This window comes from Felis catus, chromosome A1, assembly GCF_018350175.1.
Source record: "Felis catus isolate Fca126 chromosome A1, F.catus_Fca126_mat1.0, whole genome shotgun sequence".
Taxonomy (NCBI): domain Eukaryota; kingdom Metazoa; phylum Chordata; class Mammalia; order Carnivora; family Felidae; genus Felis; species Felis catus.
The window spans coordinates 106,147,328-106,435,685 of record NC_058368.1 but is presented as its reverse complement, the minus strand read 5'-3'; the positions used below and the strand labels follow the sequence as shown (position 1 = coordinate 106,435,685).

The 288,358-nt window shown below is 39.2% G+C and overlaps 3 protein-coding genes, 1 long non-coding RNA gene and 1 other non-coding gene across 5 annotated transcripts; 1 reads left to right on the top strand and 4 right to left on the bottom strand.

The window, feature by feature from the left end:
• Positions 1 to 48,431: 48,431 nt before the first annotated feature.
• Positions 48,432 to 66,110, bottom strand: ISOC1 (isochorismatase domain containing 1). The gene is made up of 5 exons (XM_023254778.2): positions 65,755 to 66,110; positions 56,273 to 56,392; positions 55,960 to 56,163; positions 54,214 to 54,330; positions 48,432 to 49,550 (listed from the first exon to the last, which is right to left on the bottom strand). Exons 1-5 carry the CDS (start codon positions 66,055 to 66,057, stop codon positions 49,404 to 49,406), a joined length of 891 nt encoding a protein of 296 aa, XP_023110546.1. The 5' UTR covers positions 66,058 to 66,110; the 3' UTR covers positions 48,432 to 49,403.
• A 16,846-nt stretch (positions 66,111 to 82,956) lies between these two features.
• Positions 82,957 to 93,708, bottom strand: LOC123384630. The gene is made up of 3 exons (XR_006596030.1): positions 93,407 to 93,708; positions 83,817 to 83,878; positions 82,957 to 83,255 (listed from the first exon to the last, which is right to left on the bottom strand). It is a non-coding gene; the product is annotated as an uncharacterized LOC123384630 (long non-coding RNA).
• A 10,589-nt stretch (positions 93,709 to 104,297) lies between these two features.
• On the bottom strand, positions 104,298 to 179,883 carry SLC27A6 (solute carrier family 27 member 6). Its single transcript, XM_003980733.5, has 10 exons — positions 178,850 to 179,883; positions 160,220 to 160,423; positions 144,870 to 145,028; positions 143,424 to 143,548; positions 123,754 to 123,948; positions 115,379 to 115,469; positions 111,870 to 112,068; positions 110,151 to 110,248; positions 108,855 to 108,985; positions 104,298 to 104,877 (listed from the first exon to the last, which is right to left on the bottom strand). The coding sequence occupies exons 1-10, from the start codon at positions 179,328 to 179,330 to the stop codon at positions 104,701 to 104,703; spliced, it is 1,860 nt and encodes a 619-aa protein (XP_003980782.1). The 5' UTR covers positions 179,331 to 179,883; the 3' UTR covers positions 104,298 to 104,700.
• On the top strand, positions 179,329 to 181,044 carry LOC123378992. Its single transcript, XM_045033260.1, has 5 exons — positions 179,329 to 179,493; positions 179,569 to 179,733; positions 179,840 to 180,339; positions 180,722 to 180,777; positions 180,875 to 181,044. Exons 1-4 carry the CDS (start codon positions 179,329 to 179,331, stop codon positions 180,732 to 180,734), a joined length of 843 nt encoding a protein of 280 aa, XP_044889195.1. The 3' UTR covers positions 180,735 to 180,777; positions 180,875 to 181,044.
• A 20,695-nt stretch (positions 181,045 to 201,739) lies between these two features.
• Positions 201,740 to 201,874, bottom strand: LOC111556711. The gene has a single exon (XR_002736420.1). It is a non-coding gene; the product is annotated as a U4 spliceosomal RNA (small nuclear RNA).
• Between the last annotated feature and the right edge of the window lie 86,484 nt (positions 201,875 to 288,358).

The following is a 288,358-nucleotide window of genomic DNA, read 5'->3' as shown; positions in this document are numbered from 1 at the left end:
ATATCAATAATTATACTCCATGTAAATGGATTAAATCTTCCAATCAAAATGCATAGATTCACAAAATTCAAACTATATAAATATGACACACTTGTACTATCTCTCCAAGAGAAATTCAGTTTTAATTACACAAAGAGACTGAAAGTAAAAAATGAAGAAAGCTCTATTAGGCTAGCAGAAACCACAATAGCTATACCAGTATCAGAAAGAAAAAAAATACAGTGTCAGACCAAAAAAATGCTAAAATGGTCAATTTAACAAAAATACAAAATATATAAACCTATGAATCTAACATACTATCTCCAAAAACCAAAATAAAGAAAATGATGGAATTGAAGGAAGAGAGAGAGATTTCAACAATTGTAGATTGCAGTACTATACTCTCAATAATGAAGAAAGCAACTAGATAGGAAACCAGCAGGTATATAGACTTGAACACTATCAACCTACCTTACCTGTTATCTGTACAACACTCCATCCACCACAGAACATACAGTCTTTTCAAATCCAGATGGAGCAGTCTCCAAAATACACTATATAACAGACCATAAATCCTATCTCAAATTTTTTAAAATCAAAATGATATAAAGCTCAATTCCAAATCAACCAAAGAAGGAAATTCACATAATTCACAAATAATAGAAAATAAACCACATACTTCTAAATAACCCATTATATTTCTATTGAGAGAAAATGCCCACAAAAGTTGATTCTCTACAGACAGAATGTAGATTAGTGATTGCCAAGAGCTGGCAATAAGCACCACAATTTACTGCAAATTGACATTAGGAATCTTTTTCTCAATTTTTTTTTTTTTTTTTTTTTTTTTTTTTTTTTTTTTTTTTTTTTTTTTGGGACAGAGAGAGACAGAGCATGAACGGGGGAGGGGCAGAGAGAGGGAGACACAGAATCGGAAACAGGCTAGGCTCCAGGCTCCGAGCCATCAGCCCAGAGCCTGATGCGGGGCTCGAACTCACGGACCGCAAGATCGTGACCTGGCTGAAGTCGGACGCTTAACCGACTGCGCCCCCCAGGCGCCCCCGACATTAGGAATCTTTTTAGACAGCAGAAATGTGGACAAACTAGACAGTGGTGATTGTTGTGTACTTATGTAAACTTAAAAAAAAAAAAACCATTGAATTTTAAGCTTAAATGGAAGAATTTTTTAATAAATTTTTTTAACTTTTTCGAGTGAGAGAGCACAAATTAAAGATGGGGAGAGAGAGAGAGAGAGAGAGAGAGACAGAGAGAGAGAGAGAGAGAGAGAGAGAGATACCAAATCTGAAGCAGGCTCCAGGCTCTGAGCTGTCAGCACAGAGCCCAATGTAGGGCTTGAACTCACAAACCGAGATCATGACCTGAGCTGAAGTCAGAGGCTTAAGTGACTGAGCCACCCAGGTGCCCCCCAAATGGAACAATTTTATGGTACATAAGCCATGTGGTATAGACCACTTCTAAATAATCCATAAGTCAGAGAAGAAATTAAAAGGGAGACTATTAAGTGTTTTTCTCTAAATCAAAATGTAAAGACAACGTATCCAAATTTGTGACAGGATACCAACACTTACAGAAGCCTTTATAGAAATAAGCTCCTACATTGGAAAAGAACAAGGTATGAAAATCAATGAACTAAGCTTCCAACTGAAGGCTAGAAAAAGAAGAGCCAATTAAACCCAAATCAGGAAGATTAAATGAAATAATATCAGAAGGGGGAAAAATCAGTAAAAATGAAAACAAAAAAAAAATAGCAAAAAATAAACCAAGACGTGGTTCTTTGAAAAGTTCACTAAAATTGATAAACATGTGGCCAGACTGAAAAAGAAAAAGAGATATGTACCATGTCAGAAATAAGATATAGCATCAATACAGATTATATAGACATTAAAAGGATAAGAATATATGAAAAACTTTATGGAGAACTCAAAAACATATGAGATAAATTCCTTGCAATATATACACTGAAGTTCACCCAACAAGAAATAGATACCCTGAATAGCCTTACATATGTTAAACAAATTTAATTTATAATTAAAAAGGGAAATTGCATACCCAAGTTGCTTCAGTGGTGAATTCTAGTCAACATTTAAGGAAGAATTCATACCAATTTTACAGAAAAATCTTTAAAACAATTGAAGAGAGGAAATACTTTCTAACTTACTCTATGAGGCCTTGATAACACCATCAGACAAAGACATTGCCAGAAAATAACAAATATTTCTCAAAAACATAGAATTTTCAACAAATTAAACTATAAAAATGGTTAAGTCATGACCAACCTGGGTTTCCCCAGAATGTCAGGCTGATTTAATGTTCAAGAATTTAACAGTATTTGATAACTAAAAAGATAACTAAAAACCATCTGATCAATTCAAGTGTTAGAAGAGTATTTGACAAACTGCAATACGCATTCCAAATTTTTTAACATCCCAGCAAATCTGAGACAGAAGAAAACTTCACAAAATGATAAAGCAAAAATCACAATGCCTGGTGAAATACTGTACCCCATCAAGTAAAAGAGATCCCAATTGCCAAAGCTTGAACAATTTGAGTAATCCATTAACATGATATTGGTGGGGTTAACTGAAGTATAAAAAAAAACATATAAGTCCACATTAATTTAATAAATGGTTATGTAAATGAATACAGAGGAATAAGAGAGGAAGCTCCTGTACAGTAGACTTCCAAATAATTTACATAGATAGCCTCTCCTTAAAGAGGTAGAGCACAACACCCTGTGCAGAAGTACAGGCTACAATGACTTTCCCCTCGACCACAGTTTGTCAAGGAGGAAAAAAATGATTATTCAGAGGCAAAAACTGAGAAACAGTCAAGATTTCAAAATTAACATTAGTGATAATACATGTTAATAGCTAGGTTTCTTTTATATGCTAGATCACCTCTGTGGTTCTATTCTGAAAAACCTCAACTTTAGCGTAACCATGAGAAAGTCATCGCATAAACTAAAACAGGACACTGTCTAAACCACCTGATCAGTACTTATCAAAAATATCAAGGTCATCAAAAACAAGTCAAGTTTGAGCAAGATTTATAGCCCAAAGGAACCGAAAGAGATATAACCACTAAATGTAATGTGACATTCAGTATTGGATCCTAGAAAAAAACATACAGGAAAAACTAGTAAATTTTTAAAACATGGAATTTAGTTAATAAATAAAAACAAAGGGGCATCTGCGTGGCTCAGGGCATGAAGCATCTGACTCTTGATTTCGGCTCAAGTCATGATCTCACCATCCGTGAGTTTAAGTCCTACATCCAGCTCTGTGCTGACAGCATGGAGCCTACTTGGGATTCTCTCTCTCCCTCTCTCTGCCTGTCACCCAACGGCACTCATGTGTGCATGTGTGCGCGTGCTCTCTTGCTCTCTCTCAAATTAATGAATAACAAGGAACAAATTACTGATACACACAACAATGTAAGCATGATACTAAGTGAAAGGCACAGAGAAGTATGCATTGCATCATTCCTTTTGTATGAAATTCTAGAAGTTATAACTACAGTGACAGAGGAATGACTGCCAATGGCCAGAAGTGAGGGGATGGGGCTGACAGCACAGAGACACTGGGGTATTTTCAGTCATGGAAACGTTCTACATCATGAAACACCATAGTAGTTACCAGAATACATACAGTTGACAAAATCAGTTATATATATATATAATATATACATTACATATATATATACATATTATATATATGCATATTATATATATACATAATATACATAATATACACATTATGTGTGTATATATTGTGTGTATATACATTTATAAATCTTAAAAGGACACTCTTTTAATAGTCTTTTTATTGTCTTTAATGCTCTTAACATTTAGTGAAGCTCATACCCTCATGTAAAAAGGTAATACCAAAAGATAATACTGTCACGACATAAGCAGGCTGATAGAAATAAGGTTGCCTATTACTTCAATATTCAGAATAGTTTCTGGACACAGTTGTAGGGATAGGATCTTAGAGAACTCTTCCCAGAGGCTCAGAAAAGGATTTTACTGTTCCATCTTTTTGCAGGTTTTATGGGTGGTCAGTTTGTTCCAAAAAGACATTGCATTCTATATGGCAAACCCAGGGAAACTAAGTTTTTCTGAAGAACACAGTAATTTAATAGAATATGAGGTACCTGCTATTTGACCTTACTACACATGCCTCAGCCAGACGCTAAATTAGTTATTATGTGTTAGTATCAGGAATTATAATTCAAGTCATGACATCGTTAAAGGAGAATGGGGCTTTAAGGATTTGGGGGGAAATGCTGCAAAGGGGCAATTGCTATTCCAAGTTCATGTAAACAGAGTTTGGCTTGCTGTGAAGCTTTTATCACTTTCCTGAATGTTCTGTCAGCACCAGAAATTATCTTTCTTGGAATATACTTATGTGAGGTTTTCTTTTTTCCTTTTCCCCCTACTCCCTTCAACCATGCTATAGCAGCTGGTTTCAATGAACAATTTGAAAGTCAGCAGATTATCTTCAAATGAAATGTTCAGTGTTGATCTTGACCCTTCTGCCTGGTGCTTTGTGTCTTCTGACTCCTTCTTTCCCTAATAATAATTTGCTTTCCTCACACATAAAAAAAAAAAAAATCACCTCTTATTTTTGCCAAAGTTACAACCACCCACCAGCTCCCCAGGCTCCCTTATTAGAATCACTTTTCAATCCTTTCTCGCCCTTGATGTCATAGACAATTCATTAAGTCTCTCCAACTCCTTACCCAAATCTAAGGTCATATTGACCTCCATACTCCTGAGACGACCTTCCTTCTCCTGCCTCCATTTCCTCTGTCCTCAAACACCCTGTACACACTGATGTGAGACCTTTTAAAAGTATCTTTTAATGTTTTTTTTTTTCTTGAGAGAGAAAGAGAGATCAAGCGGGAGGGGCAGAGAAAGAGGGAGACACAGACTCCAAAGCAGGGTCCAGGCTCCGAGCTGTCAGCACAGAGCCTGATGCGGGGCTCGAATTCATGAACCCCGAGATCACGACCTGAGCCAAAGTCAGACACTTAACTGACTGAGCCACCCAGGCACCTCAGACCTTTTAAGTATCTTTTAACTGATTCCTCCTTCTATACAAGAATCTATACTTCCCATTGCCTGCTATAAAAAAGCCACACTTTAGTGTCCAGCATACAGTTCCTTATATAAACTGTTCTTTTAAGTATTTTAGGTACCTCCAGAAAATTGGATTTTTCCCCATCTGGAATTTAATGTTGACTAATTTTAACAGGATTCTCACAATAAGCCTATATCTTCTTACCTCTTTTTATTTTTTTTTAACGTTTATTTATTTTTGAGACAGAGAGAGACAGAGCATGAATGGGGGAGGGTCAGAGAGAGAGGAAGACACAGAATCTGAAACAGGCTCCAGGCTCTGAGCAGTCAGCACAGAGCCTGACGCGGGGCTCGAACTCACGGACCGCGAGATCATGACCTGAGCCGAAGTCGGATGCTTAACGGACTGAGCCACCCAGGCGCCCCACTTCTTACCTCTTTTTTACACAAGATGAAACCAACCATCAAAAAAACCAAAGTAACCACTCAGTTTGTAAGTGGTAGAGTTATTACTTTATTTCAGGTCATTCTGACTCCAAAGCCCATAATCATTAACTATTTATACTGCTTGCACATCAAATACCTATTTTTGTAGGTATCATTTTATGCACCTAAAATCTTTCCTACCATCTTGTCCAAGTTGGCTTTAATCTAAGTAGCAACTTGGGGGGGGGGGCTGGTGAGGGACGGTGCCTGGGTGGCTCAGTCGGGTAAGCATCCGACTCTTGGTTTCGGCTTAGAACATGAGCTCACGGTTCACGGGATCCAGCTCCATGTGGGGCTCTGCACTCACAGTACAGAGCCTACTTGGGATTCTCTGTCTCCCTCTCTGTACATCCCCTACTTGCGCTCTCTTTCTCCCTCTCAAACAGGAAGGAAGAAGGAAGGAAGGAAGGAAGGAAGGAAGGAAGGAAGGAAGGAAGGAAGGAAGGAAGGAAGAGAGAGAAAAGAGAAAGAAAGAAAGAAAGAAAGAAAGAAAAGAAAGAAAAGAAAGGAAAAAAGAAAGGAAGAAAGAAAAGAAAGGAAAGAAAAGAAAGAAAAGAAAGAAAAGAAAGAAAAGAAAGAAAAGAAAGAAAAGAAAGAAAAGAAAGAAAAGAAAGTAAATAACAACCTGACTGAATTCCTTTTCCTGACTCTGTTCTCTGGCCTTATGTACTTTATCTGTTTGCTCTTGTTTACAGGTAGTCTATAATTAACCTGCAGAAGATGTAACTTTGAGAATTAGGGATGTCTTGTATAGTCTATGGCCCCAGCCATTAATAGCATGTGTGGTCTATTGAATGTGATCAGTAAATATCTGTCACATCAAAAAAAAAGAACCAAAGTTCTTAATTTTTGGCATCGTCTAGGCTCTTTATCTCTGAATCCCTTTAGTCATTAGTACACTTCTCAGCACAAAGTAAATACTCAGTAAACTGAGTAAATAAGCAGTAAATACACAGTAAATACTCACTATGTAATTAATACTTTGAATATTACAGACGGTACTTGTAGATACCATTTCCTCTGAAAAATACCTTGCAGTTGTTGGGGTTCTCTTGGACATTAGCCCTTTCTTTCACGAAGGTATAAATGTTAGATAAACAATGGTTGTGCCTGAAAAAGCATTCAGAAGCTAGAGCTACTCTTAAACCCAACAAACTTCTGGGTTTGGCAACTTACACCTCACAGACAAAACGGAATTAAAAAATAGTCAAAAAATAGTTGACTATATATCCAATGGGAAAATCATTTTCCATTTATGAGTATCAACCTTTTAGGATCCAACAAGATGACCTTTTAGGATCCAACAAGAGCATTGTTGCTCTTAAGGAGCCATCCTAAAATAAATGAGAGCATAACCAACGATTGTTTAAAGGATAAGTATTTGCCATTACACAGCATTGTTTCCTTCTCAAGGATGTCACAGTCATTTTGCTTCACCCTTAAGAATAATTGTCCTGGTTTGTGATGTTTTATCTCTGTGTTACTCATGATTTTTAAGTAGAGGAGATAATTTTTGCAAAATGATGATGTCAGGGTTTCTGAATCACAGTTCCATATTGTGACATATTGAAATGGTGCTGCAGTCAGGAATTCATTCACAAATGCTTGTTTTGTGATCAGAGATATATTTGTTAAACAGCGCTACCACCTGCTGGTAAGTTTTCCAATAATGCACACCATAGCAAATCTAAAAAAGGAAAAAAAAAAAAAAAGTAAAAGGATAACCAGGACAATTTCTTATTAGAACTCCATTTACCTATGACATTCTATAATTGCACTTTCTACTATACTATCCCATCCACTTAAGCACTCCTTTATAAGACAGCCCAGTGAATCTTCCAAGATTAAATGTCCAAACGTTTCTTTTCTCAAGAACCTAAAATTGGATTATTTTCACCTACTTTCTAGAGTGTGCATATTTGGGTGAACATTTTACTCAATTTTTATACAGTAGGGAATCAAATTTCTTACGGAAGAATAATGTGAGCCAGAAGTCAAATGTGTACACATGAAAATCATCTGCTGAGAGGATTACTAACAAAATATAGATTTCTCACTGTGATGGTCAATTGTAGGAGTCAGTTTGGGTGGGTCAGTGGGTGTCCAAATCATACATGGTATCCAGAGGTGTCTATAACACTGTTTCCAGTTGAGGTTACTATTTCAATCAATGTACTCAGTAGATTGCCCTCCCCACTGTGGTTGGGCATCAGCAATCCAGTAAGTCTTACATAGAAGGAGGCATTCACCCCTTTATTTTCCTGCCCCACTGAGTAAACTGGGACATTTCATTTCACCTCATCTCATCCTGCCCTAGACTAGGATTTGCATCAGCAGGTCTCTTAGACCTTCAGATTCTTACTGAATGACACAATTTGATTTTCCTGTTCTCCAGCAGAAAGGGGGCAGATCCTGAGACTTTCCAGCCTCCATTATCATGTGAGCTCATCCCTATTACATCCCATTACACGTATGTGATATATGTATATACACACATATATATATCAGATAGAGGAGAGAGAACAGATATTTACAGATGATGAAATGATATACTCAGATATATACAAAGAATACATACATATACAATTTCCCCCATTGGTTCTTTTTGTCCAGAGAATGCTGATTACTACAGATTTAGGTATCAAGAGTGGTTTCAGAAGAAGAGAATTTTCAAGATGATTTTTCTAAATTGGTTCCAGGATTTCTAGTAACAGAGCACATGGATATCCCATGGCATGATTTGGCATTAGAGATACATAAAATAGTCGGCATTGTATACTCCTGACCAATCCCTTATAAAAAGTAGGAACCTGGGTGATACCTTTTAAACTCATATTTTCCAAAAGTATCAGTCATCTGGTTGTTCCTAATGTTTCTGGACAAAGTGGTACAAAGGAGGAGCTTAGGAATTTGAATTCCTAGCTTGAACACAGCATAAATAACCTGAGAGCACCATGTGTGTCCTAAGGAGACCCTGATCTCCTATCCCCTCAGGGTTGAAATTCCTGAAAATCCAGGGCAACATCTTATCGTATCATCAGCTGAATTACAATGAAAGTGCAGCTGGGAATACGGACCGGTAATTCTGGTGAGACTTTATGGTCAGTAGAAGTGGCTTCTCCTCACCCCCATTAGTGGTCTGCCTTCCCTCCACTTCTGGTGAGGAAAACTATATTGTCTGATTTAACTCTAATGGCCTCCTGTGATTCTCCTCAGGACCCACTCCATCGCCCTCCTCAGCTTTTGGATCTGGAACTAGACACAAGCCCCAGCAGCTCCCTACCAGTGAAGCAAAAGGTGTGATCTTGGAGGACATGTGTTATACTCCAAAAGAACTTTCAGACTTTGTAACTTTTACAGACAGAAATCTGAGGAATGTGCGTAAATGGATACTGAGTCCAGAAGCAATCACAACAATCCGACTCATGTAAAACCTATTATATTGACTAACTACTTTTAGTGTTCTTACAAGTAAAATAGACGCAACGCTTATTAAATTCTTATTGAATCTGTGTAACCAAAAAAGTCTACGTTAAATGAACCAAAGTGTAAACCCAATCACAGAGAATCACAGCTCCTCATTCTCAGAGGTTTCTAGACCTAAAACCCACTCAAGAGGGGAGGCCAGGACCTCATTCCAGCAAGGACCTCATTATCCCACCAAAAAGTCGCATGGTTCCTATTTCACCCAGCCTTCATAAAAGGCACCTCTGGCCTTTTCACAGGGTAACAATACAAGGAAATAACCACAACTTTCAGGAACTACTAGACACTGGCTCTGAATTGGCACTAATTCCAGGAGACATGAAACATGACCATGGCCCACGAAAGTAAGGACTTAGGGAGGTCAGGAGATCAATGGAGTTTTTCCTCTGGTCCATCTCTCAGGTGACACAGTGGCCCTGAACCAATCCTATGAGTATTTCCCCACAGTTTTAGAATGTACAAATACAACAGACGTACTCAGGAACTGGTAGAAACCCCAAACCCTAGAAATGTCTGACCTACAGAGTGGCTATTCTGGTAGGTGAGTCCAAGTGAAAGCCATTACAACTGCTTCTACATAGGAAAATAATGCAAAAGTAATACCACATTCCTGGAAGGACTGCAGAGACTGGTGTCCTCATCAGGGACTTGAAAGACAGATTCACACACCACATGCTTATTCAACTCTCCTATTTTCCCAGAGCCAAAGACAGATGGGCGTTGGAGAATGACAGTAGGTTACTCTAAGATTAACTAGGTACTGACTACAACTGCAGCTGCTGTACCAGATGTCATTTCATTACTTGAGCAAATTAACACATCCCCTGGTACCAAGTATTCAGCCATTCATCTGGAAAACAGCTTTTTCTCCATATCTGTCCATAATGTCCACCAGAAATGTATTTTTTTCAACTGGCAAGGCCAGTAATACACCTTCACTTATGTATTGCCATGATGTTAGCTGATTAATCTTGGTCCTACCTCAAGTGTTTATCCCAAATCTCCAGTCATATGTCATAATTGAGAGATACTGACCACCTTTACCTTCTGTAAGTACATATACAATGGTCTAGTATATTGATGACAATAAGCTGCTTACAGCTAGTGAGCAAAAAATAGCAACTAATTTGGAATGGTGATACCTGATCACTAAGCCATTAAGTTGGGTGTGCACAGCAATAGTCCATCATCAAATGGAACAAGTACACATGACCAGCCCTGAGCAGCTTCTTAAGGCACAAATAAGTTCCGAGAAGTGGCTCAAAAGCCCCTGATCACTGTTCCTGTTAAAAGTGCCTTCTCTTTCCCAGCCCCCATCTAGGGCCTTATACATATTTTCTTACAATCACTGATAGAAGATGACAGTATAGTTTAAAAATGATTCTGCAGGATATGCAGCTCTCACCTTAAAGTTGACAGCTGTAGCACTATAACCCTCTGTGGGAAATCTCTGAAGGAAAACAGGGAAGGGAATCTTCTCCATGGGGGGGTGCACGTGGTTTTTCACTTTGCTTGGAAGGAGAAATGGGCAGATGTACAATTATATACCAATTCATGGACTGTAGCTAATAGTTTGGCTGAATGTCCAGGGATATCGAAGGATTATAATTAGAAAACTCAAGATAAAAAAATTTTATGAAGTCTGGGGCTTATCAATCAGCATAGAATGCCTTATCAATCAGCATAGTATTCCACAAAGCAATGCTTTAGATCAAGCAAAGTTTTTTATAGCAAAAGGACAGTGATGGACCCAGGCTCATAGAATTCACTGGTCTTACTATGTTCCTCACCACCCCAAGGCAACTAGCTAGATAAAACAGAGTAATGGCCTTTTGATGACTCAGTTACAGTGCCATTTAAGTAGCAATTCTTTGCAGGTCCTCAACAAGATACCCTAGAATGCTACATATACTCTCAATCAGTATCCAATATATGATGCTATTCTTCCAATAGCCAGAATAAATAGCTCCAAGTATCAAGGAGGAGAAATGGCAGTGGAACCACTCAGTACTACCCTTGATATCTACTAGTAAAATTTTTGCTCTTTGTTCTTGACATAATATGCTCTGCTAGCCAAGCAGTTTTATTTCCACAGGTAGGAAATCTATCAACAGACATAAAATGAGTCCATTTATCTGGAAGGGAAGATTGCCACTGGCTGGCCACCTTGGGCTCCTAATGTTTCTGAATGACCTGGCCACAAAGGGAGTTTTACTGTTAACTGGGGTATATTGATCTAATACCAAGATAAAACTGGACTCCTACTCTATAACGGAAGCAAGGAAGAGTTTGTCTGGAACAGAGGCAATTCCTTAAGGGCATCACTTAGTAGCATCATGTCCTATACTTAAGGTCAATAGAAAACTACACTAACCCAATCCAAGGAAGACTTCTAACTGCTCAGAATGAAGACCAACTGATGTGCTTCCTGAATACAAAGGGAATACAGAATGAGAAGGCAAAGAAAGTAATTATAAATACCAGTTACAACCATGGGACCATCACACAAATTAGGACTATTTCTGTACAATACACACACACACCTTTTCTTTCCTCTTATTCCCTTACCGTGTAACACAACATGTATTGATTTTGTACCTTAGTAGTCAAGTATTATTAATTCAACATCTTAGGGTAAGTTATAGGATATCAAGGAAAAGATAAAGCATTATTCAAGGATTTTACCTCCTTTACTGGGAAGCAGCCACTCCATTTCCAATTGTACACAGGACAGTTGTTGCCTAATAGGCAGAATTAAGACCTTGTTATTATTATTTAGAAATCAGATATGGTTCAAGGAGATGTGGTGGGGGTCCAAGTAGATAAGATGTGGACTGGTGGTTCATTTTATGTGTCAATTTGAGTGAGCCATGGGGTGGGTAGATTAAATTATTGTGATGACTTTTGGGGCAGATGTGTCCAGATGAGATTAACATTTGCATCAGTGGACCCAATAAAGTAGACTGCCCTCCCCACTGTGGTGGGCATCAAGCAACCTGAGGAGGGCGTGAACACAAAAAAGGCAGAGGAAGGAGGGACAGGGGTCTTTTTTCCTGCCTCATTAGTTGAGCAGGGACATCCCATTTCATCTCTTTTGGCCTCAGACCAGACTCGTATCATTAGCATCTCTGCTTCTCAGGCCTTCAGACTTGGACTGATGGACACCTGCCAGCCTTTCTGGTTCTCTAGCTTGCAGGTGGCAGAATGGGAGACTTCTAAGCCCACATAACCACGTGAAGTAATTTGTTAATCAACTTCCACATAGAGACACCCCAAAGCACATGTACACATATATGTACATATCCCGTTTCTGCTTCTTGCTAGAACCCAGAATAAACTAGGTTTCTCTCTTGAACATTCTGATTTTGTCATTGCTTACAAAGAATCAGAAAAAAAAAAAGTGTTCTTTGAGGCGAGCACCCCAAACGACTCTCAAGATGACAACGGTTACAAAGCTCAGACTTGAGCAAAGAAGTCATCATGGCTCTAAACCACAGTCTGATCAAGTACAAGATTCTTCTCAAAATGTAGTTCTTCTGAAGAGAAATATGGGGGGTATAGCAGAATCCAAGGACTAAATTTTTCCAAGAACCTTCCATCATGGACATACTCTTCCCAGTGTAAATATTTTTTGAGAGCCCTAACATTTATCTGTGCAAGACAAGCCCAGGTACCAACTGAATTTGCACAAGTAACAATAATGGGACAAGCTTATTTAGTCAGCAATGTTGCTACTCCCAATTAGCTATCCCACTGTACCAGAGAGGATTGGTAAAAAAAAAAAAAAAAAAAAAAAAGTTAATCTTACTAAATAAAAAAAAAAAAACTTCAACATCAGTGGATTTAGCAAAGTAAGATTTAAAGTATCTTGAAATAGATGTTTTATCATAATCCTTTACCCACTCACAAGAGTCTAACTGAACAAAGTCAGAGCTGAAAGGTAACAGCCAGGAGAAATTGAAGACATTCCCTGTGGTAACTACATCACTAACAGTTCCTTGGGTCCATCATGCCAAACTCAAGTGAGTTCATTTTATTGACTCATCTCAACGTTTAACAATTAAAAAAAATTTTTTTAACATTTATTCATTTCTGAGAGACAGAGAGAGACAGAGCATGAACAGGGAAGGGGCAGAGAAAGGGAGACACAGAATCTGAAGCAGGCTCCAGGCTCCGAGCTGTCAGCACAGAGCCCGTCAACATATAACAATTTAAGAAAAGAGAAGTCTCTATTTGAACCATAGAACAAAGAAAAAAACTCTTTATTTTTGATTCTGTATTCATGCCAAACATATTACGTCTCTAAATTTACAGATAATAAGCAGGTATTTCTAATTTATATTAAAAAAATAGCACCTTTTCATATTGTTTGCATGTTTTACAGTCTTTCCACAGATACTTTGTCACATTGAGCAGCTATAAATTTGACCAAACCAGGAATCTAATAATCCTTATTGTCTATTTTCTGTTTCACTTCCAAAATCCAACCTATTTCCAAGATCCTCATCTTTGCCTCCTAAGCATCTCTGAATGTGCTTAGTTCTCTCTATCCCTGGGGCCATCTAGCAGGCTAAGTCCCTGTTACATCTAACCAGGATTACTAACACACCCTACTAAAAAAAACTTGCTGGGTGCAATCTTGCCCCATTCAGGTAATTCTCTATTCTGAAATCACAGCTATCTTTTCAGAACACAAACAAGTCATGATTGGATTTCATGATCTACTTCAAATTCTTACTATGTCCCTTAGGAGAAGGCTATCTCAAGTGTGGGCCACGAACCTGCAGCATCAGCCACACATAGAGCATATTACAAATGCAGGAAAGCAACTTTCACTTCAGACCTACGGATTAAGACTCCAGGCTGGAGTAAGATTACTAGATGTTTTGAATACACATGTCCTGCATCAGGATACAATCCAAATTTCTCTACAAGGCTCACAAGGGTCTTCATGAAGAAGCTCCCATTTACCTTTCCTGCTGTTTCTCTCAATAATCCCCATCCACCCAATGAAGACACCGAGGTCCCTGCCATCTTTTCCACATAACCCTAACTCCTTCCTTGGTAACCCAAATCTTTTAAAAATTATTCTCAAAACAAAACAAAACAAAACAAAAAAACCTGACTTGGTGGACTGAGAGGTTTCAATGAGGTACTTGAATGACCCCTCTACTTCTTTATTGTAGAACAACTCTCAATATTGTGATGGTCTGTGTCCTCTGGAATACCGAAAGCACTCCAAAAATAGAAACACAGTTTAAATCACTTGCTGTTGTGTACAGCACACCAAAAAATAATATGCATTCGTGTACAATACATATGTATTCAAAAGTTGAAAGCAAAAAAAAAAAAAAAAATCTATCTCATAGCCCAGTTGGGTATTTTTTTACCCTACCCAACTATGCAGAAGCATAATTTTGTGTGTTTTTTGTTTGTTTTGGTTTGGATTTTTTTTGTTTGTTTTTGTTTTTAACTTAAAGGAAACCTGAATCTGGAAACCTAGGCGGAATATTGTAGAACAATGTACTCAGAAACTTGGGTCCATCAATCTTAACCACTACCGCCTTCACAATAAAGCTGGGATTGGCAATTAGGGAAGAGGAGACAATCCAAAAAGTAGTATCTCAGAAAATAAATTCAAAGCCAGGTGAACGGTCTATGAAACTGTTAATCTTTTTTTTTTTTTTAAATATACTTAATGTTTATTTTTGAGAGATAAAGAGACATAGCCTGAGTGGGGGGTGGAATGGGCAAGGAGAGGAGTCACAGAATCTGAAGCAGGCTCCAGGTTCTGAGCTGTCGGCACAGAGCCTACACGGGGCTTGAACCCACAAACTGCGAGATTGTGACCTGAGCCGACGTCAGATGTTTACCGGACTGAGGCACCCAGGCATCCCAGAAGCTGTTAATCTTAAAGTGGCAGTCAACATGGGCACGGACATCCATATTAGTGGGACAGACAGAGAGTCAATCGTATGGGAGCAAGCTGGCTTTCAGTGGGACAGAGAACAGGCAAAACTGCATTGAATACAGTATGTAGCTTATAAAGAGAAGTCTGCAGCCATACCTGCAGAAGGTATGGTTTGGGCCACCTGGGTGGCTCAGTTGGTTGAGCGTTGGACTTCGGCTCAGGTCATGATCTCACAGTTCATGAGTTTGAGCCCCACGTTGGGCTTGCTGCTGTCAGCCTGCTTCAGGATCTGAAGCAGATCCTCTGTTCCCTTCTCTCTGGCCCTCCCCACTCGTACTCTGCCCAAAATAAATAAAAATTAAAAAAAAAAAAAAAAGAAGGTATGGTTCAAGGAGTGAAGAACCCAACTGTTCAAAACGTTATGCTTTTCTGTTCTCTTTCAGGGCTATTTTCTCTTCCTCCTCATTTCATTCCTTTCATGTATAGTTTCCACTTAATGCAGAGGAGAATTTCACATTCCAAGTAATTTGCCTTTTTAAAATGCTGTATCCTCTACAGAGCTCTGTGGATAAGGAATTACTGGACTTCCAGAGTGGATGCTAGGAAAATCAGTGTCAATAAGCCAAGCTAGTAATTATCAATATCTGGACAGAAATTGTGGCAGTCAAGGTGGAAAGGATGGGACACATTTGAGTGACATTACGAGGCAGGGTTTTCAAAATAGACTATGAACTGGAATACAGCCTCATTGGTCATCTTGTTTAATACCACAGTATCTGATGTTTCTAATACAAGGCTGAGGAAACTTTAAAAATAAAGTATTCTCTTCCTGGGCCAGCGCTCAACCAGGAGGACGTAATTCAGGCAGGGCCCTAAAGATAGTGAAGCCTAAAGGTGAAAAGCCACGCCACTTCTTTTCTATGTCTCTCAGACTCTCCTTAGGCTGGAGGTTAATTCATATGTGAAGGCCCAGCTATGGGAGCTGCAGATAATAGCAGCCAAGGAAATTGAAGTTGACGGTCATCAGAAAGCTATTACAATCTTCTGTTCTTTCTATTCCTCAACTGAAATCTTTCTAGAAAAAAAGTCTGTTAAGTCCATGAGTTGGAGAAAAAGTTGAGTGGGAAGCACATTGTCTTCAATGCTCAGGAGAATTTTGACTAAGCCTACTTGAAAAAGCTACATAAAAAAAAAAATAAATGCATTCAAGAAACCACACTCTGACAGCTGTGTACATGTGGTCCTAGAGGATGTAGTCTTCCCAAGTTACGCTGGGCAAGAAAATTCAGGTCAAAATGGATGTCATGCAGCTCACAAAGGTTTATTTAGATAATGCATGGCAGAATGATGTGGAACATTAAGTTTCAACTGTTTTTCATGTAAGAAGATCGTGCAAAAGATGCTCATTTTAAATCCCCAGAGTTTCAGCTGTAAAAAAAAGATGACAAAATATCATTCACACAAAACCCAGAAACATAATAAAGACAAGTTCATAGCCCAAACAAGCTAAAACATCATTTTCCTTGTTTTATGTTGCCAAGAAAACAGCAGCACTGACATCTTATTAACACCTCCTTATTACTGCATTAGTATCATGTGCACTCAGCAAAGACCAAAAGCCAACTCTGGAAGTAAGGCCCAAGGTCGAAGGTAAGGCCCACTTTAAATGTAGCCTGAAACAAATTGAAACCAAGTCCTTCAAGATTAGCAAAGCACATTTTGAAAATTGACATCCCAAGTAACAGGGGCTTGAGAAAATTCCCTAAGCTTTCCAAAGATTCTAAGAAAGCATTAAATCAAGACTACACAAGTTCTAAATGTTCAATTAATAATTTAACTGCATGCTCAAAAGAAAAAAACCTTACTGTTTGTACAAAATGTTTTCTCAGTAATGTGCTTTCCACATGAAAAAAAAAAATGCAAGAATTACAATAAGTACTGTTAAACACAGCTAAAACAAAACAAAACAAAAACCCACAGTCAGTAGATACCTAACCTAAATTGGCTAAGATGGTAAATTTATTAGACAATATTTAACACAGGAAGTATAAATACGCTCAAAGAACTAGAGGAAAGGATGTTCTCATAAGTAGAGGAAAATACAGTCTTCATAAATGAACAGGAAATAGAAGCTGAAATACAAAAATTATCAAAACTAACCAAGAAAACTCTACTTCCGTCCATCAGTGGTTAATTTGGAGAGGATTTCACTCTCTCTCTAAGTAGAAAACCTAACAAAATACATAAAACAAGTGATATGTATACATTATACATTTGTTACTTCAACATTACATTGTTTACCTTCATTGCCTTTTTAATTTTTTTTGAATTTTTAGTTTTTATTTACTTTTGAGAGAGACAGAGCAAGCAGGAGAGGGACAGGGAGACACAGAATCTGAAGACAGGCTCCAGGCTCTAAGCTGTCAGCACAGAGCCTGATGTGGGGCTCAAACCCATGAACCTTGAGACCATGACCTGAGCCGAAGTCAGACATTTAACCGACTGAGCCACCCAGGTGCCCACCTTCATTGCATTTTTAAAAGCACCATTTCAGGCAGCCCTTATTAAAGCAAACTGTGTTAAGACTTTTAGATATAAAATATAAATATTGACTAGAAAGTTCCAATTGTGTGTATTTTTATATAAGTAATAAAAAATTTCTCATTTTTTCTAGAGCAGTATACCTTATAGGTAATATAATTTCTCTTTCTCCTGTCAAGTATAACCTTTTACTTCCAGAGGAATTTAAGTGTGTCTTTAAGAGAAATACTCTGGGGCCTTAAAGTAGGAAACAAAGAAATTGGCTGCGATCAGTAAAAATAGCAATTGTTGATTTAAAAGTGAAATTTGTGATTTGTCAATTCTAGGTCTTAAATCCATTTTTCTTAAAATGTTAGCATGAAATATAAAGGAACTAAGATTATTTCATAAAAAAGTACACAATATTTAAACGATATTAGAACAGAATTTGGAATAAGTATTTGAAATAAGTATTTTAGTAACTTAAGCTCCCATAGTGTATTTTAAAGATCTAATCTTAAGCAAATTTTAAATAAAAATTATAGCACATGTAAGAATGATGCTTTTTGAGAAAAAAAACCCATTGTTCTTATTAATTCATTCATTCAACAATATCTATTGTTGAATAACTACAATGCTCTTGGCATTGTTGGAGATGCTTGTAGATGAACATACTAGAGAAAGATCTCTTCTGGCACATACCTTATATTCTACCATGGAGAGAAAGAAGTGATATGTACACATGATAGATTAGTAAAGTAACAGTCTAGTAGTTAATAAGTGATTTGAGAAAAAGTATAAAGAAAAAGTAAACCAGAGTACGAAAGATCAAGAGTGCCAGGGTTGTTTACGTGTAAAATCATCTTACCAAATCCACTGTAGGTATTTTTTCCAACATACCAGTACTTTAATAAAACATTTTATAGTGCAAATATAGGGCAAATCCTTAGATCCTATCTTAAGAATGCAATATCCAGAGGCTACCTCTGACCCAAGGTTTATTACAGAGCAAACATTCCTTTAAATTGCCATCTCTTTTGGAATTTCAGCTAAACAATGTTCAATGCTTCATGCCTTAGATATCATGTGAAATAATTTTAAGAGCCATTCTATTAAAATTTAAGAAATATGTAACTTACTTTTCTGGGAACCTTTTTTCGGGTAAAACAGAATTTTCAGGTAAAGCTAGAATTGTATCACCATCTATTTCACTATGCAGAAAACCAAAAAATCCTTAGATATTAGCCAGTTAAAGGTTAAAAGTAAACGATTACCTTGTACCGGAGGATAGTTTGTAATATTATTTATAATCATATATATATATAAAACATTATTTAATGCTGAAATTTACAAAATGGTCAATAGCTATAGCTTACTACCTTCATTTTTAATACCTATAATTTTTATTAATTTTTAGTACTGCTTAATTGCAAACCCGAGTAGACTTCGAAGCTGCTCAGCTTAATAATATCCCTGCTTCAAGGGTACTATTGGTTCACAGATCCACAACAGCCAAGAACATGGGTGTTTATTAATGTGCCCTGGGAGTAGTCATTTGCCTGTTGAGTCAGCTACCAAAGAAGAGGCCCAATCCTTCTGAAAAGAAGCTGTTTTAGGTACCACAGCGATAGCTCAGTAGAATGTTCATACTCTAATAAACTTCAACCCAGAGGGCGCCTGATCCAAAGACACTGCTCCACCTGCAGAAGTTAGACAAGTCAGGCATCATTAATTTCTGCTATCCATAGCCCAGAACCCTCAGATGGCTTCAAGGTAGCATCAGTCATTAAATTTTTTTAAAAAATGGTTTTACCAAAACATAAAAGGACTAGTCTTTATAAGCTTTATAAAATTATTAAAAGCTTTTGAAATTTAACAATGGAAAGAAACCTTTGAGAGAACCAAACGTACCCTGATTATATTAAATAGGCCACACTGAACACAACAAAACTAGAAGCCCTACATATCCACAAATAAGCAGCTGAAAATCTGAAAATGTGGCCTCCTCCCACTTAGCTGTACCCCCACTATACTCCACCCGCCTTGAGGTCTTTACACTTATTTGGTTTTAATTTTGCCTTCTTATACACCTGTTAATAATAATAATGAAACAGCACCGTAAAGCAGTTGAATGGGTCAGCAGGCAAGTAAGTAGAAGATTACTGATGTCTAACAGAACACATCAAGAGGCTCCCGGGTGGCTCAGTCATTTAAGGGTCCAACTTCAGCTTGGGTCATGATCTTATGGTTCGTGGTTTCAAGCCTGGTGCCTGCTTCAGATTCTGTGTCTCCCTGTCTCTTTGCCCCCTCCCCTGTGTGCGCTCTCTCTAGCTCTCTCTCTCTCTCAGAAGTAAATATTAAAAAAAAAACAAAAACAAAACAAAAAAAACACAGACCATGTCACAATGACAAAATGGACAAAATGACATTATTCTTGAGATCCTGGTCACACAAACACACCCAGATTCCTCATTCTTCTGTCACTTTTACCTTCGCTATAAATAGATATGAGGTTAACTTGTCAACTCAAGTTAAACTTCTAAATGCTCCTCATGTTTATTTCCATAATTATACCTCATGTTTATTTCCATAATTTCTTCAGGAGCACCTGGGAAGCTTAGTCGGTTAAGGGTCATACTCTTGATTTCAGCTCAGGTCATGATCTCAGGGTCATGAGATCAAGCCCTATGTCTGGTTCCTCTACTGGGCATGGAGCCTGCTTAAGATTCTCTTTCTACCCCTCCCCCCACTCCGTTGGCACACGTGGGTCACTATTAAAAAAAAAAATCCTTTAAAAAAATGGAAAACTCGAACAACTGTCAAGGCATTTCTTGTGTTGCCCACAAAAAGTTCAAGACCTATTTTATGTTCTGCATTCCATGCCCAATTTAGCAAGGAATTCAAGAGGTACAAAATTAGTTCCTTAAAACTAATTGTACAGGGCAAGAAACCTAGGTTACAAACAAGACTAGAAGCTGGTTGGGTGAGGTAAGACAGATACGTCATTCTCCCCTCTCCAACCAAGAGATGGCTGCTAAGAGAGGTGTACAAATTTAATTCAAATGCAGGCTTCCCATAGCTTTGGGTATCATTCCAAATGCAAGCAATAGCACCTCTCTCACTGAATCCATGGAAATTTGTACCTCTACCAAGTCTTTCTGTTTTACCTCATGCTTAGTTCTTACGGTTTCTTCTACTCAACTGTCATCAGCTTTAGTTCAAGGATAATATAACCTCTTTAACTGTCGCAGTCAATACAGTACTTTTCACCCAGAAGACACTAAGAAGTGTTCACTGAATGAAAATGTTAAGTTAGAGGACCCCGACCTGAGGAGCTCCTCAGTCACCAAACGTTCCCAGATTGCTTTTTAAAAGGCTGAGTATCATCTTGGGCAATATAAAATACCAACTGTTTTATGGTGTAAAAAAAAAAAAAATTAATTTCAGCAACTTGCCTAGGAATTCTAAGACACTAAACAACATACAGCACTTGACGATTACCAAACTACATGAAATAGGGAATATTCCCTCTGCCTAAGAACCTCGACTGCATAGGTCATTCCAAACATGTATTAATCACTGCTTATACTCTAAAGGTACTTTTCTCAAAATGTGTGCTCCTAACTCCTTCTAGTTTCAAAAGATTTACACATCAAGACAGACTACAAAAGGTACATACGGAAGGGTTGCGTTAAATCACACCTTTTTTTTTTATATTTTATTTTAAAAAAAAATTTTTTTTCAACGTTTATTTATTTTTGGGACAGAGAGAGACAGAGCATGAACGGGGGAGGGGCAGAGAGAGAGGGAGACACAGAATCGCAAACAGGCTCCAGGCTCTGAGCCATCAGCCCAGAGCCTGACGCGGGGCTCGAACTCCCGGACCGCGAGATCGTGACTTGGCTGAAGTCGGACGCTTAACCGACTGCGCCACCCAGGCGCCCCAAATCACACCTTAAATGAAGGCCAATTAAAACACAGGTATTAGAAATTAAGTTACTTATGCTTTGAGTATGGATCAACAAACTCCTAGGCACGAGGTTGAATGGCTTAGGTATGTCCTAGCATATACTCTCTTGAAAACTTGGAACTTGCTTTACCCAAAGGGAAGAAAAAAAATTTTTTTTTATTTTATTTTTTTTAAGTTTACTGACTTATTTTGAGAAAGACAGAGACAGCATGAGCAGGGAAGGGCAGAGAGAGATAGGGAGAGAGAGAGAATCCCAAGCAGGCTCCACACTGTCAGGGCAGAGCCTGAAACGGGGCTCAAACTCACGAGACCATGAGATCATGACCTGAGCAGAGGTCACGACTGAGCCAGGTGCCTCCAAGTGAAGAAAATATTTCAAGGACCATCCAAGTTTCATTGCCTTTAAGGAAAGAGAAAATTAGAAAGAAATTAATGGTTTTGGGAAATGTAACTGACCAGGAGGGCAAGTGATTTTATAAATTACTTAAACACCATCTGTTGCAGGTGGCAGAGGGAGGCAGTGCCAAGAGGCAGCGGGAGTCTTCTGTTTTCAGAAGTCAGTAATGAGGGTCTATCCGGAAGTGATCTTAAACACTCAAGCTGGAGAAGGGGAAGACATTTTTGTTATGAGTAACTGATACCAAGAAAAAATTTTTTCGTATCAAAAAAACAACACTGGGGCACCTGGGTGGCTCAGTTGGTTGAGCATCCAACTTCTGCTCGGGTCATGATCTCACCATTTGTGGGTTCATGCCCCACGTCTGGCTCTGTGCTGACAGCTCGGAGCCTGGAACCTGCTTTGGATTCTGTGTCTCCCTCTCTCTGCCCCTTCCCATCTCACACTCCCGTGTCTCTCTCAGAAATTAAAAAACAACAACAAAAAAAACACCACCACCAGCAGCAGGCTTATCTCAGAGAGAAGTAGCATAAAAAACAGGGCCTTGTCAGAATCAGTGTTGGATATGATCTCACTAGATATTGAAGTTTGCAGATGGCCATAGTAAACACCTCTGGACATTCAAGTGTGTAACTGATGAGAGAGTGCTCCAGAGCTATACGGATACAAACAGTCCAAGCAAGGTCAAGTTAGTGGGTATACTAATATATAGAGAAGGAAGTGAATACAACTCCAGAGTCCATCAGCCTTAGTAAACCAGAATAGGGATCATTTCCATCCTTGCTAGCACCTGAACCTGACAGTGGACAGTGGTCATTCAAGTCATCAAGCAGACACGAGGGGAAGGAAAAGGGAGACCCATCACAGAGAACCCCATCTGTACCCTATCAAATACAATGAAAAAGGGATTATTTAAGCAGTAATAGCATTATAGTTCTTTTCATTATAGATTTGTTTTTAACTGAACTATTAACTACTGAAAAAATGTTCAAGTTTTATAGAGATTCATGTATGTTGATGATCAATGAGGATCATCAGTGTATTTTGGCTCTTCAAGTAATTTTTTGACACTGTTATGACAGTAATCAAGCCCTCCCACAATAATCTTTTCATGTCTCTGCCAGAGACAGAGCCCAGACCTAGATGGAAAAGATCATTTAATCCAAATCGTGGAAAGACATAAAGCAAAGCTTAAAGGTTGTACCTCTTCTTTGCTTAATAGCCTGTAAAATTTTATACAATTAATAAAAATGTTGCTTTGTTTGATGTGAGTCCTCTCTTTAGCCCTAGATGTACATGTTTTATATGTTAAAAAAATGTATTAAGAAAAAAAAAAAAAGTTTCCCCAAGAGTCACCTTTCCTCTATCAACCCAGTGAAGTGAAAACACGTCCTGCCTGTTTGAGAGTGCCCAGAGTATGCGTCCTGCTGTTTCATGGTTATTTAATTATGTAATGACTCATCAACTTCTCATTTAGTCACAGAATTATAAAAAAGCAATCATCATGAAATCAACACTGAGGATAAGTTATACCAAGGGGCAGGATTTAGCAACGTTATATTGCTGTTTTTCTTCTCTGTTGGCCCCTAAGCCTAGCATTCTGGATGTTGGTCAGGAATCACTCACCAGTGAGACTGATGAAGAATTTTCAAGACGTGTTGATGGAACATTGGAATATTCTCAGTTTACCTCTGCCTGCTGGCATTTTTCTGCATCTGCTTATGGTCTTTAAGACAAAGAAGGTTATTTTAAAATCCTAAGACAGTTTTAGAAATGCTATGGCAATGAAAATGAAGTCATATTCAGATTACTCTATGCAGTAGACAGCAGTAATAATCTTGATTGTGTCCTGGCTGAGACACAAATTAAGCCATTCTTCTCAAGTGGTGCATTAGGCAGAGTTGGGGGCCAAGTATAAAACCCAAGAAATTAAGCCTGCAACTACTACCATTAAGAAACCCATGTCCACGAGAACATCGGCTACCAGCAGGTAAACAAACAACTATGGAGGCAAGTCACTAATAAGCAACACAAAAATAAATCAACTTGTAAGAGTCAAGAGAATTGTAGGTGGTGAGGGAATTAGAGACTAATAATTGTCTCCAACTGTGAAAGTCCATGGAAATATACTAATGAAAATAAAGTCCACAAAGGAGTTAAAATGGAGGTAAAAGCCAAACTACCCAGAGGAACCCCTGAATAGCCCCAGCTCAGTGCATGCAGCATAAAGCGTAGGAATGAAAGGAGTAAAATAAAATACAAGTTTTCATATCATGTCTGTCTACAGAGCAAATACACCAGCCAAGTACACACATACACATAGCTTACCTCCCTCTTGCAGCATAAGACACTCTTAGCTTCTTGCAAAGATCTGTGCAGAGTATCAAGAGCTGCCTGGAAAATGCTGCAGTACTTTTGTGGGTGTGGATATTCCAGAAGAAGTCCTCATTCTGGCATGTGGGGAACTCCTAATTTACAAGGCAGTTCTCTGGCTCCGACCACATGAACTGTTAGTCAATAAGATTTAACTCAGAGAAATACAGACAGACAGCCTTTACACTCAGCATTCTCATTCAGGGGAGAGTCCTAATGAGTAAAGCACATGTACATATACAACAGAAACTCATACCAAATACTTGCTATCATCAGTTTTTTGGGGTTTTTTTGTTGGTTTTTTTTTTTTTAGGATTTTATTATTTTTAAGTAATCTGTATACCTAACGTGGAGCTTGAACTCACAACCCGGATATCAAGGGTTGCATGCTCTACTGACTGGGCCAGCCTGGTGCCACATTTTTTTTTGTTGTTTCTTTTTTCAAGATTCTATCATCACAGTTTTAGATTTCTAAATTTGAGCAAATAATGACTCATTATTGGCCATATGAAGATACTCAGTAACAAAGAAGAATAAGATAAACAAAAGTGATCATGATTAATAAGCAATTCAACAATAAAAAGAGATTTTATGTAATAAGCCATCCAGATTCTATATATCTTAGCATATATCGCATCTTAAAATGCAATTTGTTCATCAGGCCTAGAATGGATACAGTCCAAGTGAGAATAGGAGTCAACACACTTTAAAATGTCTGTCTTCAAATAAAAATCTCCTGACTATATTCAATAAATAGAAATAACTAAATGTTTGGAGAGATTTGGGTATTTCTTTTTAAAAAGTAAAGGGTTTTAAATACAATTTTTACAAAAATTTTTAACCAAATCTGAAGCAAATTAAACTGTGGTCTGATTTTTGAGCAATAGAGTAGGAGAAACTAATACTCACCTGGCTTGTATGCTTAGAATGTAAGAAATAGGATCCTTGCACCTATAGAAATTTTGCAGTAGAGTATACATGATAATAATGCCCTGGATTTATTGCTTTTCTACATTTAGCTTCAATCCACAGACAAGGCCCAGAAGACAGTGTCAACAGCAAAAACAAAATGTGTTAAGTATTTGTATCAATTTCCTGTCATTTGGAGCCATTTATTTTTCATTGTTCTGTAACAAATTAACTAAAATCTCCCAATTGTTAGAGGCCACTCGCAGTTCTTAACCATGTGATGCTCTCCCAACAGGGGGCTTACTTTTTTCAATCCACCAGGAACATCTCCCTTCTGTCTCACAGAGCAGAGCAGTCACAGGATGGACTATGCCATCACCTTCACTGCTGTCCCCTTCTATTCATGAGCCCTGCCCTCACTCAAGGCGAGGAGACTATTTAACTCCGCCCACCACACTATTTAAAAGTGTGCACTGGTTCAACCTAATGACTGGTTTCCAAAGAATCAAGTAAGAACAACAAGAAAAATAACTTGACAGTAGAGACACCTGACCAACACTACTGTAACCAAGGATGAAGACTAGTATCACCAGGGATTTCTTGGGCATGTCATGTGGCCCTGACGTGACGTGGACATTTCACTCCTGTGGTATTCTTCCTCAGATCTCCTAATGCTAATATAATCCTGAGAAAAAGCACGATTCTTCTGAACATCCAACAGCACTCAAAGCCATCAAAGTCATTGAAAACAAGGGAAAACCAAGAAATTGTCGCAGACTCAAGAAAAATAAGGAAACATGAGGAGTAAATTCAATTGCAGTATCCTGCATTGGAAACTCAAACAAGAAAGGGACAGTAAGCAAACTAGGGAAACACACATCGAGTCTGGTATTTAGTTATTAGTGATGTGCCAATGTTGGTTTCTCATTTTTGACAACTGTACAAATGATAAAGAAGTTAACAGTAGTGAGAAATGTACTTTCTACCTCTGCAATGTTTCTACAAATCTAAAACTCAAAATAAGTTCATATAAAAAATATGATGTTAGTCACTACTATTTACATCTGACATAGTAGACACATAAGGGAAACTGCTTAAAGATCACAGAGGATACACATGCGATATTAAGTTAAAAATATACTCAACAGAAGAGATAAATTACTCATAACTTTTGGAGAAAGGTGAACAGGGTGGGTGGATGCGGTTAAGTGCATATACAAGATTATCAGTAGTCATTTGCAAAGGAATGTAATTGCTTTGAAAATCAGTTTGGCAGTTTCTAGTACATCTCTGTGAATGTACTACTTACAACATAGTAATTCCATTCCTATTAACCTACCTAATGGACATCTGAGCATATGTCCACCAAGAAGATATACCAAGATCGTTTGAGGCAGTCCTATTCAATGTTCCTTAATATCAGGGCCGCTAAAAAACTGTTCAACAGGCAAAACTCTATTGTATTAGACGCCAGAACAGAATTTACTTTCAAAGGGAGGGAAAAAAGAGGACAGAAAAACAAAGAGTGCTTCTCAAGAACTGATCATCTATTTCTCAATTTGCTGATTATGTGAGTTTGGCCACTTTGTGAATTCATTTAGACATTCAGGTATGATATGCATACTTTTCTGGATATCAGCTATTAAAAAACGTTGAATTTTTTTTTTTTTTAGGAATTGGGGTGGAAAACAAAGGAGCAGGCATGTTGTTGGGTTAAAAGATATTTTAAAATATTTTTCAAATCTGCATTTTAAAGTTCATGTCAATTTTTACTTTTTTTTTTAATGTTTATTTCTGAGAGAGAGAGAGAGAGACAATGAGAACACGCACACACGCGAGGGAGGGGCAGAGAGAGGAGACACAGAATGCAAAGCAGGCTCCAGGCTCTGAGCTGTCTGCACAGAGCCCAATGCGGAGCTCGAACTCACAAACCGCAAGATCATAACCTGAGCTGAAGTTGGGCGCTTGTTCAAACGACTTAGCCACCCAGGCAACCCCTGGTTGACCTTTTTATCTCCAGCATAAAACATGGCACCTACTAATAGTACATACCCCAACATATATGGAATGAGCCAGTGAATGAAGCAAAGACTAAGAAGCAACTTCAGAGTAACAGGGAAATCAAGTGCGCTGAGAATATGAAGTAGCTTCAACAAAGAAGCAAAAATCCTAGGTATATATGATTAACCCGGAAAATAAGCATTCATTTGTATTTGACTTAAAGATATGAAGGAAACCATCACACACCTATTAGAGTGACCGAAACAAAACAAAGACACCACCATGAGCTGATAGAGGTAGGCATCAGCAGGAACTCTCTAGCTCACTGTTGGTAGGGATGTGAAATGGTATAGTCACTTCGGGAAAACATTTGCCTATTTTTCTTTTTTTTACAAAACTAAACATATTCTTACGTATGATCCAGCAAATGCACCCCTAAGTTACCTTAAGGAGTCGACAATAAATGTCTACATGAAAACTGTACACGGATGTTTACAGCAGCTTTATTCATAATTATCAGGACTTGGAAGCAATCAGGTGCCCTTCAACAGGTGAGTTTAAGAAAGAAACTCAGACAATAGGATGCATTGGGTGCTAAAAGAAAAAAAAAAAAAAAAGCTATCCTGGACTGAATAGACAAGGAGGGACCTTAAACACATATTACTAAGTTCAAGCAGCAGATCTCAAAAGCCAATCATACTGTAGGAGTGCAACTATCTTACAATCTGGAAAAGGCAAAACTAGGCTAACAAAAACATCAGTGGTTGCCACAGGGGGGTGAATGTGGGAGGAAGCGGGGGAGCAAGAAATGACAAGGCAGAACATAGAGGATTTTTAGGGCTGTGAAGGTACCCTGTAGGATACTATAATGACAGATATATGTAATTCAACATTTGTCCAAAACCACAGAAAGTAGAACACCAAGAGGGAACCCGAAGATAAACAATGGGCTTTGGGTAATGACGATGTAGGTTCATCCCTGATAAAAATTAAGTCCGTCAGTACCATTCTGGTGAGTGATGTTAGTAATGGGGAACAGGCTATGCATTTTTGTGGCCATGGGGTATAGAAAAAATCTCTATCTCCCTCTCAAGGTTGTTATAAACCAAAAAATGCTCTAAAAAAATGAAGTCTTGAATAACTTTTCTAGAAAAAAGAGGGCAAAAAAAAAGCTATGAGGGAAGACAGAAATGGCACTAAAGCTGAAGATTAATACACCAATATTAGAGGACATAAAAATTTTTATCAGGTTCAACAACAGGGAAAACTCATTATATTAGATATAAGAATTTACTTTCAAAGTGAGGAAGAAGGGAGAAAAAAGAAACACAAAGAGTGCTTCTAAAGAATTACTAATATGGGACACCTGGGTGGCTTGGATCCTGCTTCAGATTCTGTGTCTCCCTCTCCACCACCTGCCCTGCCCCACCCACCTCTGTGTCTCTGTCTCAACAATAAACATTAAAAAGAATTGGTAATGTTGTATTTCTTAATTTGCTTAACCTCAGGTTTAAGCCTCATCATGTGATATTTACGATTTAAACAATTCCTAACATACATGAGGTCCAACATTGGAACAAGTTATCAAAAATAACTTCTCTCCAGGATCTTTAAAAGGATACAAATTCGTTGCCTTCAGTGGTTTAAAAGTGGCTCTATTTTCTTGAGTCAATGAACCACAGAGACCATTTTGCTAACTATACCCTAAACCACTCTATCACACTGTTGCATTCGCCCACTGTTTGTCATACGCAGAGGGTCTGAAGAGACAAAGGAAGCATCAGACCACCCCAGATTGATAGGTGGCAGTTGTAACAAACAAAGGAAGTCACAAGGCTTGGCTGGGGTGGCTGCAAGGTGAGGAGGTATCTGCCACGTGCATGCCACAATCTTAGTAGTATGTGTGTGTATATATTTATATTTGTATTTATATTTATATTTATATATGTATCTTTGTGTATTATATGTATACATATATGTATCATACACACAGTTGTGTATAGTTCAAGGTCTCAATACCTTACTGTTAGGGTTACATCCTTGAAATGGCCCCCAGCTTTGGCGACAGTGCTGGGTCTCCATTCCAAGGACCAGGAGGGGATGAGCTTGAGGGGATCCAAATGTGGGGTCAACTTCTGGTCATGTCATCTCAACGACCCCACCCCTACCCCCACCCCTGCAACATGTACTTGCTATTCCCAGAGCTGGCTTGTTAGCAGTCTTGATTGACCAAGTCCACCTTTATTCCATTTGTTCCCTATCAGAGCTCATCTCATTCTGACAACTGTAAATGGCACCTCTGACCTACCCGATTGTATACTCTTGATCTTTGGGAGAAATGCCAGCTTGTCCATTGTGCACATACCTCATGGACAACTATCCCAGACAACAGTTTGTCGACTGATTATCTAGGAACATAGTTCATTTTAGTAACAAGGGCTCAGGAAGAGAGGGTTGGGGGTCTGACTTGGCACCTGTGTGTGAAAGCATGAACAAGTCTGCTCATCTCCCTAAACGTGGGTTTCCTCAACAGTAACATCAGAGCATTACCTCGATACTCTTTCCTTCTCTAAATGTCAAGGATATGTTTTCATTGTCAAGGGTGAAACATCATCTTCTTTGGTAGGTATGGCTGAGTATAACAATACAACTAGCTCAACTCCTACTATTTTGGTAAATCCAGGTCTCAAGCAGGTTATGAAAGCACGCCTCTTCTGCCTTATGTTGGTTCCAAGTCTTCATCATGTGGAAACAAAACTACAGTGTCTTTCCCCTTTTCCAAGTCACCTGGCTCCATCTGGATGTTTTTCCTCTCCATGAGATGTATGGTTTCAACAATCTTTTGGAGGATATGAGAAAATCACTCATCAAGGAGAGAATTAGCTTCCCTTAATAATTTACTGTCTTTGAACACCTGGGCTTATTGAATTTTGGCCTGTAATTTAGAAAGTTTACTTTTCATTCTTCTCAAGATTTTTTTTTTTTTAAGTTTATTTATTTTCAGAGAGAAAGAGCATGCACACATGACCAGGGAGGCACAGAGAGAGAATCCAAAGCAGTTTCCACACTGTCAGCATACAGCCTGATGCAGGGCTCGAATTCACGAATCATGAGATCATGACCCGAACTAAAATCGAGAGTCGGACACTTAACGGAGCAACCCAGGAGCCCCTAAGGACTATTTTAAATTTTAAAAATTCCATCAATTTTCCAGTTTTTTGTTCCAAATTAAAAACTCCCAGTGATTGACAGTTTGAGATTGTACTCACAAACTCAGATATCAGGTTTAAAAAAAATCAAGAATGAGGCAAGTGGGTGGCTCAGTCGGTTAAGCATCCGACTTCAGCTAAGGTCATGATCTCAACGTTCGTGAGTTAGGGTCCTACATCAGGCTCCATGCTGACAGCTCAGTGCCTGGAGCCTGCTTCAGATTCTGTGTCTCCCTCCCTCTCTCTCTCTCTCTCTGCCCCTCCTTTGCTCATGCTCAGTCTCTCTCTCAAGAATAAACAAACATTAATTAAAAAAAAGGTTTTTTTTAAGCTAGAATGGTAAAGCCTGACAATTTTGGCTATGAGGAATCCATGTATTTTTTTTTTTTTCTTCTGACTTGATGCATCTAGTTAGGTAAGTACTTAAGTTTCACACATTGGATGCAAGTTCACTATTTCCAAAAGATTAAAAATGGGAAAACCAAAATATTTCCAGTAAGAGCAACCTTACCTATCGTTCTAGTAGAGACCTAAGAAAGCTCAACATTCAACAAGAGCTGATACCATGATGAGCAAAAAAAGGGAAGTGATTCTACTCTTACTAAACACCGGTCCTAAAAACCATCACTTAACTTCTCTTATCGTCAGTGTCCCCATCTGTTCAATGGGCTATTATTAAATTTCACCCACACAGAGTCTTTGAAGGGTTAAAATGTGAGCGCAGAACTATTGGCATCCTGTTACACTCTGTAGAAATTGAGGGTATTAAGTGAAAGTATACACTTAAAAGCTGGGATGAGAATCACCAAGTTTTGCTCCTATTTACTGCCAATCATCTGACCCAACTGGGCCTCAGGTTCTCTGTCTGTAAAAGACGGTGATGTATCAGACAGTGTGATTTCTCCATCAACTTCGGAATTTTAAAACTGAATAATTGCAAGCCGGGTAAATTTATCATCTGATGAGTATTTCAGTCTGTGTGAAATCAATGTAGCCTCACATAGCCTGCCAGGGACAGGACTTAACCCAGGGTACTTTCCACCCAGCCATCTCAGAGTCGGTAGATACCTAACACTTCCTGAATCCATCATCAAATGCCTACTGAGAGCCTCCTACAAGCCAGGGAACACAAGAAGCTCTGAATTAACAAGTTTTAATCATGCATGTTTTTACAGCAGCCTAACTCTTCTATTCCATCTATAGACTCTCAAAATGAAACAAAACAAAACCCTTTCACAAGTAAAAATCACTAACTCCACGTAAGTGCTCCACTATCTGATGGGTTGACAAAACACATCGGTACTATTCCACGGATCAGTGCAGCTGTTTTCTTGCTCTTTTTACCATAGCACATTTTTTTCCAGCAGGATATGTACCTATGACACCACTGTCCTAAGTCTCCATGATAGAAGACAACACATAGCATTCTTGCACAGTATAGTCAGTTCATGCAAAACCCATTACTTGAAAGTCATCTCCATTTTCATAGCACTTTATAGGAAATATAGGTTAATGTTCATACACACATGATTCACAGGGTTTTATACAGATTCATCTCATCTTTCATTTGGTTTAGGAAACTGTAAAAAGGAAATAGAAGTAAACATTTATTCAGAGGCCCATTTTAATTATTTGAGGAAGAAGCTATTTTTCTGACTGCCCTATTATGCCAATACTGAGGAAAGAATACCAAAAAGGTCAGGGTGGTTTCACAGGAGGTAAGAAAAGTCTCAAGGATTTTTATTTCAGAGAAAAACCCCAAAGCCCCTCACCAATGTTTTCTGAATTCTTGCTAACATTCAACATCCTTCTTGAAGAGAAGCTGGTGGCCCCATTTCCAGCAGAGGGTCATAATCAACACTTTACCAAGTACAGCATCATCAGCAAGCAGAGGTAAATAACCTCCTCCATCTACTTCATAAATCTGATCCAATGTTAGGTCATGACCATGCTTGAAGTATCACCTTTTAAATAGATTTAAAAATATCCCTCAGGGCGCCTGGGTGGCTCAGTCGGTTAAGCATCTGACTTCAGCTCAGGTCATTATCTCGCGGTTCATGAGTTCGAGCCCCGTGTCGGGCTCTGTGCTGACAGCTCAAAGCCTGGAGCCTGCCTCAGATCCTGTCTCTCTCCCTCTCGCTCTCTCTCGCTCTCTCTCTCTCTCGGCCTCTTACCCACTCATACTCTGTCACCATCTCTCTCTCCAAGATAAATAAACATTAAAAAAAAATTTTTTTTAAGTATCCCTCAAACCGGCAGCCAAGGATCCACAGGACTTACCTACACATTTAGGAATCCCTCAACTCTACATGAATGTTTACTTTTCGTGCATTTATTTTGATGTTGAATCCCAGGACAATGTGTTCTGCTAACCGTAAAGCCAAAAATTCCCTTTTGCTGTTACACTTCCAATTGGAAAACATTCTCTGAGAATTCAGTATCCGTTTCTCAGGTTAGTATCTATCCAACAAAGTTATCTGGAAGACTATTAAGCCTGAAAGAAGTTTCCCCTTTGAGCACACGTGGCTCAAGTTTGAGACACAAAGACTAAGTAAGGAAACCTTGCAACTGTTCATGCTCTAGGTGACCTAGTTTTGCAATCAGTCTGAATCTATCAAGAGAAAAGAAGAGCACCTCGAACAGACCTTAAGTAATGCTCAGCATTTAACTGTACCGGTGATTCGAAAGGCACGGAGAGTAGGCCGGAGGCAAAGGAGCTTGGAAACAATTCCACACCCTCAAGTTACTGGTACACATGCTTCGAGTCCCAGGGCACTTATTCTGTGTTTTTATTATGTAGCTACTGCCATCAAAACGACTTCAGACAACCTGATAAAACTTGAGGCTTGGCCCAATTCCAAGCTTACGGTCTCACAATTTCTTGGGCCTGAAAATCTGCTTTGCCCTAACTTCCCCAGGTCATTCTGACACCCAGATCAGGGTGAACAGGTAATTATGCAACCACATAGCACCTCCCCCTGATGATCCAGGGGCATCCGTGAGGAAAGAAAGCCCCTTGACAGGTGTTCTCATTCTCAAAATTCTCTCAGAAGGTATGAGGAAAACTGATGTTCAGCAAGTGTATGATTAGCTCAACATGATGAAGGCTATACATAAAAAAGTTAATATACACTTACACATATTTGTACACAGCCAGGGGCTTTCAGTATCTAACATGTCCAAACATGTGAGGAACATGGGAGAGAACCATCTTAGTCAAATTAATGCAGCCTGATAAAAAGATCAACGTCTGTTTAAATATTAAGAGAGTAAGTTAAATAACCTGCTTTCTGATAACTTAAGGAAGCATGTTCAGTAGAGAAAAATGGTCAATAATGGAAACCATTCGGAATAAAACCTAAGACACTAAATATTAGCCTCAACTAAAATGCATGCGCTAAAAGCACAGCTTTTTCCTTCAGGCAATCCTCTATATACAGTACTTTGGCAGTGTCAAATTGGCTATTCAATAAATATTTGTTTAATGCAATTCGAAAGTCAATGGTAACTAATGGGCATGTTGACAAATTTCCTCTGAACCATGTATAGCCATCTCGGTTTCTTCCCTAATAAACAAGAAGAATGAGAAATTGTTATTTGAATGTCAAGAACACATATTCATATTAATATATTATATATTTTTCACTTTACCATATTCCCTCTGGAAATTTTCTACCAAGTAATACTCCCAACTGTATGAAACTGGCTTTTTCTTTTTGTAAACATTGTGAACAGTGGTAGCTTCCTATGTGCAATTTTTTATGATTACTGAGCTTTTTTTTCATGCTAGAGTCATTTACATTCTTTTCTGATGCCTGCTAATATCCTATTTGTCCAATTTATAATGAAAAAAATCTTTATATAAGAATGTTAGGTTTTTAATTAAATGTTGTAGACTTTCCCCCAGTTGCCGTTTGCTTGTTAACATCATAGGGTTTTGTCCAATAAAAGACTTTAATTATGTTGTGGTCCCATTCCTTAGTAATTTCTTTTAGGAATTTTTTCAACCCCGAGATAAGCCTGAAGTTATCAAGAGGGCATATTTACTCATTACATATGGGAGGTCATGAGTTTAAATTACAATTCTGCCATAGCTTCCAAGTTATGAGCCATTAGTGACCAATACTGTTGTTGTGGTAAGTTAATACATTTGATGAAAGAAATACACATTCTAAACATCAGTGTTTAGAATATTTTTTTCATCCTGTGGCCTTTAAATAATATTTTACTATCATTCTCATTTAAGATTAATACCTATCTTAGTCTTCTGAGTCCTTCTACCACTGTAGATGAACTTTAAATCATGCCCAGTAGTCTTTCTCATTTGACTTCTAAGTGTGATTCTTTGACAGAAAACAAACACCCAATTTAGAGGATACAGGTAAGCTTATTATTTTCTCCTGAATTTGCCAGCTCATTTCTGTCTATCCTTACTGTAGGATGGACAAAATCAGCCATTTTGAGAAGGCAATGGTATTCATTTAAAATTCATTTTTAAGGGACCTCAGTTATCTAACACTGTTACTACACTTGAATTCTAATAAACAACTTAATAAATTTATTTTTAAAAAATGAATTACTAAAAAATAAAGGATAAAGCTATCAGCCCATCTGGCATTTAAAGTGACCTGGAAAGTAGGTCTAATTCAGGATACTGAAAAGTCACTTTTGTTTCAATATTTAAGTGAAATAATGCATACAATCTTCTTTGCTGTAAAACTTAATCATCTCAGAGTATTACTCCTTGATTTTGTGTAGAGAGGGTTTGTGTAGGGTGCCTGGATGGCTCAGTCGGTTAAGCGTCCAACTCCAGCTCAGGTCACGATCTCGTGGTTCATAGGTTCAAGCCCTGGGTCAGACTCTGTGCTGGGCTCAGAGCCTGGAGCCTGCTTTAGATTCTCCGTCTCTCTCTCTCTCTCTCTCTCTCTCTCTCTCTCTCTCTCTCTGCCACTCCCCCCTCCACCCCCACCCCTTCTCCCTCATGCGCTCTCTCCCCCTCCCCCCTCTCCAAAAAGAAATGGAACTACACGTGAATTCACTGGGGATAAAACACATTGGTGGATTATGGCTTTGCCAGAAATCTTTATCTGATTAAATTAGATTTCCTAGCATTCCCTCTACTGATGCAGTTTCTGTTTCCATCAAAGAAAAATATTAACATTTCCAAATACCTGAAAGAAATTGGTTTCACTAAATTTTTTCAGTAAAAACTAAACTTTTATTGTCTATGGTATTACTGATTACTAACAGCAGTTCCAGTGAAAAGCTTCACTTTTGCATTCTAGATGAAGTACAGTTTCCCTTAAGGATATTTAAGTACCTTCAAATAAGATCATTCTTTATTAGCGTCTTTTTCTGAGAATGCACCTGACAAGCAGAAAACACAAAACTCAAAGCTGGAGATAGAACACATCTTAGAGAAGGAGTAATTATCCTTGTCCAGTTGAATTTGAGTCCGATTTCTGGCTAGTTACTTGTAATAAAGGGAAAACCATCACAAGTCTCAGCAGAGCAATGCAGTTTTTTCTGCAATTGCTCATTTTCTACACTTTGCATGGACTTCTTTATTCAGGCATCACTGCATTCACAGTGCAGAGGAGGTACGGAATACAAATATTCATCACAGTGATGCACTCAAAAACAACACAAATGAGTGGGTTAAAAGCCCGTCAGGAAGTTGTATGCAACATTATAGGATTCTTGTTAGCTAAAAATAGTAGGCATACTAATTCAGAAGTAATTTTCCAGTTTATCATTTCACATTCATAAATAATGAATCCCTGTTTTTCTTATCTTGATGCAGCTTCTCTGTATCTGAAGCTACTAGGCCTTAAAAGCTTTAATTACCAAGTCAACACCATCTACCAATTGTTTTATGGTAAAAAACTAATTTCAGCACCTTGCCCAGGAATTCTAAGACACTAAACAACATACAGCACTTGACTGTTATCAAACTACATGAAATAGGCAAGATTCTCTCGGCCTAAGAACCTCTTCCTTTAATAGAGGCCATGTGCACCAACAGGGTGAGGGGAGGGGTAGAAAAAGAGAATCTTAAGCAGGCTCCATGCCCAGTGGAGGAACCAGACACAGGGCTTGATCTCATGACCCCGAGGATCATGACTTGAGCTGGGGCACACTGTGGAAATAAGGCTTTCAACGCAGCCAGACTCTTAGGTTATAATTTTTTAATGTTGCAGAGAAATCTTAATTTATAGGTAAGTAAGAGTCCTTGCTTTTGTAGAGCTTGCATTCTGGAAGTAATAGAGAAACCACTTGAAGAAAATGAAAATCGTAGATCATCACTTCTTTACGGACATGTTTTCAACAGTCCTTTTGGATTCTCTTAAAATACCTGGGAGCCTGTTACTTAATTTCGCCGGTTTTCTCTTTTTGTTTATGGAAAGGCATGTATCTTCTGGGTCCATGTTAGTAAACCTCCATGGTGATCTACACTGAAAGAGTGAATGCTTAATTAGAGAAACTAAAAAATTTCCAGTAAACCCATCAGAGAACTTAGCTGACTCTGCCTTTATGGAGGAGATCCTATGAAGCAGACCTCCATTCCCAGCCGTCAATGCGTTCAGCAGGCTTCAGTGTCTTCTTAACCAGCCCCCATCAAGGCCTTTGAGATTGCCCAACACCTTTGAGGAGATGCTAGAGCTGGGGCAGATGTTTTGTGACCAGGATCCCAGTACACTTGTACTATGATATGCATTTGAGCATGTGGCTTCTCCTGGACAAATATTGTCAGTTTACCCCAGAGTGTCTTAGAGAGGTCAGCATTTCTACTACTGCTATGATACCAAGATTGGAAACCACTGTAGTACATGACCAAGATAAATTAGTAGCCTGAGGGTCACGATCTCAACATTCCTGGGATTGATCCCCACGACGGGTGGGCACTGTGCTGACAGGGCAGAGCCTGCTTAGAATTCTCTCTTTCCCTCTCTGCCCTTTCCCTGTTGGTGCACATTCTCCCTGAAAATAAAGTTTTAAAAGTTTAAAAAAAATCTTTAGAAAAAAAAAAAAAGGAGAAAACTGTTACCCAAGATTAACAAGTGTGACCTATGGCCCCTGTGACCAAAGAACCTTCAAGTACATTCGATTGTGGGCTCATCCACAGCATTAGCTTTCCAGCATTGCCCCAAAGGGCTGAACAAACTCAATTGTGCAGCTAAATTAACTTGTCTGGGGGGAAAAAAGAGAACTTCATTTCCATATTAATAAGGATCATTTGGCTTATCAGGGATACCTCTTGTTTCATTATGGTAAGCCATGTCATCTGCATAAACAAAGGTAATTATTTTCTTATTTTATGTGATCAGAAGGCATACAACTAGTTCATTCAAAGAAAAAAAAAGCTGCTTTCATTTGGGTCTAAATTAAAGACAGGGGAAAAAAAAAAATTAAAGACAGGGAGGCCAAGGTCCTTGATACCCGCCATTTAAAGTATCTTCCATCCAGAGAAGACATTCTGCCCTGTTGGATTAGGCTTTGAGGCATAAGGCTTGATAATGTGTTCATTGGAAGAAACAGGAGTTCACAGCAGGTGATCTCCAAGTCCCCTCAGGTAAGACACCTGGCTGACAGAGTCATTCCTGTGTTGTATTATGGGCTAGTGTGGGACTACAGAATTTTAACTGATTCTTCCCTTCGCCCCATCAGAATGATCTCTATGGGCTCCGTGAAAGCACAATCAAGGTTTTTCAGTAATTTTGCTGTATACACAGATGAAAACCCTCCGAGTCAAGGGCTGCTGTTTACAAACTAAGGCCTACTGAGGCAGAACAGTATAAGATATGTAACCAATTATCATGTATTAAAGTACATGCACACAAAGAAAAATAAGTTTTTAGAAGAAAATACTCTAACGAACAGACGAACCTTGATGGAACAGTTAACAGTTTTGTTAACAGCCACAATTCTCTTCCTGCCTTTCTGAGGTATCAGATGACTATGAAATGAACAAAACTGGACTACGGCTGTTATCTTCAATGCTGGCAAGACATTACCCTCACTTTACTAAGTTTTTAAAATAGTGATGCCCAGAACTTACCAAGGATCAATTAAATTACAATCTCCCGAGACAGGCTATGGATATGGGTACATTTCTAGTCCTTGGTGATTATAAGGTGTAGCCATGGTCAAGAATGACTGTTCTGGGGCACCTCAGTGGTTCAGCCGGTTGACCATCCTACTCTCTATTTTGGCTCAGTTCATGATCGCAGCATAATGGGATTGAGCCCCCTATCAGGCTTCACACTGAGCATGGAGCCTGCTTAGGATTCTCTCTCTGACCCCCTTTGCCCCTCTCCCTACTTGAGCTCTTAAAAACAAACAAACAAACAAACGGAACCCACTGTCTTATTAAAGCTTAAAATTAAAAGTGCAGTCCAACTGGTTACATGATAATCATTAGGCAATGCTGTTGAACTTTAACCCACAGAGGAATTGCCTTTGACATGAACTTCTGGTTCTGTCTCAGGAGCACAGGGTAGGGCCTGACATTCTGCATTTGCCACAGACATGATGGTGATGATCTGACAGGTACACTCAGCAGCCACATCCTTCAAACACTAGTTCTTAAATTTGGCTGCACACTGGAATAAGCTGGGGAGTTAATATTCCAATAGTATCTGGGCCCCTTCTACGGAGATTCTGATGACTTTGGTGTGTGGCATCCTCTGGGTACTGGGGTTTTAACAGTTCTCCAGGTGATTCTAATAGGCACCAAAATTTGAGGCCACTGACTTAGCTTCTACCTCATTAAAGAACCCAAGTCTAACTGGAAAACCATGCATGAAGAGGAGTAAGAAAAGCATCCTGTATAGGTGATGGGCTGCACATACTGACAGGTCTCCTAGCCAAAGCACCAACATGTGACAAGTCACACTTTTCTACAACATTCAGAAGCTCTGCCACCATTGGATCTGCATTCCCTGTGGTAGCAGGCAGGTAGGACTAAGTACAGTCTGTCCCGTTAGAAGGTAGTCCACTTGGGGCGCCTGGGTGGCTCAGTCGGTTGAGCTTCCGACTTCAGCTAAGGTCACGATCTCACAGTTTGTGAGTTCAAGTCCTGTGTCGGGCTCTGTGCTGACAGCTCAGAGCCTGGAGCCTGCTTCAGATTCTGTGTCTTCCCCCTCCCCTGTCTTTCTCTGCCCCTCCCTGCTCATGCTCTGTCTCTCTCACAAATAAACATTTAAAAACCGTTTTTAAAAAGGAGGGAGCACCCTTTCCCATGTGTCAGGCCCACCTGTCCATTCCCATCATCTGTATAATCTGTCTTACCCTGTGGACAGTCGAGTCTGACAACTCTGGGTGAGGCAATGCCTCCTGAACAATGACTCCAGGTCACCTGGCACAACTAGCAAGTAGCCAGCAGAGCTTGGTTCCATCCAGATTGTATATAAAATCAATCATTGGCTTCTTCAGTTTTTAGACACTGTATATGTACTGATGAGCTGTCCTTTCCCAAACCTATTATTTAGTAATATTCAAGGGCTCACAGTTAGTGACTAAGCCCATTCAACAGATCACCCATTACATCTGACTCCAAGTTGTTGACCTCTGTGGGTGGAGTCCATCGAGGTCAAGCTGCTATTACCCATTTTCTACCTATGCCCTTCATCCGTGCACAGAGCTGAATAAGCCCTGTTCAGGCCGTGCAAGTCTTTTCAGAAAACTAGACTGTAAGCTCCTTCAAAAGACTGTGAGCTTGCTGTAAAACTGTCCTTTTATTATTTTTATTTTTTAACGTTTATTTGTTTTTGAGAGAGATAGGCAAGTGTGTGCAAGGGGGAGGGGCAGAGAGAGAAGGAGACACAGAATCCGAAGCAGGCTCCACGCTCTGAGCTGTCAGCACAGAGCTGAAACAGGGCTCAACTCACAAACCATGTGATCATGCCCTGAGGCGAAGTCAGATTGCCTGTTCTTTTAAAGTAAACGCCAGGAGGGGACCTGGGTGGCTCAGTCGGTTGACCGGTTCAGGTCAGGATCTCGTAGTTTGTGAGTTCAAGCCCCATGCTGGGCTGTGCTGACAGCTCAGAGCCTGGAGCCTGTTTCAGATTCTCTGTCTCCCTCTCTCTGCCCCTTTTCTGCTCATGCTCTCTGTCCCTCAAAAATGAATAAACATTAAAAAAAAAATTTAAAGTAAACGCCAGGGGTACCTGGGTGACTCAGATGGTTGAGCACCCGCCTTTAGCTTAGGTCATTATCTCACAGTTTGTGTGTTCCAGTCCCATGTTGGCCTTGGCACTGACAATCTCTGCCCCTCCCCCCACTTGTGCGCTCTCGCTCTGAAAAATAAACATTAAAAAACCAAAGTCCAGAAAGTATTTTAACAAATCAAACCAAACCAACCAACCACCAAGCACTAAGAAAATTAAAATGCAAGCGTACCTTGGACTTAAAAAGCCATCATCCATCTGGTGAGAATCTGTCATAAGGCATTCCCTGATTGTGTCCAATGTGTCATCTTTGTACTGACCATGCTCTGTGGCCTTTGTTTCATCTATCACTAGACTGAGTCCCTTCAGAAATAATAGCTCTCTCGGCTCTACCCCAGTGGGGAAGCTTTCACAGGGTGGGTCATCAATAAAGCAGTACTCCAAGAATGAATAAACCCACATACACTGATTCCAGAGAGCTCCTGGTAGCTCATGTCTGCTTGTATTTTTTGTTCTAATACTTCAAAATCTATGCTGGCAGAAAGCTATTGGTGGAGGATGTGAACACACAAAAAAAGTCCTTGAGCACCTGGACTTTATGTTTTCCACACCCCAAGTGGCTAAAATTGTTAAAATTTGGATTGTACATCAACTATCAACAATCACAGGAGGATTGGTTTTTCCAGAACTGTGCTTCATTATTTTCCAAGTAAGGAGCAGTATTCAAGAGCAAAGAGGACATGCTCAACCTACTTCAATTATGTTCTGACCAACCAAGCTGTGTGGTACCATTCAGCAAAACCGCTGTAATCACGGAGTTTGTTCCTGTCCATTTACTTAATAGCAAAATGCATCAAATGAATTTCAAAAAAAAGCAAGCAATAAACTCATCCATTTGCTCTCTAAATTTATTTTTGAGACAGAGACAGTGCAAATGAGTGCGGGGAGGGGAGGGACAGAGAGAGAGAAAGAGAGAGCAGAGCCAGACCAGGGCTCAAACTCATGAACCCAACCCTAAGATCATGACCTAGGGTCAAGAGTCGGACACCTAACTGACTAAGCCACCCAGGCGCTCCTCCACCATTTGTTCTTGAAAAATACCAACAAAAAAATCCCAACAATGCAGTAACTCTAAAATATCTCTAAGCTAGTTCAGACATTCCACAAAGAGGACCATTTTTTAAATGCTCACAACACCCTATGCCCAATCATCGCACTTTTTATGATTATCAAAAGAAAAAAAAAAGAAAATGAGGTAATATTTCTTAGTCATACATTTCTAATTGCGCTTGCATTTTCTAACATCTATTTCTCTTGAAATTACAAAGGGCAACCTTGATTGAACAATTACAATGATTCATTTTCCCTTCTAAGAATCCATTTAACAATTGAGGGCGGCCCATCATACTATGTTTGCATTGCTTGGTTATGTGAAAAATCTCTAAGCCTCAATTCTAACACCCAGTGGCTAGAGGAAGGGGTAGATATTTTTTGTCATCTCCTCCAACTCCCCTTGCTATAGGAGAGAACCCAGAGAACTCACACAAAGTCTTGCTGAAGGCCACTACAGCGTGAGCTAGCACAATAACCAGAACTCTGTCAGAGCCTGCCTCCCCCCCCCCCCCCCCCCCCCCCCCGCAGCACACACCCTCTATCTGTGGGCAGATATGTTCTGTCCTTCAGTGCCTTATGCTCCCACAGGTCTCACTGGTTTGTCATGTCTTTAAGGCCCTGAATACTTCTACCCCGGCCACTTCTCAGTGTTGTTTATGCAACTGGTCACCTTCAGAGAGGGGCTAACCACTCCTTTTGGACTAACAACAGTCTTGCTTGGGAGTGCCTGGGTGGCTCAGGAGATTGATTAAGTGTCCAACTTCAGCTCAGGTCATGATCTCATGGTCCACGAGTTCAAACCCCGCATCAGGTTCTGTGCTGACAGCTTGGGGCCTGGAGCCTGCTTCAGATTCTGTCTCTCTCTCTCTCTCTCTCTCTCTCTCTCTCTCTCTCTCCCTCTCTCTGTCCCTCCCCCACTCACACTTTGTCTCTCTCAAAAATAAATAAACGTACAAAAAAAAGTCTCTGTAGACACTTTAGCTTCTGAGTGACATCAAAGCCCAAGCATGACAGTAATTTTAGCTTGGAAACTCATGCTTATAGGTTATGATAGCAAATTATTTGATTATAATTCCTCAGAATACTGAGATTGGTCATTAAGGCAAACAAAAACACGCAAGTGTTATAGGGTATGGGCATTCCCATTACTCACAATTCTATTAAGTTCTTATGCTATTTTTGGTCCTTATCATTCAAGTCTCTAAAGACTTTCTATTTCACGGATCTTCAAGACTGAAAATATTCAAAGGTTTAAAAGACAGATACAGTCTTCGGTAAGTATATTTTGTCATTAAAATAAGCGGAAATTAAATTTGTCAGAGCAAACATTCACCAGAAAAAAAGCTATTTATCTGAAAGTTCTGAACACATAGGTTGGAGGAGTCGATAAACAGTATCTAGGTAAGAAAACTGCATTTTTTAATGCAAATGTGAAGCAATTTAATGAACCTTCAAAGGAAGTTTAAAGAGAGCACGATGGTTGACATTTAGTGAAATTTTCATGTTTCTCAAGGAGCTCTCTACAGAAATTAAATATTTAAAGTAAAAGGGGAAGTCTGCAAAACAAAAATCAAGCTATTTATAGCAAATCTCAGACAGCAAAAAAGGTTATCTATATAAAGAAAAAACTTGGGGGTGCCTGGGCAGCTCAGTAGATTGAGCGTCTGACTTCGGCTCAGTTCACGATCTCAGTTTGTGGGTTCGAGCCCTGCGTCAGGCTCTATGCTGACAGCTTGGAGCCTGCTTCAGATTCTGTGTCTCCTGCTCTCTCTCTGCCCCTCCCCCACTCATGCTCTATCTCTCTGCCTCAAAATAAATAAACACGAAAGAAATTTTAAAAAAGAAAAAACTTGGGAATCAAGAACACCTATTTGTCACTCATGCTTAAAGCATTATTACGGCTTGCTCTTTAGAGGTCTCCTTAGCACCTAGCAGGATAGCAAGAGGGCACACAGCAAAAAGCTATCTAAATTCCAATCAAAATCTCCACCTCTCCACTTCTAACCAGCTCAATGGCCTTGGGCAAGTTACTTACTCACTCAGTTCTTCAGTTACATCATAGGGATATGAGGACTGAGTTCATAGACACAAAGCATTTTGGTATACCTGGCACATTTCCTAAGATGATGGGAACTCAAACACATGTTCAATTTAATTCACTTTCAAAATGTGCAGCATAGAATTTACAACTGTAATGAACCCTACTCATGATGGAGTGTAGTCCATTCTCTTCATTGTGCAGATGAGAAATTTGCTTCAGGTGCCAGAGCTATTAATAATGAAGCCAGGTGTGACCTCTCAATGCATTACATAACCAGCGGCTACTTTTCCAGTAAGAAAACTCCCCATTCTTCTTTTTCCTGCCAATGCCCTTCACTGACAACCCCGACCTTTTTTTTTTTTTTCCACATTTGAGAAGGGTAGGTGATGAACACATGCACATACAATGTTGTGAAGAAACCATGTTATCTATCTGCATGAACAAATTGACGAAATCGAATACTGGCATCCTAAGATATTTGGTTCTGCCGAATTCTCTAAAAGAATAAAGCACTTACTTATTGGCACACGAGCTATACAACCAAGTAACTACTAACATTTGAGTAGCAGCCAACAATTTTCATGGGTGTTCTTCACAGGTATCATGCATTCTTTCTAGGGTCTTAGTCTCTGGGAAAAAAAAAAAAAAAAACCCTGCACATTTCCAACCTGTAGTTTACAAAGCATTCCACACTTTCAGCTGAGGCTGCCAAACAGCCTATTCTGAAAGCACAATATGCATTTTCCAAAAGCCCAGTTCAGAGCCACATGTGTTCAGTATACGTCAACAGTGAGTACTTGTGTATTAACTGTAGGTTCTGAGACACAACCCCTTTCATTTCTTGCATTTAGTGCCTGAAGAGGGAGGAACAATTTAACAAGGAAACAGCTGCGAGAACAATGAATAAATCTAAAGCCTAGTGACTTTTAGAGTATGGTAGTAAAATGTACTGTGCAACTAACAATTATATCAAGAAATGAAGCCTCCTATGACAAGCGTGCTCTAACTTGACTTGCTGTGCAACTCAAGAATACAAAAAGCCAACGAGGACAATGAAAAAACACAGTATTAATATGACGTAGAAGACGTACATTTTTCCTTCCTGCCCCACTTTTCTGGAAACACATAAATAGGAGCTAACTGGAATATAAAATAAAAACATTATTTTATTCTCTTGATAACATCCCACTTATTTCCTTCCTTTCTTCGTGTAAAGATGATTACACATTAAAATAAGATAAAATAAAATCAAGAATTATTAGTTTCCTATTGTTGTGTAACCAACTGTCACAAGTTTAGTGACTTAAAACAAGAAAACGTATTACCTCACAGTTCTGTAGATCAGAAGTCTGGGCACATGGAGGCTGCATTCCCTGCTCAGGATCTCCCAAGGCAGAAATCAAAGTGTCAGCAGGACCTCATTCTTGTCCGGAGCTCCTGGAGGAAAATCTTCTTCCAAATCGTACTCACGTTGTTGACTGAATTCAGCTCTTTTGGCTTGCATAACGTGAGTCCCTGTTCCTTTGCCAGCCACCTGCATTTTGAGGCTTGTGATCCCCTCCATCTTCAAAGTCAGCAGCCGACTCTCTCTGGGGAATCCCTTGCACACTCTTTTGTCAGGAAGAGCCAAGTCCCTTTTAAGATCTCCTCTGAATAGATACAAGCCACAAAACCCAGCCTCCCTATATTGAGGGGCACTGATTTGGGGCACCTGGGTTGTTCAGTTAAGCGTCCGACTTCTGGCTCAGGTCATGATCTGGCGGTTTGTGATTTTGAGCCCGGAGTTGGGCTTTGTGCTGACAGCTCAGAGCCAGGAGCCTGCTTCGGATTCTGTGTCTCCCTCTCTCTCTGCCCCTTCCCGTTCATGCTCTCTTTCCCTCTCAAAAATAAACATTAAAAAACTTAAAAGAATAAAAGATGCACTGATTTGAAACTTGAATCACCTGAGCAAAACCCTTTAACACCATACTGACCTTGGGTGTTTAACGGCCTGCCTGGGAGAAGGGGCCTCTGCGTGTTCCCACACCAAAGTGGGAACTTTGGGTGCCATTTCAGAATTTTGTTTCCTACAGCCGGCAAATCAAGAGTATACTCTACTCAACAGGAATTAACAGGTTATTTTTACTTAAACACCATTTTGGATTTCAATCTCTTCTAAAAACAAACTTTCTTGTTATCTGTTCAGACCTAAAAGAAAAAGAAAAGCAATGTGGAAGAATTCTAAAAGCCAATTTCAATTATTTAGAAAATCCACTGCAATCTCATCTAAGTAATTGATATATCTCATTACGGTAGCCTAGTGATTTTTAAATTATTTTTAATCAAAGGTTAGACGTTGACAAAAATGCTCCACGGAGGATTAAGGAAACATTAATGATGTGCAAATATTGATGTGTAGTTACTTGACAATGAAAATAATTTTACATTATCGGCCATCCTCCCGAATTAGTGAGAAAGCCACCTGGAGAGAATACTAGATCGAAGACTGCAGCACAAGAAAAGCTATAAGCATGGGAATATCCCATTAGCTCTGCTAAGTAAAGGGTGTGTTTTATAGACTGTAACACGTATCCCTTTTATTGTTTTTCCCCTCTCCTTCCAAACATCTTTATAGCATTAACCACTCATGTCAGGAAGCACAAGATGATGTGTTAAAAGAAACCTGGTTCCCATTCTACTATGCCTTTAGCCATCTATGCATCTTTAGAAAAGCCATTTATCTCTAGGCCTCATTTGTAACATAAAGTCATTTTAGAATTTTTTCTTAATTTTAATGTTTATTTATTTTTGACAGAGAGACAGACAGAGAGAGAGAGAGAGAGAGAGAGCATGAGTGGGGGAGGGGCAGAGAGAGAGGGAGACAGAATCTGAAGCAGGCTCCAGGCTCTGAGCTGTCAGCACAGAGCCCGACACGGGGCTGGAACCCACAGACCGTGAGATCATGACCTGAGCTGAAGTTGGACATTCAACAAACTGAGCCACCCAGGTGCCCCAAACCATTTTAGAATTTTAGAGCTAAAATGGACCTTTGAGATCACGATCTTTATAGTTTCAGCCAGCTCTAGTCAAATTTATCCAAACACCAACTTTTAAAAAGGGAAAATATTCCAATTAGAGAACTGTGATATTTAAATTGATATAGCAGGTTATTTACTTTCCTGGTTGGAGAAGGTTATCACTTTTATTACTTTTAATTTTTTTTTAATTTTTTTAACGTTCATTTATCTTTGAGATAGAGAGAGAGACAGAGCACGAATGGGGGAGGGTCAGAGAGAGGGAGACACAGAATCCGAAACAGGCTCCAGGCTCTGAGCTGTCAGCACAGAGCCCCATGCGGGGCTCGAACTCACGGACCGCGAAGTCGGCTGCCCAACCGACTGAGCCACCCAGGCGCCCCTTATTACTTTTAATTTTAAAGTTCTGCAGATATTTTCACATTTTGATAAATGAAGCATCTTAATCCTTCTCCTAACCCCCTTACAGCTCAATACACTGAACTATGGTTCTGCTTATGTTATCAACTTCATTATTTACAGCAGTTAAAAGAATATTGTTATCCTACAAAACTGTAGACACTTCCAAATTCAAAGCCTAGTGTGTTAAAATCAGTTCAATCTTCCCAGAATAATAAGGCCATGTGACCTTGCTTTGGATGATCTGCAAGAAAGAAGGGAGAAGCCAGATTCACAATTACTCTGAACTTCTGTTTATTGACATTCCTGAACCTTTGACATAACCTATTTCAATTTACATTTACAGAGAGGCTATGATACATCTGATTTTGTATCGGACCAGAAATTTCCCACGGGCATCTTTTTATCCTCAGCACATAGTATGGTGATTAGAACTTAGCAGGTTCTCAAAATATATTTTTAGAATGAGTCTAGAAACTGCACAGGTCCTGCTTTCAAAGAGCTGACAATCTAGTGAGAAAGATGGATTTTAGCCCAGTGACACCCAGTTCAGGCTTCTAACCTACAGAACGGTAGGAATATTAAATTTGTGTTGTGTTAAGCCACTAAATTTGTGGTAATCTGTTATGGTAGCCATAGGAAACTAACTCGGGGATCAGGGAATTAGTTTCAGCTCTGACAAGGCTTCACTGTGGTGGTATTTCGGGAAAAACAAAGGGCCTGGGGGGGGGGGGGGAACAAGAGGCGGGGAAACAGGTGTTGTTGATTAAATCCCTGCTCTGAGCAGCACTGGTGCAAAGTGGCCTTTTATGTGGAAATGCAAAATGTCAAGCCCTACACCACACCTACTGAACCAGAGTAAGCAGTTTAACAAGATCCCCAGGTGAACTGCAATCTTATTAAAGTTTGAAAAGCACTACGCTGAAGTTATTAAAAACTATTTTAGAATGTGCAGAAATCTTTGATTCTTCTTTTTTGAAACCCAAATTTGCTGGGGGAAAAAATACTCAACCACACCCACAAGACAGCTGGCTGCTGTTTGTTACAATGACAAAAGAAATATAAACAATTCAATTACTCTTAAATAATGAAAAGGCCCTTCAGTAAAATCCATTTGCCCCACCTGCAAAGGATTTTCCTTTGACAACTCCCTTTGGTTGAGAGATTTTAAATGTCAAAAGTTTTACACCTTTAAATAAATATTCGAATGCCTGGTATAGTACTCCTAGAGCTATATTGTGGGGAACAAAATAATTTCATTCACATAATACATTTTCTTTAATTACTTTAATATAAAAGACAGCAATGTTCCATATTTCACATAATATAAAAAAAAGTTTTAAAACCCTCTAATAAGTTTTTAAAGAAAATAAATTTATTGAAGAGTAGCAATGACTACAAAATTAATACTACCAAATCATTACTCAAGCCTTTGCATTAATTGTAATATTTGGAGGGTAGGAAGAGAAAATATCAAATAAGAATATGGACACTGGAAAACTCGATTTTACCCAGGCTTTTTAACTCTTTGCTAAATCTGGTGCATATTAGAATATGTATTCAAGATTGCTGTAAACACATTCAGCCAAAGTCAGCTCGTCACTAATTATACAGTATTGTAAATCATTCCATTTACAAAATTAAAACAAACAACGGCCCAATGAGTCTTTCTAGGTAAAATATCCCAGTAAAAAAAAGAACATTAACAGAATTTGCGATGATGACTAGAACAAGAAAATTAGCATACTCAAGAAAGAAACATAATTATCCAATATAATTTTGTTTGGTTAGATCAATGCAACTCACTCAAGTAAGATGACCGCATTGTGAAGGAAAGGGGTAACATGATCCAAAGGCCTGTTTTAAGTTCTCACCTAATAATCCTCTTTCAATCAACCTGTAAAGTAAAAGCACAGAATCCATACTACAACACAGATCTGAATGATACTACAAAAGTCAAACCATGATCGGCATATTTTTCTTTACAGTGCACAATTTAAGAAAACGTCACAAGAGTATTCACTTTAGAAAATAATGATCTGTGGTACAGTAAAGACAAAACAGGCACCTCCATTATCATTTTTAATAAATAAAAGCACATTAAACAAAAACAAAAAGAAAAGGAATAAAGCAGCACCTGAAGCCTTCAACACTGTAACTAAATGCTGGTACCCGAAGGGTCTAACTGCTTACGTTTTACTAAGAGGCGCAAAAGAAGAGCCAATTTTTGACTTGAACGTTTTAATTCTAGTAGAGACAAGAGCTTGTCTGGGCTTACAGTCCTGTCACCTGATGCCGAGGAAGAGACCAGTCCTTCAAACGTCCTTATACTTTGGAAAGCAGGCCTGACTCTGGGGCGCTCGCCTTAATTAAATTCTGAATTTCCTTGAATTTTGGATGGTCTTTATCTGCCACCAGCTGTAGCAGAACAGCCTCACTGGTCGTCACTATGATCCCAGTTCGAGCAAGACGCTTAAAAAAAAACGAAAAACAAAAAGATAAGGACAAATCAAGAACTAAGCATGACAATGAACAGTATATTACAGAAGCAAAAGCAAGGGTAGGACACAGTTAATTAGCGTCCTCTAGTAAAGCCATGGTCCTTAGTCATACCATCAAATTCACTCATGGAGACAAACCAGAAACCCATTATGATTATTCTCTATATTCGTAATACGGACAAGAAATAAGCAGAAGAAAACACATAGCTAATATTATGATTTATATGTACCAGGGAGGAAAAGAAATCAAGACTATGAAGGCACAACGATTTTTTTTTTTCTCTATTTCCAAACATGTGACCTACAGCATGTGTGTCCTTCCTGTAAATAAGAAATGACCAGTGGTAGAACACCTTCAAGTGAGGGCACCTGTGTGGCTCAATCAGTTGGGTGTCCAACTTCGGCTCAGGGCATGATCTCACGGTTCCAGGCCCACTTCAGGCTCTGTGCTGACAGCTCAGAGCCTGGAGCCTGCTCCGGATTCTCTGTCTCCCTCTCTCTCTGCCCCTCTCCCACTCACGCTCCGCCCCTCTCTCTTTCTCAAAAATAGATAAATATTACCAAAAAGAAATTTAGAAAATTAAAAAAAAAAAAAAAAAAAAAAAGAAGACCTCCAAGCAAGGTCTAGGAATGTGCCCCTGGGATGATGATAACAGAACCACCACCACTGCCACCAGCATAAACTTCAGAATTACTAAACACGAGTATAAAATTTAAGGCTGTCTAAAGTTTCACTGACAGGTCAATGAATGTCCTTGCCAAATTGCCCCAGGGGAACCATAATAAAGAACCAAGGACAGAAATCTCAAGGAGGGAAGGAAGAGGGCAAAGAAGACAAAGTCGAGAAAAAGGCAGAGAGTGATCGAGAACTGAATGAGAATTCTAGAGTAGAGAGGTACTCTTAGATGTCTCTGTTATCAGAAACTACAGGGAAAAAACTGGCCAACTGCTATTCCAAGAAACATCTACTAAAAGAACCATGGAAGACAGGTGGTTAGAAATAATTCCCAGGCAGGTCAGAAGAAATGACCTAGATCAGTCACTCTTCATAAAGGAGTCCCATGAAGAGCCAGGACATCCTTGCAGAGTGAAGGTTAATCCTTCAGATGACTGTAGATGCACCTGCCCAATTTTCCCACGGGCATTGCAACCCCTTCCTTTTTAACGCCAAGGACGCAGCAGGGAGTAGGAGCCATAGCCTACTCTTCAGAAAGCAAGCTTGGACTCAACAGCCAGTGTGGAAGGGCACGCAGAGCAGCTGACGAGAACTCTAAAGAAATGAACAAACAGCAGAGTTACATAGGGAAGAGCGAGGAAAGACAGCAAGCGTGCTACGCTAGTACTCTTTATGTTGAGACAAATAACCCAGGTAAGTTATCTCTGAGTTTCTTAAAGACTTCTGGAAGCTAATTTCCTCCTCCTTGCCTTTTAGTCAACTTCTGCCTACCATACCAAAACCCTAAGAAATCTCCAGGGCTGTGTGCTAGGTTCGGAGACAAGGGCAGGGGACAAATATGAGACTAGATGCAGCGCAGCTGTGTGAATGTCTTCAGATGCAGCTCCCTCCCTCACTAGCTGGCGGCCCTGCCCAGCCTTCCTCACTGACCAAGGTTCAACCAGCAGACTTTCAATGATTTGCTCTGAATCCCAATCACATACTTTCAGTGTCCGCAAGAGTGCTTTACACTCAAGAGTGCCAAAAGAGGTCAGTCCTTGCTTATCTCTCTAGTTCCTTAGTGAGGCAAGAAGGACAGAGAACTGTTTGTTCCCAGATGGAAGGAAGAAATCAGATGACTCCTGAAGAAACCAACTTTCCCTAGTGCTCTGCTGACCACAATCTGCTTGACCGCAGGCCAACAATCCTCAGTGACGCTGAGGCGGGTCACCGTGGCAGGAATAGGCTGGAATGCTCGAGGCACAGAAACACATATTAGTCAACTGAAACCTACACAGTGTTACTTAGCTCCAAGATGGAGATATGGCCAGTAGTGACTGGACTCAAAACTAATCAAGCCAAGAACCTGTATGAGGGAGGCATGGCTCAGCAATGTGCAAAGCTTTTAGAACAGACTCCCAGACCTTCCCATGGTGCCTGCCAGCCCCAACTGAAAGGTACCTGAGCAGAGACAGAAAAGCACCAACTTGTCCAGACATAGGCAGGTTCGTGTACAACAACATGAGGTGTGAGGACACCTACAGTACCGGTCCCAAACTCTCTTTCTTTCCTGGACTCAAAAGGGGCAGTTAAAACTGCACATCTTTAATGCACACAGATATATAACTTATTAGGCTTCTGAAATTCATCCCCTACACTTTGCAAAAACAGTCCAAAGAGGCCTCCGAAAAAGAAAAGTTACTTTGATCCACAAATCTCCAAATGCAAGGGCACAAAGCCATGACAGCTTCAGAGAGGGCAAAGTGCAAAACAAAGACAAAACCCAGTACATTTCCAACCAATATCAACAAACCTCCACAAGTACAAGGGTATCAAGTTCCAGAGAGGGTTTTCTTCTCTTTTATTTTGCATTTACCCTACCAGTTATTAGTTGAAAGAAACAATGCCTGACAGATGGCCGGTGCTCAAAATATTTTGTCGAATAACCCACATACCACAAACTCTGGCATAGAAGTTTAAGTAATAGTAATTATAAATCATCTTAGTATAATAATCTCAACGGGGAATATGGGGAGTTTCAGGAATTCCTTAGGTGGTTGTGTTCTAAAGGAACAAAGAAGGAAGCTGGCCCGATTGCTATTTAACTTTCAAAGTCACATGTTAAAAGAAAGATACTTAACATTTCTCCCAATAAATGAGGTATAAACTACAACACCTCAAATATAAAATTAAGAAAGACTAAGAGAAAACTGTGCAATGTGGCATGCCTCCTCCATCAACACCTGACCTCATTCTTTTTTAACTTTCCAACCTCCACACTGGACCCCAAGGCAGTGCTGGGGGCTCTGTCTCTGCCAAAGCCACCCACACCAGATTCTTTCCTTCCCTCCTGAGAACTTCTCACGACTGGTACCTTCTGGGTATTACAAGCTGATGTAATGCTTCTACGTTTCAAAGAAGACTAACCTCATAGAGACGATTATAAATAATAACAATAAAAGTAAATGCAGCAGCTAACCTGTGTTTACTGTTATCAGGCACTACACTAAATGCCATCAACACATTATTTCATTTAATCCTCACCAAATCCTGCCATGTAGTGGCTATGATTATTTCCATTTCACCAGTAAGAAATCTGAGGCCATATGTACTAGCTAAATTGTCCTTGGACACAGATTTACTGAATGCCACAACCTGCATTCAAACCAGTATTATCCCTCCAGTGTTTTGACTCCTCATCACTGAGATGAGACTACTTCTGAAAGAATGAGTAAATATCCTGACTATGTTTTTAGTCTGTCTGGTGAGAAGACAGAACTGCCAACAAACTTGATAAATGCCATAATATAAAGACATGTCTCAAAAACTTACTTGAATGTATGACAGAAGTCCTTGCAACTTATTATAAGGAAGTAAGATTGTTTTTTTTTTTTTGGATGTTTGTAGTATTCCAAGTTCTGGACCTCGGCCCTCCTAGAGAAGGGATGGCCAACCAGGGCCTTAGAACAACTGCTGTTGCCAATTCCCCAGATGCCTCTGCATCAACCCTCTGCACTGACTTTTCTCCTTTCTTCCCTCTGACTCTTTTTCATTTGCCCTACCTCACCACCCTTGGGCACACTGTGAGCTAACGAAATGATTTAGCAACCCAACAGAGAAAGTGGTTCACAGGCCAGCTTGTGCCCCAACACTGGAGGATCTCAAAAAAAAAAACAAAAACAAAAACAAAAAACAAAAAACAACAATCTGTATTTCCCGTTCTCAACAGAAATAATCAGTTAAAAAACTTGCCAACTCAATCCACATGGACATTACTCTAAAATTATTACAGAATTAGAATTAAACAAGAGAGAGAGAAAGAGAACAATCCACAACGTGGAGTGAATGTTTCAAACAATTATGTGGTAGTTCGCGTCTCAACAGGAAGAGAAAATGCTTACAGAAGATGACTGTTAAGCAACCTTGACAAAACATCACTGATTCCCTGACTATGATCCAACCTGACACGCTGGTGCAGACAGCCAAGAAACAATGTGTCTGAGTGGTGTCCACAGGCAGTGACATACCTCCTAGTCCCAGAGATTCACATGTGAGGAAGCTTAACATAAGCAGAGTCAGTCTTAGGCCCACCACACCCTAGTTTTGGGCTACATCTTGGCTGAGTTAAACCAAGGTGGGCTGTTTTTGATTTGCAAATCTCTAAATGGTTCAGACTAAGCTTTCTGGAATACCTCTTAGAAGTTCAAACATCAAACCAAAACAAAGTCCAATGAAAGATGTGCAAGAGCTTTTGGTATCACTAGAACTCCAGACCACAGGAGACAGAAGATCTAAAACAATATGGTGGCAAGACCTCAAAAGTTGGTCAGCACACGACTCTGGAAGTCAGTGAGTCCGCTATGGTCAGAGTACAACTCAAACTGAAGAGGTAAATCCTTCATTGCTGTGAAGTACTCATTATTCTTCAAATTAATTTGGAAAATTTGACCAATCATTTGTTTGAAACCAGGACAAGTACCTCAAGAGCAAACATCCGGTCCATCATGCTTCTCGATGAGGTGGCATCAGCAACGATATGAACCTCAATACCTCGGCCAACTAGTTCCAGAGCTGTTTGCTGGATGCACACATGAGTCTAGTAGGAAAGTAAAAAATCATACGTAAAAACGCAGTAAAGCATTTTACAAATGCGTGACACCATGATAAAGCAGAAAGAATACTACAGCTCTCACGACCTTGTCCTACACCTAGATTTGCCTCTAACTTGCTAGGTGCTCTTGAAAATAAACAGCATCTCAGGCTTCGGTTTCTTCATTGTAAAGTCAGGAACTGGATTACATCACGTTTTTTTCACACTAGGAACTTGAACATATTCTTAGAGCTCTGTGAGAATTTTTTTTTTTTTTTTAAAGATTTTCATCTGTCATCTGAATGACCTTCATACGACTGACTACTACCACTCGGTTTTGATGCCACTTGCAGTCGGGTTTATTTCTGAACTCACACTGAGTGCCTAACACAAAGAATGAGTCAGCAGTCCTGCATATTGAGAAACAAGTAGAAAAACTAAGTTGTTACTGGGTACCCAGTAGTAAAGGTAGGCCAAGTTAAAAATAACAAGGGACAAAGGCAAAAAATATCCAGTATACAGCACAAGCAGATGTATTATATAGATTCCATTTTTGTAAGTACTAACTTGTAACAATTCATTAGCAGAGAATACAGAGTAAAAACATGTCCCAACAATAACTGGGTTATATAAGCAATGAAAGCACATTTCAGTAATACCAGGATGCCAACCTTATGTGCACATGACAAGTGAGCTTTGGAGAATTATCAACTGACATTTCATTAAAATTAGCACTGGAGGACTGTTCAAAGATGATTTTGATTAGGCATGAGGTAGAACAATGATGAATGAGCAAAAAAAGTGCAGAAGTCAGCAACAGTATTTGGCATGACATTAATACAAACAAGCTTACCCTATATTGTCATTATCGAAGTCAAAATACAGAAATATGTAACGTATATCTAAACCCTAGGCTACATCTTAAAACCTACTGTATATATCCTACCATCAGTACATCATAGGTGTATTAAAGTAACACTATTTGGGCTGCATTGTTTTTACAGTTTTCATAACTTTTAAATATAATTCAATAGTTGTTTAAATGCTATGAATAAATACATGTATTCCATTCAAAGATACCCAACAAAAGATCAAAAAATCATTTTAATCAGCATTAAGAATCTATGGGTTTTCTGTTCCTTTAAAAAGGTATGTAAGCGATCAAGCGTGAAGGACAATGAAATACATGATTTCTATGGTTTTTCTACAGCAAAAACATGACCAACGTGAAATCCTACAACACATAAATAAAAATAACGCCTTTAATAAAAACGTGCTCCAAAAGTAGTTAAAAGGAAAGGCTCAACAATCAATCAACCCACATTCAAATTCAATTCCATCCCATAACCAGCAGTATGACCCTGGGCAAGTGGTACAACGTCTGTATTTTCGTTTCCTCATCTACATAACAGGGGGAGATGAAAAGTACTTAATTGGCTCAGAAACTCACTGGGGAGTGTTTAACGAATTAACAGATGCAGATCACTGCCTTGCACACAGTCAACACTTAATAAAGGGTGGCTATTTTTCATCATTACTACCGCCTACCACCTAGTCTATCTACAAAACGGCACTGTGGACATATCAAGATTTTACAAATGACATTGTGCCCAAAACATAACAACAGGTACTTACTTCTACTCCAAATAACACAACACTCCTGACTCCAGGAATCTCTGCTAAGGCTGCTTCTACTTCTGGCAATACCATTGAAAACTTGGTCTTTGGAAGTACCAATTTTACACCTGTTAAATCAATTTCTTGAACAGTGCTTCCAAGACCTTTAGGATACTGTTCTGTTACAATAACTGGAATTCCTAACATCCGGGCCCCTTGTAACTGGAAAAAACAAACAAACAAACAAAGACAATTAGTAATATACAATTTGCATATATATAAATGTATATCATGCTTCTGCAAACTGGAAAAAATAAACAAACAAACATACCAATCTTTGTCCCACACTAATTATATCCCCAAAATATTTGATGGCTGGTCTGAATCGTTCCTGCATATCACAGCAGAAAAACACAGTGCTTGAAGGTGTAAGATTTCCCAAGGTGGTGAGCTGAGAAAAAAAGAAAAAAGAATGATTTAGCACTCGTTATACAACGACATTTATTTTCAGTGGAGGTCAATGAAGGAGAAAAGTGTTCCTACTGTTTGACCCAGTAAGTCAATTTCTACCACTATTACCTAAAAGAAATGATTCGAATTACAAAACAAACAAACAAACAAAAATTATCCAAAGATGTTCCCTGAATTGCTTTCAATAGTGAAAATTAGAAATAAACCAAGGACCAACAATACAGAAATGACTACACAAATTTTAACACGTTCACATGATAAAACATTTTTTAGAGAACCAAAATAACATATGCAATAAGTTTTCAAAAAATTTGAGCCATCTACAAAGAAATGCTCATAATCTAATGTTAATTTTAAAAAGAGAGCACAGTTCAATAGTATTTCAATAATGTAAAAATACAAATAGAAGACAGAAGCAAATATAGGAGACTATTATCAAGAAGAAGAAGCAAATATATGAGTATTAACAAGTAGATACCACTTTTATTTTTAGTGGTATGACTGTTCGAGTGACTTTGTACTTTATTATCTATGTGCTGGTCTGAGGCACTCTGGCATCAACCTTCCTTTGGTGTGAACTCTACCGACATGCAACACCAAGGTCATGGCAGAATGGGTGTGCCATCTGTAATTCGAACATTAGGTACAGGGTTTTCCTACTTTGCCAACAGAGTCTGATTAAAATAAATACTCAGTCATCTTAAATTATACATTCTATCACTAACTGTTTTAACGGGAGTTAGCAATGTTTTTTTCTTTATGGTTTTCTTATATTCTCCAAATGCTATTTAAAAACCCTTCCCAATAATATTTAAAAATACACACTGGGGTGCCTGAGTGGCTCAAGCATCTGAATCTTGATTTGAGCTCGGGTCATGATCTCACAGTGGCGAGATCGTGCCCCACACTGGGCTCAGCACTGGGGCATGGAGTCCGCTTAAGATTCTCTCTTTCACCCTCTCCCTCTGCCCCTCCTCCACTCTCTCTCACACGCACTAAATAAGTAAAATAAAAAATAAATAAAAATGCGCACTGCTTTTTGTAATTGGAAAAAAACGTTATGATAGTAAACAACTTAAATTTGATGCTGGCAATGCTTACAAGTATGAAAAGTAACAATGAAAATAATCTGTAGCAGAGACTAGGAAACATATATCTAAAAAAACAGAAATCCACTGGGCAATCCACTGGGTGCCTCAGTCAGTTAAGTGTTTGACTCACGATCTCTTCTTTTCAGCTCAGGTCATGACCTCACTGTTCATGAGCTCGAGCCCCACGATGGGCTCAGCGCTGACAGTGAGGAGCCTGGTTGGGATTCTCTGCCTCCCCTCTCTCTCTGCCCCAAAAATATATAAATAAACTTAAAAAAAAAAAAAAAACCTCCAGGCTTGCTGCTGTCATCAACACAAAAATATCAAGATGCCGTTCTCAGGAATAACTTCTTAGAGTTCAAAAAAGAAATGCAATAAAATGATGCCAAACACATCACCACTGTTAAACAGACATAAAGGTGACATTTGCTTTCTTAAAAAGATTCATCACCATCAGGAAATTAACGAATTAAGGTTAAAAGCAGGCATTAGATCACCAAGCTTTACGTTAATTACTGTAGTTGAGCTACAACTTGGGCCCAATATGGATTTACCAAAAAGTAAAAACCACTGTTGAATATAAGAATTTAATGTCACTCATAGATTCTTCAAGGCCCATGCTTCTTTCCTTCCTACCTTCTCTAATTTCAGAGAGCATATATATAAAGGAAGCAGCCCGGTCCTGAATGAACCCATACTCTTCCTCTTACTAGCCACCTCCTAAGTCTCCCCTCTAGCTACCCTGTTTTGCCCTAAAACCATCCATAGATAATAGCTGTTAATAATTTCCTAAAGAAACCCACGTCCCAATCACATGGCGGTGGCTTCCCCACCAGCCTGGCCCTAGACCCTGCCTTAGTGTCAGTGCCCAGGGCAACTTCTCAGGAAACAACTGCTACAGGAATTAAATGAATCATTAAAAGGAATCTTTTATCCTGAGTGGTATGACTGTCCTAGTAACTTTGTACTTTATTATCTACGTGCTGGTCTGAGGCACTCTGGCATCAACCTTCCTTTGGTGTGAACTCTACAGACATGCAACACCAAGGTCATGGCAGAATGGGTGTGCCATCTGTAATTCGAACATTAGGTACAGGGTTTTCCTGCTTTGCCAATACAGTCTGATTAAAATAAATATTCAGTCATCTTAAATTATACATTGTATCTTTAACTGTGTGCTTACTTTAATTTTAATGCAGGTGTCATGCCTCCATTTTGGTCCTTTTCCAAAGCAGTATGATGTATACAGAGGTACTCAGGACACAATTTTAAAAACCAACCACTATATATGAATATGTACTTTAAATTCTCAGTAAAAATTAAATTTTGGCTAGAAGGGCTCAAAATCCAAGTGGGTCCCTAGTCATCCACAATGTGTTTAGGGCACACTACAAAATGCAGCTTACCCACAATTGGTCTGTTTCAGATTATAGCAATGCAACTCAGCCATTCTCGCCAGTCCACGGCTATGAGAGCAGGAAGCAGGCAAAGTAAACGGGGAAAGGTTTAAGTGTGCTGGACGGACACGCACTATCATCCTTACAGCTCATACCTGCTGTATCTTCAGCTCACAGATCTCATCTCAGATAATGGACAAACTCTGTATACATTCTTAACACGGTTGGTTGTGCGGACTCTAAATTCACAAAAGGTTATAAACGGCAAACCAGAAAGGAAACTGCTGGAGACAGGCAAACTGGTATCAGCAAGAAATGATAGATGACAGAGAAAAGATTCAAAATACAATAAAAGCAGATCACAATTCAACTAGTTCCACACTCTAGCCTTCTACTGGAGGAGTAACAGTATGTGCATAACGTATAAACTGGGACAAGATCGTTTTAGAGCACGCTCAACTCAGAGAATGTTAAATTATATAATACCCCAGGACCACAATACTAAAATGGTCAAAATACTCAATATCGGGATATTGAAAGGAATAAAACCTCACCTACCCAGAAATCCTAAATATTGAGAGTTGTGGTCTCCTGGGGTTTCTGTTACCTGGTGCTTCCCTCTATCTCCTTTCAGACTGTGAGGTATCCTGTTCCAGGCAAGGAACCACATCAGATATATGTCATTAGTAGTCAAAGACTGGGGACGTCAGAAAATGCAGCCATAAAATCCTCACCACCTTGCAAAACCCTTCTAGTATAGGAACTTACCTGCAGGCCTTCAGCAAACACAGAGAGAAACCACAGAGATAATGGCAAGGCACATTATAATGCAGCGATGATTTGATTATAACTTAGTTAATGAAAAATGCCCGGATAGCCTTCTCCCAGCGAGTCAGACTTTAACTCCTGACACCCCCTAGGACATGGTCTGCACCAAGTAACTTGCTTCCTCAAAGTAGAATATAGAGGGAGTATGGTGACTTTGTAATGGAAAAACCTGGTAGACATTGCCTCAGCCAGGTGATCAAAACTGAGATAATCTGAGAGGTCATATTGATAGCATATAAGACAAAATGTGATGACAACAACCTTCATGATCTGGCTCTCAAAATCCCAAAACCCCATTTTAAGCACTAGAAAAACATCAGATAAACCAAAACTGAGGTACATTCTACCAAAATATCTGACCAGTATGCCTCAAAATTGTCAACGACATCAAAAACAGTACAAGTCTGAAAAACTTTCATAGTCGAGGGGGACCTCGGAAGACATGACAACTAAATAATTAGAATCCAGGAATGGATCGTGGAAGAGAATTTGCAGGCTAGCAAATTAAAAGTGGTGTTGACCAAATGCCATCACAAGCAAAATACAACTACAGATCGATGCATATTCAGGAATCATGAAAAACTCACATATAAAAATATATGGATGTATACATACACACCTTCATATATCTATATATCTACAAACAACCCTGTATATACACATACAGGTAATACATATTCCAATAAATATTTGAATGCAAAAAATTGATTGGAGCCAGTAGCTTCCCCAACAAAAAAGTGTTCCAATATAAACTGGTGACCACTTTCTTAAGAACTGTCATAGCTGTTATTTGACCTTAGATTTCAAAGACAAAAAACTTTTCATCCCCAAGTACATTATAACCATTAACATGACACTATTTTCCCCTCTTCTAGTGAAAATGTGTTCTAACCATTTTCTCACAATGGCTGTACATCTGCAAGGAACTTGTACCTCCCATGCTGAGTGCCTCAGGTTACTCAGGGCAGACACATACAGGGAGGCTGGCCTTGCTTAGGGATGCTCTGTGTACCAGTTCTGTTCTTCCGTAAAAGTAATACATGGTGTTATATGTTAAATTGTGTCCCTCAAAATGCATATGGTGAATTCGTAACCCCCAGTACCTCAAAGAGTGACTTTATTTGGAAACAGAATCACTGAAAATCTAGTCAAGATGAGGTCACAATGGAGAAGGGTGAGTGCCTAATCCAACATGACCAGTCTCCTTATAAAAAGGGGAAATTTGGACAGAGAAGGCCTTGTGAAATTGAAGGCAGAGATTAAGGTAATGGGTCTATAAGCCAAGCAATGCTGAAGACTGCCAGCAAACCACCAAGAGCCAGGAAAGAAACATGGAACAGATTCTCCCTCACAGCCCTCAAAAGGAGTCAGCCCTGATCACTAGCCTCTAGGACTGTGCAGAAACAGATCTCTGTCGTATAAGCCACTCAGTTTGTGGCACTCTGTTACAGCAGCCTTCCAGGGCGAACTACTACAGTGTGTAAACTGTGTACCTTTAGGAATGATTAAAGTTTGGAATTGTAGTGGTGCCTGGGTGGCTCAGTCAGTTGAGCATCTGACTTGATTTCGGCTCAGGTCATGATCCCACGGTCGTGGGACTGAGCTCCACCTCAGGCTCTTTGCTGAGCAAGGAGCCTGCTTGAGATTCTATTCTCTCTCTCTGCCTCTCTCACCTGTTCTTTCAAAAAAAAAAAAAAAAAAGTTTGGAATTGTAAATATGATGTGTTCAAAATTGTAGGAGTCTATTACAGTCACAAGATAGGCATGAATGATGTGCTTGGGAGAGAGTCCAAAGGGGTACAGGGTATCATTATTTCACTGAGAAGTGTTTCCAAGCAAATGTGATTACCACAGTAACAGTAAGGCCTTGCTCGAGGACTGACTCCCTGAAAACAGATTTCAGCGATGTGATTCCCCTGGGGTTACAAGGCTCCCTACACCACAGAGCTGCGGGCGTTGGAATCTGAGACCAAATCTCAATTTCACTAAACTCAATTATGTGAAATGGGACAAATCATTAACATTTTCAAACAGCAGTTTCTTAACAAAGCAACCAAACAGCATTTCCCTCAGAGGGCTACGTCAAGGATCCAATGAGCTGCATGTAATCAATCAAAAAATGAACAGGTTCCACTCTGAAACACAGAGTGTCATGAACACACAAATTTACAGGTAACCTCCACGGGGTGGGGGGGAGGGGGGGGGATACACAATGCTTTGGGCAGTAATCCAAAGTGTTAAATGTTAACTTTTTGAACGTGACACACACACAACCCCACTGAACCAATGGAGTAGAGGCAAACCACACCCTCAAGATCCAGCTGTTTCCTCTCAGCGCCCTGACACTGGTCACCTCCCAGAGATCTGTCAGGCCTGCTTCTCCACTGTTTCTCATCATTATCATTTTCCTGCTCTTCCTACATGCTCCCACGGTAAAGGTTTCGTTATCAAACATCGCCACCTTCAAACCAGCAAGCCCAAGGGGGTACAGCTTCTTTTCAGCAAGCCCAAGGGGGTACAGCTTCTTTTCCCTCTTCTTTCCAAACCCTGCCTTCTCTCCCTTCCCACCACAAACCCTGGGGTCTCTTCTAGCTAAAAATGTCCATGCCCCCTGTTAAAAACAGTAACAGTAGCAACAAACCTCCAAGAAAGCGAAAGCTGGAGTCAAATCCCCTCCCAATTAACCATCTCAGGAAAGGTCAAAATAACCTTCCCAGGGAAGCCCTTATCTTCTGCCCACACAAAGCTGCCAGAGCCTTCCCTCGTATGTACGGAGGCAAAATGGCGTCACTGGCATCCTCCCTAAAATGTCCATTTCTTCCTCCCTTCTGTTTGGGCTCTGCTTTCCCTGGTGACAAGCTGGAAAATAAAGTGGTGGTTATATGGTATCAAATTTACAGGTATTCCCAGGGTTGAACGTTTCAATTAGTTAAAAATTGGGAAACACCTTTCGAAAAATTAAAAACTGTAAGTTATAAAAATGACCTAAATTCCCACCGTATAATCCTTTCATTTACATTTCTTCTTCTGTGTCTCAAAATTCCTCAGACTTCAAGCATTCTGACAAAGCAGAAGACACATAAACCATGCTTGAAACATGAGCAGTCTGCAGCTACCTGAGCTGTCAACGGACACTCGGTCATTTTGACAGTGTTTCAGAGAAGACACACAAAGGTCCAACACTGGCAACGGCAGTCTCAAAGATCAGTCCCCACAGAACTGCTTAACCAACCAGGGTGCAGACAGTATGGCACAAGCGACCACTGTGTTTTACAAGGTCAGTAGCAGTAGCAGTCAGAACAAGCATGAAGCAAAGTCACAACCCTATGTAAATTGAGAATAAATTCTAGAATATACAGTATGTGAGCCAGGGCCCTCGAGGCTCTAAGGTCTGTGTTCAGGAAGAAAAAATAACAAGTTACATTATTTAAGCAGTGGACTACATTTGGCCAAATTTATGCTCTCTATCCCTGCTTCTGGGAGAAGGGGCCTGCCATGCCCAGTAGCAGCACCTCAATGATGGGCCATCTTGAGCCTTCCTAAGCGACAGGCATCGATAACAAAGAGCAATGAGCACCAGCAAAACAAATGATATTACAAGCTCAAGTTTGTGGCCGGTTTCTATTCAGCGTGATGCTTTCATTAAGCACAAAAAGAAAAGATGAAAGCTATAGGCAGCTAAAAGGAAGGCCCTTCCCAGCTCTGCCAGCTCCACCATCACCTTGGAGTCTTGGGCAATTTCCCATCTGTTCTGCTCTTTTGCAAAGTGAGAGTTACGGTATCAGGTAAGGAACAAGAACTGGGTCTTTTCCATGTTTGCTTTCATTGTGCCAGGCACTTAACGCCGCCACTCAAATGGTGGTGTCATCAACTCTATGGTCTCATTTAGCTACAAAATGTCCATGTCTTTAGATTCCTAAAACCTAAAGGTTCCTAAAACCAGCTAGGTTCCAAAACCATGTAATAAAGGGTTCATGAAAAGAAATAGCTTCCCCTTCACTTCTCTAAGTATACTCAGACATAAATACACAAAAACAGGCTTCAGAATAGGTTTATGGATATATATGAGGTGTGTGTCCTTCCACGTTATTTTTAGGCTAAGGGAGGCACCCAGCGGAACAAGTCAAAGTATGATGAGTACTAAAATGAGATAATATAAAAGAAAAATATTTTTTACAACTTTGAAATATATGAAGTATTATATAACAGTGGCTTAGGAATTCTTGGACTATTTAGTGAAGTATAAATAACATTTTTAAAAAGATGGAACAGAGTACTGCTATTATTATAATTTTTATTTTAAACATCATCACCAAAAAAATTGTTATCTTCTGTACCAAGCAAAATACTTCAAAAGCCACAAGTGACCTAAATTATATAATGCCTTTTGAGAATGTATAGGTTGTTTCTGGTATACACATGTTTAATTAAAAAGAGTTGGCATACCTGGGCATTGAATTTTTCAAAATAAAAGATCTTATCTTGGGCAGGGGGGTGGGGGGAACACTTACAGATGTGGGGTGGGCAGTCCCTGATTCAGCATAACATCTTATCAGGGAACTGCCCACCCTCCCTCCCAACCACTACAGGAAATGCATCACAAAGAAGTCTGCATCCTCAGGATAGCTCCATATCTCTTCAGTTAGTGTTTGGATTCTGGCCTTTATTAATGGATTTGTCAAAGGGGCATCCAACTTCTTGGGTATTTTGGCAGCAATTATCTAAATACACTGACAAAGAAGGTTGCAAAGACGTGTCAGCCACGAAAACTCTTGAAGACATAAAAATGGGGGTGTAGTAAACACCTACAAACCACAATTCCCAGCATGGACACCAGGGCAAATTCTGGGGGATCAGAGATATCCCTTTAGGATCTCCAGGAAGAGACAATGGAATCTCACTGCCTTTGTCCTCTGAACCTAAGAAATTTATCCAAGTAAAAAGTACCTGCTTTGGAAGCTTCTGGCATGGGTGCTGGTGTGACAGGAAACAAGACCAATTCTGCAGCCGAATACAGCTGGAAAAAACGAATCTAGAGAATAATCTTAAGAATATGACATTTGAATATTAAAATGTCTTCTAAGCCTGAATCCCACATTTCAGTTTGGTCTTCGGAAGAAATAGCTTATCAGTTTCTCAACTAAAGAAAAAAAAAATGTGGACAGTGTAGTATTTAAAATATACCTTACGTTCTTTCTTTTCAAAAATATAAATCCTCCAGTTAATCTTCTGAGAGTAAAAAGGACAGGAGACAAACCCGCACGGTATTACGGCACAGCTTCAAAAAAAAAAAAATTTTAAGCTATAAAATAATCCTCAGGTGCATCAACTTTCTCAAGCCAGAAAATCGTGGTCTAGGAAAAGTTGGGTAATTAACAAGGTATTACAGTCCTAGAGTCAAATGACTTTTTCAACGTAGGCGACGCATATATAATCAACAGATTCAAGTAGCCAGATACCAGGAAAAGGCTACGCAAATGGTTATTTCACTTAAGGTTAGGGGAAGCTTAAGCTCCAGAAACTGAAAGCTGGGGAGAGGAGGGGGAAAGGTGTAACTCCTGAAGTTTGTGTTTCCGCAAGTGGTAAACACAACTCCGGGTAACCCTAAGGCCAATACTCCGCATCAACTCTTTACCCCATTCGGCATGAGCCCAAAATAAAATCACAGCTAGTACCGCGCAGCCCTTAGGTTACGCAGGCGGCTGGACTTGCTCCAAGCACACAAAGCTGATGCGGGAGATCGAGGACCACACACGTGGGGGCGTTCGCTCGCGCCGCGACCCGCTGGGAGGCCCCCGCCCCCGCCTCGGGGGCGGACAGCTGCTGACCGTCACCTTCCTACTGGCCCATTCTCTGGGCCGTCCCCGAGGACTGCGATCGCCCCACCGCCCTTCCAAGCCGGCGAGGCGCGCAGGGCCCGGCGCCAGGGCGGCGCGGGGCACCTGAGGAGCGCGGCGGGGGCGGAGACAGAGACGCACCGGGACCGGGAGCAGCGGCTGGGCGCGCGGCCCTCCGGCGGGACCCACCTGGATCTGCAGCGGCACGAGGCGCACCTTGCAGCGCTCGCTCACCGCGAAGCCCTTGGGCAGGTCCACGTACTGGCCCCACTCTTCCGCGAAGAGCTGCACTACGAATTTGCGGTGCATGTCGATCTGGTCGCCGTACAGGCTGAGGAACTTCTGGATGAGCAGCTCGTAGCCCGCGCCGTGCGGCACGGACGAGGGCCGCGCGAAAACCGAGAAGCAGAAGAGCACGGGGACCGTGCCCGACGGCGCCCCCGCGCCGCCGCTGTTGGGGAGCGCCGGGACAGCCAGCTCCGCCGCCGCCATGTTCCCCCGAGCGTCTGCCAGCTCCGAGGCCAGCAAGGCGCAGACAGGGCCGGCCGCCGGGGCCCCGCCTCCCCGCGCCGCCCGCTTGCTCTGGAAGGCGAAGGGGCGGGCCCTGGCGGCCGCGGCTCGCGCGCCCTCCTCCGCCCCTCAGGGGGCGGACCGCGACTGAGGGCTGGGCGGTGGGGCCTGGGTGAAGGCGCTAGCTAGCGCCTGCGCCCGCTGCCGGGACCGCCCCCTCCAACCCGGACTTGTCTCGGCTGCCCGGCTGCCCGGCTGCCCGGCTGCGGGTCTAGTGCGCGGAGGAGGTTTGTGGCCCCCCCCCACTGCCCTCGCGCTCCGCCCACCTTCCAATGAGCGCAGTTCGCGGGGAGTTTACGTGGGACCCAGGGCTGCCCGGCTGAATCTGCTGGGACGCGTTACCTGTTGGCCTTGTGCAGAGGGTTGCAGTCATTCCTCCTCGAGGATGGCAGCAGTAATCGCAAAACCTGTAGGTCTGGCTGATAGCCTAAGAAGAACCGCAGAATGTAATGTTTCCAGAGGGCCACCCGAGGCTCAGAATTTCATATTTTTTCAGTCTCATGGAATACAATATCTCTAGCAATGAATCTGAGATCTTGGCTTCCCTTTATCTCAACTCAATTTCAGGAAGAACTTGGATTGGGGATGGCACTTGGATGGGAGTAAAAATCGAGACTTTATATTCAAACTGAGCGTTTGTTTTTCAGTAAAGTGGATCACCTGCAAATAAAATAATCCTCTGCCTTATGCACACTGTCAAGCACTGTATACAATGAACTGGAATTAAAGAAGCATATACTATGAACTAAGTTTCCTTAACACCAGGTCCTGGGAAAATAGGATCAAGAGTCTAAACATTTTTTAGATAGTAGGGGTTTCCTCTTCTTAGAAGGTAATAACTTTTTTTTTAAAATTTTTTAATGTTTATTTTTGAGAGAGAGCATGCACGCAGCAGGGGAGGGACAGAGAGAGAGGGAGACACAGAAACTGAAGCAGGCTTCAGCTCTGAGCTGTCAGCACAGCACAGAGCCGCACAACGGGATCAAACTCACAAACCATGAGATCATGACCTGACTGGAAGTTGGGTGCTTAACTGACTGAGCCACCCAGGTGCCCCTGAAGGCAGTAACTTTTAAGTCAGGGTTTCTCAACTGGAACTGTTGATATTTGGAAGGCATACTACTTTTTCATAGGGGAGAGTTGGTGGGAAGGGGGGCTGTGGGGAAGCAGTATCTCCTGTATTTGTAGGATGTTTAGCAGCATCCCTGGCCTCTACCGAGTAGATGCCGGTACTCCTGGCTCCTTCCGGGTATTCATAATCAAAAGTGTTTCTAGATTTTGCCAAATATCCCCCAGGGGGCAGATTTGCTCCCAGTAGCTTTACTACTGCTTTCAAATAATGCTAAGACCATCATTTGGCCTTTATTGCTTACTTATACAGAAACCACTAAAAATAATGTGTTTTCTGGTTTCTCTTCAAACTTTGGGAGATTCCATTAAAAACTCTTATTATCTGAACCTGTCAAACCCAAAATAATGTTTTGGCAGCTATTACTCCATTGAAAGGTCTTCCATATGCAGATGTGAAAATCTATGCTAATAAGAGTGGCAGTTGCAAAGCTCCACTGATGCCCTAGGAAAAGATAAGGAAAAGATAATTTGCAATTAAAAGCTAAATGCGAAAGCCAGAGGCCTATTTGGTAGCATTGAAAGAGGCTCTTAATTCCTGCTGTAGGAAGGCAGGGAATGCTCAGGACCAAGAGTAGGAGTTAATATTAAACGTAGCAGAGCTCTAAAGAAGGTTAAACTCTTATTAAACAGTACATATTTTCTATGCCAAAGCCAGAGCCCTCGTTGGAAACTGGACCATGACACATGGGATAGGGTTGATGATGCCCAAAATCATGAGTCCTCAGATTCCTTAATGACACATTCCTCCATTTTTTTTTTATTTTTTATTTTTTTTTGAAGACAGTGCAGAGGCTTTTCCTTAACAAGATGTGAACTCCCACCAGGATTTCCCTCCCATCTTTTCTCCTGGTACTTAGGCCCATAACATAGCCTTAAGTAACAGCAAAACTAGGCCACAGATACACTGGGCCTAATAAGGAAGGAAAGGGACCATATCCCAAAGCAATAAGAGAATCCGAAGGAAGAGCTGAGAGATTCTGTGTAACACTGGATTACGAGGACATGTGATCAAAGATGTAGAGCAAAAAAGGTTAGCAGTTAAGAAACACTCTCCCAGCATACAAGTTTTAACACCATGGTAAAGCTTTGGAGAGATAGACTGAACACAGTGCATATAGGGTAGCTCCTACATGAGCCATACATGTACCTTTTCAACCCAAAGCTATGTTAACTGTTTTTCCCTCTGTCATAATACAGAGACAAACTGGCAGAACATCACATTTGTCCACTATATTGTATCATCCTGTTAATTGGACAAGATGAACAAAAACTATTTGTGGAAGTCCTTGGTAAGACACAAGAACTCCAGAAGAGAGAGAACATCTGAGAAGTTTTAGGGGCCCACAACAAGGAGATATGGGATGGTGACATGAAAATGTTTATATGGGAAGGAGCACCAAGTGTGACAATTTTCATGTTGCATGGTAATGCTCACTCAAGAGGATCCACTATAGAAGAGACACTATACCAGCAAGTGGATAGCCAGAATACAAAAAGGACTCTTTTTTTAATGTTTTTATTTATTTTTGAGACAGAGAGAGACAGAGTATGAACAGGGGAGGGACAGAGAAACAGGGAGACACAGAATCTGAAGCAGGCTCCAGGCTCTGAGCTGTCAACACAGAGCCCAACATAGGGCTTGAACTAACAAACCCTGAGATCATGACCTGAGCCGAAGTCAGACATTTAACCTAGTAACCACCCAGCAGCCCCAAAAAGGACTCTTTCTAATGAGTGATGAAAAGATGACCCAGTTGGGGTGCCTGGATGGCTCAGTTGGTTAAAAGCCTCAACCCTTAATTTTGTCTCAGGTCATAATCTCATGGTTTGTGAGATTGAGCCACTCGTCAGGCTCTGCACTGACAGTGTGGAGTCTGCTTAGGATTTTCTCTCTCCCTCTCTGCCTCTCTGTCAAAATAAACATTAAGAAAAAAAGACAACCCAATTAAAGTGGGAGGAAAGACTTGAACAAGCACTTGACAGAAATAGATGAACAATTGGGGTTCCTTGGGTGACTGAATCAGTTAAGCATCTGACTTCAGCTCAGGTCATGATCTCATGGTTCGTGGGTTCAAGCCCCACATTGGTCTTTGTGCTGACAGATCAGAGCCTGGAGCCTGCTTCAAATTCTTTGTCTCCCTCTCTCTCTGTTCCTCCCTCACTCATTCTCTCTCTCTCTCTCTCTCTCTCTCTCTCTCTCTCTCTGTTTCTCTCTCTGTCTCAAAAATAAATAAACATTTAAAAAAAGAAAGAAATAGATGAACAAATATCCAACAAGGACATGAGAAAGTGCTTAATGTCACTAGTTGTCAGGAAAATCCAAATTTAATCAACATAAAAATAGTACCTAACATACACTAAAATAGATAAAATTAAAAAGACAATAAGAACAATACAGAACTAGAATTTTTATACATTGCAGTAGGTATGTAAAATGGCAAAACCCATTTTGGAAAAATTGATATTGTAGCTATTTACATAGTTAAACATACATCTATTCTTCATCCACAAAATCTCAATCCAAAGTATTTATGCAGGAGACATGAAAACCTATGTCCACAAACACTTATACACAAATGTTTATGGAAGCTCCACTTATGATACCCAGACACCAGAAATAACCCAAATTCCAGTGAGGTTTGATAAACTGTTGGTGATACATTCCCACAGTAGAATACCACAAGAAATAAAAAAGAATGAATATCTGATACACAGAACAACATAAATCAATCTGAAAAAACAACCACAAAAGCAAACACAGACTGTGTCTGAAGCCAGACACAAAAGAGTATATATTGTGTGATTCCATTCAAATGAAGTTCCAAAAACAATAAAACTAATCTCTGGTTTCCAGAGATTAGAAATCAGAACAATGGTAGCCTATGGAGAGATTGCAAGGAATGGAAGGGGGTCACAAGATTTTCTGTGTTGGTGGAAATATTCTATTTTTGCTTGTATAATTAGGATCTGCATGCCCATTTTACCATATGTAGACTTTTACCTTATAATAATTTAAAATAAAAAGTACAACCCAATGTCTTATTTCTCTGATCCTAATTTCTGCCATTCACTCTCATTCCAGCCCCCTGACCCAGTGTCATTCCACATCCTTTGTGCTTGCCATTCTTTCTGCCTGAGAACTCTTCTTCTCCCAGGTAGCCACATTCTATCTGGGTTTTAAATGAATCTCTATGCGTTCCTGCTGCCTCACTGAATTTAGGTCTATGTTTAAATATGTACCTCAAATCAAGGAGATCCGCCCTTTCTTTCTGACATAAGATAGATCACTTACTGTGATTACAGTAAATAAGTAAGTAAGCACCCATTTCCTGCTTCACTTCTCTTATTCTTAGCACTTATCCCCAGTTGTATGTATTGTGAGAGCAGAAACTTGTTTCTATTGTTCCGTGCTATATGGCAAGCCCTAGAACACCGCCTGTCACGCAGTAGGCTCTCCACAAGTATGATGAAGGGTTGTTACAATGAATGTATCTTTAAGCTCACTGTACTGAGAAATCAGAGGGATGCTCAATCAAAGATATTAGTATTTGGGTGAATGCTTTGTCTACATTGTAAATTAATCCTGGAACAGCTATTAGTAGAGGATCACTGGATTTCTTAGAAGGCTCCAAACAAGATTATCTGACCCCACTGGTATTTTCTGAAAACCTTGTGATAAGGAAAGCAAAGAGTGTCAAGTATCAGACAGCTTTTACACCCATCTCCACGGAAGATTCTGACAATTTTCTGCAACGGAAAGGACAAGTGTCAAGATGTCATTTCATATATAGAGGCAATGTGGTACAATCAAATGACGTGAAGAGCTACCAGGTAAATTTAAAAACCAGAGGAGAAACCTTAAGATCATCCACTAGAGATATCTAGCAGAAAATTATGGCCAGGATTTATTATTTCATTATAACATCATCAAAGATCTTAAGTTGATTGCTGGCACATCCAGCTATGACTATCTCTCATAATGTTATTCAAACTCATATTAATATAAAATTGAATTGCTTGCATTTTCCATCCAGTCAATCAATGAATATTATATACTTAGGATTCTGTAGTGAACAAGAAAGATAACATTCTACAGAGCTCCTTGCTGTTATGGAGCTGACAGTCTACTGGGGTAGGTAGACTATAAACACATAAACAAACAAATGAACGAAATAACCCTAGTTAGCAAAAACAAAGAAACTGCATTGAATGCAATAAAACCTGGTCCTTATCGCTTATATTCCCCTAGAACTGCCCTTGTCAAAATCACCAAGATACTTTCTGTCCCTTGGCAGTGGTAGGATGCAGGTATTTTATTTTATTTTATTTTTTAATTTTTTTTAATGTTTTATTTATTTTTGAGACAGAGAGAAACAGAGCATGATTAGGAGAGGGGCAGAGAGAGAAGGAGACACAGAATCTGAAGCAGGCTCCAGTCTCTAAGCTGTCAGCACAGAGCCCGACGCGGGGCTCGAACTCACAAACTGCGAGATCGTGACCTGAGCTGAAATCGGATGCTCAACCGACTGAGCCACCCAGGTGCCCCGGATGCAGGGTATTTTAAATAAATAGTCTGTGATCTGCTTTTTTAGAAGGCAACATTTAAGCTGTTTTCTGAGTGGTAGGAAAAAGTTTTCCAGAGGGAAGAACAAGTACAAGGGCTCTTAACGTATGACAAGCCTGCTATGTTTGAGGAACGGTGTGGTTGGAACACAGTGAACCTTATGAGATAAGGTATATGATGAATGGCTATAACCACATAAGGAATATGGATGTTTAAAAAAATTTTTATGTCTATTTATTTATTTTGACAGACAGCAAACACGAGCTGGGGAGGGGCAGAGAGAGAGAAGCAGAGAGGGAATCTGAAGGAGGGTCCATGCACTGTCGGCGTGGAGCCCAACGTGGGGCTCGATTTCACAAATCACAAGATCATGACCTGAGCTGAAATCAAGAGTCTTCAGCATACCTGACTGAGCCACTTAAGCACCCCAAGAATTCGGTTTCATTTGAGTAAAATGTTTTAATCAGGGAAATGACATGAAATGATTTATGATTTAAAACAAAAACAAAACAAAATACCTCATTTTAGTAGTATGTGGGAACTTGAATGTGAGTGTCAAAAGTAGAAGCAAGGAGCCCTGTTTGGTTGGCAACTACAGTCATCCAGGCAAGAGGTGAGGGCTGATTGTTCTAGACCAGGTATTCTCAGCCAGGGGCGCTTCTTCCCTGGGGGCATATTGGGCAATGTCTGGAGACAGAAACAGATAGGATGGCCAACTTTGTCAAAGACTGCTGAGACATTAAACATGCTGAGAATGAGCAGAAAAAATAAGGGGACATAAAGTCTCTTGGTGATTTTGACAAAGGCAGTTCCAGTGGAACATAGGGGATAAGACCTGGTTTTACTGAGTTCAGAGAGAAAATTGGTAATGAGAAATGAGTGGACCAATTCATTAGATTGAGAGGTTCACGAGTTTAGAAGAATTTCTTCAAAGATAGGAAATGCCAGGAACATTAGATTAGCATTATACAGTGGTGAGAATTAACCAGGAGAAAGGGGGACATTAATAATACAGTAGAAGGGAGGATAACTTAAGGAGCACAATCCTTGAAAAGGAAAGAATCCAGAGCACAGAAAGGGGGGGGGGGGGGCGGTGTTCGTGCTTCTTATAGGAACAGAGGTCCTTGTTCTATTGAGAATGAAAGGCAGAGAAATTGGGTAAACATCCAGGTAGAGTAATAACTTTGGAATAAGAAAATAAGTGAGTCTATTTTCTTTTTCATTATATATAATTTTACTTACTATTTATTCATCAATATCTATTATCCTTATTTCTTGGTATAATTTAGATATATATTATTACATTAAAGGCAGTCATAATTTTGGCCTGGTATTCCTAACTCTGTCTTTTCTTAGTGTCTTTTCAAAGAACATACTTTGGGAGTCACATATCTATTTTAAAACATTCATTGCCCCATGAACATCTTTGAAGGATAGAAAGGTGTTTATAATTCATTCTCTTTTGTATTTCAGAACCACCATGTATCTCATAAGGAAGCCTCTGTCTCATGTGGAATCTGGTTCATTTCTCAACAAAGGGACTCCTGGACTGGAAAGGAAAAAGCCAAATTGTAAACTTGTTCTGCTCAAACTGTTCTTGTCAAGATCATCAATGATCTCCTTCTTGCCAGTCTTGTGACTATGTCTATGGCTGAGGACCATGTCTGCATTCTGAACTTACTACACTTTTCAAGCATAGGCCACACAGCTCTCATCACTCTGCTCTTTGAAATCTTTTTAGGTTGTAACTGCCATTACTTTACATTCTCCTGCTTTTCCTTTTTACTCACTGCTTTCAGCAGGCTTTTTTGTTTTTTTTTTAACTTGTGGTTCTCTCGTTATCTGACTTCTAAATGTCAGCACACAGCAGACATCAGTCTTGAGTCCTTTTCTTCTCTCTGCACACTTTCCTTAATTGATATGATCTGGTCCCTAATTGCCATCTCTATGTTACAACAATCAAAGTTTTATCTACGGTGTTGACTCCTCCCTGAAGTTCACACTCCTATGTCACACTGCCTCCTTGACCCCTCCACCTCGTGTCTCCAGCTCTTCTCACCCTGTGATCAAAACGGAACTCTTCATTCCCATCCTCTATCCATCTTTCTTCAAAGGCCTCCCTCATCTTAGAAAGTGCAGTCATGTCCCAGTGATCAAGCTAGAAACCTGTGAGTCCTTCTGGACTTATCCCCTCCAGCACCAACTTTTGCCAGCAAAGCCCATTGCCTCTACCAACCAATTGTGCACAAGCAGCCACCACCCTAGTAGAAGCACATCAGCTCTCTCCTGGATGGTTGCCAGGGGTTTCTCTGGTTAAGCTCTTGCCCCTTGGGCCATGCTTCACGCTGCAGAGTGAACTGTTAACAAAGTAAATGAGAACATCTCGCTTCTCTGCTCACAACCCCTCATTAGCTTCCAACTAGATTTAAAATGAAAGGAAATCCATTTCCTTTGCCTGGTCTGCTAGGCCTTACAGAGTCCGATGTATCCCATACGTCTACTTCTCTGCTCTCAGTTCCGTCTTCCTTTCCTTAAACCCCATGGCTCCAGCCACATCAAACTTTCTAGAATTTTGTGGCTTCAAAGCCTTGCACTTATTCTGCCTGTAAGATCGTTTCGCAAGATTTTCCCATGCTGGGCTCCTTCTCATCCTTCAAACCAGCCTACAGTAGATTACCTCAATCCTATCCCTTCACTCTTATCATGTTATTGTCTTTATTTTTTCCTCGGCACTTGCTATTCCATATTCTTTTACATAAGTTTATGTATTGAAGTGTAGACACTGTATGAAAGCACAAACCCCACCCCTTTCTTACATCAAAGCATTCCTAGAGGCGCCTGGGTGGCTCAGTTAGTTAAGCATCTGACTCTTGACTTCGGCTCGGTTCCTCATTTCATGGTTATGAGTTAGAGCCCCGCATTCGGCTCTCTGGACTGACAGCACTGAACTTGCTTGGGGTTCTCTGTCTTCCCCGCTCTCTGCCCCTCCCCAGCTTGTTCTCTCTCTCTCTCTCTCAAAAATAAATAAGTAAACATTTAAGAAAAAGAAAAGTAGGGGCGCCTGGGTGGCGCAGTCGGTTAAGCGTCCGACTTCAGCCAGGTCACGATCTCGCAGTCCGGGAGTTCGAGCCCCCCGTCGGGCTCTGGGCTGATGGCTCAGAGCCTGGAGCCTGTTTCCGATTCTGTGTCTCCCTCTCTCTCTGCCCCTCCCCTGTTCATGCTCTGTCTCTCTCTGTCCCAAAAATAAATAAACGTTGAAAAAAAAAAAAAAAGAAAAAGAAAAAGAAAAGTATTCCCAGGAGCACAGTGCCTGTTGAATAATACAAACTCAACGAATACATGAACAAATCAATGAATAACTAAATGTAATTGATTTACCTTTTTCCTTATTCTTTTTATTCTCTGGTTGAGTAATTCGAAGTTATATCCTACCCTCTCCCTGAAGATGTTCCAGTGAATTTATGATTTACGTCTTTGTGTGCTCCAAGGTCCTTAAACCTAAATTATTGACAGCCTGCATTTATTTGTCAAGATTCTATCAATTACAAATACAGTTGTTTTCTCTTATCTGTGGTTTCATTTTCTGCTGTTTCAGTTACCAGCAATCAAGCACCTTCCAGAAGCAAATGACTCTTCTTCTCATGTATCCTCAGAAGGTTAATAGCTAATTATTCACCTTACTTCAACTTATCAGGTAGGCACTTTATCATCTCACATCATAAGAAGAAGTCTGACTGCAGTACAATGTGGTATTTTGAGAGAGAGGGAGAGAGACCACATTTACATAACTTCTCTCATATTGTTACAATTGTTCTATTTGATGATTAGTTATTGCTAATCTCTGTGTCACACCTGTGCCTAATTTAGAAGTTAAACTTCATCATAGGTATGTACGTATAGGAGTAAAACATAGTATATATTGGGTCGGTAATGCCCATGGTTTCAAGCACCAATGGGGGTCTTGGAATGTAGTTGTCGCAGATAAAGAGGGACTACTGCCCTTTTATTTTCAAGAAACAGAATGTCTGACAAACTGTTACATGTTGAATGTAACTAGAAGTCCCGAAGAAGGTGGTGGCGGCAGCTCAGTGAGGTCATCATTTAAAGCAGATCTCTCTCTAATTCTCTTACTCTTCCTTTCACGGTCTCATGACTGGGGCTACGTACAGTTCCAAGCATCGCACAACTATATTCAGTGGCTCAAAGCAAGGGCGCCACAAGGGCACTCTCCTTCCCTTGCAATTATTAAAGAAAAAAAAATATTTTCCAGAACCCCTGAGCAAACTTCTCCTGACATATCATTGGTCAGAAGCGGGTCACATGCCCACCCTTGGACTTGAAGTAGGTATTGTGCTCTTAAGGAAGAAGGAGGGAATGGCTTCTAGTGGATGAAAAGAACAAGGGGTGTGAACTATTATGAGATTAGCCAAATTCGGCCTTTCATCTCTGGCCTTGCTTCATGAAGGCAGCAGGTTGCAATTGGCTCAGTTTACACTTCATTACACAGCTCACAATCTTGGGATGCTTTTCAACACAAGCATTGCCGTGGAAGCAGACAAGGAGCTTCAGGCTTTTTCCACTTGGGTGATGCATGTCTGGCTTTTCTACATGGCCTCTGTGGCCACTTTATATTGTCGATTCTATCACCTCCATTAAAATTTAAAATCTGGCTGGGCGCCTGGGTGGCTTAGTCGGTTAAGCATCTGACTGTTGAATTTGGCTCAGATCATGATCTCACGGGTTTGTGGGTTCGAGGCCGGCGTCAGGCTCCATGCTGACAGTGCAGGACCTGCTTAGGGTTCTCCCTCTCTCCCTCTGGGCTTTCTGCTGTCAGGGCAGAGCCCCCGCTTTGGATCCTTTGTCCCCCCCCACCCCCTTCACTCCCCCTCTCTCTTTACTGCTCACCTGCTTGCACCCTCTCTCTCTCTCTCTCTCAAAAATAAATAAATGTTAAAAAAATTTTTAATCTGGCTATGATGAAGTTAAGTGATTTCTCATAACCTCCTTTCTGGAGCTAAAACTTGGCAAAAATAGGATTTCTATAATTATTATTTTGCTTTAATGCCAGAATCTACTTTCACTGGCAGGATTTTTCCCCACTTTAAGTTTATTGAAAAGTTGGACTATTCTATTGCTTTTCTTTTCAGGAATAACCTCTCCAGTCCTAATAGGCTACCCCCAGACATTGTGCCACCAGACCTTCATGCTTTAGAGAGTAAGGCAAAGAATATTTGGGGCTAACCTGAAAAACATGGTGGGATCTTTGGCGTACAATTTTTTGTACATTTCCTCAGACGCACCTAAATCAATTGTCTATGTAAACGTCCATTGTTCCTGAGTGAATCTGTGCCTTGGTCTTATCTTTTCCGGTTACCATTTATTGAATATGTACTGCTCACGAGGTCTAAGACTAAGCATTTTACATGTGGTTCTTTAATTCGCACAATAATCCAATGAGAAAATGCGTCTTCACTGTCCACCCTCCTCCCCGCTTCTCAGTTTACAAAGGAGACTAAGGGCCAGAGAGGTGGAGCTGCTGCTTGGGATCCGTAACTTGTAACTAACAGAGTAGGGACCCAGTAGGAGGTCAGTTTATCGGACTCCAAAGGTTCTCAGTCACTTTAGTGGACCACCTGCTCTTGCATGAGTTTCTTATTCTTTGGGAGGCAAAGTTTTAGCTCTAGATACTGCTCAGGGCCACTGTTTTAAAGCCTTAACAACTGTGTCACATCCCCTTCGACGTGATTTTACTGCATGGACCATGAGTAAGACATTATCTTAAGTAAGCAGAAGGAGAAGGCTGTGGAATGTGGCCATTGCTTCCCTCTAAGGCTCTCAAGTCCTTCTCCCTTGTTGCTTCTGATTAAAATGTTTTCTGGTGGAAGGTGGGATGCCACATAGCAGGTTCTTTTTACTTGCCTCTTCAGAATAAGCTTCTGTCTGGAAATCCCTTCAGTAGTCAAGTAAACACAAACACACTCCTTGAAAATATATAGTTACTAGTCTTTGAGTGTCTAATCCTCAGTACTTCAGCATGTGCAGTTCTGGCCATTTTCTTGGAATGCTAATAGCAAACGTTTTATAATGCTTAGCATGTTAGAAGCACAAGTCTCAGTATCTGTAGTAGTTTCCTGTGGCTGCTGTAACAAATGACCACAAACGAGGTTACTTAAAACAACACGGGTTTAGGGGCGCCTGGGTGGCTCGCTTGGTTAATTGTCCAACTCTCGGTTTCGGCTCAGGTCATGATCTCACAGTTCATGAGTTTGCGCGCAGCCTGATTGGGATTCTGTCTTTCTCTCTCTACCCCGCCCCTGCTCGCTCTCTCTGTCTCTCTCTCAAAAATAAATAAACTCAAAAAAATAAAAAATAAAAACAAAAACACAATGTATTTTCTTACAATTCAAGAGGCCAGAAATCTGAGGTCAGTATCAGTATCACTGGGCTGAAATTAAGATGTCAACAGGCCCATGCTGCCTCTGGAGACAAGAGAGAAGAGTGTGTTCCTTGCTTCTTCCAGCTTTTGGTGGCTGTTGGCATTCCTTGGCTTATGGTCACATCACTTCAATCCCTGCCTGCATCAATTTAGCAACTTCTTGTGGTCAAATTTCCCTCTGCCTTCTTCTTATATGGACACATGTAATTTCATTTAGGGTACCTCCAGATAATCTCCTCATCTCTACATCCTCCTTGACTTAATGACATTTGCAAAGACCGTCTTTAGCGTAGAAGGAAACACAGACGGGTTCCAGGAATTAGGACCAGATAACTTTGGGAGCCGTGATTCAGTCTACTACAAATTTTATACATGTAACTCACCTAATCAACATAGACATTGAGGGAAGTATTATGATTATCCCCATTTCCTGGTGAAAGTGAAGCACAGAGAGGTCATTCAGCTTACCCAAGATCAAACAGCCATTAAGGGGCAGTGTGTGGACTTGAACACAGGTTTGTGACCTGAAAAAACTAGCTGCCATCGTAATTCCATGAAAAGAATAATTCCTACAGAAGAACCCCCCTGGGCTGAGTGTGCCAAGATTGAAGTCAAATGTACAGAGGTTTCTCCTTTAAAGGCAGTACTCCTGGGTTATGGAATTTCCTCACTTTCTCCTCTTTGGCGGGACTCGTTGCTCCACTGTGTACCTTATCATCTTATACATACACAATCACTCTAAGTGCAGGGCTTTTAGAGTAATGTGAGAAAAGTGTGCTGTATAAACTGTAGGCAGGGGAGGTATCTACTAAATGAATGGACTTTTAACCGATCCATCAAAGGAACACCATGTTTGAGTTGGCAGTAAGCGATAAGCAAGCTTGAGACTCCTCTTATTTTTTGAATTTTTAAGACAGATCCTTCTAGCACAGCTTGCTAGACTCCTATATCCCCTAAATCCCAGCTTAGTTAAAGATCTTCTATAACCCCTGTATTTCAGGAAAGGCTTTTCTAGACTGAAAATCCTTTGGCATCACACTTATGTAATTCCAGCAGACAATTCTGTAACCTGTGGACTACAGAGCATTGAAGGCTCTGTCCTTGGAAATCTCAGACCTATCTATCTCTGCCTCTGGCTCAGGTCAGGCTGTTTTAATCAAGCGGCCCACTTCCGTATATGTTCTGGAGTCTTGTCCAGAAAGCTCTGTATTTACATCCTTTCCCAAGTCTCTATTCTTTGGAGTATCCTTTCAACCAGTTAACTTTTTATTTTTCTTTTCCATACAGAGTTTCACCAAAACACACTTTTTCCTATCACTAGACTCTTAAGTTCAGGTCACTTGGCCTGAAGTTTAATTCCTTTCATGTGAATCTCATTCTCCTCTGACCAAACTAGCCCTTCAGTTTATGGCCTTAAGCTATCCTGTCAGTGCTGGGACACCACAGGTATGACTATTCTACAAAATACTGGAAAGATGTATTCAACGCATAACACCATATCAAATAATAAAAATTTTTTTAAAAAATATTGTATGTTGGGACGTCAAGTAAGATAGTCCCTTATACATTTCTGGTGAGCAGGTAAATTAACATAATCGTTTTAAAATGCAACTTGCCATCATCTATCAAGAACCTTGAAAATATTATCTTTGATCGATGAATTCTACTGTGTAAGTCGGTGTAGGTTGAGGTGCTATATGTGAGAGATTCAAGCATGTAAACTGGTTTAAAGACAATAGACGCTTATTTTTCACTCACGTGATAGCTCCAGTTGAGTGACTTTCTTCAATACGGTGATTCAGAGATCAAGGTCCTTCCTTCCAAGGCATCGCCATACCCTAGTTCTTCATCATCTGCCTCTGGCAGACCTAAGAGAAGGGAGAACATGGTATTCACTTCAAGTTTTAATGCAGAAGTGACAGCTATCACTTCCCCTCACATCCCCTGGCGAAAACCCACAAGACAACCCACTGCAGGAGAGACAACAACACAGTCTAGCCTGCATGCTCAGAAACAAAAGGAATTAATATTCTGTGGCTTAGCTAACAGTCTTGGCCACATCAAGCTTTCCTAAGAAGCAATCCTGAGTATACCAGAAGCATAGTGTAGTGGGAAGATTGCCCTAATACTGAGCATATACAAGCATCATGGACAGATAGGTGAGCTTAAGTTTGAATGCTGGCTCTGGCCTTCATAAACTGGGGCCCTCATGTAATTTAAAACTTGTTTATTTTACACTTTGGAGTATTCATTTTCATGGGGATTTGGTAAAGATTAAATGGGATACTGTATTCAAAGCACTTAACAAAAGTACTTGTTACGCCGTAATCATTTAACAAATGGTGACTATTATTATAACTGCTATTTTAAAGTTATATATGAACATATCTGACAGAGATTCTTGTTGAACGAAAATAATCTAACTGTATCAGTAAGTTAATCAGGGCACATACATTGAAGCAGGAGATATGTGTAAGGAATATGAATTTAATTAGGTTAAACTACTCAGCTATATTAAAATCCAAAATGCAATAAAATTTTAACCCATGTTATCTATCATTTTTCATGTTTTGTTTCGACTTTTTATTTTTTTGAATTTTTAGTGACTTTTACTGTTTTTTTTCTTGCTTTTGCTGCTTCTTATGTTAAAACTTATTTAAAGTAATGAAATACTAGAGATGTATTTGAAATCCCTTTAAATTTCTCCTGATACCCTTCTCTCCCTCTAAGAGAAAATTTTTTCTTGAGTTGATGTATGTCCTTCTTGATCAAATTTAACTCTGACCATGCATATATGTTCACATAAAAATATATGATAATTTGGAATGTTTAATATTACATAAATGTAATATTAAATTTGATTTATAAATTTATAATATATAAACAATAAATAAATAAATTATATTTGATTTATTTTTTTCATACAATATTATGTGTCCAATATATTTCTACATTTAGTCTATAGATCTAGTTCACTTAAAATTCTAGTCTTTCATTGGATGTGCATAATACAATCCATTCATTCATTCACCGTAGATAAATAAAGATTTCCAATTTTGTGCTATTCCTAAAAATATTGCAATGAACATTCTTATATATGCTTCCTGTGAATGTGTCACAGATTTCAACTTATAGTTTAGTTTTTTGCTATTTGCGATAATCTTTTACTTATTCATTTGTATGGATCTCTCTCTATATATATATTTATATATACATATATATATTCTCAAAACTACACACATTTTGCTGTATAAGTACCCCAAATGCCATTGCCTAATTGTGTGTCTTGATATATTGCTTGACAAACTTAAAACGCAAACTAAGATTTGGTAACTCTGGTGGGAAGTTGTATTTATTTTCAAGTTGTTTTTATTGTGAATAATATATTTGCTTCACTAAAGAGATTTCTGGGGACAAATGTATATTCCACACAGATCAAAGATAGACAAGCCATTGAACCTCTTGCAGTTCACCTTCCCTGTAGCTAAAGACAACAGAATCTAAAAATGTTGCCAACTGTCAAGGATTTTCATACTGCTCATCCAGGCTGAGATATCTGCTAATTTAGATAATGGCTACAGCCCATCAGCTAATAGTATTTACAACAAAAACATATGGCCAGTACTTGGAAGGCCAGTTATTAGCTAATGTGAGTCATTTCCCGATGAATTAGAGATAATTTATATTGTCAGTATGAATTCTTTTTGAGTAGTATGGCATTTACCAGGGTTGACCATAAGAATAGACATTGGTGGCTACTTACGTGTTAACCCTTGAAGGACTCTGAAAAAGACTACCCGCCCATCACAGATTAGGGACACAGACTGAAAAAAAAGCATTAAAGCTTGAGGGAGGAGGCAGCAGCGGGGGAGGGGAGGGGATGGCAGGGCAGTGGAGACATAAGAAAAAGAAACAATCAGAAAAGAGTAGGAGGATAGAGACTGAGCAAGTTAAAGTCTGTGTTAGTCATAATCAGTGCTATATCATGCTGCAGTAACAAATTGTTCCTAATAACAATGGCTTAACCCATTAAATTTTTTTTCTGCTTACATACATACTCCTCAAGAAGTAGAAGTTTCTATGATCAGGGGCGCCTGGGTGGCTCAGTCGGTTAAGCGTCCGACTTCGGCTCAGGTCACGATCTCACGGTCCGTGAGTTCGAGCCCCGTGTCGGGCTCTGGGCTGATGGCTCGGAGCCTGGAGCCTGTTTCCGATTCTGTGTCTCCCTCTCTCTCTGCTCCTCCCCCATTCATGTTCTGTCTCTCTGTGTCTCAAAAATAAATAATAAAAAAAAAAAACACGTTAAAAAAATTTTAAAAAGAAGTTTCTATGATAATCAGAATTTCCTCCACAAAATTGATATACAGCAAAATTGATATTCTGATCATACCTGAGTGTCTATAGCAGATCTCATGGCTACCTATAACTTCCACAGGAGCTCATATACCTTCCATGGTAGCCTGGAAGTAAATGAACTGGAAACATTTGGTAAACAGCATAGTGACTACCAAAGATCACCATTTTGGTTGTCAACTGTTGGTTCAGTTGGTTCACTCTCTATTGCCAAAAAGAGAATACATCTACCCCTACTCCTAGAAAGACAACCCCGAATCCCACCCAACCGAGCATGATATTACCAAACCCCAAGTTCAGCTGCTTGTCACTTGAAAGACCAATACTCAAGAGACAGTTTTGATTGGAAAGGAATTTGAGGTTTATTCAAGAAGCCAGCCACCTGAGGAGAAGGTAGACTCTCGTCCAAGAGCCAACTCTGAGGTTTCTGTCTGGTCCAGGGGTTTTGAAAAGGGCTTAGGGTAGTTAATCAGGAAAGGGAGTGCAGTGGTCTGCAACATTTCTTGATTACATGCCAACTCGATGGTGCCAGCTAACAACGTTATCTCAGTGCCCCCGGGGGTTGTACAAGCAGGTTCTGTTCTTGTTCCATCATGTGCAGGAATATTCTGTTCATTCTGCAAAGGAGGGCAAAGTCTATAGATACACAAAGGGAAGTTAGTAAAACCATCTCTGTGACCTGAAAAAAGAAAAACATTTTGTTAAAAAAAATGCTAGGTTAATCAAAAAGCTGAGGTGGCTTCAAGCAGACTTGCTGGCCTCTGTGGGCTGGGAAAGTTTTGGTCCTACACTCCTCAAGGCAAGTGGCCTGCTTGCTGTGGATCAAGGGACTTGTGTCAGAAAGTAAAGAGTGTGTTAGCTTGAAGCAAGTTGACTCTTAGACTAGTTACAGTGCTATTACAATGGCATTATGCTCATTATTTTAGAATTTCACATTATATTCTTTCATATCTACCTCAAGTTTGGATGCAGCTACTGTTGAAATGGAGAACTATCAACTAAAAAGACAAGTTAACACCTTCCAACACACACACACACACACACACACACACACACACACACACACACTCACACACCCCATACATTAGCGTGACAGAAACAGGTAATCATGCTAAGGCTGGAAGCATTACAAGTCCAGTACAAAAAGTAGAGAACTGCTGAATACCACTAGTTTAGTGTGGTTTCTGTGAATCTTACCAATGAGCAGGATCAGGAGGCTGTCTGGCATCTTTCATCCAAAGCAAGGTTTACGGCGGTACCTGGAAAAGACAGAGACAGCGAGCTTCCACTAGTCAGTACTTTGCCAAATTAATGTAATGAAATAAAATTTTCTGTAACATGTCCAAAGATGGGTAGGCACCAGGATAGGACACAGTTTACTTTTATCCCAGGCTTGTTTGTCAGCTTCTAGATGCGCAAAATTAAACTCCCTGGTGGGCTGACTAAATTTAAACCCCAGGACTCCTCTGGCAAATGCATTTCGCTTTTATTTCCACCTCACTTTCTTCCCGCCTATGCAGTCTGCAGCCCCTGAGCTCATTTAGACTGGAGTCTAATATCCGTGCTTCTGGCATCTGGTTTGTTTGGTCCCAACTGAGTCTTTCCCTTCAGAAGATAGATCTATAAAAAGAAAACGGATATTTTTAATAAGCGTGGAAAACTTTCTGGTTACAAATGTTTTCATGATGAGACCACTGGCTGAAAAATAAAATTTGAAATGAGACAGCCTGGGGGTATTTTTTAATGTGTAGATAACACTTCAAGAAGGATAACACCCTGGGGTAATAACCTGGGAGGAAGTACAGAATGCTAAACACCAAAGGGAATAAGCAATTGAAAAAAAAAAAAAAAAGCCTGGGGAACTCTTAAACAGAAGTCCGGCAAGGAAGCTGACCCTTCCTGTCAAACAATGAACTGAATGCTAGAAGCATGGGTATCATCTGGGAGGTGGTGAAAAGGGCATAATCTTAGGTCCTGAACCTTACAGTGTCAGAGTCTGCATCTTCACTATATCATTTGTTGATTCACATGCGCGCTAATGTTGGCACTCAGCAAGATTTTAATTGTTAAAAGTTGTTGTAAAATAGTAAGGTATCATTGCTCCTGTATTCTTGCATTCAGAAATCAGAACCTAACACAGTTACCAAACCTAGCACAACCTAACTAGCTGGTTATCAGTAACTGTTTATTATTAAAATTAAATCACCACTTTTGTACTGAAGCCATTTCTTTTGCTGTATAGACTATCACTGCTGAGATAAAGTTTATGGCAAAGCAATAAATGTAAAATTTGAAAAAACAGCTTGAAAGGGAGGAATGCCTTTATGTATTAAGGCATTTATACATGCCTTAATGTATATCATTAAGGAGGAATCATTTATGTATTTACATATTCCTGTGCCTGCACACATGCAAAAGTCATGTATGGAAATGTATAAAATGTGATATGAATTAAAAATGTAATGTTTGTCATGTGTCTTTATATAATAAAGGATACCTAGATACAGAGAACTTAAATGTATCCAGTGTCATGAAACTTTTTTTTAATCTTTTTTTAAATGTTTATTTACTTTTTTTTTTTACTTTTTTTTTTAACATTTATTTATTTATTTTTGAGACAGACAGAGACAGAGCATGAATGGGGGAGGGCAGAGAGAGAGGGAGACACAGAATCAGAAGCAGGCTCCAGGCTCTGAGCTGTCAGCCCAGAGCCCAACGCGGGGCTCGAACTCACGGATCGCGAGATCGTGACCTGAGCCGAAGTCGGACACTCAACCGACTGAGCCACCCAGGCGCCCCTATTTGTTTACTTTTAAGAGAGAGAGCACACGTGGGGGGAAGGACAGAGAGACAGAGAGAGAGAGAGAGAGAGAGAGAGAGAGAGAGAGAGAATCTGAAGCAGGCTCCAGGCTCTGAACTGTCAGCGCAGAGCCCAATGCAAGTCTCAAACTCACAAACTGCAAAATCATGACCTGAGTTGAAGGATGACGCTTAACTGACTAAGCCACACAGGTGTCCCCAATGTCATCCAACTTTTAAGTGGCAGAATATGGAATAGAATCTAGTTCTCCTGACCATAATATTACATTATATCTAATAACTTTGATGCTTAAACAATTTATTAACTACAGTAGTATCTCATGATGAGTTTCAAACAAGAATCAAATTATAGCTTGAATGTTATGGACATTATGTTCATGTTTTTCTGGAATTTTAAATAAATGAAATGCTCATCTTGGAGGTAAAAATACTTCTCATTATTTATAATCAGATTTTTTAAAAAAATTTTTAAATCTTTTTATTTATTTTTGAGAGACAGCGTGTTAGCAGGGGAGGGGCAGAGAGAGAGGGAGACACAGAATCCAAAGCAGGCTCCAGGCTCTGAGCTGTCAGCACAGAGACTGACGCTGGGCTCGAACCCACGAATCACGAGATCATGTCCCTAGCCGAAGTCAGATGCTCAACTGACTGAGCCACCCAGGCACCCCTATAATCAGATTTTTAATGGTTATGCTATTGTATTATTATGGACTTTTCTACTTTCTAAATAAGATAGGGTAAATTTAATTTAAACCTTAAGGTTTTAACTCAGAAATTTTAATTTCACTAAAGGGTATCACAAAATTTTAAATATGAAAGTGTTTCTAACACTTGATTCATTTTAATCTGTTCAATTTTTATAATGTAAACCATAAAATATATGAATAATAAAGACTATTGGGTATTTTCTGTGTGTCATGCACTTAGACCAATAAAACTTCCTTGTCTTCAAAATACTGATATATATTACCTTATTTATATCTATACTTTATTTATTTATTTTTTAATTTTTTTTAACCTTTATTTATTTTTGAGACAGAGAGAGACACAGCATGAACAGGGGAGGGTCAGAGAGAGGGAGACACAGAATCTGAAACGGGCTCCAGGCTCTGAACTGTCAGCACAGAGCCCGACGCGGGGCTGGAACTCACGGACTGTGAGATCATGACCTGAGCTGAAGTCGGATGCTTAACCAACTGAGCCACCCAGGCGCCCCTATATCTATACTTTAAAAATAAGGAATGTAGAAAATCAAAACACTTGTGTTACAATAAAATAATCCAAAATTGCATGTATACCATGATTGTAATATAAAAATATTCATACGTATAAAGAATGAAATGCAAAAGTAAGTTTATTTGCTAATACAGACTTATAGATTTGTGCTCCTCTAGACATTTACATAATATTATATATTATTTTCAATAAAAATTGAGTGCTCTGTGTGTGTGTGTTTTCAAATGAGAAAACAAGTGTTTCCTCCTACTGTGCTTAAATTTTTATCTTCTTAATGATCAACTTAGGGAAACAGAACTTAATTTCAATTGAATTAGAGACATTAGTCTTATGCATATGTTTTGGTTCTGTTTAAATTTTTACAGATCACAAGTTCATATTCTCTTATCTTCTAAAAATGTCATAGTTTTCTTACTTTCACATTTAAATTTGCGATTAATTTGTAATTGATTTTTGTTTGCGGCAGGATGTTGAAACAAGTTTCATTACTTTTCCATGTGGGTATCCAATTTTCACAACATGGTATTTTGAAATCAGTGTCATTACCCCACCGATCTCCAGTACTATTTTCCACAAGTCAAGTGTTCATATGCACAAGGCCATGTTTCAGGCTTCCCTGTTCTGTTCCTTTTTTAATTTTTCTACCTTTGTGATACCATGATAATACCTTAATTATTTTAGCTGTATAGTAAATCTTTCATTACACATTTTATTTACTTCATAGAAGAATATTCAGATTAACATCTTTTTTATCGTTGTAATATGTATTTGAGAGAGAGAGAGAGAGAGAGAGAGAGTGTGTGTGTGTGTGTGTGTGTGTGTGTGTGTGTCTGTGCACGAGTCAGGGTGAAGGACAGAGAGAGAGAGAAAATCCCAACCACAACCCTGAGATCATGACCTGAGTCGAAATTAAGAGTAGGTTGCTCGGGGTGCCTGGACAGCTCACTTAATCTTCTCACTTAGGCTCAGGTCATGATCTCACGGTTTGGAAATTCGAGTCCCGCATCGTGCTCTGTGCTGACAGCTTAGAACCTGGAGCCTGCTTCAGATTCTGTCTCCCTTTCTCTCTGCCCCTCCCCTGCTCATTCTCTCTCTCTCTCTCTCTCTCTCTCTCTCTCTCTCTCTCTCTCAAAAATAAACATTAAAAAAAAAAAGAGTGGGTTGCTCAACTGACTGAGCCCATAGAAAGTCTAACATATATGTAACTAAAGTCTCAGGAGAGAAAAAGAGAGACAAAGAATGAGACAGAAGGAATATGTGAAGTGATAACAATTAAGAATTTCCTGAAACTGATTAAAGACTTCAATTCATAGATTCAAGAACACTAAATTCTGATCAAAATAAAATCTTACAGGCAAATAAGTGGGAAAATGGTTAAAGAGGACACAAAAATAGAAAAAGGAACAAGAAAGAAATCACATAAAAAGCATGTAGATACATTATAGGTTTTAGCTCAAACACTATGGATGTTAGTTACAAATCAAATACCCATTCTATTGCATGTAACTGTAGTAAGTGGTAGGATTGGGCTATTTCAGAACCTCTCAGATGCCTTAAAGCTATTGTGCAGTCTCTGCAGACTCTGCAGGAGTCGATCGATTCCCAGTGTATCCTAACTCCTACAATATAATCTTTTGAGCCATAATGTAAAGCATTGTAGGTTTAGAAGGGTCCCCACCATAGGTGGGTTCTGGAGTGCCTTTGTCCCAGATTCCCAAAATTCTTTCGTTAGTGTGGCTGAGCTTCCCCGACACCACTTACTGGTCAACCAAAGAACCCTGGGCCAAAGCATCCCCAAAGGGACTCAGCATTTCTCTGCTTTTCTTTCAAGACTCAGTTATTTGCATTTCTGTTTTCTCATCCAGTGACGTACTACTTTTTAGGATCCAAATCACTTTAAGGACATTTTTTTGCAACCTAGTTTCTGCAGGTTTTCTCGTTCTCATTGGGAAGTTACCTAGTTTGGCATTACCAGTGAAGATAATTCCTCCCTTATTACTATTTTTTTTCCACAGGCATAGGGGCTACCATTTCACCTTTCAATCTAGTTCAAATGGCCTCTTCATTTCTTAAATTTATGAAAAATAAGCGTTTTAATATCAAATAGCATAGAATCTCATTAAAAGTCAGAGAATCTCTGAGTTCAGTCATTAATACTATATTTAATACTTATAAGTCAAGGATTTAACAGGTTTATTGTGTGCATTGCCCTAGTATTCAATTCCATCAAGATTCAAATGGGCCGAAGCTTTATGTACACACATTTAACATCAACTTTATTTAGCTTAGCTAATTCTAAAGAAAAACATAGTAATAATAGATATAATATTAGAGATATGGGGAAAATGGTCTCCAAATATTTATAATCTGGAAGACCCTAAAGAGATAGGGAAACCAGGAACTAAAAGCAAGGAGAGAAATAAAGATGAATATGTGCAGAAGACAAATTCCATTTTTTCTGTTTTTCTAGGCTCTACTACAGCTCTCTGGAGCTGCTCGTTCACCTAGTATGCAAATAATGTGGAATTGGGGGTTCGTGTGAGTATTTCTCCCATCTCATTTTCCTAGCTTTATGCTTGCTTATTCTTGATAATGAAAACAATGCCAGATGGTATGGCCAGTTAACAGGCTCTAAGAGACAGCTACCAGAACTTAAATGGGAGTTAGTCTCAAATAACTCAATTCAGTTGCTTTCCTTACTGTGAACTGGAAATGTGCAATCAGTTGGCCAGGGATAGACTGACTTACTTTATGTTAATACTTCAAGCTTTGTTTAATGCAGTTCTGTTCAGAAACTGCTTGTGGAGTAGAAAAGATTTCTTGGTAAAGACAAAGTCTGTGATGACTGTTGAATAGTGACTATGAATTAACAAGGTTGAAAAGGGTATGGGGGAAGGGTGGCTAACACGGGGATATATTTAAGAGATGTATTTTAAAATCTTATCATGGGAGAAGCAAAGGAGTAATTTCTGCCTCTAATCAGACAAAAGTTTCTGACCTGATGAGTTGGGTGAAAGGATAATGGTGCAGTTTACTGTGATTAGAAATACAATCGATTGAAATCGTAAGATGCATCAAATTTAAGAAATTGGATTACAAAGAGGTGCAAGGGGCTATGAGAGGAAATGGAAGAGAATCCAGAGAAAGTAATATCCTAGAAGTCAGGAGATTTGAGAGTTTTGCAAAGAAATAAGCACCCAAAGATATCAAATGCAGCCAGGGAGTCTAAATAGAAAATAGTGAGAAGCCATTAGATTTAACAATATGTTGACTACTAAGGAATTTTAGAAAGCAATTTTTACATCATTATAGCATCAAAAATGAGATTTCAGGGGCGCCTGGGTGGCTCAGTCGGTTAAGCGTCCGGCTTCGGCTCAGGTCATGATCTCACGGTCTGTGAGTTCAAGCCCCACGTCGGGCTCTGTGCTGACAGCTCAGAGCCTGGAGCCTGTTTCAGATTCTGTGTCTCCCTCTCTCTCTGCCCCTCCCCTGTTCATGCTCTGTCTCTGTCTCAAAAATAAATAAACGTTAAAAAAAAAATTTAAAAAAATGAGATTTCAGTGAGTGAACATGCAAAGGAAGGTAAGAAAGTAGAAATAACAAGGCCTAGCAGACATTCAAAAACCTAGGCCACAGTGACATGGAATGGAGCTTAAAGGAATCAAGGTTGAGGGAAGGTGTCCCCCTGCCCCGGCCCCAGAAGGAGTAAACTGAGAGATCAGAAAGACCCAGGGGACTGGTAGGATAAATAGAGGGGAAAAAGTACACAACTGATAGAGAAAATACCAAATGAGAAAGAGTGGTTTTCGTTTTTTAATTTTTAGCTGTTCATTTATTTATTTTTGAGAGAAAGAAAGAGAGAACAAGCAGGGAGGGGCAGAGAGAGTGAGACAAAGAATCTGAGGCAGGTTCCAGGCTTTCAGCGCAGAGCCTGATGCAAGACTTAAACACGTGAACTGTGAGATCACGACCCAAGCAAAAGTCAGAAGCTTAACCGACTGAGCTACTCAGGCACCCCTGACAAAGGAGGGTCTTGACGGAAAGTAATGGTAAGTGGTTGGTCATAAAACAGAAGGACATTTTGAACATCTGAGAGTAGGCAAAAATTGTTTAATGAAGATATAGATGTGAATGTGTTTAGAGAGGCTTAGCTGTGTAGATGATGCATGATCATACCTTAAACGATGAAAGATACATTGATTAAGCTTTACTCTGAGAACTTAGTTGAAGTTGGTGTTTAATACGAGGGATATAATTAAGAGAAATACGACAATTTGTAATAGTCATCCACATAATAGAGACTCTAAGTAAGATGAATGATACTGTGAACCAATCCAACAAGAATATTCTAATTAAAAAATCTTGCATTCAAGACTGAGCTTGAATGACAATTATGGGATGGAAGGGAGTTGCTGATGTCGTGTAACGGCTATGTTCTCATCAGGAAGGCTGCCCTTAGACTTCAAGGACGTCAATTCCATCAACCAAAGAAAAGGCCAGCAGTCATGATGGGGTAAATACCTGAGATGGCAGAAGTCAAAGAGGAGGACATGCCTAAAAATATGTAGAAAATAAGAGCTGAGGAAAGAGTTTTTGAAGCATTCACCACAATTCACTGCACCTGGTAATCTTCTATTTATATTGGCCCCTGGGATTTCGATAGAGCTCATACATCCCTGTTTGTCTCGTTTACATCTGTTGTCACAGCATCCTTTCCTATTTAACATTTGTCATGTGGTGAGCCTAGATTTAGGCACACCTGGTTGAGCATTAGAACTAAGAAAGGTCATGCAGAAGTTAAGTGAATATGTCAAGTTAAGAGGGGTAAGAAAATTTTAAATTAGATCGCCATGTCCACTGGTGTTTGCCTGAAGCCACTCCCAGCCAAAGCATTTTGCTTTAAAGTAATTTGACCTTGATATGCTTGATTTTATAAGCTTCCCTGTTCAAACTGCAGGAGATTAGCTAAGGCTGAACTACTGACCTGATGATAAAGATCTAATCACAAGAAAAATGCCCCAGAGGCTCATAAGCTGAATCCACTGAATCCAATGCTTTTAAAATTAAGAGCCAGCTACCTAAAAAGAAGTAGTTATTTGTAGCCACAAGTAAAGGACTGTATTAGCATTTTTTTTTTGAGGAGACAAAAGGGGGAACAATCAAATTAATATCTCCTTTTCCTATTAATTTGCTTTGCCTTTCTTCTTTTCCCTCCCCATTCTGGAAAAGCAGCTTATAATTTGAATATTGTTTCTTGAATACAAAATCAATACAAAAGCCTCTATAGACAGATAAGGGATTTTATACTTCAGTGCAGGATTTTCTAACGTTGGCATTAAAGATGCTTAGGAGGCTCGTTAAAACACAGGTTGCTGGGTCCTGCCCCCAGAGTTTGTTTCAGTAAGTCTGCCACTGAGCTGGAGAGTGGAGTAAAACTCAGGGATTTCTAATGATGCTGCTGATGCTGTCCCAACCCACACCTGAGAGCCCCTGCCTTACTACAGGTAGCAACTCAAAATACTCTCTTCCTTGTGTGGTACTCGAGAAACCCTGACTCATTCTTGCCCCATCACACTGCTGCCCAGATGCGGTGAAAATTCAGGCCTGCAATGAAATCCCACATCACTCATGATTAGTCACATGCTTCAGGAGACTCTGACCCTCAGAGGCTCATGTGAGAATTAAGTGAGAAGATATAAAGTTAAATGGCTACCTAAGTAAAAGGCCTGATGAGAAATCCAAAAGTCCACTGGTTACCGACACAAAGCCTACGGGAGCCAGAGGGATTAGCTTAAATGAGCTATTCCCCCATTTGTTAAGTGTGCTCAACATGGACGCCTGATCAGGGCAGAAATCATCCATCTGCAGTCACTAATCAGTTTCTTTCATATTTTGATATGATTGCAATCTTAGTGATAATGGGAAATTTTACAGATTTCTTTTCAGATTACTTTTTTTTTTTTAACATTTATTTTATTTTTGAGACAGAGAGAGACAGAGCATGAATGGGGGAGGGTCAGAGAGAGAGGGAGACACAGAATCCGAAACAGGCTCCAGGCTCTGAGCCATCAGCCCAGAGCCCGACGCGGGGCTCAAACTCACGGACCGCGAGATCATGACCTGAGCTGAAGTCGGCTGCCCAACCGACTGAGCCACCCAGGTGCCCCTCAGATTACTTTTTTTTAAGTAGGTTCTACACTTTTTTTTTTTAATACAGCAATTTTACAGATTACTTTTTTTTTATTGGAGCCCAACGCAGGGCTTGAACTCATGAACCTTAACCAACTGAGCCACCCAGGTGCCCCTCATTTTACAGATTACTTCATAAAAGGAGACAAACAGTAAGCCGTTGTTCTAATGTAGGGCTTCTTAAAGTTTTTTAGGTCCTGAACTTGGAGAAACTGAGGAAAGCTATGGACATTTTCCCCAAGTAAATACACACGGTTTGTTGGGGGAACAGTTCAAGACCTCCTGAGAGATCTGTATTCTCCAAATTCAGAACCTCTTGTTCTAAGCGCTTCAGGTTGATCCCCTGCTAGTAAATGAGCAAACCTAGGATCTGAAAGTCTCCCTTCTGGGAGGATTTCAGAATCAGGAAGGGCTAGGTTCCCCGCCTTAACCTGACAGAGTCTGTGTCTTTAACTTAATCTTCTTTTGTCCTAGAATTGTATTCATTTTAGCTGTTGTGAAAAATTACCACAAACTTTGCAGCTTTAGAACAAACTTATTACCTTAAAGCTCTGGAGGTCCGAAGTCCTAAAATCAGAGTGTCAGCGAGGCTCTAACAGAGAATCTGTTTTCTTGCTTTTGTTTTCTTGCCTTTGTGAGCTACAAGAGGCCTACTTGCATTTATTGGCTGGTGGTACCTGCCTCTGTCTTCAAAGCCAAGGGCCTAGCTTTCTTAAATCTCTTTTTCACCTTCGTATCTCTGGCCTTCATTCCAAGGTCTCTCTGGCTTTCCTCTTTCCCTTTGTGAGGCTTCTGTGATTACACTGGACCCACCTGAAAAATCTAGGATACTCTTCACATGTCAGTATCTTTAACTTAACGATTTCTGTAAAGGCCCTTTTGTATGTAAGGAAACACATTCCCAGGTTCTGGGAATGAGAACAAGGATCATGGGGTATGTGTGTGGGAGACATTATTCTGTCCACTAAAGCATTCATTTTATTATCATCCCTCTAACATACACTAGCTCTTGGTTGATTATCATTATTTACAATATCAGTCAAATACAATTAATAACTGCGGATTTCAGTTAAACATTTTAAACTTACTAGTAGTAAGGAAGGACACTGAGAGCTGCTCCGTGAAGTGTAAAAAACTTCTAAACTTAGATATTTATACACATAAATTAATAACGTTTTTAGTTCTCAAATCTAAAACTTGCACATTGTGGACACATGGTCAAAAGGGCCTATATTTTCAGAGCAACTGAAAAAAATAAATAGAAAAAAAACCAAACTAGTTTATCTTAAAAGCACATGATGTAATCCATCGAAAATTCTTGCGCTCAAATATAGAAAAACACTACGAAATGCAGGAAGAAAGACATGATTTCACAGAAAGATTGTCAAAAATAAAATGTTATTTTTTTAATTGACTCCATGTTCAATATGATTTTTAAGATAACATGATTTTAAGCTGAATTATTAGTAGTATAATATTTAGAAAAGGAGATAACATTCATTCAAAAAAGATATTTTCATTTTTTAAAAATTTTTTAATGTTTATTTTTAAGAGAGAGAGACTGAGAGACAGACTGCAAGTGGGGAGGGGCAGAGAGCAAGGGAGACACAGAATCTGAAGCAGGTTCCAGGCTCAGAGCTGTCAACACAGAGCCGGACGTGGGGCTCAAACTCACAAACCATGTGATCATGACCTGAGCTGAAGTCAGACGCTTAACCGACTGAGCCACCCAGGCACCCCTAAAAAGATTGTTTTTAAAGCATCTATCCACCAGACACTATGCTAGATAATGAGGATACTCTCTACTTGTACTGTTACTAGGTCCTCATTTTTAAAAATTTTAGATTCATAAAACCTGAGTAAAAAAAATCACAATTACAGGAAAAGGCCTAAGCTTTAAACTCAATAAAGTCTTGGTACAATGAATTTTTTTTTCTGAATTATTGTATCTGACCATGCAGTTTTATTAGCAAAAATGCATTTAAAACTTTTTTTCTATTATTGGTTGCATCACGCAAGGTTTTAAACCATCTGCTTTTCAAAATGCTCAGTTTAACATCACCATCTGCTGAAGGGGATTAAGAGCACAGCTACCTTGATGAGCCCTGAGTAACGTACAGAATTAGTGAATCACTATATCATACACCTGGAACTAACTTAACACTTTTAACTGTAGTGGACTTTTAAAAAATTTTTAAAAGGAAGAAAATTCTGACACATGCCACAACACAGATGAACCTTGAAGACATTTTGCTAAGTGAAACAAACCCTCTGCAACATTTGAAAACTTTTTTTTTCATTTTGCCCATATGTCTCATGAACATCTCTCATTACACACTACCGTATAACCAATTACAGAATTTACCTGCAATCATTACTTTTAGCTAAACTTTTAATAGGTTGAGATTTTAAGCTGCAAGAGTAGTAAAGATGGCATTATAAAAATCTTTTAAACCAATAATTATTTACACGATATTCTAAATTGTCTCAACCTTTTCCACAGACTCATTATTGGATTTGGGATGGACACATATTTTTAAAATCCTGAGTTGATGCATACATAGGCAGATGCATAAGAGTTGTATGACAAGAAGTAATTAATTCCTCTTCTTCAATGAAGAAAACATGGGAAAAAAATAGAAAAACATGAGCGGTGACTGGTGAGTTTATCAGGCTGCAGACTCAGGTGCACAGGAAGGGCACCCAGGCCTTGGTCGCTTTGATCACTTGACGCTGGCATGAGCTGACCTGTCCATCATCCCACTTCCCCCATCTGGTCTGCAGATCAGGCCACAGGCAGGCACATCAGTGGCAGCTGAGCTTCCTCCCCAACTATGAAGCTTTTTGGTCCAACTCTTTCATTATGACAATGACCCTCTAAAAGCTTTGGAACAATACTTGGCTGGGCTCCTGAACCATCTGGCACAATTAGAATTCTCTCAGACTATCTCAGACCGCTTTTGCTTAGACACGCCACAGACAGTTCCTACCACACCACGCCATATTGGATAACGGGGTCCTTGACGTCTGGCTGCCTCCCAGGGCTTTACTTGAACTGAGGTTCAGACTAGCCCCCTCCAACCACTGCTCTAATTAGGGTTTCTACTGTTCTGTTCTTTCCTGGTATTTGGCCTCAAACATCAGCTGTTGTGATTCCCTGGGAATCACAACAATATTGAACCCTTTGGTATCCCCTACTGCCCCCCCCTCCCCAACTTCTAGTCTGGTAAACTGGAATATTATCTCCAGAGACGGGAAACAGTAGCCCTGACTGACGTTGCAGCTAACCCTTGTGAAACTCAAAAGTTATGTATTGACTTCTTTGTTCTGTGTTCTGCTGTGTTCTTCTTTGTTCTGTGTTCAGGCCAAATCTGAGGTAATGGCTTCCTGTTGCCCTAGCTGGGTAGGACGATGGTGAGGAGAGAAGGGGAAGTGAGGAAAAGCCGGTTCCTGGGATAACTAGGCGGTGGATACATATTCAGAGTCTTAGTCTCAAACTTAAAAACACAAGAAGAAGGACAAATGTGTGAGTGACTATTTGGAGGGGAAGCACTTAATTTATGTGGAATTCTTGAAATGACAGGAGTTGTGAATCAAAATAGCTCCACCTGAAAGGGCATAGGATTGAGGCTAGCATACGAACTTACCTATTCAGGTGAGAGGGAGAAAAGTGTTGGTTAGTAAACCAGCTTTTCAAGGTTTGTGTAGTTTGATTTGTTGTAATTTTTTCTGATAAAAGTTAAATTTTAGATTTTTAAAATGCTATGAGGAATGACAATGGGCTGGGCAGAAAGGAATTCACTCCCATTTTTACAAGTTCTCTTCTGGTCACATGGTGGTTGCAAAATTTTTACCTCAGGAGGGGTGCCTCGCTGGGTCAGTCAGTGGAGCATGTGACTCTTGATCTTGGGGTTATAGTTTCAGACCCGAGTTGGGTGTAGAGATTACAAAAAAAAATCTGGGGCTCCTAGGTGGCTCAGTCAGCTAAGCGTCCGACTTTGGCTGAGGTCATAATCTTGCAGTTTGTGGGTTCAAGCCCCACATCAGGCTCTGTACCACAGCTCAGATCTTGGAGCCTGCTTCGGATTCTGTGTCTCCCTCTCTCTCTGCCCCTACCCCACTTGTGCTCTGTCTCTCAAAAATGAATAAATGTAAAAAAAATTTTTTTAAATAAAAAACTAATCTTAATTTTTTTTTATTTCTGAAAACAATGAAAAAAAAATGGGGAGAATTTGTCCTCATCATCTTCTCCCCTTCTTGTTGAAGACTTTCAATCCTAAACCTCAGACACTGCCAAATATTTGAGAAGTTGTCTTTCTGTTTTTCTTAAATTTATATATATTTCATTGTTACTGAAGTAATGCTTGTGTTTTGCTAGACAATTGTATTTTTCAACGCACAATATAAATTTTATTCTATACAATAACAAGGAAAGAATCCAGGCACCAGCCCCAAAGGGCCTTATAATCTCCTGTCTAAGAAAATAATCCACTTAGTTCCATGGAGAATAAGATGCCATGATTCCATAAGGGGAATGATATGAAATTGATAACCTGAGCATAGGTCCCCCAGGGACACAGAATGACTCCAACCTATCCTGGGCACTCAGGAAGTATGCTGTCAGCTACTGATACCAGGAGAGCAGCAACCCATACAGAGATACCCTTACTCATGCAATCTATTTTGGCATTTGAAGGCTTATTTAATCCGTCTCTTAAAGAATCATTTACAGAAGGTAATGCATGACAATGTTTATTCTTACAAATTATTTCTTCACGATAACAGCCACATCCAAGTTCATTGTCCTTTTCCCCTTCCGGTTATGGCTTAGTACTACTGCTAATAACGTCAGACTTTGTGCTTGACTTACCTTTGAACCTGATTTAGCAGCTTTCCTCGAAGTCCCTGATGTGTTTCCTAGTAGATATTGAGCACATCAGGATACTTTCAATGACAGGTAATAGGAACCCTAGTCAAACTAAAGGGACTTCATTGCTTCCCATAACTAAAGGTCTAGATGAAGAACAAATTACTTGAGAGGTCCAATTTGGGATTTTGCTCCATTTCTCTGCAGTGCTCAACTCTACGCTTCTGTATGTGTTTTTGTTTTGTTTTGTTTTGTTTTTTTAATTTTATTTTTGAGAGAAAGAGAGAGTGCAAGCACGGGTAGGGGCAGAGAGAGAGAGAGGGAGACCCAGCCTGGGAACAGGGTCCACCCAGGCTCTGAGCTGTTAGCACAGAGCCCAAGGCCCGGCTAGAACTCAGGAGCCATGAGGTCATGACGTAGCCAAAGTCCGACACTTAACCAAGTGAGCCACCCAGGCATCCTGTCAATTGCCACATTAATTGTAACACAGCTGCCTTCAACAGTTAGGGCAACTGGCTGCCTCATTCACCTCTGGCTAGAGAGTGTGGCTTTCCATTGTTCTCTGTTAAAAGTAAGGAAGGACTTTCACGGAAACCCCCAGGAAACTTACCAAGGTGCTTCATTAATGAGAATGTGAAACTAATTTCTATTCTTTTTTTTTTTTTTTTCCAACGTTTTTATTTTTTTATTTTTGGGACAGAGAGAGACAGAGCATGAACGGGGGAGGGGCAGAGAGAGAGGGAGACACAGAATCGGAAACAGGCTCCAGGCTCTGAGCCATCAGCCCAGAGCCTGACGCGGGGCTCGAACTCACAGACCGCGAGATCGTGACCTGGCTGAAGTCGGACGCTTAACCGACTGCGCCACCCAGGCGCCCCCAACTAATTTCTATTCTTAACAAGCCCACTTAACAAGGGAAAATCAAGAGCAACTTGTTCTACCCCATAAACTGAGGTCAATTACACAAACCTTATAATTGATAGGAGAAAATCATCATCATCACCATCATCATCACTATTTCAGATAGGTTAAGGAAAGTAAACATACTGGCCTTCATTTATGGACTTCTTTTTCCTATTAGAGACTCCCACCCCTGCATCTTGCCAGTAATACTTTGGTGATCTATTCCCTCAGCATTGAGCTTCACATAGTCTTTTCTGAATTTGTATGCCTAACTCCTTCATTTCCATGCTCCTCCTACAAGCCTTCTCAATCAAGCACACTACCTCTTCCTTGGTTCTGCTAAATAAAGGTGAATGAATATCCTGTATGGTATTCATTCCTGTTTTAACTTGCTGATTGATTGACACTTAGATAGCTTTGTGATGAACAATATGAGGGAATATTATTTGTTACTTATGATCATTGTTGTCATGTCTGGATTATTAAAGTTTGGGAATCCACCTCTTCAGGAATGTGACCCTCTACTAAAATCTTGTTTCCATGGGAAAATGACTGCATTTTTATTATTTCCATTGCCATTAAATCCATTTATTATTTGAATTAGTATATGGCTCTAAACTTAGATACTGGTTTTTCCAAATTAATGTGTTCATTCATTCAGTAAGAATGATATTGCATGATCTAAATCCTGTACATACGAAACAGCCATCTGTTTTTGCAAAATGAAAATTACACACAGTTGTGTATATTCAGTAGGTAGACGCAACAAGCATTTTTTTTTTATTACTGAGTGTACCCAGAACCTTCACATTTGTTGTCCATTTCATCTTCACAACATTTTTGTAAGATTTATACTTAGAGTTATGGATTTATAACTCCTATTTTACAGGTGAGGCAAATAAAGGTTAGAGAAGTGACTTCCCAAAGGTAACCCAACTAGGTAAGCACTGAGGCTATGAGAGAAGAGAACACAGTAAACCTGACTATAATTACACTTTACTCCTGAGTTTATTTTTTATTTTTTTAATGTTTATTTATTTATTTTGTTTGAGGGAGAGAGAGCTTGAGTAGGAGAGAGGCAGAGGGAGAAGGAGACAGAGAATCCCAAGCAGGTTCTGTGCTACCAGCCGGAGGCTTGAACCCACAAACCGTGAGCAAAACCAAGAGTCGAACGCTTAACCAACTGAGTCACCAAGGTGCCCACTACTCCTGAGTTTAATAGAAAGTCATAATGCTGGACACTGGACAGCGCAATGTCAAGGTGGCAATGCATTTCCAAGAGCCACATATTAAAAGAATATTTTGGTATGCATTAAACTTCTACATCTGCAGTGTGGGCCAGTAGATATACACCACTGTTTGGGAAAATTTTTAAGAAATAAAAATCACTACAGATTAATAATAAGAAAGATCATCATTTGCTATTCCATAGAGTTTTTAGAACTTGTTAATCTGATATCTCTCTTACACAAAGACAATAATTTTCTTAAAATTGCCCAATATTTTACATTCCGAACCTAGACACAAGCCTATACGTCTCTGGGTCTTTACTGACCTTAACAGTTTTGAGGAGTGCTAGTCAGGCATTTTGGAAAGTGTTCTCATTTGGCATTTTTCGGATGCTTTTTCTCACGATAAGACTGGGGTTATCTGGGGGTTACTGCCCACAGTCTTTTTTTAGTCCAGTGTGAATGACTAAAGGCTAAGAAAACCATATGAGAAAACTGTATTATTGCTTTGTTCTTTTTATATATGAAACTTCTCCCATTTCCCAGAAAAAAATTAATTCCTTTTACTACAAAGCCCCATTTGATCTAAATGGCTTTTCATGTTTTCATAGCAGATGCATTGTGATAGCTTCAGATAATGTTTTCTTCTTGGGTTTAAATAGAGTATGAAGGTAATTAAATAGCAAAATCAGATATTTTGATGCAGATCAAAAACAATTGGCTATTTATAGACTTCCTTTTTATTTTTATGTATTTTTATTTTTTACATTTTTTTAAAAGCTTGTTTATTTTGAGAGTTGGAGACAGTGTGAGCAGGGGAGGGGCAGAGAGGGAGAGAGAGAATCCAAGCAGGCTCTGCACTGTCAGCACAGAGCTTGATGCAGGGGATTTGACTGTGAGATCATGACCCAAGCTGAAATCAAGAGTCGGACACTTAACTGAGCACCCAGGAGCCCCTAGATTTCCTTTTTTTTTTTTAATTTTTTTAAAAGTTTATTTATTTTTGAGACAGAGAGAGACAGAGCATGAACAGGGGAGGGGGCAGAGAGAGAGGGAGACACAGAATCTGAAACAGGCTCCAGGCTCTGAGCTGTCAGCACAGAGCCCGACGCGGGGCTTGAACTCACGGACCGCGAGATCATGACCTGGGCTGAAGTCAGACGCATAACCGACCAAGCCACCCAGGCGCCCCTAGATTTCCTTTTTAAACATAATAGTTTGGCTTGCTTATCAATCACCAAAATATTTGACTACCATAGTTTGTGCAGATTTGACCATTCTCTTTGATATGAACCAATGAGGTCATATTTTTGCCTTCTTCGTTTTCTTGGCAACATTAAGAAAGAATTACCTTTTTGTTTGTTAAATTCAGTCTGACAGAAATTTGTTCATTATGGTATTGCCTTTCTGGCATAAGCTTTCACATATTATCTTCAATATTTTTAGCTCATTTTCATGAGAATATAATATCTGGTCTCAATACTGCAATTCTTAGTATATGGAGAATTTGCTTTAATTTTCCTTTATGTCATTGACAATTTACAAAACATATGCCTGTAGAAAATGGCATTTTTTGGCTCAGATGTTCACTTATAAAAGATAGTACATTCAAGAAATAGAACAAAGAAGAGCCATAGTAAAAAAAAAAAAAACAGTAAATAAATAAAATAAATAGCAACGACTTACCTAATTCCATTCCCAAATCTGGCATCACGATGTCAGCATAAGTCTGTCATTGGCCCACCCATTACTGGTATGGGTCTCTTCTTCCCATCCATCAGGCACATGGAAGCCAAAGTAATCCCTTGGCTGCTCTTTCTATTCCAGCCCTAATTCATAAACAGGTAGAAAGAGGCAAAATATCTGCCAATTCTAAGAAAGTGCCTCATGAATCATACTAGAAGACCCTCAGAAGCACAATTAATGGACAATTCTCTGAGTATTTATCTGGAGAGTTCCTTTATTGCAATTCTCTTCCATATCAAGAATTAAAAGTTAAGATACTTAATATCAGTTTGAACCAGAATTAATCTAATTTACATTTTGGAAAGCAAGATGGCAGCACTTAATTTCAGGTAACTTTGGCTTCTCTTCCACCTATCATTTCCCTCACCTTTGGGTCTATGTCCTGAAAAGTATGCCGTGGACACTTGGAGAAGAGGGGGTGTATTGGGTCACGTGCCATACAGTGGTCTCTGAAAAAACCATTGTTTTATTTGGCTCCCAAAGATCCATGCTGTTAGTCACTAAGATGCCCCTTATTTCCAGCCCCCAACCCTCTAGAAGCCCAATGTCCTTCTCACTAATCTCCTGCTAAAATGGAAGTCATGGGAACCATTCTATTTCTGAAATAGCCTCATCTCTGTGTCTCTAACATCAGAGGCTTTCCACTCCAGGAGGAAGTCTCTTTTCTATATTCTCTTAAGGACTTTTTTTTTTTTTAATTTTAATCAGAAACCTCCTTTCCCCCTGCTTCTATCCTAGCAAAGTTGGATCTTGGTAGGAGTTCCATTTCTCATATTCTCATATATATATATATATATATATATATATATGCAATTGTTCTTTTTTAAAACTTTTTTTTTTTAACGTTTATTTATTTTTGGGACAGAGAGAGACAGAGCATGAACGGGGGAGGGGCAGAGAGAGAGGGAGACACGGAATCGGAAACAGGCTCCAGGCTCCGAGCCATCAGCCCAGAGCCTGATGCGGGGCTCGAACTCCCGGACCGCTAGATTGTGACCTGGCTGAAGTCGGATGCTTAACCGACTGCGCCACCCAGGCGCCCCTACAATTGTTCTTAACAATACATGTGGCCAACTTCCTTCCCCAAGTTTCTAGATGTTTTGTCTTACTTCCCAACTCTTTAAAAACGTAAATCCTTAGTGTCTTTTGTTTGAAAGGCATTTTGAATGTCATGCAGTCTTATTTTCTTTCTTTTATGTCATGAATTATTTTATGCGCTGATGGAAATTTTTTATAATCAAGAGAAAAGCAGGGAAACTCACTATCTCAATTTGTCACAATTACACAGAGGGCCCATCTTGGTCTTTATATGTATTTTCAATGTGGCTGGAGTTTCTTTTGCCTTTGAAGCAGTTTTCAACTGCTTAATTGTGAGGCTTTGTTTCCCCCATCCTGCTGTTGTTTCTTTGATAATCTGATCCCAGGTATTTTCCATTTTCCAGTAATTTCTGACAACGTTTTATCTACAGAAGACGGACTCTCTTGTCCGCCCCCCCCCATCTTTTAGTGGATTATTGTCTTCATAATATTCTGTCTTTTACTGTAATGGATTTGACAGGAAAGGTGTGGGTAAGGGAGTGAGATGTGTATGCTAAATTCACCATCATGATCTAATCTCCAAAGATTTTAAAGAGGAATTAGTAGAAAAGTGTTCAGATTTATTGCAGTAAAGAGCACCCATAAATTAAAAATATGTACATAAAGGCAAAGCAGTTTTTTAATGGGAAAGGTAAAGAACACCAATCACCAGTATAAAAATTAAATGCTAATTTATTCATTCACTTAATACTTTTTTAACAAACAACATTTATCCATTCTCAGATAGTGGGAGAATACACTTATTTAATTCATTCTACTTATCATTTAAAAACTTTTTTTCTCTTTTAAAATTTTTTATTTTTGCAAAATTGATTATATTTTCTTTTTTGTTTTCCTTATCCTAAAGTTTGGCCTCTTATTTCTGTTACTTATGGTTAACCTTTACATTAAAACATATTTCAACCTTATAACCTTTGTTTTTCCAACAATGACAAAAAGGAACTACAAGATCTGCAAATTCTCTTCCAACCAAAATACGCGTTTTAGCACGGGAGGCAACCTGAGGCAAAGCCAACTTTCCTTCTGGTTGCACAGGGAGCCCGGTTTACGGGCAAAGGAGCTTCCTGTCGAGCTCGCTCCACTTCTCAGCCCAGCTCCACACTGCCCCCTGTGGGAGAAAGCTCACTTTGCTGAGAGCTGTTCATGTGGTTCTAGCTTGAAGCACACCTTGGAGCTTGGCACTTCCAGACTGAAAGAAGTGCAAGGGTGCTTATTACCCTGTCCTTGCGATAGTGTTCTCAGTTAACAACTCACAAGTCTGCTCACACTCAAAGCCTTTTCCTGCCTCCGATCTTGGGGTTAATACCTGCATTCTTGTTCTAGTCCATTCTTTCTCTGTATCATTAGTGGTTTCTAGAGCTCTGTTGGATTTTGTAATGAATTTGATCCCATTTATGTATCTTTCAAAAGTTCCTAAATGTTTCGAGCTTACCAGTTTTGTTTTGCTCTCTCACACTTCTATGTTTCTTCTATCATCTGAATGTGAATTCAAGAGAAGGGCGATAGAAGTGCATATATTTTGGCCAGCTCCCTCTACTGGAAGTTTATAATTAAAAACATCAGAAAAAAAAAAAAACCTCAAAACACATATTAATGAAGATGATTTTATTGAGTTTTAGGACAGGGCAGATAAAAATATTGGAGTAAAAATAAACCCATTTTTCAAAACTAGAAACTAAATATTTAAAAGTACATTTTTACCAAGTGTCTAAATTGTTACCCACTTACGTATCATTTAGAATCTTCACAACTAAAGCAAATATTAGTTATGCACTAAACCCCAAAATAGGTAAAACAAATAATCAACCAGAGTTTGTTTTGAATTAAAACAAATTAAAGTTCCTACTAAAAGAAAAGCTGTTGCGTATTAAAGAAAATACAGCATATGTTGATTAATGTCCATTTCCTTCCTCCTTTAATGTTAAAGAATCACACTCTCCTGTCCTCTCACCTGTCCTAAGAAAACATACGAAAATCCAATACGTAAAAAATCTTAAAGTTTGACCTCCCCTAACATGATCTGATCATAAAGTTCTTTGGTCAAGGGAACATAAGACTTTTTCAAGTTATCCATGAAATAAAGTGGGTCAGAAATTTTCAGTGGACTAAACCCTTCTTCCACCAAGTGAAACTTCTGTAGTTTGAATGTCCCTGTTGTTTCCATCTTCTCCTGTAAAATAATTGCCAGAATTAGTGGAATCATTTAATATTGTCTAAAATATAAAAACAAAATATTCAGTAATGAGACTATAACGTTTAATTATAACACTTTCATAACCATTGACCATCTCTCTATTTACTACTAATAATTCAACATTAGAAATTTTAAAATGCCCTCTAAAACACTGAAATCTTTAGCTCAATTTACTGCTGAGCTTTATTCAACCTGTAAGAATTACGAAAATTGTTGGGTCACCTGGGTGGATCAGTCGGTTGAGTGTCCGAATTTGGCTCAGGTCATGATTCGTGGCTCGTGAGTTCAAGCCCCACAGTGGCTCACTGCTGTCAGTCTGTCAGCAAAGCCCACTTCAGATCCTCTGTCCCCCTTTCTCTGCCCCCCTCACTTGCAGTCTCCCCAAAATAAATAAATATAAAAAAAAGAATTATGAAAATCGTCAAAAACTAATTACACTTGATTATAAACCCTCTAAAACACACAGGCTTATCACTTTAATTCACTGTCAGTACATTATGTACAGAGAAAGCTATTAGACACCAAGAAGATAGAAGTTATAAAAGAGAACATTCTATTTCATAAGGCAGAATTCGATAAAAACCAGAAGGGGTAAAGGATGATCTAATACTTGGGTTGCCAAACTCTGCACTAAGGTGCTTTGCAGTATCCCTGGTGAACTTCCAGAGTGTCCAAGGGATATTTTAAATTTTCTAGGTAAACCCTGTGACATCTCAGTCACCACTTGCAAACTACTAGCTCAAGGTAGTTCACAGTTCCTATAGTAGTTTGTGATACATTCTTTCCAATGGTGTCATGTCTTTATGAAACAGGGTTTTCAGTGGTTGGCATGATAAAAGGGAAGTACAGCCGAAAATCAATGTGGGACAAAGAATTAGGCTGGTTCTGTTCAGTCTGATCTAATCCCAGGGTTTGAGGAGTTGTATAATGCCCAATTTACATCTCTTTGGTACATCTGGTTATTAAAAAAAAAAAGCATTTTTTCTTTCACGTTGTATGCATTATTTTTTTCAAACAGCAACTAATGTGTTAGACTTATGAATTTGTTTTGACCCAAATACTGAATAAATCAAAGTTTAGGTATTTGCTTGACTGCAGAATGCCAGGAAATATTTACTGAGACACTATAGATGCCATGAATCTAGAAAATTTCAGAAGCTCTGCTTTAAGGGATTTAAAGGAGATAAAATGGGGGCAGCTGGGTCACTCAGTCAGTTAAGTATCTGACTTTGGCTCAGGTCACAATCTCACAGTTCGTGAGTTCGGGTCCTGAGTCGGGCTCTGTGCTGACAGCTCAGAGCCTGAAGCCTGCTTCAGATTCTGTGTCTCCCTCTCTGTCTGCCCCTCGCCCAATCCAGCTCTGTCTCTCTGTCTCTCTCTCTCTCTGTCTCTCTCTCTCTCTCAAAAATAAATAAACATTAAAAAAACACAACAAAAAAAGGAGATAAAATGTAACCCTTTGTGGTTGTTTCAGGAGCTTGTTTTAAATCAGATGACCATGTAGAGGTCCTTATAAAGGTTCTATGAGTAATATGGCCATTTTTATTCAACCTTCCGAACTAAGTCAAGAGTCAAGCTCTCTGTGAATCTCCTTCCCTGATCTCATCCTCACTGTCCCCACCCTTTCCCAATACTGTCATCACAGAATTAGATCTATGTAGAAACACATACTCTTTTTCTCATTTTTAGAAAATTAGAAGGTCACTGTACTTACACTATTGATGTTCAACCTTAAAAGAAAAAAGGTTTTATAATGTGCCAGGTATATTTCCCCAGATTAGGTAATTTTTCATTAGGTAATGAAAAATTATTAGGCAATGGTTTAATAAGATCTCATCTAATTATAACATTTTAATTAACATTACTCTTATTCTAACTTATAAAGAATATCACAAATTTTTATTCCTATAAACAATACTTTGAAGAACATCTTTATATATAACATTTGTTCATCTTTGATTATTTCCTAAGGATATATTTCAGAAAATGAAATTACTGAGTCAAAACATGTAAATTCTAAGAGTCTGATTATATATTTACCAAATTGTTTTCTAGATAGATTATAACACCTTGTGTTTCTACAAGCAGAATGAAAGGACCATTTAATTTCATTGTACCCATACTGAGCAATACCATATAAAAATTTTTTTTGTAAATTTATTGGCCAAAAAAGTCATTTTTTAATTTGTGCTAAACAGACTTCGATAAGATTTTATTTTGATAATATAGTTGCTTTATTCATTTTGTCAGAGGTGACCTATGCTTTTTGCTCTGCTTCTATCACATCATTTATAAGAATTCATTTGTTAAATAAATATTTCGACTGCCAACTATCATGCATTGTAATAAATGCTGTAATACAAATACTGTAATAAATACAAATACTGTAATAAATATAATAGTCACGGCTCTAGTTCTTTGAGGTGTTCAATGACACTAGAATATTTTCTAAGTTTGTCCAAGACTGATTTAGACTTCTAGAGTAGTTCAAAGCTAAAATATTTCTTCTGCTTCATGAAAGTGAATTGTAAGGTGCCCTAGGGGAAAAATGTTTAAGATATTATTTAATCTATCAACTGTGTACTCCATTATAGTACACTATTTCTAGGGTGGTATGGGGAGGGCCAAGAGGAAGTAGGATATGCTTATAAAAGGGAAAGAATTCTTGTGGTATCAGGAATGCTCATATCTTGACGGCAGTCAATGATGAATGAAGCAACATGGGTGATAAAAGTGTATAGGCCTTAAAACACACACACACACACACACACACACACACACACACACACGTGTGAATATAAGTAAAGCAGGAAATTTAATAAGATGGATAGATTGTATCACTGTCTATGTCCAGGTTATAATAGTTCAAAAAATGTCACCACTGGAGGAAATCAAGTAATGAGCACACACAGGACCTTTCTGTATTATTTCTCACAACAGCATGTAAGAATGTTATACATTGTAGATCATTCTACAATGATCTCACTAAAAATTCCAGTTGAGAATGTGTTCCTTCTGCTTTGCATCCGCTTACCTTTAGTATTTCAGAGCATTTTAATGAAAATAATCTGAGGCAGTGTATACAAACAGAAAAATAGAAAATTATGTAAATATGTATTTATGACAGTTAAGACGATGTGTCCCACTGGCCAAGTAATGACAGGCCACAAAGATGCTCAACAAATGCTTTAAAGATGAATATGAGGCCATCAATTGCTCCCCTAGGAATATAACAGTGATACGACAAATGTATCCAGAAAAGCTCTATGTGATTGGATGTTAAGAGGTGGTAAGTATTAGCTTTGGGTTCACAATACTAAATACATGAATGGCTGAATAAATGGGCAAGCAAACTGATACAGTGGCTAAGTAAATTTTCTTTTTACTGTTTTTTATTCTAATAACCTAACAAGAGAATGCCCAGCTCTCAAAACAAATACATTCAGCAATCCCTAAATGTATAAAGTCCCAGAGGGAGGGTAGACAGAAGGAGATAAAAATTAAAAGCAGAAGTGCTTAAAGCCATTTGCTTTTAGGCTCTGCACACATCCTGCAGACACCTTGAGGTCAGCTTGGTGGAACATAATTTTAGGCACAGAGCACCAAATGTCTTCACAAGGCTTGGGTGAGACGTAGTTTTGGCTTGAAACCATCTCTGAGGTCTTGAGTGAAGAGGCACAAAACGATCCCATAATGAGGACAAAGACAAAGACATCCTAGCATTTCATCACACTCCCTTCTATAATTAGGCTTCGAACATGGCATAAATTAGCATCCTAATGATTTTCAGTGTTCTTGAGATTTTCTAATAGAAATAAAGTGCTCACAATATCTAAAAGATAAAATATTATTTTGTAAGTAGACCATCTCCTGGATTCCTGGTCTTGTGGTTCAGTTGAGTCTTTACCCAAGTACAATTACCTGAATTCTTAAAGGTCAAGCAGTAAGATTACCTGAATTCTTAAAAATCTTGGGCAGGCATAAGCTGGTAGAAAAGATACAACTTGTTCATAAACTTTCTCCAAGTCTAACGACTTATTTGGTTTTAAAGTAATAGAAGCCATTCCTGCTTTTCCTTCATAATCTGAAAAAAAGTTGGAAATAGCATTCATTTTACAGGTACTAGGTGATTTTTAAAACGGTCCTGTTAATTATATACTAATTGTTGCAAATAGAGACATTAATTGTGTCACAGCAATAACAATGCAACAGTAGCATAAATGAGTGGGTCCTTCCTGGAGCATATGATTTGCTCCCCAGAAATAAGTTATAAACAGGGAACGGTAGACTCTATTCTTAATCATCCACACCACAAAAATGAAATAGATGGGGTGGAAAACACCATAAATAACCCCTAGTTTACATCCTACAACCATTAATGTAAAATATTAAGAGGAGACATTTATTTACTGGTGAATATATTCCAGAAATATATCCATGTTAAGAGTCAATGCAAAAAAATAAATAAATAAATAAAAGACAACATTGCTTTCAAGTTTAAAAACTAGACTGCCATTTCCATAACTAATTCCACAGATCACTTACTGCTGATCATGCCACCTATGGATTTTTCCAGGGAATCAGAATCTCCTATAGCTTTCCTCCAGCACCCAATGTCTGTTAGAGTAAATATCCCCTCCTCTGCCCCCCATTTAATACTCCCACCTCATGTGTCCTGGGCACCTACAAACATTAGTTGGAAAACATTGTTGTTTATCAAAACAGCACAGAAGAGCAAAGGGGCATAGCTATCCTCTAATTCCAAGTTGGTAACTTTTCTTTGCCATTTTCGCCATCATGAGAAATCCTCTTCTGCATACTTTCAAAGATAAATGAGGCCAAACAGACTTTAAAATTATTTTTGAAGAAGACTCAACTTAGCTACAAGTCAGTGTCATAAAACATTTAAACTAGAACATGTCCACGTTTAGTAGCATGTATAAACTCTAGTCATAAAGAGAACAATAATAAACTATGGAAGAGCTATAACTATTTTCGAGCAGTGAGTCACTGACCACAGTTTCCAAGTTTTACCTAAAAATACACACATACATTAAAATTAAGTTGGTACCTGATGGGACCATGAAATTTGTTAGCCTGGTCTAGAGTCACTTGCCAAGACAAGACTAAGCTACTTATTTTAATTGATAAAAAAAATGAAATGTGGCATTAGTAAGTCATTGCAGAAGTGAAGAAATGTGGCACATTCTATTCGGAGAATTCTTCCCAAACCTGAATTATATTCATACCTGGCACCACCACCCCATACACGTTTGTTTCCTGTATGAAATCCAACATTCCAATAACATCAGCAACCTCTGTGGTTGCAACATTTTCTCCTTTCCACCTAAATGAAAGAAAGAAGTTCTGATTAATACACCTATATTTGAAGAAGTAGGTACCCAGTTTTAGTTTTAGTGCCTTGTACGTGGCTCCGTGCCAGTACCTAGTAACTGAACACAATGGCAGATTTCAGAACGAACGGAAGGCATTTGTAAGGGAGCACACTGTTGACAAGTCAACAAAACCAGAATCAGTGTTTTAGTGAAAATTACTTTATCTGTGTTTCATTGGTATAAACTGGTTACTGAAAAGTGTTTTTTGGTAATATGTCATAAAAGGAAAAGAATGATAAATCCCTCTTTATTTATGAGATGTATTAACAGTTCAGTACAAAACATTCCCTGTCTCCAATGACAGAGATAGAAAAAAATGAAAGGAAAGCTATAGTGGTCTCTCCATGTACCGACCCCCTTCAACTTCTAGGGATTAACCCCTTTGGTTCCCTGAATGCCAATGAATATTCTATTTCAGTTAAAATAATTTTACGTAGGGTGAGCACATAACATGGTACCAGAAGGTGAGGAAGTAAGAAGTATGACTCATTTATTCATTCAAACATGTTTTTGAATGTCTCCTGTATGTTCTTCACTGTTCTATAGTCATAGACCATGACTAATAATTTCATAAGCCCAAAATAATCTTAAGGAATTAAGAAAGGAATGTAAAAAAGATAAATTTGGCTGTTTCACCATTTTTATCATTAGGTCAAGAATTAGACCATATTTGACCAGATTGGCTTCTGTTTCAACCCTGCCATTTAAACACCCAGAGTGGATGAGGTCAAATATAATAAAAATAAGTTCAGAGGAGATACACACACACACACACACATATATATAATATTTTATATATATTATATAAACATATGTTTTTATATATCTTATATATTTATATATTTACATTTATATATTTTATTTATATTTATTTATTTTAAATATATATATTATATAAATATATAAATTTATTTATTTATAAATATAAATATATTTTTATTTATATATATATTATATAAATATATAAATTTATTTACCTATAAATATAAATATATTTTTATTTATTTATATATTAAATATTTATATATTATATATTTTTATATATTATATATATTATATTTTATACATATATGAATGTCTAAATATGTCTAAAATGTCTAACGTTTATTTATTTTTGAGAGAAACAGAGATAGAACGTGAGTGGGTTAGGGGCAGAAAGAGAGGAAGACACAGAATCCGCAGCAGGCTCCAGGCTCCGAGCTGTCAGCACAGAGCCGGACGTGACAGCTCGACAAGCTGTGAGATCATGAAGTGAGCCGAAGTCGGACGCTCAACCGACTGAGCCACCCAGGCGCCCCTGTCTATTTTATATTCTAACGAAAGGAGCTCACTGATTTTGACCACACTGATTCATTAAAGTAATGATAAAAATTGACATCAAGATTTAACTTATGTTTCAATCTAACAACAGATGGTCCATGAATTTTTAAATGAGGAGACATTATTGAGATAAAAAGCGCTCTGTCTGCCCTGAAGGTAAAGACCAGGGCGTCTAGAATGTTTCCATAGAGCCTTGCTTAGAGCACGGTTCACAGTCACAGAACCAGCAGTGCAACCGATGTTATTTCATACCTGAAAGTGTCTCCAATACGGTCCCAAAAATAAAGGAAATTCTCCTGATCTTGGACCATTAAATCTCCTGTGTTAAAGTAAACATCTCCCTTCTTAAAAACATCACAAAGCAGTTTCTTTTCTGTGTGCTTCTTATTCCCAGCATAACCAAAAAAGGGATTATTCTCAGTCACTCGAGAAATGAGAAGTCCAGGTTCTCCTGGGAGAGAAAAGCATTTTTCAGTGATTGGATTAAAACGATTATTACACATATCATGCACGTACTTAAATGGTATCTGACCAACACAACCAGGGTTGCCGATCTTCCTCTGAACTTATTTTTATTATGTTTGACCTCAGGCACTCTGGGTGTCTGCATCCAGCATATCCTTTCACAGACTGCCACAGACACAAATTACTTTGGAAAAACTAACAAAAAAGGAAAGCGAATGTCAACAAAACCATATTAAATTTATTTTACATCCTGCATGGATGACCAAAGGCTACTTTTCTTTTATGTTAACTAGATTTTAACACTAAGAATAATGACAACCCTATAAATAACCACAATAATAATGTTAATAACATTATGACTGTAGCAATGTTTATTGAGCATTTACTATGTAGCAAGCCCCATGAGCCCCTTGCAAATGCTAGCTTGTTTATTCCTCACAGAAATCCTTTGAAATTGATCATTAAAATTCCTATTTCACAGGGAAGAAATGGCCCAGAAGGGTGAAGTAAATTACCAAAGACCAACAGATGAACAGGAATGGACCCAGAACTCAAATGTAAGTCTAGGATTCTGCAGCAAGGTTTCTGTTCACTACTATCTCTGGTCTAGAAGTTATTATAAGTTTAAGAAAATGTTTTATTCTTATGGGATGTTGTCTGGAAATCTTCAATGGGCAAGAGACAAGGCATAAAAGTTATTAGTATTACTTAGAAACATTATCTGAAAAAATTTTTCGATCAGATTTACTCAAATTGATCAGGATTTTGCCCAGCAAGCTGCGCGGTAAAAAACTACTTCTATGAGAATGATAGAAGACAAAGGGAAGCAGCAATCACTGCCTGAAAAAAAATTTTTTTAAATGTCTATTTAGTTTTTCAGAGAAAGAGCAGGGAAGGGGCAGAGAGAGGGAAACAGGATCCAAAGCGGGCTCTGTGTCGAGAGCAGAGAGCCCGATGCAGGGCTCAAACTCACGAACCGTGAGATCATGAGTTGAGATGTGAGAGCATGACCTGAGACATGAGATCATGACCTGAGCCGAAGTTAGACGCTTAACAGACTGAGCCACCTAGCTAGGCACCCCTGTCCCAGAACATTCTAAGGCCATTGTTGACTTCCTGTGAAGAGAGGCAACATCCACATGATTGATTAGATGGGGTTAATTCCAGCACATTGTAGAGTGATTTGTATCATTTTAACATTCTCTATTCAACTCTCATTGCTTCCACTCATTCTGGACATCCTGGCTTCCAAAGATATACACCAGTGGCAAAGCCATGCCTGCTCTACTACAGAAAAGGCTCCTGGTTGTCACTGTCATCACTGACATCTCCATCATCATCGTTGTCATCATCATCATGGCCATTGCTACACTTTCTGAGCATTTTCTGGGTACCAGTCGATATTCTGAGCACTTTATTTTATGTATCCCATTTGAGTCTCACCACAAACCTATAACACAAGCCCTCATATTATCTCCATTTTAGAGGTGAAGAAACCAAGAAAGAGAAAGTAACTTGCCCAGTGTCACATATTTGCCAAATGTTGGAGATGGTTTTTTTTAACCAGGTTCATCTGACTTCTAAGCCTGTCTTCCGTCACATATTCCTTCAGTCTACATATCCTCTATTTCAGAAATTTCCAAGCTTCTCTTATTTCCCTTAGAATTTATGTTCTTCTTTTTTTCTTCGAGACACAGGCTTATAGTTTCTTCCCTGACAATTAATTATTACAAATGCTTAAAAAGATCATAGTGTTTCTTCTATCTGTTCTAGGCAAATGTATGCAAGGCAAAATACCATTAATAGAAAAAAATACTGAGTAATTCATAATGAGAATTGCAAAACACTAAAGCAGATGTTTGGGGACAATCTGCTTTTTAAAAAACCCTGAGTTTACATAAGCAGTTCTGGGATTCAAGTTCCAATGTCGGATATGATTGTAATTGTAATAAGTAAAATACACCAGGAGTGCTTGGCTGGCTTGGTCGGTAGAGCGTGTGACTCATAATCTTGAGGTTGTGAGTTTGAGTCCCAGGTTGGGTATAGAGATTACTTAAACAAATAAAATTGTAAAATAAATAAATAAAATAAAACAAAACACACTAGTTAAGTGTGTGTAGAGTTTAGAAATGGCTTTTTTTCTTGGACACAACTTATAGAGTTGCATTAGGGAAAGATATTTTATAGATGCCCTTAGGCTTGAAATTCAGAGGAGAAGGAAATTTGTGTTTTAATAGATAATGCTTATATTCTTCCTAAGCTTTCAGCTACCAGAACAAACCAACCGACCAGGCTTGCAACCTTTATCTCCACATTTGAAGTAAAGTAACAATTTAAATGAAATCATCTCTGAAATGTAGTCCAAGCATATTCTGAGGCGGCAAAAAGTAATTTTGGCCTGATTTATTCAGACTGAATGTCTAAACAACTCCAAATGCACATATCTACATTTAAATTCCTAGACTGATTATATGCAGTAGCAAGTTAATTGGGGCACTTGCTTTTATTAACATGTCTAACCAAAAATCATCATAAAGTCCTCCTTGGGGGAGGAGGGAAGCGAGAGGGAGAAGAGAAGTGGGGAGGTAGCAAGCCACATGCCAGGCTCTCAGTAGGGTTCTACATCTATCATCTCATGTAATTGTGAACAATAACCTCATAAATAAATATTGTCACCTCTACTCTACATATGAAGAAAATAATCTCAGCCTGAGTGGCCTGCCCAGAGTTGGACAGTTTCTAAGCATGAGAGCCCACATTTAAATCGAAGTCTGCCTGACTTTCCATGATACCTAGAATGATAACTAGGGCATTGTTTTTCATATTATATCTTAGTCATATGGGACATTAGTGCCACTATTACAGCTAGACATGGTGGACTGAGAAAAATATAAGCCCAGGAGTGCCTGCATGGCTCAATTGGTTAAGCATCCAACTCTTGATTTCAGCTTAGGTCATGATCTCACAGTAGTAAGACTGAGCCCTTTGTCAGGCTCCACTCTCTCTCCTTCTCTCTCTGCCACTCCTCTGCTTGCTCTCTCTCTTTCTCTCAAAATAAACATTTTTTAAAAAAGGAAATATGAGCGCAATAGTAATGTGTTCTAAATTTCAATATCTTACTGAGTGACCCATCTGGGATCCCTAACATCTAATAATTAAACTCTTCTCCCTGCACTGAAATTCCAAACAAGTCTCATCACATATTAGTAAAAGCCATTCATTCTAAATTCAGTAGTAATTAAACAGAAACTCAGAAACATTGCCTGAGGGGACGTGGTCAAACACAAGAATCTTACCTTTTTTCACAGGAGTACACCAGCCCTGTTCATTTCTAATGGGTTCATCTTTCTGAACATCATACTTTATCAAGTCAAAAGTGAATAAAAGCTGCCAAAACAAAATTAAACACACAATAAAGACAAAAACAACAACAAAATATTCATTTGTGCAGTGACATCTACCGGTTATGGACTTTTTGTTCTGTCAGTTGAAATAAAGAATGAGAATGTAGATTTATTACTATAAGTCATCTTTACTGATAAAAAATTAACTATGTATTTGAAACTCAAAACTGAAGGCAATAGTAAATAGCACTTGTATACTGGTATTTACTTCAATTTCATTTTATGTTGTACATTATCTTAGGAAAATGTTAATTTTATTCTTTATTCCTCAATTACATATTCTACTAACTCCAGGTAAGAGGAACACTTCTTGCCTTCTCCTTCAGAAATCATTCAGAAACAGCCTTTGAAATAAAAGTTTTTTTTTTTTAATTTTTTTTTTCAACGTTTATTTATTTTTGGGACAGAGAGAGACAGAGCATGAACGGGGGAGGGGCAGAGAGAGAGGGAGACACAGAATCGGAAACAGGCTCCAGGCTCCGAGCCATCAGCCCAGAGCCTGATGCGGGGCTCAAACTCCCGGACCGTGAGATCGTGACCTAGCTGAAGTCGGACGCTTAACCGACTGCGCCACCCAGGCGCCCCGAAATAAAAGTTTTAATAGAACTAAAATGTCAACTATGTGAATGCAAGGATTTTGTTGTCTACTTTAAATTTACAATCCCTTGAAAAGGGAGGGATCAGATGCATAAAAAATACTTGTTTGACATGGACTTTGAACTTTTTCCCTAGGCCTTTCACCTTAATGTCCCTAAACTAACTTGGTACCTCTGTGCACTCATGTGCTATGAGATGGTAAATTGGTAGAACACACTCACCAGATTGGGAAGCAAGCTAATTGGACATCTCTCTTTGTCCCCAAATATTTTCAGCTACTCTGCTCTTGTAACGTCCATGTTACCATGCCATGCGGATTCACAATCCACTAACGTGTGACCCTGGGAGAAAACTGTAGAGTGGTTCAATCCAACTCATTTATTTTATATATAAGGAAACTGAGGTTTTCCTGATCCATTAAACAATCTTATTAAGGGAACTAGAAAATGGTAAGCTAAGATGGAGATAATAAAAGGAGGTAAGAAAAAATAATAAGGACACAGAGAAGACAGAGACCAAGAGGAGGAGAAACAAAATGAACAAATATAGAACAAGTAAGTGGGAAAAGATTAATAAAATTAGTGAGGTAAATGTATTATTTACAAAAAAATTTTTTTAATGTTTATTTACTTTTCAGAGAGAGAGAATACACACACACAAGCAGGGGAGGGACAGAGAGAGACACACACAGAAGCCAAAGCAGGCTCCAGCTCTGAGCTGTCAGCACAGAGGCTGACACAGGGCTCAAACTCATAAACCATGAGATCATGACCAGAGCCAAAGTTGAATGCTTAACGGACTGAGGCACTCAGGCACCCCGAGATAAATGTATTATTTATCATTGAAGACTAGACACAAACATTTGTTTTTGTTTTTTAAGTTTATTTATTTATTTTGAGAGAGTGAGAAATAAAGCACACGAGCTGGGGAGAGGCAGAGAGAGAGGGAGAGAGAGAGAATCCCAAGCAGGCTCTGTGCTGCCAGCATAGAACCTGATGTAGGGCTCAAACTCATGACACCATGAGGTCATGATCTAAGCCAAAGTCAGGAGCCGGAAGCTTAACTGACTGAGCCACCCAGGCACCCCTATTTTTAATGTCAGTAAAATCCACATGTAATTAGAATCACAATTCATTACTTGTGATGAATATAACTGACACCAACTCATGTTGATTGAGTGCCTACTGCATGTCAGACACTGCTACAAGCTTAAGAACAGCATTTAATTTAATGGGATAATTTAATTAATATTATCCCATTTTAAGATGTGGGTCAATGAGAGAGGAGGCAAAACAAAATATATTGTAATTCTAGACATAAAGATTCTTTATTAAAAGGCAAGCTTGCATCTTGTTGGTCTTCGTCTGTAATTGGGATAACAGCTTTCTGGCCACTTGCCTAATGACTGGTAAAAGGAGAGATTCCAGAAGTTCCGGAACTGCATTTATCATTTTGATCAAACAGGAACAGCGCCCTTGTTCATTACCAATCTCCTTTAACATGTTTTATAGTTTGAAAACGTTGCTCAGGAGCTGATGATATCAGCATTAGTGTTGTTTCTTTCAGATTAATTGGTCAACCGCATTCATGGATGCGATTCATTCTACACCAAACCACTGTGCCTGTTGTCACATACAGGGGACTTGCAGGTCACAAATTGGGTAATTTTATCATACGAATGAAATTTAAATATATCGCAGCATCTTGAGATGGTCTGGGTCTGAGTATTAAGTTTCAGCTAGAGGGATTTCTATTTTTTTCTTGCCTTTGAGATTCCACACGATTACAAAAATGGCTGTGTTATAATAACACAAATAAAAGTAAATAAATCCCCACCTTTTAAAAAAAAATTTTAAGTTTATTTTATTTATTCACTCAGAGAGAGAGAGAGAGAGAGAGAGAGAGAAAGAACAGCGGGGGAGGAGCAGAGAGAGAGGAAGAGAGAATCCCAAGCAGGCTCTGCACTGTCAGCGCAAAGCCCAATGTGGGGCTGGAACTCACGAACTGCAAGATCATGACCCGAGCTGAAGGCAGGCGCTTAACTGACTGAGCCACCCAGGCACCCCACATCCCCACTTTAATATCCCCTGATTGTATATGCGCACACACAGGTATAGGTATGCGTGTCAAGGGCAGAGCTGCACGGGATCACATTCATAACAGACTAGGTAAACGGATCCCCAGCACTGTGAAGCACACACCTGGGGGCTGTAGACAGTGCCTCAGAGTTCCCATACATGTCTGCATGCTTTTGTCTATTCACATCTGTACATTTAGAAGCTGGAAAGGAAATACAAAACTCACTGCCTCTGTTAATCGGTTATGTTTATCTTGTTTGTTTTCTGCCTTCCCCAATAGAATATAACCTGCACATCAACAGGAATCTATGTCCACTGTGTTCATTGGGTTCACAGGGTGAGGCATACTGAAAAATTTTAATAGACTGTATAAAGGAGTTCATTTGATGAGCATCATTACAAATGTGTTTAAATTGATAGAAAGGTAGGAAACTGATTAATAAAATATACTCTCTGACAAATGAAACCATACCATTTTAGGAAGTGAAACCAATTTAAATTTCCTTGAGTTTAGCCAATGAAAATGGAGCTCAAGTTAAATTACAGTGTTTCTTTAGTGTAAAAGATATCAGTCCCTGTGAGGTAAAGAATTTAACCTTAACCGCAGAAGTTAACCGGAGGTCTGGCTTTCACTCTCAGCTTCTGGCAGATAATCTCTATGCCCCTCCAATGCCATGGCCAACTGTATGTTTGTTAGCCTCAGGCTGTTCGGCATGTGGATAGTGACAATACGAGTTAGATTTAGTGTCTGAAACACATTGATAATGTGATGTAGGGGCGGGGCCTTGGGTCCCCTAGCTTGACCTCTTGAGGGATTGGAGATGGAGGTTAGCCCCAGAAGCAGCCAACTACATTTAACTGTGGACGTCAAGGCTGGTGAGTTTCCCTAGCTGGCAATACTCCATGTACATTGTCACCTCTCAATTCCAGGAGAGTAATGCCATCCTGTCTCCACAGGAAAGGAGTAGAAGCCTTTGCATTTGGTGCCCTGCTGATTCTGCCCCATTGCTTCTTCCTCCGTCTGATTTTAATCTGTATCCTTTAGATCCTTTAGATATAATAAATGGTAATTATTATGCATAACAGCTTTCTGTGAGTTTTGTGAGTACTTAGTGAATTATTGAACCCAAAGGGGGCTTTAGGGACTTCATAACTACAAGTGCTGTCAGAGGTAAGGGAGGGCTTGTATGGATTATTGCCTAACTTCATAGTTAGCTAAATTTCCTAGTCCATAAAAAACACCTACTTTTAGGGCACCTGGGCGGCTCAGTTGGTTAAGCAACTGACTCTTGGTTTTGGCTCAGGTCATGATTTCATAGTTTGTGGGATCAAGCCTCGCACTGGGCTCTGGGCTATCAGCACGGAGCCTGCTTGGGAGTCTCTCTCTCTGCCCCTCCCCCACTCTTCCTCTCTCTCTCTCTCTCTCTCTCTCTCTGTCTGTCTCTGTCTCTGTCTGTCTCTCTCTCTGTGTCTCTCTCTCTCTCTCTCAAAATAAATAAACTTAAAAAAATGCCTACTTTTAAGATAATAAAAAAGTTTAAAGACATGTGAAGGAGCCTTTTATTTACACTGTATTTATGGACTTACTATGTAAGATGAAAGAATTAGCACTTGTGTTTTGGCCTCTGCTCCCACCCAATTCCCATCATTGTTAGTGCTATAATTATTTTTATATTTTCAGGATTTATACTTCCATTCCATCTATAAACATAATTTGGAGCTGTTCAATCTTCTATATTTAAATGGATTCAATCAATCCTGTTAACTGAAGGTGATTCCTTCATTTCTAAGTTCTGTTTTATCTTCAGGATGACTGGACATTTTCACTAAGTGAGTTTGCTAAAGTATCGCGTTCCTGTAAATACATGGGTGTTATAGTCTCTGATTTCTTAACTTTTTGAGAACACCTCTTTAGACTCAAAGAACAATGGGGTCAGAAGTAAAATTCTTTGGTGAATACATTACTTTGTTTTTTTGTTTCTTTCTGGCATTGAGTGTTTTGTCCTCATTTTGAGAGAAGCCTGAGCTGTTTCGCATCTTCAACCTACAGTTTGTACAACCTTTGTTTTCTCTGCCTCAGCATCTCCTTAGAGATCTTTAATTCGTGTTCAGTAATTTCAACAGCATATATTTTTCTGATGATCATCCTGCGTTAAGTTATTTGTTCCTGGAACGCAATGTGCTCTTTTGCTAAAGATTCAAGTCTTTAAGGAAGTTTTCCTCTATTAGGTTTCAAATAAGAGTCTTCTCTTTACTTTTCTTTTTCTGCAGGGACACCAATTAGCACATGTCAGATAACTGTCTATGTTTCCAAAATCTTTCTAATTTATTTTGTATTCCTATTTGCTTATTCTTTTTATTGTGTTCGTGTGATGCCTTAATCCCATCTATCTCGCTCCCTAACAATGTTACAGCCTATAAAGTGGTGTTCATTTGTGCAATACTTTCATCTTCCCTTTTATTTTTTTTTCTTTGAGCTGACTCTATCTACTTTCCAACTCCTTTTGTTGATTGACATTTCCCTGGAACTTTCCTCTCTTTTGAGCTCTTATTTTTATTTATTTATTTTTTAATTTTTTTTAATGTTTATTTATTTTTGAAGGAGACAGAGAGCATGAGCAGGGGAGGGGCAGAGAGAGAGAGAGAGAGAGGGGAGGGGGGACACAGCATCCAAAGCAGTCTCCAGACCCTGAGTCTCCAGACCGTCAGCACAGAGTCCAACGCAGGGCTCAAACTCACGAGCCCTGAGACCATGACCCGAGCTGAAGTCAGACGCCCAACAGACTGAGCCACCCAGGCACCCCTGAGCTCTTATTTTTAAAGAGATTATCATTGCAATTTTTGAAATTAAGGCGAATTAAGGGAAACATTCCCTGGTCATTTCGGAGGGCTTATTATTTTCTGTGCATCCATATTATTTTTTCAGCTACCTTTTATTAAAATTTATCTTTTCTCTTTTTTCAAGTTTTATTTTCTCTAGGGATTTTGTGTTTGTTCCTTCCCAATTATGTTATCCCTGGGTGTAGGGATAAGGAAAAGCCAGTCTGTTGCTGTTATCAAATGCAGGTTCGTCCATCAAAGGCACTGTCACAAAATATAGTGTTTGCTCTGAGGGCACAAATGGCACACAGAGCCCATCAGCTGTGTGTGTTTAAATGGTAAATGTGACACACAAGAAGGACACTTGGGTCACAGGAGCTCTGTGTTGATGCCTCTTCTTTTTCCTTCTCTGTTAATATCCCATCTTTGGAGGCTGATTTGTTTCTGAGACAGTAAGTGGAGAGGAGGCCTCCATGAAGTTTAAATTTGTGAGAGACAGACTTATCAAATCTCCCCACACGATCATGAAGCAATTATTGGTCCAAATTTTTCAGCTTCCCTGCTCTGTAACAAACTCATATGTAAATGAAGTGAGAAAAGATAAGGTAGAATTCATATGATATGAGGTACCATGTTTTTCATTTCCAAACTGAAAACATAACCGAGCCTAAGTTTAAAATCAGAAGTTTTCCAAATCAGTTGGAGACAACCATGCCTTCTTGCTTTATTGACAGTATTACAGTCTGACAGGGAATTTAAGACATTATAAAATTATAATGAAGTCAAGCCAGTAATGTAAAATACAAATCTTCTTCATTGTGCTCTTGTTGGATGATTACTTTGCAATGACTCAGCTTCACTAAAGAGCTTTAACATGAATACCAAATTTTTAATGGAACCATTGCAATGAGTTGAGAAAATTAACTGGAAGGAGTTGTAAACCTCGGTAGTTGTCAGCACTTATTTTCCCAAAATTACTTTTCAGAATGTACATGCATGTCTGTGATGTCAATAAGACCCTCAAAATCCCAAAGAGCACATCATAAAAATAGTTTGTATCTTCTCAAGGTTACAAACATCAGAGCAATTTCTATCAGCTTTGAATCTATTTCTCTGCTTTTTAAAAATTATATGCTTATCTCTTTTGATGCTCCTCACTGTTTATTTTATATTTCTTTAATTTATGTTCGTGACTACTTATTTCTTTTTATTTTCTTTAGGTTTATTTCAGTTGCTTTTTATGTATTTAAAAAACACTTTTTAAGTGTTTATTTATTTTCGAGAGAGAGAAAGACTGTGAGCAGGGGAGAGGCAGAGAGAGAGGGACACACAGAATCCGAAGCAGGCTCTGAGCTGTCAGCACAGAACTTACAAGCCATGAGATCATGACCTGAGCTGAAGTCAGATGCTTAACTGAGCCGCCCAGGTGCCCCTCAGTTGCATTTTAATTAACCCCCAGAAATGGATATTTAGCTCACAAATTTTCAACCATTCTTATGTGAGTCCAAAAATTGTGAAATATAATGCTTTCATCTTGATTCAGCTCAAATTACTTTTTAACTTCAATTATTTTTTTTGTTGACTCACTGGAAACTTAGTGATGTTTTATTTCCAAATATATGGGAGATGAACTAGCTGTCATTTAAAACATTTATTTCCACTTGAATTAAAATGTTGTTGGAAACATCATCTATATTCAACCCTCTGAGATTTGCTGGAATTCCCTAAGTGGCCCAGTAATCTTTGTGAATGTTTCATAAGGGCTTGAAACATAAGGGCTTGGATGTTCTGCAGTTTTTTTCAAATTATTTGTATTTATTATTATTATTATTATTATTATTTGGTAGGCTCCACAACCTGTATGGAGCCCCATGCAGAGCCCCACGTGGGGCTTGAACTTATGACCCTGAGATCAAGGCTTAAGCTGAGACCAAGAGCTGGACACTCAATGGACTGGGCCACCCAGGTGCCCCTATTCTGCAGTTTTTAGAGGCAGTGTCCTATATATATTCATTAGCTCAAGTAGTTTCTTTATTGCATTATTCTGTATCATTGCAGATTTTCTTTGGCTTCTTCTATCAAACATTGAAACAGCTATAATATAATATCCTACTATGATTCCAGCCTTATTTATTTCCACTTGAGTTTAGATACATTTTGCTTTATAAATTTAGAGACTATTTTCTTTACTTTCACTTTTATTCCTTAAAACGTATCGATGACTATAAACTCTATTTTGACAATTACTTTCACCAAACCAGCTGAAGACATCTGTTCAATCTTTTGTCTTCCACAGTTGTTACTGAGAAATCAGCAGGAAGTTGTTTACTCCTAGATAAGTGATTTGGGGCAGCTTTTACGATTTTTAGTAGTATCGTGATTCAGTAGAAGCCTGTACATAATTTTTGAGTGATATAAAAATGAAGGGTAAGCAGAAACCCTGCATTGAAAATACTCAGGCAAAATGAAAAGAGTCAAATTAACATGTATTAGAAACTTTGCTTGCTGTTTATACATTACATCGTTACATTTGAAAACAGAACAAAAGACTTAGGTATCATTATCCCTACATTATAGAGGAAAACATGTGAGATGGTTAAGATTTTCATAATCTATGTTCACCTAGAGGCCATGACTTTATAGAGGTTCTCAACTTCAAAAAAAAGGAAAAAGAAAGGTGATAATATTTACCATAATTCACAAACAAAAAGTCTAGAAGAGAAGTAAGCAGATCTCAATATATTTCTTTTGTAAAGAAAATACCGTACTTACTTTGTGAAGGAAATTTGTTCTCCCAACGGATCCAATTTTCCCATAATGATTCATTAAACAAATGTTTCCTTCAGTAGCTCCATAAAGCTCACACATCTTAATATTTCCAAATCTGTCTAAAAATTCCCTCCATACATCACTCCGTAGGCCGTTTCCAACTGCCAAACGCACTTGATGATCCTTTTCTCCTTCTCTCTGTTAGAGGAAAAGATTTGACTTGTAATTGATTCGTTCTAGTTCTCAGCTCTTTCTCTCATTATTATGACTTAAATGGAAATATCCAGAAGTTGGGTGCACATATGCAATAATGGAAGGGAAGTTAAAAACAAATCATGCTTAACTCTGTTGCAGAACCACATCCAATAGCTAAGGAAACTAACACTGGCCTAGAGTAATACAGCTTTTACTATCTGGTAAAAGCTCTTCCCACATTCCAGATTATGAAAGCCTTATTTTGGTAGAGATTAGGTAAGGAAGAAAGCTTATTTCAGGAAACAAGCAATAGTTTAAAAGAATTATAAAATGTACCTGAGTTTATCCTCTCCGCTCTACTACTTACTATCTGTATAACTTGGAACAAAAGGTTGAATACCACTATAATACTATAATTCTCATTTTATTCACTTCCTGAGAACTGAGAACATCTATTTCACCTATGTACTGCAGTAGTCATATAAACCCACCACATAGCAGGTGGGAAACAATAAACTGAGGTCATCTAATCACTATAATATATGACAGTGCAAATATTATGGTAACTACTTGTAAATATTATTTTTGAATGCATAATATTCTCATATTTTACTTCTAATTTGTATTTTAGAATTGAAAGAGAAAACAGAACTATATTTTCTTCTACATTCAATACAATACAACACATTAAGTAACATGAATTATACACTGACCAAAAATGAGAACCTCATACCTGTTAGAATGGCAATTTTTTAAAAAGATAAGAAATAACAGGTATTAGTGAGGATGTAGACAAAAGGAAACATTTGTGTACTGTGGGTGGGAATGTGCATTGATACAGCCACTATGGAAAATGGAATGGAGATTTCTCCAAAAATTAAAAATAAAACTCCCATAGGATCCCATACAATTCCACATCTGTGTATTTATCTGAAGGAAATAAAAATGCTAACTGAAAAAGATATGCACCCCCATGTTCACTGCAGCATTACTTACAGTACCCAAGACACAAAACAACCTAAGGGCCTACTGACAGATGTTATCAGTCAATAAATAGTGGTACACACACACACAGGACTACTATTCAGCCAAGAAAAGGGAAATATTGCCATTTGCAACAACATAGATGGACTCAAGGGTGTTATGCTTAGTGGAATAAGAAGGAGAAAGACAAAGACCATGTGATCTCACTTATATGAGAAACCTAAAAACAAAAGCAAAACCCAAAAAATCCCCAAACCCAAAGCTCACAGATATAGAGAACAGAAATGGGGAATGGGGAAGGGTGAAATGGGTGAAGGGGATCAAAAGGTACAAATTTCCAAATATGAAATAGTCATGGGGGTGTAATGTTCAGCATGGTGAATGGAGTTAATAATGCTGGGCTGAATATTTCAAAGTTGCCAAGAGAGTAAATCTGTTTCCATCACAAGAAAAATAAATGTGCAACTATCTGTGATGTCGGATATTAACCAGACTTATTTTGGTGATCATTTTGCAATATACACAAATACTAAATCATTGTGTTGTACATCTAAAACTTACATAACGTTAAATGTCAATTATACCTTACCAAAAAATTAGAGTCAGACTATACTATCAATGTAGTTATGGTAAATCCATGATTCCCACTGAGCTACCTCCATCCTCACCAAAATACAAACTTAACAAGAAATAATAATACATCAACAACAGTAATAAAACAGAGAAATCAATGTCCCTGACACTTAGAATTAAAAATGATCGATTGATCACATTCTTTATCTCAGTTCCTTCTCAGTCTTAAAGGAAAGATTTAACCGATCAATTCTCAAGAACAAAGAGAATGTGAGTGAAAGGTCATTTTGGAAACCGCAAAGTAAATAGGTAACAGCCATGGGACTAAGCAGAGTGGGGAAGGCTGACATCAAAGTCCATAGGTGGGGCACAACAAATGCCCTAAGGTGTTATGGAAGCATTCTTCAAAAAGAATGAAGAAGGTAGAAGCCTGGATGGAAAACAAGCAGCCACACCCACAGATAACGTCTGCACGGGTGATATACATCTGGGCACCTGCCCTTGCTACACATTAGGCAAATACTGGAGATTTCCCCTCTGGAGAAGTCCATCCAGACAGACACCAGTCTGGGCTGAGGAATCGACTGAAAATAGTAGTGTTAAATAAAAGGTGAGATCATTAAACTCAGAGCAAAACTAATCTATAGTGATAGAAATCAGAATATTGTAGGCATTTGGTGGGGCAATGACTGATTCTTAAGGACATTCAGGGGGAAGGTCTTCATGAAAAAAAATAAAATTGCTTAAAAATACTTGAAGTGTTAAATCATAATGAGAAATTTCAGCTTCAATGGAGAGTTTGAGATGAATTAGTATTGCAATACTAATTCATTTAGATCCTAACTCATTAGGCATTTAGAAAGCTCAATGCCTTTTTAAAAAGGCTATTATTAGAAATAAGATGTTGCTGCATCCCAGTGTTTATAGCAGCACTATCAACAATAACCAAAGTATGGAAAGAATCCGAATGTCCATCGATGGATGAATGGATAAAGAAGTTATGGTATAAATATATATATATATATATATATATACATATATATATATATATATATATACACATACACACACACATGGAGTATGACTCAGCAATCAAAAAGAATGAAATCTTGCCATTTGCAACTATGTGGATGGAACTGGAGGGTTTTATGCTAAGTGAAATTAGTCAGTCAGAGAAAGACAAATATCATATGGCTTCACTCATATGAGGACTTTAAGATACAAAACAGATGAACATAAGGGAAGGGAAGCAAAAATAGTATAAAAACAGGGAGGGGGACAAAACATAAGAGACTCTTAAATATGGAAAACAAACAGAGGGTTGCTGGAGGGGTTGTGGGAGGGGGGATGGGCTAAATGGGTAAGGGGCACCAAGGAATCTACTCCTGAAATCACTGTTGCACTATATGCTAACTAACTTGGATGTATATTAAAAAAAAAAAAAAAAAAGAGCAGAATCTGGTAATTCATCACTTACATACAATATCCAGTGCTCATCAATTTTACCTAATTTTAATGAATTGAGATTTAAATTTAAAAATCGATTCTTGGTTTGAGTCATTAGAAAAATTTTAACTGTATTTGGAACAACTTGGTCATTCGAATCTATTTGCTTTAACTGTAAATTTTGTGACCTCTACATACACACCAGATTCAGGCTTAGTTAAAAAAAAAAAAGGGTTATAAAATATCTCAATTTTTTAAATATCTGTTATATGTTGCAATGATATTATCTTGGATATAGTGGATTAAATAAAACCTATTTTTAAAATTAAAAAAAAAAAGGATATGTGTCATCATTGTACATGGCAGGGGTGAGGGGTGTGGAAATTAGGGAGTAAATCTTTTCTGCTGGGTTGTGAAGACTTCCTAGGGGAAAATGGGCAGGACAATTTATTCATATGTTAATTTTTAAAATTAATACATTTCAATTTTTATCTTAGATATTTTCTGTTCATCCGTTGAATTTGCTTTATGACCTGACAGTAATTTATGATTAAGTCTAAAGAGTCTACTCCAGACCTGGCATGCAGAAAACTCTCAATAAATATTGTTGACCAATTAAAAAAAAAAGAAATAAAATGTTGCAAAAGTCAAATTGTAATTATATTTTAAACACATTCTGTGCCTCAGCTATGAATAAAATTTACATATTATAATTTCTTTATAATAAAAAACTGATGATCAACATATTTTAAAATGATCACAATCATAATTGGTACCAAAGAGGGAGAAGAAATGTATGTATATATGTGAGTAGGAAGTCAGGTAGATGACAATTAAAAATCAAGGGGTGCCTGGGTGGCTCAGTTGGTTAATTGTCTGACTCTTGATATTAGCCTGTGGGACTGAGCCCTGCATAGGGCTCTGTGCTGACCCTGGAGCCTGCTTGGCATTCTTTCACTCTCCCTCTCTCCCTGCCCCTCCCCATTCCCCGCACCCCCCTTTCAAAATAAACTTTAAAAAAAAGGAAGGAAAAACCTGAAAAGTCAATAGTCATATACATATTTTATTGAGAAATACGTGACTATATAACAACCCAAAATATCTTAAAATAATTAAGAATGTTTACCTGTAGAGATTAGGTATTGATAGCAGGGGGTTACTATTTATCTTGAGAGCAGATTGATTTTTTAAAACTACAGAAGTCCTTATTTGATAAAATAAAAATTAAAGAAACTAAATAAGGGGCAAACAAGAGTGTGGGTACATCAAAAGTAAGACTCCAACTTGCTGATTTCCTTCGTCCCACATCAATAGGGTTTAAGGCAAACATTCTCCAGACAGAAAAAAACTCACTCAGACAAGAACAGCTCCTTCTTAGACAGAGGATTCTTTTCTACCACTAAATATAACCCTGAGCAGTTCTGTACTGGCTCCCAGCTCCCATGGGCATGTTGGATATTGCCTACCTGGCATGGAACTAGTTCTTAGATTTTCCACTGCCATTTTTCTAGACAAAACAGTAGTGCTGCAAATCTTAAGAGTTATTCTGCTTGAACAGAGAACAATCTTTTATATGGTACAACTCTTGGAAGCTTTTCAGGTCAGAGATGAGTTTGAGCAAGTATCATTATTTCTAAAATGTGTTGGCACACTCCAGAAAACAATAAGTAGGTGGTTTACAAACCAAATTTCATAGACTTTAACCTGTGTGGGCCACAGCTATAGAAGTTTACTAAATAAGGACATTCATTCAAAATAATTCAATTGGTAGAAAAATCAAGTTATCAAAACTAGGATAAGGCTTTTGTCTGAAAAGATCAAATGCCCATATCTAACTCTCAAGGTATCTTTATTCTATCTACTTCAAGCAGAGCCTGATATAATGACTACATTAACCTGGCATCCACTGGCATGATGAACTGGGAGGTTGGTAGGGGTCAGAAAATGGAAAAAGGGGGTCAACAGAAAGGGAAATGCGAGAAAGAAAACATAATAAGGATTGGCAAAGGGAGCTTTAAAAAAGTGACCCTGGAATGTATGGAAATTGGAAGGTGGGTCTAAGAGTTGCTAATTATATTTGGTTTTGTATGTGTACATTTTATAATTGCTCAGAAACTAGCCAGTACATCATCTAAAACACAACCAAAATTTCTCAACTCCCGCCTACAATTAAAAAAAAAAAAATCCCCTTCTCTGTCCATAAATTCCTTCAAAACTTCTTTTTTTATTAATTTTTTCTAATGTTTATTTAATTTTGAGAGAGAGAGAGAGAGAATGCAAGCAGGGGAGGGGCAGAGAGAGAGGGAGACACAGAATCTGAAGCAGACTCCAGGCTCTGAGCTGTCAGCACAGACACCGATGTGGGGCTTGAACCGACAAACAGTGAAATCATGACCTGAGCAGAAGTCAGGTTCTTAACTGACTGAGCCACCCAGGCACCCCTCTTCAAACCTTGTTAGAACAAATTCCTATTTCTTCTAATTCTCCCTGAGGCAGGAGGTTACTACCTAAATATCTCTAGATATCTGAGCTGCATCGGGAATGGAATGAGGAAAGCATGCATAAATATAAGTACAGTTAGATGAATGAAGGAATACATAACGCATATATACATGTGCAAGAGAAAGACACAGACTGGCAGAGAGAACAAGTAATGAGAGACACAAAGTGATGGAGAGAGAGAGAATACATAAGGGACAAACAGAGACCCATGGAAAGCAGGAAAGACACAGAGTAAAAATGAAAGAAAGTGAGAGAGACCTACACAGAAGAAAGCAAGAGTGACACACAGAGCAAGGGACAGAGGGCAGGGGGAGGAAAGGGTGGGGAGAGAGAGAAAGACAGAGAGAAAGGGTAGAGTATAAATAAAAGAGAGAAAGGGACAAAGAGTGAAATAGAGATACAGACAAACAAAAACACAGTCGGGGCACAAAGACAACAGTGCTTGCACACAAAGGGATGCGATCTCTCTCTCTCTCTCTCTCTCTCTCTCTCTCTCTCGTGCACACACACACACACACACTCACACACACATAGGCAGAAAGGTAGGAAGAAAAAGATAAACTAGATACAGAGAAACATATTCAAAGAGAGAGAGAAAGATGCACTCACAGAGACACAAAAATAGAGACACATGGTTGCCCAGAGAGACACAGGTACTGAGACATGCAGAAAGGGATACAAGCAAATAGAGAAACAAACAAGGAAAAACAAGTAAGGTAGAGACAGACAGAGAAAGAGGGCAAATACAGAAATCCAGAGGATGATGTTGGACAAAAAAACAAAAGACATGTTTGCAGCCAAATCAGCAGAAGCAGAAAGATCGAGAATATGTTTGAGTCCCTGTGTCCAGGTTATTGTATTACCTCATTTTAATCACCATGATAACCCTATAAAATAAGATGTATTATCCCCATTTTGCACACTGGGATAATGAAGTTCAGGTCCAAGGTCATAGACGTGAAATAAACAAGAGACAGAATTTGAACTCATGAAAATGAAAGCCCTGTGTGGGCAGGGCTGTTGCCTTTTCTCTCCTCTGCTGTGCTCCATTGACTAGGCCAGTGCCTGGTATATAAGAGATGTTTAAAACATATCTGTGGAAGGAAGAAAGAAAGAGAGGGAAAGCAAGTCAAAAAAGAAAGGAAGACAGGGAGGGAAGGAAGGAAAAAACAGAAGAGAAAAAAACAGCTCAAGCCCCCCAACCCCGTACCCCCTAAAGCCCATGTTCTATTTTTCCCAACCTTTCCCCAGGATTTTAGTAATAGGAAGCAATCAAAACATGGGTTTCTAATTCAGTAGTTAGTGCCTAAATATTTATAGACTTGCACACATGTAGAGTAAGCCATTTTAGAACACACACAAAGTATTCATTTTATCTCCAGCCATTTAAAATCCCACTTGAATTTTTTTTGAGAGAGAGAGAGTGAGAAAGAGAGAGTGTGTGAGTTGGAGAGGGGCAGAGAGAGAAGGAGAGAGAGAATTCCAAGCAGGCTCTGCTCTGTCAGTGCAAAGTCGGACGCGGGGCTCGATCCCACAACCCTGGGATCATGACCTGAGCCGACCTCAAGAGTCAGACACTCAACCCACTTGAAATTTAAAAGTGAATCTGCTGGATGAATCAGACCTTTTAGGACAGAGATCCCAAGGTCTTGGATTTCAGGAGAGCACTTTTTTCATTTGCCTTTCAGGACCATGTATCCATTCCAACTTGGACGTACAATGCCCAACAGATGTGACCATACAGGACTCACATCAACTGGAACCAAGCCTCTTGTTTCTTCAAAGTGTTCTTGGGGAGCTGTTTTTCCAGCAGCGTCTATTGGTTGAGCTGCTACAGGGGAGTCAGTGGTTAACTACAGCAACCTCCTACTGAGTCATTTATTTATTTATTCAACTGCTGAAGTGGGCAGGCCTCTAACAATACCCTCCTAGAAACAAAGTCTTCTTCTTCCAGAACATGTGCTTAATCCTCCTCAGAAAATCTAAAACACACCCAAGCAAAATAGCCTCTTTATGTGCCTATGAAAAATGAAACTCTGAAGGTTCTGCTTAAACACAGGTAATTTGGCATCAGCTATGATTTCTCGGGAAACAAAGAGCATCTGTTGATAGATGGAGACACAGAAAAGAAATAGAAACTGACAGTGAAAACAAAGGGGCAAATCCTTTCCGCCTTCAGTCCCGGATAACTAGCTGCTTAGTGCGTAAAAAAAAGTATGGTCTAATTCCTAAAGGATCATCTAAAATTTATAACAACACATGTTAGGGATTATGATTCTTCCATCTTGATTCTCTTCAACGTCAGACCTTTTTCCCAAAGCCCACTGATAATTATGCATGCATAATTGCATGTGTGACATCAACACACTCCATATAAGAATGAACTACATTCCACTAGTTTGCTTCCTTCACAACCACTCCAATATTATACCTTGAAAAAATAAAGGCAGTGAGCCACATGGGTATTACAGAATGGGTACAAGAGTAACACTAAATGTAAACACGCTGTCAGAGAATCCTGGGGCAAAGAATCCAGGCAAAAAAAAAAAAAAAAAAAAAAAAAACAACCCTGCAGCCTCTCTTTTACTGAAGGGGGAAAGGAATGGTGGGGGACGGAGTGGAGGCCTCTGTCGAGAAGGGACCAGAGAGTACTTGAAAGGAGAGACCTCTACTACTAACTGGGTGTGGGCTCCAGCACCCCATAAGCCTTTGCCTCCCCAGTGTGGGTTTGGGCAGGCCATAGTTTCCGAGATGCCAGGCCACAGTTCCACAAACCATTTGAAGGCATAAATAGTAGCTTGAAAAGACCTCTGTGATTTCAAGTGTTAAAGCAGAAATTTCTGCAGCCACATTGTGGGCTTATTTCACACTTATCTTTTAGATATAATATTAAGAGGGACTGCCATTTACAATCTGCTTCTGAACAGGTGTTTTCTAACCTGACAGCACTCGGGGTGGGGAACTCAGAGCAGGGGGAGAGTCCTGCTTTAGACCGGAGACATTTCAAAGTTGCCTTGTTTGAGAAAGACTGGTTCCAAGAGTCTCTGCAAGACTTGCCTTGAACCTGAATTTTATTTCATCTAAGTACAAAAAAGGCTGTGTAAACATAGAGGGCAGGGTAGTCTTCTCTGGAAACCCAGAAAAAGGGTCACCTGAGCCACAACTACTGTGATTTATTAATGAAATGTTCTGAAAAGTGCAGGGGCCCATTACCAAGATAATTTCTGCTCTGAGCTGGATGCAGCAATGGTCTGACTTGCTCCAGGCAATGATGCAAACCTTTGATTTATCCAAACTCCCTCTGAGTTCTGTCCTCAGGAACTTGACTTTCTGATTTTTATAAAAAAATCTTTAACCTTTTATTTTATTTATTTATTTTGAGAGACAGAGCTGAGCAGGGGACAGGCAGAGAGAGACAAAGACACAGAATCCAAAGCAGGCTCCAGGCTCGGAGATGTTAGCACAGAGCCAGACGCGGGGCTCAAACCCACAAACTGTGAGATCGTGACCTGAGCCAAAGTCAGATGCTTAACCAACTGAGCCACCCAGGCGCCCCTTGACTTTCTGATTTTTTTTAATTTTTTTTTTTCAACGTTTATTTATTTTTGAGACAGAGAGAGACAGAGCATGAACGGGGGAGGGGCAGAGAGGGAGACACAGAATCGGAAACAGGCTCCAGGCTCCGAGCCATCAGCCCAGAGCCTGATGCGGGGCTCGAACTCACGGACCGCGAGATCGTGACCTGGCTGAAGTCGGACGCTTAACCGACTGCGCCACCCAGGCGCCCCCTTGACTTTCTGATTTTAACTGAGCTTACCATGAGGGCTGGGACTAGTGAAAGATCGTGCTGGTCATGAGTACATGAGTATCCCAGCAATGATGCTTCTTACATTGGTTACTTTATTTAAAAAATAATAATAATTCAACAGGGGAACCTGGGTGACTTAGTGGGTTAAGTGTCGGACATCAGCTGAGGTCATGATCTCACAGTTCAGGAGTCTGAGCCCCGGATCAGGCTCTGTGCTGACAGCTCAGAGCCTGGAGCCTGCTTCAGATCCTGTGCCCCTCTCTTTCTCTGTCCCTCACCCATGCGCACTTTGTCTCTCTCTCTCAAAAATAAATAAACATTAAAAACAATTTAAAAAAATAACTCAACAAATTTTTACTGAGCACCTACTATACGTCAGGTACCATTGTGAGTATGGAGGATATAATTATAGATGAAAAAGATAAAGTCCCTGCTTTCCTGGAACGTATATAATAGAAGGGAGGGATTAAGAGAGAATAAAGAACAAGTACATATAAAATCTATAACAGGGTAATAAGTTCCATGAAGAAAAATAAAGCAGTAAACAAAGACTATGGGATAAACATTGTAATGGAGTCTGACTCCATTCTTGGTGTATGACTACTGATAGTCTTCAAGCCCCAACACTCCCTTCTTCCCCCGCCTCACATCTGGGCAAGCAGGAGAGAAAGCCCAGCTTTCCTTCCCTGGGCAGCAACAGGAAGTTCAAAGCACACAAGCAGCCCCACCTGCACAAGACCACTCACCCTAGTGCCTCCTCCTCATCACAATAAAAGCCGAGCCCATCCCTTTCTCCTGCTTTCTGAAGCCATTTTTAAAACATGTTTATTTATGGTGAGACAGACAGAGAGGGTGAGTGGGAGAGGGGCAGAGAGAAAGGATCCAAAGTAGGCTCTGCACTGTCAGCACAGAGCCCCACGTGGGGCTTGAGATCATGACCTGAGTGGAAATCAACAGTTGGATGCTTTACTGACTGAGCCACCCAGGTACCCCTGAAGCCATTTTTGGATTCGCTTGGGACCCTGCCCTGCTCTCCCCAGAAAGCCCCATTATGTAAGTAATAAACCTGTTCACATTCTCTTGGTGCATGTATGGTATCATAATGTGGCCACCACACTACACATCAGTAGGACCTGTGGTCAGAGAAGCTCTCTCTGGTGAGGGGGATTGGGATGGGCTAGGCAGTGAGTCATGCAAATACTGAAGGAACATTCAAGGGGAGGGAACTGAGAGCCCCCTTTCATTGAAGGAAAAGCAAGGAGGGCAGCAAATGTGGTGGAGTGAACATGGAGAGAGAGCGGTGTGGCAGGGAATCGGGGGATGAGGGGACATCCCAGTAGCGGAAGCAGACCACATAGAGCTGTGTGGTCTGTGATAAGGGAACTGAGATTTTCTTCCAAGTGAACCATCAGAGGGATTTCCATAGTGGAGTAACACAACCTGACCTATATTTTAACAGAACCATTCCACCTGCTATGCAAGAACAGAATTTAAGGGGACAAGAGTGAAGTGAAGAAGAAGCCAGTGGTAAAATATCAGAAGGAACCAGAGCTGGCTCAGATGAGAGCAGCAGGGAGGTGTTAAACTGAGGTTTGGTTCTGGATGTATTTGAACGTCAAATCTGTAGGGTTTGCTCAAGGATTAGATGGGGTGTGAGGGAAAGAGAACTCCAAGGGAGATCCCAGGGTGTGTGTGGCTGAGGACTTGGAAGAATGGAGTTGTCGTCAACTCGGAGAGTCAGGTTGGGGCAAGGAGAGCACGCCAGAGGAAGTGGTGAAAAGTTGGGCTTTGGCCACTTTTGAGATCAGGTGTCAGGAAGATTAAGGAAGACCCAGCAATGGAGACCAGGTAAAGCTCTCAACTGGCATTCTTGAGCTTGGTCGATATGAGTCTAATCTAAACACATACACTGATAAAGGGCAATCTGAACCTATCACGCTGGAGACTAGCTCTTCAATTTAGGCATATTCCCTAAGGTAACAAAAACTATCTCCGGAAGCCTCTTCCAGGGAGTCCCTGGCCATTGTGATCAATCTGTTTCCATTTGAATTCCTGCACTTAACTCATTAACCCTTACATCAACTCTGGACATAACTGCTATTACACTCATTTTATAGATGAAAAAACTGGGGTGTTGGCTATTCAGAAAAGCAAGATAATTTGCTCAAGATCACAGAGCTTTTGAGACATGGAAGTTAGGCTTGAATTTCAAACTCCCTGATGCCAAAGGGCAAACAAATTAAATTACTTGCCTGATGTCACATGCTGAATTAATGGAAAGGTTGGAATTAGCCCCCTGACATGTTTACTCTAAATTTATTGTTATTTTTTTCCATTGGGAATAAAATGATCATTTGGAAAATTCTAGTCATTTATCACTTGCTGAAGATTCTTGTACTTGCTCATTGCAGGGTAAAGATTGGCCATTTCTCACTTTGATTTTGTATGTTCATAGCAAGGAAGTCAGGAACATACTATTAAAGGAAGAAGCAACGTGAAAAATTGCAAATAAATGATAAAATAATCTTAGATATAATTTTAATATTTTAAATCGATTTGGACTGTAGGAAAACCTCACTCACATACCATATATACAGGAAAAATAGTATATAACCCAAGAGGAAACAGGCATCATATTTTCAGGATTTCTAATTTTATATTTTTGTTTTCAGTGTTTTTAGTTGTGAAAACACAATATTATAAAATTACTAATATGTTAATATTTTAAAGTTGTAGTTTAAAATTATGCTGTATTGAAACTGGCTTTTATAATTAAAGTGTGATTTTTATTGGTCATAGACCAATTATTTTCAACACTCACAAAAATTACTCTCATTTTACAATGACATATGCAGAAAACATTACCACATTCTGTTTAAAAATAAAATCCTTCCATTTGTATTGGGCTTCCCAGTTTAGATTTTTTTTCACATATATCTCATAACTGGATTATGTGAGGGACAAGTGAGGACAAGTAAGTACTGTCACCTATTTTAGATAAAGATGGCAAGTATGGCTCAAAGAGAAGTGACCAGCAGAAAGTCATATGACAAGAATTTGAAACTGAGGGGCACCTAGGTGGCTCAGTCTGTTAAGCGTCTGACTTTAGTTCAGGTCATGATCTCATAGTTCATGAGTTTCAGCCCCACTTTGGCCTCTGTGCTGACAGCTCAGAGCCCAGAGCCTGCTTCAGATTCTGTGTCTCCCTCTCTCTCTGCCCTTTCCCCATTCACGCTCTGTCCCTCTCTCTTTCTCTCAAAAATAAATAAACATTAAAAAAATTTTTTTTTTTAATTTTTTTTTCAACGTTTTATTATTTATTTTTGGGACAGAGAGAGACAGAGCATGAACGGGGGAGGGGCAGAGAGAGAGGGAGACACAGAATCGGAAACAGGCTCCAGGCTCCGAGCCATCAGCCCAGAGCCCGACGTGGGGCTCGAACTCACGGACCGTGAGATCGTGACCTGGCTGAAGTCGGACGCTTAACCGACTGCGCCACCCAGGCGCCCCTAAAAAAAAATTTTTTTAATTGGGCACCTGCGTGGCTCTACAGTAGGTTAAGAGTCCGACTTCAGCTCAGGTCATGATCTCATGGTTCATGGGTTCAAGCCCCATGTCAGGCTCTGTGCTGACAGCTCAGAGCCTGGAGCCTGCTTCAGATTCTGTGTCTCCCTCTCTCCTTCTCTCTCTGCCCCTCCCCTGCTCATGCCCATGTGCGTGCTCTCTCTGTCAAAAATAAACAAACATTAAAAAAAAAATTTTTTTAAAGAGTTTGAAATTGAACCCGTGTCTTTTGATTCCACAGTTAATGCACTATCTGATGACTTTGTGCATAAAGTAAATTTCTTGGGAAATTTAATAAATAAGGGATATGTGTACTCTTAACGGAAATCATAGCATGAATGGTAAAAGCAGATAGAAAAAAATATGTGTATTTTATATGTATCACTACTAATGAAATATGAATCATTAAATTTTAAATTAGCAATTAAAAGCTTTTAATAATTTACACAGTCTAAAACATTCTCCAATTATTCATTAATTCCCTGCTAATTCTACTAGCATTTAGGGTGCTTGTAGTTATTTCTTATCCTAGTCCTTGTGAGGACTTTATTGTATATTTGTAGTTTCTAAGCAGAAAAGAAGGTTCTGGGAACTTGCCAACTTTTCTAAATGCTTTCATAGCTAGTATGAGAATATTAAACACACCTTTGATTTACTTAAGGAAAAGTGAGTTTTAAAAGAGAGATGATTTACTCAACCATATAATAATATGTTTCAAATATCTGGGGGAAACAAATAACGATAAATGTATAAATATCTTAAAATGCCTAGGTCTTGGAGATAAAATCAATTGTTTTGAGTGTTCCAGAGAAGAAAATGGTGATGCAACTAAGGACATCTTAATAACAATTATAGTTCACATTAATTTAAAAATGTCATTCTTTAGAGGTTATTAAGTGTGATGAGAAATGTTTCCAGACCTTCATGCTTTGATAAACTACATCTTTTACAAGAGGTGGAATAAGGAAAACATGATGATAAAACATTTGAGGTTATGTAGAAACTAAGAACATGAAAACACGATGAAAGAACAAATATTCTTAATATACCCATTAAGGTGCATTTATTCACCTACATCAACTCAGCATCATTTAGTATCTTCTAGTGGAATCGTATCCTTTGACACTGCTATATCTTCTTCATTCCCACCTCCTACCTAAACACGACAAGGAAAAAGCTTGTCTTGTCTGGTCTTAAAGCTTGGAGGAAATGATGGGCATTCTTCAGGGAAAAGAGGGTGGGTAGTTTTTCAGATTGAAGTCTTAAAAAAATCTCACAGTGCCAATACTTGATCACCGTTACTCAACATTTTCGTTTTGTTACACTCAAAAAAGCCCAGCAATCGCTTAAAGGTTCCCCACAGGATTGTCCAAACACTGCTAGTGAAAAAACTCAGTAAAATTTATATGGCTTTTGATGAGCAATAATTAATAAATATTTATCAGTTATCCAGGTCCTGCAAAATGTCTCTCTTTTCATAATGGGAATCGAGTGTAACCCATTTTGTCAAAGTTTTAATGCGCTTTAACCCAAGTATCTAGAATCCTAAAGATGCTTTCTAGCTGCCAGTGAATTTTTTGGCTTTTAAGAAAAGAGAAGGAAGAGGGGCACCTGGGTGGCTCAGTCGGTTGAGCGTCTGACTTCGGCTCAGGTCATGATCTCACGGTCTGTGAGTTCAAGCCCTGCGTCGGGTTCTATGCTGACAGCTCAGAGCCTGGAGCCTGCTTTGGATTCTGTGTCTCCCTCTCTCTCTGCCCCTCCCCCGCTCATGCTCTGTCTCTCTCTGTCTGTCAAAAATAAATAAACACTAAAAAAAGAAAAGAAAAGAAAACAGAAGGAAGAAAAGGGATGTAACTTATGATGTATACACTAGAATACATATACCAAAATACATATACTAGAAAGTACAGGTAGGCTATGCCTTCAGAATGTGAAAACATAGGTGTTTTACATGGAGACAAACTACATTGCCCAAATGATAAACCATAACAATAACTTGAAAAAAAAAAAAAGCATTTCATATGTGCACCATAACATAGGTCTTTGTTTTGCTAATTATATCCTGCCCCCTGTATGCTTTGGGCTCCAGATTCCCACATTCAACTGTATATTCCACTTCTTTACCTTGATGCCTCATGAACAGACCAAAATTAACAGATACAAAAGGAATTTCATTTTAATTTCTCAAATCTTGATTTTCCTCATCTCTGCAAATGGCTCCCAATTTACCTATTTCCACCAGAAACCTGAAACTCATCATTGATTTTTTTACTTCACTCCCTACCCCTGAATTAACAAATCTTATTATCATTCCCTCAAATAGGTCCCAAATCAGTCTAGTTTTTTCAGTTAGCCTTCGTGTTTTTCCAAATGCTCTGATGGGAATGACATGCAAATTTCTCCTTCACGTAAACGGAGCTCTTCAAGATCTGGTCTGTCAGTGGCCTGGCCAAAACTTCCTTCTCTTTAAATACTCAGACTGTGTCCTTTATTTTATTTTGCTTTGTTGTGACTGCAACCCCCCAGCTTTTCCACGGCTGGATCCCACTTGCCATCCCAATTCCTCGCTCATAGGTCGCCATTTCAGGGAAGCCTTCCCAGACCCCTCAACCTAATTAGCAAAGTCTCACCCTCACTACCCATCATCCTCCACCGTCTCACCCTCTTTTTCTTCATCACACTTGTCATTGTCTGTAATGAATTTCCTTCATGTGTTGGCTGGTTTATTTTCTCTCTCCCCAAGCTAGAGTGTGAGATCCATGAGAAAAGGAGTCCTGTTTGTCTTGGGTGCCCCCGTATATGGAAACCTGCAATATTACCTGAATGAATGAGTGAGTGACAGATATGATCCTATCCCTAGAGAAGGCTGCCTGCTGTCTTAGGCAGAATTTATTTAAATATGATGAAATGCTGCAGGAATCCCCCCAAATGATCGGTGATATGTAGCACTCCCCCGCGTTCCTCACCAAGCAATATTAAATGCAGCATTACTGGTACGAAACCAAAGAAGTAGGTCCAGTCAGAAGTTGTATGATGGCACTTTGGTAACGCAGAAAACGTGGAGGATGGATGTGAGGAAGAGCTGCTTTCCTACTCTCCAAGGAAAAGAATAATTACTCCATCCCTCTGAGTAAGAAGGGCCAGAACCTTGGCTGTTTTAAAAGGGCAGTGCTGCTGCCAGAAGTTTGAGGCATATCCAATGTGTACTCCACAGGAACTTTTGTAATTGGACTTTTGAAATGGAGAAAAAAGACAGGGTTTAGGGGGTGGATAAATGCTTCCATCCAGGGAAAGCCAAGTCCAGGGTGTTTTTATGCAACTAAATAAAACCACATACAGCTTTGGGCAAAGCTGTATTTATTTTCCTCTCCCCTCCTCCATTTGCCTTCAGGTAATTGCTTTAAGATTATTTCACACATACTAACTTTTCCCCCAAAGAACTTTAGTTAAGAATTAAAATATATAGGAATTCTGCTTTTAAACACTCGACTCAGGTGGTGAATTCTACCTGCAGGTAAATCTCCTTTGGAATATATCACTTACCCTTGGATGGACAACAAATCCGGATGTATTTGTAGAATAGGTGATTTTGCTTTCTTTTCTTTAAGGATTTATTTTAACCAAGTACCTAGGAGGCTTCAAACCACGGTTTATGAGACATCCACTTTTAACTCCCTGAGGATATGGACCCTATCATCTGTTCACTGTCTGGCTGTACCAGAACTCAATGCTATGCTCACAGAAGACATGGTCCCTTCTCTGCAGAAGCAATTCACTGAAAAGACTAAATACTGGACAGGGGAAAAAAAAAAGACCTCCTTGAAAGTCTAAGATGTCATAACAGAATGACTTTCTTCTTTTCCTGATCTTTAATGCCAAGAACTGTTTGTTCTCCTTCTGTGTGAAATCAGCAAAAGTGATTAGGTAATACAATGCATCTCTGCTTAAGAAAATTATTAAGTTTCTGTCTCTCTCTCTCAAAAATAAAATAAACATTAAAAAAGTTATTAAGTTTTCCTTTGGGCAAAGCTATTTTTATTTCTTTCTCTTCTCCACTTCCTTCAGGTGAATGCTTAGAGAATATTTCACAAACACTATCTTTTCTTCGAAGGACTCGAGTTAAGAATTAAAATATTTAACTAACTAAAAGAAATCGAGTGCTCTACTTTCAATTCTCGGTTCTCTCAAATTTTCTGCAGCTATAGCATTAGCTATAAATTTATAGCTATATAAATTTCTCAAAATTAGTGCATTAGAAATTCAGAGAGGTGAAAATGATATTTCATTTTATAAAAAAAAAATCAAAGGAAAACACTCTGAAAAAAGATTTTTAGTGAACATGACAAACTATTAATACCTTTATTATAGGAAATGATAGCTCAAACAGGTAAGAGAAAATATTATGTGCTAAAGACATAAATGAGTAAAAGGCTCATAAGAGACATTTTCAGGTGAAAAAAGATAGAAAATTATTCCACCTTGCCAGTAATCTTAACAGAAAATTTAAAAACATGTTTGTTTCTAGTCCATAAAATTATAAATAAAATTATAATTTTCCCATTAAAAAAACAAGACATTCTTTGTGCGAACAAAATATTATTAAGAAGCCCAACCAAATTGAGTTTCATCCATCATATCTGAAAGGGTGGATCTTGAAGATTGGTCTATTTTCCCTGTTCAACTCCTTCAGGGACTTTTGAGGAACCTTGAAGGAGGTGCTGGTTCCCCATGAAGCATAATTAGAAAACCATATTTTTAATATCACACAGTACTGATAAGAGACCGTACAATATGCATCCTCCCACAATGGTCGATGAGACTCTAAATCACGTTAACCATTTCGAACAGCAATTTGGAAATATGCCATAAAAATCACCAAAATATCCACGTCCTTTGTCAGCCTTCACTTCTGAGCCCCTATACTGGCGATCTTGCATAAAGATACTAATGGCAGCATCATTTAATACAGTAAAATGTTAGAAAAAATTGCATGTGTTCAACCATTCAGTACATACTTAATGAGAAAAAAGTCTTGCAAAAAGCTAATGTTGTTACTGAAGGATAAGGAGGAAAAGGAATGGATAGGGGCACAGTTTAGAAAGTTCATGAAGAAGTACCTAATCTATCCTTTACTGAAGGTGGCTCCTATTTTACTGGAGGGCATTAATTCCCTAAATTATCTTAGTCCAGATACCACATTACCAAAGAACACAATGAAAACTAGAAGAGAAAATATGTCAGGCTGTGGCATTATACTTAATTGTTCTACCAGGTCTTTTCAGAAGACCACAACACCGACATTGGCAAAGCCTCCCGAAGAGAACAAAGGTCAGAAAAGTCTAAACATGTCTCTGAGACTCTCTGTCTTAGCGATAGATCGAGTGAATCTGTAGCTAACTGAAGCACTCCTGACCAAGGAAAGAACAAGGATGGCTTCTGGCCATAACAGGGGTGGGGGGGTGTGGGTCGGGAACTAGACGGGAGGTCTCTACATGGTAAACTATGAGCTTAAAGTGAATGAGAGCATTTTATAAATAAGGTTATCCAGTTTCACATTCTTTTTGTGTTTTTCTGCCCTGTGTAATCCCATATCTTCAACAAAGTCTTATTTAAATGCTTCCAGCCTAGTCTCAGTTGTGCTGTGGGTAAAGGAAGGATTACATGTCCATATTTTAGCCAGCCAGAGAAGACATCTGGCCCACCATCCATGCCTTAAGCTGGCATGATGATGGCAAAAGTGATGAGAAATGAACAAAGAAGTTTAGCAAGGGTCAAGGGCAGGTCATCAATTCTGCTGCCCGTCCTACACAGGGGGCATTGTCTATCACCATTATTCACGGGGCTGGTGGAGATTTGATTACAGAAGCCCACTTCTTTATAGCCTCAAGAATGTTTAGAAAACCAGACAGTTAAAAAATAAGCACCTTGAAATATAAATGAGATCAGGAAAAGGAAAATAACCTCTGAGGCAAAAAAGCAAACAAACTAATAAAGACAAACTTCAGGCTCTTGCAACTCTCTCTACTTGTCTATTTTCAGAAAGGGGCAATTTGTCAATTGTGGAAATGATTGGTTTAGGTGGGCAGACAAACATACATCAAAGCAAAATTTCTTTTTAAGTTGAAATCAAAACCAAACAGAAAGATATATTAATATAATCACATATTCAAAAGAAAAGAAATAGAAAACAAGTCTAATCCATGTCATTGGTTTTGTTTTGTTTTTTTCAAAGAACAGCATTTTAAAAGATTCTCTAGTTCAACCTTGTAATCACTGCTTTCTGTGTGCATCATCTAATGTCATAATCAGATGTGTGCTGTGTTTACAGAAATTTTAATCAGTCTAAACACCAAGTGGGCTGGATTGTGGGTCTGTCCTATCCTGCCACCATAGAGAGCACATTAGTACAATCCTGCCTAGCTCTCCTTTTATTTTTTCTGACTTGTTTTACATTCATTTCATCTTGGGCTATTGCAAACATCTGTCAGTCAGTCAAACTATGCTCTGGAAGCAGTAGAATATACACGAACAAAAATTAATTTTCTCCCCATGCTTTTTCTTTCTGAAATTACTTTTCCTTTCTGGTAATGATTATTCTTACCTTAGGTTGTTTGCAAAGATAGTGACAGAGTTCTCCAATATACTGAAACACAGTCACATTGTACTTTCTACAGTCATTCCAAAACTGACTTGCTGAGAATTTCTTCTTTAATACACAAGTAGCTCCTATGAGAAAAGGCAAACAAAACAAAACAAAACAAAACACAACAACAACAAAAAAAAAACGGGCACTAAGGGAAATATCTGAGGGCAGAATGAACAGAAAACTAAAATGATGTTGCCCTGTGTGGTGCACTTGTATTCAATTTCAAGACTTTTATAATCTATCAGTGGCCATTTATATCAAGCTCATTTGAAAACATTAATCTTACAGTCCAATAAACTTTTTAAAAATTCATGCTACAGTTCTGTGTTTTGACTACAAATATATTCTTTTTGGGATGAAAGAAGCAATCAAAATGCTTAGGGAGTTGCAAGCGTTAGAGGATGACTACCGATAAGGGTTAGTCTTCTCCACAGGGATCAACAATATTCATTTACTTTTGACCTTGAATATGTACATCTTATTTACTTTTAAAACCTTAAAGGAGCCTTAGTATTTCTCAAGGTTGAGAGTTAGTAAGGTAGAGTTGGTAACATAGCACCAAAAACAAGTTCACTGATGGCTGCAGAATTTAACTGTAACGACCTGATTTTCACAACAATGTAAATCATACGACTTTTTCCAAGGAAAATGCTAATGTCTTGACCCTCATCTTTATTTATTTTGGACACTGATCATAGTCTAAATATGCTCCTCCATACAATTACTTTATTGTAGTTCAGACATATACACTGTGACATATAAACACACACATAACTATAGTTAAGTACTATTTCAGGGCCAGACACATAATCTGAGCATGTTTATGAATGAAATCTACTGAGTCACAAATTCTACCAACTGAGTTACTGGATGCCCGGGTACCTTGTCTTCAAAGACAGGCTCAACAATTCCTTCTATACACTTACCTTTGCAATGTGCATTTGCCACTCTTCCCCTCAAGGGGTAGGGTCTGTTTCCCCACCTCTCAAATCTTGAATCTGGACTGGCTTTGATCATCAAAATACAGGTGAAATTATCTAAGTGATTTCTGAGGGTAAGCCTTTAAAGCAATGCAGCTTCCACATTCACCCTCGTGGAAGGCTCCTAGTACCATCTAAGGAGGCCAGGGTAGATCATCCAAGGATGAGTGACCGCATGGAGAAGGAAGCCCACTCAACAGTCAGCTCCAACCACAAGGCCAAATTTCCAAGGCACTGGTCTTTCCAGTTTCAGGAATAGAATGCTATGCCATGAAATTATGTCCTTTTAATAAACGTACTGTTGTAATTATATAATAAGCACACAATCACTCTGAATTCTACTGATAGAGTTTCAAACTTTAACACAAGTTACAATTAATAGGCATTTTGAAAACTTAACAGACATAAAATAAAAACTTACCTAACTCAATACATCCACCAATGCCCAGAAGAGCTCCTGAACTATGATACAGGGGAAGGGTTATATAAATGATGTCATTAGCAGTACAACCAAAAGCCCACAAGCCAGCAGAGCCCTTTAAAGTCTGCATCTGAGTGATCACAGCTGCTTTTGGTAGCCCTGGAAGACAAGAAAAGAAATATATGTAACAGAAAGTTTATGCTGGTATCAACTACAGCGGCAACTGAGACAAAATACATCAAAATATTACATGTGCTTTATAGGGACCATGCAAATGTGAACCGCCCCTGTACTTAGTTCCTAGAATCTTGGATCTACCCAGAAGAATCAAAACTAAAATTATATAGAGTTTGGGATGCCATAAACTTCAAAGAGCCACAGCTGCTACAAGAATGACAAAAATGTCCCAAATCTGAAAATGTACACCCAAAATGAGGCAGATCACAACATAAATCTAAATTATACTTAAAATAGAAATTTTCTAGTGAGCAATTCTAATTCCAAGATTCTGTCTCAAGAACCAGTAGTTTTATGTTTCATATGTCCTGAATTAAGATCATTATAGAATATCAGATTCAGTAATACATAATGTTGAAACAGTTCTAAACATTCATGAGCCAAACATCGATCACTTTCTTTTTCCCTTCCAGTCTTCTTCTATGTACAATGGGTTTCTTAAAAACGTTTGTAGTTGTGATTAATATATAAAACGTTTTGCTTACTTTTTTTTATTTTCCATATCGTTATAGTCTTTTGGATTACAATGCCAGCATAATAAATTCATCCAGTTAGTACACAATGTAATATGAAATTGGCTTATTTGAGATTGAATATCAGCAATTTCATGTTTCAACATACAATTCCTTAGCATGGGACACAACTTGTTTTCACAATGATAAGTACCCTCTCTTAAATTCATTTGTTAGATTAAATGCTACTTTAGTCCTATTTTGTGTCACTTCAAAGAGTTCTAATATTTTTGGAATGTCTTCACTCAGAGGGTCCCAGCCCAAATCTACCTCACCAATAAAGTTACTTCACTTCACAAAACGCAACGGTGACAAGGAGTATCATTTGTTGTTCCAGAGATGCAAGTGGAAACCAACGTCAGAAAAGCCACAGGAATAAGCAAATAACGGGATTAAAAGTGAAGAGCAGCAGATAGTAGAGCCAGAAGTATAGCCTTTTTCTCTACCCCACATACTGATACAGTCCTACTATCTGTCAAAGGCAGGTCACTAATGTCAGTGGCTCTACAAACTTACTGCTGCACCTAGGTGGACTTGATTTCCCACTTCTAGAAATGGAGTCCTAAATTTCACAATGTGTTTCCCAAACGGAAGTACTTCCTTATTATTTTCAGCTTGCCTTGAAGTCTTATAGTAAAATATACCCCTACAGTGATGTCAGCTGTGAGGCTTTGTGAGTCAGTCCTTGTTTCTCTTCCCTCTGATATACAACTAAGGGGACATGTGTAACTATCTCCCTCCAAAAGTGCCGCGGCATAGCTCACGAAGGCACCCCAGAGATCCATCCACTGGTGGATACGATCATGGCTGAACTGGATCCCAGAGGCAATGACAGAGAGAGGGAAGTGGCACAGGAGCCGTGGAGGCAGAGAAAGAGGTAGCTGGCCCAAGAGCAGGCCAGCATGACCCTTGTGGCGGAGGAGATCCAAGGTGAAGGTGAGTGAGTGGTGAATTGGCCTGGCCACATGTGCTGCCGCGGGAAGGACCAGTTAGTCTCTCTCAGGAGTGACCACAGCGACTGAGGGGAGGGAAAGGAAAGTCAAAGAGGCAGACAAAGAGAAGTGAAGCAAAGTGACTCCTACTGGTTGCCCCAGGACTCAAGAGGACCACCCATAGATCTCTATGACACCCTTTCTCCCAACACTTGATGATTCCCTCTACAAGGGCAGAGGCACACCCAAAGCCCCAAGCGCTAAGTAGACCCCCAGGCCCCCACCACTCTGCCTTTTTTTAAGTGCTGCCAGCTCCAGAAAGAGAAACCAAGAACTGGTGCTATAGCGCCACCTTCTGGAAAACAAAAGGAAGGCTCCTAACTACCTTTGTTTTCAACTGTTTGTATCAAAGAAAACAAAACCTTGCCTGGGAGACCTGGCTGGCTCAGTAGATGGAGCGTGAGACCCTTGATCTCTGGTATGTGGCTTGGAGCCCCACAATGGTGTAAAGCATTACTTAAAATATTTACCGGGGCGCCTGGGTGGCGCAGTCGGTTAAGCGTCCGACTTCAGCCAGGTCACGATCTCGCGGTCCGTGAGTTCGAGCCCCGCGTCAGGCTCTGGGCTGACGGCTCAGAGCCTGGAGCCTGTTTGCGATTCTGTGTCTCCCTCTCTCTCTGCCCCTCCCCCGTTCATGCTCTCTCTGTCCCAAAAATAAATAAACGTTGAAAAAAAATTAAAAAAAAAAATTTACCAAAAAACCCACCTTGCCTACGTAAGAAAAGTGTTTGCCACTTTAAATACGATGCCAGAGGCACTTTTCATCAAACATCGTGTCAGGGTAATACAGTATAACAAAAAGAAAATGACAATATTTCATGAACAGAACCTCAAAATATGGAATAATGGAATCTAACTGGTATGGAATTTAAAATATCTATCATGAAGAAATTCAATGACCTACAAGAAAACTCAGAAAGACAATATGATGATCTCAGGGATAAAATTAATGAATAGGAGTACTTTACCAGTTCTGGAGCTGAAGAATTCAATATATGAGATGAAAGATGCATTAGAATTCACTGGAAATAGACCAGATCATATGGAAGAGAAAATTAACTAGATGGAAGATAAAAGTATAGAGATGATTCAGGTGTAAGAGTAGATAAAAAGTAGGATTTTTAAAAAGTGAAGAAAACCTATGAGAACTATCTGATTCCATTAGAAAAGCCAACACAAGAATAATGGGTACCCCAGAAGGAGATGAGAGGGAGAAGGGGGCAGAATGAATATTTAAAGAAATAATAGCTGAGAACATACCATACCTGGGGAAGGAACTGGGTATAGCTAATAGAATACCTTAGTATTTCAATGCAAAAGATCTTTTCCAAGACACATTATATTAAACTGTCAAAAGCCAAAGATAATGAAAGAATGATAAAGGTAGCCAGGGGGAAAAGAAGACAACAGTCTACAAAGGTACCCCCATTAGGCTATCATCAGATTTCTCAGCAAAAATTCTACAGGCCAGGAGAGAATGGAATGAAATATTCAAATATTGGAAGATATTGGAAGATAAAAACTGCCAGCCAACAATAATCCATCTGGCAAAGTTCTTTCAGAAATGAAGCAGAAATAAAGGCTTTCCCAAACAAACAAAACTGAGGGAGTTCACCACCACACAAAATATTGAAAGGAGCTCTCTGAGCTGAAACAAAAAGACAAAAATACACAAAACTCTGATTAAGTGGCTAAGTAGTCAGAACTAGAATACTATAACTCTTTGTTAAAATAGTATAATAAACTCCTAATTATAACATAAAGGATAAAGGAAAATAGCATTAAAATTAGCTCCTGGGGCGCCTGGGTGGCTCCGTCGGTTAAGCATCAGACTTCAGCTCAGGTCATAATCTCGCAGTTGGTGGGTTTGAGAGTCCTGCATCCGGCTCTGTGCTGATGGCTTAGAGCCTGGAGCCTGATTCCAATTCTGTGTCTCCCTCTCTCTCTGCTCATACTGTGCTCACTCTTTCACTCTCTCAAAAATAAACATTAAAAAAATAATAATAACTAGCTGCTACAACTTGGTAATAAAATCACAGCATAAAAAGAGATAACTTATGACATCAAAAATATAAAAGGGTAAGAATAAAAAGACAGAAACTTTATAGGTGAATGAAGATAAATCGCTATCAGCAGAATAAGAACTATTTTATCTAAGATATTTTATGTAAATGCTTGGTAACCACAAAGCAAAAATCTAGAGCAGAGACATTAAGCATAAAAAGGGGGGAGAATGGGGGCGCCTGGGTGGCGCAGTCGGTTAAGTGTCCGACTTCAGCCAGGTCACGATCTCGCGGTCCGTTGAGTTCGAGCCCCGCGTTAGGCTCTGGGCTGATGGCTCGGAGCCTGGAGCCTGTTTCCGATTCTGTGTCTCCCTCTCTCTCTGCCCCTCCCCCGTTCATGCTCTGTCTCTCTCTGTCCCAAAAATAAATAAAAAACGTTGAAAAAAAAAAATTTAAAAAAAATAAATAAAAAAAAAAAAGGGGGGGGGGGAGACTGAGCAAACCAGCATGGAAAACCACCAACTTCCAAAGGAAGACATAAAGGGAAGGGAAATGAAACAATGGAAACACAAAATACCCAGAAGGCAAAAGATAAAATGACTGTAGTAAATCTTTGCATATCAATGATCACCCTGAATGTAAACAGATTGTACTGTAAGTCAAAAGGCACAGCAGTGGCTGCATAGGTTAAAACAAACAAGACTCAACTATATGCTCCTATATGCTATAGGAGACTATTTCAGCTCTAAAGACACACATAGGTTCATAATCAAAGGATGAAAGATGATATTCCAAGCAAATGGAAATGAAAGGGTGGCAGGCATAGCCATATTTATATAACAAAACAGACTTCAAGCCAAATGAGTAATAAGAGAGAAAAGGTCATTATACAGTAAGGGGTCAATACAGCAAGAAGATACGATGATTGTCATTATATGTTCTCCACACCTGAGCATCAAAATGTATTAAGCAACTAATAACAGATCTTAAGGGAGAAATAGACAATATAATAATTGTAGGGGACTTCACATTTGATCTTAACCAAAAGACCAAGAAGCAATTGTAGGGGACTTCAATACCCCACTATCAACAATAGGTAGATCATTCAGTAAGAAAATCAACAGGGAAACACTGGAATTGAACCACATTTTAGAACAAATGGGCCTAATAGATATAAACAGAACATTCCATCCAGCAGCAGCAAAATACACATTCTTCTCAAATGCAATGCAAAAGTCTCCAGGGTAGATCACAAAACAGATCTTAGCAAATTTAAGAAGAATGAAATCATACCAATTATCTTCTCTGACCAGAATGGTATGAAACTGGAAATCTGCAACAAGGGAAAGTGAAATCTACAAATGGTGGAGGCTAAACAACACTTCTAAACATCCATTGAGTCAAAGAAGAAATCAAAAGGGAAATAAAAAATGTATCTCAAAACCAAAGAAAAGAAAACACAACATAACAAATATTGTGGGATGCAGCAAAAGCAGTTCTTAGAAGAAAGTTTATAGCTATAAATACCTACATTAAGAAATTAGAAAGGTCTCAAGTAACCTAACTTTATACCTCAAGGAGCTAGTAAAAGGAAAAATTAAGCCCAAAGTTAGCAGAAGGAAAGAAATAATGAGGATCAGAGAAATACAAACCAAAATAAACAATAAAAAAAAATTGACAAAACTAAAAGCTGGTTCTTTAAAAAGTTCAACAAAATTGGTAGACTAGAGAAAAGAATCAAATAAACAAAATTAGAAACAAAAGAGAAGACATTACAACTGACACTATAGAAATAAAAAGGATCATGAGAGACTAATATGAACAATTATATGCCAACAAATTACATAACATAGAAGCAATGGATACATTGCTAGAAGCACACAACGTACCAAGACTCAATCAGGAAGAAATAGGAAATCGTAACAGATCAATAATGAGTAAAAAGACTGAGTATAAAAAAAACAAAAACTCCCCAAAGTGAAATCTCCAGGACCAGCTCCTTCACTGGAGACTTCTACCAAACATTTGAAGAAAATACTGACAAGGAAGCAACACTTCCAAATGCACTGTACAAGATCAGCATTACTTTGATACCAAAACCAGATAAAAATACAAGAAAAAAAATAGTAACCAATATCCCTGATTAAAACAGATGCAACAATTCTCAATATTAGCAAACTGAATTCTAGAACACATTAAAAGCATGATACACCATGACCAAGTGGGATTTATCCCTGGGATCCAAGGATGGTTCAACATATGCAAATCAATAAATATAACACACCACATCAATCAGATGAAACCTAAAAATCACACGATCATTTCAAGAGACCTAGAAGAAAAGCATTTGATAATAAACATCCTCTTTTAATAAAAACCTTTAACAGACTGTGTATTGAAGGAATACACCTCAACATAATAAAGGCCATATGTGACAGTCTGACAGTTCAACAGAAAGAAATTGAAAACACTCCTAATAAGATCAAGGACAAGGCAAAGGATGCCCACTATTACAACTCCTATTTAATACATTACTGGAAGTCTTAGCAAGAGCAATTAGGCAAGATAAAAAATAAATGTTCTCCAAATAGGAAAGAAAGAAGTAAAATTGTCATTATTTGCTGATGATATTATCCTATATATAGAGAAAATCCCAAAGAATTAGGCAAAAGACTATTGGAATTGATCAACAGTTTCAGTGAAGGGTCAGGACACAAAATCAACATACAGAAATCAATTGTGTACCTTTACACTAATGATGACTCATCTGAAAAAGAAAGAAAACCATCTCATTCACAATAGCATCAAAAACAATAAAATGCATAGGAATAAATATACTCAAGGAAATAAAAGATCTGTACAATGAAAACTATAAAACTTTGCTAAAAGAAATTAAAGAAGACACAAATAGAAAGACATCCCATGTTCATGGATCGGAAGAATTAATATTGTAAGACTTGCCAAACTACTTAAAGCCATCTACAGATTCAAAGCAATCACCATCAAAGTACCAAAGGCATTCTTCACAGAAATATAGGAAACAATCTGAAAATTTGTGTGGAACCACAGAAGACCCCAAATAGCCAATGTAATACTGAGAAAAAAAGAACAAAGACAGAGGTATCATGCTTCTGAATTTCAAACTATACTACAAAGCCACAGTAATAAACACAGTAGGCACTGGCACAAAAATAGGCATATCTACTAATGGAACAGAATGGAGAGCCCAGAATTAAACCCTGGCATATATGGTCAACTAATATTTGACCAGGAAGCCAAGAATACCTAGTGGGTAAAAGGTAGTCTCCTCAACAAATGATGCTGGGAATACTAGAAAAACATACGTAGAACAATGAGGGGCACCGAGGTGGCTCAGTCAGTTAAGTGTCAGCCTCTTGATTTCAGTTCAGTTCATGATCTTGCAGTTCATGAGATCGAGCCCCACATCAGGCTTAGAATGTTCTCTCTCCCCTCTCTCGTCCATCCACATGCTTGCTCTCTCTCTCTCTCTCAAAATAAATAAACTTAAAAAGGTGTTAACAACATATAGAACAATGAAATTGGACCTCTATCTCACACCATAAAAAAAATTAACTCACCATGTATCAAAGACTTAAACATAAGACCTAATACAATAAAACTCCTAAAAGAAAATATATGGAAGAAGTTTGTTGATATTGCTCTTGGCATTAATTTTTTTAACATGATACCAAAAGCATAAACAATAAAAGAAAATTCAACAAATGGGATTACATCAAACTCAAAAGCTTCTTTACAGCAAAAAAAAACCAAAAAAACAAAAAAACAAAAAAACAAAAAACAAAACAAAATAAAAACACAGCCAAATAAAAAGACACCTATAGAATGGTAGAAAATTTCTGCAAACCATATATCAGATAAGGAGTTAATATTCAAAATATGTAAAGAAGTAAATCAACTCAGTAACAGAAAAAAAATACAATTAAAAACTGGGAAGAAAAACTAATAGACAGTTCTCCAAAATGTACATCAAAATGGCCAGATACCTGAAAAGATATGCAACATCACTAATCACCAGGGAAATGCAAATCAAAACCACAGTGAGATATCACCTCACACGTATTAGAATGGCTACAGCCAAGAAGACAAGAGACAACAGATTCTGGCAAAGATGCAGTCAAAGGGAATATTTATATATTGCTTGTGGAGTGTAAATTGGACTCAACACTATGGAAAACAATATGGAGGTTCTTCAAAAAATTAAAGAACAGATTTACCACACAGTCCAATTCTACTTCTGGATATATACCCAAAGGAAATAAAAATGTGATTTCAATCAGATAATCTGCTCTCCCATGTTTATCACAGCATTATTCATAATAGTCAAGATAGGGAAAGAACCCAAATGCCCATCAATGGATAAAAAAAGATGTGGTCCATATACACAGTGGGATATTATTCAGTCATTAAAAAGAAAGCTATTCTCCCATTTGAGACAACATGGATAGACGGAGAGCACATTATGCTACGTGAGATAAGTCAGAAAGAGAAAGACAAGTGCTGTACGATGTCACTTATATATGGGATCTAAAAATGTTAAGCCTGAAAAAACCAAAGAGTAAAATGTTGCCAAAGGATGGTGTGTGTGTGTGTGGGGGGGGGGATAAAAGTGATGGTGTTTAAAGGTACAAACTTTTAAGGAATAGTCAATAAGCTGTAGAAATCTAAGGTATAGTACAAGGAATATAACAGTAAAATTGTACTATAATTATGTGATATGCTAAATATCACTATATAGAGATATTATATAAATGTTTCAAAGTAACACATTATATACTTTAAATTTACAATGCTACACATAGAATTTATTCAATAAAAATAAGTTATAAAATAAAATACACTCCCATGTCTGATGTTCGAATTTTATAGCCAAAATCTCCTACTGCCCACTACATGCTTCTCTAGGTATTCTCTGGCCCCATGTAATGCCCTATGGCTGGTACTTTCTCCTGGACCTCCTACTACTGATCATTTTTACCTGTTTTGGCTCAACCTCTTTGAAATGATACTTGATCTTCCAACTGAGATTTGACTCATGGTGCTATTTCTATCTCCCAACATATATCTCACTGAGACAACGAGCACTACCTATTGCATACAAACTAAACTCCAGTTTGCTCTGGTAGGCCTTCTCTGATTTCATCGTATATGCAGTGCTTTGTATAGTAACCAAAATTACTTACACGTTGCACAGTCAACTGGGGTACCATCTTACTAATAGTAGGACATCATTCTTTCCTCTGATTCAACACATTCACTGATAAAAAGCCAACATTCTCATGGGGTTTTTGGTCAAAGCAGCACATAGAGCTATGAACCAGAGGCTTCAATGACTCCTAGATATTTTACCCAGGTGAACCTCAAGTCCACCCTGTTGCCTCACCTGCTTTGACATTTTCTGACAAGCTTTGTGCTCCATGTCTACTAAAATGGAAGATAATTGATCTCATATGCAAAGCTGGCATTGTCTTGCATTTATCCTAACTAAAATTTACTAATTTTTTTTTAAAAAGAAATCTCTCTGGCTCTTCCTGATAGCTTGGCATCTCACACCATAGAAGTTTGTTGTCCTCCTCATGCATGGGGAATCTCTCCAAATTTTCTTGTTAAACCCATTGGGTGAGACTAGCTCCATCTTTGGCTTTTGGTAATTCAATGCCTTTCTCTTCTTCATCCAGAGGATCAAGCATTTATGTGTTTTCTGCTTCCAAGAAGTTCCCACCCATGGTCCTTCAGTCACTATATTCCCTACTTCCCACACCGTTCCTGATTTCATGGCAACCCAGCTTTAAAAGTAGCTTTTTAGTAGGGGTTGTGACCAAAAATAAGGATGCTTTATCTAGGTGTTTCCTGTGAGCTCATGTACCTCCTTCAAAGCACACTAGTAAACTAGCCATGTTTCCCTTCCTAAGCTGGTTAGCTTTAAGTGATAATGACCTTGTTAATGTATTATAAGCCATCCAAAGTATTCAGTTAGATTTTTTGATAAGAGACCAATTATGAACTTGTCCAGGAAATGAAAATGATCAAAACTTGATGGAGGTTAAAGTTGGAAAGAAGGAAAAAAGAAATAGGAGAATAAAATTTGTTACAACAGCATTTTAAAGTCCTGCCTTTAAAGAGTTAGAAAGCCCATTAACATATTAAAGCCCTTGTGGAGCCCAATGGTGCAGAAACTTTGATATTTTTGTTACGGTGTTTCTCAAACTTATGTGGTCATAAAGTCCCTTTTCGATTTTTATTTCATTTTTTTTTTTTTAAGTTGTGAAGGGATATGCTGTACAACAGACGTGGAGAAAAGATACCTAATATGGTCTCCAAAGTCCTCTGCTCTCCTAACCTTCTATGAATCCCTAGCATTGGAACTCCTCACATGTCCAGGAGGAGGTCCAGGCATAAAGGTGGGAGGGAAGCTGTGTCCAGTGAGTTGAGGATTAGGAGGATAAAGAAGGGAGAGATGATCCAATTCAGAGGTAGGAATAAATAATTTAAGGAATTCTGGGATAGTTTTGGAAAAATGAAAAAATCCATAAGGTCAAGGAAAAGGAGCGACAAAGGACAGAGAGATTGAGATGGTGTTAGCCACTGGCTTCCAGGCATAGTGTGGCAGGCAGTGACCTCGTTTTCTTCTTCCCCCTCCTTCTTAGGAACGGTCAAACCAATGGCTCCTCTGTCCAGGCTTAAACAGCTTTCCTAGAGATTCCTGAAGCTACCTAACCAAGCCCAGTGAACAATAAGAGAACTAGATGTTGGCAGATAGAACACATACACTCAAGGCAAAAAGAATGGAATTACAGATGAAAACAACCAAATTTTGGAAAAGCAGAAGGACAGCTGTGTACACAGCAGACCCAAAAAGCTGACACAGGAGATAAACCTTGAGGAAAGCTGATCTGCCCCCACAGAATCCCAGAAAGGCTCAGAAATTTGATTAGGAGGCACCCTATTGAAATGGAAGATAAATATGGAACTATAAACAAGGAGCTTTATAGAAGTTCTGTTTAAGAAACCATGATGTCAATGTTATAGAAAAGGGAATCTATATGATTCTCAACCTTTGTTCATTAAAATATCACATTATCACTTATGTCAAAGAAACATGAATGCCATCAAAACTGAACTCAATATTTTTCTCACTTGGAGACAGACTGTGTCTGCTCAGATCCAGGAATATATTATTTTGGTGACCTTGGGCAAACAGAACTTGGCAGTGGTAAGAATGGATAGGAAATGTTTAATACCAGCTGACAGGCTTCCTTATAACCTGCCAAAAGGGCTTATGAGAAGATTCTCTCTCCATCATTCACTTTTTCAAAGCCCACTTTCTTTTTTTTTTTTAAATATGAAATTTATTGTCAAATTGGTTTCCATACAACACCCAGTGCTCATCCCAACAGGTGCCCTCCTCAATACCCATCACCCATCCACTCTCCCCTCCCTCCCACCCCTCATCAACCCTCAGTTTGTTCTCAGTTTTTAAGAGTCTCTTATGTTTTGGCTCCCTCCCTCTCTAACCTTTTTTTTTTCCTTCCCCTCCGCCACGGTCTTCTGTTAAGTTTCTCAGGATCCACCTAAGAATGAAAACATACGGTATCTGTCTTTCTCTGTATGACTTATTTCACTTAGTGTAGCACTCTCCGGTTCCATCCACGTTGCTACAAAAGGCCCTATTTCATTCTTTCTCATTGCCACGTAGTATTCCATTGTGTATATAAACCACAATTTCTTTATCCATTCATCAGCTGATGGACATTTAGGCTCTTTCCATAATTTGCCAAAGCCCACTTTCTATATCACTTCCTAACTTGCATCAACACCTTCTTCATTATCAACATCCTAAGACTTTATTGTGTGAGAATCAAGTGACTTTTATAACATCAAATGGCATACTAATATAAATGATCATATTTATTACCGTTACAGTCACTTAATTCAGCACAAGATTTTGAGTTGCAAAAGCAACATTTTGTATTAGAGAGAGATGCCTTTTATAAAAAAATATTAATTAAATCTTCAAGGAGGCTCCATATGGTTTTGTCAGACTCTTCGATAGCATTATATTATTAAATCGTGATATCTGTGACCAGTTCTGTACATTGCTCTGCTCTGTTCTTTATAAGAGGACCCCACATTGCTTAGACTTTAAATTAAAAGGGGATGACATTTGTAGAACACTCCCTGTGTAAGATCATTCACAAACCAATTTTAGAAGAATGTCAACAAATGCTTCTTGATATTTGTTTTACAATTCAAAAAATAATACAAAATTATAGCCCCAGATTGCTTCCACTATTCTGGTAGAAATTATGAGACTTACCCTCCGGAAAAGAGAAGCCTCCGGAAACCTCGGGAAGAAGAAATACTGAGCAAATAAGGGGAATAAAAAAAGAAAGTCTGCCTTTGCCTTCAGCTCCCTTTCACATTTGACTCGTTTCACCCTTTGAGAATCCTGTCTGAGGAATCTGAATCGTCCACAAGTAACAAACTGAAAGACACTGACAGTCATGAATTCCCTGACAAAATGGCCTTCACGATGAAACCAAAGAGTCCATAAATTCCACTCAGGCACACAGAGCCTCTAGTCAGGATTTGTTGTGGGGGGTTTTATGTGTGTTTCTTTGTATGCATTTTCAATATGAAGTGAATATTTAAGGAAATCCTCTAGGATAAAGGACAGAGACCAAAACAAACCAAAAGATAAAAGGATGTTGGCAAAAATAGAGACAAGGTAGAGAGGAGACATTTTCAAAAAATTATTGCTAATATTCTGAGAGATACGGGATAATAAATAATAACACAAAAATAACATGGTGGAAAAAAGAGGCATTTTCAGAGAATAGAGGTTTGGAAGATAAATCTCTCAAAAAGTAGATGAAAAGTAAGAGAAGGAAAATGGGATAAAAAGATTAGAAAATTAATTACTCAGTCCAGGAGGACCAATCTTTAAGAAGTTACAGTTTCAAAGACAAAAGAATAAACAAACAAATATAATAGAAGGAGTACATGGGCAGAAAGAATAGCAATAAAAAAGGAAAGAGAAAGGAACAGAGAACTTTTTTCTCTTTAATTTCCAAGTACCTAGACTTGTAAGACATGAGTTTCCAGACAGAAAAGGCCTATAAATTTCCCAGCAAAATGGATAAGTAAGACCAGGCCCAGTATAAGTCATCACCTCATTCGGGACCACTGAAGACTCACAGGAGATAATAAAAATCCCCCCCCCAAAGAGAAAAACAACACCAGCTTGGATGTAAAGGCAAAGAAATCAGAAAAGAAATGATGTCTCACTATGTGTCCTGGAAGTCAGAACATGGAGCCATGTCCTCAAACCCTGGCATAGAAATTTTCTTCTAACCTAGAATATTACGTGGCTAAGTAGAAGGGTAGAAAATAAGACATTGCTGGAAGTGAGAACTTAACCATTCATCTCCTAAATACTCCTTAGCAGATAGCTACTGGAAGCGGGGCAGTGAACTGAGGAAACTAATTTAGGATCTAGGAATTGGGGGATCAGAAAAAAAGAACTGAAGGGAATTCCCAGGACAATGGTGACAAATAAACCCAGGATGGTCAGAGAGCAAGGGGTTGAGACTGAAATCATAGGGAGGCTCCAGGCAAAAGGTGGCCAAGAACACATGCTTGACAACATACAGACTATGTTTTCAATACCAAAGGTGAGCTCTCTTTTTGACAAAGGGGTGAATATGAGTGATAGGTGTATAGATAACTAAGTAAGCAAGCAAACAAAACAATAATGTTTAAGTCCAGGTTGGGGGGAAATCTTACACAAAAGGAGATAATAGTGTTTACTAAGTTATGATACTGATACCAATCCAGTCAAAATTAATGATGACACATTAGCAGGATGTTGGGGAAAGAAAGTGTCTGCACCAGAGAGAAAGAAATAAATGGAGAGAAAGAGTGGCTGGTGATGGAAGGCAAATCCTCATTTCCATCATGGGAAATCAGTAGATACTTTTCAGTAAGAATCTACTAAATATCTAGTAAGATACCTGTTTTTTTTAGAGAAATGGAGGTGATTCCTAAAAAGAAAGATATAAAAATACTGAATGCATTTGGTTTGGGGAAGGAGAAATTGAGGCGGCAGGGGTTGGGGGGGGTGGGCATGCAGGGTACTTTTCTCTAAAATTTCTTAAGCTATTAGAATTTTTCATCTCTGTGCTATAACTTTAACACAAATAAGTATCAAATAAAATAAAAATTAGTGGTACTTTTGCTTTCAGCCTGTTGTACAAATGCATTAAACAATCTGGTTTCAATCTTGAAAAACAAAAATTGTTACTAGTGGCTTTGGCATGTTCTCTTTGGGCTGGGGGAGTGGTGAAGATTGTTTGGAAGACCAGTCACTTTCTGTTTTTAGCAAGAAAACAGCCATACAGATAGATTGGTTAAGTACCTTCTGTTGGAAGTTTTTAAAACATATCATTTCTGAAATTTTATTGTCTCTTGTAAAGTCCAAAGTCAGACTAAATGTATGCAGACAATTTGATACGCATTAGCATTTGCCAGTTCATTTATCAAAGCTGTTCTAAATGAAGTTAAAAGCACAGCCAGCCTACTTTCCAGTGTAAAAGAGATCGTTAGCCTCCAAAGAGTAAATTTAAAAAAGAGAGAGAGAGACAGGCACACACATACACAGAAGAGGAAAGAAAAAGAAAAATGTAAGAAAACTATTTATGCAATAATAGTTTGCTTATATTACTGCCTGTGCCCAGGAAATGAGGAACAGAGTATTTTTAATGTACTTAATTCAAATACCCAATCATCTTCACACTAACTGCAAAAGTGTATTTAGCCTACCATAAAGACCATTCAACTTTTCCTAAGAATCAACTGAGTTTAATATTTTGTTGAATTCTTAGGCAGTTTATTCTTTTTATTTTGGTGTGTTGTTATTTTTACCAAAAAAAAAAAAAAAAAAGGTGTGAATGTTTAGTTACTTGATCCTATTTTCTATCTTCTCCAAAACATGCAGGGCTTCCAAGACTTCCTATTTGTCATGTGTTCCGATCACCCTAAGGAAAAACTGGGAGAGCCTGCTATAGGTACTTAAACTACAGCTATAGCTGGATTGTGTTTAGGATTTAACATGGTACACGAAAATAGAGACCTTTAAAATAGACTGATGGATTTTTGAATCCAGTAAGATAATTAGAAACTACTTCAGCTAATTTCTTCATTTTATGCATCAGGAATCTTAAGGAACAGAGAAGCTACCAGGTATCTTGCCAAAGAGGCTGGCCAAATTTCACACTCCGAGCAACTGGGTTGGGTCAAACTGTTCAGACATTCCAGAGTCCTTCGTCGAATCAAGTTTGAAGAAAATCTTTCTAAATGAGACAGTGGCCAAGTGAACAGGGTACTTTGCCACGTTGTGGTTAGAGCAATTAACTTTTTCATCCAGGTTTGAGGGTTCTAAGATCTAAGAGCCTCAGGACTTCTTGGATGCATGCTTTTTCAGATGTTTGCTGAGTACCCATGGTGACTACAGTTGCTTTGCAAATATGTTGCTTTCTTTTTAATTCTCAAGATGAAAGGGATCATACCTGTTGTTCCAGAGGTAAAGATGTAAACATGAGTAGACCTAAGGCTTGAGGCAACATGGTGGCTGCGTGCCACAGGCTTGTCAGATGCCGTCCTCAGTTTTTCTTTGAGTGAAATCACGCCTCGTGGAACAGAATCACTCATTGCCCAAACACTGATACCTTCTGGGATACTCGGCAGGATTTCTTCTATAGTTCCAAGCAAATCTAAAAACCAAAGGTTTAGGAATAGATAAATAAACCATAAATCTCAAGCGATTAACCTGTGTTTTCTTTTCTCTGTTGAAACAGGGATAAAATATAAATAGAACACGGACTTCCTTTTCATTAGGATAACTATATGATTCTGATTCAACCGGACCAATTGAAAGGGAAATCTGGTTATCACCTGACTTAATAAATTCAAATAGGCTGATTCAAATTGAACTTCACAGACACCATTATTCAGATTATGGTTTTTTCCAATATTTAAGTGGAACTCTTTTTATATCCTGCGTTACATCTACACTCAGGATACTAAACATTTTCCGTGAAATACATCTTAGTGGCTCATTATACCCAAAAAAAAACCATCTGTCTGTCACTGTTTAATTCTACTATTCTGCAATACATTCAGGAGACTCCCCTGACTCTTCTGGTATCATAAGATCATTATGGTTTAGAGACACTTTTGGAGTCAAAAGTTAAGGAAATTAGAGATGTCCTTTTCTCTGGATCAGGATAATGGAAAGTCAGCTTGGGGTCGCCTGGGTGGCTTAGTTCAGCATCCGACTTCGGCTCAGGTCGTGACCTCATGGTTCACGAGTTCAAGCGCTGCATCATGTTCACTGCTGTCAGCCTGTCAGTGCTGAGCCTACTCTGGATCCTCTGTCCCCCTTTCTCTCTGCCCCTCTCTTGTTTGCACTCTCCCTCTCAAAAAAATAAACTTTTTTTTTTCTAAAGTGAAAGTCTTTGAAAGCAAAAGGAGGAAATGAATGTCTTCCAGAAAAGGTAGTAAGATCCTCAGTTCCCAGCAAGGTGCAACAATGGCAAGTAGGAGCAGGTTGATGACAGCAGCACCCTCCATCAGCAGCAATGGAATCCAAGGCTCAGCTAGAACCAAGGTCAGGCGAAAAGGGAGGCAGGGGAGTAGAAAGAAAATCCTGAAACACTGGTGTCTTCAAGCCTGAAGATCTTGAGAGTCTCATAAGACAAAGAATCTGGGTTGCAATAAAGGTTTCAGAAAGGAGAAAGGGACACCTCTCTCAAGAAGCATCTTCCGTACAGATCACAACAAAGCACCTGGAGAGGAGAGGCTATGTTACATTAATTTGGGAGACTGAACTAAATCTTCTTAATTTGGTCATTAATGTAGAAGAAAATGTAATCTGCTCATGGGGAGAGGTGGGTAGAGAAAACCAAGACAGAAGGTGGGCATGAGTCCCTGAGGAGGAAATACTTATTAAGGTACCCAGCACACTGTAGGATATAAAACAAGGGTGGGGGGAGGCATCTTGTTCCTGGAGAGTCTTTGCATAAGCCAGTAAAGAGGCCTTCTTTTTTTTTTTTCCAGGGAAGAGACACAGTTATTTATGTATTTTAAACCCTTTTAAAATTTGACACTTCCCTACTTTAATATAGATCTCTAACAGTGAAGTTTGACTTTTACATTCCACAAAGGTGCTCCGATTTTAGTTTGGTATTCCTATAAAGTGTCCTAATTGTCGAAGATATAAGTGATTTCTGAGGGCTACATTATTTATCCTAAAATCTACACTATTGTATTGGAGATATAAAACACTAATACCCCACTAGCCTGTAGAGTTAATGTGAGAAATGCCAAAGATTACCAACAACCACCAGAAGCTAGGAAGAGTCAAGGGAAGATTTTTTGCTTAGATCCGTTAGAGGGAACATGGCCCTGCAGACACTTTTATTTTGGACTTCTAGCACCAGAGATGTGAGGGAATAAATTCCTATTGTTTTAAGCAACCTGGTTTGTGATATATTACTTCAGCAGCCCCAGGAAATTAATACACCAAGGTCACAAGCTGGTGAACAGAACTGTTATTCTTTTTTTAATAATTAATTTTTAAATTTACATCCAAGTTAGTTAGCATATGGTGCAACGATGATTTCAGGAGTACATTCCTTAATGCCACTTACCCATTTAGCCCAACCCCCTCCCACAACGCCTCCAGCAACCTTCTGTTTGTTCTCCATATTTAAGAGTCTCTTCTGTTTTGTCCTCCTCCCTGTTTTTATATTATTTTTACTTCCCTTCCTTTATGTTCATCTGTTTCATACCTTAAATTCCTCATATGAGTGAAGTCATATGATATTTTCTTTCTCTGAGTGACTAATTTTCCTTAGCACAATATCCTCTAGTTCCATCCACGTAGTTGCAAATGGCAAGATGTCATTCTTTTTGATTGCCGACTAATACTCCATTGTGTGTGTGTGTATATGTGTGTGTGTGTGTGTGTGTGTGTGTGTGTGTGTGTGTGTGTGTGTGTATACCACAAATTCTTTATCCATTCATCCGTCCATGGACATTTGGGCTCTTTTTATACTTTAGCTATTGTCGATAGCGCCACTATAAACATTGCAGTGCATGTGCCCCTTTGAAACAGCATGCCCGTATCCCTTGGATAAATACCTAGTAGTGCAATTGCTGGGTCATAAGGTAGTTCTATTTTTAATTTTTTGAGGAACCTCCATACTGTTTTCCAGAGAGGCTGCACCAGTTTGCATTCCCACCAACAGTGCAAAAGAGATCTCTTTCTCATCATCCTCATCAATATCTGTGTTTTCCTGAGTTGTTAATGCGAGCCATTCTGACAGGTGTGAGGTGGTATGTCTCATTGTGGTTTTGATTTGTATTTCCCTGATGATGAGTGATGTGGAGCATTTTTTCAAATGTCTGTTAGCCATCTGGATGTCTTCTTTGGAGAAGTGTCTATTCATGTCTTTTTGCTCATTTCTTCACTGAATTATTTGCTTTTTGGGTGTTGAGTTTGCTAAGTTCTTTATAGATTTTGGATACTAACCCTTTACCTAATACATCATTTGCAAATCTCTTCTCCCATTCAGTTGGTGGCCTTTTAGTTTTTCTGATTATTTCCTTTGCTGTGCAGAATCGTTTTATCTTGATGAAGTCCCAACAGTTCATTTTTGCTTTTGTTTCCTTTGTCTCTGGAGATGTCTTGAGTAAGAAGTTGCTGCAGCCAGGCTCAAAGAGGTTTTTGCCTGCTTTCTCCTCTGTGATTTTGATGGCTTTCTGTCCTTCATTTAGGGCTTTCTGTCTTACATTTAGGTCCATCCATTTTGATTTACTTTTGTGTATGGTGTAAGAAAGGTTCATTTTTCTGCATATGTCCAGTTTTCCCAGCACCATTTGCTGAAGACACTGTCTTTATTCCATTGAATATTCTTTCCTGCTTTGTCAGAGATTAGTTGGCCATATGTTTGTGGGTCCATTTCTGGGTTTCTTATTCTGTTCCATTGACCGGAGCACCTGTTTTTGTGCCAGTACCATACTGTCTTGGTGATTACAGCTTTGTAACATATCTTCAAGTCCAGAATTGTGATGTCCCCAGCATCGGTTTTCTTTTTCAAGATTGCTTTGGCTATTCAGAGTCTTTTTCAGTTTCATACAAATTTTAGGGCTGTTTGTTCTAGCTCTGTGAAGAATGCTGGTGTTATTTTGATGGGGATTGCACTGAATATGTAGATTGCTTTGGGTAGTATCGACATTTTAACAAAGTTTGTTCTTCCAATCCAGGAGCATGGAATGTTTTTCCATTTCTTTGGGTCTTCAATCTCTTTCATAAGCTTTCTATAGGTTTCAGTGTATAGATTTTTGAACTCTTTGGTTGTGTTTATTCCTAGGTATTTTATGTTTTTTGGTGCAATTGTAAATGGGATCGATTCCTTGATTTCTCTTTCTTTTGATTCATTATTGGTATATAAGAGTGCAACCGATTTCTGTGCATTGATTTTATACCCTGTGACTTTGCTGAATTAATGGATCAGTTCTAGCAGTTTTTGGTGGAATCTTTTGGGTGTTTCATATAGAGTATCATGCCATCTGTGATGAGTGAAAATTTGACCTCCTCCTGGCTGATTTGGATGCCTTTTATTCCTTTGTGTTGTCTAATTGCTGAGGCTAACACTTCCAATACCATGTTGAGTAACAGTGGTGAGAGGGGACATCCCTGTAGGGTTCCTGACCTTAGGGAGAAAGCTCTCAGCTTTTTCCCAGGGAGGATGATATTGGTTGGTCTTTCATATACAGCTTTTATGATCTTGAGGTATGATCCTTCCATCCATATTTTCTTGAGGGTTTTTATCAAGAAAGGATACTATATTTTGTCAAATGCTTTCTCTGCATCTACTGAGAGGATCATGTGGTTCTTATGCTTTCTTCTCTTGATGTGATGTATCACACTGATTGTTTTGCGGATATTGAACCAGTGCCCTGCATCCCAGATATAAATCCCACTTGGTCGGGGTGAATAATTCTTTTAATGTATTGTTGGATCCAGTTGGCTAGTATCTTGTTGAGGATTTTTGCATCCATGTTCATCAGGGAAATTGGTCTGTAATTCTCCTTTTTAGTGGGGTCTGGTTTTGGAATCAAGGTAATGGTGGCTTCATAGAATGAGTTTGCAAGTTTTCCTTACATTTCTATTTTTTGGAACAGCTTCAATAGAATAGGTGTTAAATCTTCTTTATATGTTTTGTAGAATTCCCCTGGAAAGCCATCCAGCCCTGGACTCTTGTTTTTGGGGAGATTTTTGACTACTAATTAGATTTCTTTGCTGGTTATGGGTCTGTTCAAAGTTTCTATTTCTTCCTGTTCCAATTTTGGTGGTTTATATGTTTCTAGGAATTTGCCCATTTCTTCCAGATTGCCCTTTTTTATTGGCATATAATTACTCATAATATTCTATTATTGTTTGTATTTCTGCCACGTTGGTTGTGACCTCTCCTCTTTCATTCTTGCTTTTATTGATTTGGGTCCTTTCCTTTTTCTTTTGGATCAAACTGGCTAGGGGTTTAACAATTTTATTAATTCTTTCAAAGAATCAACTCCTGCTTTCATTGATCTGTTCTACTGGTTTTTTGGTTTCGATAACATTGATTTCTGCTCTACTCTTTAGTATTTTCTGTCTTCTGCTGGTTTGGGATCTTATTTGCTCTTCTTTTTCCAGCTCTTTAAGGTGTAATGTTAGGTTGTGTATCTGAGACCTTTCTTCTTTCTTTAGGAAGGCCTGGATTGCTGTATACTTCCCTCTTATGACTGCCTTTGCTGCATCCCAGAGGTTTGGGCTGTGGTGTTATCATCTTCATTGGCTTCCATGTACTTTTTCATTTCCTCTTTAACTTCTTGGTTAGCCCATTCATTCTTTAGTAGGATGTTCTTTAGTCTCCAAGTATTTGTTACATTTCCAAATTTTTTTCTTGTGGTTGATTTCAAGTTTCATAACATTGTGGTCTGAAAATATGCACAGTATGATCTCAATCCTTTTGTATTTGTTGAGGGCTGATATGTGTCCCAGTATTTGATCTATTTTGGAGAACATACCATGCACACTGGAGAAGACTATATATTCTGCTGCTTTAGGATGGCATGTTCTGAATATATCTGTTAAGTCCATCTGGTCCAGTGTGTCATTCAAAGCCATTGTTTCCTTGTTGATTTTCTGTTTAGATGATCTGTCCTTTGTTGCTAGTGGGGTGTTGAATTCCTGTACTATTATGGTATTATTATCAATGAGTTTCTTTATGATTGTGATTAACTGATTTATGTATTTGGGTGCTATCATGTTTGGAGCATAAATGTTCACAATTGTTGGGTCTTCTTGGTGGATAGACCCCTTAATTATGATAGAATGCCCTTCTTCATCTCTTGTTACTGTCTTTATTTTAAAATCTAGATTGTCTAAGTTTGGCTACTCTGGCTTTCTTTTGGCGACAATTAGCATGATAGATGGTTCTCCACCCCCTTACTTTCAATATGAAGGTGTCTTTAGGTCTAAAATGGGTCTCTTGTAAAAAGCATAAAGATGGATCTTGTTTTCTTATCTGTTACCCTATGTCTTTTGATTGGAGCGTTTAGTCCATTGACCTTTAGAGTGGGTACTGAAGATATGAATTTATTGCCATTATGTTGCCTTTAGAGTTGGAGTTACTGGTGGTGTTCTCTGGTCCTTTCTAGCCTTTGTTGCTTTTGGTCTTGTTTTGTTCTTTTTTCTTTTTTCTTTTCTCCCCTCAGAGAGTCCCCCTTAAAATTTCTTGGAGGGCTGGTTTTGTAGTTATGAACTCCTTTAATTTTTGTTTGTCTGGGAAGCTTTTTATCTCTCCTTATATTTTGAATGGCAGCCTTGCTGTATAAAGAATTCTTGGCTGCATATTTTTATGATGCAGTGCATTGAGTATATCCTGCCACTCCTTTCTGGCCTGCAAAGTTTCTGTGGATTGGTCCGCTTCAAAGTCTTATGGACTTTTTTTTCCCCTTGCTGCTTTCAAGATTCTTTCCTTGCCTGAGTGTTTTGTGAATTTGACTATAATATGCCTGTTAATGGTCAGTTTTTGTTGAATCTAATGGGTGTTCTCTGTGCTTCCTGGATTTTGATGTCTGTGTCTTCCCCCATGTTAGGAAAGTTTTCCACTATGATTTGCTCACATAAATGTTCTACCCCTTTTTCTCTCTCTTCATTTTCTGGGACCCCTATGATTCTGATGTTATTCCTTTTTAATGAGTGACTCAGTTCTTCAATTCTTTTATCATGCTCTTTTGCCTTAGTCTCCATCTTTTTTTTCTGCTTCATTATTCTCAATAAGTTTGTCCTCTATATCACTGATTTGATGCTCTGCTTCCTCCATCCTTGCCACTGTGGCATCCATTAGAGATTGCTGCTCAGTTACAGAATTTTTCATTTCATCCTGACTAGCTTTTACTTCTTTTATCTGCGCAGAAAGTGATTCTAATCTATTTTCAACCCCAGCGAGTATTCTTATTATCACGATTCTAAATTCTGGTTCAGACATCTTGCTTGTATCTGTGTTAAGTCCCTGGATTTCATTTCTTCCTGTTCTTTCTTTTTGGGTTTAATTCCTTCATTTCATCATTTTGAAGGAAGAAAATAAATTAATAAAGTAAAAAAAATTAAAAAATTAAAAACAACATGGGAACGCAAGCTGGTGCAGTCACTGTGGAAAACAGTATGGAGCTTACTCAAAAAACTAAAAATAGAACTACCCTATGACCCAGAAATTGCACTACTAGGTATTTATTCAAGGGATACAGGTGTGCTGTTTCGAAGGGACACATGCACCCCAATGTTTATAGCAGCATTATCAACAATAGCCAAAGTATGGAAAGAGCCTAAATGTCCATCGATGGATGAATGGATAAAGAAGTTATAGTATATATATATATATATATATATATATATATATATACACACACATATATATATATATATATATATACATATATATATATATATATATACACACACACACACACACACACACACACACACACACACACATACATACAATGGAGTATGTCTCGGCAACCAAAAAGAATGAAATCTTGCCATTTACAACTATGTGGATGGAGGAACTGGAGAGTATTATGCTAAGTGAAATTTGTCAGTCAGAGAAAGACAAATATCATATGACTTCACTCATATGAGGACTTTAAGAGACAAAAGAAATGAACGTAAGGGAAGGGAAGTAAAAATAATATAAAAGCAGGGAGGAGGACAAAACATAAGAAACTCATAAATATGGAGAACAAACAGAGGGTTACAGGACGGAGTGTAGGAGGGGGAGTGGGCTAAATGGGTAAGGGGCATTAAGGAATCTACTCCTGAAATCAGTGTTGCACTATATGCTAACTAATTTGGATGTAAATTTAAAAAGATAAATAAATAAAATTAAAAATTTAAAAAAATTGAAAAAAATAAATAAATGCCTATAAAAAATTTAAAACAACATAAAAAAATCAAATAAGGGTTGCTAGATCCTAGGTGTGTTTTGGTCTGGTTGTTGAAAGAAGGTTGACAGATTAAAGAAAAAAGGAAAAGATAAGAAAAGAAAAAAAAGAAAATGTTTTTAAATTAGAAAAAATAAATACAATAAAGTAGAATAAAATGAAATGATGACAGTCTAAAGAGAATTTTAAAAATTTACAAAAAAGTAAAAAATACAGTAGAAAAAATTAAAGAAAAATCTTTTTAATAAAAATGGAAAATAAAAATAAAAATTTTCCTTTTCTGTATTCAAGAATAAGAAAAGAAACAAAATTGGATAGATGGATCAGGGAACAGAATGAAATACGATTGAAATTACATATGGTCTCCCCTAGAAGTCAAACTATGAAGCACCTTATAGTCTGTAAACTAAGCAGGCAGAGAGACTTGTGGTGTTCCTCAAGAGCATGTTTAGCCCATTTGGGAGGGGCTTAGTGTCATGGTTCCATTCTCCACTAGATGGCACTGCTTAGCTTACCGGGGTGGATTGTTGTGGTGCTTGTAGGCATGTATGCACATGCGCAGGTGAAAATGGCATACCCAGCTACCCAGTCTCTAGTTTTAGAACTCTGTGCTCTCTCCTACTGGCAATCTACACCCCTCCTTGTCTCTGGCTTCTGTCCACTCCCCGCTTCTCCACTTTCTGTGACCAAGCCATCAGGCTGACAGGTGGCACTTCCTTTCTGAGTTTTATCTCAGATGGGGCTGTGTTTCCCACACCCCTCACTTCTGAGGGACTGTGGCTTTGACCCACTCAGACCCTCTGGGCAGGGTCTCACTGAGCAATGGCTGGGTGCTGGCCCGCCCCCAGGAACATCAGCAGGACCATGCTGCTACCGATGACCAGAGACTGCTGCTCGGTGCCAGGCTGCCCCCAAAAAGTTTGTGCGATCATGTAGCAGCAGCATGTCAAGGATTATGGTTAAATCACAACACACATCTGGCACCAGACTTCACCCTTAATGTCCTTGTTTCAACACCAGTGAATGTTGTGTTCTCTGGGTTCTCCTTTGCCTGTGGAGAGGCCACACAGCCTCTACCAAATATCCTCGCAGCAAAGGAACCGCCACTCCCCATGTGACCTGAGGGCCTCCTGGACTTTGCTCTCTACTCCTGGGGATTTGCCTTTCCCACCAGAGCACTGCCAGGCATTGATCTGCAGAGTTTTCAGACTCTGCACATCCCCTGTTTATAGAGTCTTAATGGAATTTAAACCCTCTCCTTTCTCCTTTTTCCTTTTTTTGTTCAGTCCCTTGTGGCTGTTTGCACTCTTCCACTTTCTCTCCAGCTACTTTGGGAGGGGGGGTGCTCTTCCCATATTCTCCCTGCCATCTTCGTCCTCTCTCTGCAAGCAAAAATAGCTCCCTGCCCTCTGTGGTTTCTCTCTCCCCCAGTTCACCTCTCTGCACTGTGTACCTGCTGAGTTCTATGGTTCAGGTGGTGCAGATTATTGTGTTAATCCTCAAATCAGTTTTCTAGGTGTGCAGGATGGTTTAGTGTTGATCTGGCTGTATTTCATGGATGAGACACCAAAAAAAACCTTCCATGCTGTTTCACCATCTTGGCCCCTCCTCCAGAATTGTTATTCTAACCTGTGTTTGATCATCTCTAAAGGGTATACACTACCTCATAAAAAAATCAATTATAAAAAATAATATTAGGGGCACTGTGTGGCTCAGTAGGTTGAACGTCCAACACTTGACTACAGCTCAGATCATGATCTCACAGTTTATGAGACTGGGCCCCACTTTGGGCTTTGCACTGAGCATGGAACCTGCTTGGGATTCACACTCTCTTGCTCTCTCTGCCCCTCTCACCCCCGAATAAGTAAACATTAAAAAACCATATTAAATATTAAATATACCCTGGTCAGAATGTTCAAGTACATATAGATATGAACATTTCCAATCAATTATATTTTTTTCTAAATTTTTAACAAAATTTTAAAAATAATTACAAGATATATTCGAAGCTGAACTCAGTGTGCTGCATTAAACACCTTTTTTGAAATGTAAATCAGAATCTGATTACCTCAAAAAGCCACCTGTCAGCCACTACTTAATTCTACTATAATTCAATACATTTGGGAAAAAACTCATGATTTAGTTCCTCAAAATCTATCATTCAGATTGATCACAAAGAAACAGCAAGAGACATATGTCAAATGGGACCAGGTTGTTCACAAGTAAAACCTGCAATAATACTAGGGAAACACAGAAAATCATAAGGAGTTCATATGTAGGACGTAGGGAGGAAAACTGGGACTTGAGCTTTTCTGAATTAATTTCTATTCCTATAGCAAATCCAAAGAAAATAAACTGTAAGAGTCCAGAGTTCCACTGAGCATATACAGCATGCTGCAGGTTGCTTTGGTAAGAAGAAGTGAAAAATCACAAGGAATGCTGGCTGGGGGGGGAGAACAAGCCACAAATAAATGAAAAAATAGGACAAACAAATCATCTAGACTTTCTATTTTCTTTTATTTTAAAGACTCTTTCTCACATTTTGAACATGTAAGTACAAGTCTCTTAAGTGACTCATTTCATTATCTTAATTTCAAATCGCTCACAGGGAATTGTAAATTAACAGCATAAACTTTTATATGTTCATAATGGTAGGTATGTCTAAATAGGAAAAATAAGTACAAAGAAAGTTAGAGGATGATGAATTCTGGCCTGAAATCTTTGTTGGAATTGTAGAGGCTAAAGAAATACTCAGGGGCATCTGACTGGCTCAGCTGGCTAAATGATCGACTCTTGATTTCAGCTCAGGTCATGATCTCACGGTTCATGGGTTCCAGCCCAGACTCAGGCTTCAGGCTGCCAGTGCAGAGCCTGCTTAGGATTCTCTCTCTTCTTCTTTCTCTGCCCCTCCCCTGCTCGCTCTCTCTCTCTCTCAAAATAAATAAGTAGACTTTAAATACATATATATGTATTTTAATATAGATTAATATTTACTAATATTAATATATATACTTATTTAATATATATTTTAAAAATATATATGTAAATAAATATATATTATAAAATATATATATAATAAAAAACACTCAATGTTGTCAAAGAGTCATGATTTTTACAAGAAAAAGGAAGTGAGTAGATTCCTAAGAATTAGAGGAAATACAATTTCATTTCCTTCGTATGTTAACATTAAACTGACTTAGCTGAAACATTTAGAATTCCACAGAACTTTCATCACACAAATTATTTCTTCAGTATTAGTGGGAAATGTGGGTGAGGATAGTGAAAACTGAAATAAAAATTTAAAAAGTCTTGCAGAAGATAAAATATTATTTTATTTATCACGGCCAATTTATGTTAACAAAATGAAAAGTTTCAGTGTAATTTTGAAAGTAAATTCTAAACATTAAGTCCTGACAGAAAAGAGCATTTGTTCAAATGCCTCAAGGAAATTTGCCTGTGTTTTTCATGAAGATTTACTCTTTAGTGAAGTGTGCTACCACTGAAACCCAGAGAACTGTAAACATCTCAAGGTAATGATGTGGACCCTAATCCATACTTGAGCGGACTGTGCCTGGCACACACACGGGAGTTGCTGGACAGAGATGTACTTACAGAACTGAGCTCTGCCCACGGAATCCACTGTGGATGCAGGTTTTGATGGAAAACTACCATAAGAAAGTGAGACAGCTGAATATTCTGTGACCTTTAATTAAGTCAACATTATAGGACAAGGCTGAAATGGAGAAGACTTTCAAAGCAATAGGTTCTTTTAAGAAACACTTATTATTGGAGCACATGGGTGGCTCGGTTGGTTAAGCATCTGACTCTTGACTCTTTCAGCTCAGGTCATGATCTCATGATTCATGAGTTCAAATCCTGGTTGTGATTTCACAGTTCAAGCCCCCATCATGATCTCACGGCTCGTGAGTTTAAGCCCCATGTCAGGACCTGAGCTGACAGGTTGGAGCCTGCTTGGGATTTTCTCTCTCTCCCTGTCTCTCTGCCTTTCCCCTGCTTGTATGCATGCATTCTCTCTCTCTTTCTCTCTCTCTCTCTCTCTCTCTCTCTCTCTCAAGAGAAAAAAATAAACTTAAAAAAACACACATTATGTCTCAAGCATGCAAGGCATTTCATTAGGTGGTGTTGCAAGCATAAAAACAGGTAAGTTGTGATCTCTGCTTATGATCATGTAGCACTTTTTGTACCAATGAAGTTGTTTCTCCAGCAAGTCTCTTATTCCTATTTCTGATAGTACAAATTAATATATCACTCTACTATGCCATTAACATGAATTACATTATTAAAAGGCTTGCAAAGGAAGAGCTTGTGGCTCTTAATATACTTGAATTCTTAGGTGAGAAGAAAACTTATATGAAATTCAACTACAAATGTTTAGATTGAGCTTTTCACACTCCAAAGCAATAATCACACAGAATCCAAAGTGGAATTATAGACCTCACTTCATGCTTTAACTACCATCCTACTACTTAGGGCAGTTTTCAGCAGCTTAGAACAGGTTTTTCATAGAAAACATGGGCAGACTCTGGTTTCTAAGAAAGTTGATATTTAGTTGATATCCTAATGAATATTAGTTTATTGATTATCATAATAACCCTAGGAAGGGCACAGAAGCACAAGACTTTCAATTGTGATAACATATTCTTCCCTGAAACGATTTTATTAGCTGCCCTGAATATATGCACATGAGTTTGTAAGGGGGTTTATGTGTTTTCACTCTTGGCCATCCCCACCCATTTTGAGGAAGAGACATCATATTCCTTATGGGTAAAACTGTGCAAAAAAAGAAAGTAGAACACTTCATTTGACTTTGTTTCTAGCACATCTCCTATTGCCAATGAAAAATTATTACTCAAATGGGACCACAACGCCACAGTATATTTGGCTTACTATTTTTCAGTGACAAAGTAGTATAAACCAGTAAATGCATAGAAAAGCTCTCTAGACACAGACTAAACAGTAAGTAGAGGATAAAGTGGTAAAAGGCAATTACAAGGTGGTATTTCTACAAGTTTCGGACCCCATCAGAGTTCTTTTCCACATTCCTCTTTGGTTATAAATGGAAGTATCCTCTTTTTCTCGGCCACAGAAGAGCTAACCCATTTGGCTGCTAATTTGTGCCTGACACTCTTCCAGCCCCAGCTGCTGATGACGGGAAAGTGGACATGTTTGCAATGCTACTGGGGAGGACACAATAGATGCTTAAAACCAGTTCACATGGGCCGTGTGCCATGTGCCTGGAACTCCCTCCTGTCAGCCTTCTCCCCAACAACGACAGAGACTCCTACTTCGTATACATGTCTCTGCTCCTCTGCAATTAAAAATAATTATAGCAACCATTTAATGGATAGATACTACGGTCCAGTGACTCTGTTGCGTTCTTTACGTTTAATTCACAAAAGACCCAGTGATACTCATTGATCATCTGCTATGTGTCAGCAGTCAGTTAATGGCAGAGCTAGGATCCAAGCCCAAGTTTTCCTGGCTCCAAGATGTATACTTCTCATTTTACCCTGCCACTTCTCTAAGCAGTCACGATGTCCTTTTAAGTAGTTTTTGCTCCTGCCAGTATTCAAACATCATCCCCTTACAGTAAACACGTGTTCAGCAGACAGTGTAAATAAGAACCCCATTGAGTGTCCCCATGATTAGAAAAGAAAGAAAACTACAAATGTATCAGTACTTAGAACACTGTATTTGTTAGTTAATGAATCATGAAGCCACTGAACCTTCCTATTGAAGTGAGCAATTTTCTTTTGGAATGGAGGTAATCTTTGATGGAGCTAAGTCTAAAATGGAAAAGAAAAATGCAAAACAGCCAGTCATTCCACTAAACATTAGCATAAATATCAAAATGCCCCCCAAATTAAAACCAATATATGTGAAGATAATTATGGCACATGGATTAAATGATAAAAGTGTACATGAGCCATGTATCTTATCTGAATATGCATTCCTTTCTATACAACTTAAAAGGACTTCATTTTTCTCCTAACTCTTCCTCTTGGTCTTTAAAAAGCAGTTATCTTTAAGGCTGATAGTCATTGGGAGAATTACAAAGGCTTGATGACTGGAACAGTCTGAATGAGATGGTTCATGAAAACTAACGAGGCAAACCTGCATGTTACTTTAAGTTTATAGTACTGTTTCTTGGGAACAGGAACGCAAAACCCTTCCAAACATGTTGAAACACAAAATACTATTGAATCTAAAGTAAGAGTTCAGGGTAATATTAATATGTATTTTTTTAGCTATCCACTGATAATAATTTGTGTATATTCAGAAGGCAGAGAGTACAAAACACACACGTGCAAGTAAATCTGAAAACTTGGGGATGCCTAGTGCGTCTAAAAGACTTTGTACTTTTGGGAAGTCATGATCCTAACACTTAGCAACATTAATATAAAATAAAACAACAAAGAAATTCCACAGATATATCTACTGTCAAAATCAGTTACCAGATGAACAGCAGAGGGACAGTTTATTAGCAAAACTATGCAAGTAAATAAAAAGGTATTGAGTGTATATATGTACTTTGGAGTTTTTCATTAGTTCATTCATTCATTCATTCATTCATCCATCTAGACAATAAATATTTGTTGAGCATCTCCTTTGTGCTAAGTTCAGGGAATTTAGTGGTGAACCAAACCAACTTCCTTGGCTCAAAGAGCTTACATCCCCATTCGGTCTAGTCCCCAGAGAGACACAAATAGCAACTAGAACTTTACCACTCCATTGGGCGGCTGTGAATAAATAGCCAGAGTATATGAGAGGCAGGACGGTTTAGTGGAAAAGGTACTGAAAGAAAGTAAGTGGATAGATGAAAGGTGAGAGAGAAGGAAGGGAAAGGGGGAAGGGTGGGGTGGGGGTGGGGGGATGGAGAACAGAAAAGAAAGGAAAAGATGGAGATGGGGGAATGAACAGGACCACGAGGACAAGGACAAAGGTGTACCCGCAGGCTTTTGCATCAGAAAATGCAGGCTCTAGTCATATGCTTCTACATATGTGAGCTTCAGGGAACAGCTTGCCCTCTCTAACCTATGCTTTCCTGATCTTTAGAACAAGGCTACTATGGCTGTGGTGAGAATCACATAAGATATACATATAAAAACAATTTGTAATTTATTAAGTACTTTAGAAAAGGAAGAGATTATTTATTATTATTAGTAGTAGTAGTAGTAGTAAATAGGTCAAAGAATATAATTACACAGACTTTTTAAAGTGATATACAAGCATCCCAACATTTTCCTATTTATTCTAAGCAAAGAGAAAAGCATATAGACATAGACAATCATCTTGGCAAGAGCCACTATCACTAATATCAAAGTTAAGATATTGTGAGGAAAGGACTAGGTTTAATCTAAGCCTATTTTTCAGTAAGCACTGACATTTTCCAGGGAAATCTGAAATGCCATTTGACACTTCTTCAAAACTACAGAGTACACACAGGAAACTTCCTAGTAAGTATTTTTGAAACTTTATACCGTGAGAGAATGAAATACAAGTTTTAAAACCATTTAAATTGTTTCTAGTTATCTGTGTATGAACTACCTGGTATTTTAATATTGGCAACTTTTATTTTACTATTTTTATATAACTGGAATGCGTATTTTTTCCTAGTAGTATCACCAGGGGACTGACAGCCTCAGAAACAATTAGGCTCTACAGTCCAGCACTGTCTTATATAGGAGACCAGGTTGGGAACGTCTGCTCTTAAACCTGAGTTGTGTCAACCTGGACACCCTCAATCAATTTCTTCCCTTCGATTTCCAATATATAACTCTGTACCTGCCTCTCGGAGTCACTGGGAATATCTTTTACATAGTCAGCCTTGAGTAAAAGGCAACTGTTAACATTTTTGTTAATGCCACTAACAATTTGCCTGGTAGATTAGTTGCTATCTTCTCCTTTTGACTTGTTCATGGAGACAGAATTATAAGACATTATCTGGCCTACCTGTAAAACCTGTTTGAAATCGATTCTAGATAACTTCTGGAAAATAAAATGTTGTTAAAACATACCAAAGTAAGGTGTTTGGGGTCCTATGCCAAACCGCGTACTAGCCTTTCTTATAGCTAACACCAGATTAGATGGTAGCAGCAAAATCCAAACAAGTTTCCTTATTAAAGGCCTCAGATGACTTAATAATGATAATAATAGTAACAATTATTTCAATTCACTAAGGCTTCAGTTGGCACATACCAGGCATTCAGCTAGCCACTTTACATAAGATCTATCATTTAATCTCAGAATTACACTGTGAAATAGATGGTATTGTCACCATTTGCAAGTAAGTAAAACCAGAGGGAGCGAGGGAGCGCAGCAGATCATCTTATCCTTAATGTCTGGCTTATCTCCATCTCAACCATCTAATTGTTCTTTCCACCTCAATACAGTTTCCCTGAGGATACAAGGGTTTAATGGTACATCTCCATCAGAAACATTCCATGAGATTCTAAGAGCTCTAACATTTAAGGCTCTAAGAACCATATGTATATGTTTAACTCAAGATGCCAAGAATACAAAATTTCTTGTATTTCAGGCTAAGAGCTTCAAATATAGAAAGGTGCTTGTGATATAAGCCACATCTTAACAACAACAAAAATCTAGTAACTAAATGAAACGGAATTGTCCCATAGCCGAAAAACTTATGTACTTTATATATTTTAAAGATATGCTGAAAAGAACTGTTAAAAAGATTTAAGGTTGATTTCTCCACCTATCTACTCCTAAGCAAATTGACTGCTGTTGGCTTAAAACTCCAGCATCTCAAATAGGCTTTTATATACCAAAACTTACTGTTGGTGTTAAAAACAAGGAAACAATGCAATTAAGTTACTGGCAAGGAAAGCAAAACTCTGGCACAAGTAACACTGCAAAATTAATTGGTCCTAATTAGGCAGTCACTCAGCAAAGAGCAAAGTTGGAATGTCTATGTTGAAAGGTAACAAGCCCTATACATTTTGAGAGGAATCCCTCAGGAGACTGGCTGTAGGATGTTTCTCAGGTTGGCTTTAAAAATAGGGCTACAGAAACCTTTTCAGGGACACTCTGGCCCTCTTCGTTTGCTCTTGTCAAAGCAATTTATGGCTTTATCAAATTTCAGCACAACTTAATTTTGATTTGTTCTAGAAACTGTGACCTAAATTGGATTTAGTGATCTAATTGGATTGAGCAATAATATGGGCAATGGAATAAAATGTTAAAATATATCCAAAGAAGAACTATGATATTTTTTTTTCTGCTTCATTCACATTCATTCACACTTGCCCCATTCACCATGATATCAAAATTCTGTATGACTTATTTATCCTGCTTATGGTCGCAGTTCAGAGAAAGTTCATCACGCTAGTAAACTTGAACAAATGAACAACAAATGAACAAAAAATACACAGGAGAGACTATGCAGCTTCTCCACTCCTTTAGATTAAACAAGACAAAATCAATACTTGAGAGTAAACATTTTGCTACTTTATCAGGTCCTAAGTTGAGCTGGAAGGACAATGGGAACCAGGAGAAATCAGTCTTGAGTAACCTTTGTACTATATATCGCCGAACCCATTATTGTGTGATGTGCAATAATGATACAAGAAAGGTTACTAGTGAAGTTCTACACCTTCAAGATCACTTACATATCAATGTAGATAATTTTTCCAGACTGCTCTGTGAATCTAAAAACTCTGCACGAGTTGTCAGTATGCATCTATTCATCTAAAATACTTAAATACTTTAGCTAAGGTCCTTGCCATGGAGCCTCTTCACCCTCTACCTTCCTGGCTTCATGCAAGAAGAATATACATAAACCCATTACATTATACCAAGTAAGTATCACTTGTCATACTTCAATTCCACTTGGTGGTGCAACTCAACTTCCCAGGTTCTTTGTTAATGAGGTATTCAACCAAAAACTTTTCTTTGCAGTTCTGTGTCAGTATGTGTACCCAAAGCCTAACCCAAGGGAGGAGGGAGAGAAGACTAGAACATACTGGAAACGAAGAAAAAAATGCAGAGATGGGGGAGAGGAAGAAGCCTAGACTCCTCCAAGAGCCCGCCCACTGGCTGGGAGATGGGAGCCTAACCTTGCTATGCAAGTCCCAGCTTGCAGGGATGGCAAAATAAGAGCAGACGTGAAGATAAGAATTCATGCAATTCAGATTAATTTGCTCTTCAAACGTAGTCAACCTTCATATTGTTACTGTTAGAGGCAGGTAGGTATTCCACAATGAAATCAAAGTAACTTTCCTACTCATCAAATAATTTTGTCAGATCTGACAAAACTAGACCTTACCGAATTCTATCTCTCTGTGTTCTTGCATTCATGGAAGATACCAATAACTGTAAAACTGCCCCTCTTTCAAAATCATAAGAAGCAGAGATTTCAGAAAAGTTTTCTGAACCTTTCCTGTTGGTTACTAATCTACAAAAGGGTAAGTGATTGAAATAGAACAGGGGATATTATACCAGCAGTCACAGAACTGTAAAACTATTTTGTAGCCATACTATGCACACTTCATCACACACCCGAAGTATTAGTTGTGAAGGGTTGTAACCAACAGGGGCCAGGGAGCGATGACAGGCAGGGTTGCCTTTTGCCCATGGAGACCTCACCCGGACGGGCTTTTTACCTGCACCCACCACGAGGGCCCTGGGCTCACAGCTGCGGATGCAATGCAGAAGGGAGTTGGAGACAATGTTGGAATTGAGGAAGGCCACCACGCAGCCCAGCTTGGCCAGGCCGAACCACACATGGACGAAGTCAGGCTCGTTGCTCATCAGCAGAGCCACGGTGTCCCCCCTTTTCAGCGTGGAATGGTTCAGGAACACGTGAGCCACTCTGCTACTCCTTTTGTCCACATCCTGGTAAGTGTAGATGTCTCCCTCATAGATGATGAAAGGTTTCTGGGGCTGCTTCTTGGCAAGACTCAGGAATTTATCCAGGACAGTGAACAGCTCCCCTTTCAGCGCGTACATCTCCAGCCGAATTCCATAGCGTACCACCTTCAGCAGGTACCAGAAGTCATCCCAGAAATAAGGGAACACCAGTTTCTGCACGAAATGCAGGAAGCCTATTCCAGCCGCTAGTCCTGTTAACCATGGCAGGAGCATGGGGGCAACCGGAGCAGAGAGCAGCTTGCGATCCCAGCCCTTGTTTTCAAATGCAGCTTTCCGCAGAGACCACGGCTACTCTGAGCTGAGGGCTGGCACCTGCAGCTTGAGTCAGCCTTTCTGGGAGGAAGAGGGTGATCTTGAGAAACAGAACCAGAAGTGTGCACGGAAGAAATCGCCCCGAGGGATGCCGGGGATAAGGCTTAGGTCATCACCTATCAGGGGCCTCGCAATCTAGGAGTCCAATTCGCAAGCCCCGACGGCTGTCCGCGCCCTGCGGGGTTCTCTGGCCCTCTCAGCCTTCTCGCTGCAGGCTGGCTCAACCCCCGACGGCTTTGCGGCCCTGAGCCAACCCCACCACCCTCGGGAGAACTATGTCCAGGAGCAGACGTTCTTCTGCTGGGTGTGGGCTTTCGGGAGGCTGCAACTTGGACGCTGAATTCGAGCCTGGAGAAGCTGGAGTTGGCGAGGGCTGACAAGCGCAGCCGCTGCGGGTCTTAACCCGCCAGAATCCGCGCAGGGTCTCAGGGCCACGCCTCTGCCGGGGATGCCCCCAAGTCAGGTGGGATCCAGGCCCGAGCCCCGCCCCTGCTCCGCCCCGCGCCCCCGCCCCGCGCCCAGGAGCTCCCCCCTCCCCTCCGGGGGTACGGACACACTGGGTCCCCGCGAACTGCTCCGGGTGGCCACCATCTCCCCTCCTGGTGCTCTTGGGCTCGTGCATCTCTGCTCGGAACCGCGGCCGTGTCGTCCGCCTGCAGCCCGTCTCCAGGCTCCCGGCCAACCCCTGCTCGGGGCGCCGCCGCTGGGACGGCTCGGGCTCCGTCGCCGCCTCCTCTCTGGGCGCGCGTCCCGCCGCCCCGGCGAGTGTGCGGCTCGACCCGGGCCCAGGCCTCTGGCCGGGAAAGGACGGTCCCCGAATGCAGGGAAAGCCGGGGATCCTGAAGTCGTGGCTAGAGTCAAGGGCAACCAGGCTGCTGGAATTGGGTCGAGAGAGTTCATTCACTAAACAGTAAGACCTAAAATCGCTGGAGACGCGATTGGAAGAATTAAAAAAAAAAAAAAAGTCCCGACAGAAAGAGCGAAAACGACAAAAAAAAAAAAAAAAAAAAAAATTATGAATTGGTCAGATCAAGGAATATTTGAACTCTTTCTTCAGAAAACACAAAATTGGGTTGTTCTACAAAAAGTACTTTTGAAAACTTAAAGTTTGGTATTGACATGTATGTTGAAATTCTATCCTTAGAGTGCCTAGTCATTGCTCTTTACAAAATGTTCCAAAATTACTGATTAATGTGTAAATTTAAGTCCATATCTACATCCATATTTCTTTTTAGGTGAAAAATACTATTCTCTGTCCTTAACAATAACTGTTTTTTAAATCCCCCATTTAGATCGGGACCTTGAACTAAGAATTCCCAAAATGGGAGAGCAGATGGTGAAGAAACAAGTGCAAAGAATTATAAAATTTTCTGCAATGATGAAATTTTAACTGAAGGTAAAAAACTGAGGGGCATTTAGTTACACTTTTTTTTTTTTTCTTGCAGACACCATCATCCCAGGCCCCTGCTTTTAAGGAGTGTGAAATAAATGGTTAATTGTACATAATGAAACCATTAAGCATTGCCTCACATTTCCCTCTTTCTTCTCTTATGTTCTGCAGCTGGGTTCTAGCTAACCTCAGATTTCCTAATAAAGAAAAACCTGGTAACTCCAAGGCCAACTCTGGTTTATCAATCTGAAAATGATTACTTTGAAATCACAGCGAAGAGCCCAGGAGAAAGACAGGCTCTTTGATCTTTTTTGCGCAGATGAAGAAAATGCTTTCTCAGTTTATTCAGAAGGGATGGTCTTTTCAATTCAAAAACATCTTTTCAGTTAAAAAAAAAAAGTGTTAGTATCAAGCAGTTTACAACTTGAAAAGTCAGTTTATGACTTGAAAAGTCTGTTTATGACTTGAAAAGCACCTTTGAAATTGGATCCTTTTCTCTCCTAGCTGTAATCTGATTCAGTCACCTGGAAAAACAACTTTCAAAGCAGGTCCAGGAAGACTATGGAGAAAGCAGACCATGCAGACCATGAGCAGTGGGTTTCAGCTTTTGGATTTCCACTACAAGTAAAATCTGTCCTCCTCTAGTGGGAACAGAACAACTAAGGAGACACAGGTTTGCCATCCTTTAATTTGTTAAATTAAAAACATTAAGCACACGTTAAAACAATTACCTGCTACTGTCACCATTGTTTTATAAAGGGAAGGATTTATTTCAACGTTAAAAGCCAAGAAAGGAATACTATTATAATAAAGGACAGTCTTTTAAAATAAATAAAATCAACTTCATGAAAAACTCATTGGGTTACACTTATTTTTCTCATCATTTTTTTGAATGTTCACTTATTTTGAGAGTGAGTGAATGGGGGAGGGACAGAGAGAGAGGGAGACAGAGAATCCCTAGCTGTCTCCTCAGGGTCAGCACAGAGTGCGACCCAGAGATCATGACCTGAGCTGAAATCAAGAGTTGGATGCTTAACCGATTGAGCCACCGAGGTGCCCCTTTGTTTTGTTTTGTTTTTAAAGTAGGCTCCACACCCAGCCTGGGGCTTGACCTCAAGACCTGAGATCAAGACCTGAGCTGAGATCAAGAGTCAGACACTTACTTAATCAACTGAACTACCCAGGTGCCCCTCACATCATGTTTAACATCACCCCAAGGCATGGAGATAGATTTTGATCAACTACAGATATAAGTGAGTCATGAAAATATTTGGCACCATGAATATGAGACACTTTGATTTATTAGGAGAGCTACAAGCTACGTTGCCAAAATTTATATGAGCCAAGAACAATTCCTCACCTGAAATCTCACCATAAAAGAGTCAATGAAAATATTGGGACAGCTAAGCAGTATTGTATGTACTCTTAAATCAGCCCATGTGTCTGTTCCTGTTTTTGTTTTTGTTTTTTTCCATAAATTTGGTATTCACTTTCAGAAAGAACCAAAGACAGCTCAGTAAAATATATATAATTATTTATTACAGTTGCTAATTATTGCAAAAAGGGGGTAAGACACTAAGAGTAACTGCAAGTGAGTAAATTTATTGTTAAATTAAAATAAAAACAAACACATGGGAAGAGTCTAGACGTTTCTGTTACTTTTGATTAGGGACAATGCAGTATTTCTCAGGTTCCCTTTTATGGAATATAGAAATTTAATTGCTTTTAATGTTATCTGAAAATAAATATTGTGACTAAATGCAAGTCAATGCAAATAAATCCCCTTCCTTTATTTTCAGTGTATATATGATCTCCTCTCCCCCATTTCCATTTCTGGTTTGACTTTCCCCTCTAACCTGCTCCCAGTCCCCTCTGTTGCAGATCGTTTAGGCAGCAGATAGAAGTAAAACTGAACAAAAAGCATCATATAGTAGACACAGAGTCATCTTATGCCCATAGGATTTTACCACTGTAACTTAAGAATTCTGACTTTGTGTAGACAAATTACTTGCGTCTGTAAGTATTCTGACAAAATTCTACAGCAGTCATATTTTGGATTATAGGAGGTTTGGGGAAGGCAGAGGTTTAGAAAGTCAAAAATCCACAAAAGGTGTTTGCAATGGGCCAGGAAGCTGAGTTCCTTGACTGTAGCAGAGCTTGAGGAGGTGGGTGGGAGTGGGATGGAATGTGTGAGGGAGACGGATCGGTAAAACCAGGTAGGGAAGGGTGAATATAAGACTTCCACTTAACACTTCCATACAGGAAGGGGGTCTCGCTCAGGTTTTAATCACTGTCTTCGTCTCTCATCATAGCTTGATTTTAATGGGAAGCCTCACTCTTCCTACCGTCAGTTGCTTTGTTTGTGTTAATGAGCCATCATTGCGCACAAGATTATTCCCCACAAGAACTCATGAAGCCAATTCAACATTAAAGATGAGAAGTGGGTTAGAAGGTTGGGTGGTATTAACATTACCATATGTCTTAGACACATCAAACACTTCTTGAAATATAAAATTTTTACAGCACCAAATAAGTGATCCTATAATAACAGTCTGGGCAGCAATTCTCAAGCAAATTAAATGTTTAACTATCATTTTTGCCACAGACTAAAAACCATGCCTAGAAACTTCTGCCAATCACCATCCTGCCAAGAAGATATTTTACACATGTATTTTATTCATGCATTTTAGAAACAGTTTTTTTTATATTTAAGTACGTCTGTTTACGGCAACTTTCCCTTCCTCAGTGTTGGTGAAATATAACATTTGGGAAGGACATTTATGCAAAGTTTTGTATGTTTATTCTGAATCCTCAGGGTAGCTTCATTTCTATTTAATAAGCCACCTACATGGAGGCAGGTCATTTGGTCATTAGTGACATATATCAAAGAAATTCTTTGGCAACTTTTATTAGGAATTAACAATGTTCCAAATATCACAGTGAGTTCTTCCATGGGCCCCACTTTTGCAAATCCCATAGGGTCTAAGATTTAGTCTCAAAGGTCTGGGAGGGGGCAGTGGGAATTCTGAGATTCAGCATGAATATTTCATTTCTTGGCACATCCTGGAAATTTACAACACTTAAAATTAAATATTTTTCCAATGGCTTAATTATAATAATTATTTCTCCCTGGGTAGACAGGTAGTCCAGTACTGGTGGGCGGGTGCTCCATACCTGGCACTACTCTGCCAACTTCAACTCATGCCTTCTATTTAGCGGGGGTCAAGGCAGCTGCTCCAGCTCTTGCCTGCTCCCAGTCTCCAAGAGGGGGAAGGGATAGGGACTGAAGGAGTCACCTCATTTAGTGTCTTGTTGTTTTATTTTATTTTTTAGCTTTTTATCAAATAAAATTTGCAAACACGCATAAAAGTAGAAATAATATAATAATAATACCCCCTACCATATAGCCATCACCTAGAGTTCGTGATGGTTAACATTCTGGTCAGTTTGTTTAAACTATTTTTTTCTGAAGCATTTTAATCGCAGACAACATAGTATTTCTATCCTAAATACCTAGGGACATCTCTGAAAGAAGGACATTTCCCTACCTCATCACCATATCATGATCACATGTGAGAAGATTAACAACAATTCTTTAATACCATCTCATACTTAGTCCATATTTAATTGCTTCCAAAATGTCTTTGGGAATTGGTTGGTCTAAAACCAGAATCAATTCAAGCTCTGAAGTCTAAATTCTCTTTTAATCTAGAAGAGTCCTTATCACAACCTCTTTATCTTTTCCCCAGAAGTTTCCTTTTTAAAGACAATAGACCAGTGGTTGTGGAGAGTGTCCCACCTTCTGCTTTGATCTGATTGTTCCCCCATGTCCCCTTTAAAATGTTCCTCTGTCCCCCATATTTCAAGTAAACTGAGAATTAGACCTATAGACTTAGACTCCGGTCAAGCACTTTTGGCAAGAATACTTCATAGGAGAATCTATGTATTTTATGCTGTATTACATCAAGATAAACATGATATCTAGTTGTTGTGAATCAGACTGCTCATCACTGTTGATGATGAAATGTACCTTACTGTATACACTGATGTCCACCTTGCTTTTTCCACCTAATGTACTCTGGTGACCCCAATCTATCATTATGCAGACATTCTCCTCACTTCCTTTTATGGTTGTATATACTCCATCAGGTGATGATATCATAACTTATTCAACTTGCTCTCCACTGATGGGCTTGTTTTTAATCTTTTGCCATTATGAATAGTGTTATAAGTAATGAATCTATGCACATGGGATATATTTTTCCCAATGTAATTTTGGGATAGCTTCCTAGAAATGGGATTTATTGCTGAGTCCAAGAGAAAACATATGTATTATTTTTCTGGATACTGTCATTTTGCCCTCCACTTGTTCAGGTTTCACAGAGAAGGAAAAGCAGATCCAGAGAAGCTGCCTAGGCATAGCCTCGCAGGGCATTCATCATCTGAAATAATTTGTAAAATTAACTTATGACTCTTCTGGAAACAGAATTCACTTCACTTTTATTTTTGTTTCTAAATATACTTAGATTTTGAGCTTGTCATTCCTAAACAAAGCAGCATTCAGAAATTTATGATAAAAGGAATAAGATATTAAAATCTTCACATATTTCTGTGATAACCCTCACATGATTTTTTTAATCAATTGGATCAAAAACTGAAACTATTTGCTCTTTAAAAACTTTAAGTATTTTCCTTCTCATTCTTGATTACATGAATAGTTGTGAAGATACCTTATCTATCAGATTCTGGAAGTTAACATTAGCATTTAGTTTATGAGGAAGAATCATTCTTTCCAACATGTTAATACTTTATTGGAGGGGCTCCAGATTGACTCAGACGGTTAAGTGTCCAACTTCAGCTCAGGTCATGACCTCACAGTTAGTGAGTTCGAGCCCCATGTCGAGCCTGGAGCCTGCTTTGGATTCTCTGTCTCCCTCTCTCTCTCTCTGCCCCTCCTACACTGGTGCTCGCTCTCTCTCTCTCTCTCTCTCTCTCTCTCCCTCTCCCTCTTTCTCTCTCTCAAAAAGAAATAAACAAACATTAAAAAATTAAAAATTAACAAGTTGAGAAAAATACTTCATTGGATGAACTAGATGATGCCCTCAAAGGTCCTGCCCCTTCACACCTCAGACCTAAAACAAGTTCAGGCAACTCAGCCTTAATATTATTCAAGCCTGAAACCACAGGTGACACCTTTTAATCATATATTCATATGATTCAAAATTCCTATTGCACAATAATTCATGTGAACACTATCTGTGCCCTACATCTCTATCTCATTATCACGATGCAGATAAAGAAGAGTTCTAAGAAAAAAAATTTCTAAGAACTATTTTTTTAATAAAAATTCATGAGATCAAACCCAGTAAATATCACCTTTCCAGATGTTTTGAACATTAAAGTTGATATTTTGATACTAAAACAATATTCATTAATTGTATCTATATGGTCACTACCTATACTAAATTAGCCAACATTTAAATGAAATTATTTGTTACCTCTTTCAGGTTTTTTTTGTTGTTGTTAATTTATTATTATTTCCTGTTTATTTCACTAGTTTGCAAGTGCTTATTGCTACAAGAACATATTTCTGTTTACTTGGCTTAGCAGCAGGCAAGAAATCATCACATTCACACACTGAATTAGTCCAGTATGGGTTTGGTAGGCTGGTGACACTTGGGTTGGAAGTTAAAATTTCCAACATATCTGTACTTACTGGATTTACACACAAAGTACTTTGTCTGAAATATCTTGTGTAATGAGGTTGAGATGTCAAAACATTAATGTCCTAAAAAGAAAGGCAGCAATGGAATTGAGTGAGTGTTTGCTCCAACAAACCTGTATCTTTGGACTTGGGTACTCCTTATTCCAATCCTGTTTACTAGAAACTAAAGAAGTTGAGGCACCACCTTGATGACTCAAACTAGAGACTTTAAACTGGCCATCTAACCAGTATAGCCCTTGATTTCCTTGACTGGGAATAATTAAATAGGATCTAACAGTTTGCTGACAGCAAGCAAACAATCGAGAAAGAAAGAAAGAAAGAAAGAAAGAAAGAAAGAAAGAAAGAAAGAAAGAAAGAGGGAGGGAGGTAAGAAGGATGGAAGGAAGGAAGGACGGGAGGGAGGGAGGAAGGGAAAGAAGGAAGGAAGAAGGGAAGGAAGGGAAGAAGGATGGAATGAAGGAAGGAAGGAAGGAAGGGAAGGAGGAAGGGAGGGAAAGAAGGAAGGAAGAAGGGAAGGAGGGGAAGGGCTAAGGAAAGGTTGAATCAGATATTTATATTGCAGTGACTGTTCATGGGTGGTAGATGTATTGTAGTTTCATCTATAGCATGAGTATACTCATGTATACCCTGGACTGGCCCTCTGGAATGTGAAAAGCTATCCCAGAGAAGGACCATAATAGTTTACTTTTATTCCTCAGGCCTGCACCTTCCCTTCCCTTTCATTGCCTATGACTGCCTTCCCTATTCTCCACACACAATCTACAACCCACACCCTGAGTTTTTCATAGTAAGAAGAGAAATAACAAGGAAGCTAATTGAGAAAGGAAAGTGGAAAACCTCCAAGGTGGGTCCTCCCCTTATGTACTGTCTCACCAGCAAGATGCACTGTCAGTCTCCCAATGAAGCTTCCACCTGTCAGAGTTCCCCATCCTTCTCTTCACCAGACTTCTAATGCAGATTTTGCAAGGAACTGCCAAGATAGTCATCTTTTGCATAAAGCAGAGTGAAAATCCCTAATGTTTAACTAAACCTTAGGGAAACTGATTGCAACTGATAGCAAATGCGAGAAACCAACTAAAGCCATGCAGATTTAAACAGAAAAGGAAGGAGGGAGTTTGGGAAGATGGCGGCACAGGAGGATGCTGGGCTCACCCCCTCCTGCTGATCACTTAGTTTCCACCCACACGTGCCTAAATAACCCAGAAAACCTCCAGAAGACTAGCAGAATGTATTCTCTGGAGCCAAGCGCAGAGAGAGGCCCACGGAAGAGGGTAGGAAGGGTGGCGAGGCGGTGCACGCTCCACGGACTGGCGGGAGGGAGCCCGGGCGGAGGGGCAGCCCGCCGGCAAAGCAAAGCCCCCGAGTCTGGCTTGCAAAAGCGGAGGGGCCAGATGGAGTGTGTTCTGACAGCAAGCGGGACTTGACATCTGGAAGGTTATAAGTTAACAGCTCTGCTCGGAGAGCGGGAGGGCTGGAGGACAATGGGAGGGAGAGTTGGAGAGTTTTTGAGCCCCGGACAACAGAGCTCAGCTTGGTGGGGAACAAAGGCGCTTGCCAGCATCATCTCCCTCGCCCATCCCCCAGCCAAAATCCCAAAGGGAACCAGTACCCGTCAGGGAACTTGCTTGCAGCGTGCAAACACCCATCGCTGTGCTTCTGCGGATCCATCCCTCCGGCGGCGGGTCTGACTCCCTCCCGGTGCCTCAAGGCCCCTCCCGAAGCGGATCACCGAAGGAAAAGCGAGCTAAGCCTGCCCCTCCTGCCCCTGTGCACCTTGCCGATCCACCCCAGCTAATACACCAGATCCCCAGCACCACAAGCCTGGCAGGGTGCAAGTAGCCCAGATGGGCCACACCACCCCACAGTGAATCCCGCCCCTAGGAGAGGGGAAGAGAAGGCACACACCAGTCTGATTGTGGCCCCAGCGGTGGGCTGGGGGCTGACGTCAGGTCTGACTGCAACTCTGCCCACCAACACAAGTTATTCAAGACAGCACAGGGGAAGTGCCCCGCAGTCCCGCACCACTCCAGGGACTATCCAAAATGATGAAATGGAAGAATTCCCCTCAGAAAAACGTCCAGGAAATAACAACAGCTAACGAACTGATCAAAAATGATTTAAACAATATAACAGAAGGTGAATTTAGAATAATAGTCATAAAAATAATCGCTGGGCTTGAAAACAGTATAGAGGACAGCAGAGAATCTCTTGCTACAGAGATCAAGGGACTAAGGAACAGCCAGGAGGAGCTAAAACATGCTATTAATGAGTGCAAAATAAAATGGAGATGACCACAGCTCGGATTGAAAAGGCAGAGGAGAGAATAGGTGAACTAGAAGATAAAATTATGGAAAAAGAAGAAACTGAGAAAAAGATAAAAAAAATCCAGGAGTATGAGGGGAAAATGAGAGAATAAGTGATGCACTAAAGAGAAATAATCTACGCATAATTGGTATTCCAGAGGAGGAAAAGAGAGGGAAAGGTGCTAAAGGTGTACTTGAAGAAATAATAGCTGAGAACTTCCCTGATCTGGGGAAGGAAAAAGGAATTGAAATCCAAGAGGCACAGAGAACTCCCTGCAGATGTAACTTGAATCGATCTTCTGCACGACATATCATAGTGAAACTGGCAAAATACAAGGATAAAAAGAGAATTCTGAAAGCAGCTAGGGATAAACGTGCTCTAACATATAAAGGGTGACCGATAAGACTCGTGACGGATCTATCTACTGAAACTTGGCAGGCCAGAAAGGAATGGCAGGAAATCTTCAATGTGATGAACAGAAAAAATATGCAGCCGAGAATCGTTTACCAGCAAGTCTGTCATTTAGAATAGAAGGAGAGATAAAGGTCTTCCCAAACAAACAAAAACTGAAGGAATTCATCAGCACTAAACCAGCCCTACAAGATATCTTAAGGGGGATCCTGTGAGATAAAGTACCAGAGACATCGCTACAAGCATGAAACCTATGCACATCACAATGACTCTAAACCCATATCTTTCTATAATAACACTGAATGTAAATGGACTCAATGCGCCAACTAAAAGACATAGGGTAACAGAGTGGATAAAAAAACAAGACCCATCTATTTGCTGTCTACAAGAGACTAATTTTAGACCTGAGGACACCTTCAGATTGAACATGAAGGGATGGAGAACTATTTATCATGCTACTGGAAGTCAAAAGAAAGCTGGAGTAGCCATACTTATATCAGACAAACTAGACTTTAAATTAAAGGCTGTAACAAGAGATGAAGAAGGGCATTATATAATAATTACATGGTCTATCCATCAGGAAGAGCTAATAATTATAAATGTCTATGTGCCGAATATGGGAGCCCCCAAATATATAAAACAATTACAATCATAAGCAACCTTATTGATAAGAATGTGGTAATTGCAGGGGACTTTAATACCCCACTTGCAGAAATGGATAGATCATCTAGACACACGGTCAATAAAGAAATAAGGGCCCTGAATGATACATTGGATCAGATGGACTTGACAGATACATTTAGAACTCTGCATCCCAAAACAACAGAATACACTTTCTTCTCGAGTGCACATGGAACATTCTCCAAGATAGATCACATACTGGGTCACAAAACAGCCCTCAACCAGAATTGAGATCATACCGTGCATACTTTCAGACCACAATGCTATGAAGCTTGAAATCAACCACAGGAAAAAGTCTGGAAAACCTCCAAAAGCGTGGAGGTTAAAGAACACCCTACTAAAGAATGAATGGGTCAACCAGGCAATTAGAGAAGAAATTAAAAAATATATGGAAACAAATGAAAATGAAACTACAACAATCCAAACGCTTTGAGATGCAGCAAAGGCAGTCCTGAGAGGAAAATTCATTGCAATCCAGGCCTATCTCCAGAAACAAGAAAAATCCCAAATACAAAATCTAACAGCACACCTAAAGGAAATAGAAGCAGAACAACAAAACACCCTAAACCCAGTAGAAGAAGAAAAATAATAAAGATCAGAGCAGAAATAAACAATATAGAATCTAAAAAAACTGTAGAGCAGATCAATGAAACCAAGAGCTGGTTTTTTGAAAAAATAAACACAATTGATAAACCTCTAGCCAGGCTTCTCAAAAAGAAAATGCAGATGACCCAAATAGATAAAATAATGAATGAAAATGGAATTATTACAACCAATCCCTCAGAAATACAAGCAATTATCATGGAATACTATGAAAAATTATATGCCAACAAACTGGACAACCTGGAAGAAATGGACAAATTCCTGAACACCCACACACTTCCAAAACTCAATCAGGAGGAAATAGAAAGCTTGAACAGACCTATAACCAGCGAAGAAATTCAATCTGTTATCAAGAATCTCCCAACAAATAAGAGTCCAGGACCAGATGGCTTCCCAGGGGAGTTCTACCAGACGTTTAAAGCAGAGATAATACCTATCCTTCTCAAGCTATTCCAAAAAATAGAAAGGGAAGGAAAACTTCCAGACTCATTCTATGAAGCCAGTATTACTTTGATTCCTAAACCAGACAGAGACCCACTAAAAAAAGAACTACAGGCCAATATCCCTGATGAATATGGATGCAAAAATTCTCAATAAGATACTAGCAAATCGAATTCAATAGCATATAAAAAGAATTATTCACCATGATCAAATGGGATTCATTCCTGGGATGCAGGGCTGGTTCAACATTCACAAATCAATCAACATGATACATAAAAGAAAAGATAAGAATCATATGATCCTGTCAGTTGATGCAGAAAAAGCATTTGACAAAATTCAGCATTCTTCCTTAATAAAAACCCTTGAGAAAGTCGGGATAGAAGGAACATACTTAAAGGTCATAAAGGCCATTTATGAAAAGCCCACAGCTAACATCATCCTTAATGGGGAAAATCTGAGAACTTTTTCCCTGAGATCAGGAACACGACAGGGATGTCCACTCTCACCGCTGTTGTTTAACATAGTGTTGGAAGTTCTAGCATCAGCAATCAGACAACAAAAGGAAATCAAAGGCATCAAAATTGGCAAAGATGAAGTCAAGCTTTCCCTTTTTGCAGATGACATGATACTATACATGGAAAACCCAACAGACTCCACCAAAAGTCTGCTAGAACTGATACATAAATTTAGCAAGGTTGCAGGATACAAAATCAATGTACAAAAATCAGTTACATTCTTATACACTAATAATGAAGCAACAGAAAGACAAATAAAGAAACTTATCCCATTCACAATTGCACCAAGAAGCATAAAATACCTAGGAATAAACCTAACCAAAGATGTAAAAGACCTGTATGCTGAAAACTATAGAAAGCTTATGAAGGAAATTGAAGAAGATATAAAGAAATGGAAAAACATTCCGTGTTCATTGGTTGTAAGAATAAATATTGTCAAAATGTCAATACTACCCAAAGCTATCTACACATTCAATGCAATCCCAATCAAAATTGCACCAGCATTCTTCTCGAAGCTAGAACAAGCAATCCTAAAATTCATATGGAACCACAAAAGGCCCCAAATAGCCAAAGTAATTTGAAGAAGAAGATCAAAGCAGGAGGCATCACAATCCCAGACTTTAGCCTCTACTACAAAGCTGTCATCATCAAGACAGCATGGTATTAGCACAAAAACAGACACATAGGCTAATGGAATAGAATAGAAACCCCAGAACTAGACCCACAAAAGTATGGCCAACTAATCTTTGACAAAGCAGGAAAGAATATCCAATGGAAAAAAGACAGTCTCTTTAACAAATGGTGCTGGGAGAACTGGACAGCAACATGCAGAAGGTTGAAACTAGACCACTTTCTCACACCATTCACAAAAATAAACTCAAAATGGATAAAGGACCTGAATGTGAGACAGGAAACCATCAAAACCCTCGAGGAGAAAGCAGGAAAAGACCTCTCTGACCTCAGCTGTAGCAATTTCTTACTTGACACATCCCCAAAGGCAAGAGAATTAAAAGCAAAAATGAACTATTGGGACCTCATGAAGATAAAACACTTCTGCACAGCAAAGGAAACAGTCAACAAAACTAAAAGTCAACCAATGGAATGGGGAAAGATATTTGCAAATGACATATCAGATAAAGGGCTAGTATCCAAAATCTATAAAGAGCTCACCAAACTCCACACCCAAAAAACAAATAACCCAGTGAAGAAATGGGCAGAAAACATGAATAAACACTTCTCTAAAGAAGATATCTGGATGGCCAACAGGCACATGAAAAGATGCTCAGAGTCGCTCCTCATGAGGGAAATACAAATCAAAACCACACTCAGATATCATCTCACACCAGTCAGAGTGGCCAAAATGAACAAATCAGGAGACTATAGATGCTGGAGAGGATGTGGAGAAGTGGGAACCCTCTTGCACTGTTGGTGGGAATGCAAACTGGTGCAGCCGCTCTGGAAAACAGTGTGGAGGTTCCTCAAAACATTAGAAATAGACCTACCCTATGACCCAGCAGTAGCACTGCTAGGAATTTACCCAAGGGATAAAGGAGTACTGATGCATAGGGGCACTTGTACCCCAATGTTTATAGCAGCACTCTCAACAATAGCCAAATTATGGAAAGAGCCTAAATGTCCATCAACTGATGAATGGATAAAGAAATTGTGGTTTATATACATGATGGAGTACTACACGGCAATGAGAAAGAATGAAATATGGCCCTTTGTAGCAACATGGATGGAACTGGAGAGTGTTATGCTAAGTGAAATAAGCCATACAGAGAAAGACAGATACCATATGTTTTCACTCTTAGGTGGATCCAGAGAAACTTAACAGAAACCCATGGGGGAGGGGAAGGAAAAAAAAAAGAAAAAAAAGAGGTTAGAGTGGAAGAGAGCCAAAGCATAAGAGACTCTTAAAAACTGAGAACAAACTGAGGGCTGATGGGGGGTGGGAGGGAGGGGAGGGTGGGTGATGGGTATTGAAGACGGCATCTTTTGGGATGAGCACTGGGTGTTGTATGGAAACCAATTTGACAATAAATTTCATATACTGAAAAAATAAATAAATAAACAAACAGAAAAGGAATTGCCAGAAAGTCTAGAGAACTGGACAAAGCCAAGGCAAGAGCCAAAGGAGTTTGGACACGATGGGTACAGCTAAAACCACACCTTGACCAAGCACCATGTGGAGGTAGGCACTGCTCTCTTTCCAACTGTGTGTGAGGTATAGTACCAGACACCCAGTTCCATGTGGCACCAGACAGGGTACACTGATGCACCAGTCAAAGGCCTTGTAAGCTGCCAGATGAATTCTTGCTCTAGACCAAGGGCTTGTAGGGTTGTACCCATCCCTCACTTCTAGGGCCTGGAGAAAGAACAGTGTTTGGACAATGGAGACTTCGTAGTAGGAGATGGGTCCTGCCTCCCCAAGCATCATGAGGCGGAGAATTCCCCAAAAGTAGGAAAGAGCTTCAATAACTAAGCAGGCAGAAGTAAAGTAAAAGGCCCAGTAGAGGGACACTTTAGATGACCTGAGTTTTGTGAATTTCCCTATTTATTAGTTTCAAGCTAATGTTTTTAGATTTATTATTAAAATGTTGGGGCACCTGGGTGGCTCAGTTGGTTAAACGTCTGACTCTTGATTTCGGCTCACGTCATGATTTCTCAGGTTCATAGGTTAGAGCCCTGTGTTGGGCAGGCTCTGTGCTGACAGTGCAGATTCTCCCTCTCTCCGTCTCTCTCTTCCTCTCACAAGAGTATGCTCTCTCTCTCTCTCTCTCTCTCTCTCTCTCTCTCTCTCTCTCTCTCTCAGAAATAAATATAACCATTAAAAAAAGAAGTTATAAAATATTTTTAAAATCTTCCAATAAGGGTTCTTGATACAGTGAGATGTGATCTCTAAATCTGTCATTAAATCAATTTAGTGAGCTGATTTTTTTCAATATGCTAGAAGGAAATACAAATGATCAACGTGCCTATCGCCCAGTGTGATGAGTTTTCTTCCCTAAAACAGTTTCAGTTATGTAAATATATAGGTACATATTTATTTAATTACAATGTAAAATGCTGTGGGTCATAGTAAATAAAAGCTTGAAAACCATTGCTCCAAAGGACTATACACTTGGATTCAGGCATTTGGAGACTAGAGAATAACTTCAGTTTTTCACGATTGTGACCTGGGAGTGGAGACAGACCGGGGGCAGAAGGGACAGATCAGGGCAGCAGAACTGAAAACATGTGGGTCACCGTCAGGGCTCTGTAAGTAATGTAATTTGGAGATGATGCAGAACAAAGGACCTGAGAACTGTCGTTGCCCTCTTCCAACTGTCCTTTACCCAAGCCCCAGATGGCTGCAACTCTTCATCCGGGTCTCAATAGTCATTCCCAGTGATTGGGGAGGTAGTGTTGGAAAGGGTTACAGCAGTGGGACGTGGTTTTTGTCATCTGAAGTTAGAATACGTTATGAATTTCCCCTGGGAGAGCTTAGAGCACAATGCTAGTGTCACGTTATGCTATAATGCTGCTCTAATGAGGCACATTATGAGTCAGGTAGGCTACACGTATTTATTATTTCTCTAATAAATATCTGCAATTTCCAAAGAACTGACAGACTTCCTAATGATTTGGCAATTTCCTCCATACTTCCAAGTGGAAGTGGAGGTTGATGAAAAGTCATGTGCACAAAAGAGGAAGTATCTCTCAGTACAAACACACGGACAGGCAGTAGAGACGTGTCAGGACCGCTTTGTCATTTGTCATTTGCACAAATTGTTATCTAGTAACACTAGACACCTTTAATGCCATTGTACTCTGACATTAGTCATTTTTAGGTCTCCCCCAAACGGAGTTACCATTAACCTGAACACAGTGAGAGATAGTCTGTTCTTCCTTTTTGTAGGGGGGATAATCTCATGATATTGTCACGTTGATCTTCTTGTGGTCCATGCCAGAACATCTTTTCTTGGCATTGGAGCACGCACTGAACTGCATGGTTCGTCTGCTGAATAAACACTGTTCTATACCTCAGAACTGCATAGTGTGGTGCGGTTCACAGGACACGGAACTACAGAGAGAATCATCCCTGATATGCAAACACATTTTCTCTCACAGATCACTAGACTGTAAACTTCCAGAGAGTAAGGAATGTGATGTATTTAACTCTGAGTTCCCGGGTTGAGTATAGAGCTTGATATTCAACGAACACTCGACATATCATTCTGGAATGATAGAGCCACATTTCTCTCTGACATTTATTATTACAGGCTTTACTGATCAATCTTTACAAAAAACGTTAGGAAATAGGTTTTATCACCTTTTACACTATGCAAATGAGAAAGCTGGGGAAGGTTAAATAATTGCTCCTGTCATACAGCTCATGGGAGGTCAAGCTGGGATTTTAACCATGTAGTCTGACTCAACAGTCTGCAACCTTAATCACTGAGTAAAACTGCCTCTCTTGAAGTTGAAGTATTGTTGGAAGGCAAGAGGACCACAAGAAATACTACCAGAGGCTTTAAGAAATTATCAAAATGAGAAAAGAGGTAAAATTATACAATCTCCCAATAGAGTGTTACTTTCTTTGCTAAAACAACTTTCCTCTCTGCCTCCCTTTAATGAAAATGTCTACAGCTTATAGTGTTATGATCTTTAGGGACCAGAATATACCTTAACAGTAGGGGTTACATAAATATAAAGTTGACTTTATTCTCATGTAAAACAAATCTGAAGGTAGGAAGTCCGTCTTATTTTTTAATGTTTATTTATTTTTGAGAGACGGTGAAGGGAGGTGCACAGAGAGAGAAGGGGACACTGGACCCAAAGTGCACTCTGCACTGACACCAGAGAACCCACGTGGGGTTCAAGCTCACAAACTGTGAGATCATGACCTGAGCTGAAGTTGGATGCCTAACTGACTGAGCCACCCAGGTGGCCTGGTAAGAAGTCCATCCCATGTTTTCATCAGAAACCCCAACTCCTGTTGTTCTCTTCTACCAGGTTAGCATAAGGTTGCTACATTCACGACACATCGAGACCTAAAACGGTCTGTGTAACTTCAGCCATTATATCTGAGTTGTGGGCCAGAAGACAAAAAGGCAGAACAATAAAAAGAAACTCCTTCCTGCAAGTCAGCTACTCTTTGAACATCCTTCACAGAAATCACACATCACACTTCTGTGGACATCTCACCAGCCAGTGCTTGGTCACATGACTGCACCTCACTTTAAGGGAGGCTGGGAAATGTGGTCTTTCCATGCATCAACAGGCTCAGCTAAAATTCAGGATACTGAACTAAGAAGGAAGGGGGATTGTGGATATGTAGGTAGACAACTAATAGTTTCTGCCACAGAGTCCCTAAATGACATGCCACCTATCTCATGAAATCTTTCCTTTAATTTCTTTTTATTTATTTTTGAGGGGGGGAGAGAGAGACAGAGAGAGAGAGAGAGAGAGAGAGAGAGAGAGAGAGAGAGAGATTGAGAATGAGCAGAGGAGGGGCAGAGAGAGAGAGAGGTGGGAGACATAGAATCTGAAGCAGGCTCCAGGCTCTGAGCTGTCAGCACAGAGCCTGAAGCGGGCTCCAACTCACAAACCATGAGATCATGACCTGAGCTGAAGTCGGACAGGCGCCCCAACTTTCCTTTAACTTGTAACCTGATGTGATGTGTCCTTACGTCAAATTCCATAGCATATCGTGTGTGCCTCCAATTACGGTTTTTATTATCTGATTTATACCGTGCTCTTGTTTTATCCTTACGATTTGATGGCCAGATCCTTGAAGTCAGACACTGCCTCGGTCCTTTATGCATTCCATGCAGCACCAAGAATACAGTCTTGAATCGAATGGAGGAGGTTCAGTGTGAATGCAAATGGCATCTTCTTTGTGCTGCAGGAAAACAAAAGAGTAGTCACACATGAGGCTAATGTTAATACACAACAGGTAGGTGATTTCCAATAAAGCAATAAGACTGTACATTTTTCAGCAAATAGAATTATTTGAGGATCTACTTTAACCTAACTACGGAGCTAAATAATAGAGATAATTTTACTGCATTGTGCAGACATGTTGGAATAACACAAAACATGAACGCTGAGCTTATAATCATTGTCATTATTCTTTCACATTATCATCCAATCATCATTGCCTTCGGGGAGCTGCCTTCTACACAAACAAGGAGGTTCGCTAGTATATAAATAAATATGTGCCATATGAGCAAATCCCTGGTATTATCTGAAATAGAACAATGACACTTTAAAAAGAGAAAATAGGGGCGCCTGGGTGGCTCAGTCAGTTGAGCATCTGGGTCTTGATTTAGGCTCAGGTCATAATATCTTAGTTCATGGGGTCGAGCCCCGTGCTGGGCTCTGAGCTGACAGTGCAGAGCTTGTTTCGGATTCTCTCTCTCCCACTCTTGCTCTCTGCCCATCCCCCACTCACGTACTCACAATCTCTCTCTCTCTCTCTCTCTCTCTCTCTCTCTCAAATAAATAATCATTAAAAATAAAATAAAATAAAATAAAATAAAAAGATAAAATATCATAAAAATGAAGAAGAAGTTTTTCCTCAGAAAGTGATTTTAGAAAAGGTGAGAATAGTAGATCTCTCTTTTAAAAAAACTTTTTTTTTTTGAGACATAACTGACATAAAACATTACATCAGTTTTAGGTGTACTACATGATGATTCAATATATGTATATGTATCAGAATAATCACCTCAATAAGTCTAGTTAACATTCATCACCACATAGAGTTATAAAATTTTTTCTTGTGCTGAGAACTTTTAAGATTTACCCTCTTAGCAACTTTACATATACAATATGGTATTATTACCTATGGTCATCATGTTGTACACAATGTACAATGTACAACACTTCATCAGAAATTATTCTTTTTTAAACTGGAAGTTTATGCCTTTTGACCAAATTCGCCCATTTCACCTATCCTCTACATCCCAATATGTTCTCTGTACTTGTGAGCTCAGTTTTTGTTTTTCTTTTAGATTGCACATATAAGACAGATCATACAGTATTTCTCTTTCTCTGACTTATTTCACTTAGCATAATGCCCACATATGTGTGGGTTTATTTCTGTACTGTCTTTTCTGTTCCATTGACCGATGCATCTGGTTTTTCTTTTTTTAAGTTTATTTATTTATTTTGAGAGAGAGAAAGCACAAGCAAAGGAGGGGGCAGAGAAAGTGGGACAGGATATCCCAAGCAGGCTCCAGGCTGTCAGCTGCAGAGCCCAGCATGGGGCTCGATCTCACAAACTGTGAGATCATGAGCTGAGGCAAGATCAAGAGTCACATGCTTAACTGACTGAGCCACCCAGGGGCCCGTTTTTTTTTTTTTTTTTTTTTTTTTTTTTGCGGGGGGGGGGGCGGGGTTTTTCGGTTGTTGTTTTTTTAAGCTTATTATTTATTTAAGCAATGTTTACACCAAATGTGGGGCTTGAACTCATGACCCCGAGATCAAGAGTCACATGCTGTTCTGATGGAGCCACCCACACCTACATAACTGTTTTTATGCAAATGCCATATTGGATAGCAGAGGAGTTAGAACTGTGGTATAACCTGTATGTACAACTTGTCAAGGACTTTGACGGTCAGTAACTATGTTGAGCGTGTATTCAACTAAGTTCAATATGTGTATCTTCTTTGAAGAACTATCTATTCGGATCTTTTGTCCTTTGGTTTTGTAGATACAAAAAGAATTATTTCAGCTTATTTATTGTTCCAGTTTTATTAGGGTATAATTGACAAAACCATATATATTTCAAGTGTACAACATGATGATTTGATACGTGTATACATTGTGAAATGATTACCACAATGAAGTTCATTTTATAATGGTATTTTTTAAACTAGGCTTTTATTAACCTTATTTTATGTTTCTCGGATTTTGTTTTGGCTTTTTTCCATTTACACTTTAAGCATTTGAGTCATGTTGCTGTATTTTATACAAGCTAACTCAACTGATTTTGAGTCAAAGATGAGTATAAATAAAGAAATAACTAATCCAGGTATGCACTAACCTAGTTGTTTGCATAGAGCGGAGAACATTTGGACTTTCCTCGTGATAATGATGTCAAAAACCGACCTCTGTGCTCTGGAGTCCAAATACGTAAGGTGAAGACAGTTTGGGCATAAAGAGGAACAAGAGCTTCATTGCTTTGTGGGGCAAAGGAGACGGCAGCAGACTAAGGCCTTCAAAGCTACAAGCCCCTGCCAACCAAGGGGCCGTGGGGTTTTATAGGGGGTGGAGAATCTAGCCGGTTTCAGCAGGAATTGTGTTTGTGCAGCCAGCCTCCTTACTCTTGTTTTCAGAGTGGTACTGGGCTCCTGAAACAAAAGCCTCAGAAGGGAGGAGGGGAGGTGTGTGGCACAGAGGGAAAAAGTTACTTAGGTTCAAAATCAAGGGGCGCCTGGGTGGCTCAGTCGGTTAAGCATCCAACTTCAGTTGTGTTAAGCATCCAACTTCGAGGCTTGTGAGTTTGAGCCCCGCGTCAGGCTCTGTGCTGACAGCTCAGAGCCTGGAACCTGCTTCTGATTCTGTCTCCCTCTCTCTCTGCTCCTCCCTGTTCACACACACACACTCTCTCTCAAAAATGAATAAACATTAAAAAAAAAGAGAGAGAGAGACTTGATTTTGGCTCAGGTCATGATTTCATGACCATGGAGCTGAGAGTGGAACCTACTTAATATTCTCAGCCCCACTCTCTATCTCTCTCCCCTTTCCCCCCCATTCAAGCTCTTCTCCCCATTTGAGCTCTCTTGCTCTTTAAAATAAACAAATAAAAATGTTTCCAAAAATTGAGCCTCCTGGAAGCATTAATGCAGCCATTTTGATTTTTGTTCAACTTCATGCTTTTAAGTGGTTTCTATCACATCACAAATTTTCTTTCCCTACCCACATTTAAGTCACATTTACATCGTCATGAAGACAGAGCAATTGTAAATATAATCTGCTCCAATGTGTGTATCTCATATATACTAAACTACCAACTGGCACATCTTAAAAACTTGTTTTTATTTTAATAGTTCACAGCAATAGCGTTAATATCTTTTATTGCTTATATCTGTTAGCCATTTGGTTATAGTAATTTTTAAAACTTTTATGACTTCAGAAATAAAGGTAATAAAATAAAAATAAACATTTGTCTGTGAGAGCAATTACATTATAGAACGACTGGTATTTTTTAATCCTTCTACACAGTGTATATTAAACATCAATTAAGGAAATAGAATTCTTAGCACAAAAGGAGAATATTTCTCTACCTCAAGTACATATTTCACTTCAGTTTGATAATTCTTGATTTTTAGGAACTGAACAAATAACTTGAGACATTCTGTGTTAAACAAGGATAATCGTTAAGCATGAAATGTTTGCCTGAAGTGGTGATTTCTTTTCAAATCCACATGGAATTCACTGACACTATGTAATTAAATACCACACCTCCCATCTCTCTCTCTGCTTCTCATTTTATTCTAATTTAGGAACAACTTGCATGATTAAGAAGTTTCTTCCAGTAAGTTCTGGGATGACTACTAAAAACACAGTGACCATGTTCTTATAGAATGGGGAAGTTCTGCCATTAATTGTGTAACAAACCAAGGGTGAACTTGACAGGCAGGGCTCCTGAACTGGGAACAGGATACGGAGCAATGAACTCTGCTTTTCACAGACATTGGTTATCAACCAGGGAGAATTTGCCCTGATTTTGCAATATGTTCACAACGTTCTTCATTGTTACAACTAAGGTTTCAGGTGGCCAGGAGGGGTGGAGGTGGGGGGCGGGGGATAGTGGAGGGGCAGATACACCACTAGCATCTAGTGGGCAAAGGTCAGGCATGTTGCTAAACATGCTACAATGTGCAGGACACAAAGAATTATTGGGCTCAAAATGTCAATAGGGTCCCTCCCACTTGAGAAACTCTGATGCAGAGAAGAATGGCTCTATCCGCATGTCCTGCCTCTTCAGCTTCTTACTTATCAGTTGAATGCCAGACAGCACACTAGGGCTTTGACACTGCATCAGTCTCTCTTCCGACCCTATATGTATTACCTTAGCTCACTCTTACATTACCTATGCAAGGAAGTATGATGACCACAATACACTTTTCACATGTGATTCAAATTCATTACGAACTCAAAGATGCATGATGTCTGAAATATTGCTCAACTAAAATCAAGCAGCCCTGGTCCTTGTTTTTATGGAACATCACCTAAATGCTAACGGTAAATTTTTATCTTAAAATATAAGGGTAAGAAAAAATATACCATTCTTTTCTCCCTCCACTCGTACATTTTCAATTAGCAATAATCGCACCTCAGATAAACCTTTTTGGCTACGATACTGCCACTGTGCAAAGCTTCACTTGTACGTTTTCAACTAACTTGAATTTCAAGTGATTCCTTCTCTTCAATCCATCAACATTAGAGAGAAGATTGTTATTGAGCACTTTCAGTTAATCTAAAGATATTTCAGGAGACATCATTCTTATGATTGTCTTCTTTTGCAAAAATATGCAAAATTAATATGAATAACAGAAAAAATAAACTTATCAAAAAGAGCCTAGGGGGCACCTGGGTGGCTCAGTCGGTTGAGTGTCCAACTCTTGGTTTCTGCTCAGGTCATGAACTGATGGTTTGTGAGTTTGAGTCCTGTATCGGGCTCTGTGCTGGCAGCGGGGAGCTTCCTTGGGATCCTCTCTTACCGTCTCTCTCTCACCCTACCCTGCTCTCTTTCTCTCTCAAAATAAATAAATAAAGTTTTTTTTTAATGATGTGCTTCTTTAAAAAAAAAAAAAGAGCGTAGGGAATTGAGTAGTGCAGAATAAAACAGTTATCATGAAAACAATCAGACATCTTTACTTTTAATTATATTTTCAAGCCATCCTCACTATCACTAGGTCAAGAGCACCTTCAATTTACTCCATCAAATAGTCTTAGTTTTGCTGTGGGGCACACAGGAATTTAGCCTAAGGTTTAGGAGAAACCTCCTATTTATATTTAATCACTGGCAAGGCAATTATAGTTTTTAAATAAAAAAAATATGAACCTGTTCCCGGAAGCACAGATATTTCAAATTTATCTTATGAATGACATTTAGTGCTTTGTGATTGGTGTGTATATTTCTTCCAGGTGCTCATTTGTTCTGATTAGTGGCTATTTTTGTATACTCCAAACACTTTTAATAATACATATGAGCAAATATACAAAAATCATCTATTTTTTAATAATTTTTAATGTTTATTTACTTTTGAGAGAGACAGAGAGAGAGAGAGAGACAGAGCATGAGTGGAGGAGGGGAAAATCATCTATTTTGTATCGTAATCTGTAGTTTGGATCATGTTCAGTGGGATTTCCCACAAGAATTTTTTGTACGTGAAAACTATAAAGTGGACATTTTTGTTTAAAGAAACTCATATTTTCCTTTATACCATGAACCACAATCTAGTTAACTATGGGGAAACAACTAACCATCACATGCAGGGGAAGAGGTCAAAAGCAAGAGAAGGATAAGCAAAATATAAGAATATTTCTAGTAGTTTGTTAAAAGGAAAGCTCAAGCGGAAAACCACCCTGGAGAAAGAAAGCCTTGAGAAGGAAAGGTTCCTCCTCCAGGAACATGGCAGGGATACTGCTACACAACCATCATCGTAAAATTGTAAGTTATTCTGAATAAACACTTTTACGAAATGGATACACTGATTATCACAACTACCACCCACGTAGCTTCATACACACCCACTTGCTAATTGTGAAAGAGTAAATTTGGTCAATTATCCACCAGGGGCCAGGGAGTGTTGAAGAATGGCGCCTCTTATTCTGAGGTCATTTGACCTCACCTCTAAGATCTTCATTTCAAAATCTGTGAGTAACTTTTGAGACGTACAAAGTGACAGTGTTCTGAGACAATCCTCAAATTGTTCCTCGTTGTCACCAAGGGGCAGAGTTCTCTAGAGGAGCGTAATGAATAAGAAACAAAGTATTTGGCTTCCAAAGATTGTTGTGCCATACAAAGGTCAAGTAAAAATTCATCTTGAGAAAGAAAGACTTGCATTTTCTGCACCAGAGTCATTGTATATCCAATTTTAAGACCCTGTTAGCCAGTAAAGAAAGTCAACACTGTACTGAGTCTCATATATAATGTAATGATTGAAAGTGTATTTTACAGTTTCTATAAAGTACTCAACACAAGCTGTGCTTCCAGGATTTGGCCTCACTAGTGTTCCTCCTCTCTCTCTCTCTCTCTCTCTCTCTCTCTCTCTCTCTCTCTCTCTCTGTCTCTCTATTCTTTAATTATATCCCACATAAAAATGTTACATACAACACGTTCAGAATAAAAAAGAGATCATCAAGTATGCTGGCATTGGGAAATGGAACAAGGCCTAAGACTTGGAAGGAATTTCTTGAACGGTTTGGTCCAACTAAAAGGCTGGAGGATTACAGACCCACGGAGTGAAATATATTTATCTTCCTCTACACAAATGCTACAGGAGCTATGGGACGTCACAGTGTCTTTTCTGAGATAAATGTCAGCATGCTTTTGTGGAGACAGCCTGCCTGGGCCCTTCCTGTGGAGAGCCACAAGGATGATTCAGGTTTCCTTCTGTGTTTGCCAAAATCACCATGATTTTCCCAAATGATATTTTTACTTCACTTACCTTAGCATTCCTTCAACTGTCTTGATACTTAAAATGAAAAAGAATGAACAGTTTGGAGAGGATCACGGATGGTACGTCAAGGCCAAACGGGGTATAAAATGGCTTTCTTTCCAGTTCATCCTTTCTCTTGCTCTCAGAATGCTTGCAGCTCCATGCTAGATGACCTGTTGAAGCTACACTGCTTAGATTTCACATATTTTCTTTTTTTAAAAAATGTTTGGGGCGCCTGGGTGGCTCAGTGGTTGAGCGTCCAACTTCAGCTCAGGTCATGATCTCTCAGTGTGTGAGTTTGAGCCCCACGTCGGGCTCTGTGCCGACAGCTCGGAGCCCGGAGCCTGCTTCAGATTCTGGGTCTCCTTCTCTCTCTTCCCCTCCCCCACTTGTGCTCTGTCTCTCTCTATCAAAAATAAATATAAAAAAATTTTTTTTTTAAATGTCTAATGTTTATTCATTTTGAGAGAGATAGAGTGAGAGCAGGGGAGGGGCAGAGAGAGAAGGAGACACAGAATCTGAAGCAGGCTCCAGGCTCTGAGCTGTCAGCACAGAGCCGGACGCGTGGCTCTAACCCACCAACCACGAGATCACGACCTGAGCGGAAGTTAGATGCTCAATGGGCTGAGCCACTCAGGCACCTCCAGATTTCACATACTTTCTTTCTTTCTTTTTTTTTTTTTTCAACGTTTATTTATTTATTTTTGGGACAGAGAGAGACAGAGCATGAACGGGGGAGGGGCAGAGAGAGAGGGAGACACAGAATCGGAAACAGGCTCCAGGCTCCGAGCCATCAGCCCAGAGCCCGACGCGGGGCTCGAACTCACCGACCGCGAGATCGTGACCTGGCTGAAGTCGGACGCTTAACCGACTGCTCCACCCAGGCGCCCAACACAAACTTTCTAAAGGAGATGTTTCCATTAGCGTGAGTGTATCCTCAGGGGAGCATGTGGCTGCACTGAAGCTGTGTAATGTGTGAACCAACTGATTTTTTGTCTACCATGTGCAATTGAAACAAGAGGTATTTACTAACAATAAGCACTGACAATGATTCTTTTGAGAATAATGAGAGGAATGCATTTCCAAACTGTCTGTACACAGGTGCCTATGTCACGAATGAGTAAGAAGGCAAATATCATTTTTCTTTCCTTTGAACGCTCGGAAGAGGTTGCCTTTTTGGACCCCAAGTGATTCAAACTACGCCTTCCTAGGCTGTGATAGAAATGAAAAAGCCGTTAAAAGCAAACTCCTAAATGGTGTATTTGTAAACGGGGATCAGAATTTGGGGGTCCTGCTTTTTGTGGCCCAAGAAGGGCTTCTGTACTCAGGAACCGAGTTGCGGGGTGCACTGGGGAAACATTTTCCGCAAAAGTACACAGGTGAGGCTCAGTCACTGAGGGAATGCTCTGAAATGAGCTTTAGAGATAACGATGTCATGCTCCTTCTGAAAATCATATTCAACAGAGGCTAAAAGCCTAAAATTAAAACGTTCTTTTTTCTGGACCAGAAATCTGAGATCCCAGTGACATGGCTGTATCTTGGTTGGGATCATTGTAAAATTAGGTCCTTTCGTACCTTCCTTTTTCCTTTGTGTTACGTTGCCATCAGGCACTGCTCACACTGTAACCGCACCGTAATGAATACTTTTCTCACATTGAGTTCGTGCGATCCCTTCACAGCTTGAATAAGATGTGTTTCAAAAGGAATGACTGGGAACAGCCAGCTCACTTAATGTGTTTTAAGATACAGTTTCCAAACTGGAATTCAAATATTTTAGGAACTCACTGGGCACTTTTTCAACGAAAGCTATCTTGTACGCTATTTCCTTCTCGGTTCCTAGGCACAATCTTTTCCATTAGTTGATAAACTACACCTTCTGTCTTCCTGCCCCTTGCTGATATTGTTATCTTTTTTTAACCCTTCGGCTTAAATCTTAGATATCTGGATTACAGCTTTACTGGGAATGTAGGTTTTCCTGCTGCTGTTGTTGTTTTCCAAGGACAGTAATGAGGACATTTGCATTAACGCTTGAGCTAAATAAAAATCTCGTTGCGGTTCTACTTGCTCTCACTTTCTGGAATAAAATTTAAAATGCCAGTGTAGAGTATGTGACTATATACGTGTAAAATAAACTGGTTTGAAATAAAAGCTTCCAACTTTTTGACAGAAAGGAACTTATTATCTGTGCACTATATATATTTAATGAGACGAAAAGGAGAATGCAGTTCAGCTATGGAAGCCATTGCCACGCTGGAGTTTTTTCAAGAGGCCCCTGTATATGAAGGGAGACTAACAGATATGATGGAGCTTTGGTTTTAGAATTCAGTTAATTTTTTAAACCTAAATATAGGGGCGCCTGGGTGGCTCAGTCAGTTAAACGTCTGACTTCGGCTCAGGTCATGATCTCACAGTTCATGGGTTTGAGCCCCGCATCGGGCTCTGTGCTGACAGCTCTGAGCCTGGAGCCTGCTTCGGGTTCTGTGTCTCCCTCTCTTTCTGCCCCTCCCCTGCTCACGCTGTCTCTCTCTCAAAAAAAATGTCTTTTAACCTGAATATAAATTTATCAGAGGGGTTGAAATTCAAAGACCTCTAGAGGAAAGTAGTAGTGTGACTAAGAATTAGGATTTCTTGCAAAGTGGACTTAGAACTATTATTTCTTCTTTCCATTTGTAATTTCGTGGAGTTATTCCATGTCACGTTTCTGTACTTACTACTCTGACAGAAAATTTGGCAAAGGTGTGAGCATGTTTTTCTCAAAGCGTCAGTGCACTGGCTCAGTGAGTCTGGGCTAACTATGAGATTTAACATAACACCCTAAGTGTTATGCCCTTAACACGCCCTTTAACGCTAATTGTCTTGATTGGGTGTAGGGGGTTTTGTTTGTTTTTCAGTTTACCTGGTTGTAATGTAATAAATCATGAAATTTCGACTGCACGACATTTAAAGATGAATTCCATCCCACTGGTAATTTTAAGATGAATTTGAAACCATGCTAATCATCAAGCAACAATGATAATGACTGTCTGTTGATCTTAGTGTCTAAAGAGCAGGTAGGAATGGTGATAGTCACTCTTATCCATCTCAAGAGCCAGAAGGGAAAAGAGTTTATGAGCATGCTCTGCGTTTCCTCCTAAGTCGAGTCGTGGTAAGAAAAGGGATACCGCTTCCAAAGAACTATACTTGTTTCTGCTAAATGGCTTGCTTCTGACTCCATTCCTCTGAATGGAGCCCAGAAAAACTACAGAAACGGAAGTCGGCCTGGGAAAACTGAGGGCTGTCAAGAGCTGGTGTGAAGAATGAGTGAGGCCATGTTGGTATAGATATAACAGAGGGTGGAGGCTGAAGTGAAGGGATAATTTGGAAGAAAGCTGTAAATTCCATTCTTACTTTTCACCACACTGCCTACGGAAAATCATTGCTTATCCTATGACTGAAGAAATTCTCAGCCATTGCTAGGCTGTTGGGATTGGTGGCGTGTACCAGGCCATGCCCCACCCCCGCCCCCCAAATTCTCTCAGGTATTTTTGAAGAGACACGCACAAGGATTTCACTACAGCCTCCTGTGAGCGCAGCGAACGCGGCCAGTCTGACCAGGAAACAGTTCCACGTACTTTGGAAAAATAGCTTTCTCAGACAGGTTAAATTATCCAAAGAAATAAGGTAAATCAGAGTTGTCAATATAAATTACTAATACCAGCAATTTCAATCTTCTCGTTTTCCCCATATTCTCATATCCATCAGTCCACAGAAGCATGACTGTCAGTCTTTCCTCATGCATAGCAACGGTTTATAAAGTTATCTATGTGTCATGCAATCTAATACGGTCGTCCTTGAGCCTGTTTGGTTCCACAACTGAACTGGGTAAGTCGAGTTTTATAAGGCAAGCACAGAAATCAGGATGTTTTGACATCATAATTAATCTGTTGTTTTCTAAAGACTGATAATTTAGTCCCAACTGTCTTCAGAGAGAGATTCTCCATCATTCCTGCACTTCATAATGGCAGCCAGGCTCCACACCTGCCTAACCTATGTTAGGTAACTCATTTCTCTAGCTTTGGGTTTGGTAAAGATTATAGAAGAGGGCTGAAAAACCAACCAAACAAACAAATAAAAAAACTTTGCTACATTAGAAAAGCAATACTGAGGCGTGTCTGGGTGGCTCATTCAGTTAAGTGTCCAACTTCGGCTTAGGTCACGATCCCACGGATCGTGGGTTCAAGCCCCACGTCGGGCTCTGTGCTGACAGCTCGGAGCCTGGAGCCTGCTTCAGATTCTGTGTCTCCCTCTCTCTCTGCCCCTCCCTCACTCATGCTCTGTCTCTGTCTCTCTCTTTCAAAAATAAATAAACATTAAAGAAAAGCAATATTGAAAGAGATACTACATAATTTTAAATTTTCATTAACTGGAAATTTTAGGATCTCATGAAGGCAACACCAACGTTCAAGGTATTTTAAAGGAACTCTAAAAATAAAAGGATTTAATGCAGGTATCATCACTGGGTCATTCTATTATTTGGAAATCCAACTTTCCTTTAACAAAGGAAACCTACAAGAATATAATTTCTGACCAGGTTAGGTTATAATTGTTATCATGCTATTTTTCTTTTCTTTTTTTTTTTTAAATTTTTTTTTTCAACGTTTATTTATTTTTGGGACACAGAGAGAAAGAGCATGAACGGGGGAGGGGCAGAGAGAGAGGGAGACACAGAATCGGAAACAGGTCCAGGCTCTGAGCCATCAGCCCAGAGCCTGACACGGGGCTTGAACTCACCGACCGCGAGATCGTGACCTGGCTGAAGTCGGACGCTTAACCGACTGCGCCACCCAGGCGCCCCATCATGCTATTTTTCAAAGCATAATTCTGAGGATCGGAAAACTCACTACGATTTTAAAGGTTTATCTGGCAGTTTTTCTAACCAGCGTTGCTGCATCTATCCTTTTCATTTTTATTTCTTACCAAGAAGTATCATTTTTAATTGACTCATGGCTCTCAAGTTATGTAAGTAATCAGGTTTAATGAATACATTTGGTACCAGTAAGTCAGTGAATGGGAAGTCTAAAGGACCTAGGAAGGATTCTTATAAAAAATAAGCTATTAATTTCATGTATGTATATCACTACGGGCTCTTTTTCATAAATTAAGCTAATAAACAGAGCTGAGTCCTTTTTTAATAGTCTAGGTAAATAGTGGACAGAATCAGCTATAGTATAGACACTAAAAGTCATAGGATGGTCACAATTCACACATTTTTAAAAACTGCCTGTGTAAGTCCAGGAAGCATTTGTGAGCTTTGACTAATGATGAGACAAAGCCTACACACGTACAGTCATAGTTGGACAGGTTCTGTCGGCTGGGTCAGACAAGGTCATCTCTTCTTTGGAATTCTGTTAAAATAATTTCTTGCTGTTCCAATCCATGCCTCGCCCTGCAGCCATGTTGATGTCTTTAACACATCTAGATGATTCTCTCCTTTAAAAAAACGCTCAGCTATCTTTCCTATCTGGCAAGATAGCATTCACACGCCCCCTCCTGACTCCTTCCTGCTTACTGATCTGTACTTCTCCCAGGAACTCATTCAGCTATATCTCCCAGGAATCCCTACACCGCTTTCCACCCCAAACCTCCCACTTCCAACTTCAAGCCTTACCCTGTGCTTTTCATGACAATTTTCCCTTCTCAATCTGTCAGCTATATAGCTCAAGCCCAGTTTCTCTGAAAGGATCTCCACCTCTTTAGTGCCAACACAATCTAGTCTCCAAATTCCTGTAGCACGTATTTTTTCATTTGCTTATTTTAGCATCTAATTATACACTTCCATATCTTGTTAATTATTATTTCAAAGTTTAATTAGGTTCGCATAATTAGGTATTTAAATAATAATTACTGCTGTGTATGAGATTTTACTGTTTTCCAGCTAGCAGAGTGTTTTGCTCTTATCAGAACCTTCTTACCTGTTGAGAGAGGAAGTTCAAGTAGAGTGATGTAGCAAAATCAAAAGTCATGTGAGGTCTCTTGGTTACATAAGTTCAAAAAATATAAAATAGAGAACAGTGATTAATTTCTTATCTGCGGCAACATCAGGCAATGTATACCAGCAGGAAATGACTTAAATATACTGTCAAGGCAAGGCTTCAGTCCTTGATAAGAGTTTGGGAAGACTGTTTTTCAAGTCACGCTTGTTTTCAGTTATGTCTTTCCTCAGTGCTGCCGAGTGTCTAACCTTTCTTTCTCTCTTCGGAAAATAAGACTGTTTCAAGATGTGTCCCCCACTTTTAAAAAAGTAACAATAGATTTTATACTTCTAAATAGATTTTGTTGTTGTTGTTTATTGTTGCATAGTTTCTTTGAAAGATTATGATTTCCCAGTCATCCTTACTGACCTAGCTTTTAATATTTATAATCAGATCCAGTTTATTAGTCATGTGAAACAGAAGAAGTCTTACATTATCACCACATTTCATTTTGGCCTCTGAGTAATGCCCACTTTATTCACTAAATTTAGTTCCAAATTTAACTGCCCCTAAAACAAATCTAACTTCAAAGGATGGTTTGACATTATCGATAATATCTTTAAGAAACTGGTTCAAATATTGAAGGCAATTACTAAGGAGGAGTTCCAGGGGGAAAAAAAGAAAGAAAGAAAAAAGAAAGAAAGAAAGAAAGAAAGAAAGAAAGAAAGAAAGAAAGAAAGAAAAGAAAAGAAAAGAAAAGAAAAGAAAAGAAAAGAAAAGAAAAGAAAAGAAAAGAAAAGAAAACAGGCAAATGGTGAGAATAGTTTTAGTTTCCAAAGGTGTCTTCTTTGAAGATTAGAAAAATGAAACACTCCTTTATATGTGTAAATTCTGGTGTGTTTGTTTATATCATTGCCACATTCTAGCCATACACTAAGTGAATGTGTGTTTCATACATCCCTTTCAGTTCAAAAAGTTACTGAGTATATCTCATCTTCAAGGCACCTTGCTGGGGATAGAAACAGAAATGTAACAAAATAAAATACCTCGAGACAGCTTCCTCCCAGTGAGGAAGACATACACATATGAAAAATTATAATAAAATGTTATGTGTAAGTGTCGCTGGGAGTACCTAAAGTTTGGCTTATGATTATTCTGGGCAGGTGAGGGAAACAGAAGAATTTCCTCCTTTTTTCATCATCACAAGGGCTGTCTCAAGAAAGCAGAAGTGATGATTCCTTTTTATGGAGCATATGTTCTAGTAGACAAAGGAAAACGTTAAGTAAAAAGAACAGCCAAAAACACATTGTGTTGTAGTGACACGAATTACAGCAAAAATGAAGGCGAGAATGGAGCTAGAGGTGTTGGGGTGAACAAAATTTTAAGTAAGGTGATCAGAGAAGGCTTCTGTGAAAATGTACAACTTGAGCATCATCATCAAGGAGAGGAGGGTCTAGGCAAAGCAGCTATCTGGAGGAAGAGAGCTCCAGGCAGATGCAGAGAGCCAAAGAGAGAGAGAAGCCTGACTGATGTGCTTAAGAAGCATCACGGAGCCCTGTATAGCCGTTATGTCAAAGGATGAGCACTGGGGGCCGTGGGGTGGGGGAGGCAGAGTTAAACCGAGATGAGATCAGAGCAGTAAGGACTAGGTGCATATGTCACAGGGCATTAAAGCCATTTTAGGGCTTTCACTTTTCTTTCCTTTTTAAAACCAATTAATTAATTATTTAAGCCGATCTCTACACCCACCATGGGGCTTGAACTCACAACCCCCAGATCAAGAGTCTCACTGAGCCGGTCAGGCACCCCGGGCTTTACCTTTTCTCAAGTAGAGATGGAGGCCAATGGCATTTAGGAGCTGAAGAGTGCTAGGATCACACTGATTTCTTAACAAGGTCATGCTGGTTGTTGGGTTAACACTAGACTGATAAGACAAGGGCAGCCCCTGAGAGATCAGTCAGGAAGCTATTGCACTCGTCTGCTTTAGGAATGGGAGCTTGCTCCATGAGTTCCAGCCCCGCATCGGGCTCTGTGCTGACAGCTCAGAACCTGGAGCCTGTTTCAGATTCTGTGCCTCCCTCTCTCTGACCCTCCCCCGTTCATGCTCTGTCTCTCTGTCTCAAAAATAAATAAACATTAAAAAAAAAAAAAGGAATGGGAGCTTGCTCGGCTCTGCAAACAGTAGTGAGCATGGACAAAAGTGTTCAGAGCTGGGAGACATTGAGATAATAAGCTGGCAACGCAGGCTGATGAAGGGGAAGCTAGGATGTGAGAGAAAGGAGGAGGCAACAACAAACCTACAGCGTTTGAATCATCAGAAAGAATTGACAGCAGTTCCAGCTGGAGCCCTATGAGACCTTCGAACAGAGATATGAGTGGGCCCTGAGATCTACCGTGGAGGGAGGAAGTCCTAACTGGAGATACAAATTTGCAAGTTTCCAGCCATGTTGAGATAGCAGTAAAAATGGTGTCTGTTTGTTTGTTTGTTTGTTTGTTTGTTTAAGTAGTCTTCATGCCCAGCACGGAGCCCAACGTGGGGCTTCAACTCACAGACTGTGAGCTCAAGACCTGAGCTGAGATCAAGACTGAACCACCCAGGGGACCCCCAAATAGTTTTATTATCCGTATTAACTGAATAGAACCCCAAGACCCACAAAGGTGGGCTACTAACGCAAGGTCCCTCACCAGTGGGACAGAACAGGAGCGAGAACTTAGGTCTGCCTATTCTCAGATTAGCGCTCTTGTTTGCCATACTTGTTAAACACATCTTCCACCCTGCTGCAATTACTTGTTGCTGCCTCCGAGCCGATACACTCAGCACAGGTTTGCTGAGCACCCACCATGTGTAGGAACCGTTCTTGGGGCTGGGAATAGAAAAAAGGAACAGAAGTGACAAAATCCTGTCTGTCGAGCCTGCATCTTGTTAGGGAAGGACACAAATAAACAAGGAGATAGGTGATAGATTGCTTGATGATAAAATACAGAGTTTAACAGTAAGCCCAGGTAAAGGGGGAAAGCAATACCAAAGGCAGCAGAGGCGTGATTGTGTCGTCGTGTTTCACAGGGTAGGCATGGAAGGGTTCAGTGAACTGACCTGAGCACTGACCTATGGAATTGAGAGACAGCCATATGGAATCCGGGGGACAGCAATGTGAGATGATTTCCCCCCAAAGTCAGTAAATCAGAAGAGGAGCAAAATAAGATTTATGAGTGAAGAAATGTGTTCTTCCCCTGGCCTAGCAGTAAATGGATTTTTCACCAGGTTGCTTAATTTACAAAACAACAAATTTAGATCTGATAGTATGGGGTGAAAACAGACATCGCTCTCAAGCTGAAAAACATGAAAAACAATAAAATAAGTAATAATGCAAACTGGTTATATTCCAGAAGGTAGGAATTAGCCTTTGAATCATCCTTTACAGACCTCCAACCAAAGGATACATTTACTACACAATGATACAATATTACTCATTAAAAAAAAAAAAAAAAAAAAAAAAAGGCGCCCTTGCAAGTGCTGCCATCTTGTGGCACAACAGAAAACTGTTATTAAGTTACGGCATTAATGGCTACCTTTACGTTACTATTGTTTGTCTTAATTGATCAAATGCGTAATTAGAAGAGAAAAAGTATGCTTTATAACTGATCTTGAAGGCGAAATACCTTTCAACTAAGTTAACATTCGATTAAAGAGCTGGAAAAAAAAGTGAAATTTACAAAAACTGAGACTTTATTAGCTTGCCTAAAAGAATGTTAATTGCACTGTAAAATTACTTCGCCGTACTTAAAATTTCTCCCCAATGCACAGATACATGATTTTAAGGTAAATTTCATTATTCTGTACTCCCCAAATTATCCCTTTCTCTACACTTTAAGCAGATCTTGTTTTTCAATCCGTGACAAATTGCTTTCTGCAAATACTAGATACCATCATACACAGGGTAATTTTTATTCCCTGTGTCCCTGACTTTTGTGTTTGTTAGCCATTAAGTGATTTGAACAGACCGGTTGCCTGGGTATTTATGAGCATTGTGCTTGGAGGACTAGGATTCCTGGGGGTGGGGGAAGGAGGGAGCTGCCTAAGGCCATGATTTACTGTGCCTTGAAAACGAATTCCCTGTCTCTTGGAGAGTTAAAAATCATAGGCCATCACCAGTGGTATGTTATTGTGACCCCATATGCCTTGAGAGCAAAAGTGTTGGAGGCATCACTCAAATGCAATTGAGTCACAGGTCTGCCCTACAATTCCATCTCTGGCTGTTTGTCCTGCAGCCCTGCTCCTGCCTGATCCCACATTGATCCTTATTGCCTTACAAAGGATCACTGCCTGCTGGGCCTCACAGACCTATCTCACCTCCCTTACCAGGTATTATTTTTATATTGTCAAAGACATATGGCGTTTACATTTGATTCTGTAGCAGTGACTCCCACGCCTCTTGAACCTTGATTCCAGATTTAAACAGAATCAATGTTCATGGCAGGAGCACCTAGCGGTCTTCCTGTGTCCACCCTCCACGTTTTCATGGCCAGTAAGAGAAACCTTGATTATTTTCACCTGCACACTTGGCTGCCCAGAATGAAAAGTGCGTTTCCCAGTCTTCCAGAAATGGCTCTCTGACTAAGTCCTAGCCCACGAGAAAGAAGCAGAAATGCTGAGTGAATCCTTACAGGAACTTAAAAAAAAAAAAAAAAAAAAAAAGACAGCTAATGTCCTACACATTAATTTTTAAAAATCAGTTTCAGGAAGTATCATGTATGTTGGAAGAGGCTAACCATGCTCTCTCTATATGGTGAGAAGTAAAGCCCACAAACTTTCAGGGGAACGCCACATCACGGAGATTCCAGGAGTGCAACAGGATGGGGCATGCCCAGACATACCCTCCAAAATAAAAGACACATTATTGCTGCTGGAAGTCTGACCCGCTTGTGGGACACCTCTGAAGGATCGCCCAGGTTCGAAACTCCCTCCACTGGAGGGACTGAGACCTCTCTTGCAACTTCCCTGCCCCATTCTCTTTTCTTCAGTTCCTCAGACATGAAAGGGAAGGAGCGACCAGCTCTGCCTCTCCCTAATTAAACTCCTGCACACATCATTTCATTTCTGAGTGCTTTTCTAGTGAACCCAGCCTAAGACGTCTTTCAATGTCCACCCCATCTCGATGCAGACATATCAGGCTTACACAATCTTCTGATCGCCACAGGGTCTGATGTTAAAGGTGTTTAATGCTGACCTCTAACCCCTTTCTATCTATTTATGGACAGTATATAAGGTTATTCACAGTATACAATATAATCTTACACATACTGGCAGGTTTTTAAAACACTGGACAAAAGGCATAGAACGTATCCTGAATTATCTCTAGAGTATAGATAACATTTGTTGTTCTCTTTACTGATGCTTTTCCTATGAAAGAAAAGTATTATTTTTTATAACAAAAAAAATTTTAAGTAGGTTTTTTTTTAATGCTTATTTATTTATTGGGGGGGGGGGGAGCAGGGAGAGAGGGAGAGAGAGAATCCCAAGCAGGCTCTGCACTGCCAGTACAGAGCCCAACATGAGGCTTGAACTTACAAACCACGAGACCATGACCCAAGCCAAGATCAAGAGTCAGATGCTTAACGGACTGAGCCATCCAGGCGTCCCAAACAAAAATTTTTAAATAAAGCAAAACCTTTCCTATCTCCTAATACTGCTAACAATAGCTACCAACCTAGAAGACCAAATACATCCAAAAAAGGGAATGGATTTGTAATACAAACCCTATTTGTAGCAACTGACAAGCACATAAATTATCTGTTTCTACGCATTCCAAGAAGAGAAGGGAGATCAACTGTGTGGCTCTGCCTAGGAATATTTCAACATTCAAAAAGGGGGAAACAAAAATAAAAACAAAAACAAAACAGTGAGCTATTTCTGCAATCTCTGTCAATTGATGTTTCTGCCATAATCTACTTTGAGCCAAGTTGAAGATAAACACGAACAAAAGTGTGGAGTGAGAACCACATTATAACACAATCACTTAGCATTGTTCAGGTTAATGAACACGAATGACCTCTAAGAATTTATCAGGACGGGATTCCTGGTGGTGGTATTATTATTAGAAATTACAGAAAGGACTGCAAGTTTGCCTTCAGCTAACATAGGAGATCCTGACTTTCAGCCTTCACTCTACTGAGGTGTAATTCATTTGGTGAAGTCTCCCTTCTTTTTCCTTTTAGTTCCACCCTACACTACCCTCCTATTTTTGCTGCATTTCTTAAGGAAAAAAAAATCTCATAATTCCTTACATATTTAAAACTAATGCTTTATTTGGAGACAGTGCATCTCCTTCTCTGGAGCCAATAACTACACAGAATTAGAATTGTTTCTCAGTGCAGATAACACTGGCTATTTCCACCACAGATCACCGTGGCTTTTCATTTTTTACTTACAGGGATAATCATAAGCCAGAGTGATAGTGGACACACTTGAAATTTGCTCTGTGTTGGTGTGCCTTTTGGGCTTGTGTCAGAAGATTCTAGGACCTCATGCATTTGGCATACAAGTGACTCTCTCTTAAGATGACAATACGTATGTTCTTTCAGATCTGTAAGTCCACCTGTAATGATGCTACATTTTACAGATCACATCTTCCTCCCTCTAAAGTTATAAAAGGCCTTAACCTTAAGGATACATGAAAAGCTTTTCAATAAAAACATTAACTAGTCATAACATTGTGTGGTCAATTACTAAATAATATTATGATAGCTGAATGCCTTGGAATATTAACAGGAGGGAAATCAAATATTAAATGAACTTGATACTTATGTAATCAATATTAAATTATTTTAATAGTCAGTACTCCTGTGGTCTTAGGCATGCCTGCACATATTCTTTGAATGGGTACTGGGTGGCTCACCTTCGCTAAGAAAACACATCCCTTTCCTTTAGGTGCTGTTCTGAGCACAAGTATTTTCTCGGTAGATTCCTGGCTCTTTAAGGGTTGGAGTTTTGGGTTCATATTTTCACTCCATAGCCATCAGCACGGTGCCAGGGTCTTGTACCCAGATAGTGCTAATAGTTACATGTCTAATTGATTGATAGGCAAGAGGTTAACACTGCGATGAAACCAACTATATACATGAGTGCTGACAGCTTTGAGTAAGAATGAACAGTTGATTTTTGGATAACGGCAAGTGAACGAACAGCTATGGACATACATTCTCAGGTTAGCCGGAGCTAACTGCGACTGTATGTGGCTTGTTAAAGATGGCCACGAGTTCCTCGATTATACTTCCTTCTTGGAAACTGTGCCGGATGTGCCTTCCTTTTGAATCCAGGCTAGCCTTTGACTGCCGTGACCAACAGAGCATTCTGTAAATATATTATTCTGGTTCCACATCTGGCCTAGAGAGGACAGACAAGTTCCATCTTCGTTTCTAGGAGCTCTGTGCCACAGTGTAAGAAGTGTGACTACCCGGAGGGACAGAACACCCGTTCTGAGATTACAATTCTGAGGGAACAGGAGTGACACTGCATTCTCCCAGCCGTCTCTGTCAAGGCAACAGGCGTGTGGATGAATCCGTCTGAGACCCTCCAAACCAGACCAGTGGCCAGCTGAACACCGCCAAGTGACCCCAGTTGATGCCACATGGAGCAGAACAATAACCCAGTTTAACTGCCTGATTTTCCGAATCACAAAATCAGGAGATATAATAAAAGGATTGATTTAAGCCACTACTGTTTGAGGTAGTTTCATGCACAGCAATCAATAACCAGAACATTCTACAGGGTGGTTTGCCCAGGACAGTCCCAATGTCTGCCAGTGGTCCAAGCACCCTGTCATGATTTATATTTGCTCTGGATTTTCAATTTTCACAAAGGATTATCAAGAATTGTGTTTATTTTTTTTTAATTTTTTTTCAACGTTTATTTATTTTTGGGACAGAGAGAGACAGAGCATGAACGGGGGAGGGGCAGAGAGAGAGGGAGACACAGAATCGGAAACAGGCTCCAGGCTCCGAGCCATCAGCCCAGAGCCTGACGCGGGGCTCGAACTCACGGACCGCAAGATCGTGACCTGGCTGAAGTCGGACGCTTAACCGACTGCGCCACCCAGGTGCCCCAAGAATTGTGTTTAAATAAGCCAATATGGGCTTGGTAGTTTCTGTCATGTTCTGATCCAGAGAGTGAGAATTATGTGAAATGAATAGTTGCAACCTGAAACCTACTTCAAAACTGAGACAACCAATGAAACCTTTTCTCTTCTGAAGCCCCCAGACAGAAACAGACTAACATTTCCCCTTGGAGGTTGGCAATGTAGGGTGCTTGCCAGATGATGTTATGCTCCTGAATCATTAGCTGCAAAAGACAACCATCTCCTTCTGGTCTCAGGCAGTGGTGAAGGGAGAACCATTCTATTTGCGGCTATGGCTGGCCAGACAGTCGTGCCTCGGTCCTGTCTTGTTCTACAAGAGAGACACATCTGCCAGGCCACCAGTCCCGCATTAAACTGTTTATAGTAGATAGGGCTGAGGGGCCTCAGGGAGGAACATGGGAAATTTTAAGTTAGGTGTATGTGACTAATGTATATGGAAGAGGGCTGCAGGTGTCTTCTACAGAGTGAATAGAAAGTTGTCTGTATCCTTGATGTAGTGGTAATGTCATCTTTGTATTATGTAAATCGATAATATTTATTCCTTGTTTCTCAAATCTTAAAATTTGCAAGAAATGTTCAGAAGCAATGAGCCAAAATTAGAAGTGCACATTTAAGAAAAAGGAAATATTGAATTTTCAGTTCTCAAGAAAGCAGATGACAAAAGAAACCTGCACAAAATGTTCATCAGTGCCCATCCACCATGATATCTGTACTGTATCACTAACCCATAAAATCCATAAGGCACAAATCTGCTAAAGAAGGATAGGCATTTGCCTCAAAAATTAATTATCTTAAGAAAGCTGTGCCTGAAGAAAACGATTTAGTATGTGTAACTGCAGAAAACGTGTTTACACACGAACCTGTGAAGCCTGACTTCCAATTATATCGAAAGTCTGTTTTTCTAGATTAAACGCGTTCATTTTCAATTTCAAGATGTCTTGAAGCAGTAGTTGTCAATGCATCCACTACTAGCAAAGAGGAAGAAAAAAGACCTTTGCAAACAGTGAACTAAAGCTGTTTGTTCATCAATATCCTCAAGTGCTTCAAATAGAACATCATTTAAATTCATATCAGGGGCGCCTGGGTGGCACAGTCGGTTAAGCGTCCAACTTCAGCTAGGTCACGATCTCGCGGTCCGTGAGTTCGAGCCCCGCGTCGGGCTCCGGGCTGATGGCTCGGAGCCTGGAGCCTGTTTCCGATTCTGTGTCTCCCTCTCTCTCTGCCCCTCCCCCGTTCATGTTCTGTCTCTCTCTGTCCCCAAAATAAATTAAAAACATTGAAAAAAAATTAAAAATAAATAAATTCATATCAAAAGTCATTCAAATATTTTTCATCCAATTATTGGAGCCAGAGAGAAAGAAGTGTTCAGTTCATTTTGCAAAAGTGAAACAGCTGAGAGCATGAAAGTTGTTTGAAAGTTCAACACTGAAGGCAGCATGATTCAGTTAGGAGTAAAAATACAAAGACGAACTTAGAATCAGCAAGTTTTATGATAACAACAACAGTCTTACAAAGTAGTTGAGAGAATAATCCACTTGGAATTGATGGTGATGAACATATAATTTATAATTGAGTTCAAACAAGTTTCAAGAATCTACCAATTGAAATAGAGTATGTTAACCGTCCACATTTACGATTTACAAATATTATTATATATACATACTTGGGGTGACTGGTTTGCATTGTTTGTGATGAAGCAATATTTAATATTTTAAAAATCACTCCAGCACACTTGTAGACACTTCATTAATTGAAAATTAATTCGTGGTTAGATATATTTAAGCCTTTGAAGAACCATTTGCAGATCAACATACGTGTTCCATGATGACATTGAAAATTTCGGTACAAGAGCTCTTTAAATTTGAGAATAATTTTATATAAAGTAATAGGAAACTTTTAATCAAAGTGTTCCACAAACCAAGCATCGGAAATCTTTGAAGCGTTTACATTTTGAATTGACTGAAAGCATTGCTTGCGAAATGGAAGACAATGAAAATCATCCTTACAAAAGCTAGAGAACTGAACAAACTGATATGGGCACTCAGTGGATGTACACGATGTAAGTCTGTTGCTTTATCCTTGAAACATGAAATGTCTCAGTTTGCAGAAATAGTCTCTAATGGAGGAGCTTCTGTTTGTAGTAAGTTTCTTTTCCATACTGAAATCAAATGGAGAAGGCTTACGGTTTTCTAACATTTAAGCTTGGCAAAACATTAAAAAGAATACACAGAGACAATCTGTCTTAGAGGAATATTTGTCAAAGATGGTTCCTTGAAAGGAGGTTAAAAAAATACCTAAAATATTAGGCCAAAAGTATTTTCAAAGTTTAATAAAAAATTTAAGATTGAGGAAATCTTCCATTTAGCAAGACTTGCTCAGAGTTTGTTAAGCATGTCAGCACCTGGAAGGAGAGCACTTTATCAAGTAAAATTATCAGAATCTACAGACGAGTCCATTTCAAATTCGCGACCAGAAAATGCGACTTTCTAGAAGATGACAATTTAATGAAAAATTTATAATAATAAGATTTTATTGAAAGTATATTCTCCAGAAAATATCAATGACAAAGTATTAAAAGTAGCAACTGCTGTGAAACTGATATGTGACCTTATACAAAAAACAATTATTATGCTTATTGTAAAATTTCAGTTCATCAATGTTTTTGCTTTAGTGTATATGGGTATATCCTATTTTTGAAAATCAGTTTTAAATAGAATGGTTTTATAGGTCCATCAAAAAATACAACCTATCTGCTTACCTATAAGTATTTCTAAAAGTTATAACATCTTAATGATTTTAGGGCCCATGTTTGCTCTCAAAAATGTCCCATTTTTGATGATAAATGATGTGGTTACTTTACTTATTCCTAATCTGAATTATTACTTCCAGTCATTTCTTCACTTCACTCACATGATAGCCTCATGCTATCATTATCAGATTATTTTTCTTTCTTCATGATGCCGAAAAATCCATTTCTTCCCACTACTTTTTCCAGTCTGACATTTCTTCATTTTCCTATGAACACTGCTTTCTATTCCCTGAATATGCTTCTCTCCTTCTCTCAAATGTCTAGGACATTGGTAATGCTCTTTTTTGACATCCTGAATTCTTCCTTTCGAAAGCAACTTGTGACAACTTTCCCCATTTTTCAAAATCTGGTTCAAATACTGTCTACTCCCACATCGTGTGAACCACAATTAATCTCATCCCCTTTTCTCTTCCTGAAGAATTTTACTCATAAATCTATTGGAGTACATCAAATTGCTTTGCATTGCAGGTAACTGCCTGCCCAGTTTTCTTCTCCTAAGTAATTATGTGTCAAATACCATATTTTCTCTTTTTTCAGTTTTGAACTAACTTTTAAAAATTTATTTACTGGGGCGCCTGGGTGGCGCAGTCGGTTAAGCGTCCGACTTCAGCCAGGTCACGATCTCGCGGTCCGTGAGTTCGAGCCCCGCGTCAGGCTCTGGGCTGATGGCTGGGAGCCTGGAGCCTGTTTCCGATTCTGTGTCTCCCTCTCTCTCTGCCCCTCCACCGTTCATGCTCTGTCTCTCTCTGTCCCAAAAATAAATAAAAAACGTTGAAAAAAAATTTAAAAATTTATTTACTTATTTATTTATATACATACATATGTATGTACATATGTATGTATGTATTTTAGGGAGGGGCGGAGAGGGAAGGAGAGAGAGAATCCCAAGCAGGATCCACACTCAGTGCAAAGCCCAACACTGGGTTGAAGGGTGGATAAGCTGAGTGGTGCTCAATATATTTTTGGACCAATTGCTATTTTTCTGTAAATATGTTTTACTCGCACATCTCTCTTTACAAATGTAATGTTAATCTAAGACCCTGATTAATCAAATGTTTTTAGTTATGACTCATTAAAATAAGAAAATGTGTTTAGTCAAAAACAAAGAGAGAGAGAGAGAATTTCTGCTAATACAAACAATGGGAAATTGCTTGAATTTAATTTGTTTATAAAGAGCTTTTATGTTTATAAAGAGCTTTATAAAAAATTGACATCACAAAATTCAAAAAGCAAATACAGCTAATTGTATGATTTAAACTGTTACTCAACTATGTGTTGTAAGAGAATGAAAATGGACATCAGATTTTAAGTATAAAAGAGGAAGACATTACTGGATTTATTTGTAGCTTCTTGTGCATTATTACTTGATGTGCATTATGATTTGTAGTCATACTGTTTTTCTGTTCACTTTGATTTCCCCACAGCTTTGGAAGTTAGGCACATCCCAGTTCTACTTTTCTATTGACTTAAAATTTTAACAAGCAAACTTTACTTAAAATCAAATACTACTTAATATCTCTCTCTCTTTAAAAATTTTTTTTAAATGTTTATTTTTAAGAGAGAGAGAGAGAGACAGAGTGTGAGTGGGGGAGCGAGAGGGCGACACAGGATCAGAAGCAGGCTCCAGGTTCCGAGCTGTCCGCACAGAGCCCAACTCGTGGCTCCATCCCAGGAACCGTGAGATCATGACCTGAACTGAAGTCGGATGTTCAACCGACTGAGCCATCCAAGCGCTCCTAATCTCTCTCTCTCTTATTCCTAAACAATCAGGGACTTCTTGACCATATTAATTGCAATCACCAACCCTTTTCTGCCTTACATGTTATTATTTTGGTTCTTTTTGTTGTTTCTTTTAACCACAAAAACTAGGCATTGCTATTATTATTTTAAATAATCACTGTTACCTTAAATTTGCCTGCGAGTTTACCAGTTTCCTTGTGCACTTCATCCTATGCCTCAGATATTCATTTCTCTTCAGATATTTCTTCAGATAAGATCTATTGGTAATACACTATAAGGTTTGGGTTGTCTGAAAAATGTTTGTACTTCAACTTAATTCTTGAACAAAAATGTACCTTGGAATACAATTTTATGTCAGTACTTGTATTCTTTTTGCATTCCTCAAGATATAATTCCCTACCTTAGTGCTTCATTTGTTGATATCGTTGAAGATTCTCAGTCTTATTTGTAATCTTTTTATTCTCTCTGTTGTGGTCCTGAATCTTCATTTTCTACTAGTTCTATAAAATTATCTCTTCAAACTATCCCTTCAAATATTACCCTTTTCTTATCTGCTTGATTCTCTTCTTTGGAGGCTCCAATTAAAGATACATTGGAAATTTTCATTCACAACTCTGTGTCACTTAACCACTCTTTTGTATTTTTCATCTCCTTATCTTACCATTTTGCAATATGAGTAATTTCTTCAAATCTACCTTCCATTTCACCAATTTTTCTTAACCCTACCTATTCTCTCATATTATTCCAACTTTCCATCTGATATTATTCTCTTTCTCCCTGAAGAATATGCTTCAGTATTTTAAAATACCATTCTCATAGCGATTTCTTTAGTTGAAAATGTCTTATTTTCTTTATTTCTTGGAATAAAATTTACATGGGGCTATAATCCTGGTCCGGCCATTATTTTCTTTGAGCTCTCTCAATATACCTTTCCCTTACCTTCTGGCTTTTCTTGTTCTCAAGAAATCTGCAGTCAAATAGTTGCTCTTTGGATAGTAATCCTCTACTTTTCCCAGCTGCTTTTGATATTATTCTTTGTATCTTTGATCTTCAACCACCTTTATTTTAAGTGTAGGTGTGCTTTTGTAACCTTGCTTGGAGTTGGTTTGGACTTCATGAATCTGTGGCTTAAATTGGTTTTAGGTATGGGAAATCCTAAGGCATAACCTCTGTAAATATTGTTTCCCCTCTTTTCTCTCTCTTCTCTATTACTGAGATTTTAGTTAAACTTGTGCTAGAACTTCTACTGTATCTTTTTTTTAAGAGTTTTTAAAAAGTTATTTATTTATTTTGACAGAGAGAGAAAGAGAGAGAGCAAGTGGGGAAGGGTCAGAGAGAGGGAGAGAAAGAATTACAGGGGCGCCTGGGTGGCGCAGTCGGTTAAGCGTCCGACTTCAGCCAGGTCACGATCTCGCGGTCCATGAGTTCGAGCCCCGCATCAGGCTCTGGGCTGATGGCTCGGAGCCTGGAGCCTGTTTCCGATTCTGTGTCTCCCTCTCTCTCTGCCCCTCCCCCGTTCATGCTCTGTCTCTCTCTGTCCCAAAAAGTAAATAAAAACATTGGAAAAAAAAAAAAAAGAATTATAAGCAGCCTCTGCACCATCAGTGCTAAGCCTGATGTGGGGCTTGAACTTCACCACCAGCTGAGATCAAGAGTTGGACGCTTAACCAGCTGAGCCACTCAGGTGCCCCTTTTTATTGTGTCTTTTATGTTTTTATCCTATCTTGCCATTTCCCCAACATATTTCTGTTGTTCAGGCTGGATTTTTTTTTCTGAACTATTTTCCAATGAGCAAATTCCCTCTTCAGCGATCTCTAATCTAGTCCTTTCATCATCCATTAGTTTTAAATCTTATTCTCTTCAATGAAAGAATTTCTATTTTCTCCTTCTTAAAATCTGTTGTGTCATTTTTCTTCTTAAGCTGCGGTGGTTTTTATTTTGAGACATGATATGCATACCATACCATTTATTATGTTATGTTAAAGTGTATGATTTAGTGGTTTTAGTATATTCAAAAGGTTGTACAATCATTACTACTATTTCTAGAACAATTTCATCACCTCAAAAAGCATCCCCATATCATAAGAAATCACTCCCCATTGCTTTTCCACTTGGCTCTGGCCAACCCCTCATCTACATTCTCTTTCTAGGAATTTGCCTCTTCACAGTATTTCACATATAATATGCAGCTTCTTGCAGTCTGGCTTCTTGCAGTTAGCATAGTGTTTCTAAGATTCATCCATGCTGTAGTATGTATTAGTACTTTAGCACATTTCATGGCTGAATAATATTACTTTGCATGGATATGCCACCTTTGGCTTATCCAGTCATCAACGGATTGAAATTTGTTGCCATGTTTTGCCTATTTGAATAATGCTATCTCTTTGTAGATAGCATACAGCTGGCTGCTGTTTTTATATCCATTTTTCCAATACCTGCCCTTGAACTGAAGAATTCAAATGGACCAAATGTACTTATTAATAAAGCAGAATTTATGCCTGCCATTTTGGTGTTCATTTTCTATATGTCTGGAATGCTCATCCACAAAGTTCACTCCCTCATTTTTTTTATGATCTTCTCTCAAACATTAGCTGCTCAGTGAGGTCTTTGCTGGCCATCGTGTTCAAAATTTAAACATTTTCAACACATACATTTCCCAATTCCCATCCCTACTTGATTTTTTTCAATATTTGTCATTATCTATATACTACATATTGAATTTATTCACATCACTTATTGCATATATTGTTTTATCCACAAACACATTTAGCTCATTAAATTGTAAGCTTTGTGGTGGTAGGTTTTTTTTTTTTCTGTTTTTTTGTTTTGCTTTTTTTTTTTTTTTTTTTTTTACATTTCCAGGACCTAGGAGAGGGTCTTGCCCATAGTAGAGGTCCACCAAATATTTTGTTGAATGAATGGTCAAAATACTTGGCCATTTTTTCTATGAATCTCAGTGGAGGATGGTTGTTTTCTTTTCAGTCAGAAACACCATAAATTTTTTAAATATTTATTTATTTAGAGAGAGTGTACACACACATATTTGAGTGGGGGACGGGCAGAGAGAGACAGAAAGAGAGAGAGAAAATCCGTGCTATCAGCACAGAGCCTGACACAGGGCTTGATCTCATGAACCATGAGATCATGACCTGAGCTGAAAGCAAGGGTCGGATGCTTAACTACCTAAGCCACGCTGGCAAGCCAATCATAAATTACTTTTGGAATTCAATTTTAAATGCTGCTTTTAGAGTACATTAAAAACGAAATAGTTTATAATCCTTATTATATGTGGTACATAATAAAGTTTAGGCTTACAGATGTTAAAGTGGGGGACTAGCAAAATAGAATTCAATAGATGCACTAAGTGAAGACTCTGCATGATCAGAAGGCAAACTTGATCGGACTCAGGGGAACTCTAACTTCAGCATACCATTTTCTTCTTACTAACCGAACAAGAGGTGTTAAGTAGCTCCAGCCATCCAAAACACAATGATTGAACTGCAAGTCAAAATAGTTTCCTGCCACTTAGCATTCTCTCTTAGCTATTTCAAGGTCGCCCAAACTCATTATAACTAAAACCAAAATACACTCCTCTTCACACCAGATCCCCTTCCCAAGAATTCCATTTCAACCATCCTATTACACAAGCGTTACTGACACAAGCCTTACTTTTGTTAAGTCTTAATATGAAATCTATCATCAAGTACCCTGCCATCTACCACCTAAATACCTATTAAATTTATTCCTATTTCTCTCTGTGTCACTACTGTCCTAATTCAGATTACTATCATCTCTGTTGGGTTTCCTGCAACGGATTCTTAACTGGTTCCTCCCTGCCACTTTCATTCCTCTCCGATCCATTCTATACACTTCAGCCAACATAATTTTTGCAAAAGCAGAACTGCTTCAAATATTTAATCAGCATTTCATTCCTCTTAAGACAAAGAAAATATTCTGGAACTTGACCTAATGCTCTCTGCGGTTTGGTCCCCGCCTATTCCTTCATCTTGAGCCGTTCTCCTTCTCCCCTCTTTATACAACTGCTACAATGATCCTTTCTCATTTCTTGGAATGCACATTTTTTTAACTCCTGCTGTTTTGCTCCCACTTCCTGAGTCGCCCTCATTCCCTCATTCTGTCTCCACATATAGGGCTTTTAGTCTTCCTATTCATCTAGAGAACTATCATTACACAACCACCAGATTTCAGCTCAATTCTTCCTTTCTCACGGAAGCTTCCCTGACCATCTTCCCCACCCACCAGTCCACATACCTGGACTAGGTATCAAAGTCATATTCTCCTATGAACCATGTTCTTTTTCTCATATTACTTACCTGACTTGCAATTAAATACCACTTATAAGGTTACTTGATTGTTATTAGTATTTTAAGCTTTGCAAATTCAAGACCATGCCTGGTCTTTCTCCGTATGTTTTACCCAATATAATGCCCAGTACAATAAATATTTATTAAATGAATGTGTTATACAGCTTTGTATAAAATAGACCATAACCTGATGTTATGGTGCCCCTGTGGCTTTCTTTTTGCATTACCTTCACTGACATTGCCCCACCTTCTGCCCACCAGTAACAGCTCCACATAGCAGATGTGGTTATCTCAAGCTCTCAGAGCACACAAAGGCAGTACTGCTCAATCCTGTGGTCAAGGACCCACATAATAGTATAACTGCAGCAGGCAAATACATGGCCCACCACAGACAAAAAGGATGGTTCTTTCAGCACTGCCCATCTCCATAAATTCTTTATTGCTGACATATGAAAAAGCTGTCATGTTTTTAATAAATAAAGAAATACATGTATGTGTATGTATGTATTGGAAGTGCATGAATGCACTGGAAAATCAGTATTGATCCTATACACAGGCATCACTCAACTCCCTCGTCGTCTTTTTAGTACTTGTTGACTCCAAACCCAGCTCCATGAAAACTGAAGTTGGCCAACTTCTTTTTTCAATGTGTTCTTCCATTCTACTTTTCGACCCCTATCGCCTCTACTTTCATTCTTTCTTCATGACGCATCAGGATATCCTGTGGTTCTTGAGATACCCGGTTTCACCTCCTCTCCCTCTCCTGTCTTTAGCCTCCTTTACTTTGTTCCCTGCTGCCATTAACAGTGAAGGATATTACCAGATGATTAAAAAAAAATGTTTTTTTAATGTTTTAGTTATTTTTGAGAGAGAGAGAGAGAGAGCGAGCACGGGAGTGACAGAGAGGTAGAGGGAGACACAGAATCCGAAGACAGGCTCCAGGCTCTGAGGTAGCTGTCAGCACAGAGCCCGATGCAGGGCTTGAACCCATGAACCGTGAGATCATGACTTGAGCAGAAGTCGGACGCTTAACCAACTGAGCCACCCAGGCACCCCATATTACCAGATGATTTGTAAATAACTCAAATTGTGAACCCTTCTGGGAAGAAATTCTCTAGTCGTGGAATTCCACTTATATAAAATAAGCTAGTGGATGATAATTGTAGGATAAAAAAATAGCATACATGTCTCTGATTCAAACAGTGTAGGGATCCTCTAGCGATCAAAGACAACCCAGATCTTTTGTTTTCCCAGTGGTACTATTCTTAGAGAGTATTAAAAAAAAAAAATCAGTGCAGCATGTAAGGAAATGTATCTTTTTAAAACTACTGAAATGTTTTAAAAGCAAAGGCCACACCCCTAAAACTCCACATTATAATGCTTGCTATAGATTCCTCCCTGCCCTTGGAAACTACGCAATGATTTTCATGTGGTGCTTTAGTAGTTCTCCACCCCCATGATTGATGTGGCTTGAATGCTAAAGTTATAGTTCCCTTGTCATCCAAAGTGATTTCCCAAGATGATCTGTTTCCTCTCAAGCTTCAGATAATTTAACCTATACTCTGACAACAGCCAAGGCAGCTCTTATGAAGATCAAATTAACTTACCATCAAAGATATACATATATACACATATATACGTATATATGTGTATATATGTGTATATGTGTGTGTATATATATATGTATATGTATATATATATATATATATATATATATATATATATATATATATATATATAAAGTTTCTGGATCCTAGTCAGTATTCTTAGATGTTCCTGGACGTGACTGAAGATCTAAAACATGTTCTAACTACAGCCACTACGGAACACAAGTTCTATTTATTTAGAGTTAAAGGAGATTGATTTTAAACATCCATTTTTTCCCAGGAAGATTATTTAAGCTTCATTTTGAGGACATGCACAAAACAAAAGGAGGATTTAAGGAAATGATCCTCTGGATAACAGAAGAATGTCTCCCGCTATTTTATCCTTGATGATCTTGATAGTTTGGGTAAAGACCCGTGTTTTGGCCTAAATTGGGCAAGGCCTCCATTGTGCATATTCCCTGATCCACTGGGAGAGGTGCCTTTCTAGTAGCAAAAGTGTTTCTGATGTTCTCTTATCAATGTTTTCAATTAAAACTTGGAGATAAGATTTCCAGTCTGTACATAAAAGACCAGGAAAGGGAAAAGAATTCACAAAATCTGTGCTTTATAACGATGAAACTGAAATTTATAGAACTGTCAGCAATTCTGGCCTCTGCCTCCACTCATCATCCACCTAGACCACACTTGCCAAAGGCACTCCACTGTCTGTGGCACCACCTCAGGAAATTGCTTAAATCAGACACCAGAACATAAATGCTTGAGTCTGATCTTTTCATCTATATCCACAGAAAATACTGTGTTCTGTTGTCTTTACCACAGGTTAGTACTTCTAGAATTCCTCCACTTTTCTTCATTCCTATGGGCTCTACTTTACTTGTGACCACTATCAATTCTTGCTAGATCACGCAGAAGCTTCTGCCTGACTTCTCCAGTCTGATCTCTTATAAAGCTTTCTATATGTTCCTCCTCATACCCTATCCTCCAACAAAGCTGACATATTGGCAGGTCCCAGCACATAGCATGCTCACTCTTATCTCTGGGCTCTGTGCATTCTGCTTCTTATGTTTTGACTTCTCCCCAGTCTTCCCTAATGACTGCTTGTTTTCTATGTTTCCTTCAAGGATGATCTCAAGTAATTAATGTTCCCAACCTTTCCTCCCACTAGGAATCTGATGGGTGTCCCTCCTCCATGTTTTTTCAGCCAAAAGAAAATTTAAAACAAACTAAATCAAACTTACCTTTTAACTAACAGTATGGTTTTAATGAGAAAAATATGTTTCCAGTAGACTTTAGGAATTAATGAAAAATAATGTGCATTTCTTTTTTTGACCATACATTTGTATTCCAGAAGTCAAGGTCATGAGATTAACTCAAAGGAGAGAAGCTGCTAATGTCACAGCACTTTATTAAGGCAATGTGGTAAATGGAATCTTGTCACCTCCTTCCCACAAGGTCATTCTAGAAGCTCCTTGATTTATAGACCTATTTTTAAAAAGTACAGGTCTCCATAATTGGGTGTCTTTTCCTTTTCAATTTTATGGTCCACAAGAGAAGGTGGATGATTTAACTCATTAGAATTTCAGCACTTAGTTCTTTCTATAAATACTCATCTCTACCACTGTTTTCCTCTCAACCAAAAAGTTTCAGAACTCATCTATGTTCTGTAATTACAATATAGTTTCAATGTATATGGCGCACTACAGAACACTATATTTCCTTTACTGGTGTTGCTGTCACGATCTCAAATTGTAACCATCCCCAAAACTTGTGGACTAAAGCAGAGAGATTAATGAGTTTAACAAGTATGAATTCTTGATCAAAAAGGAAAAGTAATTTGCTCTTCTAAATCCTCTTAAGTGTATAAATAAAATCTAAAAGTAGCCAAAGTTAAGTCTCATACCCCCCAGGCACTATCCCAGCTGTACCCTTTTCCAATCTTAGTGACTGTCAAGTATCTTGTGTCCTTCCAGACTCTCAGCTTTGCCTTAGGAAGTTTGTATTAGCTCTTTCAAATTCATGAAAAAGCCTGATTAGCTTTAAATAGTATCCTGCTTCCATTCATGTCTGGAGGAGGGGCTTAACTACAAGTAATAAGTCTTCAGAGAAGCAAATTTCGGGAAGAGAGCCTTCAAGACCCTTCAAATCTTAATTGTCTAAGCATCAAGCACACACTATCCCGGAGGGCTAGGAGGGTTAGTATTAAAACTGTCCTGTTTAGGGGCGCCTAGGTGGCTCAGTCAGTTGAGCGTCTGACTTTGGCTCAGGTCATGATCTCAAGGTTGGGTTTGTGAGTTCAAGCCCTGCATTGGCTCTCCATTGATAGTGGAGAGCCTGCTTGGGATTCTCTCTCTCTCCACCTTTCTCTGCCCCTCCCCTGCTCTCTCTCTCTCAAACTAAACTTAAAAATATATACACACATAACTTAATATTAAATCAACATTAATTATTTTTACTATTTCTTTGATTATAAAGGCACTTTAGAGTCTTACAGGACCTTAGGATTCTCATTAATGGGGAATTCTTGCTGATATGAACTAAATACATTTTTTATTATGTAACACAAAAATTGAGAGTTGATTACTTAGTATTTCTACTAAAGATATTAACTACAGTTTGCCTTGGCTACACTCCCTTCTACCAGCTGCTAGAGAGCAGTGGCTTTGTTTTGTACTCATGCAACCCCCACTCGGAACAGATGATTGGAGTTCACTGAGCTCTTGGATGGGATTAAAGTTTTCAGTAAGTGTGAGGACTTTCTAAAATTTATTTATTTTGAGAGAGAAATCACTTGTGCGCATGCACGCAGGAGAGGGTCAGAGAGAGAGAGGAAGAGATAGAATCCCAAGCAGGTTCTGTACTGTCAGCACACAGCCTGACATGGGGCTCGAACTCACGAACTGAGATTGTGACCTGAGCAAATCAAGAGTTGGACACTCAACCAACTGAGCCACCCAAGTGGCCTTAAACTTGAGGAATCTTTTATCAATATTTCTTCTGCTATTTTCTGTCTTCTCCTCTTAGTAATCCCATTTTACATATGTTGATGTAATTCTCCTCATTTTTCTTCATTTCTTTTTCTCCCTGTTCTTCGGGTTGCATAATGTCTAATGATTTCTGATGGGGTTTTGGAGTGGTGGGGGTCTGGAGCTGATGGCCAAGAAAGAATTTTTGAGACGTCTTTGGTGTAAAAAGGTGATTTTATTAAAGCATGGAGGGGACAGGGGGCAGAAAAAGCTGCACCGGAGTTGTGAAGAGTGACTGATTATACACTATGGAGTTGGGGAGGTAAAGTCAAGAGGAAGTTTCCTAAAGAGATTTTCGTATGCTAAAGAAGACTCACAGATTCCTGGAAGCCTAGCTATTGTCAAGCCAAGGCTGCCCTTCCCTCAGCAAAGCATTAACATTAAGACAGTTCCTGGATCCACATTTCCTTCTTGTCTCTGTTCCCCCGCAACACCATGGAGGGGAGGATGATGTTGGAGCTATAGGTTTCTGGAGATTAAGTTACTGGCTATTGATAGGATTGCCTTTTTCTTGTAATTTACAAAGATATTTGTAAACTAAGGAGACTCAGGTCTTGCACAACTGTGATCTCTATTAGTTCACCATTTGTTTTCCCCTTTCCTTTGTTCTTGGGCAGCCAGGAGTGCCCGAGGAGTGTCACACATATCCTACCTGGGTCAGGGGGAGTTTGTGGGGTGTCAGCTTGCCTTATGCTCCCTCATCAATTTCCATTCCAGTTTCCTATTTATTCTGCCGGTTAAAATCTGCTGAGTCCCTCAAGTGAAATTTTCATTTCTATTATTTTACTTTTCAGTAAAAAACCCAGAATTTCCACTCAGTTCTTTTTATAATTTCAGTCCCTTTACTGACATTCTCTCTTTGATAAACACTGTCAACATATCTTCCTGTTTTTCTTTAAGCGTGGTTTCCTTCGGTTCCTTGAACATATTCATAATGGCTACCTTAAGGTCCTTATCTATTCAGTCTGACATCTGGTTGCTCTCACAGGCAATATTTGCTGTCTGTTTTCCTCTCCCATGTATAGGTTTTCCTTTCTTTGTGCCATGACTTTTTATTGGAAACCGGACATGTTAAGTACTATATATTACAGCAAGTTTAGGAACTGGTTCCCCAGCCCTCCACATCAGGATTTGCTACTGTGTTTTGAACGTTTACTTGTTCAGTGACTGGCTGGATTAGTTGAGCGAAATCTACTTTCTCCCAGCAGTATGAAACCTCTAAAGTTTGTCCTAGAGGGGGCAGCCTTGAGCACACACTGTCACTATGGGATGATGGGGAGCTGGGCTGGGCTGTCTGACCATCTCTTTCCCTAACCACAATCAGCTAGCTGTTAAGCCCAACTAGTTGCCAGCTGACTGCTCCATTCTTTTCTTTTCCTTTTAAAGATTTTTTTTTTAATCTTTAAATGTAATGTCTATAGCCAAAGTGGGGCTTGAAGTCACAATCCAAGATCAAGAGTCCCAGGCTCCAGTGGGTGAGCCAGCTAGGCACCCTGGCTCTATTATTTTCAACAATGATCTGGGGTCATAAATTGCTCCACAGACTGATCCACCTACATTCAGGATCCTCTATTAGTTTTTGAGATCAGTGCTTCAGATTTTTCCTGACCCTAGGAGGTCATTGTTTTGCTTCTGTAAATTTGAGGGCTTATGGTTATCTTCTATGATTAAGGAATCTAAAGTCTCTTCATTTCTCTTCACCATAACCTCTGTTGTTTCTGACAGTGCCCTTAGGCTTGAGTTTCACCACACTCTGTTATAAATGAAGTCAATTCCTTTAGGAAGTGTTTCTATTGCTGTGTTTTATGACCTTTATCTCTGGCCAACTCCTTTGTTCCCCTCTGAAGTTCAGGGTGGGGAAAGTGACACATCCTTCTCTGAGTAACACTCCTGCTTTAGGGTCTAGCATTTGCTAGGGAGGCCAGGGTTGAGGACAGTAGGCTCAGGTCTCAGCTTGCCACTTACGACATGGGACGTTTGTCTTAGGAGTGAGTCAAGAGTGACAGGGCTCCAGCAGTCACCGCCTCCATCCTAGAGCTGCTGTCCCACAAGAAGAGGCTGGATGGAAGAAGAGAGTCCCCAAGTCCTGACTGCCTGATCAGAACTTAGCATTTGCAACATGTTGTTGTGGGCAGAATGAGAAATACTGACATCTTGTCCCTCTCGGGAAGACACCATAGCCTCAGACTGGCAGCTGGAGGAAGAGAAAAACCTTGTTCTTGGCTGCACCCATCTGGAGGGCAGTTTCCACCATGCTGAGCTGGGATTGGGGTGATGGAGGGAGCAGACTGTGATTCAAGTGCTACATATTTATGCTATTCTTACCAAGTTTTAGCAGGCTTTCTTGAAGAGGTTTTTGTTTTGTTTTGTTTTTCGTTTTTTGTTTGTTTGTTTTTTTTTTTTTTTGCTGCACAATCTTAGGACCATTTCCAAAATATTTAAATGGCTGGGGTTTTAAACAATAATTTTCACAAGTTTCACTGGGGAGTAGGCCCATGGAACTCCTCACGTTGCCATGGCAGAAGGGGACCTTCCACGTGCTTTCCTAATTAGCAAATGAGTGTATCTAGCCCAGATGACTAGACTCAAAATCATCATCAAGTCAGATTCCTCTCACGAATCTGGAAATAGGAAGCCTAGAATGCCAGCAGTTACTAGGAAGGGCAGGTGCCAAAATACCACATCAAGAATTTTTATAAGATACGGAGGACCTGATCGATTCAAATGGGTTGTAACAAGAAAAAATGAACAGATATCAAGAGGAGATGAATACAATGGGATAATTATTAGAAAGAATGGAAAAGCCAGAGAGAAGAGAAGCTGTGTGGGAGGGACCCTGTGGATGCACTGACACCAGCTCATTCTGCTTTCCTTCTCATATGTGGAGCCCTGAGATCCCTAGACTCTTGCTACATTTATACAATACAACCAGCCTAGTATAGGAGCCAAGGACAGGCTGCCCCAAGATGTGCCACTCTGGCATGAAGATTATTTTGAGCTGAAGGCAATTGAGACCCTGCAGGCTTACGAAAAACTTTTTTTTTTTTTGCCTCTCCCTTAATTACACAGAAGAATCTAAAAATTTTTTTTTAAACTAGAATAGTGATTATCACCAGGGATAAATTTTATCTGAGTAATCCATCTGTACGTCAAGACAAACATCTAATTACCAAACATCTACTCTTTTTTTCTTATTGCCCTGTGAATTGCACTCCTCCCCTTCAAAGACCCAGACCCCTACTCCTGCTTACTTTAGAATGACACATATATCTCATTTTGCCTGACTGCCTTTGGCATTTGTATGTCTGTGTGGATTCCCCATACGTACGCTATTGAATTTAATTTTCTTCTGTTAATCTGTCTCATGTCAATTTGATTCTTAGTCCTTGACACTTAGTCTTGCTCCTTGATACTAGCAATCAAATAAGACTAAATAAAATAAGAATTCTTTATATAATAATCAAGGCTCAGGTTTTATTTTCTTGGCTCTTTTGCTAATTTGTCTCAGCAATATATTACAGCAGAATAAAAGCTTAAAGATCCGAAGGGTAACATTATTAAGGAATACCTATTTGGGACAAGTTGGAGTTCAGATAGCCTGGAAAACTTTCTGATATTAAATTAAAATAAAAAACAAACAAATACCTACAGATTCTGGATAAAATGTGACAAATATACCTGTTTTTTTTATTGCGGTTAACATAAAATTTACTATTTTAACCATTTTTGGAGTATACGGTTCAATGGCATTAATTATATTCACATTGTTGTGAAAACACTGTTACTATCCATTTCTAGAACTTCTGTGTCTTCCAAAACTGAAATTTTCTATCTTGTTTCACCCTCCCGCCGACCCCTGGCAACCACTATTCTGCTTTCTATCCCTATGAATGTGACTATTCTAGGTACCTTACACAAGTGGAATCATTCAATATTTGTTCTTGTGTGAATGGAATATCTCACTTAGCATAATGTCTTCAAGGTTTATTCATGTTATGACATATGTTAGAATGTCTTTCCATTTTTTTTTAAATTTTTATTTATTTATTTTGAAGGAGAGAGAGAGAGAGAGCACAGAGTAAGAGGGGCAGAGAGAGGGAGAGAGAGAATCCTAAGCAGGTTCTGTGCTATCAGCACAGAGCCCGATGTGGGGCTTGAACTCATGAACCGTGAGATCATGACTTGAGCCAAGATGAACAGTTGGTCACTTAGTCGCTGAGCCACCCAGGCAGGTGCCCCTGTCTTTCCTTTTTCAAGGTTGAAAATATTACAGTGCATCCCCATAACACATTTTGTTCATCCAGTCATCCCTCACTGGCCACTTGAGATGCTTCCACCTTTTGGCTATTGTGGATAATGTTGCAGTGAACATTGGTATACAAATACCTGTTCAAGTCCCTGCTGTCAGTTATGTGAGGTGGGTACCCAGAAGTGGAACTGCTGAATCATATGGCAATATTCTTTGAGGAACTGCCATACTGCTTCCCATAGTGGCTGCACCATATTGCTCCTACCATAGCAATGGGTAGGGGCTCCAATTTCACCACAACCTCACCAACACTTGTTGTTCTCTGTTTTATTTTTATTTTTTTCTTTTCATAATGGCCATCCTAATGGGCAAATGTAATAAACATACTTGTAAGTCCGTATCTGAGGACTGGGGAAGAAATACAAAGAAAGTGAAAGCCAAGGGGGGGAGACTACAGAAGGAGTATAGGTTTTTAACTGTCACCAGGGCAAATGGGACAAATGCTGAGATTGTATAAAGTAAAGCACTGAATGAAGTGTCTAGATAAAGCCAGGGCCATTAAAAAGCATTCCTTCTTTCTTCCACAAAGAATGCTCTAGGGGAAAAATAACCTACCAGTTTATGGAGATGAGGAGAGAAATCTTCCTTTAGCCCGGTGTGGAAAGGACAAAGATTGAGTAGAAAGATCTGTGAGAATTTGCAACCAGAGGTGTGCCCTCAAGCAGATTTTTAATCACATATACACTGCTGTGTGTTCTTGGAATACAGAAGCTAGCATATTAAAATTTTTTTACTGTTTATTTTATTTTTGAGGGAGAGACAGAGACAGAGCATGAGCGGGGGAGGGGTAGAGAAAGAGGGAGACACAGAATCTGAAGCAGGCTCTAGGTTCGAGATGTCAGCACAGAGCCGGACATGGGGCTCAAAACCAAGAAACGTGAGATCATGACCTGAGCCAAAGTCGGACGCTTAAGTGACAACCACCCAGGTGCCACTGGAAGCTAGCATATTAGCATGAAGCAGTCAGGTCATCCTATTAATGCCCGTGGCAGAATAACGTAAATAACTTTAGAGACGCACTGTCAATCCAGTCCTCATAAACCCTTTCTTTAAAAAAAAGCTTCACCACTCCTTTCCAACATAAGCACGAAGTCCAAAGCTATAGCACATGGGAGAATATCAACTATCATCACCAGGTCATTACGCATAACAAACAGCATATTCACGCTCCAAAGTAGACTATGGGAGTAAGCATCGGTAAATAATAACATTAAAATGTTACCCTGATTAGAGAAATAAACATGATAAAAAATAAAATAAAGGGACATGGCACTTTAGAAATGTATGACGTTGACTGGATCAAAATTAAGTAAAATTTCTACAAAATGAAAACCAAAAAGTCACTGAAATGAAAAACAAGCCACCAATGGAGTTGTTCATGTATAAGACCAGATACCAGCAAGGACTGCGTTAGGGAGCTGAACCACAGTTCTAAAGTGATTGCCTGGAATGCAGTGTATATCATAAGTGGAAAACACACAAAAAGAAATTAAGAGATGTGGTGGAAAGAATGAGAAAGGCCAATATGCCTCTTATTAGAGCTTTAAGAAGAAATACAGATAATAAACGGAAGGTAATACTGAAAGACAATGGCTGGGAATTTTCCAGAGTAGTGGGAGACCTGGGTCCTCAGATTCATGACACACACTAAATCGCAAGCAAAATAAGTAAGACCAGATCCACACCTAAACACTATGTAATTAAACCAGAGTGTTTTTATAGCTATAATAACAACTAGATAGAAAGGACAGCTGGCCTCGAAAGTCAAAAATAAAAAAAAAAATTTTGAAAGCACAGCTAAGGAAAATAATAGCCTCGAAATGCTAAGGTAAATAATTGTCAGTCAAGATTTTTAGAGCTCACCCCAAAATACCAGCTTTCAAGGACCAGGATAAAACTGCCACATACTCAAAAGAACAATACTGAGGAAATCTTTCACCAAAAGGCTTTCACTTAGAAACTCCAATTTCCAATTTTTCCCAGAGAGGAAGAACTGAGGCAAAAGAAGTAATGATGAGCAGAGAAATTGGTAAATTTGTGGTTATTTTTACAGAAGCAGTAAGTGTATCAGCTGTAAGAAAAATAATAGAGAAATTGCTTCAGGAACGAACTTTTATTTTTTTAAAAAAATTTTTTTCAACGTTTTTTATTTATTTTTGGGACAGAGAGAGACAGAGCATGAACGGGGGAGGGGCAGAGAGAGAGGGAGACACAGAATCGGAAACAGGCTCCAGGCTCCGAGCCATCAGCCCAGAGCCCGACGCGGGGCTCGAACTCACGGACCACGAGATGGTGACCTGAGCCGAAGTCGGACGCTCAACCGACTGCGCCACCCAGGCGCCCCAGGAACGAACTTTTAATAGAGAAAATGTTCAGAGTTAAATTATTCTAAGTTCTTGTTCAGGCACAGTAAAAGTAATGCGTAACTGTTACATTTTCTAATTATCTACAAGTAACTTAAACTTTAAGAATGTCTATAAAAAAGAGAAAGAGAATACTATTGCTTCTAAACCAATAAAGGATAGTAAAAGACAAAGGGAATCTTTACCAATTCAAACAAAATTTTACAAGGAAAAATAGTAAGTATAGAAACAGCAGGACATACGGAAAACAAGTATGATATAGAAATAAAAATAAATGTAACTAAGCTAAATTCAATACCTATCCATTCAAGAACTATACTCAAAACATGATGGCACTTAAGGTTAAATGTTGACAAAAAGCAGGCACATAACAAGTAAACGAAAGCCTGTGTAAGTTTTTCAGTTGATATTAAGGAAAGGGGAAGCTGTATTTGTCATGTCTTTTGACAGGTGCTGGGTCTTTCTAATTTTTTGTTAGGGCTGAAATACTTCCTGATAATAACAAAAAGTGCTGGAGGAAATGGCCCAGGGTTCAGAATTAGGCAATAGTTCACTATCTAGAGGAACCCCACTAGCCAATTAATACAGTGATGATTTGGCCTCTGGGACAGAAAATGTCACTGGGTATTTTCGTATAATAATGTGTGCAGCGTGCTATGAAAACTGTCCACTGTGAGCTATGAATCAGGAACAGAAGAAGCACAAGGGTGTCATTTCGCTAAAGACCTAAGGGACCAAAGCACTGAGCTTGCTTTTGTCTCTCTAGGTAACTCAGATTTTACCTTATTTGAACAAAGATCAAATTTCCCATCTTGTGGTTAGCTGTTAGGGCAACTGTGGGGGAGCCCAGGGAGCCAACGTGGACTTTCTTGGCACCTGAGACAAATCTTGGGCCAGGAAAGCAGGGCCCTACTTTGGCAAGCATTTCTAGTTTTATGTCAACAAAGAGATGACAGAATGCTTACACTCACGTGTATATGCGCGCGCGCACACACACACACACACACACACACACTCACACACACATGCATGTGCGTGCTATTTCCTGTAGATGCTGAGAAATTTCAGGACAAAGAAGGGGCAGCCAGGACAAAGGGGGAAGGTGATGAGGATGAAGAGAGTGCCAGGAAAGTAAGAGTTCCAGCTTTTTCCATCAGAGGGTGAAGGTGGAGGGTGACAGGAGGTGGAGGGGAGGGAAAGTGAGAGAGAGAAGGAGGGAGAAAAAGCAAGAGGAAGAGGAGGAAGGAAAGAAAGGGAGAGGAGGGGGGGAAGGAGAGGAGAGGGTGAGGTAGAGGATGAGCCACATTGTCAGCCCCTTTCAGAAATCCATATAGGGGTGCTGCTACACATCCACAAGTAAGATGAAACTTCAAACAGCTAGACTTTCCAAAGCCCTGCACAGTAACATCATCTGCCAAACCAGGACAAAACCACATAAGCAAACAAGTCAAGTGATGATATTCATGTCTTCTCTAGAGAAATTCCACACATTAACCCCATGTGGATTTTCCCTATATTATAGTAACATATTAGTATTATAAACTCAGATTTTATATATACTAATTGAATGTATACAATAATTGAGTGTACAGATATAAATCAATAAACAAACGAATCAAATTCTCACAGCAGCAACCCTAAGGAGTTAATTGTTCTGTCCCCATTTTACAGATGGGGTAACCAAGGCAGAGAGAGCTTAAATGACTTGTCTGAGGCCAAGTAGCTGACAGAAGGTAAAACAGGGTTCTGAACCTGGTTTAAAGCCCATCTCTTAATCTGAGTGAGGACTGCTTCTAGACTTCAGAAAGGCAGGTGGGGCAGCATGCTCTGTCCAGGTAAGCAGGGCTATGGGCTGGGACCTTGAGATCATTCTCCACTCTCTGAGCTGTGTCCATGTGGATTTTAGGACTCACAAGCACTGAGTGGGGGGGGGGGGGAAGGAAGGGGGGCAGAGATGGTTGCACGCCCTTTCTGCTCCATGCTTTCTCCACCTCAGAGCACACTTGTAACTGAGGCACAGCGATGGGACAGAACCACACCGCTCAATTCAGAGACAGACCTGGCTTTACGCTTCGGCCCAGCCTTCTGCTCAGTGATTCCAAGGCGGGGTGGGGGGGAGAGCAGGACACTGCTAACTTAACAAACGGCTCTCTCCCTGCACAACTCACTTACTACTCCTCAGAACCCTGGGCCTTGGTGGTCTCTCTTTGCATTAGCGCTGTAAACTAACTTGGAGAGATGTTTAGTAAATGCGTGGAGTGCCCCTTCTCAGCGGAGCTCTCATTTATTCCCTATAATGTGTGATTCCAGGTTGCACTCAGATTTCCATCCCCTTCACAGAAGCCCGTCTTCTTACGGGTCTCAAGCTCCCTGCGTTATACCCCACCCGTTGGCACAGAGAGGCTCTGAGGGGCCCGTTCTCAGATTTCAAGACATTCTTTTTTTTTTTTTTAATTTTTTTTAACGTTTATTTATTTTTGAGACAGAGAGAGACACAGCATGAACGGGGAAGGGTCAGAGAGAGGGAGACACAGAATCCGAAACAGGCTCCAGGCTCCTAGCTGTCAGCACAGAGCCCGACGCGGGCTTGAACCCACGAACTGTGAGATCATGACCTGAGCCGAAGTCGGATGCTCAACCGACTGAGCCACCCAGGCGCCCCTAAAATAAAATGTTTTAATGTTTATTCATTTTTGAGAGAGAGTGAGACAGAGCGTGAGTGGGGGAGGGGCAGAGAGAGAGGGAGACACAGAATCTGAAACAGGCTCCAGGCTCTGAGCTGTCAGCACAGAGCCCGACGCAGGGCTCAAGCTCACGGACCACGAGATCATGACCTGAGCCGAAGTCGGCCGCTCAACCGAATGAGCCACCCAGGCGCCCCAGATTTCAAGACATTCTTATCTCACAGCGAGCCCAGCAGCTCCACCTGGGACCCCTGTGGACCGGAGACAGCCCTTTTTACCCCATCACAGAAGGAACAGCGGGCGGCCCTGAACACACACCAAGGCAGTTGACAAAAACGAAGTCTTTTTATTTGACTGCAGAGACTCTCTGGGCTATTTTGCAGGAGTTCTTCTGTCCTGGTTGTTTTTCTTAGATTAAAAATTTCACCAACATTCCAAGGGCATACCCTCACTCACGCTCGGGGGCCCAGTAATGAGTGGGAGCGCCACTTCAGAGTCAAACTCTGCCAAGTCTAATACTAGAAGTAGGTGAATGAGATTTGACTGCCTCTTAAATTGAATGTCTGTGGAATTTCTTGGACCTGAAACAGAGCCCAGAACAAGGTCTGTATAGTAACATTCACTAGGTGTCAGTGTTTGACAAACTGTCTTGCCAGCATCATTAGTGAAATGTTCATGTTGGCACAAATTGTCTATGGAAAATGCAATTAGGAAAAAGTGGTGCAAATAGCAATTAGAAACTGAATAACCCGCCTTATTCCTTTTATTCAGATTACCCTTGGCTAGTAAACTGACATAGAGCTCTGCTGGAAATAGCTCGCAGACTGTCAGAGTAGGCTCCGAAGCTCGCTGTCTGCACAGAGAGCCAGAACAAGGAAGGGGTTTCTTCGGTGCTTTTCCGCTTCCTCTTTCTGCCACTTTCTGCCCTTCTTCTGGACACCGTCTTGTCACTGCAATGGTCGTTGAGCACACGCTTTCTTCCTTGGCAGTGGGCTAGTCCCAACAGAGGGAAAGGAAAATCCCTTCCGAGGAATGGCATTTTAACAGATTTCAGTCTCGACAAACACTGAGCTGCTCTGAAAAGAGCGGAATGATATCTGCCCTATTTGTGACTGGCAAAGTACCAGAGAAATTCATTTGTTCCTTCCTTCAGCTCATCCAATCATCAACAAGGTACCGAACCCTTACAATGAGCCAGACACTGTTCTGGGTGCAACAGACATAACAGTAAACATCCTTGACTTCACGGGTCCTGCTTTTTAGTTTGAGAAGACAAAATAAACAGAACAGTAACACATATAGTATGCTAAAACGTTTATAGATGCTATGGACAAAAATAAAGAAGGGAAAGGAGAGAGCTCGTTCCTGGTGTGGAAAGCGGCTGCAAATTTACTATGGCGGAAGTCATAATAAATAAGCCCATCTCAGGAATAGTATCCCAGCAGAGGAACTGGCAAACGCAAATGCCTTGAGCGATGAATGTTCCCAGGGCATTCAAGAAAGAGTCGAGGTGTGTGTGGCTGGAGTGGAGCAGGAAATGAGATCAGAGGAGTTAAGGAAGAAGCGAACACAGTGCAGAGGGCCTTTAGGCTGTCGTAAGAATGGGCATTTACTCTGGGAACTGCTGGTGTGTTTTGAGTAGAGGAGTGATACGATCTGACATAGGTTTAAAGGCTGAGGCTGTTAAAATAATTCAGATAAGGCAGTGACAGCAAGGAAATGAAAAATAAAAAGATTCAAGGTACATTTTGAAAGCATAACTTAGAAGGTTTGGTAGTGGATTGTTTCTGAAATATGGGAAAATAGAAGAGTCAAGAATATTTCAAAACATTTTGACTCGAGGTGCCTGGGTGGCTCAAGTCAGTTAAGCATCAGGTTCTTGATTTCGGCTCAGGTCATGATCTCCTGGTTTATGAGTTCGATCCCCACGTCAGGCTCTGTCCTGACAGCTTGGGATTCTGTCTCCCTCTCTCTCTGCCCCTCCCTCACTCGTACTCACACAAGCACACCCCCCTCAAAAATGAATAAACATTAAAAATAAAAAAATAAAATAAAATAAAATTTTGGCCTGACTAGCTGGCCTTGCCATTTCCTGACAATGACCTCGAGGGAGGTGGAGATAGCGGGGTGGGAGAAGACAGCAGTTTAGTTTTGGACCTGCTAATTTTCTTTTTTTTTTTTTTAATGTTTTTATTTATTTTTGAGACAGAGAGAGACAGAGCATGAATGGGGGAGGGTCAGAGAGAGAGGGAGACACAGAATCCAAAGCAGGCTCCAGACTCTGAGCTGTCAGCACAGAGCCCGACGCGGGGCTCGAACTCACAGAATGTGAGATCATGACCTGAGCTGAAGTCGAATGCTTAACTGACTGAGCCACCCAGGCACCCCTGGACTTGCTAATTTTCATATGCCTCTTAGATACCCCAAAGAAGATAATGAGTAGGCAATCTGAGGATACACAGATGTAGAGCTCAGGGAAATTGTCCAGGCTGGGCATACAAATGTGGGAACTGTCAGTATATGGGTGGAATTTCAAGCCCTGAGAGGGGTAAAACAGCAGTGAAGGGAGTGTAGACAGAGAAGAGACAACGTACATGGACTGAGTCCTGAAAGACTTCACCCTTTAGAGGTTAGAGTCATGGGAAGGGACCAGTAGAAGAAACTGAGAATGAATGGCTAGAGAGGTAGGAACAACACCTGGGGGATGTGGGGTCCTAGAAACCAAGGAAAAAGAGTGCTCAGGGAGGAGGGAGTGGTCAGTTATACATTAAAAAGAGGAAGTGACCAAGGGTGGGTGGGAGGGGTGAGAAAACCGTGTTTCCAGACTCAATGTTAGGTATCTTCTAGGATAGCCCATTCATTATGCTTGGAGTCCACATATAGTAGCTATACGAGACACTGCTAACATTTGTAAATAACAATACGTTTATTTTGCTTAATGTTGTTTTCTTCCTGATTAGAAATTTTCAGCTACATTTGCCTCTCATTTTAGCCATACTTAGATGTTTGCACATACATGTGTAGCAAGCAAGCATACGTACGCGCGCGCGCACACACACACACACACACACACACACACACACACTGAGTTACTTCTGGGAGTCCCCAGGGGTTGGCTCACTAGTGCCTATGAGAAGTCCCAAGAATTATGACAGGGTGCCCTCTTCTGTCTTACCTGGGGAAATCTGATACTGCATACAGCCCTGTAGATCAAATGTTAATGTGTTAAGAGTCTTCAAGGTATTAGAGATCTACTTAATAAAAGAGGAAGGGGACTATTATTATGATTATGTATCCAATTTCAACTGATAATTAATTCATGACATTGTTACTTCTTCAAAAACATGCTAGGCTAAAATGTTTTGTTTGCTTCTTTGCTGCCTCTTCTTCCTCCTCCTTCTTTAGTATATGACCAAATTTCAAGTAAATATTCTTAAAAAATTATGGTAAAGATGTAAGCAATTTAATTGGGTTAAAAGAAATGTGGTACAGGAGCCAACATGAAAGAGCTCTCAATGGCCAAAAATGCAACAATTTGAGCAAGAGAATAAATAACAGTATTGCATTACAGCCCACAAAGTAAAATAAATATCCAGGAGTCCATACTAATATAAATCAACAATGGAATAAATAAGTTAACTCTGGTTTTTGTGTTATATAAGTAGTACTGAGAAATAAATCTTTTTCATTTAACATTTTATTGGATGATCTAACCATATCGTTATATATATTTGGCTTACTGTTACTAATGCCTAGTGTTTCACCTGTGTACTTATCCCTTATCTTAGAGATAAAACCTATATTTCCTTTCCTTTCCTACTATGCTATATAAACATCCCTGAACGTGACTATTTCTTTCTCTTTTCTTTTTAATTTTTTTTAACGTTTATTTACTTTTTGAGACAGAGAGAGACAGAGCATGAACGGGGGGAGGGTCAGAGAGAGAGAGGGAGACACAGAATCTGAAACAGGCTCCAGGCTCTAAGCTGTCAGCACAGAGCCCGACGCGGGGCTTGAACTCACAAGCTGTGAGATCATGACCTGAGCCGAAGTCGGACGCTTAACCAACTGAGCCACCCAGGCGCCCCTCTTTCTCTTTTTTTTAACTTAATTATTAGAGAGAGAGAGAGAGTAAGTGAGAGCATGAGCAGGGGAAAGGCGCAGAGAGAGAATCTTAGGCAGGCTCTGTGGTCAGCATCGAGCCCGACATGGGGCTCGATCACATGACCCTGGGATCATGACCTGAGCCAAAATCAAGAGTCCTATACTCAACCTACTGAGCCATCCAGACACCCTGAACATGACTATTTTTATGGAACTATACAAAAATATCTCTCTGGGATATGTATCCAGCAGCAGGTTCTCTGGGCCATAGAACAAATGCATATTTCATTTTATTAAGTACCCCTGAATTGCTTTCTAGAATGAGTATACCAGGTTATGCTTTCACATGTAGCATACAAACTTCCCATCCTTTCACATTTTTGCCAATACTTGCCTACCTGTCTGATTTGTGCAATTCTAATGGGTATTTTATTAGTTTCCATTGTAACAAATCAGCAGAAATTGAATGGTTTAAAACAACTCTGATTTATCTTACAATTCTGGAGATCAGAAATCCACAATAAATCTCTCTGGGCTAAATGAAGGTGTCAGCAGGGCTCCATTCCTTTCTGGAGACTCAAGGGAAGAATCTATTTCCTTGTCTTTCCTGTTTGTGGAGGCTGTTGGCGGTACTTGGATCATGGCCCCTTTTTTCATTTTCAAAATCGGCAATATATTGTCTACAAATTTCCTTCTCACTTTGCCCTCCCTGCTTTCTGTTTACAAAGACTCTTGTAATTACATGAGGGCCACCCAGATAACTCAGGATAATCTCCCCATCTCAGGATTCTGAACTAAATCACATCTCTCTGCCTTTTAATCTCTGCCAATATATTCAGACGTTTCAGAAATTCATAACTTGGGGGCTGATTATTCTGTCCACCATAGAAGTAAAGTTGTTTTGTTTTGCTTTACCACCTTCAAGAGAGTGGTAAAAACGTATTGGGATCATATTCCACATCAAATATCTTGGGGGATTTTTTTTCTTTCACTCCCACTTTGCCATGTTGCGTGATGCTCATTTCCTGATAAGGACATTGGAGAGTATGCAGAAAGAGAACTCATATTAGAATACTTATTTTTCATACTAACACAAGTCAGGTGCTCCATGAATCTGCTTCTGAATAAATCTGCAAGTTTCTAACACCTGACAGATGAAGAGTGAAGCAGAAATGAATATAGTTTCATTTAGCTCCAAAGACGCAAATTAGAGAATACTCTTATTTGTGGAGCGTTCAAATTCAATGTCATTATGCACAAATATCGCACAAATATTAGGATAGATTTGTGATTTTTAGCACAAACAAAATCGTTTCTGAGTTTGAATGCAGAACTTCACATTGTTCCCCACTTCGAGGGTGCAGGTCAGAAACTGAGAAGAAATAACCTACGGCATGTTTTCAAAAAAATTTTTTCTTGACATCAGTAGAACCCTTCTTCCAACAAACAGTTACATTGGTCACCAAAGTGTAACAGGCTTAAAGCCAACCTCACTGGTTGAAATGGGAGGTGGAGACTCAAGGGCCAAGCTCACTCTTCCTCTTTACCCTTACCAGGAGGCCCAGTGACATCTCTGTGGGGTTCTAGGCTTTGAGTATCACAGCCTGACTAATTCTAGCGTAGTCTAGGGGGTAAATACCCCAAACAAAGGAAGAACATATAAAAATTTTTGTGCCTACATTAAGCCTGTTTGGGAAGAAAGCGACCTACTTGTACTTTGTCACCGATAGAAGACCATCCCACCTACAACAAAGAACCTGGAAGAGATATCACATAAAATGTTGACCAGAATATAGACACATTAATTTTCCAGGAAGGGACAGTTATCACTGACTTGTTTGTTGTAAGCCTGTTGCTTGTAGCAACACCTTTATAACTGGCTTACTTGGGCAGAGTGTGTGAATATGGAGGGGAAGCTCCATATTAACTGTTTCGGGAAATAAGTTGTAGCAGGGAGCAATTAGAAGTTTGTATTAGAAATCAAATTTTGTAATCAAAATTAGAAATATAAAGTTCCAATAAATGTTAAAATGCATGGTATAGCCAATCAGATTCCTGTATGTGGAGATGTACAATGCTTCATCATTTTAATCACTTTGCCAGCCGCCTGCTGATAAACTCAAAACTCTGATCCCCTGTTCTCTCAATTCTTCCTTCCATTTCATTGTTCCCTACAGTTAGTTCATCCAGCACCATTACTTCCCAACAAACCCAAACACGTGCTCTGCAACTCACAGCATCTCTATCATTTGTCCAGCGTCTCATCCAATCTAAGCTCAAAATCATGTTTATGGTCATTTCTCAAGTCTATTTTTAATACGCATGAAGCTACAATATTTATATGGTCTTCTTATTTAATCTGTTGGTTCTCAGCTGGTAAAATGACAAGAAGTTGGCAATATCTGCAATCCCTCGATTGGGTTGATGGATTGTTTTCTATTTAAAGCACTCAATTTAGAAGCATTTCTTAGACAATTTGGCTTTTTTTAGAAAAAAAATCATCAACACACTCTCTGCTCTGTTTTTAGTCATTGCCTTGTTTCCATCTGTCAAAAGGGCTCTGTGCTTTTTTTTTTTTTTTTAACAACCCTTCAAATGTTGAAATTTAACCATAAGCCTCAGTTGTGATTTGATTTTTGGCTTTGGTACCTTTAAAGCTATAAATTGACTTAAACCTTTTGGCTGAAGTGGAGCAATCCACATAATTGGCTGCTGATATGGAAATTAGAAGGTAAATTAGCCAGGTACGGCCAAACAAACTGGATTAGAAAATAAAATGATTGAAAGATTGGCTTGAGACAGTGCAATGCAGCCAAAGTATCATTCACATGGAACAGATTGGATCTGCAATCTGGAACCCCAAGTTGGTGCCTTGGCTGCCAGGACAATCTCACAAGAGGTAAGAAGGCTCATTTAAAATCTCCTTTCACAACCCAGGAAGTTAGTGTTTATGAGGTCTTGGGTAAGAAAGCAGACAACATGATGAACAGAGAGCCTGGATTCTGATTCCATGTGAAAATCTCCAGCTGAACTGAATATGCTGTAGTTATATCTAGAGTAAATCCAAAAACAATCCTTTTGTATAACATTAGGTAGACTCTTAAATATTGTGTTGTGGCCTGAAAATGAATAAAAATAAAAGCACAGGTATTAGGCAGGATTCTCCAGAGAAACAGAACCAACAGTGCATGGACATGGGTGTGTGAGGGAGACACACATACACACAAACACATACACACACACACACAGATTTATTTGGCTTATGTGATTGCTGAGGGCTTGCAAGTTCAAAATTTGCAAATCAGGCTGGCAGGCTAGACACCCAGGGAAGAGTTGCTCCAATCTTGAGTGGAAGGCAGTCTGGAGGCAGAATTCCTTCTTCCTTGGGAGGCCTCATCCTTTTCTCTGAAGACCTTTACTTGGTTAATGAGACTCATTCACATTACACAGGGTAATCTGCTTGACTCAGTCTACTGATTTAAATCTTAATCACCTTGAAAAAATATCTTCCTGGGACATCTGGGGGGCTAGTCAGTTGAGTGTCAGACTCTTGGTTTTGGCTCATGTCATGATCCTGGGGTCATGGAATCAAGCCCCATTTTGGGCTCCATGTTGAGCATGGAGTCTGCTTGGGATTCTCTCTCTCTCTCTCTCTCTCTCTCTCTCTCTCTCTCTCTCACTCTCTTCTCTCTCTCCCTCTGCCCCTCCCCCACTCACACATAGGCACATGTATGCTCTCTCTCTAAATTAAAAAATATATATCTATCTATTTATGTCTATCTATCTATCTATCTATCTATCTATCTATCTATCTATCTATCTATCTATATCTTGACAGCAACATCCAGACTGGTGTTTGACCAAATATCTGGACACTGCAGGGTAGCCAAGTTTATACTTAAGATGAACTATCACAGCACAGCAACTTTTATTCTAATTCCTTTATTTATTCATTCAAATGTGTTTATTGAGTCCTACTTTATGCTAGGTACTCTCTTAGACACTCAGGATACAGAAGGAAATCAGACTGACTGCGTCCTTGCTTTCATGGAGATCACAGCACAGCCAAGAAAAAACACAAGATATGGTAGGAGGTTTTGCCTACTCATTAGGAATTTTGACCGAAGTCTTGAAAAATATGAGATAATTATCCTATCCTGATATTCCAAAGAGAAGTGCTTGGTTTTTGCACTTATAAGCACATAACATATATGAAATCATTTCCTCCAAAGTTGACTAAGAAATTCAAAATCTTAGAATAGCCTAAACTTTCAGAATGTTCATACTGCATGGGATTCAAGAAGTGTGATTTTCATCATGATATTTCTATCTGGATAAGGTAAATATTCAAACTGGCTATAAATGTCTAAGCACAGCACTCACTATCTGCTTAGCTAAATTTCTGCCAGTGTTCTGGGCAGCCATAAAATGCTCACATTGCTTGTCCTATAAATGGACAATGGCCAAAAGACTATCATTCCATTTGGATCTAATGTGTTCTTCTGTGAAGACACAGCGTGGCCTCAGGGCATGACTTGGGTAATGGTCTCACACAAAGTGCCTGGGGAGCAATTCTGTGAGGGTCCTCATTCTGTCCACTCTGCCTTCTTTGTGGAAGATGGCTTTGTGGTGTAAGCAGTGGCACTGATCAACTTTCCAAAAGCGGGGCAGACATCTCAAGAATGAAGAAGATTAATTCAAGCTAGTAAGCTTCTAGAGCTTAAGGAAACCAGCTGTGAATTTGGATGGCTCATGTTTAAAATATGACTTACGAGCTATGTGATCTTAGATAAGCAGCTTTATTTCTCTGTGATTCAGTTTGCTAATTTGCAAACTGGAAACAATATAGTCAATAATGTATTAGTCAATATAGACAATAATATGGTCAACACAGACAATAATCTCATTAGATTATTGTAAATAATGTATGTTCAGAAACTAGAATAATTCTGTCACCCAGTGTTTCATCATGTATATAACATGCATACATACATACTTGCATATGTATTCTACTATGTGTACAAAGATGTAGATATATACAGTATATGTATTCATACATACATATTCAAAATGTACATGATTAATACAAGTATATCAAAACAAAAATTTATTATCTTTCATTGTTATAGAATTTATTTAGTGGGGTAATATTTCCCTGGATAATATTTCTCTTTCTGAATAGACCCCATTTTAAAAAAGTGGCTGGTCAGTTTAAGTGCCAAACAAGCTTGAGTTTAGATATTAAGGTATAAAGCTCCAGATGGAGTTATCAAAGCTCTGTATTTGATGTAAAGTCAAATCTTCACGTCTGCCCCAGTTGGGGTAGCCCTTTCTCTTCACTGAGGATTCTTCCCACTCACTGTGCTCTCTGTGTTTTTGGACCTTTTCAGCGTCCTTCCTTGGAGGAAGGTTAGGAGGGTTACAGAGGGTTAGGAGAAAAGGGAAATTTTGCAATGTGAGTGCAGTTGGCACCTACGTTATTGGAGCCCACCACCCACAGGGTACCAGCTGTATAACTGTTGTCATTCTTCCCAGATCAGGTATTCATTCTTAGCTTGGAGGCCAAGGCACATCTCCTGAAATAAAATGCACTATTTTTCCAAATGCGGGTATGCATGGGAATATAGGGAGACATGCATCTATAATTTTTATTCAGTTGTACAAAAACAAAGCAAAACGAAACACTGCTTTACATAGAAATCATGTCATTCAGGGAATGCCCCCACTTGCCCCTGTGGTGAAGGGTCATTCAAGAGAAGGGGAGATCTTGGGGGGTGAGTTGTGTAAATGGAGGTCTTCTTAATAATAAGCTATGTAAGAAAAATAAGGAGATGTGAATGCATTTTTACCTTGAATTTGCAGAGGAGATTATAGAGTTTACAAATACCTGCCTCATGGAGTGGTAATAAAAGCAGAAATGATACAACTAATGAAAATAATTGTTCACTGAGCATCTCCTTTGTAGCTGGTACTGTGTTTCACGTGTATGTTAAAAGGACCTAGCAAATAGTAGGCACTTCATAAACAGTAATTCCTGCCTCTCTTTTTCTCTCTTACTCTCCCCTATTCCTTCTTGCCATTCTAGGACATTCATTCATCTGATGGATCATCCTCTGTTTCCTAAGATCTTCCTTCTGTTTTTCTCCCCCAGCTTTCTATAAGATTGTGTAGCAGGAATTCATCCATGAGAAAACTCTTTACTTACCTAAATATATTTATAATTATAAATATGGGTTGGAAAGCCCACAAGCTGAATTCATTTACTTCTCAGTATTCAGAAGTAGTTCCTTTCCTTTTGCTTTTCCCCCTTTTTAAAAAACATACTATAAGAATAGGGGTGCTTGGGTGGCTCCGTCGGTAAAGCATTCGACACTTGGTTTCAGCTCAGGTCATGATCTCATGGTATTAAAAATACTTGGAAATCATAGAAATGTTATTTACAATTATTTCTCCCTAACAAAACCGCTTGTGTTCTTTCTGGTAGTTGTCTATAAATGTTCCTCTCATTAAACTACTATAATTAATATATGTGTGCCTGTAGTAACCATTTTCCTTGTGCTCTGTAGTCATCATAATTATCTTTATAATGGCTGGCTACTACCTCATGAGATAGATTATTTTGCCTTCCCTTCCCATTGGCTCCTTTGATTCTTTAATCTTTATTCTGTTACAAAAATAACAACATTTTATTCTTTTACTGGATTAATGTCTCTTAGACACAATTCACAGAAATGGTATTACTGGGAATTCTTTTCCTATGGGAATGTTTTTTCTAGGCTGTCATCAGAAACTGCAAGTTGTCCAACTTTATGGTCTACTTTCAGCAAACCAGATAAATCTGTGTTTAGTAAGCTCAAGATTTTAAACCTGTGCCATCAAGAGTCACCCTATGTTAAGACAGAAGACCCAGTGAAATGACCAAGGGCCATACTGGCATTAACTACTGAAGTGGCTGTGGAAAGAGGCCACTTCATATTTGGGTGACTCTTAGATATAATGAATAGCCTCTCCCTTAAGCTTCTAAGTGATGCTGTATGGAGGCAGCAAGGAGGACAGAGGACAGATGTAGGTGGACAGCATGGTCTTATCTATCTTTCCTTCCTGGTTCAGTCTCCATCTAAAGTTTTTTGAAGGAATTAAAAGTGAGTGTATCTTAGGGAAACTATCCATAGCATGTTTACAAAAGATCACTCTGGTAAGCTCTTGGCAAGGCTTAAGGATCATAGCTGTCATCTTTGCGTATCCTCCATAGTCTGGAGAAAATGAATGATGATAACGTTACTCATCTACAAGAGTTCAGTTTTCTCCATAAACACAGCTGTGTCATGAGTTAAGCAAACTCAGTATGTGAAAATTCGAATTGACTGAAAAATAAACTAAAGATGATTATTTGCACCATAAAAGAATTCTGTGCTTTATAAATGATTCATTACGGAATTATTTTGAATACTGAGGTCTCTTAATGATCCTGAAATGAAATTCTGTTTACACACATGTGATTTGCATGCAAGTTTTTAAAGCCCATTAATTACATACAGAAAGGTATAACCACACTGATGGTCCTCCTTTCTCTTTTGTAAAGGATTCTGTTTATTTTCCCAAAGGCGGATTAGTTTTAGGGTTTTTTTGTTTTTGTCATTTAGATGTGAACTCAGATTTAAAATAACTTTCCCCTTAAGTTAGCTGTCTGGGAAAACAACTTGTATTATTTCAATGCTAATTAAAATAATTTTGCCTATGTGACCACCTAATTCTAGAAAATAATACTACAGACATTCCGTTAGTGAGGATATAGTTTGTAATCACATCACTTGTGTGTCCAACACAGTGCTGCATCTAGGAATAATTCACACTCTGGCATGGGATGGAGAACAGGCATGAAGAAAGTGGACCGTACCGTCAGAAAGGCTTGAATGATTTCACCACTTTCTAGTATACATGCAGATTCCATTTCTCACAAGTCAGCTAAGGAATATGTGATTACTTGCCAGACTAGAGAGTGAATTTAAACCTGCCACAAGCTGGGAGACAGAAGCAAGTAATGAGCAGCTAAAAGGAATATAGAAACATTCACATTCGTACTTCCGAAGATGAGGGAGCATAAAAAGATACTGTTAAGTGTTGCTGGAACAAAAAGAAAGACCATTTACATCTTTGAAGGGAAAAATAAAAATGCAAGCGCTAAAAACATCGCATGTACTTAAAAATTAGGAGAAGAGACAAACAGGGTGTAGCTTTTAAATGAACTAAGCCTTTACCTTCTATAGGAGTGGTCAAAATGTGCTGTTGAAGGTTTTAAAAATCAAGAAAATAGCAGAATGGAATAAGCATCATATTTACACTTGCCAGTGAAGCTACAAGAACTAAAACAGAAGAGGCTATGAGTGATTTCTTTTTGAAGGAGGAATGGAGGAGAGAGGGTGGAAGAATAAGCCCTTTCCTCTTGGACTTTTTTTTCTTTTTTTGTCTTTACTGTGTACCTGTTTTACTTTGATTTAAAAAAAATTTTTTTTAATGTTTATTTATTTTTGAGACAGAGAGAGACAGAGCATGAGCTGGGGAGGGGCAAAGAGAGAAGGAGACACAGAATCTGAAGCAAGCTCCAGGCTCTGAGTTGTCAGCACAGAGCCCAACGCGGGGCTCGAACTTGTCAACTGCAAGATAATGACCCGAGCCGAAGTCAGATACTCAACCGATTGAGCCACCCAGGCACCCTGCTTTGATTTTAACAAATCTTTTGCATGTATACACATAGGCATACAAGTATACCAGAATCTTCAATGGCTTGCATCATCCTGACAAAACAAAAAAAAAAAAGCAAACTTCTCAGGATGATCACAGGGTCATTCATGACCTAAAACTGCTTACCTTTGGAAACTGTAACCAGTTTCCAATGTCCACCTGCAGCCCAGCCACACTGAGCAGTTTACGGCTCCTCGAGACTTGTCTTTTTTCTCCGGCCCTGCAACATCCTGTTCTTTGGCTTGGTATTTGCCCACTGGCTCTGTCATCCATTTCCTGCCTTTTCTCTTCTCTGTTCTGTATCACAGGGAGCTCACCTCAGCAAAGCATATTCTTAGGCTCCCATGCCTGGGCAGTGGGAGCCAGTAATGGGAAACTGGTGTATAGGAGGAAGGTAAAAATCAGGGTATTCCACCCCTCCCTACACGCACACCGTTCTACCCCAGCCCCTCCTTTCTGCTACAGGCAGATTCCCTGACAGGGCTGTGTGTCCTCCATGGTTCCAGTCCCCAGTAAGCAGACTCTGTGATATTTCTGTCTCCACCTGGCAACCTCAGCTGCCCTGCCCCTGACCGGCACCACCATTTTTCTTTATTGCCCTGGCCCTAGGAGCGAGAGAGTTTCCCTGCAGGTGCTAACCTCTGAATCGCTTCAGCTTTTGCCATTTGTTCTATCAATTCTTCCAGTACCTTTGAAGCTATTCTGTCTGTTCAATTTCTTCCCTTCAGCTACACTGGAATGAGTTTCACTTCTCTGACTCGACTCTGACCAAGCTGGTTAATTCTATTTGTCCACTTAGATTAACGTCAGGGATCACCACCTTCAGGAAGCCTTCTTGGTTTGTGTTAGAAGCTCTTAGAGTCCTCCGTGATCATCTCTCACTGCCACGTGGCATTGTGGTTGTTTCTTTGGTCTGTTTTCCCAGAATGTGAATTTCTCAAGGGCCAAGACCCTGTCACAAATGCCTTATTTCTCTTGTATTGAGTAGTGACTAGACCCAGTGAGCACCCAGTAAATATTTGTTGAATCATGGTATTAGAAATGTGGAAAATTTTCTTTTCAGATGGACAGTAGTGTTGACATCCTAAACACACATGTCTAACAGTCCAAGGATGGAGTCCTAAGGTAGTGGTTAGGGATGCCCACTGTTATATTCTCTCAACTGTATCTTCTGCCGACGGCAGCGCATTTCAAATGTCTCCCAGCATAAGCCCCAGTAAAATATATACTTTATAGAGAGTCTCAGTATTTAACAAAGAGTAAGTGTTTTTAATTATGCATTTGTTTTCATGACAGGTACATACATACATGAGATGGGTCCTTTCTATTGTATTCTTCTCAACACATTCTGTTCTATTTCATTAAAAAAAATTCCAGTTGCATCCTACTATATTAACTTCATAAAAATCTAAGAGTCACAAAGTTTCCATTGAAAATCCTACCTTAGGTGATAGAGATGGCTCTTACCTAAACAGAGGGTCTTCAAGGATGGGTAAGATTATTTCTGCTGTCCTCTTTTAAAATCGTTCCCTCGAATATATCACATATGCCGAAATACCACTGAGGAATCTGAGTTGCCTTATGTTGAAGAACCAATGTCTCCTCCCCCTCTTAACAATAATGATGATATGGGGTGCCTGGGTGGCTTAGTCGGTTAAGCATTCAACTTCAGCTCTGGTCACAACCTCATAGTTCATGAGTTTGAGCCCCGCGTTGGGCTCTGTTGACAGCTCGCAGCCCAGAGCCTTCTTCGGACTCTGTGTCTCCCTCTCTCTGCCCCTCCCCGACTCGTTCTCTTTCTCTCTCAAAAAATAAAATAAACATTAAAAAAATTAAAAAACAAATAATAATGACGATAACAATAATAATCATAATAATTATAATTCTCCTTGGAAGGTGTAACACTAAACTATTATCAAACACATTTGAATATATATAAATGAGTTTCAGATCTTCCTATTGGGGTAAGATTTAATGAATAGAGAAGGTAAAAATGCTGAACACAAGAAAGGAAAGGATAAAGCTTTCCTAAGCCGGACACATACACGCACAAAAGAAAACCATTACACCACTTAAAAATGTTACCTAGAGTGTCTGATCAAACAGTTTATATATGTTAAGCCAACATCCTAATCACTAGGAACTCATTAACCTCCATTAAGATACATACTTATGAAGCTGAGTTTTTATTCATTGCATTCAATTTTATAAAAAGTTTGAAAATGTTCATAATCTTGACTTGGATGCTGCATGAAACAGGCTGCAAAAAATCTAAATATTATGGTCTCATTGATCAAATATTTTGGATCAGGCCTACTATTAGAATATCCTCAGTAGATTTGCAGGGCACTAGTCCATCTCTCTTAGTATACAGATATTATTTCTCTTATTAGACATTCATGCACAGACACAAAATAATTTTTTCCAAGGTAAGGAACAAAAGACCGTCACTGAGCCATCTGTGAAAAATTTCACATCTGAAATGTATAACCAAGGTCAGGAACAAAAACACATAATAGATGGCTCAGGGTCAAAGTCTACGTCCTGAACAAAGAGGTAGATGTGATCCAAAGCAAAAGAAATGCTGCATTCTTTTCTTTTGCTTCAGCTTCTAGAGACTATCAACTTAGGATGTGATGGGGGTAGGGTGGGGAGATGAGCATTTTTACCTAGGATTTTTTTTACACATATGATCCTTTTTTAAAATCTATTTTGCATAGTTTTTAATAGTGGATGTATCTCTACTAAGCTACTATTAGGTGCTATTAAAAGACTTTTATATGTGATCCACAGCCAAGCAGAAGAAATAAATTGTTTTAAGCCAGACGCTCGCTGACACCAAAAAATGCTCTGAAAGCCAGAGTTCGTTCTAGCCTGCAGGTGGGCATTCCTTCTATTTGCTGGGGGTAGTCTATTAAAAGGGAATTGAGGAGAGAGAAAGGAATGGTAACAAGAATGACAGAAAGAAAGGGCAATAAGCAGATGGAGAGGGGGAAGGAGCACATGAGCACTAAGATTCTAGCACTAAGATTCTTTCTTTCTGAAGTTTAGACCTTACCAGAAATATATAGCATTGCATTTCAGACCAGATCCTATTCAGAGTTTGGGTGTCTTGCTGATAACTAATTTGTCCTTAAAGGGAGACTGTTACGGGTTGAATTGTGTCCTCTAAAAATTCATGCATCAAAGTCCTAATCCCCAAAACCTCCGAATGTGACCTTATTTGGAAACAGGGTTATTGCTGGTATAATTGGTTAAGATGAGGTCATGCTGGAGTAGGGTGGGTCCCAACTCCAGTATGACCTATGTCTCATGAGAAGGGGGAAATCTGGACACACAAACAGGCATGAATAGAAGGAAAATACTGTAAGAGATGCAGGGAGAAAATGGCCATCTACAAGTCAAGGAGACATCCTGGAACAGATTCTTCTCTTACATCTTGGTTTTGCACTTCTAGCCTCCAGAACTGACACAACACAATTCTGTTGTTTCAGCCACCCAGTGCTGACAGCTCAGAGCCTGATGCAGGGCTCTATCTCACAAACTGTGAGATCATTACCTGAGCCCAAACCAAAAGTCAGGCGCTTAAGCAACTGAGCTACCCAAGTACCCCCAGCCACCAGCTTTTTATACTTTGTTACGGTAGCCCTTGCAAACCAATACAGATACCAAGGCAGATTTCAGTTCACTCGATAAAATTTAAATCGTCTATGAAATATTAAGCATTGCTTTAAGATAAGGGCAGAAGGCTGATTCTCAGTCTCTGCCCTCAAAGAGCTCATGATCACAGCTGAGTATTCCAAGCAAGCAGAGTGCTCCTTTAACTACCCTAACTGAGGAGAAAGTAGAGGGCGAATATCACTATCCCACTTGTAAAGACAAGGAAGCAAAGAGGAGAGATTAAGTGCCTTCTTAAACTGAACATCACAAGAGTGAATTGAACTTTTCTCACTTAATTTGCCCAGGAACAAATGGTTTCATTTGTAAATTAGGGGTAAGGGGGATGGGAGTAGAGAGACTCCTCTTTAGGGGTCATTTAGGGGGTTGAGTATGACATGGAGTGTGAAATGTTGAAGTCCAAACATTTGTTTGTCTCACTCACTCAGCCGTTTCCTTTCTTCACCCTTCTTTATACATATTTCCCTTTCTTTCTTACACTGGTAGTATGTTTTTCAGACACTATACATGGTGGACCCAACAACAAATAACAGTAATATTCCTCAGAATAATGGAGAGAAAGGGGATAAGAACAAAATTAACTTGTACAAACATGAAGACTCAATTCGGATCACTGTGAAATGTATTTGAAGTACAGGCAATCTGTTGTATTGCTCCTTTACTAGAAATACTTGTTTTAGGCCAGTCAGTTATTGGGTTACTTGCCATTTTTACTCTCAGTTCTGACAAATACTTGGCAGTATTTGAAAGGACATCGTTTGTACGGGGCTGTCTATAACTATGAGGCTGTCTGGTATTTTTACCAAGTTTTACTATATGATTCCCACGAAGTCATCCACAAGACTCATAATCAAAAGATGTTTTTTGCTGTGTACAAGTTGGCTGTGCAAGCTCCTGAATAAAACATTTAGGTTATATTATCAGTCCCCACAAAATCCTACTATGCCTTATTATAATAATCTCCTAAGGTAGATTACATCGTGTTAGATACTAGCATGAGAAAAGCAATTTAATTGTGTCTTTCAGGTATGCTTTTCCCTTTTGTATAATAGCTCAAATACTTATTTATCCATTAGAGGGCACTGTTTCACAAATTTTAATCCTGTTGTCACTTGAAAAATATGAATGGTCAATTCCCTGACAAAATAGTGAAAATTTTTAGAAAATTCTATTTCAATAGCTGTTTAATTTGGAATTTTGAAGACAACATATGTGAAATCTTCATATAGAATGTAAATTCCAAGAGTGCATTGGACATGTTTATTCATTCATGTGGCACGAGGACATAGGTAACAACAAAAGTACAAAATACGTGCAGCATGAAACTGATGCTGATAAGGCTGTGTCATAAAACGTTAAAGCTTCAGATTATTTACCAGTTATCAGAAACTCAATCTAGTCTTCACATCTTTCAGTGGCTCATACAAATAGTCAATTTCTTGTACTTTCTGTAAATTCTGGGTGCAGAGAACAACCAAAGAGTCTTTGTACTATTACCAAACCAAAGAAAACTAACACACTAAGAATGTTCTAGAAAGAAACACAGGCTAATGCAGTAATTTCCTCCGCACAGGAAATACGCTTGAGGAAAGATGCGGGAAAACTTTCACTATTAGCTTTCTACTTTTGTATACTTTAAATTTGATATAAGAAAAATGATATAATGCATTGTGTATTTTTTAATGAAAGGATGGACTGGGGCATCTTCTATTTAAAAAATATTATTACTCTACTTGAAGTTTATAGCTCTCTTTCCATTACAAAGGAATTGTCGTAAAGATATTTTAGAGAGCAACATTCTGAATATAATCATTGATACTGGATTAGAGGCACAATACACAGAATAAAGTAAATATTGGCATTTGGGATTTTTATACTATTGGTGTAGATAGTTTCATTGATGTCATAATTTGAAAACAGTGAGTCTGCAATGAGAAGAGATATTCACCACCCTCTCGTTCTACATAAAAATGTTTTCTAACCTAGAATAAATAATTGAGATAGAAACTTATTTAGAATTAAGGAAAAAAGAGTTCATTAGATAAAAATGAAAATAATAATTTCAATGAGCAAACTGACTTGTTTTCACTCTTGGTACTGCTCATGTGCAGATAGTTACTGAGTAGTTATTTTGATTGCCTGTTAAAAAGGAATGTCACCAGGAACAATGATTCATTCTTGCAAACTCCAGAATTCCAAGATATGAAGACAAAACATATATCCTGTCTACTCCATCATTATGACTCTAGCCCCTTCCCAAGTCCTTTCACTTTTTGATTCGTGCCCTGACTTTAGTTTTTTTTTAAGTTTATTTATTTATTTAAGAGAGAGAGAGAGAGAGAGAGAGAGAGAGAGAGAGAGAGAGAGAGAGCGCGAGCACGCACACGTGCATAGGGGAGAGGCAGAGAGAGAAAGAGAGAGAGAATCCCACACAGGCTGTTCACTGTCAGTGTAGAGCCTGCCATGGGACTCGAACCCATGAACCATGAGATACGACCTGAGCCAAGACCAAGAGTCAGAGGTGTGACCGACTGAGACACCCAGGTGCCCCACCTTCATGAACTTTAAAGCTGGGAGACAACTGTTAATGATTGGAAGTAAGGTGGGTTTTAAGCAGCTTATCCCTTTGGAGAACTTCCTTTTCTAGCTGAATTATTTGGTCTTCCAGAATTCTTTGCCTATAACAGGGCTGAAAGAGCAAGTTTCCAAAATTTAAACTATCACTGGTCAAAGACCTCAGCTATTTGGGGCATCTACAAGTGGTAACCTGGATTATTTGAAAGGAATGAATTAGTGGAACAGGATTCTTTTCATATTTGCACAGTCATCCAAGAATATTAACTTCACTCTCTTCTTAGGTCTCCAATCTATATGAGTAATGTGCACTGTGGTGGGACAGAACTGATGAGTGAAAATAGCCAAAAGGGAAATCTGTGGCCTGGGAAATTCTGTGAGTTTGATGGCTTAATAGCAGTATGAGATAACAAGTCTAGACTATATAAATTGAAATGCCATTATATGCTTTAGAATAATGGGAAGATCTGGAAAATGCATTTACCTAATTCATTTCAGGCCCATGCAAATACCAGAAAACTGATCTGCAGGATAAATGTAGGTTCTAACAGTCGAGCATTATTACAATCATTCCCGGATATTTGGATTCTCGAAATTAATTCATTTACGCTTTGGCTACAACTTTCTAAGCCCACAAACAACACTCTTCATTCTCTTCTCGAGGGGCCTGTCCAGAGTGAAATGAACTGGGTGAACAGCATCTCTGCTATCCATTCTGCTGACCTGAGTTTGATGTCAAACCTGTGCCAGAGCCTGGTGAGCCTCTCAAGGAAAAGAAAGATCCTTCCTTCTGCCAGGCCACAAGGTGGGGCATTAAGAATGCGGTGACAAATTACAATTGGGAAATGTACAACATCTAAGAAATGAGCAAGAAGAGGAAACTGAGGCCATTTCTGTTTGACAGGTCATTGGGCTTTCTCCAGTGTTCCTGTTCCCAGAGATCTTTTTCAAACCGTGACCACTTTCAAGTTCTTCTGGTCTTGTCAGCTCTCACTCAAAGAAAATAGCTTTGCCTATTGCTTCCCTGGGAACAGAGGTTTGCTGGCATGAGCTCCCTCAAGCTCTCTCCTTTCCAGCTACAAACTTATCCTCATGCTCACGGTCTTCTCTCTTTTCTCAAAAGGAGAATGACCTCCATCACTTTTCTGCCTTTGAGACTATGGTCTGCTTCCCATACCATTTTATCCAATTATCCTTTCAGGATTTGCTGTATCAACTAGTATCTTCCTTCCCCTTAATATAAAGTCATACTCAAGCTCTCCACTTAAAAAACAAGCAAAAACGGTCTTTGGCGTCATCAAAACATCAACATCTTGGGGCATCTGGGTGGCTCAGTTGGTTGAGCATCTGACTCTTGATTTTGGCTCAGGTCATGATCCCAGGGTCATGGGATCAAGCCCCGCGGAGGGTCCATGCCTTAGCGTGGATCCTGCTTAAGACTGTCTCTCTCTCCCTCTGCTCTTCCCGGCCCCCGACTCATTCTCTCTCTAAAATAATAATAATAATAATAATAATAATAATAATAATAATAATAAATCCATTAACATCTTACTTCTTTTGTAAACTGCTTGAGTAAGTAGACTACACTCCCATTCTCCTAGCTTGACTTTGAATTGATGCCTCCACCAGGTATGATCTTCATTTTTTTTAGTGTACTTACCCTCACAAACCTTCTAATATGTAGTTCCTGTGACCTCTACCCAGTCTCCTCATACTTGAAGTTTCTGCTGTATCTGAGACTGACCATGCTTGAAGTTCTCTCCAAGAAAACTTCTGTGCCATCACATCTCTTGCCCTCCTTCCTTCTTCTCTGGCTGTTCACTTGATGGCTCTTCTTTTTCTTCAATAGAGTAAATCACTGGCTCTCAGATTGCATTCATCAGAAGCCGCTGAAACATACGTTTATCTATTCCACCCACAAGTCTCAGATAAGGCTTGATAATTTGCATTTCTAACAAATGCCAACTCTGATGCTGCTAGTCTGAGGCCCGCAGTGATTGAAATGGGCATGTTTTATCCTTTTAATCTGCTTTCTTCCTATTTTGCACTCTTTTAGTAAGAGAATTAACTTATTTGATGGGTTGCCTGGGTGACTCAGTTGGTTGAACTTCCAACTCTTGATTTCAGCTCAGGTCATGATCTCACAGTTCGGGAGTTCCAGCCCCGCATGAGGCTCTGCACTGACCATGCGGAGCCTGCTTGCATTCTCTGTCCCCCTCTTTCTCCTTCTCTGCCCCTCCCTTGCTCTCTCTCTCTCTTTCTCTCTCTTAAAGCTAATAAATAAACACTTAAAAAAGAGAGATTTAATCTATTCACATGCGTCATCTGTTATCTGTGTACAAATGACCCGCTCCCACCTCTGTACCAGAGGTCCCGATCATTCTCCTCTGAACTCTTCATCCTGGTTTGCTATCACCTATATCACCTTTGCTTGCATATTTTATAGGCTCCTCCAAATTAACCTGTCCAGTATGGTACACGTTATGTCCTCCACTCCAAATGGACTTCTCGTTTGTGCTCCCTCGCTGACTTAATAAGCATCAACCTACATGCACAGCAAGGAGACTTGGAGTCAACTTTGACCTCCTTTGTTCTCAGGGCTCTTTGCCTCACATGTAATGAATGGTTCTCAAAATCCTGTAAATTCTACCTTCATTATATTCCTCTGGTCTTGTTCTATCCAAATTTTCTGGTCTGCTATATCACAAATACATCCTAATTGAAGCCCCTGTTCTCTGTCCCATCATTAGTTCTAAAATTCAACTTTCTAAGATTCATATCTAATCATGTCACCTCACCCTTCTTTAAAAACCAAACTTATAATGATTCTGCATTATCTACAATGCAGAGTTACGATGTCTTAGCATGATGTTAATAAAGTACTCCACCTAATTTCATCTTGTGATACTTCCCTGTGTTTCTAGATTAACAGTTTTTTTTTAAATTTTTTTTCAACGTTTTTTAATTTATTTTTGGGACAGAGAGAGACAGAGCATGAACGGGGGAGGGGCAGAGAGAGAGGGAGACACAGAATCGGAAACAGGCTCCAGGCTCTGAGCTGTCAGCACAGAGCCCGACGCGGGGCTCGAACTCACGGACCGCGAGATCATGACCTGGCTGAAGTCGGACGCTCAACCGACTGCGCCACCCAGGCGCCCCTCTAGATTGACAGTTATACCTGAGCACCTGCCACATCCAGAACCAGACACATAGGTCCCTCATGTGTATACTCAAGCTGGATCACTGCATTTGACTTGTTGCCCCCCATTAACCTACACTCACCCATCTTCTAACTCCCAGAAAAATAAATAGCCCTATCTTGGGCTCCCATGCCATTTTGTTCATATACCTCTATACAGACTTTCCAGTTGGTACTGTGGGACTTTGTATATATGTCAGACTCCCTTGCTAGGTTGGAAACTGCTTGATGTTCTCATGTTCATATCCCTGGTACCTCACACAGTTCGTAACAGATGGAAGACCTTCAAGAAACACTTAGTTTGAACTGAAGCCCTGCAGTCAGACAAACGTCATAACGTAGAGGCAGATACCCATGAGGCTTGGATGCCTAGCCACTGTGGCTGGAATTAGGGATTTCCTTTTCTCTTTCCCCAGCACTACCAGAGTTGGAGTAAACGCTCAGGTGTCATTAACATGACTTAATTTGGATTGCTTCACGATGAACCCAAAGAACAAGCTCTAAATTAGGTTTATATAACATATTTCCTGAAGCTCTTACTCTGCAACTTTCCTTTGTCTGTTGAGATTGAACACCTGCCTCTAATCTTAGGGTAGAGTCATGATGTACCTCTTACATTGTCCATAATCCTAAACCAAAGGGCCCATCCTAGCTCTCCATTTACATGTGTCAAATGACTTAACCTTTCTGGGCCCCAGTCTCCTCATTTCCAAAATGGAAATAGCAACAGTGCCTACCTCATAGTCTTTAATGAGGCCTTTCAAAACGGCTTCTCAACTAGACTTCCTGAATCATCCTCTCCCTCTCCCACTTAAGTATCTGCTTTATTTTTGTAAACTTATTTATTTATTTTGAGAGAGAGAGGGAGAGGGGAGCATGAGTTGGGCAGGGGTAAAGAGAGAGGAAGAGAGAATCCCAAGAGAGAGAGACCGATACGGGTCTCAAACCCACAAACTGTGAGATCATGACCTGAGTGGAGATCAAGAGTCTTAACTGACTGAGCCACTCAGGCGCCCTTCCCACTTAAGCATTTAAATGAATTAGTTTAAATATTAAAGTATACATTAGGTGCTCAATAAATAGTAACCATTTTTAATGTTAGCTATATTCTGAATCTCTTCCATGGACCCCCAGGACAGAATTCCAAAGATTGAACCTTCTAGGGTATTTGCATATGTTAAGATGTCTAAACCGTATATGTAATCACTAAAGATGCAAAACTGTTTTTTAACAGTTGGGCCTGGAATTGCTGAAAATGCCTTTGAGCTCTTTGTGCTTTACTTGCCTTATAAAAACTGACGTGTTATCACACCGAAACATATCCCATTTGTTGGTACATGTCTATTTATGGCAGGAGAGAGCAATGCCCCTGTATCATTTTACAGTTCTTAATAATGCATATGAGGGTAGCAAATGCTAATATGCTGAAAACTGCATTGGATCTACTTTTTCTCCTTATTAATAAAAACTATTTTTCCTTAACCCACAAAGTTATTAAGTGATCCTGTGGGAAAGAAAAAAAATAAATAAAAGTAATTTGACATCAAAATCTGAAATTGCCAAAACTCCTTTATCCCCCCCACATACAGCTCTTAGCCAAAATATTTTCCTATTGAAAATTTACCTCCGCATTTAGAAAATATTCATTCATTCTTGTAGCGTTCCTGGGTTTTAAGAGAGATAATTCCAAAATTCTATCCTCACTTCACCCCCTGAAATTCGAGACCTCTAAAAGGAATTGAAGACACCAAGAGGTTAAATGGCTTTCTCAGGACCACACACCACGTTAGGGTCGGAGCTGGGGTTACAGACTGCACATTTCTCCATTTCTTTCTTAAGTGTTTCACGAGGCAGACTTTCCCCTCTATTTATTTAGGTGTAGTAACTGTGCTGGGGTCACCAGTGAGTGGGGTTTCACAATGTGGCAATAAGATATATAAAAGATGACCTTTTAAGAAAGCATTTTGTGCCCTTTGTTTAAAGTAACACAGATACTCTGAAAATAAATCTTTCTCTCCATTTGTCTGGATCTGGAACTCTGTGTGTGTCAACATAGCAGGTAACCAGCTTTGGGACACATGCATGTCTTGTTTGGTCCTTTAAGAAAATCCCTTTCCCACAGGCATCTTGTTTTACGTTTATGTAAAGAATAAACCATGTCTTTCCAAATTGTACCTTTAAAAATAAGAGGAAAATACTTATTTACAGTTAGGGGATACAACATTTATGATACAATCAACTATCCGACAGCATCTACCAGACAGGGATACAATGTACAGTTGACTAGGTCAGGCAGTGACAGACTGGGGTGACTCATTCCCATCACAGTCTACACGGATGGTGCCCTCTGGAGTTACACAACGCACAACATGTGTGGCCATACACCGCTGTCTTGTTGATAAAGCTGAAGTTTGTATTCATATGCGGAATAATTTCCAGTTTGTCCTTCTTGTTGATAAAGCTGAAGTTTGTATTCATGTGCGCAATAATTTCCAGCTATGTCCTTTTGCTTAGCCCAAGAAAGGTGGAAGGCTGGCACGGCCAACAAAATGTTCAAGAAAATGTCATAATATATAGAAGCAATTAAAATGTGCTCTTGCATGTTTTTGCTTAATCTTTCATTTATCATTTTTTAGAAGTTATTTTCTCTTTTGTTTTCTACTAACCTCATGTCTCCACCTTGCTACTGGAGTTTTATGTTATTATTTATCTTTTATGTTTCTCCTCAAAAAAAAAGTTTAATGTATCTGGATCATATTGCAGTTTTCTTTTTAATGTTTATTTATTTTTGAGAGAGAGAGAGAGAGAGAGAGAGAGAGAGAGAGAGACCAGGAGTGGGGGAGGGGCAGAAAGAGAGGGAGTCAGAGGATCCAAAGGTGGCTCTGTGCTTCCACAGAGTCCGATGTGGGGCTTGAACTCACAAATCATGCGATCATGACCGAAGCCAAAGTCGGATGCTAACTGACTGAGCTACCCAGGTGCTTGCACAGCTCTTAATAATGATGAATATAAGAGTAGCCAATGTTCACTGTGTTGAATCTATTATTTCTACTTATTAATAAAAATTGTGTTCCTCCTTAACCCACAAACATACTAAGTTGTCACTCGGGTGACTTAATTTTTATTTGGATTTGGCTATTATGGCTCTCCTCTGATAACTCCCCTTTACCTTCCCTAATTCCTCTTAATTTACTTTATTGCCAGTTTGTGTTTGGAGTGGGATAAAGCGTAGGACGTACCAAGCCAGGGCAACTTAGTTCCAATTCCAGCAGTTCTGCAAGAGGGGCTCTGTGACTGTGTGTTCAGATATTTGGCTGCCTTGCCTGAAAAATGAAAGGGATGGGCCAATCTCCACTGTCACCCAGAGTTTCAAATTTGTGTCTCAATGAACTCCTATTTTTTAAAAATACAGTATTGGGTGCATGGCAAATTATATGCAGTTTAAAGATACACTAGTCATATATATTCTGGCTCATAGGCTCCACTTGGACGAATAATCTGAGTTATAGCTGCAAAAACACTTAGGGTCAGCCTTAGGAAATCATGAGAAACCGCCACTGGCCAGAGAGACAGGGTAGTCAGCTGAAAATTAAACTAGGGCCAGTCAGTGGCAATTCCTACCTGCTTCTTTTTCTTCTTATTCCAGTACCATTCTCATCGTTATTATTAATTTTGTTTAATGTTTTTGTTTATTTTTGAAGGAGAGAGAGACAGAGCATGAGCAGGGGAGGAGCAGAGAGAGAGGGAGACACAGAATGCGAAGCAGGCTCCAGGCTCTGAGTTGTCAGCACAGAGCCCGACGCGGGGCTCGGACCCACAAACTGTGAGATCATGACCCGAGCTGAAGCCGGACACTCAACCGACTGAGCCACCCAGGCGCCCCTCCCATCTTTATTAGATACAATATATTATTTAAGCTCATTTGTAAAGTGAAGATGAACTATAACTCGCATGGTTTTTGTAAGACTCAGAGAGATAATGTATGTGACAGCTGAGACAGTGTTTATTCAATAAGTATTAGTATTGCTTCCGTCCTTTTGCCAACTCAAAGTAAAAGGAACTATCTAACAGAACAAAGTTTTATTTGCGGGGATTAAAGTTCAAAAATATTAGTTTCAGTGGAGGTGGGACTTCCCTCTCCAGAGTCATAAATAATAGCATGAATTAGTTGATACATTAGTAGACACAATCCAAAGACCATACAGAAGCTGGGAACATGCTTTGGTCTGAATGACGTGTGAACTCATGTGGCACGACCTGGAACCCTATCTCACGTCTGCCCAGCATGTGTCAAAACACTGGCAAGGTGTCTGAGACTAGACTCGCAGGAATTAAAAATCGGCATAGGGATAGTAAGCATTAATGTAGCCTAAACAAGAATTATACCTATTTCGAAAAATGGTTTCAGACATGACTCTAAAGACAGTTGAAGTTCTTCATCAAAATGAATGCTAGCAGTTTTAGACATAAAAAGGAATTTGTTTTCCCTTGTTTCACAAATGCAAAGAACAGCTTGACAAAAGAAACTTCACAGGTTACAAACGAGCATTTGGTTAAGGAATATACTTTCTACTTTACATATTTTTTTTTGAAATAAATAACTCACAGGTTAAATCTAAATCTGTTAAGCAAAAAAAAATTTAAAGGGTTTTTAGTTCTCTGATTGACCTTAAGTTAAATAATGGCTCAGCTGTCCTGAAATAACAATGATAAAACACAAGACAAGCATCCTTATTTAAAAACTCAGTGTCACAGTCTGAGAGAACAGGCTTCAGGAACTTTCCACTCTTTAACCTACTATGTGTACATTACTGCCTAATAAAAAGTAAATATGCCTATAGCACTTGACATTCTTTCTGTTCTAATTAACAATCAAGCCAAGTCAACTTGTCTTTAAAAATAAGGGGAATTCTCTGGCCTACCTTACTGAAAAGTCTACAGGTTTCATGTATGACCTGTTGGCTCAATGGCATTACCAAAAACCCTGTTCTTCTCTTCCCGTTTATCAGTTCCGATTGGCTCCATACTCAGGCTGAGTCTTCCTTGTAACACAAGGTATCTTCCAGAAGCCCCTGATGTTAAATACTTCCTTGTTCATCTCCAGTGGATAATGAGAAAGTTTACTTCTCAGATATCTCAATCCCAAATCCCGGAATTGCATCTTTTGGCCCTCACTCGTCTGGCTTGTGTTATATGCCTACCCATGAACCATTTATAGTTGGGGATAGGAACTATGAAGATTGGTCTAAGTAAGGACTCAGGAGAGCTAAAGGTATACAAAACCCCTCGCAAACCACATGGCTATGAAATTCAGAGTGAAGTTAGGAAGGGGAAAAGGGGAAAAGATGAGGACAGACAACTAATAAAACTTACTACATTGATTCCCTTAAGCTCCTTACAGTCCAATAAGGACAATAACAGAAAAACAAAACAAAACAAAAAAAACCTAGTAATGCCACACCCATTTTCCTTAAACCATCCCAGCTAGAAGGGGCACTTTGTATTTCAAAACCACCCTGGCTAGAAGAGGCACTTTGTATTTCAAAATTGTCATGATTTATGGGGGATTTAAGACAAAGATCCCCTGGATCTCCCTTACTTGCTTTGCATAGCACAGGTTTCTGAGGCCATGAGAAGCATAGGTTCTGACTCTGTACTGCATGACCACAACCCATCCAACCCATCACCCTGCTGGGGGATAGGTAGGTGGAAGAAATCAGTCAAGTTATTCTGAGTTATACGAACATATTACCTGCAAACTCAAGTTCTCACCATATAGATGGTGATCTATATATTTATATTTTAAAAAAAGCCAGTGTAACCTATGAAGTTCCTTTCCTCATAACTTTAGGAGAGATCTTTTCCCCTCCTTAAATTGCTTTTTAGAAAATGACTCTGATATAATTTACTCATTTTAAACATTCTTTCATTAATTCAGTAAACAGATACTCTGAGCACATATGATGTTCCAGGAGTAGAATTATACTAGAGTTTATTGCTGGCAACATTCTGTTCCTCCTACACAAGCCCAAAAGAAAGAATGAGGCACAGAGGCGTAGTTGGTGTTTGAAACCATTTACACTGTTCACATCCAGATTTGGGTTCTAAAGTGAAAAAATAAAAAGAATGTTGAAGGGGTGAGGAGGATGCTTTCCATCAGGCTGTGTATCTGACCTCATAGCCAAATACCTTATCAGTTCTTTTCATTGTTTTTGCAAATGCATTACTAAATAAATCACGTTTTTCATCTTAAAAGATGTTTTATTAGATTCTACATAAGGTTCCCCATTAGTATTTTCTGTTCCCCTCCTCCCATAGCATTTTAGGATTTCAGAGAGGAAAAGGCATTATGTAAAAGTGAAATGGCAGTGAATCAATTGCTAGAAGTGAGGAAACCATATGTTTTGAGAGTCAGTTTTGGTTTCTTTTCGAAATAATCAGCAAGATACAAGTTCTGATTGACACGATTATCTCTGAGACTGGCCATATTAGTCTGAGAAAATAGCTATTGCCTTCATTTTGTATTTGGCAGCATAGTATCACTCAGTCCATCAAACCTGACATCCTGGATGATCCTGGGCTAAGCAGCCCATACAGTTTTTAAAGATGTTAAGGAGACAGACAGCAAGATTCAAAATCAACTACTCCACTAACTACTAGCTGTCTAAACTTGGGCAGGTCACTGCACATTTCTAAACCTTAGTGCTCTGAAATAGCAATGGCGATGACTAGTCCACAGGGGCTTTATGATGAAAGAATGAAATAATGCACACAAGGAGCTCAGCGTGATGCCTGGCACAGAGGGAGAGCCTACTGACCTATTAGCTACTCTTGCGAGGTCCTTTTATCTCTAAAGCATTCTTATAGAGAAGTTCTGTAGTTTCGTTTTGGAGGTAACAAAGCCCCTGCATGCCTCAAATCTTGAAAACTTGGCAAGTATTGTTCCAGAAAAATATGGAGAATGTAATTACGGTCATTAGCATAATTCACAGCAAATTATGCTGTTTCATGTTAATTCTAACGCTCCACTATGCAGAGAGGTCTAAATAGCTATTAAGTGAAGTCGGCACTTGTCTGTGAAGCCTGATAGAATAATTCGTGACAGCTGGTTGTCTCTACTGGTGCAAGGAACTAAGCAACTGCCAAATGTCTGCTTAGCTTTCTGCAGTATAGACAGAGAATCAATGTTTGCACATCCTAGAAATGTGCTGTGTCTAACAGCAGCAAAGCAAGGAATTTTGGGTTAGCTGCTGGAGAGACCGAGCGAATCTTCAAACCCCAGATAGACGATAGAGTTATTTTAGTGTGTTAAATTCTGACTGATATGAATGGACTTTTAATACTCTTTGTTTGTAGAGCAACTAATCTTTTTCCAAACTAATGACATAATTTGGCTGTTAAAGAGGGTTCTTGAAATGCCTTGATATCTTGTTTCCTCACACCCAATTCTATCCATCTTTCACACAAGTTGATGATACTCACAGAGGAAGTTGGGATGAGTAGGGCAAATGGATTTGTGTCCGTGCACCCATTCTTAAAAGGAGAGAGAATTTCAACAGAAACTTAAATTTAAGAATGCTCAGACATGAATAGTTCCCGGACTCTCACTTTGTGATAATCTATAAAAGGCTGGGAATCCCTTGGAAATATGGTTCTTGGTTCTTCCTTCAAACTGAACTAAAGAAAAGAAGATAAAACACTAAGGAAATGAATATAACATTTACTCAAGCTGAACAGCCACTCAGAGTTCACAGCAAATTAAAAGCAATCTGTGGAAGGAGGATAGGAGTATAGTTGCTATTTTTTTAAGAATCTTTTCCCCTTTATCACCTATGAATTAACTTCCTATATAGCACTTGGAATAAGGAAATATAATTGTGTACAAATTATTATTAAAGAATATGCTTGTTTTGGTTTCCAGGCTTAAATACTAGCATCCCTTCTAGAGGCTTCTAATATTAAACCAATTTTGTTTTTTTTAAAGATAATTTATTGGCAGCCACAGTCTGATGTCATAATGGTGTTAATTAAGAAAATATGATAAAAAGCTGTTGTGGCAGCTGTTTTCAAGGTGTCAAAACTTACAGAATGGTGTCACTTTTCGTTTAAAAGTACACTGATTATTTTTCTAGCGAATTCTGCCATTATTAAACATCCTTTATAACAATTGATAGAATATTGAATGCTGCTGCTTTTAAACATTAGGACAAACTTCATACCATCAGAGTTGTGAATTGTGGATTTTCCCTTTCTTCTGTTACATATTTCATTTCCCTTGTGATCACTGTGCTATATATTTTCTGCATATTAGTAAACTGTTTAACTAGACTGGAGATTTCTAAAACCTTAGACGATCTTTCTTGTTAAGAGGTATATCCTCGTTTCTCACAATAACTTTCCAGTCTTGCCAAGGATGAGGGAGTTGATTGTTCACTTTTAACACTTATGGGGATGATTTGCAGCTTGAGTGATGATTTAATAACCATCTCTCTCTAATGCAGTGCCTCAAGGGGCTCCTTAGCACCTGAAAGAATTTCTGCACCTCTAGCACGGACCAGCTTGCAACTGGCAGACGCCCAGGACCTGTGAAGACTCATGTTAGAATACTGAGGGTCGCTGAAATCAGGGAATCCATTTCCTCAGTATGGAGGTCTACTGATTGACCACCACTGCCATGTTAGCTGTGGTCCTTTACTGACCAAGATCATTCCCAAAATAACATTGGAGTATTGTTATAATAGCCAACAACATGAATCACATGACATCCTAGATGACTGTATTTGTTACTACAATTTTCCAACATACATCAGTAAAAGGTCTTCTTCTGACATATCACAATACCAAACAATCACCATAATTATATGGCATTATGAAAATTGTCAGATGATGAAATCCAAGTGTTTTAAGGTCGATGAGTCTTCTCTAATTCACATAAAGAAGCCATACAGAGCCACATAGGTTCAAGGTCTTCCTGCTCCAATCCTCTTTGTACACTCTATTCCAGGACCACAAGTCCCTCCAGCACATCAAGCTCAAGCCTATTCTTGTAGATTTGCATTACTGTTCACTGTGCTCGGATCACTGGGATTTTCCAGATTTTTGACTGGTCCATTCTCATTATTCACCACTCAGCTCAAGGTTCACTGCCTGAGAGAGTCATCTCCTGACCAACCCATCGAAAGGAGCCCCTGCTTGTACCATTGGCCCACCAAATATCTGTTTCAGCATTATCACTGTTACACTCTAAAATAGTTTTCTTCACCTTTTAATTGTCTGTTTCTTATCACTTCACTAGGATTTAAGACCCCTGAAAACAGAGAATTCATCTAGTTTGCTGCATCCCCAGCATCAAGAACAATGGTTGCCACAATGCCAGTGCATAAGAGTTTCTTTTCGGGGGCGCCTGGGTGGCTCAGTCGGTTAAGTGTCCGACTTCGGCTCAGCTCATGATCTTCAGGTCCGTGAGTTCAAGCCCCGCGTCGGGCTCTATACTGACAGCTCAGAGCCTGAAGCCTGTTTCAGATTCTGTGTCTCCCTCTTCTCTGAACCTCCCCATTCATGCTCTGTCTCTTTGTCTCAAAAATAAATAAACATTAAAAAAATCTATTAAAAAAGAATTTCTTTTCTCTGGTAAACAAATGCATGAATGGATATTTATGAAGAGTTTTTCTTAAGGCTAAGCAGTCAGTAAACTGCAATGTAACCTTGGATTCTATGAGATCACCAGTGATCTGTGTTCTTTTATTTTTTTAAGATTTTTAAGGTTTGTTCATTTTTGAGAGAGAGAGAGAGAGAGAGAGAGAGAGAGAGAGAAAGCACAAGCGGGGGGTGGGGCAGAGAAAGAGGGAGACACAGATCCGAAGCAGGCTCCAGGCTCTGAGCTATCAGCACAGAGCCTGATGCGGGGCTCAAACTCACGAGCTGAGATCACTACCTAACCCCAAGTCAGATGCTCAACGGCTCAACCGACTGAGCCACCCGGGTGCCCATGAATCTGTGTTCTCAGATGATTTCTTAGGATTCCTTTCATGGAACTTTGCTTTGGAGGAACTTCGTGGATCTACTTTAAGGAACACTCTTGCAACCTCCTTGTGGAGTCCATCGCTCATAACAAGTCTCATAACAATAATGAGACTGAAGATACTTTTCTCACCATTAACATGTTCTCTTTATGAAGACACAGAGGCAAAAATTCTCACGATCCTCTGTACCAGAACAAGAGATAATTTCTCCAGGGCAGCTGGTTTGTTTTTCTTTTTCAGTGTTGAAACTCTCATATGATTAATTCTGTTTCCTTTCTTAGCTTGTGTGCTAGGAAATTCAGAGCTAGATTTGCAGCTCACCTCTAATGAGCATATAGCACGCATTTTGTGTATTATGCTTATTCCTTGCTTTCTGACCTTTATTTTCTGTTCAATTTCCACCAAATTTTCTACTTAATTTCTTCTCTCAGTTCTTATTTATTTGCTTTATCATAATTAAATGATTCTCTGTAGTAATATTGTTTGCAACAGGGCATGGTGGAAATACACTTTAAAGTGAGATTATATTCCAAACAGGACTGTGTTATTTTTGGATCTAATATTTTGAGAATGGAGGTAGAGCCGTGAGTGACAAAGAGCCCTTGGGATATAAGCAGGTGTGCTGTAAAGATAAATGGAAGGACTTGCCTTTAGTGACTTGTTTTTTTGGCCTCGGTATTTAAGATGCTCCATATGGTTGGACAAAATCGTCTTCCTAAGAAAAACATGAAAGTCACTTTTTGGACATTCAAAGAGGTGAAAGAAAAATCCAGATTGCTTTGAAGGACGAGCCTGCAGTGCAGAAGGGTATAAACACAACCCCAGATACCAGATGTTTTAGCATAGCAATGTGACGAAATACTCCCCTTTCTTTATTTACACTTTACAGCAAATATTTTGCAAAGACAAGGCAAAGAATGTTGATGTCCCACCAGTTAAGCTTCAAGCATAACAAGGTCCCAAGTTCCAAAATGTAGCATTCCTTGTGGTGTCCTCCAAGCTCTGGGTAGTGATAAACATCTGGCATTCTATTTTCCAGCGTTCAGAAATGATGATTATTAGGACCAAAGAGGGAGGAAGGAACACTTACAACACTGATCAACTTCTAGCTCTTTTCTAGGTTGCAAGGAGCTACAAGAAATGACATCATTGTTACTTTGTTTAACCAGGGGAAGGATTTGCTAATTTGCACACACACACACACACACACACACACACACACACACACACACATACACACACACACACACAACCACCTTTCCTGCCAGCCCAGTGCTTAACCTTTTTCCAAATGGTATCCTTAGATGGTAGACTCCTCCTCAAATTTGGACATATGCTTGATGCTGGGAAAACACTCTTGGTGGAGGCCTCACTGCTCTGAAAACTAATACATTTAAACAATTCCTTAAAAGTGACCATTTGGATTTTGTTACCAACCTATGCTCCTTATTTCTTACTCTTGTTAGTAAATCAAAGGAAGAAATAGTAAATCATACACTTAATAAAACATCAAAGACAGACACGGCTGGAAGTGACTCCTGGTACAAGTTCCATCCCATCTGTCAGGAGGGTCTGATGCTTGGGTAGTAAATGTGAATAGGCTGGGAGACACTGAGGGGATGGGGGCCTTCATAAATCTCACATCACAGCCATTCATTCCTGCCTGCGCTCAGCGAGCAAGGGAAGATGATATGAGCAGGTTCTACACACAACTCATAACAGAGATGGATATATTATTTAGTCCTTGAGAACAGATGATCACACTAAATCACATTTCAGAGACTCTGGAGCCCTCTACTCTTCAAAAATTGCCCCTTTTCTCCCCAGCTCCAAAAAGTAGGGAATTCAGTTCAATAAAAGACCAAAGAGAAAGTAAGGTGCTGGGTTGTTACAGGCCAACTTATCAAAGGGGGACCTTCTAATAAAAGATCAAAGAAATCAAGCCTTAACAGGAGTCTTTAGTCCAGCCAGATTGAAAGATGAGAAGATACTCTAAGTCACACCAACGTTTTGTCACTGCCCTCCAGGTGAGAAGATAATCTGATCTTATCTCATGAATAATGAAGGCCATAGCAGGAGTCTGGGGGCCTGACCTCTTGAAAAGATTACAGAAATATGAAGCAGACCCAATAGGAGGTCTTATCTGGAGAAGGAAAGCTAATGAAAACAACTGGAACAAAGAGAAAGTTAGAATGGGCTTTTGAGATTATAGGAATATTTACCTTATATTTTTGGAGGGCGTGACTATGATCAGACAGCAAACTGAGATGAAACTTTTTCTGTTTTAGACCTTTCTAATATGCCCCTCAAAGCATTTGTGTTTCTGGATGAACACATCAAGTTCTACCATCTTTTAGGCATGAATCTGATATTTTTGAAGTAACCTACCATTGTTCAGGACTGATCCCTCCCCCTACTTTCTTAACTATCGCACACCCTCTTAACTTTGACCACAGGTCCCTCCAATATTGTGCATTTGCAAACTGAAAAGCCAAGTCTGATTTAGGTCAACATGTATGAAAGCAGGTAAGAGGCCCACCTGGGAACTAACCCAGTACTTTGACTTTATTCCAGGAGACTCTAAGAGACCCATGAACAGAGTCAGACGAAGCCTGAACAAGTAGCCACATGATTACATTTGCTCCTTGACATTTTTGTTTAGTTTTTGGTGTAGAGAATAGGAAGTTCTTGCTTGACCATCATTAAAACTAGTATGAGATTATACTGGTAACTGATTAGTGGACCTTTAAATAGCACAGAAATGATCATTACACCAACTTCACCTGTCACCTGGGTGAATTTTCCCCCTACTGGATTATTCTTACCTTTTTTTATTGTTAAACTGGGCCAAGCTTCTGTTTTCAACAGCAGAGGTGTTTAGGTAGGGAGAAATAAGTGAAGATTACTATTCTTTTTATCTGCCTTCTGTCCCTTATAAGAGGAGGGCACAACCCCTGCATCAGTCAGGGATTGATGACTTTGTCTATGATAATGTCTTTAGTCATAAATACTCAGAGTACTAAGTAACATCAAGCAGGAGAGAAAAAAACATGAATTTTAAATCTGATTCTCATAGTTCCTTCACTTGTACAATGACTGCTCCCTTTGGGTTGATATGCCAGCACAGTGTCATGCCCTTTAAAGACCTCATTTCCTTTAACTGTCATAATAGCCATGAGGTAGGTACTATTATTCCCATTTTGCAGATGGGGAAAATGAAGCACAGGGATATTTAGTAATTCACCCAAGACCATGCAAACAGAAAGCAGTCTAAATTATTCCCTATTATTCTTACTGGCTTTGATTAATTCATCATACTTCTATTCCCCAAATGCTCCATAATTATATTTAATTCAGTTAAGAGCTTATCAATAGGCAAAATAAATAGATAACTATTAATTATCATTTTGTTTGAGTACTTCAAAAGATCTACATAATCATCTAATTTAAATGTGCCCAAATGCATTCTAAATAGCCACTTAATGTTGTATTAGCACATTCTAGGACATTTATTCTTTTTTGGATTGCTTTGTTCTTGAACTATTTGTTTGATTTTTTTTTTTTGAAACTTCTGTTATTTACTGGGGGGAAACAGACACTATTCAATATTTATTTTTTAATGCTTTCTACATTTTGGAAAATAAATTACTTGTAATACATAATATATTCTTATAAATCAGTATCTTTCTTATTCTCATTTCATCTTCGTGTATATTCAGATGTATTTATATCTCTCCTAGTTAGCTATTTTTTTTTTAACTCTCATGGTCAGGAATTTTAGGGAAAGAAAAGTCACCTTCCAACCTCCTCTACTGTCAGGTATGTACCTTTCTTTGCCTCTTTGGCTTGTAAAAACTCCTACCCATGCTCTGTTTTTATTTTGATCAAACTTTTAACATTCACTGTACTCCATTTTCTAAACTGCCAATTACCACAAGTAGACTGATTTACCACTTTTTATACCAAAATTGAATATCTACATTTATTTGGCATATAAGATGCATAATATTCATCTGGTAATATTTCATTTTAGGAGAAGTTGTCATTTTTGTTTAGAATATGCTGGAAATATTGGTTATTTTGTAACTATGTTTTCTTGAGGACAGTCTCATGAATTTATTCCTCAGGAGACTAAATTAATCATTTGATTTCAAGAAGGCATTTCATTATTGATAGAATTGAAATTAAAGATAAGCATCAGGGGCGCCTGGGTGGCTCAGTCGGTTAAGCGTCTGACTTTGGCTCAGGTCATGATCTCGCAGTTCGTGAGTTCGGGCCCACCATCAGGCTCTGTGCTGGCAGCTGGGAGCCTGGAGCCTGCTTTGGATTCTGTCTTCCTCTCTCTCTGCCCCTCCCCTGCTCACGCTCTGTCTCTCTCTGTCTCAAAAATAAATAAACATTGAAAAAATTAAAAAAAAAAGATATCAGCAGAATAAAAACTATTTATATATTATTGTTGGAGCTACGTAAAAAAGCAAGCAGAAACCTATTCATTACCCTAAAGACTAGGAAAAATACACCAATGACAATGGAACCAACTAGTGGTCTCAAGAATAATTTTTTAACTCATACTTTTTACATTTTCTAGATTTTCTTTAATAAACATAACCAATTTTATAAGACATCAATTTCCTGCTGGGAAACACACACTCTTTAAAGAGCAAATTTAGAAATTTGTGTTTCGTTGAATATGTCCCATCTCGTTGGCCCGCTCATGATGCAGACATGCATACTTAGAGGTACTCTATGCAGCTTCTTTTTTGCCTCTTAGACCTTTCATAGCTAACCCCTAGCTCAGCAAACTGAGATTAAATTGCGGCAGAGGCAGAAGCTCATAGGCCACCAGTGTTGACATTCTTGGGACCAGTCCAACGCAGAGAGAATTTTTCCTCTTCATTCAGGGCATCTTTGAAATCTAGACTCTGACTTGGGAGATGCAGACTCTCTGGAACTCAGGGGCAGATTTGGCAGTTGGGGCTGCAAGGAATTTTCTACTTTTTATAGAATTGTTTTAATGCATTAATAGAGAAGAAGCACTCTTGTTTATATTGGTAGAATTTCAAACACTTTTGTTTCATGGCCTCTTTATTGTGTTTGGAAAGCAATAACCCACTCCCTGGGGTCGCTTTTAAGAATGACAGGACTTCAGCCCACTATATGCAGTGACTGTTAGTATTGTCTGCATTTGAGAAGGTTAAGCATTTTCACAAACTCAAATTGCTTCTATGATTAGAATTACAGAATCCAAAAGATTGAAGGGTACTACTGCCTTATTCTGTATTTAAGGTAATAGGAATTGGAAGCAGTTAAAAAGTGATTCATTCAAAATCAGGATGAGGACCAGAAGCAAGTGTCTGTCATGCCCTGCAAGTCAGGCAAACCTGAGTTTTTGCCCCATTTCGTCCCTTCCTGATCATGTGACTTGGCTTCTTATATGGAGCCTCTGCCCTCAGGAGCTTTTGAGAGATAAAAGTGAGATCATGCAGGCGTGCCTGGGTGGCTCAGTCCAGTAAATGTCCAACTTTTGGTATCAGCTCAGGTCATGATCTCATGGTTTGTGAGTTCGAGCCCCACGTCTGGCTTTGCACTGACAATGCAGAGCCTGCTTGGGACGCTCTCTCTCTCTTTCCCTCTCTCTGCCCCTCCCCCACTTGCATTTTGTCTCTCTCAAAATAAATAAATAAACATTAAAAATAAATAAATAAATATATTGAGATCATGTAGGTTAGGTTTACCATTCCCACCTATGCAAGAGGCCCAGTCTTCTTCTTCTTCTCGAAAACTCTTACTTGTGGTTCCCTCTGTTCCACAAGGTAAAGAAGGCCAAATCCAAAATGAAGAGACTACATGCCCACTTACTTCTGATGATGTCAACTCATGCTCCCCCAGCAAAATTAAAAGTCTTCAATGTCTCCTTTTTCTAAAACTTGGATAAAATCCAAACTCTTGCATACAGCCCACTAGGAACTCCAGGATTTAGTCTCTGTCTCCTCCTCAAAGATTTTTCCACCTTTTCACTCGCTCCACAAACCTCATCTCCAGTCATGCCCTTGCTGAGCTTCTGGGAGAAATAACCTCCTTCCACAAAAACCTGTCTTCCTACACCCACCTCATGTCCCCTCCTCTATGAATCCCTCACTGACCTCACTTTCCCTCCCCAAAGATGCAATTCTCATTCATTCATTCACTCATTCATCATTCACTTATTCTGTAGAGCACATATTTATTCCTCTACACCCCACTCCAGTGTAATATTCTGTACAAATGAAAGCTCACATGAGTTACTCAAGTTGACGAAAGGGATACAAATGTCCTTCCTCTACAGCCACCACAAGGGTCTTCATGGTTTACCAAACATTACCTTTGGTTGTGATGCTTATCCAGTCTGCTTACTAAGTTCACTGTTAACTATTACATTTTCATCTCATGGACAAAAGAAAGTAAGTAAGTAAAAGGAGGCTGTGAATTTTTAACTCTACTGAACTGCAGTAAGTTTTAAAGTTACAGAAATTTACAAGGACAACAGGATGAAATGGAAATTGGAAGAGTTAGAGTCAAATATCATATACAACTTAATAAATAATTGATATAATCCTAATAAAAATACAACAAACTCTCAAATTACATATGGTGGGATTCTAGTATCTCCTTTCAATCTGTCCTACTCAGACAAGTTTCAATGAAAAGACTAGAAGACAATCTTCTTATTCAAAGTAGGAGTAGTTTCAATGGAAAGAATTCGAGGCTTTGTCTGTTCACTGGGAGCGTTGGAGCTGTGAAGGTCAAGGAAGATTCCACTAACATTCATGGAATCAAGAACTACCAGAACTGAAAGAAAACCTTCAGTGACAGTACCAGGTGCCTGCAGCTTTCAAGCAGGCAATTTCCAGGAGCTCCCTGAGAAACTCCATACTCTTGTGTCTGCCATCTGCCTACCTGTCTGTCTGCAACCATTGGTTTCACCTCTTCCCCCTTCTAAATACTGCATGATGATTGTGTTGTTGTGTATCTTGTTCTGTGCTTTGATAACATTTGTTGACCACTTTACCCAGAAAAACCAACTTGATCTTTTATGCTATTCTTCCTGGATCTGAGAGGAACTGGGATCTGCCTTGTGCTGTAATTGGTGCTGGTGGCAGTGAGGTGAAGGTTTATCCCCTACCGACTTTTGTTGGAATTGTTCAATTTGGAACCTATTTCCCTGCCAAGCAGAGATTAGAGACTCAAAGATACTGCCTGTAAGAATTTTTTAAATGAATACTAACCACATGTCATGTCATACATTTAATATGCTTGATACTTAACTCTGAACTTCATAACATCCATAACCATTGTGGGAGCTAGTAGTTTTATCCAGAGCTTTCTTGCTTTCATGCCCTCTCTCTTTTATTCTACCGTACTCCCCAAGGGCATTTATCGAAGATTCTATTTTTTCCTTGGGTGCTCTCTATATGATTTTTCTTATCTGCCAATCACTGATCCAGGTAGATATTTTTCCATATTTTAGTTAAGGACTCTGAAGTTCAGAAAAAATAAACTTTTCCCCACTGTTGCCAGAGATGGCATGCATTTTTTTTTTTTAATGCCGACATTTTGCAGAAGCAGGGACTCTATTTTATTCGCTTTTGTGGCCCAGGACTTGATCCCAGAACCAAAGTAGACAATATTAAATCTGCCTCTAAAATTGAGACACATTACAGTTTAGCAATTAGGAACACAGACTCTAAGCCTAGATTCCTCGAGTGTAAATCCTGGCTCTACTACCTGCCAGTTTCTGTGGCTTTGTAAAAATTAATTAAGCTGCTTGCCCTTTGTTCCCTCATATGTAAAACAGGAATCATCATAATGCCCATGTCATGAGCTGTGTTGGGAGTTAATATATTTGAAATAACTAAAATAAGGCTTGACATATGGTTAGTACGATTATTACTTATCTATTATTATTAATCTATTATTAAGTATTCTTATTATTATGTAGCTAGTGTAGAATAGAGACAACGTCTTTTCAACATAAGTTATTAAACTCTACATAACTACTACAGAGGGAAGGCATTTTTAAATAGCACAAGGAAACATAAGCTAATCGAATTCTCATAAAAGATTCTATTCCACAAATATTCAGGCTCCCTACTAATGTAAAACACACTAGGTTACGCTCTGGGAGATAGAACCAGGAATAAATCAAGAGCCGAGCCTTGAGGTTCATAAGGCAGTGGGAAAAACAGACACATACATGCAGAATACTGACACTTGTGGAACAAAAGGAAGATCAACCCAATGAGAATAAGTAGAGGCTGTTTATCCAGAGCTGAGTAGACCAAAACAGTCAGCCAATATATCACGTGCATTCAGTAGAGAATTTCGAGGCAGGCAAAGGAGAGGGGAAGCTTTACAGGAGGAAAAAGGGAAGGCTCCAGGTGCCCTGACCAGAGGCTGTTGGATGTTGTCATGCTGACTGTAGGTAGGTTAACCAGAAGCTGGCATCGCACGTGATGGCTTTGTTAGACTGGGTCTCAATCGGAAGCAGGAACGAAATTAGGAAAGCTGTCAGTTGTTAATCAAGTCCTGGACATTTGGGTAGATAGTTATCATGATTATTGTTTGGCCTCTGGTACTGGTAACTAGAGAAAGGAGTCAGACTTGCTACAGGTCTGACTTATGCGCTGGCTCCTATGGCTCGATGGTGGGTTGGTTTCCTGAGCTGGTTGCTGCAGGTTTTGTGTGAAAGTTCTATTTTTTTACATTCTGACCATTGTTTGCTTGTATATTCAGTCTCTCACTCTGATTTCAATAGGAATCATTGTGCTGCTGAAGATGTAACTTCAGCCTGAACTCATTACCTCTTGATATTTAGGAGTCCATTTTCCAAGATGTATGCACATTTCTAAGAGCTGGTATTTCTCTTCATCACTACTGACTCCACTTTCTGGCATTGTCTAAATTCTCCTTCCTCACTTGGCACTGTACTTCACCTCTTTAGCTCACAGCACCCTGACGCGGAGAACAAGCTCTGGTGTCTTGTTTCAAACTCTAGCTCAGCTTTCTAGTAATCATACAAGCTTGGGCAACTTACTGAACCTTTCAGGGTCTCAATTTCCTCATCTGTGAACGTGAATGGATAGCCACACCAACCTGGGGTGGAGGCAAGGGCTATTGTGAGGATTTGCTAGGGAAGCTCCTATAAGATTGCAAGTGTTCAGCGAATTTTAACCTTTAGCACTCTTTCTTCTTCATTACAGTAAATACCCCCCAAGGGATGTGGCCCCTTCTTGAATCCCCACCCACTTTCCTCTCCCTTGCCCCTCTCTCCACCACCCAGAAGATTTGGCCATATGCAAAAGAGCTGACACTGACAACACACCTGTTCTTTACAAAAATAACTATAAATATGGGAATCATAGAGTAATCAGACAGCTACTCTGCTCACATCTATGCTAATAAATTCAAAGACCTGAATGAATGGATGAATTTCTCAGAAGACACACATTACCCAAACTGAACTCATCCAAAGAGTTCAAAAGTTGAAAACTGCAAATTATCATATTGGAACTAGAAAACATTATTAAAGGAAAATCTCAAGGAGAAAAGTATGTACCAAGTCTAGTTTCAAAGGTAAATATTCCTAGTTGCAAGGAGCGAATAATTTCTAATGCTATTTAAACAATTTAATTGAAGAGAGAGAAATTTCCTCCTTACTAAGCTGGTAAGAAGTAACACAGAAAATAAAGCACTATGGAGTAGTCTCTGTTATCAATAGCAACACAAAAACATTCATATTAGTAAATAAGGTCTACCAGAATATTTAAAGTTATTCACTTTGCCTAACTGATTAGCTCAGGAATAAAATGACTGGAAATTATTAATTAAATTCACACTATTAATAGGTCAAATATGAAAAAGTATATGTTCATTCTTGTAGATGACAAAAACCATTCATTCATATGAAATGTTCTTGATTAAACAGGATACATGAAAATGTTCTTACCATAGTAAATATACCTTACTAAAAAGAGCAGCATAATATTTTACATATTGGCATCATTCACATTAAATTTAAAAAATGGCAGAATGCTAGGGTTTATTTGTTTGTTTTAGAATGCTAGAATTTAAAGTCTATATTTCATAGGAAACTATTGGTCTTAACAGTGATGAATCTCAACACCTAGAACACAGTGGGTGCTCAGTAAATACCTGATGAATGAACGATGCCAACCACTACTGTCATAATTTAAAAATGTTCTAGAAGTACCAATCAAGTCAAGTAACAAGGTGAGGACATGAAGCATGGAAAATAAGAAAGAATGATAACAGCATTAAAAAAAGAGAGATGACCTGATTTTAGACCCAAAACCTACAATGATCAACCTAAAAATTTTTTAAAGAATAATAATTTAGTAAGTCAGATGATCACAAATTAATAAGTAAAAAGTGTTTTCCTTTATAATAAAAACAACTAGTTATTAATTTGAACCATATGTAATTGCCAAAATTCCTGTTTCTACAAAACAAGTTGATTTCCTGTCATTCTACTCAATGGAAAATAAAATGGAAGAAAAGATCCAACCACAAAGCTACAATACCCAGACACGTCTGGAACATTTAAGGAAACAGAAAAATTTACTGATAAATAGTTTAAAAAACACTTGAGTACACAAAAAAAACCTTTTATTCTGTTTTAATTAGGAAATGCAATGCTGTCATGTTATCAATTTTCTGTTGATCTAAAAATATCATGTAACTGCAATTTTTTAAAAAGCATATGTTTATATATGTTTATATATTTCCTTTCATTTTCCCCTTTCAGATAAGTTCATTGTGACATTAGTGTAGGAAAGTAAACATGTACATATAGCAAAAAATGCCTGAAAAACGAGGAACAAGTCTGTAAAAACAACAGAAAGGTAGGAGATTTGCTTGCCTAGGTATGAGAATAAATATAAGGCTGCAGGAAAACATGCTTCTTTTTCTTAACATTTTTATTCATTTTTTGAGAGAAGACACAGAGCATGAGCAGGGGAGGGGCAGAGAGAGAGGGAAACACAGAATCTGAAGCAGGCTCCAGGCTCTGAACTGTTAGCACAGAGCCCAACACGGGGCTTAAACGCACAAACCATGAGATCATGACCTGAACTGGCTGGCCACTTAACCGACTAGGCCGCCCAGGCGCCCCCGGTAAAGAATGCTTCTAAACAAAAGAATGATTAAACAGGCAGTATAAGAGAAGAGACTAAAAAGTACAGAAATAGATCTAACAACACAAATTTAATGTACTCTATATATTCAAATAGGTGGATAAAAGATAATTTAGTAAATCACGTAGGGATAACTGTCTAATAATATATTTCAATACTCCAATGCTACTTCAACCTGATTTTCAAAAAAATTCCAAGTGAGTCTAAGTTTTAAACATAAAAAATAAAATTTCCAAAAGTAATAGAAGAATATATGAGTGGTTTTGTTTTTATCATGGGAAAAGTCTTTGCAGGAAAGATACAAATTCGGGTGATCAGAAAATAAAGTTTGATAATTGACTACACACATTATAATTTTACACAAGGCCAAAAAATATCATAAAAAAGAAAGATAAATGAATAATTGGGGGAAAAACATTTACAACACATGTCAGCAATCTATTGTATTACTTAGGGATAAAAGAATAATTTTATTTAGTAAATAAGTGTACTATTTTAGTTAAAAATCAGTAAGGAAAAGCTAACAGCTCAGTAGAAAAATAAGTCAAGTTCATCAGTAGACAGTTAATATGAAAAAATTACTATGGTTTACAACTGTATGAAAAGATACTCATCTTCACACAGCCGGGTATATACAAATTAAAATGCCAATGATGTAGGGGTGCCTGGGTGACTGATTCGGTTAAGCATCTGACTCTTGATTTCGGCTTAGGAAATCAGAAAGGAACCCAATCATGGGTTCGTGAGTTCAAGCCCTGCATGGGACTCCTTGCACTGACAATATAAATTTTTTTTTAACGTTTTTATTTATTTTTGGGACAGAGAGAGACAGAGCATGAACGGGGGAGGGGCAGAGAGAGAGGGAGACACAGAATCGGAAACAGGCTCCAGGCTCCGAGCCATCAGCCCAGAGCCTGACACGGGGCTGGAACTCACGGACCACCAGATCGTGACCTGGCTGAAGTCGGACGCTTAACCGACTGCGCCACCCAGGCGCCCCTGCACTGACAATATAGACCCTGCTTGGGATTCTTCCTGTCTCTCCCTCTTTCTCTGCCCCTTCTGTGCACACACTCTCTCAAAATAAATAAACTTTTAAAAATGCCAATGATGTAACTATTTTTCACTTCACTGCAAAGATTAAAACATTTTTACAGCTTTGCTGAGATATAATTCACATGCCATTCAATTCACCTACTTAGACTATATTCACAAAGTTGTGCACCCATCATACAACCAATTTTAAAACACCTTCATCACTCCCAAAAGAAAGCCTGTACCCCTTAGCAATCAGTTAGTTACTCTCAACCCTATACATCAGTCCTAGGTATTCATGAATCAAATTTCTTCTTTGATGGATTTCCTTATCCTACACATTTCATAAAAATAGGACCATATTCACATAAATGCTCACAAGATGACCCTCTGTGGCCAGCTTATTTCAGTCTTAGGATTCATCCATTTTATAGCACATATCAGTATTTTATTCTGTTTTACTGTCTTATGTTCCATTTTACTTATCTATTCATCAATAGATGGACATTTAGGTTATTTACAATTTTTGGCTATTATGAATAGTGATGCTATGAACATTCTTGCACAGTTTGTGAGTGGACATATATATTATTGTGGCTATTTTTGTGTAATGTCTGTTAAAATCCACTCATTTTTTCATGTTTATTTATTTATTTTGAGAGAGAGAGCGAGAGCAAAAGCGAGCGTGTGCCAGCAGGGGTAGAATAGAGACAGAGGGAAAGAAAGAATCCCTAGCAGACTCGTTGCTGTTTGGCCACACAGGCACCCTTTCACCACCATTTTTCAATTAGATTGTCTTTTTTTGTTGTTGCTGAGTTTAGAGTTGTTTACGTATTCATGATATAGGTCCCCTATCAGATAAACAGTTTGCAAATATTTTCTCCAATTTTGTAAATAGTGTTTCCATTTACTTTATGGTGTTCTTTCAAGCACAAAAGTTATTAATAATGATGGAATCAAGTTTACTTATTTTTCTTATATTGTGCTTTTGCATCTATGAAGCCTCTGCATAACTCAAGATTATGAAGATTTACTATGTTTTCTCTAAGAGTTTATAGTTTAGCTATGATCTCTTTTGAATTAATTCTTGTATGTGGTATAAGGAAGAAATCAAATTTCTTTGTTTTGCATGGGGTTACTCAGGTATTCCAGTACCATTTTTTGGAGATATAATCCTTTATCAGTTGAACTGTTTTGGCATCCTTGGTGAAAATCAATTGACCATAAAATATGAGTATATTTCTAGACTCTAAATTCCATTACATTGATTTATATGTCTGTCCTTATTCCAGTTCCACATTATCGTTATTAACATAGCTTATGGTAGGTTGAAATCAGAAAGTGTGATTTCTAGCCTTGTTGATACAAGCTAGAATCCCCAGTGGTAAGAGGGTTTATTCCTGTCTTGTTCTCGATCATAGGGGCAAAATGTTTATTCTTTCACCATCAAATATGATATTAGGACTGGGTTTCTATAAATGTCCTTTGTCGGGTTGAGGAACTTTCCTTCTATTCCTCCTTTGCAGAGTGTTTTTATCATGAAAAGGTGTCTATTGAGATGATCACATGGTCTTTCTCCTTTAACTGATACAGTGCATTGCATTAATTGATTTTCAGATCTAAACCAACCTTGTATTCCTGAGATAAATCCCACTTGTTTGTAGTATATAATCCTATTAAAATGGTGCCAGGTGTGCCTGTGTGGCCCTGTCAGTTGACCGTCTGACTCCTGATTTTGGCTCAGGTCAAGATCTCATGGGTTTGTGAGCTTGAGACATGTGCTGACAGTGTGGAGCCTGCTTGGGATTCTCTCTCTTCCTCTCTCTCTACCTCTCCCCTCCTCACACTATCTCTAAATAACTAAATTAAACTAAACTAAACTGGTGCTAGATTGGGTTTGCTGGTATTTTGTTAAGCAATTACAATTTTTTTTTAACTTTATTTATTTATTTATTTTTGAGAGAGAGGGAGAGAGCACACACAGTGGGGAAGGGGCAGAGAGACAGAGGGAAGCACAGAATCCAAAGAAGGCTGCAGGCTCTGAGCTGTCAGCGCAGAGCCCAACACAGGGTTTGAACCCACAGACTGCTAGATCATGGCCTAAGCTGAAGTCGGATGCTTAACGGACTGAGCAACCCAGGCGCCCCTTTCGTTAAGGGCTTTTGCATCTATAATCACAAAAGATATTGATCCATAGATTTTTTTCTTATCTTGTAATGTCTTTGTCTGGTTCGGTATCTGGGTAATACTGATCTAAAACACTGAATTGAGAAGTTTTCCCTTCTCTGCTATATTTTAGAAAGAATTTATAAAGATTTATTATTAATTCCATAAATGTTTAGTAAAATTCACTAGTGAAGCCATCTGGGTCTGAGATTCTCTTTCAAGAAGTTTTTAAATTACTAATTTAATCTCTTTATTTGTTATTGGTCTTTTCTAATTTTCTGTTTCTTCTTGAGTTACTTTTGATAGCTTTTGTCTTTCCAGAAATTTGTCCATTTCACCTAAATCATCTCATTGTTCACCACACAGCTGTTCACAGCATCTCTTATGGTCCTTTTTATTCCTGTAAGGTTGGAAGTAATGTTCCCACTAAAGATTAAAATATTTCAGGACACAATATTGACGACAATGCAGGGAAGAGTTTGCTTACTCTATGGTGGGGATTGTGAATGGAAACTTGGAGAAATCTTCTTGAGGACACT

What these genes read in the sequence shown, in the direction of transcription:
- ISOC1 (XM_023254778.2), bottom strand. Translation starts at nt 66,057, where the DNA reads ATGGCGGCGGCGGAGCTGGCTGTCCCGGCGCTCCCCAACAGCGGCGGC. An exon ending in TCGTGCCGCTGCAGATCCAG is followed by an intron (nt 56,393 to 65,754) that starts GTGGGTCCCGCC and finishes TTTTTTTCTCAG; the next exon opens with CTCACCACCTTGGGAAATCT. An exon ending in ACCGGATGTTTGCTCTTGAG is followed by an intron (nt 49,551 to 54,213) that starts GTACTTGTCCTG and finishes TTTTTTTTTAAG; the next exon opens with CGTCTTGCTCGAACTGGGAT.
- LOC123378992 (XM_045033260.1), top strand. Translation starts at nt 179,329, where the DNA reads ATGGGGGCAACCGGAGCAGAGAGCAGCTTGCGATCCCAGCCCTTGTTT. An exon ending in AGAAACAGAACCAGAAGTGT is followed by an intron (nt 179,494 to 179,568) that starts GCACGGAAGAAA and finishes CTCGCAATCTAG; the next exon opens with GAGTCCAATTCGCAAGCCCC. An exon ending in AGCAGACGTTCTTCTGCTGG is followed by an intron (nt 179,734 to 179,839) that starts GTGTGGGCTTTC and finishes TTAACCCGCCAG; the next exon opens with AATCCGCGCAGGGTCTCAGG.
- SLC27A6 (XM_003980733.5), bottom strand. Translation starts at nt 179,330, where the DNA reads ATGCTCCTGCCATGGTTAACAGGACTAGCGGCTGGAATAGGCTTCCTG. An exon ending in GGCCCTCGTGGTGGGTGCAG is followed by an intron (nt 160,424 to 178,849) that starts GTAAAAAGCCCG and finishes TTTGGTTTTTAG; the next exon opens with ATTTGCTTGGAACTATAGAA. An exon ending in ATCTTTGCAAACAACCTAAG is followed by an intron (nt 123,949 to 143,423) that starts GTAAGAATAATC and finishes TTCCTCTAACAG; the next exon opens with AGAGAAGGAGAAAAGGATCA.